The following is a 288,358-nucleotide window of genomic DNA, read 5'->3' on the forward strand; positions in this document are numbered from 1 at the left end:
TAGGTCATGTGGAATGTCACTTCTTTCCATTGAGAGATAGTGCTAATCTTGATGCAAGATAGGTGGACGGTTTGCGTCGAGCGTAACATAGGCTCAGAAATCACTTGGCATGCACCCGATGGAGCTCCTTGGTGACGTGGGTCATGTGGAATCTCTCTTCTTTTCGTTTGGAGGTAGTGTTAGCGTCGGTGCAAGATAGGTGCATGGTTTGCACTAGACGTACCATAGGCTCAAAAATCATTTTGGTCGCACCCGATGGTACCACAAGGTGATGAGCTCAAGTGGAAGCTCATTTCGGTACGTTTGGACATAGTGCTAATCTTGACGCAAGATAGGTGCACGGTTTGCGTTGAACATAACATAGGCTAGGAAATCATTTTTGATGGACCCAATGGACCTCCTTGGTGATGTGGGTCATGTGGAATCTTTCTTCTTTCCATTTGGCGGTAGTGTTAGCGTCGGTGCAAGATAGGTGCATGGTTTGCACTAGACGTACCATAGGCTCAAAAATCATTTTGGTCACACCCGATGGTACCACTAGGTGATGAGGCTCAAGTGGAAGCTCATTTCGGTACGTTTGGACATAGTGCTAATCTTGATGCAAGATAGGTGCACGGTTTGCGTCGAACATACCATAGGATAGGAAATCATTTTGGATGCACCCAATGGAACTCCTAGGTGACGTGGGTTATTTGGAATCTCACTTCTTTCCATTTGGAGACAGTGTTAGTGTCAGAGCAAGCTAGGTGCATGGTTTGCGCTAGACGTACCATAGGCTCTGAGATCGTTTTGGACGCAACCGATGGTACCATTAGGTGACGAGGCTCAAGTGGAAGCTTGTTTTGGTCCATTGAGAGATAGTGCTAATCTTCACGCAAGATAAGTGCACGGGTTGGGTCGAACGTACGATAGGCTAGGAAATCATTTTTGATGCACCCAATGGACCTCCTTGGTGATGTGGGTCATGTGGAATCTCTCCTCTTTCTGTTTAGAGGTAGTGTAAGCGTCGGTGCAAGATAGGTACATGGTTTGCACTAGACGTACCATAGGCTCAAAAATCATTTTGGTCGCACCCGATGGTACCACTAGGTGACGAGGCTCAAGTGGAAGCTCATCTTGGTACGTTTGGACATAGTGCTAATCTTGACGCAAGATAGGTGCACGGTTTGTGTTGAACGTATCATAGGATAGGAAATCATTTTGGATGCACCCAATGGAACTCCTAGGTGACATGGGTTATGTGGAATCTCACTTCTTTCCATTTGGAGACAGTGTTAGTGTCGGAGCAAGCTAGGTGCATGGTTTGCGCTAGACGTACCATAGGCTCTGAGATCGTTTTGGACGCAACCGATGGTACCATTAGGTGACGAGGCTCAAGTGGAAGCTTGTTTTGGTCCATTGAGAGATAGTGCTAATCTTCACGCAAGATAAGTGCACGGTTTGCGTCGAACGTACGATAGGCTAGGAAATCATTTTTGATGCACCCAATGGACCTCCTTGGTGATGTGGGTCATGTGGAATCTCTCCTCTTTCTGTTTAGAGGTAGTGTAAGCGTCGGTGCAAGATAGGTACATGGTTTGCACTAGACGTACCATTGGCTCAGAAATCATTTTGGTCGCACCCGATGGGACCACTAGGTGATGAGGCTCAAGTGGTAGCTCATTTTGGTACGTTTGGACATTGTGCTAATCTTGATGCAAGATAGTTGCACGGTTTGCGTCGAACGCACCATAGGATAGGAAATCATTTTGGATGCACCCAATGGAACTCCTAGGTGACGTAGGTCATGTGGAATGTCACTTCTTTCCATTGAGAGATAGGGCTAATCTTGATGCAAGATAGGTGGATGGTTTGCGTCGAGTGTAACATAGGCTCGGAAATCATTTTGCATGCACCCGATGGAGCTCCTTGGTGACGTGGGTCATGTGGAATCTCTCTTCTTTCTATTTGGATGTGGTGTTAGCGTCGGTGCAAGATAGGTGCATGGTTTGCACTAGACATACCATAGGCTCAAAAATCGTTTTGGTTGCACTCGATGGTACCACTAGGTGACGGGGCTCAAGTGGAAGCTCATTTTGGTACGTTTGGACATTGTGCTAATCTTGATGCAAGATAGTTGCACGGTTTGCGTCGAATGCACCATAGGATAGGAAATCATTTTGGATGCACCCAATGGAACTCCTAGGTGACGTAGGTCATGTGGAATGTCACTTCTTTCCAATGAGAGATAGGGCTAATCTTGATGCAAGATAGGTGGACGGTTTGCGTCGAGTGTCACATAGGCTCGTAAATCATTTTGCATGCACCCGATGGAGCTCCTTGGTGATGTGGGTCATGTGGAATCTTTCTTCTTTCCGTTTGGCGGTAGTGTTAGCGTCGGTGCAAGATAGGTGCATGGTTTGCACTAGACGTACCATAGGCTCAAAAATCATTTTGGTCACACCCGATGGTACCACTAGGTGATGAGGCTCAAGTGGAAGCTCATTTCGGTACGTTTGGACATAGTGCTAATCTTGATGCAAGATAGGTGCACGGTTTGCGTCGAACGTACCATAGGATAGGAAATCATTTTGGATGCACCCAATGGAACTCCTAGGTGACATGGGTTATGTGGAATCTCACTTCTTTCTGTTTGGAGACAGTGTTAGTGTCGGAGCAAGCTAGGTGCATGGTTTGCGCTAGACGTACCATAGGCTCTGAGATTGTTTTGGACGCAACCGATGGTACCACTAGGTGACGAGGTTCAAGTGGAAGCTCGTTTCGGTCTGTTGAGAGATAGTGCTAATCTTGACGCAAGATAAGTGCACGGTTTGCGTCGAACGTACGATTGGCTAGGAAATCATTTTTGATGCACCCAATGGACCTCCTTGAATGATGTGGGTCATGTGAAATCTCTCCTCTTTCTGTTTAGAGGTAGTGTTAGCGTTGGTGCAAGATAGGTGCATGGTTTGCACTAGACGTACCATAGGCTTAGAAATTGTTTTGGTCGCACCCGATGGGACCACTAGGTGACGAGGCTCAAGTGGTAGCTCATTTTGGTACGTTTGGACATTGTGCTAATCTTGATGCAAGATAGTTGCAAGGTTTGCGTCGAACGCACCATAGGATAGGAAATCATTTTGGATGCACCCAATGGAACTCCTAGGTGACGTAGGTCATGTGGAATGTCACTTCTTTCCATTGAGAGATAGTGCTAATCTTGATGCAAGATAGGTGGACGGTTTGCGTCGAGCGTAACATAGGCTCAGAAATCATTTGGCATGCACCCGATGGAGCTCCTTGGTGACGTGGGTCATGTGGAATCTCTCTTCTTTTCGTTTGGAGGTAGTGTTAGCGTCGGTGCAAGATAGGTGCATGGTTTGCACTAGACGTACCATAGGCTCAAAAATCATTTTGGTCGCACCCGATGGTACCACAAGGTGATGAGGCTCAAGTGGAAGCTCATTTCGGTACGTTTGGACATAGTGCTAATCTTGACGCAAGATAGGTGCACGGTTTGCGTTGAACATAACATAGGCTAGGAAATCATTTTTGATGGACCCAATGGACCTCCTTGGTGATGTGGGTCATGTGGAATCTTTCTTCTTTCCATTTGGCGGTAGTGTTAGCGTCGGTGCAAGATAGGTGCATGGTTTGCACTAGACGTAGCATAGGCTCAAAAATCATTTTGGTCACACCCGATGGTACCACTAGGTGATGAGGCTCAAGTGGAAGCTCATTTCGGTACGTTTGGACATAGTGCTAATCTTGATGCAAGATAGGTGCACGGTTTGCGTCGAACATACCATAGGATAGGAAATCATTTTGGATGCACCCAATGGAACTCCTAGGTGACGTGGGTTATTTGGAATCTCACTTCTTTCCATTTGGAGACAGTGTTAGTGTCAGAGCAAGCTAGGTGCATGGTTTGCGCTAGACGTACCATAGGCTCTGAGATCGTTTTGGACGCAACCGATGGTACCATTAGGTGACGAGGCTCAAGTGGAAGCTTGTTTTGGTCCATTGAGAGATAGTGCTAATCTTCACGCAAGATAAGTGCACGGGTTGGGTCGAACGTACGATAGGCTAGGAAATCATTTTTGATGCACCCAATGGACCTCCTTGGTGATGTGGGTCATGTGGAATCTCTCCTCTTTCTGTTTAGAGGTAGTGTAAGCGTCGGTGCAAGATAGGTACATGGTTTGCACTAGACGTACCATAGGCTCAAAAATCATTTTGGTCGCACCCGATGGTACCACTAGGTGACGAGGCTCAAGTGGAAGCTCATCTTGGTACGTTTGGACATAGTGCTAATCTTGACGCAAGATAGGTGCACGGTTTGTGTTGAACGTATCATAGGATAGGAAATCATTTTGGATGCACCCAATGGAACTCCTAGGTGACATGGGTTATGTGGAATCTCACTTCTTTCCATTTGGAGACAGTGTTAGTGTCGGAGCAAGCTAGGTGCATGGTTTGCGCTAGACGTACCATAGGCTCTGAGATCGTTTTGGACGCAACCGATGGTACCATTAGGTGACGAGGCTCAAGTGGAAGCTTGTTTTGGTCCATTGAGAGATAGTGCTAATCTTCACGCAAGATAAGTGCACGGTTTGCGTCGAACGTACGATAGGCTAGGAAATCATTTTTGATGCACCCAATGGACCTCCTTGGTGATGTGGGTCATGTGGAATCTCTCCTCTTTCTGTTTAGAGGTAGTGTAAGCGTCGGTGCAAGATAGGTACATGGTTTGCACTAGACGTACCATTGGCTCAGAAATCATTTTGGTCGCACCCGATGGGACCACTAGGTGATGAGGCTCAAGTGGTAGCTCATTTTGGTACGTTTGGACATTGTGCTAATCTTGATGCAAGATAGTTGCACGGTTTGCGTCGAACGCACCATAGGATAGGAAATCATTTTGGATGCACCCAATGGAACTCCTAGGTGACGTAGGTCATGTGGAATGTCACTTCTTTCCATTGAGAGATAGGGCTAATCTTGATGCAAGATAGGTGGATGGTTTGCGTCGAGTGTAACATAGGCTCGGAAATCATTTTGCATGCACCCGATGGAGCTCCTTGGTGACGTGGGTCATGTGGAATCTCTCTTCTTTCTGTTTGGATGTGGTGTTAGCGTCGGTGCAAGATAGGTGCATGGTTTGCACTAGACATACCATAGGCTCAAAAATCGTTTTGGTTGCACTCGATGGTACCACTAGGTGACGGGGCTCAAGTGGAAGCTCATTTTGGTACGTTTGGACATTGTGCTAATCTTGATGCAAGATAGTTGCACGGTTTGCGTCGAATGCACCATAGGATAGGAAATCATTTTGGATGCACCCAATGGAACTCCTAGGTGACGTAGGTCATGTGGAATGTCACTTCTTTCCAATGAGAGATAGGGCTAATCTTGATGCAAGATAGGTGGACGGTTTGCGTCGAGTGTCACATAGGCTCGTAAATCATTTTGCATGCACCCGATGGAGCTCCTTGGTGATGTGGGTCATGTGGAATCTTTCTTCTTTCCGTTTGGCGGTAGTGTTAGCGTCGGTGCAAGATAGGTGCATGGTTTGCACTAGACGTACCATAGGCTCAAAAATCATTTTGGTCACACCCGATGGTACCACTAGGTGATGAGGCTCAAGTGGAAGCTCATTTCGGTACGTTTGGACATAGTGCTAATCTTGATGCAAGATAGGTGCACGGTTTGCGTCGAACGTACCATAGGATAGGAAATCATTTTGGATGCACCCAATGGAACTCCTAGGTGACATGGGTTATGTGGAATCTCACTTCTTTCTGTTTGGAGACAGTGTTAGTGTCGGAGCAAGCTAGGTGCATGGTTTGCGCTAGACGTACCATAGGCTCTGAGATTGTTTTGGACGCAACCGATGGTACCACTAGGTGACGAGGTTCAAGTGGAAGCTCGTTTCGGTCTGTTGAGAGATAGTGCTAATCTTGACGCAAGATAAGTGCACGGTTTGCGTCGAACGTACGATTGGCTAGGAAATCATTTTTGATGCACCCAATGGACCTCCTTGAATGATGTGGGTCATGTGAAATCTCTCCTCTTTCTGTTTAGAGGTAGTGTTAGCGTTGGTGCAAGATAGGTGCATGGTTTGCACTAGACGTACCATAGGCTTAGAAATTGTTTTGGTCGCACCCGATGGGACCACTAGGTGACGAGGCTCAAGTGGTAGCTCATTTTGGTACGTTTGGACATTGTGCTAATCTTGATGCAAGATAGTTGCAAGGTTTGCGTCGAACGCACCATAGGATAGGAAATCATTTTGGATGCACCCAATGGAACTCCTAGGTGACGTAGGTCATGTGGAATGTCACTTCTTTCCATTGAGAGATAGTGCTAATCTTGATGCAAGATAGGTGGACGGTTTGCGTCGAGCGTAACATAGGCTCAGAAATCATTTGGCATGCACCCGATGGAGCTCCTTGGTGACGTGGGTCATGTGGAATCTCTCTTCTTTTCGTTTGGAGGTAGTGTTAGCGTCGGTGCAAGATAGGTGCATGGTTTGCACTAGACGTACCATAGGCTCAAAAATCATTTTGGTCGCACCCGATGGTACCACAAGGTGATGAGGCTCAAGTGGAAGCTCATTTCGGTACGTTTGGACATAGTGCTAATCTTGACGCAAGATAGGTGCACGGTTTGCGTTGAACATAACATAGGCTAGGAAATCATTTTTGATGGACCCAATGGACCTCCTTGGTGATGTGGGTCATGTGGAATCTTTCTTCTTTCCATTTGGCGGTAGTGTTAGCGTCGGTGCAAGATAGGTGCATGGTTTGCACTAGACGTAGCATAGGCTCAAAAATCATTTTGGTCACACCCGATGGTACCACTAGGTGATGAGGCTCAAGTGGAAGCTCATTTCGGTACGTTTGGACATAGTGCTAATCTTGATGCAAGATAGGTGCACGGTTTGCGTCGAACATACCATAGGATAGGAAATCATTTTGGATGCACCCAATGGAACTCCTAGGTGACGTGGGTTATTTGGAATCTCACTTCTTTCCATTTGGAGACAGTGTTAGTGTCAGAGCAAGCTAGGTGCATGGTTTGCGCTAGACGTACCATAGGCTCTGAGATCGTTTTGGACGCAACCGATGGTACCATTAGGTGACGAGGCTCAAGTGGAAGCTTGTTTTGGTCCATTGAGAGATAGTGCTAATCTTCACGCAAGATAAGTGCACGGGTTGGGTCGAACGTACGATAGGCTAGGAAATCATTTTTGATGCACCCAATGGACCTCCTTGGTGATGTGGGTCATGTGGAATCTCTCCTCTTTCTGTTTAGAGGTAGTGTAAGCGTCGGTGCAAGATAGGTACATGGTTTGCACTAGACGTACCATAGGCTCAAAAATCATTTTGGTCGCACCCGATGGTACCACTAGGTGACGAGGCTCAAGTGGAAGCTCATCTTGGTACGTTTGGACATAGTGCTAATCTTGACGCAAGATAGGTGCACGGTTTGTGTTGAACGTATCATAGGATAGGAAATCATTTTGGATGCACCCAATGGAACTCCTAGGTGACATGGGTTATGTGGAATCTCACTTCTTTCCATTTGGAGACAGTGTTAGTGTCGGAGCAAGCTAGGTGCATGGTTTGCGCTAGACGTACCATAGGCTCTGAGATCGTTTTGGACGCAACCGATGGTACCATTAGGTGACGAGGCTCAAAGTGGAAGCTTGTTTTGGTCCATTGAGAGATAGTGCTAATCTTCACGCAAGATAAGTGCACGGTTTGCGTCGAACGTACGATAGGCTAGGAAATCATTTTTGATGCACCCAATGGACCTCCTTGGTGATGTGGGTCATGTGGAATCTCTCCTCTTTCTGTTTAGAGGTAGTGTAAGCGTCGGTGCAAGATAGGTACATGGTTTGCACTAGACGTACCATTGGCTCAGAAATCATTTTGGTCGCACCCGATGGGACCACTAGGTGATGAGGCTCAAGTGGTAGCTCATTTTGGTACGTTTGGACATTGTGCTAATCTTGATGCAAGATAGTTGCACGGTTTGCGTCGAACGCACCATAGGATAGGAAATCATTTTGGATGCACCCAATGGAACTCCTAGGTGACGTAGGTCATGTGGAATGTCACTTCTTTCCATTGAGAGATAGGGCTAATCTTGATGCAAGATAGGTGGACGGTTTGCGTCGAGTGTAACATAGGCTCGGAAATCATTTTGCATGCACCCGATGGAGCTCCTTGGTGACGTGGGTCATGTGGAATCTCTCTTCTTTCTGTTTGGATGTGGTGTTAGCGTTGGTGCAAGATAGGTGCATGGTTTGCACTAGACATACCATAGGCTCAAAAATCGTTTTGGTTGCACTCGATGGTACCACTAGGTGACGGGGCTCAAGTGGAAGCTCATTTTGGTACGTTTGGACATTGTGCTAATCTTGATGCAAGATAGTTGCACGGTTTGCGTCGAATGCACCATAGGATAGGAAATCATTTTGGATGCACCCAATGGAACTCCTAGGTGACGTAGGTCATGTGGAATGTCACTTCTTTCCAATGAGAGATAGGGCTAATCTTGATGCAAGATAGGTGGACGGTTTGCGTCGAGGGTAACATAGGCTCGGAGATCATTTTGCATGCACCCGATGGAGCTCCTTGGTGATGTGGGTCATGTGGAATCTTTCTTCTTTCCGTTTGGCGGTAGTGTTAGCGTCGGTGCAAGATAGGTGCATGGTTTGCACTAGATGTACCATAGGCTCAAAAATCATTTTGGTCACACCCGATGGTACCACTAGGTGATGAGGCTCAAGTGGAAGCTCATTTCGGTACGTTTGGACATAGTGCTAATCTTGATGCAAGATAGGTGCATGGTTTGCGTCGAACGTACCATAGGATAGGAAATTATTTTGGATGCACCCAATGGAACTCCTAGGTGATGTGGGTTATGTGGAATCTCACTTCTTTCCGTTTGGAGACAGTGTTAGCGTCGGAGCAAGCTAGGTGCATGGTTTGCGCTAGACGTACCATAGCACTGAGATCATTTTGGATGCAACCGATGGTACCACTAGGTGACGAGGCTCAAGTGGAAGCACGTTTTGGTCCGTTGAGAGATAGTGCTAATCTTGACACAAGATAAGTGCATGGTTTGCGTCGAACGTACCATAGGCTAGGAAATCATTTTTGATGCTCCCAATGGGTCATGTGGAATCTCTCCTCTTTATGTTTGGAGGTAGTGTTAGCGTCGGTGCAAGATAGGTGCATGGTTTGCACTAGACGTACCATCGGCTTAGAAATCATTTTGGTCGCACCCGATGGTACAACTAGGTGACGAGGCTCAAGTGGTAGCTCATTTTGGTATGTTTGGACATTGTGCTAATCTTGATGCAAGATAGTTGCACGGTTTGCGTCGAACGCACCATAGGATAGTAAATCATTTTGGATGCACCCAATGGAACTCCTAGGTGACATAGGTCATGTGGAATGTCACTTCTTTCCATTGAGAGATAGTGCTAATCTTGATGCAAGATAGGTGGACGGTTTGCGTCGAGCGTAACATAGGCTCAGAAATCATTTTGCATGCACCTGATGGAGCTCCTTGGTGACGTGGGTCATGTGGAATCTCTCTTCTTTTCATTTGGAGGTAGTGTTAGCGTCGGTGCAAGATAGGTGCATGGTTTGCACTAGACGTACCATAGGCTCAAAAATCATTTTGGTCGCACCTGATGGTACCACTAGATGACGAGGCTCAAGTGGAAGCTCATTTTGGTACGTTTGGACATAGTGCTAATCTTGACGCAAGATAGGTGCATGGTTTGTGTTGAACGTATCATAGGATAGGAAATCATTTTGGATGCACCCAATGGAACTCCTAGGTGACGTGGGTTATGTGGAATCTCACTTCTTTCCATTTGGAGACAGTGTTAGTGTCGGAGCAAGCTAGGTGCATGGTTTGCGCTAGACGTACCATAGGCTCTGAGATCGTTTTGGACGCAACCAATGGTACCATTAGGTGACGAGGCTCAAGTGGAAGCTTGTTTTGGTCCATTGAGAGATAGTGCTAATCTTCACGCAAGATAAGTGCACGGTTTGCGTCGAACGTACGATAGGCTAGGAAATCATTTTTGATGCACCCAATGGACCTCCTTGGTGATGTGGGTCATGTGGAATCTCTCCTCTTTCTGTTTATAGGTAGTGTAAGCGTCGGTGCAAGATAGGTACATGGTTTGCACTAGACGTACCATTGGCTCAGAAATCATTTTGGTCGCACCCGATGGGACCACTAGGTGACGAGGCTCAAGTGGAAGCTCATCTTGGTACGTTTGGACATAGTGCTAATCTTGACGCAAGATAGGTGCACGGTTTGTGTTGAACGTATCATAGGATAGGAAATCATTTTGGATGCACCCAATGGAACTCCTAGGTGACGTGGGTTATGTGGAATCTCACTTCTTTCCATTTGGAGACAGTGTTAGTGTCGGAGCAAGCTAGGTGCATGGTTTGCGCTAGACGTACCATAGGCTCTGAGATCGTTTTGGACGCAACCGATGGTACCATTAGGTGACGAGGCTCAAGTGAAAGCTTGTTTTGGTCCATTGAGAGATAGTGCTAATCTTCACGCAAGATAAGTGCACGGGTTGCGTCGAACATACGATAGGCTAGGAAATCATTTTTGATGGACCCAATGGACCTCCTTGGTGATGTGGGTCATGTGGAATCTCTCCTCTTTCTGTTTAGAGGTAGTGTAAGCGTCGGTGCAAGATAGGTGCATGGTTTGCACTAGACGTACCATAGGCTCAAAAATCATTTTGGTCACACCCGATGGTACCACTAGGTGATGAGGCTCAAGTGGAAGCTCATTTCGGTACGTTTGGACATAGTGCTAATCTTGACGCAAGATAGGTGCACGGTTTGCGTCGAACGTACCATAGGATAGGAAATCATTTTGGATGCACCCAATGGAACTCCTAGGTGACGTGGGTTATGTGGAATCTCACTTCTTTCCGTTTGGAGACAGTGTTAGTGTCGGAGCAAGCTAGGTGCATGGTTTGCGCTAGACGTACCATAGCACTGAGATCATTTTGGATGCAACCGATGGTACCACTAGGTGATGAGGCTCAAGTGGAAGCTTGTTTTGGTCCGTTGAGAGATAGTGCTAATCTTGTCGCAAGATAAGTGCATGGTTTGCGTCGAACGTACCATAGGCTAGGAAATCATTTTTGATGCTCCCAATGGGTCATGTGGAATCTCTCCTCTTTATGTTTGTAGGTAGTGTTAGCATCGGTGCAAGATAGGTGCATGGTTTGCACTAGATGTTCCATCAGCTTAGAAATCATTTTGGTCGCACCCGATGGTACAACTAGGTGACGAGGCTCAAGTGGTAGCTCATTTTGGTATGTTTGGACATTGTGCTAATCTTGATGCAAGATAGTTGCACGGTTAGCGTTGAATGTACCATAGGATAGTAAATCATTTTGGATGCACCCAATGGAACTCCTAGGTGACGTAGGTCATGTGGAATGTCACTTCTTTCCATTGAGAGATAGTGCTAATCTTGATGCAAGATAGGTGGATGGTTTGCGTCGAGCATAACATAGGCTCAGAAATCATTTTGCATGCACCTGATGGAGCTCCTTGGTGACGTGGGTCATGTGGAATCTCTCTTCTTTTCATTTGGAGGTAGTGTTAGCGTCGGTGCAAGATAGGTGCATGGTTTGCACTAGACGTACCATAGGCTCAAAAATCATTTTGGTCGCACCCGATGGTACCACTAGGTGACGAGGCTCAAGTGGAAGCTCATTTTGGTACGTTTGGACATAGTGCTAATCTTGACGCAAGATAGGTGCACGGTTTGTGTTGAACGTATCATAGGATAGGAAATCATTTTGGATGCACCCAATGGAACTCCTAGGTGACGTGGGTTATGTGGAATCTCACTTCTTTCCATTTGGAGACAGTGTTAGTGTTGGAGCAAGCTAGGTGCATGGTTTGCGGTAGACGTACAATAGGCTCTGAGATCGTTTTGGACGCAACCGATGGTACCACTAGGTGACGAGGCTCAAGTGGAAGCTTGTTTTGGTCCATTGAGAGATAGTGCTAATCTTCATGCAAGATAAGTGCACGGTTTGCGTCGAACGTACGATAGGCTTGGAAATCATTTTTGATGCACCCAATGGACCTCCTTGGTGATGTGGGTCATGTGGAATCTCTCCTCTTTCTGTTTAGAGGTAGTGTTAGCGTCGGTGCAAGATAGGTACATGGTTTGCACTAGACATACCATTGGCTCAGAAATCATTTTGGTCGCACCCGATGGGACCACTAGGTGACGAGGCTCAAGTGGTAGCTCATTTTGGTATGTTTGGACATTGTGCTAATCTTGATGCAAGATAGTTGCAAGGTTTGCGTCGAACGCACCATAGGATAGGAAATCATTTTGGATGCACCCAATGGAACTCCTAGGTGACGTAGGTCATGTGGAATGTCACTTCTTTCCATTGAGAGATAGGGCTAATCTTGATGCAAGATAGGTGGACGGTTTGCGTCGAGCGTAACATAGGCTCGGAAATCATTTTGCATGCACCCGATGGAGCTCCTTGGTGACGTGGGTCATGTGGAATCTCTCTTCTTTCTGTTTGGAGGTGGTGTTAGCGTCGGTGCAAGATAGGTGCATGGTTTGCACTAGACGTACCATAGGCTCAAAAATCGTTTTGGTCGCACTCGATGGTACCACTAGGTGACGGGGCTCAAGTGGAAGCTCATTTCGGTATGTTTGGACATAGTGCTAATCTAGACACAAGATAGGTGCATGGTTTGTGTCGAACATACCATAGGCTAGGAAATCATTTTGGATGCACCCAATGGAACTCCTAGGTGACGTGGGTTATGTGGAATCTCACTTCTTTCTGTTTGGATATAGTGTTATTGTCGGAGCAAGCTAGGTGCATGGTTTGCGCTAGACGTACCATAGGCTCTGAGATCGTTTTGGACGCACCCGATGGTACCACTAGGTGACGAGGCTCAAGTGAAAGCTCATTTCGGTACATTTGGAGATAGTGCTAATCTTGATGCAAGGTAGGTGCACGGTTTGTGTTGAACATAACATAGGCTCGGAAATCATTTTGCATGCACCCGATGGAGCTCCTTGGTGACGTGGTTCATTTGGAATCTCAATTCTTTCCGTTTGGAGACAGTGTTAGTGTCGGTGCAAGCTAGGTGCATGGTTTGCGCTAGACGTACCATAGACTCTGAGATCGTTTTGTACGCAACCGATGGTACCACTAGGTGACGAGGCTCAAGTGGAAGCTCGTTTCGGTCTGTTTAGAGATAGTGCTAATCTTGACGCAAGATAAGTGCACGGTTTGCGTCAAACGTACGATAGGCTAGGAAATCATTTTTGATGCACCTAATGGACCTCCTTGGTGATGTGGGTCATGTGGAATCTCTCCTCTTTCTTTTTGGAGGTAGTGTTAGCGTCGGTGCAAGATAGGTGCATGGTTTGCACTAGATGTACCATATGCTCAGAAATCGTTTTGGTCGCACCCGATGGTACCACTAGGTGATGAGGCTCAAGTGGTAGCTCATTTTGGTACATTTGGACATAGTGCTAATCTTAATGCAAGATAGGTGCACGGTTTGCGTCGAACGTACCATAGGATAGGAAATCATTTTGGATGCACCCAATGGAACTCCTAGGTGACGTGGGTCATGTGGAATGTTACTTCTTTCTGTTTAGAGATAGTGCTAATCTTGATGCAAGATAGGTGCATGGTTTGCATCGAGCATAACATAGGCTTGGAAATCATTTTGCATGCACCCGATGAAGCTCCTTGGTGAAGTGGATCATGTGGAATCTCTCTTCTTTTTGTTTGGAGGTAGTGTTAGCATCGGTGCAAGATAGGTGCATGGTTTGCACTAGACGTACCATAGGCTCAAAAATCATTTTGCTCACACCCGATGGTACCACTAGGTGACGAGGCTCAAGTGGAAGCTCATTTCGGTACGTTTGGACATAGTGCTAATCTTGACGCAAGATAGGTGCACGGTTTGCGTCGAACGTACCATAGGATAGGAAATCATTTTGGATGCACCCAATGGAACTCAAAGTGACGTGGTTTATGTGGAATCTTACTTCTTTCCGTTTGGAGACAGTGTTAGTGTCAGAGCAAGCTAGGTGCAGGGTTTGTGCTAGACGTACCATAGGCTCTGAGATCGTTTTGGACGCAACCGATGGTACCACTAGGTGACGAGGCTCAAGTGGAAGCTCGTTTCGGTCCATTTAGAGATAGTGCTAATCTTGACGCAAGATAAGTGCACGGATTGCATCGAACATACCATAGGCTAGGAAATCATTTTGGATGCACCCAATGGAACTCCTAGGTGATGTGGGTTATGTGGAATCTCACTTCTTTCCGTTTCGAGACAGTGTTAGTGTCGGTGCAAGCTAGCTGCATGGTTTGCACTAGATGTACCATAGGCTCAAAAATCATTTTGGTCGCACCTGATGGTACCACTAGGTGACGAGGCTCAAGTGGAAGCTCATTTCGGTCCGTTGAGAGATAGTGCTAATCTTGACGCAAGATAAGTGCACGGTTTGCATCGAACGTACGATAGGCTAGGAAATCATTTTTGATGCACCCAATGGACCTCCTTGGTGATGTGGGTCATGTGGAATCTCTCCTCTTTCTATTTGGAGGTAGTGTTAGTGTCGGTGCGAGATAGGTGCATGGTTTGCACTAGACGTACCATAGACTCAGAAATCATTTTGGTCGCACCCAATGGTACCACTAGGTGATGAGGCTCAAGTGGTAGCTCATTTTGGTACATTTGGACGTTGTGGTAATCTTGATGCAAGATAGTTGCACGGTTTGCGTCGAACGTACCATTGGATAGGAAATCATTTTGGATGCACCCAATGGAACTCCTAGGTGACGAGGGTCATGTGGAATGTCACTTCTTTCCTTTTAGAGATAGTGCTAATCTTGATGCAAGATAGGTGCATCGTTTGCGTCGAGCATAACATAGGCTCAGAAATCATTTTGCATGCACCCGATGGAGCTCCTTGGTGACGTGGGTCATGTAGAATCTCTCTTCTTTCTGTTTGGAGGTAGTGTTAGCGTCGGTGCAAGATAGGTGCATGGTTTGCACTAGACGTACCATAGGCTCAAAAATCGTTTTGGTCGCACCCGATGGCACCACTAGGTGACAGGGCTCAAGTGGAAGCTCATTTTGGTATGTTTGGACATAGTGCTAATCTAGACGCAAGATAGGTGCACGGTTTGCGTCGAACGTACGATAGGCAAGGAAATCATTTTTGATGCACCCAATGGACCTCCTTGGTGATGTGGGTCATGTGGAATCTTTCTTCTTTCTGTTTGGAGGTAGTGTTAGCGTCGGTGCAGGATAGGTGCATGGTTTGCACTAGATGTACCATAGGCTCAAAAATCATTTGGGTCGCACCCGATGGTACCACTAGGTGACGAGGTTCAAGTGGAAGCTCATTTCAGTACGTTTGGACATAGTGCTAATCTTGACGAAAGATAGGTGCACGGTTTGCGTCGAACGTACCATAGGATAGGAAATCATTTTGGATGCACCCAATGGAACTCCTAGGTGACGTGGGTTATGTGGAATTTCACTTCTTTCCGTTTGGAGACAGTGTTAGTGTCGGAGCAAGCTAGGTGCATGGTTTGCGCTAGACGTACCATAGGCTCTGAGATCATTTTAGACGCAACCGATGGTACCACTAGGTGACGAGGTTCAAGTGGAAGCTCGTTTCGGTCCGTTGAGAGATAGTGCTAATCTTGACGCAAGATAAGTGCACAGTTTGCGTCGAATGTACGATTGGCTAGGAAATCATTTTTGATGCACCCAATGGACCTCCTTGGTGATGTGGGTCCTGTGGAATCTCTCCTCTTTCTATTTAGAGGTAGTGTTAGCGTCGGTGCAAGATAGGTGCATGGTTTGCACTAGATGTACCATAGGCTCAGAAATCGTTTTGGTCGCACCCGATGGGACCACTAGGTGACGAGGCTCAAGTGGTAGCTCATTTTGGTATGTTTGGACATTGTGCTAATCTTGATGCAAGATAGTTGCAAGGTTTGCGTCGAACGCACCGTAGGATAGGAAATCATTTTGGATGCACCCAATGGAACTCCTAGGTGATGTAGGTCATGTGGAATGTCACTTCTTTCCATTGAGAGATAGTGCTAATCTTGATGCAAGATAGGTGGACGGTTTGCGTCGAGCGTAACATAGGCTCAAAAATCATTTTGCATGCACCCGATGGAGCTCCTTGGTGACGTGGGTCATGTGGAATCTCTCTTCTTTTCATTTGGAGGTAGTGTTAGCGTCGGTGCAAGATAGGTGCATGGTTTGCACTAGACATACCATAGGCTCAAAAATCATTTTGGTCGCACCCGATGGTACCACTAGGTGACGAGGCTCAAGTGGAAGCTCATTTCGGTACGTTTGGACATAGTGATAATCTTGACGCAAGATAGGTGCACGGTTTGCGTTGGATGAACCATAGGCTAGGAAATCATTTTTGATGGACCCAATGGACCTCCTTGGTGATGTGGGTCATGTGGAATCTTTCTTGTTTCCGTTTGGAGGTAGTGTTAGCGTTGGTGCAAGATAGGTGCATGGTTTGCACTAGACGTACTATAGGCTCAGAAATCGTTTTGGTCACACTCGACGGTACCACTAGGTGACTAGGCTCAAGTGGAAGCTCATTTCGGTACATTTGGAGATAGTGCTAATCTTGACGCATGATAGGTGCACGGTTTGCGTCGAACATACCATAGGCTAGGAAATAATTTTGGATGCACCCAATGGAACTCCTAGGTGACGTGGGTTATGTGGAATCTCACTTCTTTCTGTTTGGAGACAGTGTTAGTGTTGGAGCAAGCTAGGTGCATGGTTTGCGCTAGATGTACCATAGCACTGAGATCATTTTGGATGCAACCGATGGTACCACTAGGTGACGAGGCTCGAGTGGAAGCTCGTTTCGGTCTGTTGAGAGATAGTGCTAATCTTGACGCAAGATAAGTGCATGGTTTGCGTCGAACGTACCATAGGCTAGGAAATCATTTTTGATGCTCCCAATGGGTCATGTGGAATCTCTCCTCTTTCTATTTGGAGGTAGTGATGGGACAAGGGGTTGTTCCTGATCTTTTGGTGAGTGTGGATAAACTCGATTTGGGGTGGATTCGACGTTGGCTGTCCGACTACAATGACCACAAGGTTGCTGCGCCTTTGCAACAGGTACACCGGCTCCGATTGTGATGTTCTTGCCGTGCCAAGAACACCAAGAACCTGCAAGCAACCGAGAACAAGCAAGAACAAGATGAATAAGTAAATAACTCATGGATTTAAGCCAAAGGCTGAATCTGAATCACAAGTTGGGGTCTTGAAACAAGCAAATCGGGTGGTCTAGCCGACACACGCGTTTACAAGGAAGAAGCAGCAGCTATCTTGCATCTAAACAAAACCCACCCTCATTCTGATGGCTGCTAGCTCTATTTATAAGGAGGAGAGCACAAGGGGGAGTGGGAAACCCTAATCTGGGCGTCCCTCAAAGGGCTATAGTCAGTACAAGGCCCAAGCCCAAGCTGTAGGTCTCTGCGTCCTTTGGCTTGCTACGCACAGCTTCGGTAGATTCTGATAGTGGGGTTGGACCCATGTGAAAGAGGACGACGCGCTCTTTCCAACAAGTCAAAAACCAGCTTCATTGGATCTCGTATCAAGGAGTTATGGTACTTTTGATGGAGTGTCCCCTGCTATCTTGAGATGAGCTGCGCGCCCCATTAATGATGATTCCCACTTGTTCGGCTGCTCCATCCTCATCATGGGGTCTAAACATAAGGCAATGGAGTCTTGACCAACATTCCTAAGAATAAGACAATCATCACCATGATTTAGTAGCATCCAATTCTGAGACGAGTTTGTATGAACAGCGAGGAACGACTTTACCTGATAATTAAGTTGTCGTGCTCGAGCTCTTGTCATCGGACCTTGTTGTGCAGCAGGTGTGGTTGTATCCATGGAAGGGATGTCCTCATCATCCTCCCCTTCTTGCATTTGAGTCGTCCTCGACTCTAGTTCATCCTCTTCTCCCAAATATGGCTTCAAATCTGTAATGTTAAATGTGGGGCTAACCCCAAAAGCTGCAGGTAGCTCAAGTTTGTACGCATTATCATTAATCCTTTCTAACACTTTAAAAGGACCATCGGCTCTAGGCAGCAACTTAGACTTTCGCAAATCAGGGAACCTATCTTTTCTCAAATGGAGCCAAACTAGATCACCAGGTTCAAAAATGACATGTTTCTTCCCTTTGCTACCAGCTAGTTTATACTTTGCATTCATGCACTCTATTTTCTCTTTAGTGGTTTCATACAATTTTAAGATCAGTTCAGCACGTTGTTTAGCATCAAAGTTCACTCGCTCCGAGGTCGGAAGAGGTAACAAATCAATAGGAGCACGTGGCACAAACCCATAAACTATCTCAAAAGGGCTTTTCTTAGTGGTAGAATGCTGTGAACGATTATAAGCAAACTCAACATGAGGCAAGCACTCTTCCCACATTTTTATGTTCTTTTTCAAAACAACCCTAAGCAAAGTAGATAATGTTTTATTGACAACCTCAGTTTGTCCATCAGTTTGGGGATGATAAGTAGTGGAAAATAAAAGCTTAGTCCCTAGCTTAGCCCACAAAGTTCTCCAAAAATGACTAAGAAATTTTGCATCCCGATTAGAAACAATGGTGTTAGGCACACCGTGCAATCGAACAATCTCATGAAAGAACAAATTAGCAACATGTGTAGCATCATCGCTCTTATGACATGGTATGAAATGTGCCATTTTAGAAAATCTGTCCACAACAACAAACACACTATCCCTCCCCTTCTTTGTTCTAGGCAGTCCTAAAACAAAGTCCATTGAAATATCTTCCCATGGTGCACTTGGAATAGGAAGAGGCATGTATAAACCATGAGGATTAAGCTGTGACTTAGCTTTCTGGCATGTTGTGCAGCGAGCAACGAACCTCTCCACATCTCTCCTCATCTTGGGCCAAAAGAAATGACCAGCAAGGATGTCCACTGTCTTTTTCACACCAAAATGTCCCATGAGTCCTCCTCCATGCGCTTCCTGCAACAATAACAAACGCACGGAGCTAGCTGGAATGCATAGCTTGTTAGCTCTAAAGACAAACCTGTCGGTGAGGACGAATCTGTTCCATGTTTTCCCCTCTTGGCAATTCAGCAATACATCTTTGAAATCATTGTCATGTGCATATTGTTCCTTAATAGTTTCCAAACCAAAGATTTTAAAGTCAAGTTGTGAAAGCATGTTGTAACGTCTAGACAAAGCATCAGCAATTATATTTTCCTTCCCCTTTTTGTGTTTAATGACATAAGGAAAGGACTCGATGAATTCAACCCACTTGGCATGTCTACGGTTCAGTTTTGCTTGACTACGGATGTGTTTCAATGATTCATGATCAGAATGTATGACAAACTCTTTGGGCCACAAATAATGCTGCCATGTTTCCAAAGTCCGAACTAGAGCAAGCAATTCCTTATCATAAGTAGAATAGTTCAAACTAGGGCCACTCAACTTTTCACTGAAATACGCCACAGGTTTTCCCTCTTGTAACAGCACACCACCCAACCCAATTCCACTAGCATCACATTCAAGCTCAAAGGTTTTGTTGAAATCAGGAAGTTGGAGTAACGGTGCATGAGTTAACTTATCTTTGAGCGTGTTGAAAGCATCCTGTTGGGCTGCAGCCCAAGTGAAGGTTGCACCCTTCTTGGTGAGTTCATGTAGCGGGGCTGCAATGGTGCTGAAGTCCTTCACAAATCGACGGTAGAAACCAGCAAGTCCTAGAAAACTCCGCACTTGTGTGACCGTGCAGGGAACAGGCCAGCTGTGTATGGCCTCAACCTTGGCTTGATCAACTTTGATTCCCTACGGTGTCACAACATATCCAAGAAAAGAGACTCGATCTGTGCAAAAGGTGCACTTCTCAAGATTGCCAAACAAGTGTGCATCCCGTAGAGCATTGAAAACGGCACGCAAATGATCAAGATGTTCCTCTAATGATCTACTATATATCAAGATGTCATCAAAGTATACCACTACAAATCTGCCAATAAAAGAGCGTAAAACCTCGTTCATTAATCTCATGAAAGTGCTGGGTGCATTAGTCAATCCAAAGGGCATGACAAGCCATTCATATAAACCAAACTTAGTTTTAAACGCTGTTTTCCATTCATCTCCTAGCTTCATATGAATCTGGTGGTAACCACTACGCAAATCAATTTTAGAGAACACAATTGAGCCACTCAATTCATCAAGCATATCATCTAACCTTGGAATAGGATGACGATATCTGATTGTGATGTTGTTTATCGCTCTACAATCAACACACATGCGCCATAATCCATCCTTCTTAGGAACTAAAAGCACTGGAACGGCACAAGGGCTAAGAGACTCACGCACATAACCTTTGTTGAGCAATTCTTGTACTTGTCTCTGAATCTCTTTTGTCTCGTCTGGGTTGGTCCTATACGGCGCACGATTAGGCAAGGAAGCCCCAGGGATGAGGTCAATCTGGTGTTCAATCCCTCGAATTGGTGGCAGCCCCGGTGGTACCTCCTTTGGAAAAACATCGGCATACTCCTGCAAAAGATTAGTGACAGCAGGAGGCAAAGAAATAGATGTATCTTCGAGTGAAAATAAAGTTTCTTTGCAAACCAAAGCATAGCAAATAGTAGTACTAGCATCAATCTCATCCAAATCAGATTTGGTGGCAAAGTAACAAGAGCCTTTCAGCTTGATCTCATTTTTATTATGATGAACAGATTTGCTAGACTTCTTCTTATGTTTCTCAAGTTCATTAGCGACAATCTGATTTTCACTAGCAACAGCCTGATTCTTAAGTTTGCTAGATCTAGCAAGTTCATCTCTTAGAATAGACTCAGGGGACATGGGGTGCAACACAATCTTCTTGTCATTATGCACAAAAGAGTATTGATTTGTTTTACCAGAGTGCAAGGAATCTTTATCAAACTGCCATGGTCTACCTAACAACATAGAGCATGCTTGCATAGGCACAACATCGCAGTCAATGGAATCATGATAAGAACCAATGGCAAACTCTACCCTTACCAATCGGGTTACCTTCACCTTGCCGCTGCTGTTAAGCCACTGAATGTAGTAAGGCTGCGGGTGTGGTTTTGTGCTCAATGAAAGCTTCTCCACCATTTCAGCACTTGCCAAGTTGTTGCAGCTTCCTCCATCTATGATCACACGGCAAGAGCGTTCCTTGATCACACACTTGGTTTGAAACAAAGTGTGGCGCTGATTTTGTTCAGCCCTCTCCATTTGGGCACTTAGCACCCGCTGCACCACGAGGCTCTCATAGTGCTCAGCAGCTTCAGCCCCAATGTGCTCTTCGTCTTGTTGGAAATCATCTCCTTCCGCTACATTGTTAGCAGCAAGCAAAGCATATGTTTCTTCATCAAAATCACTAGCAGAGGAATACCCACCATCAGCTCGCACAACCATCACACGTGTGCTTGGGCAATCCTTGCGTACGTGGCCATATCCTTTGCAGCGTAAGCACTGAATATCCCTTGTTCTCCCTGTGGATACCACCGAGGATGAACTCTTGGCAGATGTAGCCATTGCTCCTCTAGTTGGTTCACTTGGGCATGGTACAGAATTTGTTGTAGAGGAGCGTGGCTTGATGGTCGAGGAAGATTGTGGGGGTGCACGCGTTGACGGTGCAGTAGCATTGGAGAGTGTCCATGGGCTAGCACGACCTGTAGGAATGTTAGCCCTCATGCTAGCTCGTCGTCCCTGCACTTCTCGTTCAGCTTTACAAGCAAGGTGAAATAAACGATTAATAGAATTATATTCCTTATAAGCTAGAATGTCCTAAATCTCTCGGTTCAGCCCACCCATAAATCTAGCTATGGCACCATCCTCATTTTCCTCTAGCCCGCAACGAAGCATACCCATTTGTAGCTCTTGATAGTACTCTTCTACAGATTTGGATCCTTGCCTCAATTGTTGCAACTTATGTAAAAGATCACGGGCATAATAAGAAGGAACAAATCTGGCCCGCATGACCCGTTTCAAAGCATCCCAAGTTGGTGTGTTATTTGGGTTCTTACGATGGTATTCAGACCACCAAACAGAGGCAAAGTTAGTAAACTCACTAGTTGCAGCCCTAACACGTTTGTCCTTAGGGAAATCATGGCAAGTAAATTTTTGATCAACAGCTAATTCCCAACTAAGGTACATATCAGGATTATACCTCCCATCAAAAGCAAGTATGGTGAATTTAATCTTGCCAAATGAGTCATCGGCACGTACCTCTTGCCGTGGTCGGCGAGGACCTGTCTCATGGCAGCGGCGATGTTGTTCGATGCGTCGATGACCATTCAGCTCCTCATCAAGCTCAGTGTCCGCTGTATATTCTTCTTCATCATGACCAGTAGCACTGCCCATGGTGTTGTTGTTGTTGTGATTGCGTCGTTTGAAACCATCACAGCAATTCTGTTCCATCCTCTCCAATCGCTCCAAGACACCTACAAGAGATGTATTAACAGAACCAAGAGTGCCTTCCAAGGAAGCCAACTTGGTGTTGGTCTCAATCTGAGCCGTCTCCAATTGACCAAGGCGCTCATTGGTGACACGAACATCCTCATCAAGGTGTTCAGCATGGAGCCTCACTTTGCGTTCAAAGTGTTGCAGCAAGGCTTTTGATCGAGGTGATTGTGGAGGGGTCCTTTCACCTTCTCCTGCCATGGTTAGTATGTAGCAAGGGAATCACAAGAAAATATGTCCTACCAACTAACTGAATTAGGTGGCAACAATTTTCATTCTCTCAGCATGTGCAACCGAGTTCTTACATGTCCTTACCTTGCTATGCAGATGGTGTTGGCGACGATAAGAACAACACAAGTAGTAGCAAGTAGAACCCTGTGATGTTGTAGATAATTTGTGGAGCTATAGGTGGCTTAAAAAAATCAAGGTACAGCTGGAACCACGTTAGTCAATGCAAGTTAAATGAGTGTTCAAAGATAGTATCGTGCTGGTCCTAGGCTAACCCATGCTAGAGACACGAGCCTAGACACAAATGTTGTCACCGGACAGTAGCAAACAATGGAAATGATGAGAGTAAATAGCATCAACTTAACCCTTCTTTTTTTCTTTCTTTCTTTCTTTCTTTCCTCCTTTTCCTTTCTTTTTCTTTTCTATTTTCTTTTCTTTTCTTTTCTTTTCGACAAGTAGCACAAACTGAACTTTTGCAATATGATTATAACAAGAATGCAGCAAGTAGCATAGACTTTCTTTTACTAGGGATAAGGATTGCAACAAGTAGTACAAATATGCAATTTGAACTCTCTTATTTTTAGAACTGAGTGTACTCAGATTTGCACCAAAAGGATAGGTGCATAAGGTAGTGTTTGTGTAGGCGCGGCTGAAGGTGATGGTGGTGAGGGTTTCAGCGAAAAGGTGGAGAGAGCAGCGGTGCTTTTGGTGGTGGTGGTGGTGGTATTGGTGGAGATTGCAGCGGCTGAAGTGGGGGGAAAGGCAACAGCGGATTGTGTGGTGACTAAAACGTGACAAGAACTCGAAACTCTAAAGGATTAGAACCTAAGAACCAGCACTTGACACCACGATGTAAAGCACAAACTCAACAAGCAAAGAACTAAGCAGATTAGCAAGGCTCAAACTTGTGTTTGGAATTTTAGTTCTATCCTATTTTTATATTTCTGGACTATAGGTAAAGTAATGAACGGTAAATCACTCACCAAAGAACCTTGCTCTGATTACCACATGATGGGACAAGGGGTTGTTCCTGATCTTTTGGTGAGTGTGGATAAACTCGATTTGGGGAGGATTCGACGTTGGCTGTCCGACTACAACGACCACAAGGTTGCTGCGCCTTAGCAATAGGTACACCGGCTCCGATTGTGATGTTCTTGCCGTGCCAAGAACACCAAGAACCTGCAAGCAACCGAGAACAAGCAAGAACAAGATGAACAAGCAAATAACTCACGGATTTAAGCCAAAGGCTGAATCTAAATCACAAGTTGGGGTCTTGAAACAAGCAAATCGGGTGGTCTAGCCGACACACGCGTTTACAAGGAAGAAGCAGCAGCTATCTTGCATCTAAACAAAACCCACCCTCATTCTGATGGCTGCTGGCTCTATTTATAAGGAGGAGAGCACAAGGGGGAGTGGGAAACCCTAATCTGGGCGTCCCTCAAAGGGCTGTAGTCAGTACAAGGCCCAAGCCCAAGCTGTAGGTCTCTACATCCTTTGGCTTGCTGCGCACAGCTTCGGTAGATTTTGATAGTGGGGTTGGACCCATGTGAAAGAGGACGACGCGCTCTTTCCAACAAGTCAAAAACCAGCTTCATTGGATCTCGTATCAAGGAGTTATGGTACTTTTGATGGAGTGTCCCCTGCTGTCTTGAGATGAGCTACGCGCCCCATTAATGATGATTCCCACTTGTTCGGCTGCTCCATCCTCATCGTGGGGTCTAAACATGAGGCAATGGAGTATTGACCAACATTCCTAAGAATAAGACAATCATCACCATGATTTAGTAGCATCCAATTCTGAGACGAGTTTGTATGAACAGCGAGGAACGACTTTACCTGATAATTAAGTTGTCGTGCTCGAGCTCTTGTCATCGGACCTTGTTGTGCAGCAGGTGTGGTTGTATCCATGGAAGGGATGACCATAGGCTCTGAGATCGTTTTGGACGCAACCAATTGTACCACTAGGTGACGAGGCTCAAGTGGAAGCTCGTTTCGGTCCGTTGAGAGATAGTGCTAATCTTGACGCAAGGTAAGTGCATGGTTTGCGTCAAACATACGATAGGCAAGGAAATCATTTTTGATGCACCCAATGGACCTCCTTGGTGATGTGGGTCATGTGGAATCTCTCCTCTTTCTGTTTGGAGGTAGTGTTAGCGTCGGTGCAAGATTGGTGCATGATTTGCACTAGACGTACCATAGGCTTAGAAATCGTTTTGGTCGCACCTGATGGTACCACTAGGTGATGAGGCTCAAGTGGTAGCTTGTTTTGGTACGTTTGGACATTGTGCTAATCTTGATGCAAGATAGTTGCACGGTTTGCGTCGAACGTACCATAGGATAGGAAATCATTTTGGATGCACCCAATGGAACTCCTAGGTGATGTGGGTCATGTGGAATGTCACTTCTTTCCATTTAGAGATAGTGCTAATCTTGACGCAAGATAGGTGCACGGTTTGCGTCGAGCATAACAAAGGCTCGGAAATCATTTTGCATGCACCCGATGGAGCTCCTTGGTGACGTGGGTCATGTGGAATCTCTCTTCTTTTCTGTTTGGAGGTAGTGTTAGCGTCGGTGCAAGATAGGTGCATGGTTTGCACTAGATGTACCGTAGGCTCAAAAATCATTTTGGTCGCACCCGATGGTACCACTAGGTGACGAAGCTCAAGTGGAAGCTCATTTCGGTACATTTGGAGATAGTGCTAATCTTGATGCAAGATAGGTGCACGGTTTGCGTCGAACATAACATAGGCTCGGAAATCATTTTGCATGCACCTGATGGAGCTCCTTGGTGATGTGGGTCATGTGGAATCTCTCTTCTTTTCGTTTGGAGTTAGTGTTAGCGTCGGTGCAAGATAGGTGCATGGTTTGCACTAGACGTACCATAGGCTCAAAAATCGTTTTGGTCACACTCGATGGTACCACTAGGTGACGAGGCTCAAGTGGAAGCTCATTTCGGTATGTTTGGACATAGTGCTAATCTTGACGCAAGATAGGTGCACAGTTTGCGTCGAACATACCATAGGCTAGGAAATCATTTTTGATGCACCCAATGAACCTCCTTGGTGATGTGGGTCATGTGAAATCTTTCTTCTTTTCGTTTGGAGGTAGTGTTAGCGTCGGTGCAAGATAGGTGCATGGTTTACACTAGACGTACCATAGGCTCAGAAATTGTTTTGGTCGCACCCGATGGTACCACTAGGTGACGAGGCTCAAGTGGAAGCTCATTTTGGTACATTTGGAGATAGTGCTAATCTTGACGCAAGATAGGTGCACGGTTTGTGTCAAACATACCATAGGCTAGGAAATCATTTTGGATGCACCCAATGGAACTCCTAGGTGACGTGGGTTATGTGGAATCTCACATCTTTCCGTTTGGAGACAGTGTTAGTGTCGGAGCAAGCTAGGTGCATGGTTTGCGCTAGATGTACTATAGCTCTAAGATCGTTTTGGACACAACCGATGGTACCACTAGGTGACGAGGCTCAAGTGGAGCTCGTTTTGGTCCGTTGAGAGATAGTGCTAATCTTGACGCTAAGATAAGTGCACGGTTTGCGTCGAACGTACCATAGGCTAGGAAATCATTTTTGATGCTCCCAATGGACCTCCTTGGTGATGTGGGTCATGTGGAATCTCTCCTCTTTCTGTTTGGAGGTAGTGTTAGCGTCGGTGCAAGATAGGTGCATGGTTTGCACTAGACGTACCATAGGCTCAGAAATCGTTTTGGTCGCACCTGATGGTACCACCAGGTGACGAGGCTCAAGTGGTAGCTGATTTTGGTACGTTTGGACATTGTGCTAATCTTGATGCAAGATAGGGGCATGGTTTGCGTCGAACGTACCATAGGATAGGAAATCATTTTGGATGCACCCAATGGAACTCCTAGGTGATGTGGGTCATGTGGAATGTTGCATCTTTTCGTTTAGAGATAGTGCTAATCTTAACGCAAGATAGGTGCACGGTTTGCGTCGAGTGTAACATAGGCTCAGAAATCATTTTGCATGCACCCGATGGAGCTCCTTGGTGACGTGGGTCATGTGGAATCTCTCTTCTTTCTGTTTGGAGGTAGTGTTAGCGTCGGTGCAAGATAGGTGCATGGTTTGCACTAGACGCACCATAGGCACAAAAATCGTTATGGTCGTACCCGATGGTAGCACTAGGTGACGAGACTCAAGTGGAAGCTCATTTTGGTACGTTTGGACATAGTGCTAATCTTGACGCAAGATAGGTGCATGGTTTGCGTCGAACGTACCATAGGTTAGGAAATCATTTTTGATGCACCCAATGGACCTCCTTGGTGATGTGGGTCATGTGGAATCTATCTTCTTTCCATTTGGAGGTAGTGTTAGCATCGGTGCAAGATAGGTGCATGGTTTGCACTAGACGTACCATAGGCTCAGAAATCATTTTGGTCACACCCAATGGTACCACTAGGTGACGAGCCTCAAGTGGTAGCTCATTTCGGTACATTTGGACATAGTGCTAATATTGATGCAAGATAGGTGCACGGTTTGCGTCGAACGTACCATAGGATAGGAAATCATTTTGGATGCATCCAATGGAACTCCTAGGTGACGTGGGTCATGTGGAATGTCACTTCTTTCTGTTTAGAGATAGTGCTAATCTTGATGCAAGATAGGTGCACGGTTTGCGTCGAGCGTAACATAGGCTTGGAAATCATTTTGCATGCACCCGATGGAGCTCCTTGGTGACGTGGATCATGTGGAATCTCTCTTCTTTTAGTTTGGAGGTAGTGTTAGCGTCGGTGCAAGAGAGGTGCATGGTTTGCACTAGACGTACCATAAGCTCAAAAATCATTTTGGTCGCACCCGATGGTACCACTAGGTGACGAGGCTCAAGTGGAAGCTCGTTTCGGTTCGTTGAGAGATAGTGCTAATCTTGACGCAAGATAAGTGCACGGTTTGCGTCAAACGTACCAAAGGCTTGGAAATCATTTTTGAAGCTCCCAATGGACCTCCTTGGTGATGTGGGTCATGTGGTATCTCTCCTCTTTCTATTTGGAAGTAGTGTTAGCGTCGGTGCAAGATAGGTGCATGGTTTGCACTAGACGTACCATAGGCTCCGAAATCGTTTTGGTCGCACCCAATGGTACCACTAGGTGACGAGGCTCAAGTGGTAGCTCATTTTGGTACGTTTGGACATTGTGCTAATCTTGATGCAAGATAGGTGCACGGTTTGCATCGAACGTACCATAGGATAGGAAATAATTTTGGAAGCACCCAATGGAACTCCTAGGTGACGTGGGTCATATGGAATGTCACTTCTTTCTGTTTAGAGATAGTGCTAATATTGATGCAAGATAGGTGCACGGTTTGCGTCGAACGTACCATAGGATAGGAAATCATTTTGGATGCACCCAATGGAACTCCTAGGTGACGTGGGTCATGTGGAATGTCACTTCTTTCTGTTTAGAGATAGTGCTAATCTTGACGCAAGATAGGTGCACGGTTTGCGTCGAGCGTAACATAGGCTTGGAAATCATTTTGCATGCACCCGATGGAGCTCCTTGGTGACGTGGATCATGTGGAATCTCTCTTCTTTTAGTTTGGAGGTAGTGTTAGCGTCGGTGCAAGAGAGGTGCGTGGTTTGCACTAGACGTACCATAAGCTCAAAAATCATTTTGGTCGCACCCGATGGTACCACTAGGTGACGAGGCTCAAGTGGAAGCTCGTTTCGGTTCGTTGAGAGATAGTGCTAATCTTGACGCAAGATAAGTGCACGGTTTGCGTCAAACGTACCAAAGGCTTGGAAATCATTTTTGAAGCTCCCAATGGACCTCCTTGGTGATGTGGGTCATGTGGTATCTCTCCTCTTTCTATTTGGAAGTAGTGTTAGCGTCGGTGCAAGATAGGTGCATGGTTTGCACTAGACGTACCATAGGCTCCGAAATCATTTTGGTCGCACCCAATGGTACCACTAGGTGACGAGGCTCAAGTGGTAGCTCATTTTGGTACGTTTGGACATTGTGCTAATCTTGATGCAAGATAGGTGCACGGTTTGCATCGAACGTACCATAGGATAGGAAATAATTTTGGAAGCACCCAATGGAACTCCTAGGTGACGTGGGTCATATGGAATGTCACTTCTTTCTGTTTAGAGATAGTGCTAATCTTGATGCAAGATAGGTGCACGGTTTGCGTCGAACATACCAAGGCTAGGAAATCATTTTGGATGCACCCAATGGAACTCCTAGGTGACGTGGGTTATGTGGAATCTCACTTCTTTTCGTTGGAGACAGTGTTAGTGTCAGAGCAAGCTAGGGGCATGGTTTGCGCTAGACGTACCATAGCTCTAAGATCGTTTTGGACGCAACCGATGGTACCACTAGGTGACGAGGCTCAAGTGGAAGCTCGTTTTGGTCTGTTTAGAGATAGTGCTAATCTTGACGCAAGATAAGTGCACGGTTTGTGTCGAACATACCATAGGCTAGGAAATCATTTTTGATGCACCCAATGGACCTCCTTGGTGATGTGGGTCATGTGGAATCTCTCCTCTTTCTGTTTGGAGGTAGTGTTAGCGTCAGTGCAAGATAGGTGCATAGTTTGCACTAGACGTACCATAGGCTCAGAAATCGTTTTGGTCGCACCCGGTGGTACCACTAGGTGATGAGGCTCGAGTGAAAGCTCATTTCGGTACATTTGGGGATAGTGCTAATCTTGAAGCAAGATAGGTGCACAGTTTGCGTCGAAAGTAACATAGGCTCGGAAATCATTTTGCATGCACCCGATGGAGCTCCTTGGTGACGTGGGTCATGTGGAATCTCTCTTCTTTTCTGTTTGGAGGTAGTGTTAGCGTCGGTGCAAGATAGGTGCATGGTTTGCACTAGACGTACCATAGGCTCAAAAATCATTTTGGTCGCACCCGATGGTACCACTAGGTGATGAGGCTCAAGTGGAAGCTCATTTCGGTACGTTTGGACATAGTGCTAATCTTGACGCAAGATAGATGCACGGTTTGCATTGAACGTACCATAGGCTAGGAAATCATTTTTGATGCACCCAATGGACCTCCTTGGTGACGTGGGTCATATGGAATCTTTCTTCTTTCCATTTGGAGGTAGTGTTAGCGTCAGTGCAAGATTGGTGCAGGGTTTGCACTAGACATACCATAGGCTCAGAAATCATTTTGGTCGCACCCGATGGTACCACTGGGTGATGAGGCTCAAATGGAAGCTCGTTTCGGTCTGTTTAGAGATATTGCTAATCTTGATGCAAGATACGTGCAAGGTTTGCGTCGAACATACCATAGGCTAGAAATCATTTTTGATGCACCCAATGGACCTCCTTGGTGATGTGGGTCATGTGGAATCTCTCCTCTTTCTGTTTGGAGGTAGTGTTAGCGTCGGTGCAAGATAGGTGCCTGGTTTGCACTAGAGGTACCATAGGCTCAGAAATCATTTTGGTCGCACCTGATGGTGCCACTAGGTGATAGGGCTCAAGTGGCAGCTCATTTTGGTACATTTGGACATAGTGCTAATCTTGAAGCAAGATAGGTGCACGGTTTGCGTCGAACGTACCATAGGATAGGAAATCATTTTGGATGCAACAATGGAACTCCTAGGTGATGTGGGTCATGTGGAATGTCACTTCTTTCTGTTTAGAGATAGTGCTAATCTTGACGCAAGATAGGTGCGCGGTTTGCGTCGAGCATAACATCGGCTCGGAAATCATTTTGCATGCACCCGATGGAGCTCCTTGGTGACGTGGATAAAGTGGAATCTCTCTTCGTTTTGTTTGGAGGTAGTGTTAGCGTCGGTGTAAGATAGGTGCATGGTTTGCACTAGACGTACCATAGGCACAAAAATCATTTTGGTCGCACCCGATGGTACCACTAGGTGACGAGGCTCAAGTGGAAGCTCATTTCGGTACGTTTGGACATAGTGCTAATCTTGAAGCAAGATAGGTGCACGGTTTGCGTCGAACGTACCATAGGATAGGAAATCATTTTGGATGCACCCAATGGAACTCCTAGGTGACGTGGGTTATGTGGAATCTCACTTGTTTCCGTTTGGAGACAGTGTTAGTGTCGGAGCAAGCTAGGTGCATGGTTTGCGCTAGACGTACCATAGGCTCTGAGATTGATTTGGACGCAACCGATGGTACCACTAGGTGACGAGGCTCAAGTGGAAGCTCGTTTTGGTCCGTTGAGAGATAGTGCTAACCTTGACACAAGATAAGTGCACGGTTTGCGTCGAACGTACCATAGGCTAGGAAATCATTTTTGATGCACCTAATGGACCTCCTTGGTGATGTGGGTCATGTGGAATCTCTCACCTTTCTGTTTGGAGGTAGTGTTAGCGTCGGTGCAAGAGAGGTGCATGGTTTGCACTAGACGTACCATAGGCTCAGAAATTGTTTTGGTCGCACCTGATGGTACCACTAGGTGACGAGGCTCAAGTGGTAGCTCATTTTGGTACGTTTGAACATTGTGCTAATCTTGATGCAAGATAGGTGCATGGTTTACGTCGAACGTACCATAGGATAGGAAATCATTTTGGATGCACCCAATGGAACTCCTAGGTGACGTGGGTCATGTGGAATGTCACTTCTTTCCATTTAGAGATAGTGCTAATCTTGACACAAGATAGGTGCACGGTTTGCGTCGAAAGTAACATTGGCTCGGAAATCATTTTGCATGCACCCGATGGAGCTCCTTGGTGACGTGGGTCATGTGGAATCTCTCTTCTTTCTGTTTGGAGATAGTGTTAGCGTCGGTGCAAGATAGGTGCATAGTTTGCACTAGATGTACCATAGGCTCAAAAATTGTTTTGGTCGCACCCGATGGTACCACTAGGTGACGAGGCTCAAGTGGAAGCTCGTTTTGGTATGTTTGGACATAGTGCTCATCTTGACACAAGATAGGTGCACGGTTTGCGTCGAACGTACCATAGGCTAGGAAATCATTTTTGATGCACCCAATGGACCTCCTTGTGATGTGGGTCATGTGGAATCTTTCTTCTTTCCGTTTGGAGGTAGTGTTAGCGTCGGTGCAAGATAGGTGCATGGTTTGCACTAGATGTACCATAGGCTCAGAAATTGTTTTGGTCGCACCTGATGGTACCACTAGGTGATGAGGCTCAAGTGAAAGCTCATTTCGGTACATTTGGAGATAGTGCTAATCTTCATGCAAGATAGGTGCACGGTTAGCGTCGAACGTAACATAGGCTCAGAAAATCATTTTGCATGCACCCGATAGAGCTCCTTGGTGACGTGGGTCATGTGGAATCTCTCTTCTTTTCGTTTGGAGGTAGTGTTAGCGTCGGTGCAAGATAGGTGCATGGTTTGCACTAGACGTACCATAGGCTCAAAAATTGTTTTGGTCGCACCCAATGGTACCACTAGGTGACGAGGCTCAAGTGGAAGCTCATTTCGGTACGTTTGGACATAGTGCTAATGTTGACGAAAGATAGGTGCATGGTTTGCGTCGAACGTACCATAGGCAAGGAAATCATTTTTATGCACCCAATGGACCTCCTTGGTGATGTGGGTCATGTGGAATCTTTCTTCTTTCCATTTGGAGGTAGTGTTAGTGTCGGTGTAAGATAGGTGCATGGTTTGCACTAGACGTACCATAGGCTCAAAAATCGTTTTGGTCGCACCCGATGGTACCACTAGGTGACGAGGCTCAAGTGGAAGCTCATTTCGGTACGTTTGGACATAGTGCTAATCTTGACGCAAGATAGGTGCATGGTTTGCGCCGAACGTACCATAGGATAGGAAATCATTTTGGATGCACCTAATGGAACTCCTAGGTGACGTGGGTTATGTGGAATCTCACTTCTTTCCATTTGGAGATAGTGTTAGTGTCAGAGCAAGCTAGGTGCATGGTTTGCGCTAGATGTACCATAGTCTCTGAGATCGTTTTGGACGCAACCGATGGTACCACTAGGTGACGAGGCTCAAGTGGAAGCTCATTTCGGTCCGTTGAGAGATAGTGCTAATCTTGACGCAAGATAAGTGCACGGTTTGTGTCGAACGTACCATAGCCTAGGAAATCATTTTTGATGTAGCCAATGGACCTCCTTGGTGATGTGGGTCATGTGGAATCTCTCCTCTTTCTGTTTGGAGGTAGTGTTAGCGTCGGTGCAAGATAGGTGCATTGTTTGCACTAGACGTACCATAGGCTCAGAAATCATTTTGGTCGCACCCGATGGTACCATTAGGTGACGAGGCTCAAGTGGTAGCTCATTTTGGTACGTTTGGACATTGTGCTAATCTTGATGCAAGATGGGTGCACGGTTTGCGTCGAGCGTACCATAGGATAGGAAATCATTTTGGATGCACCCAATGGAACTCCTAGGTGACGTTGGTCATGTGGAATGTCACTTCTTTCCATTGAGAGATAGTGCTAATCTTGACGCAAGATAGGTGCACGGTTTGGGTCGAGCGTAACATAGGCTCAAAAATCATTTTGCACGCACCCGATGGAACTCCTTGGTGACGTGGGTCATGTGTTATCTCTCTTCTTTCTATTTGGAGGTAGTGTTAGCGTCGGTGCAAGATAGGTGCATAGTTTGCACTAGACGTACCATAGGCTCAGAAATCATTTTGGTCGGACCCGATGGTACCACTAGGTGACGAGGCTCAAGTGGAAGCTCATTTCGGTACGTTTGGACATAGTGCTAATCTTGATGCAAGATAGGTGCATGGTTTGTGTCGAATGTACCATAGGCTAGGAAATCATTTTTGATGCACCCAATGGACCTCCTTGGTGATGTGGGTCATGTGGAATCTTTCTTCTTTCCGTTTGGAGGTAGTGTTAGCGTCGGTGCAAGATAGGTGCATGGTTTGCACTAGACGTACCATAGGCTCAGAAATCGTTTTGGTCACACCTGATTGTACCACTAGGTGATGAGGCTCAAGTGAAAGCTCATTTTGGTACATTTGGAGATAGTGCTAATCTTGATGTAAGATAGGTGCACAGTTTGCGTCGAACGTAACATAGGCTCAGAAAATCATTTTGCATCCACCCGATGGAGCTCCATGGTGACGTGGGTCATGTGGAATGTCTCTTCTTTTCGTTTGGAGGTAGTGTTAGCATCGGTGCAAGATAGGTGCATGGTTTGTACTAGACGTAGCATAGGCTCAAAAATCATTTTGGTCGCACCCGATGGTACGACTAGGTGACGAGGCTCAAGTGGAAGCTCATTTCGGTATGTTTGGACATAGTGGTAATCTTGACGCAAGATAGGTGCACGGCTTGCGTTGAACGTACCATAGGCTAGGAAATCATTTTTTATGCACCCAATGGACCTCCTTGGTGATGTGGGTCATGTGGAATCTTTCTTCTTTCCGTTTGGAGGTAGTGTTAGCGTCGGTGCAAGATAGGTGCATGGTTTGCACTAGACGTACCATAGGCTCAAAAATCATTTTGGTCACACCCGATGGTACCACTAGGTGACGAGGCTCAAGTGGAAGCTCATTTCGGTACATTTGGACATAGTGCTAATCTTGATGCAAGATAGGTGCACGGTTTGCGCCGAACGTACCATTGGATAGGAAATCATTTTGGATGCACCCAATGGAACTCCTAGGTGACGTGGGTTATGTGGAATCTCACTTCTTTCCGTTTGGAGACAGTGTTAGTGCCGGAGCAAGCTAGGTGCATGGTTTGCGCTAGACGTACCATAGGCTCTGAGATCGTTTTGGACGCAACCGATGGTACCACTCAGTGATGAGGCTCAAGTGGAAGCTCGTTTCGGTCCATTGAGAGATAGTGCTAATCTTGACGCAAGATAAGTGCACGGTTTGCGTCGAACATACCATAGCCTAGGAAATCATTTTTGATGCAGCCAATGGACCTCCTTGGTGATGTGGGTCATGTGGAATCTCTCCTCTTTCTGTTTGGAGGTAGTGTTAGCTTCGGTGCAAGATAGGTGCCTGGTTTGCACTAGACGTACCATAGGCTCAGAAATCATTTTGGTCGCACCCGATGGTACCACTAGGTGATGAGGCTCAAGTGGTAGCTCATTTTGGTATGTTTGGACATTGTGCTAATCTTGATGCAAGATGGGTGCATGGTTTGCATCGAACATACCATAGGATAGGAAATCATTTTGGATGCACCGAATGGAACTCCTAGGTGACGTGGGTCATGTGGAATGTCACTTCTTTCCGTTTAGAGATAGTGCTAATCTTGATGCAAGATAGGTGCACGGTTTGCGTCGAACATAATATAGGCTCGAAAAATCATTTTGCATGCGCCCGATGGAGCTCCTTGGTGATGTGGGTCATGTGGAATCTCTCTTCTTTTCGTTTGGAGGTAGTGTTAGCGTCGGTGCAAGATAGGTGCATGGTTTGCACTAGACGTACCATAGGCTCAAAAATCATTTTGGTCACACCCGATGGTACCATTAGGTGACGAGGCTCAAGTGGAAGCTCATTTCGGTACGTTTGGACATAGTGCTAATCTTGATGCAAGATAGGTGCACGGTTTGCGTCGAACATACCATAGGATAGGAAATCATTTTGGATGCACCCAATGGAACTCCTAGGTGACGTGGGTTATGTGGAATCTCACTTCTTTCTGCTTGGAGAAAGTGTTAGTGTCGGAGCAAGCTAGGTGCATGGTTGTGCTAGACGTACCATAGGCTCTGAGATCATTTTGGACACAATCGATGGTACCACTAGGTGATGAGGCTCAAGTGGAAGCTCGTTTTGGTCTATTGAGAGATAGTGCTAATCTTAACGCAGGATAAGTGCACGGTTTGCGTCGAACATACCATAGGCTAGGAAATCATTTTTGATGCACCCAATGGACCTCCTTGGTGATGTGGGTCATGTGGAATCTCTCCTCTTTCTATTTGGAGGTAGTGTTAGTGTCGGTGCAAGATAGGTGCATGGTTTGTACTAGATGTACCATAGGCTTAGAAATCATTTTGGTCGCACTCAATGGTACCACTAGGTGACGAGGCTCAAGTGGTAGCTCATTTTGGTATGTTTGGTCATTGTGCTAATCTTGATGCAAGATAGGTGCATGGTTTGCGTCGAACGTACCATAGGATAGGAAATCATTTTGGATGCACCCAATGGAACTCCTAGGTAGCGTGGGTCATGTGGAATCTCACTTCTTTCCGTTTAGAGATAGTGCTAATCTTGACGCAAGATAGGTGCACTGTTTGCGTCGAGCATAACATAGGCTCAGAAATCATTTTGCATGCACTCGATGGAGCTCCTTGGTGACGTGGGTCATGTGAAATCTCTCTTCTTTCTGTTTGGAGGTAGTGTTAGCGTCGGTGCAAGATAGGTGCATAGTTTGCACTAGATGTACCATAGGCTCAAAAATCGTTTTGGTTGCACCCGATGGTACCACTAGGTGACGAGGCTCAAGTGGAAGCTCATTTTGGTACGTTTGGACATAGTGCTAATCTTGACGCAAGATAGGTGCATGGTTTGCGTCGAATGTACCATAGGCTAGGAAATCATTTTTGATGCACCCAATGGACCTCCTTGGTGATGTGGGTCATGTGGAATCTTTCTTCTTTCTATTTGGAGGTAGTGTTAGCGTCGGTGCAAGATAGGTGCATGGTTTGCACTAGATGTATCATAGGCTCAGAAATCATTTTGGTCGCACCTATTGGTACCACTAGGTGATGAGGCTAAAGTGAAAGGTCATTTCGGTACATTTGGAGATAGTGCTAATCTTGATGCAAGATAGGTGGACGGTTTGCGTCGAACGTAACATAGGCTCAGAAAATCATTTTGCATGCACCCGATGGAGCTCCTTGGTGACGTGGGTCATGTGGAATCTCTCTTCTTTCTATTTGGAGGTAGTGTTAGCGTCGGTGCAAGATAGGTGCATAGTTTGCACTAGATGTACCATAGGCTCAAAAATCGTTTTGGTCGCACCCGATGGTACCACTAGGTGATGAGGCTCAAGTGGAAGCTCATTTCGGTATGTTTGGAAATAGTGCTAATCTTGACGCAAGATAGGTGCACGGTTTGCGTCGAACGTACCATAGGCTAGGAAATCATTTTTGATGCACCCAATGGACCTCCTTGGTGATGTGGGTCATGTGGAATCTTTCTTCTTTCCATTTGGAGGTAGTGTTAGCATCGGTGCAAGATAGGTGCATGGTTTACACTAGACATACCATCGGCTCAAAAATTGTTTTGGTCGCACCCGATGGTACCACTAGGTGACGAGGCTCAAGTGGAAGCTCATTTCGGTACGCAATGTTAGTGTCGAAGCAAGCTAGGTGCATGGTTTGCGCTAGACGTACCATAGGCTCTGAGATCGTTTTGGACGCAACCGATGGTACCACTAGGTGACGAGTCTCAAGTGGAAGCTTTTTTCGGTCCGTTGAGAGAGAGTGCTAATCTTGACGTAAGATAAGTGCACGGCTTATGTCGAACGTACCATAGGCTAGGAAATCATTTTTGATGCAACCAATGGACCTCCTTGGTGATGTGGGTCATGTGGAATCTCTCCTCTTTCTGTTTGGAGGTAGTGTTAGCGTCGGTGCAAGATAGGTGCATGGTTTGCACTAGACGTACCATAGGCTCAGAAATCGTTTTGGTCGCACCCGATGGTACCATTTGGTGATGAGGCTCAAGTGGTAGCTCATTTTGGTACGTTTGGACATTGTGCTAATCTTGATGCAAGATGGGTGCACGGTTTGCGTCGAACGTACCATAGGATAGGAAATCATTTTGGATGCACCCAATGGAACTCCTAGGTGACGTGGGTCATGTGGAATGTCACTTCTTTCCATTTAGAGATAGTGCTAATCTTGACGCAAGATAGGTGCACGGTTTGGGTCGAGCATAACATAGGCTTGGAAATCATTTTGCACGCACCCGATGGAGCTCCTTGGTGACGTGGGTCATGTGGAATCTCTCTTCTTTCTGTTTGGAGGTAGTGTTAGCGTCGGTGCAAGATAGGTGCATAGTTTGCACTAGACGTACCATAGGCTCAAAAATCATTTTGGTCGCACCCGATGGTACCACTAGGTGACGAGGCTCAAGTGGAAGCTCATTTCGGTACGTTTGGACATTGTGCTAATCATGATGCAAGATAGGTGCACGGTTTGCGTCGAACGTACCATAGGCTAGGAAATAATTTTTGATGCACCCAATGGACCAACTTGGTGATGTGGGTCATGTGGAATCTTTCTTCTTTCTATTTGGAGGTAGTGTTAGCGTCGGTGCAAGATAGGTGCATGGTTTGCACTAGACGTACCATAGGCTCAAAAATCGTTTTGGTCGCACCCGATGGTACCACTAGGTGACAAGGCTCAAGTGAAAGCTTATTTCGGAACATTTGGAGATAGTGCTAATCTTGATGCAAGATAGGTGCACGGTTTGCGTCGAGCGTAACATAGGCTTGGAAAATCATTTTGCATGCACCCAATGGAGCTCCTTGGTGACATGGGTCATGTGGAATCTCTCTTCTTTTCATTTGGAGGTTGTGTTAGCGTCGGTGCAAGATAGGTGCATGGTTTGCACTAGACGTATCATAGGCTCAAAAATCGTTTTGGTTGCACCCGATGGTACCACTAGGTGACGAGGCTCAACTGGAAGCTCATTTCGGTACGTTTGGACATAGTGCTAATCTTGACGCAAGATAGGTGCACGGTTTGCGTCGAACGTACCATAGGCTAGGAAATCATTTTTTATGCACCCAATGGACCTCCTTGGTGATGTGGGTCATGTGGAATCTTTCTTCTTTCTGTTTGGAGGTAGTGTTAGCGTCGGTGCAAGATAGGTGCATGGTTTGCACTAGACGTACCATAGGCTCAAAAATCATTTTGGTCACACCCGATGGTACCACTAGGTGACGTGGCTCAAGTGGAAGCTCATTTCGGTACATTTGGACATAGTGCTAATCTTGACGCAAGATAGGTGCACGATTTGCGTCGAACATACCATAGGATAGGAAATCATTTTGGATGCACCCAATGGAACTCCTAGGTGACGTGGGTTATGTGGAATCTCACTTCTTTCCGTTTGGAGATAGTGTTCGGAGCAAGCTAGGTGCACGGTATGCGCTAGATGTACCATAGGCTCTAAGATCATTTTGGATGCAACCGATGATAGCACTTGGTGACGAGGCTCAAGTGGAAGCTTGTTTCGGTCCGTTGAGAGATAGTGCTAATCTTGACGCAAGATAAGTGCACGGTTTGCGTCGAATGGACCATAGGCTAGGAAATCATTTTTGATGCACCCAATGAACCTCCTTCGTGATGTGGGTCTTGTGGAATCTCTCCTCTTTCTGTATGGAGGTAGTGTTAGCGTCGGTGCAAGATAGGTGCATGGTTTGCACTAGATGTACCATAGGCTCAAAAATCGTTTTGGTCGCACCCGATGGTACCACTAGGTGACGAGGCTCAAGTGGAAGCTCATTTCGGTACATTTGGACATAGTGCTAATCTTGACGCAAGATTGGTGCATGGTTTGCGTCGAACGTACCATAGGCTAGGAAATCATTTTTGAAGCACCCAATGGACCTCCTTGGTGATGTGGGTCATGTGGAATCTTTCTTCTTTCTGTTTGGAGGTAGTGTTAGCGTCGGTGCAAGATAGGTGCATGGTTTGCACTAGACGTACCATAGGCTCAAAAATCATTTTGGTCACACCCGATGGTACCACTAGGTGACGTGGCTCAAGTGGAAGCTCATTTCGGTACATTTGGACATAGTGCTAATCTTGACGCAAGATAGGTGCACGATTTGCGTCGAACATACCATAGGATAGGAAATCATTTTGGATGCACCCAATGGAACTCCTAGGTGACGTGGGTTATGTGGAATCTCACTTCTTTCCGTTTGGAGATAGTGTTCGGAGCAAGCTAGGTGCACGGTATGCGCTAGATGTACCATAGGCTCTGAGATCATTTTGGATGCAACCGATGATAGCACTTGGTGACGAGGCTCAAGTGGAAGCTTGTTTCGGTCCGTTGAGAGATAGTGCTAATCTTGACGCAAGATAAGTGCACGGTTTGCGTCGAATGGACCATAGGCTAGGAAATCATTTTTGATGCACCCAATGAACCTCCTTCGTGATGTGGGTCTTGTGGAATCTCTCCTCTTTCTGTATGGAGGTAGTGTTAGCGTCGGTGCAAGATAGGTGCATGGTTTGCACTAGATGTACCATAGGCTCAAAAATCGTTTTGGTCGCACCCGATGGTACCACTAGGTGACGAGGCTCAAGTGGAAGCTCATTTCGGTACATTTGGACATAGTGCTAATCTTGACGCAAGATTGGTGCATGGTTTGCGTCGAACGTACCATAGGCTAGGAAATCATTTTTGAAGCACCCAATGGACCTCCTTGGTGATGTGGGTCATGTGGAATCTTTCTTCTTTCCATTTGGAGGTAGTGTTAGCATCGGTGCAAGATAGGTGCATGGTTTACACTAGACATACCATCGGCTCAAAAATTGTTTTGGTCGCACCCGATGGTACCACTAGGTGACGAGGCTCAAGTGGAAGCTCATTTTGGCATGCAATGTTAGTGTCGAGGCAAGCTAGGTGCATGGTTTGCGCTAGACGTACCATAGGCTCTAAGATCGTTTTGGACGCAACCGATGGTACCACTAGGTGACGAGTCTCAAGTGGAAGCTTTTTTCGGTCCGTTGAGAGAGTGCTAATCTTGATGTAAGATAAGTGCACGGCTTATGTCGAACGTACAATAGGCTAGGAAATCATTTTTGATGCAACCAATGGACCTCCTTGGTGATGTGGGTCATGTGGAATCTCTCCTCTTTCTGTTTGGAGGTAGTGTTAGCGTCGGTGCAAGATAGGTGCATGGTTTGCACTAGACATACCATAGGCTCAGAAATCGTTTTGGTCGCACCCGATGGTACCATTTGGTGATGAGGCTCAAGTGGTAGCTCATTTTGGTACGTTTGGACATTGTGCTAATCTTGATGCAAGATGGGTGCACGGTTTGCGTCGAACGTACCATAGGATAGGAAATCATTTTGGATGCACCCAATAGAACTCCTAGGTGACGTGGGTCATGTGGAATGTCACTTCTTTCCATTTAGAGATAGTGCTAATCTTGACGCAAGATAGGTGCACGGTTTGGGTCGAGCATAACATAGGCTCGGAAATCATTTTGCACGCACCCGATGGAGCTCCTTGGTGATGTGGGTCATGTGGAATCTCTCTTCTTTCTGTTTGGAGGTAGTGTTAGCGTCGGTGCAAGATACGTGCATAGTTTGCACTAGACGTACCATAGGCTCAAAAATCATTTTGGTCGCACCCGATGGTACCACTAGGTGACGAGGCTCAAGTGGAAGCTCATTTCGGTACGTTTGAACATTGTGCTAATCATGACGCAAGATAGGTGCACGGTTTGCGTCGAACGTACCATAGGCTAGGAAATCATTTTTGATGCACCCAATGGACCAACTTGGTGATGTGGGTCATGTGGAATCTTTCTTCTTTCTATTTGGAGGTAGTGTTAGCGTCGGTGCAAGATAGGTGCATGGTTTGCACTAGACGTACCATAGGCTCAGAAATCGTTTTGGCCGCACCCGATGGTACCACTAGGTGACAAGGCTCAAGTGAAAGCTCATTTCGGTACATTTGGAGATAGTGCTAATCTTGATGCAAGATAGGTGCACGGTTTGCGTCGAGCGTAACATAGGCTTGGAAAATCATTTTGCATGCACCCAATGGAGCTCCTTGGTGACATGGGTCATGTGGAATCTCTCTTCTTTTCATTTGGAGGTTGTGTTAGCGTCGGTGCAAGATAGGTGCATGGTTTGCACTAGACGTATCATAGGCTCAAAAATCATTTTGGTTGCACCCGATGGTACCACTAGGTGACGAGGCTCAACTGGAAGCTCATTTCGGTACGTTTGGACATAGTGCTAATCTTGACGCAAGATAGGTGCACGGTTTGCGTTGAACATACCATAGGCAAGGAAATCATTTTTTATGCACCCAATGGACCTCCTTGGTGATGTGGGTCATGTGGAATCTTTCTTCTTTCTGTTTGGAGGTAGTGTTAGCGTCGGTGCAAGATAGGTGCATGGTTTGCACTAGACGTACCATAGGCTCAAAAATCATTTTGGTCACACCCGATGGTACCACTAGGTGACGTGGCTCAAGTGGAAGCTCATTTTGGTACATTTGGACATAGTGCTAATCTTGACGCAAGATAGGTGCACAATTTGCGTCGAACGTACCATAGGATAGGAAATCATTTTGGATGCACCCAATGGAACTCCTAGGTGACGTGGGTTATGTGGAATCTCACTTCTTTCCGTTTGGAGATAGTGTTCGGAGCAAGCTAGGTGCACGGTATGCGCTAGATGTACCATAGGCTCTGAGATCGTATTGGACACAACCGATGGTACCACTAGGTGATGAGGCTCAAGTGGAAGCTCGTTTCGGTCCGTTGAGAGATAGTCTAATCTTGATGCAAGATAAGTGCACAGTTTGCGTCAAACGTACCATAGCGTAGGAAATCATTTTTGATGCAGCCAATGGACCTCCTTGGTGATGTGGGTCATGTGGAATCTCTCCTCTTTCTGTTTGGAGGTAGTGTTAGCGTCGGTGCAAGATAGGTGCATGGTTTGCACTAGACGTACCATAGGCTCAGAAATTGTTTTGGTCGGTACCACTAGGTGACGAGGCTCAAGTGGTAGCTCATTTTGGTACGTTTGGACATTGTGCTAATCTTGATGCAAGATGGGTGCACGGTTTGCGTCGAACATACCATAGGATAGGTAATCATTTTGGATGCACCCAATGGAACTCCTAGGTGACGTGGGTCATGTGGAATGTCACTTCTTTCCATTTAGAGATAGTGCTAATCTTGACGCAAGATAGGTGGACGGTTTGGGCCGAGCGTAACATTGGCTCGGAAATCATTTTGCACGCACCCGATGGAGCTCCTTGGTGACGTGGGTCATGTGGAATCCCTCTAATTTCTGTTTGGAGGTAGTGTTAGCATCGGTGCAAGATAGGTGCAAAGTTTGCACTAGACGTACCATAGGCTCAAAAATCATTTTGGTCGCACCCGACGGTACTACTAGGTGACGAGGCTCTAGTGGAAGCTCATTTCGGTACGTTTGGACATAGTGCTAGTCTCGACGCAAGATAGGTGCACGGTTTGTGTCAAACGTACCATAGGCTAGGAAATCATTTTTGATGCACCCAATGGACCTCCTTGGTGATGTGGGTCATGTGGAATCTTTCTTCTTTCCGTTTGGAGGTAGTGTTAGCGTCGGTGCAAGATAGGTGCATGGTTTGCACTAGACGTACCATAGGCTCAGAAATCATTTTGGTCACACCCGATGGTACCACTAGGTGACGAGGCTCAAGTGGTAGCTCATTTTGGTACGTTTCGACATTGTGCTAATCTTGATGCAAGATAGGTGCACGGTTTGTGTCGAACGTACCATAGGATAGGAAATCATTTTGGATGCACCCAATGGAACTCCTAGGTGATGTGGGTCATGTGGAATGTCACTTCTTTCCGTTTAGAGATAGTGCTAATCTTGACGCAAGATAGGTGCACGGTTTGCGTTGAGCATAGCATAGGCTCGGAAATCATTTTGCATGCACCCGATGGAGCTCCTTGGTGACGTGGGTCGTGTGGAATCTCCCTTCTTTCTATTAGGAGGTAGTGTTAACATCAGTGCAAGATAGGTGCATAGTTTGCACTAGACGTACCATAGACTCAAAAATTGTTTTGATCGCACCCGATGGTACCACTAGGTGACGAGGCTCAAGTGGAAGCTCATTTCGGTACGTTTGGACATAGTGCTAATCTTGACACAAGATAGGTGCACGGTTTGCGTCGAACATACCATAGGCTAGGAAATCATTTTTGAAGCACCTAATGGACCTCCTTGGTGACGTGGGTCATGTGGAATCTTTCTTCTTTCCGTTTGGTGGTAGTGTTAGCGTCGGTGCAAGATAGGTGCATGGTTTGCACTAGACGTACCATAGGCTCAGAAATCGTTTTGGTCGCATCCGATGGTACCACTAGGTGACGAGGCTCAAGTGAAAGCTCATTTCGGTACATTGGGAGAAAAAGCTAATCTTGATGCAAGATAGGTGCATGGTTTGCGTCGAACGTTACATAGGCTAGGAAAATCATTTTGCATACACCCGATGGAGCTCCTTGGTGACGTGGGTCATGTGGAATCTCTCTTCTTTTTGTTTGGAGGTAGTGTTAGCGTTGGTGCAAGAGAGGTGCATGGTTTGCACTAGACGTTCCATAGGCTCAAAAATCATTTTGGTCGCACCCGATGGTACCACTAGGTGATGAGGCTCAAGTGGAAGCTCATTTCGGTACGTTTGGACATAGTGCTAATCTTGACACAAGATAGGTGCACGGTTTGCGTCGAACGTACCATAGGCTAGGAATTCATTTTTTATGCACCCAATGGACCTCCTTGGTGATGTGGGTCATGTGGAATCTTTCTTCTTTCCGTTTGGAGGTAGTGTTAGCGTCGGTGCAAGATAGGTGCATGGTTTGCACTAGACGTACCATAGGCTCAAAAATCATTTTGGTCGCTTCCGATGGTACCACTAGGTGACGAGGCTCAAGTGGAAGCTCATTTCGGTACATTTGGACATAGTGCTAATCTTGACGTAAGATAGGTGCACGGTTTGCGTCAAACATACCATAGGATAGGAAATCATTTTGGATGCACCCAATGGAACTCCTAGGTGATGTGGGTTATGTGGAATCTCACTTCTTTCTATTTGGAGATAGTGTTAGTGTCGGAGCAAGCTAGGTGCACGGTTTGCGCTAGACCTACCATAGGCTCTGAGATCATTTTGGACGCAACCGATGGTACCACTAGGTGACGAGGCTCAAGTGGAAGCTCGTTTCGGTCTATTGAGAGATAGTGCTAATCTTGACGCAAGATAAGTGTACGGTTTGCATCGAACGTACCATAGCCTAGGAAATCATTTTTGATGCAGCCAATGGACCTCCTTGGTGATGTGGGTCATGTGGAATCTCTCCTCTTTCTGTTTGGAGGTAGTGTTAGCGTCGGTGCAAGATAGGTGCATGGTTTGCACTAGACGTACCATAGGCTCAGAAATTGTTTTGGTCGGTACCACTAGGTGACGAGGCTCAAGTGGTAGCTCATTTTGGTACATTTGGACATTGTGCTAATCTTGATGCAAGATGGGTGCACGGTTTGCGTCGAACATACCATAGGATAGGTAATCATTTTGGATGCACCCAATGGAACTCCTAGGTGACGTGGGTCATGTGGAATGTCACTTCTTTCCATTTAGAGATAGTGCTAATCTTGACGCAAGATAGGTGGACGGTTTGGGCCGAGCGTAACATTGGCTCGGAAATCATTTTGCACGCACCCGATGGAGCTCCTTGGTGACGTGGGTCATGTGGAATCCCTCTAATTTCTGTTTGGAGGTAGTGTTAGCGTCGGTGCAAGATAGGTGCAAAGTTTGCACTAGACGTACCATAGGCTCAAAAATCATTTTGGTCGCACCCGACGGTACTACTAGGTGACGAGGCTCTAGTGGAAGCTCATTTCGGTACGTTTGGACATAGTGCTAGTCTCGACGCAAGATAGGTGCACGGTTTGTGTCAAACGTACCATAGGCTAGGAAATCATTTTTGATGCACCCAATGGACCTCCTTGGTGATGTGGGTCATGTGGAATCTTTCTTCTTTCCGTTTGGAGGTAGTGTTAGCGTCGGTGCAAGATAGGTGCATGGTTTGCACTAGACGTACCATAGGCTCAGAAATCATTTTGGTCACACCCGATGGTACCACTAGGTGACGAGGCTCAAGTGGTAGCTCATTTTGGTACGTTTCGACATTGTGCTAATCTTGATGCAAGATAGGTGCACGGTTTGCGTCGAACGTACCATAGGATAGGAAATCATTTTGGATGCACCCAATGGAACTCCTAGGTGATGTGGGTCATGTGGAATGTCACTTCTTTCCGTTTAGAGATAGTGCTAATCTTGACGCAAGATAGGTGCACGGTTTGCGTTGAGCATAGCATAGGCTCGGAAATCATTTTGCATGCACCCGATGGAGCTCCTTGGTGACGTGGGTCGTGTGGAATCTCCCTTCTTTCTATTAGGAGGTAGTGTTAACATCAGTGCAAGATAGGTGCATAGTTTGCACTAGACGTACCATAGACTCAAAAATTGTTTTGATCGCACCCGATGGTACCACTAGGTGACGAGGCTCAAGTGGAAGCTCATTTCGGTACGTTTGGACATAGTGCTAATCTTGACACAAGATAGGTGCACGGTTTGCGTCGAACATACCATAGGCTAGGAAATCATTTTTGAAGCACCTAATGGACCTCCTTGGTGACGTGGGTCATGTGGAATCTTTCTTCTTTCCGTTTGGTGGTAGTGTTAGCGTCGGTGCAAGATAGGTGCATGGTTTGCACTAGACGTACCATAGGCTCAGAAATCGTTTTGGTCGCATCCGATGGTACCACTAGGTGACGAGGCTCAAGTGAAAGCTCATTTCGGTACATTGGGAGAAAAAGCTAATCTTGATGCAAGATAGGTGCATGGTTTGCGTCGAACGTTACATAGGCTAGGAAAATCATTTTGCATACACCCGATGGAGCTCCTTGGTGACGTGGGTCATGTGGAATCTCTCTTCTTTTTGTTTGGAGGTAGTGTTAGCGTTGGTGCAAGAGAGGTGCATGGTTTGCACTAGACGTTCCATAGGCTCAAAAATCATTTTGGTCGCACCCGATGGTACCACTAGGTGATGAGGCTCAAGTGGAAGCTCATTTCGGTACGTTTGGACATAGTGCTAATCTTGACACAAGATAGGTGCACGGTTTGCGTCGAACGTACCATAGGCTAGGAATTCATTTTTTATGCACCCAATGGACCTCCTTGGTGATGTGGGTCATGTGGAATCTTTCTTCTTTCCGTTTGGAGGTAGTGTTAGCGTCGGTGCAAGATAGGTGCATGGTTTGCACTAGACGTACCATAGGCTCAAAAATCATTTTGGTCGCTTCCGATGGTACCACTAGGTGACGAGGCTCAAGTGGAAGCTCATTTCGGTACATTTGGACATAGTGCTAATCTTGACGTAAGATAGGTGCACGGTTTGCGTCAAACATACCATAGGATAGGAAATCATTTTGGATGCACCCAATGGAACTCCTAGGTGATGTGGGTTATGTGGAATCTCACTTCTTTCTATTTGGAGATAGTGTTAGTGTCGGAGCAAGCTAGGTGCACGGTTTGCGCTAGACCTACCATAGGCTCTGAGATCATTTTGGACGCAACCGATGGTACCACTAGGTGACGAGGCTCAAGTGGAAGCTCGTTTCGGTCTATTGAGAGATAGTGCTAATCTTGACGCAAGATAAGTGTACGGTTTGCATCGAACGTACCATAGCCTAGGAAATCATTTTTGATGCAGCCAATGGACCTCCTTGGTGATGTGGGTCATGTGGAATCTCTCCTCTTTCTGTTTGGAGGTAGTGTTAGCGTCGGTGCAAGATAGGTGCATGGTTTGCACTAGACGTACCATAGGCTCAGAAATCGTTTTGGTCGCACCCGATGGTACCACTAGGTGACGAGGCTCAAGTGGTAGCTCATTTTGGTACGTTTGGACATTGTGCTAATCTTGATGCAAGATAGGTGCATGGTTTGCGTCGAACGTACCATAGGATAGGAAATCATTTTGGATGCACCCAATGGAACTCCTAGGTGACGTGGGTAATGTGGAATGTCACTTCTTTCCGTTTAGAGATAGTGCTAATCTTGACGCAAGATAGGTGCACGGTTTGCGTCGAGCATAGCATAGGCTTAGAAATCATTTTGCATGCAGCCGATGGAGCTCCTTGGTGACGTGGGTCATGTGGAATCTCTCTTCTTTCTATTTGGAGATAGTGTTAGCATCGGTGCAAGATAGGTGCATAGTTTGCACTAGACGTACCATGGGCTCAAAAATTGTTTTGGTCGTACCCGATGGTACCACTAGGTGACGAGGCTCAAGTGGAAGCTCATTTTGGTATGTTTGGACATTGTGCTAATCTTGACGCAAGATAGGTGCACGGTTTGCGTCGAACGTACCATAGGCTAGGAAATCTTTTTTGATGCACCCAATGGACCTCCTTGGTGATGTGGGTCATGTGGAGTCTTTCTTCTTTCCATTTGGAGGTAGTGTTAGCGTCGGTGCAAGATAGGTGCATGGTTTGCACTAGACGTACCATAGGCTCAGAAATCGTTTTGGTCGCACCTGATGGTACCACTAGGTGACGAGGCTCAAGTGAAAGCTCATTTCGGTACATTTGGAGATAGTGCTAATCTTGATGCAAGATAGGTGCACGGTTTGCGTCGAACGTAAAATAGGCTCGGAAAATCATTTTGCATGCACCCGATGGAGCTCCTTGGTGACGTGGGTCATGTGGAATCTCTCTTCTTTTCGTTTGGAGGTAGTGTTAGCGTCGGTGCAAGATAGGTGCATGGTTTGCACTAGACGTACCATAGCCTCAAAAATTGTTTTGGTCGCACCCGATGGTACCACTAGGTGACGAGGCTCAAGTGGAAGCTCATTTCGGTACGTTTGGACATAGTGCTAATCTTGACGCAAGATAGGTGCACGGTTTGCGTCGAACGTACCATAGGCTAGGAAATCATTTTTGATGCACCCAATGGACCTCCTTGGTGATGTGGGTCATGTGGAATCTTTCTTCTTTCCATTTGGAGGTAGTGTTAGCGTCGGTGCAAGATAGGTGCATGGTTTGCACTTGACGTTCCATAGGCTCAGAAATCGTTTTGGTCACAACCGATGGTACCACTTGGTGACGAGGCTCAAGTGGAAGCTCATTTTGGTACATTTGGAGATAGTGCTAATCTTGATGCAAGATAGGTGCACGGTTTGCGTCAAACATACCATAGGCTAGGAAATCATTTTGGATGCACCCAATGGAACTCCTAGGTGACGTGGGTTATGTGGAATCTTACTTCTTTCTGTTTGGAGACAGTGTTAGTGTCGGAGCAAGCTAGGTGCATGGTTTGCGCTAGACGTACCATAGGCTCTGATATCATTTTGGACGCAACCGATGGTACCACTAGGTGACGAGGTTCAAGTGGAAGCTCGTTTCGGTCTGTTGAGAGATAGTGCTAATCTTGACGCAAGATAAGTGCACGGTTTGCGTCGAACGTACGATTGGCTAGGAACTCATTTTTGATGCACCCAATGGACCTCCTTGGTGATGTGGGTCATGTGGAATCTCTCCTCTTTCTGTTTAGAGGTAGTGTTAGCGTTGGTGCAAGATAGGTGCATGGTTTGCACTAGACGTACCATAGGCTCAGAAATCGTTTTGGTCGCACCCGATGGTACCACTAGGTGACGAGGCTCAAGTGAAAGCTCATTTCGGTACATTGGGAGAAAAAGCTAATCTTGATGCAAGATAGGTGCATGGTTTGCGTCGAACATTACATAGGCTGGGAAAATCATTTTGCATACACCCGATGGAGCTCCTTGGTGACGTGGGTCATGTGGAATCTCTCTTCTTTTTGTTTGGAGGTAGTGTTAGCGTTGGTGCAAGAGAGGTGCATGGTTTGCACTAGACATTCCATAGGCTCAAAAATCATTTTGGTCGCACCCGATGGTACCACTAGGTGATGAGGCTCAAGTGGAAGCTCATTTCGGTACGTTTGGACATAGTGCTAATCTTGACACAAGATAGGTGCACGGTTTGCGTCGAACGTACCATAGGCTAGGAAATCATTTTTTATGCACCCAATGGACCTCCTTGGTGATGTGGGTCATGTGGAATCTTTCTTCTTTCCGTTTGGAGGTAGTGTTAGCGTCGGTGCAAGATAGGTGCATGGTTTGCACTAGACGTACCATAGGCTCAAAAATCATTTTGGTCGCTTCCGATGGTACCACTAGGTGACGAGGCTCAAGTGGAAGCTCATTTCGGTACATTTGGACATAGTGCTAATCTTGACGTAAGATAGGTGCACGGTTTGCGTCAAACATACCATAGGATAGGAAATCATTTTGGATGCACCCAATGGAACTCCTAGGTGATGTGGGTTATGTGGAATCTCACTTCTTTCTATTTGGAGATAGTGTTAGTGTCGGAGCAAGCTAGGTGCACGGTTTGCGCTAGACCTACCATAGGCTCTGAGATCATTTTGGACGCAACCGATGGTACCACTAGGTGACGAGGCTCAAGTGGAAGCTCGTTTCGGTCTATTGAGAGATAGTGCTAATCTTGACGCAAGATAAGTGTACGGTTTGCATCGAACGTACCATAGCCTAGGAAATCATTTTTGATGCAGCCAATGGACCTCCTTGGTGATGTGGGTCATGTGGAATCTCTCCTCTTTCTGTTTGGAGGTAGTGTTAGCGTCGGTGCAAGATAGGTGCATGGTTTGCACTAGACGTACCATAGGCTCAGAAATCATTTTGGTCGCACCCGATGGTACCACTAGGTGACGAGGCTCAAGTGGTAGCTCATTTTGGTACGTTTGGACATTGTGCTAATCTTGATGAAAGATAGGTGCATGGTTTGCGTCGAACGTACCATAGGATAGGAAATCATTTTGGATGCGCCCAATGGAACTCCTAGGTGACGTGGGTAATGTGGAATGTCACTTCTTTCCGTTTAGAGATAGTGCTAATCTTGACGCAAGATAGGTGCACGGTTTGCGTCGAGCATAGCATAGGCTTAGAAATCATTTTGCATGCACCCGATGGAGCTCCTTGGTGACGTGGGTCATGTGGAATCTCTCTTCTTTCTATTTGGAGATAGTGTTAGCATCGGTGCAAGATAGGTGCATAGTTTGCACTAGACGTACCATGGGCTCAAAAATTGTTTTGGTCGTACCCGATGGTACCACTAGGTGACGAGGCTCAAGTGGAAGCTCATTTTGGTATGTTTGGACATAGTGCTAATCTTGACGCAAGATAGGTGCACGGTTTGCGTCGAACGTACCATAGGCTAGGAAATCTTTTTTGATGCACCCAATGGACCTCCTTGGTGATGTGGGTCATGTGGAGTCTTTCTTCTTTCCATTTGGAGGTAGTGTTAGCGTCGGTGCAAGATAGGTGCATGGTTTGCACTAGACGTACCATAGGCTCAGAAATCGTTTTGGTCGCACCCGATGGTACCACTAGGTGACGAGGCTCAAGTGAAAGCTCATTTCGGTACATTTGGAGATAGTGCTAATCTTGATGCAAGATAGGTGCACGGTTTGCGTCAAACGTAAAATAGGCTCAGAAAATCATTTTGCATGCACCCGATGGAGCTCCTTGGTGACGTGGGTCATGTGGAATCTCTCTTCTTTTCGTTTGGAGGTAGTGTTAGCGTCGGTGCAAGATAGGTGCATGGTTTGCACTAGACGTACCATAGCCTCAAAAATTGTTTTGGTCGCACCCGATGGTACCACTAGGTGACGAGGCTCAAGTGGAAGCTCATTTCGGTACGTTTGGACATAGTGCTAATCTTGACGCAAGATAGGTGCACGGTTTGCGTCGAACGTACCATAGGCTAGGAAATCATTTTTGATGCACCCAATGGACCTCCTTGGTGATGTGGGTCATGTGGAATCTTTCTTCTTTCCATTTGGAGGTAGTGTTAGCGTCGGTGCAAGATAGGTGCATGGTTTGCACTTGACGTTCCATAGGCTCAGAAATCGTTTTGGTCACAACCGATGGTACCACTTGGTGACGAGGCTCAAGTGGAAGCTCATTTTGGTACATTTGGAGATAGTGCTAATCTTGATGCAAGATAGGTGCACGGTTTGCGTCAAACATACCATAGGCTAGGAAATCATTTTGGATGCACCCAATGGAACTCCTAGGTGACGTGGGTTATGTGGAATCTCACTTCTTTCTGTTTGGAGACAGTGTTAGTGTTGGTGCAAGCTAGGTGCATGGTTTGCGCTAGACGTACCATAGGCTCTGAGATTGTTTTGGACGCAACCGATGGTACCACTAGGTGACGAGGCTCAAGTGGAAGCTCGTTTTGGTCCATTTAGAGATAGTGCTAATCTTGACGCAAGATAAGTGCATGGTTTGCGTTGAATGTACCATAGGCTAGGAAATCATTTTTTATGCACCCAATGGACCTCCTTGGTGATGTGGGTCATGTGGAATCTCTCCTCTTTCTGTTTGGAGGTAGTGTTAGCGTCGGTGCAAGATAGGTGCATGGTTTGCACTAGACGTACCATAGGCTCAGAAATCATTTTGGTCGCACCCGATGGTACCACTAGGTGACAAGGCTCAAGTGGTAGCTCATTTTGGTACGTTTGGACATTGTGCTAATCTTGATGCAAGATAGGTGCACGATTTGCGTCGAACGTACCATAGGATAGGAAATCATTTTGGATGCACCCAATGGAACTCCTAGGTGACGTGGGTTAGGTGGAATGTCACTTCTTTCTGTTTAGAGATAGTGCTAACCTTGACACAAGATAGGTGCACGGTTTGCGTCGAGCGTAGCATAGGCTCGGAAATCATTTTGCATGCACCCGATGGAGCTCCTTGGTGACGTGGGTCATGTGGAATCTCTCTTCTTTCTATTAGGAGGTAGTGTTAGCATCGGTGCAAGATAGGTGCATAGTTTGCACTAGACGTACCATAGACTCAAAAATTGTTTTGGTCGCACCCGATGGTACCACTAGGTGACGAGGCTCAAGTGGAAGCTCATTTCGGTACGTTTGGACATAGTGCTAATCTTGACGCAAGATAGGAGCACGGTTTGCGTCGAACGTACCATAGGCTAGGAAATCATTTTTGATGCACCCAATGGACCTCCTTGGTGATGTGGGTCATGTGGAATCTTTCTTCTTTCCGTTTGGTGGTAGTGTTAGCGTCGGTGCAAGATAGGTGCATGGTTTGCACTAGACGTACCATAGGCTCAGAAATTGTTTTGGTCGCACCCGATGGTACCACAAGGTGACGAGGCTCAAGTGAAAGCTCATTTCGGTACATTTGGAGATAATGCTAATCTTGATGCAAGATAGGTGCACGGTTTGCGTCGAACATAACATAGGCTGGGAAAATCATTTTGCATGCACCCGATGGAGCTCCTTGGTGACGTGGGTCATGTGGAATCTCTCTTCTTTTCGTTTGGAGGTAGTGTTAGCGTCGGTGCAAGATAGGTGCATGGTTTGCACTAGACGTACCATAGGCTCAAAAATCATTTTGGTCGCACCCGATGGTACCACTAGGTGATGAGGCTCTAGTGGAAGCTCATTTCGGTACGTTTGGACATAGTGCTAATCTTGACCCAAGATAGGTGCACGGTTTGCGTCGAACGTACCATAGGCTAGGAAATCATTTTTTATCCACCCAATGGACCTCCTTGGTGATGTGGGTCATGTGGAATCTTTCTTCTTTCTGTTTGGAGGTAGTGTTAGCGTCGGTGCAAGATAGGTGCATGGTTTGCACTAGACGTACCATAGGCTCAAAAATCGTTTTGGTCGCACCCGATGGTACCACTAGGTGACGAGGCTCAAGTGGAAGCTCATTTCGGTACATTTGGACATAGTGCTAATCTTGACATAAGATAGGTGCACGGTTTGCGTCGAACGTACCATAGGATAGGAAATCATTTTGGATGCACCCAATGGAACTCCTAGGTGATGTGGGTTATGTGGAATCTCACTTCTTTCTGTTCGGAGACAGTGTTAGTGTCGGAGCAAGCTAGGTGCATGGTTTGCGCTAGACCTACCATAGGCTCTGAGATCATTTTGGACGCAACCAATGGTACCACTAGGTGACAAGGCTCAAGTGGAAGCTCGTTTCGGTCTGTTGAGAGATAGTGCTAATCTTGACGCAAGATAAGTGCACGGTTTGCATCGATCGTACCATAGCCTAGGAAATCATTTTTTATGCACCCAATGGACCTCCTTGGTGATGTGGGTCATGTGGAATCTCTCCTCTTTCTGTTTGGAGGTAGTGTTAGCGTCGGTGCAAGATAGGTGCATGGTTTGCACTAGACGTACCATAGGCTCAGAAATCATTTTGGTCGCACCCAATGGTACCACTAGGTGACGAGGCTCAAGTGGTAGCTCATTTTGGTACGTTTGGACATTGTGCTAATCTTGATGCAAGATAGGTGCACGGTTTTTGTCGAACGTACCATAGGATAGGAAATCATTTTGGATGCACCCAATGGAACTCCTAGGTGACGTGGGTCATGTGGAATGTCACTTCTTTCCGTTTAGAGATGGTGCTAATCTTGACGCAAGATAGGTGCACGGTTTGCGTCGAGCATAGCATAGGCTCAAAAATCATTTTGCATGCACCCGATGGAGCTCCTTGGTGACGTGGGTCATGTGGAATCTCTCTTCTTTCAATTTGGAGGTAGTGTTAGCGTCGGTGCAAGACAGGTGCATAGTTTGCACTAGACGTACCATGGGCTCAAAAATCATTTTGGTCGCACCCGATGGTACCACTAGGTGACAAGGCTCAAGTGGAAGCTCATTTCGGTACGTTTGGACATAGTGCTAATCTTGACGCAAGATAGGTGCACGGTTTGCGTCGAACGTACCATAGGCTAGGAAATCATTTTTGATGCACCCAATGGACCTCCTTGGTGATGTGGGTCATGTGGTGTCTTTCTTCTTTCCATTTGGAGGTAGTGTTAGCGTCGGTGCAAGATAGGTGCATGGTTTGCACTAGACGTACCATAGGCTCAGAAATCGTTTTGGTCGCACCCGATGGTACCACTATGTGACGAGGCTCAATTGAAAGCTCATTTCGGTACATTTGGAGATAGTGCTAATCTTGATGCAAGATAGGTGCACGGTTTGCGTCAAACGTAAAATAGGCTCGGAAAATCATTTTGCATGCACCCGATGGAGCTCCTTGGTGACGTGGGTCATGTGGAATCTCTCTTCTTTTCATTTGGAGGTAGTGTTAGCGTCGGTGCAAGATAGGTGCATGGTTTGCACTAGACGTACCATAGCCTCAAAAATTGTTTTGGTCGCACCCGATGGTACCACTAGGTGACGAGGCTCAAGTGGAAGCTCATTTCGGTACGTTTGGACATAGTGCTAATCTTGACGCAAGATAGGTGCACGGTTTGCGTCGAACGTACCATAGGCTAGGAAATCATTTTTGATGCACCCAATGGACCTCCTTGGTGATGTGGGTCATGTGGAATCTTTCTTCTTTCCATTTGGAGGTAGTGTTAGCGTCGGTGCAAGATAGGTGCATGGTTTGCACTTGACGTTCCATAGGCTCAGAAATCGTTTTGGTCACAACCGATGGTACCACTTGGTGACGAGGCTCAAGTGGAAGCTCATTTTGGTACATTTGGAGATAGTGCTAATCTTGATGCAAGATAGGTGCACGGTTTGCGTCAAACATACCATAGGCTAGGAAATCATTTTGGATGCACCCAATGGAACTCCTAGGTGACGTGGGTTATGTGGAATCTCACTTCTTTCTGTTTGGAGACAGTGTTAGTGTTGGTGCAAGCTAGGTGCATGGTTTGCGCTAGACGTACCATAGGCTCTGAGATTGTTTTGGACGCAACCGATGGTACCACTAGGTGACGAGGCTCAAGTGGAAGCTCGTTTTGGTCCATTTAGAGATAGTGCTAATCTTGACGCAAGATAAGTGCATGGTTTGCGTTGAATGTACCATAGGCTAGGAAATCATTTTTTATGCACCCAATGGACCTCCTTGGTGATGTGGGTCATGTGGAATCTCTCCTCTTTCTGTTTGGAGGTAGTGTTAGCGTCGGTGCAAGATAGGTGCATGGTTTGCACTAGACGTACCATAGGCTCAGAAATCATTTTGGTCGCACCCGATGGTACCACTAGGTGACAAGGCTCAAGTGGTAGCTCATTTTGGTACGTTTGGACATTGTGCTAATCTTGATGCAAGATAGGTGCACGATTTGCGTCGAACGTACCATAGGATAGGAAATCATTTTGGATGCACCCAATGGAACTCCTAGGTGACGTGGGTTAGGTGGAATGTCACTTCTTTCTGTTTAGAGATAGTGCTAACCTTGACACAAGATAGGTGCACGGTTTGCGTCGAGCGTAGCATAGGCTCGGAAATCATTTTGCATGCACCCGATGGAGCTCCTTGGTGACTGTGGGTCATGTGGAATCTCTCTTCTTTCTATTAGGAGGTAGTGTTAGCATCGGTGCAAGATAGGTGCATAGTTTGCACTAGACGTACCATAGACTCAAAAATTGTTTTGGTCGCACCCGATGGTACCACTAGGTGACGAGGCTCAAGTGGAAGCTCATTTCAGTACGTTTGGACATAGTGCTAATCTTGACGCAAGATAGGAGCACGGTTTGCGTCGAACGTACCATAGGCTAGGAAATCATTTTTGATGCACCCAATGGACCTCCTTGGTGATGTGGGTCATGTGGAATCTTTCTTCTTTCCGTTTGGTGGTAGTGTTAGCGTCGGTGCAAGATAGGTGCATGGTTTGCACTAGACGTACCATAGGCTCAGAAATTGTTTTGGTCGCACCCGATGGTACCACAAGGTGACGAGGCTCAAGTGAAAGCTCATTTCGGTACATTTGGAGATAATGCTAATCTTGATGCAAGATAGGTGCACGGTTTGCGTCGAACATAACATAGGCTGGGAAAATCATTTTGCATGCACCCGATGGAGGTCCTTGGTGACGTGGGTCATGTGGAATCTCTCTTCTTTTCATTTGGAGGTAGTGTTAGCGTCGGTGCAAGATAGGTGCATGGTTTGCACTAGACGTACCATAGGCTCAAAAATCATTTTGGTCGCACCCGATGGTACCACTAGGTGATGAGGCTCTAGTGGAAGCTCATTTCGGTACGTTTGGACATAGTGCTAATCTTGACCCAAGATAGGTGCACGGTTTGCGTCGAACGTACCATAGGCTAGGAAATCATTTTTTATCCACCCAATGGACCTCCTTGGTGATGTGGGTCATGTGGAATCTTTCTTCTTTCTGTTTGGAGGTAGTGTTAGCGTCGGTGCAAGATAGGTGCATGGTTTGCACTAGACGTACCATAGGCTCAAAAATCGTTTTGGTCGCACCCGATGGTACCACTAGGTGACGAGGCTCAAGTGGAAGCTCATTTCGGTACATTTGGACATAGTGCTAATCTTGACATAAGATAGGTGCACGGTTTGCGTCGAACGTACCATAGGATAGGAAATCATTTTGGATGCACCCAATGGAACTCCTAGGTGATGTGGGTTATGTGGAATCTCACTTCTTTCTGTTCGGAGACAGTGTTAGTGTCGGAGCAAGCTAGGTGCATGGTTTGCGCTAGACCTACCATAGGCTCTGAGATCATTTTGGACGCAACCAATGGTACCACTAGGTGACAAGGCTCAAGTGGAAGCTCGTTTCGGTCTGTTGAGAGATAGTGCTAATCTTGACGCAAGATAAGTGCACGGTTTGCATCGATCGTACCATAGCCTAGGAAATCATTTTTTATGCACCCAATGGACCTCCTTGGTGATGTGGGTCATGTGGAATCTCTCCTCTTTCTGTTTGGAGGTAGTGTTAGCGTCGGTGCAAGATAGGTGCATGGTTTGCACTAGACGTACCATAGGCTCAGAAATCATTTTGGTCGCACCCAATGGTACCACTAGGTGACGAGGCTCAAGTGGTAGCTCATTTTGGTACGTTTGGACATTGTGCTAATCTTGATGCAAGATAGGTGCACGGTTTTTGTCGAACGTACCATAGGATAGGAAATCATTTTGGATGCACCCAATGGAACTCCTAGGTGACGTGGGTCATGTGGAATGTCACTTCTTTCCGTTTAGAGATGGTGCTAATCTTGACGCAAGATAGGTGCACGGTTTGCGTCGAGCATAGCATAGGCTCAAAAATCATTTTGCATGCACCCGATGGAGCTCCTTGGTGACGTGGGTCATGTGGAATCTCTCTTCTTTCAATTTGGAGGTAGTGTTAGCGTCGGTGCAAGACAGGTGCATAGTTTGCACTAGACGTACCATGGGCTCAAAAATCATTTTGGTCGCACCCGATGGTACCACTAGGTGACAAGGCTCAAGTGGAAGCTCATTTCGGTACGTTTGGACATAGTGCTAATCTTGACGCAAGATAGGTGCACGGTTTGCGTCGAACATACCATAGGCTAGGAAATCATTTTTGATGCACCCAATGGACCTCCTTGGTGATGTGGGTCATGTGGTGTCTTTCTTCTTTCCATTTGGAGGTAGTGTTAGCGTCGGTGCAAGATAGGTGCATGGTTTGCACTAGACGTACCATAGGCTCAGAAATCGTTTTGGTCGCACCCGATGGTACCACTATGTGACGAGGCTCAATTGAAAGCTCATTTCGGTACATTTGGAGATAGTGCTAATCTTGATGCAAGAGAGGTGAATGGTTTGTGTTGAACATAAAATAGGCTCGGAAAATCATTTTGCATGCACCCGATGGAGCTCCTTGGTGACATGGGTCATGTGGAATCTCTCTTCTTTTCGTTTGGAGGTAGTGTTAGCGTCGGTGCAAGATAGGTGCATGGTTTGCACTAGACGTACCATAGCCTCAAAATTTGTTTTGGTCGCACCCGATGGTACCACTAGGTGACGAGGCTCAAGTGGAAGCTCATTTCGGTACGTTTGGACATAGTGCTAATCTTGACGCAAGATAGGTGCACGGTTTGCGTCGAACGTACCATAGGCTAGGAAATCATTTTTGATGCACCCAATGGACCTCCTTGGTGATGTGGGTCATGTGGAATCTTTCTTCTTTCCATTTGGAGGTAGTGTTAGCGTCGGTGCAAGATAGGTGCATGGTTTGCACTTGACGTTCCATAGGCTCAGAAATCGTTTTGGTCACAACCGATGGTACCACTTGGTGACGAGGCTCAAGTGGAAGCTCATTTTGGTACATTTGGAGATAGTGCTAATCTTGATGCAAGATAGGTGCACGGTTTGCGTCAAACATACCATAGGCTAGGAAATCATTTTGGATGCACCCAATGGAACTCCTAGGTGACGTGGGTTATGTGGAATCTCACTTCTTTCTGTTTGGAGACAGTGTTAGTGTTGGTGCAAGCTAGGTGCATGGTTTGCGCTAGACGTACCATAGGCTCTGAGATTGTTTTGGACGCAACCGATGGTACCACTAGGTGACGAGGCTCAAGTGGAAGCTCGTTTTGGTCCATTTAGAGATAGTGCTAATCTTGACGCAAGATAAGTGCATGGTTTGCGTTGAATGTACCATAGGCTAGGAAATCATTTTTTATGCACCCAATGGACCTCCTTGGTGATGTGGGTCATGTGGAATCTCTCCTCTTTCTGTTTGGAGGTAGTGTTAGCGTCGGTGCAAGATAGGTGCATGGTTTGCACTAGACGTACCATAGGCTCAGAAATCATTTTGGTCGCACCCGATGGTACCACTAGGTGACAAGGCTCAAGTGGTAGCTCATTTTGGTACGTTTGGACATTGTGCTAATCTTGATGCAAGATAGGTGCACGATTTGCGTCGAACGTACCATAGGATAGGAAATCATTTTGGATGCACCCAATGGAACTCCTAGGTGACGTGGGTTAGGTGGAATGTCACTTCTTTCTGTTTAGAGATAGTGCTAACCTTGACACAAGATAGGTGCACGGTTTGCGTCGAGCGTAGCATAGGCTCGGAAATCATTTTGCATGCACCCGATGGAGCTCCTTGGTGACGTGGGTCATGTGGAATCTCTCTTCTTTCTATTAGGAGGTAGTGTTAGCATCGGTGCAAGATAGGTGCATAGTTTGCACTAGACGTACCATAGACTCAAAAATTGTTTTGGTCGCACCCGATGGTACCACTAGGTGACGAGGCTCAAGTGGAAGCTCATTTCGGTACGTTTGGACATAGTGCTAATCTTGACGCAAGATAGGAGCACGGTTTGCGTCGAACGTACCATAGGCTAGGAAATCATTTTTGATGCACCCAATGGACCTCCTTGGTGATGTGGGTCATGTGGAATCTTTCTTCTTTCCGTTTGGTGGTAGTGTTAGCGTCGGTGCAAGATAGGTGCATGGTTTGCACTAGACGTACCATAGGCTCAGAAATTGTTTTGGTCGCACCCGATGGTACCACAAGGTGACGAGGCTCAAGTGAAAGCTCATTTCGGTACATTTGGAGATAATGCTAATCTTGATGCAAGATAGGTGCACGGTTTGCGTCGAACATAACATAGGCTGGGAAAATCATTTTGCATGCACCCGATGGAGCTCCTTGGTGACGTGGGTCATGTGGAATCTCTCTTCTTTTCGTTTGGAGGTAGTGTTAGCGTCGGTGCAAGATAGGTGCATGGTTTGCACTAGACGTACCATAGGCTCAAAAATCATTTTGGTCGCACCCGATGGTACCACTAGGTGATGAGGCTCTAGTGGAAGCTCATTTCGGTACGTTTGGACATAGTGCTAATCTTGACCCAAGATAGGTGCACGGTTTGCGTCGAACGTACCATAGGCTAGGAAATCATTTTTTATCCACCCAATGGACCTCCTTGGTGATGTGGGTCATGTGGAATCTTTCTTCTTTCTGTTTGGAGGTAGTGTTAGCGTCGGTGCAAGATAGGTGCATGGTTTGCACTAGACGTACCATAGGCTCAAAAATCGTTTTGGTCGCACCCGATGGTACCACTAGGTGACGAGGCTCAAGTGGAAGCTCATTTCGGTACATTTGGACATAGTGCTAATCTTGACATAAGATAGGTGCACGGTTTGCGTCGAACGTACCATAGGATAGGAAATCATTTTGGATGCACCCAATGGAACTCCTAGGTGATGTGGGTTATGTGGAATCTCACTTCTTTCTGTTCGGAGACAGTGTTAGTGTCGGAGCAAGCTAGGTGCATGGTTTGCGCTAGACCTACCATAGGCTCTGAGATCATTTTGGACGCAACCAATGGTACCACTAGGTGACAAGGCTCAAGTGGAAGCTCGTTTCGGTCTGTTGAGAGATAGTGCTAATCTTGACGCAAGATAAGTGCACGGTTTGCATCGATCGTACCATAGCCTAGGAAATCATTTTTTATGCACCCAATGGACCTCCTTGGTGATGTGGGTCATGTGGAATCTCTCCTCTTTCTGTTTGGAGGTAGTGTTAGCGTCGGTGCAAGATAGGTGCATGGTTTGCACTAGACGTACCATAGGCTCAGAAATCATTTTGGTCGCACCCAATGGTACCACTAGGTGACGAGGCTCAAGTGGTAGCTCATTTTGGTACGTTTGGACATTGTGCTAATCTTGATGCAAGATAGGTGCACGGTTTTTGTCGAACGTACCAAAGGATAGGAAATCATTTTGGATGCACCCAATGGAACTCCTAGGTGACGTGGGTCATGTGGAATGTCACTTCTTTCCGTTTAGAGATGGTGCTAATCTTGACGCAAGATAGGTGCACGGTTTGCGTCGAGCATAGCATAGGCTCAAAAATCATTTTGCATGCACCCGATGGAGCTCCTTGGTGACGTGGGTCATGTGGAATCTCTCTTCTTTCAATTTGGAGGTAGTGTTAGCGTCGGTGCAAGACAGGTGCATAGTTTGCACTAGACGTACCATGGGCTCAAAAATCATTTTGGTCGCACCCGATGGTACCACTAGGTGACAAGGCTCAAGTGGAAGCTCATTTCGGTACGTTTGGACATAGTGCTAATCTTGACGCAAGATAGGTGCACGGTTTGCGTCGAACGTACCATAGGCTAGGAAATCATTTTTGATGCACCCAATGGACCTCCTTGGTGATGTGGGTCATGTGGTGTCTTTCTTCTTTCCATTTGGAGGTAGTGTTAGCGTCGGTGCAAGATAGGTGCATGGTTTGCACTAGACGTACCATAGGCTCAGAAATCGTTTTGGTCGCACCCGATGGTACCACTATGTGACGAGGCTCAATTGAAAGCTCATTTTGGTACATTTGGAGATAGTGCTAATCTTGATGCAAGAGAGGTGAACGGTTTGTGTCGAACATAAAATAGGCTCGGAAAATCATTTTGCATGCACCCGATGGAGCTCCTTGGTGACGTGGGTCATGTGGAATCTCTCTTCTTTTCGTTTGGAGGTAGTGTTAGCGTCGGTGCAAGATAGGTGCATGGTTTGCACTAGACGTACCATAGCCACAAAAATCATTTTGGTCGCACCCGATGGTACCACTAGGTGACGAGGCCCAAGTGGAAGCTCATTTCAGTACGTTGGACATAGTGCTAATCTTGACCCAAGATAGGTGCACGGTTTGCGTCGAATGTACCATAGGCTCGGAAATCATTTTTGATGCACCCAATGGACCTCCTTGGTGATGTGGGTCATGTGGAATCTTTCTTCTTTCCATTTGGAGGTAGTGTTAGCGTCGGTGCAAGATAGGTGCATGGTTTGCACTTGACGTTCCATAGGCTCAGAAATTGTTTTGGTCACAACCGATGGTACCACTAGGTGACGAGGCTCAATTGGAAGCTCATTTCGGTACATTTGGAGATAGTGCTAATCTTGATGCAAGATAGGTGCACGGTTTGCGTCAAACATACCATAGGCTAGGAAATCATTTTGGATGCACCCAATGGAACTCCTAGGTGACGTGGGTTATGTGGAATCTCACTTCTTTCCGTTTGGAGACAGTGTTAGTGTTGGTGCAAGCTAGGTGCAAGGTTTGCGCTAGATGTACCATAGGCTCTGAGATTGTTTTGGACGCAACCGATGGTACCACTAGGTGACGAGGCTCAAGTGGAAGCTCGTTTTGGTCCGTTTAGAGATAGTGCTAATCTTGATGCAAGATAAATGCACGGTTTGCGTCGAACGTACCATAGGCTAGGAAATCATTTTTGATGCACCCAATGGACCTCCTTGGTGATGTGGGTCATGTGGAATCTTTCTTCTTTCCGTTTGGCGGTAGAGTTAGCGTCGGTGCAAGATAGGTGCATGGTTTGCACTAGATGTACCATAGGCTCAGAAATCATTTTGGTCGCACCCGATGGTACCACTAGGTGATGAGGCTCAATTGGTAGCTCATTTTGGTACGTTTGGACATTGTGCTAATCTTGATGCAAGATAGGTGCACGGTTTGCATCGAACGTACCATAGGATAGGAAATCATTTTGGATGCACCCAATGGACCTCCTTGGTGATGTGGGTCATGTGGAATCTTTCTTCTTTCCGTTTGGTGGTAGTGTTAGCGTCGGTGCAAGATAGGTGCATGGTTTGCACTAGACGTACCATAGGCTCAGAAATTGTTTTGGTCACACCCGATGGTACCACTAGGTGACGAGGCTCAAGTGAAAGCTCATTTCGGTACATTTGGAGATAATGCTAATCTTGATGCAAGATAGGTGCACGGTTTGCGTCGAACATAACATAGGCTGGGAAAATCATTTTGCATGCACCCGATGGAGCTCCTTGGTGACGTGGGTCATGTGGAATCTCTCTTCTTTTCGTTTGGAGGTAGTGTTAGCGTCGGTGCAAGATAGGTGCATGGTTTGCACTAGACGTACCATAGGCTCAAAAATCATTTTGGTCGCACCCGATGGTACCACTAGGTGATGAGGCTCTAGTGGAAGCTCATTTCGGTACGTTTGGACATAGTGCTAATCTTGACCCAAGATAGGTGCACGGTTTGCGTCGAACGTACCATAGGCTAGGAAATCATTTTTTATCCACCCAATGGACCTCCTTGGTGATGTGGGTCATGTGGAATCTTTCTTCTTTCCGTTTGGAGGTAGTGTTAGCGTCGGTGCAAGATAGGTGCATGGTTTGCACTAGACGTACCATAGGCTCAAAAATTGTTTTGGTCGCACCCGATGGTACCACTAGGTGACGAGGCTCAAGTGGAAGCTCATTTCGGTACATTTGGACATAGTGCTAATCTTGACATAAGATAGGTGCACGGTTTGCGTCGAACGTACCATAGGATAGGAAATCATTTTGGATGCACCCAATGGAACTCCTAGGTGATGTGGGTTATGTGGAATCTCACTTCTTTCTGTTCGGAGACAGTGTTAGTGTCGGAGCAAGCTAGGTGCATGGTTTGCGCTAGACCTACCATAGGCTCTGAGATCATTTTGGACGCAACCAATGGTACCACTAGGTGACAAGGCTCAAGTGGAAGCTCGTTTCGGTCTGTTGAGAGATAGTGCTAATCTTGACGCAAGATAAGTGCACGATTTGCATCGATCGTACCATAGCCTAGGAAATCATTTTTTATGCACCCAATGGACCTCCTTGGTGATGTGGGTCATGTGGAATCTCTCCTCTTTCTGTTTGGAGGTAGTGTTAGCGTCGATGCAAGATAGGTGCATGGTTTGCACTAGACGTACCATAGGCTCAGAAATCATTTTGGTCGCACCCAATGGTACCACTAGGTGACGAGGCTCAAGTGGTAGCTCATTTTGGTACGTTTGGACATTGTGCTAATCTTGATGCAAGATAGGTGCACGGTTTTTGTCGAACGTACCATAGGATAGGAAATCATTTTGGATGCACCCAACGGAACTCCTAGGTGACGTGGGTCATGTGGAATGTCACTTCTTTCCGTTTAGAGATGGTGCTAATCTTGACGCAAGATAGGTGCACGGTTTGCGTCGAGCATAGCATAGGCTCAAAAATCATTTTGCATGCACCCGATGGAGCTCCTTGGTGACGTGGGTCATGTGGAATCTCTCTTCTTTCAATTTGGAGGTAGTGTTAGCGTCGGTGCAAGACAGGTGCATAGTTTGCACTAGACGTACCATGGGCTCAAAAATCATTTTGGTCGCACCCGATGGTACCACTAGGTGACAAGGCTCAAGTGGAAGCTCATTTCGGTACGTTTGGACATAGTGCTAATCTTGACGCAAGATAGGTGCACGGTTTGCGTCGAACGTACCATAGGCTAGGAAATCATTTTTGATGCACCCAATGGACCTCCTTGGTGATGTGGGTCATGTGGTGTCTTTCTTCTTTCCATTTGGAGGTAGTGTTAGCGTCGGTGTAAGATAGGTGCATGGTTTGCACTAGACGTACCATAGGCTCAGAAATCGTTTTGGTCGCACCCGATGGTACCACTATGTGACGAGGCTCAATTGAAAGCTCATTTCGGTACATTTGGAGATAGTGCTAATCTTGATGCAAGAGAGGTGAACGGTTTGTGTCGAACATAAAATAGGCTCGGAAAATCATTTTGCATGCACCCGATGGAGCTCCTTGGTGACGTGGGTCATGTGGAATCTCTCTTCTTTTCGTTTGGAGGTAGTGTTAGCGTCGGTGCAAGATAGGTGCATGGTTTGCACTAGACGTACCATAGCCACAAAAATCATTTTGGTCGCACCCGATGGTACCACTAGGTGACGAGGCTCAAGTGGAAGCTCATTTCAGTACGTTTGGACATAGTGCTAATCTTGACCCAAGATAGGTGCACGGTTTGCGTCGAATGTACCATAGGCTCGGAAATCATTTTTGATGCACCCAATGGACCTCCTTGGTGATGTGGGTCATGTGGAATCTTTCTTCTTTCCATTTGGAGGTAGTGTTAGCGTCGGTGCAAGATAGGTGCATGGTTTGCACTTGACGTTCCATAGGCTCAGAAATTGTTTTGGTCACAACCGATGGTACCACTAGGTGACGAGGCTCAATTGGAAGCTCATTTCGGTACATTTGGAGATAGTGCTAATCTTGATGCAAGATAGGTGCACGGTTTGCGTCAAACATACCATAGGCTAGGAAATCATTTTGGATGCACCCAATGGAACTCCTAGGTGACGTGGGTTATGTGGAATCTCACTTCTTTCCATTTGGAGACAGTGTTAGTGTTGGTGCAAGCTAGGTGCAAGGTTTGCGCTAGATGTACCATAGGCTCTGAGATTGTTTTGGACGCAACCGATGGTACCACTAGGTGACGAGGCTCAAGTGGAAGCTCGTTTTGGTCCGTTTAGAGATAGTGCTAATCTTGACGCAAGATAAATGCATGGTTTGCGTCGAACGTACCATAGGCTAGGAAATCATTTTTGATGCACCCAATGGACCTCCTTGGTGATGTGGGTCATGTGGAATCTTTCTTCTTTCCGTTTGGCGGTAGTGTTAGCGTCGGTGCAAGATAGGTGCATGGTTTGCACTAGATGTACCATAGGCTCAGAAATCATTTTGGTCGCACCCGATGGTACCACTAGGTGATGAGGCTCAATTGGTAGCTCATTTTGGTACGTTTGGACATTGTGCTAATCTTGATGCAAGATAGGTGCACGGTTTGCATCGAACGTACCATAGGATAGGAAATCATTTTGGATGCACCCAATGGAACTCCTAGGTGACGCGGGTCATGTGGAATGTCACTTATTTCCGTTTAGAGATAGTGCTAATCTTGATGCAAGATAGGTGCACGGTTTGCGTCGAGCGTAGCATAGGCTCGGAAGTCATTTTGCATGCACCCGATGGAGCTCCTTGGTGACGTGGGTCATGTGGAATCTCTCTTCTTTCTATTTGGAGGTAGTGTTAGCGTCGGTGCAAGATAGGTGCATAGTTTGCACTAGACGTACCATAGACTCAAAAATTGTTTTGGTCGCACCCGATGGTACCACTAGGTGACGAGGCTCAAGTGGAAGCTCATTTCGGTACGTTTGGACATAGTGCTAATCTTGACGCAAGATAGGTGCACGGTTTGCGTCGAACGTACCATAGGCTAGGAAATCATTTTTGATGCACCCAATGGACCTCCTTGGTGATGTGAGTCATGTGGAGTCTTTCTTCTTTCCATTTGGAGGTAGTGTTAGCGTCGGTGCAAGATAGGTGCATGGTTTGCACTAGACGTACCATAGGCTCAGAAATCATTTTGGTCGCCCCCGATGGTACCACTAGGTGACGAGGCTCAAGTGAAAGCTCATTTCGGTACATTTGGAGATAGTGCTAATCTTGATGCAAGATAGGTGCACGGTTTGCGTCGAACGCAAAATAGGCTCGAAAAATCATTTTGCATGCACCCGATGGAGCTCCTTGGTGACATGGGTCATGTGGAATCTCTCTTGTTTTCGTTTGGAGGTAGTGTTAGCGTCGGTGCAAGATAGGTGCTTGGTTTGCACTAGACGTACCATAGCCTCAAAAATCATTTTGGTCGCACCCGATGGTACCACTAGGTGACGAGGCTCAAGTGGAAGCTCATTTCGGTACGTTTGGACATAGTGCTAATCTTGATGCAAGATAGGTGCACGGTTTGTGTCGAACGTACCATAGGCTAGGAAATCATTTTTGATGCACCCAATGGACCTCCTTGGTGATGTGGGTCATGTGGAATCTTTCTTCTTTCCGTTTGGAGGTAGTGTTAGCGTCGGTGCAAGATAGGTGCATGGTTTGCACTTGACATTCCATAGGCTTAGAAATCGTTTTGGTCGCAACCGATGGTACCACTAGGTGACGAGGCTCAAGTGGAAGCTCATTTCGGTACATTTGGAGATAGTGCTAATCTTGATGCAAGATAGGTGCACGGTTTGCATCAAACATACCATAGGCTAGGAAATCATTTTGGATGCACCCAATGGAACTCCTAGGTGACGTGGGTTATGTGGAATCTCACTTCTTTCTGTTTGGAGACAGTGTTAGTGTTGGTGCAAGCTAGGTGCATGGTTTCCGCTAGACGTACCATAGGCTCTGAGATTGTTTTGGACGCAACCGATGGTACCACTAGGTGACGAGGCTCAAGTGGAAGCTCGTTTTGGTCCGTTTAGAGATAGTGCTAATCTTGACGCAAGATAGGTGCACGGTTTGCGTCGAGCGTAGCATAGGCTCGGAAATCATTTTGCATGCACCTGATGGAGCTCCTTGGTGACGTGGGTCATGTGGAATCTATCTCTTTCTATTAGGAGGTAGTGTTAGCATCGGTGCAAGATATGTGCATAGTTTGCACTAGACGTACCATAGACTCAAAAATTGTTTTGGTCGCACCCGATGGTACCACTAGGTGATGAGGCTCAAGTGGAAGCTCATTTCGATACGTTTGGACATAGTGCTAATCTTGACGCAAGATAGGTGCACGGTTTGCGTCGAACGTACCATAGGCTAGGAAATCATTTTTGATGCACCCAATGGACCTCCTTGGTGATGTGGGTCATGTGGAATCTTTCTTCTTTCCGTTTGGCGGTAGTGTTAGCGTCGGTGCAAGATAGGTGCATGGTTTGCACTAGATGTACCATAGGCTCAGAAATCATTTTGGTCGCACCCGATGGTACCACTAGGTGATGAGGCTCAATTGGTAGCTCATTTTGGTACGTTTGGACATTGTGCTAATCTTGATGCAAGATAGGTGCATGGTTTGCATCGAACGTACCATAGGATAGGAAATCATTTTGGATGCACCCAATGGAACTCCTAGGTGACGTGGGTCATGTGGAATGTCACTTATTTCCGTTTAGAGATAGTGCTAATCTTGATGCAAGATAGGTGCACGGTTTGCGTCGAGCGTAGCATAGGCTCGGAAGTCATTTTGCATGCACCCGATGGAGCTCCTTGGTGACGTGGGTCATGTGGAATCTCTCTTCTTTCTATTTGGAGGTAGTGTTAGCGTCGGTGCAAGATAGGTGCATAGTTTGCACTAGACGTACCATAGACTCAAAAATTGTTTTGGTCGCACCCGATGGTACCACTAGGTGACGAGGCTCAAGTGGAAGCTCATTTCGGTACGTTTGGACATAGTGCTAATCTTGACGCAAGATAGGTGCACGGTTTGCGTCGAACGTACCATAGGCTAGGAAATCATTTTTGATGCACCCAATGGACCTCCTTGGTGATGTGAGTCATGTGGAGTCTTTCTTCTTTCCATTTGGAGGTAGTGTTAGCGTCGGTGCAAGATAGGTGCATGGTTTGCACTAGACGTACCATAGGCTCAGAAATCATTTTGGTCGCCCCCGATGGTACCACTAGGTGACGAGGCTCAAGTGAAAGCTCATTTCGGTACATTTGGAGATAGTGCTAATCTTGATGCAAGATAGGTGCATGGTTTGCGTCGAACGCAAAATAGGCTCGAAAAATCATTTTGCATGCACCCGATGGAGCTCCTTGGTGACATGGGTCATGTGCAATCTCTCTTGTTTTCGTTTGGAGGTAGTGTTAGCGTCGGTGCAAGATAGGTGCTTGGTTTGCACTAGACGTACCATAGCCTCAAAAATCATTTTGGTCGCACCCGATGGTACCACTAGGTGACGAGGCTCAAGTGGAAGCTCATTTCGGTACGTTTGGACATAGTGCTAATCTTGATGCAAGATAGGTGCACGGTTTGTGTCGAACGTACCATAGGCTAGGAAATCATTTTTGATGCACCCAATGGACCTCCTTGGTGATGTGGGTCATGTGGAATCTTTCTTCTTTCCGTTTGGAGGTAGTGTTAGCGTCGGTGCAAGATAGGTGCATGGTTTGCACTTGACATTCCATAGGCTTAGAAATCGTTTTGGTCGCAACCGATGGTACCACTAGGTGACGAGGCTCAAGTGGAAGCTCATTTCGGTACATTTGGAGATAGTGCTAATCTTGATGCAAGATAGGTGCACGGTTTGCGTCAAACATACCATAGGCTAGGAAATCATTTTGGATGCACCCAATGGAACTCCTAGGTGACGTGGGTTATGTGGAATCTCACTTCTTTCTGTTTGGAGACAGTGTTAGTGTTGGTGCAAGCTAGGTGCATGGTTTCCGCTAGACGTACCATAGGCTCTGAGATTGTTTTGGACGCAACCGATGGTACCACTAGGTGACGAGGCTCAAGTGGAAGCTCGTTTTGGTCCGTTTAGAGATAGTGCTAATCTTGACGCAAGATAGGTGCACGGTTTGCGTCGAGCGTAGCATAGGCTCGGAAATCATTTTGCATGCACCTGATGGAGCTCCTTGGTGACGTGGGTCATGTGGAATCTATCTCTTTCTATTAGGAGGTAGTGTTAGCATCGGTGCAAGATATGTGCATAGTTTGCACTAGACGTACCATAGACTGAAAAATTGTTTTGGTCGCACCCGATGGTACCACTAGGTGACGAGGCTCAAGTGGAAGCTCATTTCGATACGTTTGGACATAGTGCTAATCTTGACGCAAGATAGGTGCACGGTTTGCGTCGAACGTACCATAGGCTAGGAAATCATTTTTGATGCACCCAATGGACCTCCTTGGTGATGTGGGTCATGTGGAATCTTTCTTCTTTTCATTTGGTGGTTGTGTTAGCGTCGGTGCAAGATAGGTGCATGGTTTGCACTAGATGTACCATAGGCTCAGAAATCGTTTTGGTCACACCCGATGGTACCACTAGGTGACGAGGCTGAAGTGAAAGCTCATTTCGGTACATTTGGAGATAATGCTAATCTTGATGCAAGATAAGTGCACGGTTTGTGTCGAACGTAACATAGGCTGGGAAAATCATTTTGCATGCACCCGATGGAGCTCCTTGGTGACGTGGGTCATGTATAATCCCTCTTCTTTTCGTTTGGAGGTAGTGTTAGCGTCGGTGCAAGATAGGTGCATGGTTTGCACTAGACGTACCATAGGCTCAAAATTCATTTTGGTCACACCCGATGGTACCACTAGGTGATGAGGCTCAAGTGGAAGCTCATTTCGGTACATTTGGACATAGTGCTAATCTTGACACAAGATAGGTGCACGGTTTGCGTTGAACGTATCATAGGCTAGGAAATCATTTTTTATGCACCCAATGGACCTCCTTGGTGATGTGGGTCATGTGGAATCTTTCTTCTTTCCGTTTGGAGGTAGTGTTAGCGTCGGTGCAAGATAGGTGCATGGTTTCACTAGACGTACCATAGGCTCAGAAATCATTTTGGTCACACCTGATGGTACCACTAGGTGACGAAGCTCAAGTGGTAGCTCATTTTGGTATGTTTGGACATTGTGCTAATCTTGATGCAAGATAGGTGCACGGTTTGCGTCGAACGTACCATAGGCTAGGAAATCATTTTTTATGCACCCAATGGACCTCCTTGGTGATGTGGGTCATGTGGAATCTTTCTTCTTTCCGCTTGGAGGTAGTGTTAGCGTTGGTGCAAGATAGGTGCATGGTTTGCACTAGACGTACCGTAGGCTCAGAAATCGTTTTGGTCGCACCCGATGGTACCACTAGGTGACGAGGATCAGGTGGAAGCTCATTTCGGTATGTTTGGACATAGTGCTAATCTTGATGCAAGATAGGTGCACGGTTTGCGTCGAACATACCATAGGCTAGGAAATCTTTTTTGATGCACCCAATGGACCTCCTTGGTGATGTGGGTCATGTGGAATCTTTCTTCTTTTCGTTTGGTGGTAGTGTTAGCGTCGGTGCAAAATAGGTGCATGGTTTGCACTAGATGTACCATAGGCTCAGAAATCGTTTTGGTCACACCCGATGGTACCACTAGGTGACGAGGCTCAAGTGAAAGCTCATTTCGGTACATTTGGAGATAATGCTAATCTTGATGCAAGATAGGTGCACGGTTTGCGTCGAACGCAGAATAGGCTCGGAAAATCATTTTGCATGCACCCGATGGAGCTCCTTGGTGACGTGGGTCATGTGGAATCTCTCTTGTTTTCGTTTGGAGGTAGTGTTAGCGTCGGTGCAAGATAGGTGCTTGGTTTGCACTAGGCGTACCATAGCCTCAAAAATCATTTTGGTCGCACCCGATGGTACCACTAGGTGACGAGGCTCAAGTGGAAGCTCATTTCGGTACGTTTGGACATAGTGCTAATCTTGACGCAAGATAGGTGCACGGTTTGTGTCGAACGTACCATAGGCTAGGAAATCATTTTTGATGCACCCAATGGACCTCCTTGGTGATGTGGGTCATGTGGAATCTTTCTTCTTTCCGTTTGGAGGTAGTGTTAGCGTCGGTGCAAGATAGGTGCATGGTTTGCACTTGACATTCCATAGGCTCAGAAATCATTTTGGTCGCAACCGATGGTACCACTAGGTGATGAGGCTCAAGTGGAAGCTCATTTCGGTACATTTGGAGATAGTGCTAATCTTGATGCAAGATAGGTGCACGGTTTGCGTCAAACATACCATAGGCTAGGAAATCATTTTGGATGCACCCAATGGAACTCCTAGGTGACGTGGGTTATGTGGAATCTCACTTCTTTCTGTTTGGAGACAGTGTTAGTGTTGGTGCAAGCTAGGTGCATGGTTTCCGCTAGACGTACCATAGGCTCTGAGATTGTTTTGGACGCAACCGATGGTACCACTAGGTGACGAGGCTCAAGTGGAAGCTCGTTTTGGTCCATTTAGAGATAGTGCTAATCTTGACGCAAGATAGGTGCACGGTTTGCGTCGAGCGTAGCATAGGCTCGGAAATCATTTTGCATGCACCCGATGGAGCTCCTTGGTGACGTGGGTCATGTGGAATCTATCTCTTTCTATTAGGAGGTAGTGTTAGCATCGGTGCAAGATATGTGCATAGTTTGCACTAGACGTACCATAGACCCAAAAATTGTTTTGGTCGCACCCGATGGTACCACTAGGTGACGAGGCTCAAGTGGAAGCTCATTTCGATACGTTTGGACATAGTGCTAATCTTGACGCAAGATAGGTGCACGGTTTGCGTCGAACGTACCATAGGCTAGGAAATCATTTTTGATGCACCCAATGGACCTCCTTGGTGATGTGGGTCATGTGGAATCTTTCTTCTTTTCGTTTGGTGGTAGTGTTAGCGTCAGTGCAAGATAGGTGCATGGTTTGCACTAGATGTACCATAGGCTTAGATATCGTTTTGGTCACACCCGATGGTACCACTAGGTGACGAGGCTCAAGTGAAAGCTCATTTCGGTACATTTGGAGATAATGCTAATCTTGATGCAAGATAAGTGCACGGTTTGCGTCGAACGTAACATAGGCTGGGAAAATCATTTTGCATGCACCCGATGGAGCTCCTTGGTGACGTGGGTCATGTATAATCCCTCTTCTTTTCGTTTGGAGGTAGTGTTAGCGTCGGTGCAAGATAGGTGCATGGTTTGCACTAGACGTACCATAGGCTCAAAATTCATTTTGGTCACACCCGATGGTACCACTAGGTGATGAGGCTCAAGTGGAAGCTCATTTCGGTATGTTTGGACATAGTGCTAATCTTGACACAAGATAGGTGCACGGTTTGCGTTGAACGTATCATAGGCTAGGAAATCATTTTTTATGCACCCAATGGACCTCCTTGGTGATGTGGGTCATGTGGAATCTTTCTTCTTTCCGTTTGGAGGTAGTGTTAGCGTCGGTGCAAGATAGGTGCATGGTTTGCACTAGACGTACCATAGGCTCAGAAATCGTTTTGGTCACACCTGATGGTACCACTAGGTGACGAGGCTCAAGTGGTAGCTCATTTTGGTATGTTTGGACATTGTGCTAATCTTGATGCAAGATAGGTGCACGGTTTGCGTCGAACGTACCATAGGCTAGGAAATCATTTTTTATGCACCCAATGGACCTCCTTGGTGATGTGGGTCATGTGGAATCTTTCTTCTTTCCGCTTGGAGGTAGTGTTAGCGTTGGTGCAAGATAGGTGCATGGTTTGCACTAGACGTACCGTAGGCTCAGAAATCGTTTTGGTCGCACCCGATGGTACCACTAGGTGACAAGGATCAGGTGGAAGCTCATTTCGGTATGTTTGGACATAGTGCTAATCTTGACGCAAGATAGGTGCACGGTTTGCGTCAAACATACCATAGGCTAGGAAATCATTTTTGATGCACCCAATGGACCTCCTTGGTGATGTGGGTCATGTGGAATCTTTCTTCTTTTCGTTTGGTGGTAGTGTTAGCGTCGGTGCAAGATAGGTGCATGGTTTGCACTAGATGTACCATAGGCTCAGAAATCGTTTTGGTCACACCCGATGGTACCACTAGGTGACGAGGCTCAAGTGAAAGCTCATTTCGGTACATTTGGAGATAATGCTAATCTTGATGCAAGATAGGTGCACGGTTTGCGTCGAACGCAAAATAGGCTCGGAAAATCATTTTGCATGCACCCGATGGAGCTCCTTGGTGACGTGGGTCATGTGGAATCTCTCTTGTTTTCGTTTGGAGGTAGTGTTAGCGTCGGTGCAAGATAGGTGCTTGGTTTGCACTAGACGTACCATAGCCTCAAAAATCATTTTGGTCGCACCCGATGGTACCACTAGGTGACGAGGCTCAAGTGGAAGCTCATTTCGGTACGTTTGGACATAGTGCTAATCTTGATGCAAGATAGGTGCATGGTTTGTGTCGAACGTACCATAGGCTAGGAAATCATTTTTGATGCACCCAATGGACCTCCTTGGTGATGTGGGTCATGTGGAATCTTTCTTCTTTCCGTTTGGAGGTAGTGTTAGCGTCGGTGCAAGATAGGTGCATGGTTTGCACTTGACATTCCATAGGCTCAGAAATCGTTTTGGTCGCAACCGATGGTACCACTAGGTGACGAGGCTCAAGTGGAAGCTCATTTTGGTACATTTGGAGATAGTGCTAATCTTAATGCAAGATAGGTGCACGGTTTGCGTCAAACATACCATAGGCTAGGAAATCATTTTGGATGCACCCAATGGAACTCCTAGGTGACGTGGGTTATGTGGAATCTCACTTCTTTCTGTTTGGAGACAATGTTAGTGTTGGTGCAAGCTAGGTGCATGGTTTCCGCTAGACGTACCATAGGCTCTAAGATTGTTTTGGACGCAACCGATGGTACCACTAGGTGACGAGGCTCAAGTGGAAGCTCGTTTTGGTCCGTTTAGAGATAGTGCTAATCTTGACGCAAGATAGGTGCACGGTTTGCGTCGAGCGTAGCATAGGCTCGGAAATCATTTTGCATGCACCCGATGGAGCTCCTTGGTGACGTGGGTCATGTGGAATCTATCTCTTTCTATTAGGAGGTAGTGTTAGCATCGGTGCAAGATATGTGCATAGTTTGCACTAGACGTACCATAGACTCAAAAATTGTTTTGGTCGCACCCGATGGTACCACTAGGTGACGAGGCTCAAGTGGAAGCTCATTTCGATACGTTTGGACATAGTGCTAATCTTGACGCAAGATAGGTGCACGGTTTGCGTCGAACGTACCATAGGCTAGGAAATCATTTTTGATGCACCCAATGGACCTCCTTGGTGATGTGGGTCATGTGGAATCTTTCTTCTTTTCGTTTGGTGGTAGTGTTAGCGTCGGTGCAAGATAGGTGCATGGTTTGCACTAGATGTACCATAGGCTCAGAAATCGTTTTGGTCACACCCGATGGTACCACTAGGTGACGAGGCTCAAGTGAAAGCTCATTTTGGTACATTTGGAGATAATGCTAATCTTGATGCAAGATAAGTGCACGGTTTGCGTCGAACGTAACATAGGCTGGGAAAATCATTTTGCATGCACCCGATGGAGCTCCTTGGTGACGTGGGTCATGTATAATCCCTCTTCTTTTCGTTTGGAGGTAGTGTTAGCGTCGGTGCAAGATAGGTGCATGGTTTGCACTAGACGTACCATAGGCTCAAAATTCATTTTGGTCACACCCGATGGTACCACTGGGTGATGAGGCTCAAGTGGAAGCTCATTTCGGTATGTTTGGACATAGTGCTAATCTTGACACAAGATAGGTGCACGGTTTGCGTTGAACGTATCATAGGCTAGGAAATCATTTTTTATGCACCCAATGGACCTCCTTGGTGATGTGGGTCATGTGGAATCTTTCTTCTTTCCGTTTGGAGGTAGTGTTAGCGTCGGTGCAAGATAGGTGCATGGTTTGCACTAGACATACCATAGGCTCAGAAATCGTTTTGGTCACACCTGATGGTACCACTAGGTGACGAGGCTCAAGTGGTAGCTCATTTTGGTATGTTTGGACATTGTGCTAATCTTGATGCAAGATAGGTGCACGGTTTGCGTCGAACGTACCATAGGCTAGGAAATCATTTTTTATGCACCCAATGGACCTCCTTGGTGATGTGGGTCATGTGGAATCTTTCTTCTTTCCGCTTGGAGGTAGTGTTAGCGTTGGTGCAAGATAGGTGCATGGTTTGCACTAGACGTACCGTAGGCTCAGAAATCATTTTGGTCGCACCCGATGGTACCACTAGGTGACGAGGATCAGGTGGAAGCTCATTTCGGTATGTTTGGACATAGTGCTAATCTTGACGCAAGATAGGTGCACGGTTTGCGTCGAACATACCATAGGCTAGGAAATCATTTTTGATGCACCCAATGGACCTCCTTGGTGATGTGGGTCATGTGGAATCTTTCTTCTTTTCGTTTGGTGGTAGTGTTAGCGTCGGTGCAAGATAGGTGCATGGTTTGCACTAGATGTACCATAGGCTCAGAAATCGTTTTGGTCACACCTGATGGTACCACTAGGTGACGAGGCTCAAGTGAAAGCTCATTTCGGTACATTTGGAGATAATGCTAATCTTGATGCAAGATAGGTGCACGGTTTGCGTCGAACGCAAAATAGGCTCGGAAAATCATTTTGCATGCACCCGATGGAGCTCCTTGGTGACGTGGGTCATGTGGAATCTCTCTTGTTTTCGTTTGGAGGTAGTGTTAGCGTCGGTGCAAGATAGGTGCTTGGTTTGCACTAGACGTACCATAGCCTCAAAAATCATTTTGGTCGCACCCGATGGTACCACTAGGTGACGAGGCTCAAGTGGAAGCTCATTTCGGTACGTTTGGACATAGTGCTAATCTTGACGCAAGATAGGTGCACGGTTTGTGTCGAACGTACCATAGGCTAGGAAATCATTTTTGATGCACCCAATGGACCTCCTTGGTGATGTGGGTCATGTGGAATCTTTCTTCTTTCTGTTTGGAGGTAGTGTTAGCGTCGGTGCAAGATAGGTGCATGGTTTGCACTTGACATTCCATAGGCTCAGAAATCATTTTGGTCGCAACCGATGGTACCACTAGGTGACGAGGCTCAAGTGGAAGCTCATTTTGGTACATTTGGAGATAGTGCTAATCTTGATGCAAGATAGGTGCACGGTTTGCGTCAAACATACCATAGGCTAGGAAATCATTTTGGATGCACCCAATGGAACTCCTAGGTGATGTGGGTTATGTGGAATCTCATTTCTTTCTGTTTGGAGACAGTGTTAGTGTTGGTGCAAGCTAGGTGCATGGTTTCCGCTAGACGTACCATAGGCTCTGAGATTGTTTTGGACGCAACCGATGGTACCACTAGGTGACGAGGCTCAAGTGGAAGCTCGTTTTGGTCCGTTTAGAGATAGTGCTAATCTTGACGCAAGATAGGTGCACGGTTTGCGTCGAGCGTAGCATAGGCTCGGAAATCATTTTGCATGCACCCGATGGAGCTCCTTGGTGACGTGGGTCATGTGGAATCTATCTCTTTCTATTAGGAGGTAGTGTTAGCATCGGTGCAAGATATGTGCATAGTTTGCACTAGACATACCATAGACTCAAAAATTGTTTTGGTCGCACCCGATGGTACCACTAGGTGACGAGGCTCAAGTGGAAGCTCATTTCGATACGTTTGGACATAGTGCTAATCTTGACGCAAGATAGGTGCACAGTTTGCGTCGAACGTACCATAGGCTAGGAAATCATTTTTGATGCACCCAATGGACCTCCTTGGTGATGTGGGTCATGTGGAATCTTTCTTCTTTTCGTTTGGTGGTAGTGTTAGCGTCGGTGCAAGATAGGTGCATGGTTTGCACTAGATGTACCATAGGCTCAGAAATCGTTTTGGTCACACCCGATGGTACCACTAGGTGACGAGGCTCAAGTGAAAGCTCATTTCGGTACATTTGGAGATAATGCTAATCTTGATGCAAGATAAGTGCACGGTTTGCGTCGAACGTAACATAGGCTAGGAAAATCATTTTGCATGCACCCGATGGAGCTCCTTGGTGACGTGGGTCATGTATAATCCCTCTTCTTTTCGTTTGGAGGTAGTGTTAGCGTCGGTGCAAGATAGGTGCATGGTTTGCACTAGACGTACCATAGGCTCAAAATTCATTTTGGTCACACCTGATGGTACCACTAGGTGATGAGGCTCAAGTGGAAGCTCATTTCGGTATGTTTGGACATAGTGCTAATCTTGACACAAGATAGGTGCACGGTTTGCGTTGAACGTATCATAGGCTAGGAAATCATTTTTTATGCACCCAATGGACCTCCTTGGTGATGTGGGTCATGTGGAATCTTTCTTCTTTCCGTTTGGAGGTAGTGTTAGCGTCGGTGCAAGATAGGTGCATGGTTTGCACTAGACGTACCATAGGCTCAGAAATCGTTTTGGTCACACCTGATGGTACCACTAGCTGACGAGGCTCAAGTGGTAGCTCATTTTGGTATGTTTGGACATTGTGCTAATCTTGATGCAAGATAGGTGCACGGTTTGCGTCGAACGTATCATAGGCTAGGAAATCAATTTTTATGCACCCAATGGACCTCCTTGGTGATGTGGGTCATGTGGAATCTCTCCTCTTTCTGTTTGGAGGTAGTGTTAGCTTCGGTGCAATATAGGTGCAAGGTTTGCACTAGACGTACCATAGGCTCAGAAATCATTTTGGTCGCACCCGATGGTACCACTAGGTGACGAGGCTCAAGTGGTAGCTCATTTTGGTACGTTTGGACATTGTGCTAATCTTGATGCAAGATAGGTGCACGGTTTGCGTCGAATGTACCATAGGATAGGAAATCATTTTGGATGCACCCAATGGAACTCCTAGGTGACGTGGGTCATGGGAATGTCACTTCTTTCTGTTTAGAGATGGTGCTAATCTTGACGCAAGATAGGTGCACGGTTTGCGTCGAGCATAGCATAGGCTCGGAAATCATTTTGCATGCACCCGATGGAGCTCCTTGGTGACGTGGGTCATGTGGAATCTATCTCTTTCTATTAGGAGGTAGTGTTAGCATCGGTGCAAGATAGGTGCATAGTTTGCACTAGACGTACCATAGACTCAAAAATTGTTTTGGTCGCACCCGATAGTACCACTAGGTGACGAGGCTCAAGTGGAAGCTCATTTCGATACGTTTGGACATAGTGGTAATCTTGACGCAAGATAGGTGCACGGTTTGCGTCGAACGTACCATAGGCTAGGAAATCATTTTTGATGCACCCAATGGACCTCCTTGGTGATGTGGGTCATGTGGAATCTTTCTTCTTTTCATTTGGTGGTAGTGTTAGCATCGGTGCAAGATAGGTGCATGGTTTGCACTAGACGTACCATAGGCTCAGAAATCGTTTTGGTCGCACCCGATGGTACCACTAGGTGACAAGGCTCAAGTGAAAGCTCATTTCGGTACATTTGGAGATAATGCTAATCTTGATGCAAGATAAGTGCACGGTTTGCGTCGAACGTAACATAGGCTGGGAAAATCATTTTGCATGCACCCGAAGGAGCTCCTTGGTGACGTGGGTCATGTGGAATCCCTCTTCTTTTCTTTTGGAGGTAGTGTTAGCGTCGGTGCAAGATAGGTGCATGGTTTGCACTAGACGTACCATAGGCTCAAAATTCATTTTGGTCACACCCGATGGTACCACTAGGTGATGACGCTCAAGTGGAAGCTCATTTCGGTACGTTTGGACATAGTGCTAATCTTGACACAAGATAGGTGCACGGTTTGCGTTGAACGTATCATAGGCTAGGAAATCATTTTTTATGCACCCAATGGACCTCCTTGGTGATGTGGGTCATGTGGAATCTTTCTTCTTTCTGTTTGGAGGTAGTGTTAGCGTCGGTGCAAGATAGGTGCATGGTTTGCACTAGACGTACCATAGGCTCAAAAATCGTTTTGGTCGCACCCGATGGTACCACTAGGTGACGAGGCTCAAGTGGAAGCTCATTTCGGTACATTTGGACATAGTGCTAATCTTGACATAAGATAGGTGCACGGTTTGCGTCGAACGTACCATAGGATAGGAAATCATTTTGGATGCACCCAATGGAACTCCTAGGTGATGTGGGTTATGTGGAATCTCACTTCTTTCTGTTTGGAGACAGTGTTATTGTTGGAGCAAGCTAGGTGCATGGTTTGTGCTAGACCTACCATAGGCTCTGAGATCGTTATGGACGCAACCGATGGTACCACTAGGTGACGACGCTCAAGTGGAAGCTCGTTTCGGTCTGTTGGGAGATAGTGCTAATCTTGACGCAAGATAAGTGCACGGTTTGCATCGAACGTACCATAGCCTAGGAAATCATTTTTGATGCACCTAATGGACCTCCTTGGTGATGTGGGTCATGTGGAATCTCTCCTCTTTCTGTTTGGAGGTAGTGTTAGCGTCGGTGCAAGATAGGTGCATGGTTTGCACTAGACGTACCATAGGCTCAGAAATCGTTTTGGTCACACCCGATGGTACCACTAGGTGACGAGGCTCAAGTGGTAGCTCATTTTGGTATGTTTGGATATTGTGCTAATCTTGATGCAAGATAGGTGCACGGTTTGCATCGAACATACCATAGGATAGGAAATCATTTTGGATGCACCCAATGGAACTCCTAGGTGACGTGGGTCATGTGGAATGTCACTTCTTTCCGTTTAGAGATAGTGCTAATCTTGACGTAAGATAGGTGCATGGTTTGCGTCGAGCATAGCATAGGCTCAGAAATCATTTTGCATGCACCCGATGGAGCTCCTTGGTGACGTGGGTCATGTGGAATCTCTCTTCTTTCTATTTGGAGGTAGTGTTAGCGTCAGTGCAAGATAGGTGCATAGTTTGCACTAGACGTACCATGGGCTCAAAAATTGTTTTGGTCGCACCCGATGGTACCACTAGGTCACGAGGCTCAAGTGGAAGCTCATTTCGGTACGTTTGCATATAGTGCTAATCTTGACGCAAGATAGGTGCACGGTTTGCGTCGAACGTACCATAGGCTAGGAAATCATTTTTTATGCACCCAATGGACCTCCTTGGTGATGTGGGTCATGTGGAGTCTTTCTTCTTTCCATTTGGAGGTAGTGTTAGCGTCAGTGCAAGATAGGTGCATGGTTTGCACTAGACGTACCATAGGCTCAGAAATCATTTTGGTCGCACCCGATGGTACCACTAGGTGACAAGGCTCAAGTGAAAGCTCATTTCGGTACATTTGGAGATAGTGCTAATCTTGATGCAAGATAGGTGCACGGTTTGCGTCGAACATAACATAGGCTGGGAAAATCATTTTGCATGCACCCGATGGAGCTCCTTGGTGACGTGGGTCATGTGGAATCTGTCTTCTTTTCGTTTGGAGGTAGTGTTAGCGTCGATGCAAGATAGGTGCATGGTTTGCACTAGACGTACCATAGGCTCAAAAATCATTTTGGTCGCACCCGATGGTACCACTAGGTGATGAGGCTCAAGTGGAAGCTCATTTCGGTATGTTTGGACATAGTGCTAATCTTGACGCAAGATAGGTGCACGGTTTGCGTCAAACGTACCATAGGCTAGGAAATCATGTTTTATGCACCCAATGGACCTCCTTGGTGATGTGGGTCATGTGGAATCCTTCTTCTTTATGTTTGGAGGTAGTGTTAGCGTTGGTGCAAGATAGGTGCATGGTTTGCACTAGACGTACCGTAGGCTCAAAAATTGTTTTGGTCGCACTCGATGGTACCACTAGGTGACGAGGCTCAAGTGGAAGCTCATTTCGGTACATTTGGACATAGTGCTAATCTTGACGTAAGATAGGTGCATGGTTTGCGTCGAACGTACCATAGGATAGGAAATCATTTTGGATGCACCCAATGGAACTCCTAGGTGACGTGGGTTATGTGGAATCTCACTTCTTTCCGTTTGGAGACAGTGTTAGTGTCGGAGCAAGCTATGTGCACGGTTTGCGCTAGACCTACCATAGGCTCTGAGATCATTTTGGACGCAACCGATGGTACCACTAGGTGACGAGGCTCAAGTGGAAGCTCGTTTCAGTCTGTTGAGAGATAGTGCTAATCTTGATGCAAGATAAGTGCACGGTTTGCATCGAACGTACCATAGCCTAGGAAATCATTTTTGATGCACCTAATGGACCTCCTTGGTGATGTGGGTCATCTGGAATCTCTCCTCTTTCTGTTTGGAGGTAGTGTTAGCGTCGGTGCAAGATAGGTGCATGGTTTGCACTAGACGTACCATAGGCTCAAAATTCATTTTGGTCACACCCGATGGTACCACTAGGTGATGGGGCTCAAGTGGAAGCTCATTTCGGTACATTTGGACATAGTGCTAATCTTGACACAAGATAGGTGCACGGTTTGCGTTGAACATATCATAGGCTAGGAAATCATTTTTTATGCACCCAATGGACCTCCTTGGTGTTGTGGGTCATGTGGAATCTTTCTTCTTTCCATTTGGAGGTAGTGTTAGCGTCGGTGCAAGATAGGTGCATGGTTTGCACTAGATGTACCATAGGCTCAAAAATCGTTTTGGTCGCACCCGATGGTACCACTAGGTGATGAGGCTCAAGTGGAAGCTCATTTCGGTACATTTGGACATAGTGCTAATCTTGACATAAGATAGGTGCACAGTTTGCGTCGAACGTACCATAGGATAGGAAATCATTTTGGATGCACCCAATGGAACTCCTAGGTGATGTGGGTTATGTGGAATCTCACTTCTTTCTGTTTGGAGATAGTGTTAGTGTCGGAGCAAGCTATGTGCACGGTTTGCGCTAGACCTACCATAGGCTCTGAGATCGTTTTGGACACAATCGATGGTACCACTAGGTGACGAGGCTCAAGTGGAAGCTCGTTTCGGTCTGTTGAGAGATATTGCTAATCTTGATGCAAGATAAGTGCACGGTTTGCATCAAACGTACCATAGCCTAGGAAATCATTTTTGATGCACCTAATGGACCTCCTTGGTGATGTGGGTCATGTGGAATCTCTCCTCTTTCTGTTTGGAGGTAGTGTTAGCGTCGGTGCAAGATAGGTGCATGGTTTGCACTAGACGTACCATAGGCTCAGAAATCGTTTTGGTCGCACCCGATGGTACCACTAGGTGACGAGGCTCAAGTGGTAGCTCATTTTGGTATGTTTGGACACTGTGCTAATCTTGATGCAAGATAGGTGCACGATTTGCGTCGAACGTACCATAGGATAGGAAATCATTTTGGATGCACCCAATGGAACTCCTAGGTGACGTGGGTCATGTGGAATGTCACTTCTTTTCGTTTAGAGATAGTGCTAATCTTGACGCAAGATAGGTGCATGGTTTGCGTCGAGCATAGCATAGGCTTAGAAATCATTTTGCATGCACCCGATGGAGCTCCTTGGTGACGTGGGTCATGTGGAATCTCTCTTCTTTCTATTTGGAGGTAGTGTTAGCGTCAGTGCAAGATAGGTGCATAGTTTGCACTAGACGTACCATGGGCTCAAAAATCATTTTGGTCGCACCCGATGGTACCACTAGGTCACGAGGCTCAAGTGGAAGCTCATTTCGGTACGTTTGGATATAGTGCTAATCTTGACGCAAGATAGGTGCACGGTTTGCGTCGAACATACCATAGGCTAGGAAATCATTTTTGATGCACCCAATGGACCTCCTTGGTGATGTGGGTCATGTGGAGTCTTTCTACTTTCCATTTGGAGGTAGTGTTAGCGTCGGTGAAAGATAGGTGTATGGTTTGCACTAGACGTACCATAGGCTCAGAAATCGTTTTGGTCGCACCCGATGGTATCACTAGGTGACGAGGCTCAAGTGAAAGCTCATTTCGGTACATTTGGAGATAGTGCTAATCTTGATGCAAGATAGGTGCACGGTTTATGTCGAACGTAACATAGGCTGGGAAAATCATTTTGCATGCACCCGATGGAGCTCCTTGGTGACATGGGTCATGTGGAATCTCTCTTCTTTTCATTTGGAGGTAGTGTTAGCGTCGATGCAAGATAGGTGCATGGTTTGCACTAGACGTACCATAGGCTCAAAAATCATTTTGGTCGCACCCGATGGTACCACTAGGTGATGAGGCTCAAGTGGAAGCTCATTTCGGTACGTTTGGACATAGTGCTAATCTTGACGCAAGATAGGTGCACGGTTTACGTCGAACGTACCATAGGCTAGGAAATCATTTTTTATGCACCCAATGGACCTCCTTGGTGATGTGGGTCATGTGGAATCTTTCTTCTTTCCGTTTGGAGGTAGTGTTAGCGTCGGTGCAAGCTAGGTGCATGGTTTGCACTAGACGTACCATAGGCTCAAAAATTGTTTTGGTCGCACTCGATGGTACCACTGGGTGACGAGGCTCAAGTGGAAGCTCATTTCGGTATATTTGGACATAGTGCTAATCTTGACGTAAGATAGGTGCATGGTTTGCGTCGAACATACCATAGGATAGGAAATCATTTTGGATGCACCCAATGGAACTCCTAGGTGACGTGGGTTATGTGGAATCTCACTTCTTTCCGTTTGGAGACAGTGTTAGTGTTGGAGCAAGCTAGGTGCACGGTTTGCGCTAGACCTACCATAGGCTCTGAGATTGTTTTGGACGCAACCGATGGTACCACTAGGTGACGTGGCTCAAGTGGAAGCTCGTTTCGGTCCGTTGAGAGATAGTGCTAATCTTAACGCAAGATAAGTGCATGGTTTGCATCAAATGTACCATAGCCTAGGAAATCATTTTTGATGCAGCCAATGGACCTCCTTGGTGATGTGGGTCATGTGGAGTCTTTCTTCTTTCCATTTGGAGGTAGTGTTAGCATCGGTGCAAGATAGGTGCATGGTTTGCACTAGACGTACCATAGGCTCAGAAATCGTTTTGGTTGCACCCGATGGTACCACTAGGTGACGAGGCTCAAGTGAAAGCTCATTTCGGTACATTTGGAGATAGTGCTAATCTTGATGCAAGATAGGTGCACGGTTTATGTCGAACGTAACATAGGCTGGGAAAATCATTTTGCATGCACCCGATGGAGCTCCTTGGTGACGTGGGTCATGTGGAATCTCTCTTCTTTTCATTTGGAGGTAGTGTTAGCGTCGATGCAAGATAGGTGCATGGTTTGCACTAGACGTACCATAGGCTCAAAAATCATTTTGGTCACACCCGATGGTACCACTAGGTGATGAGGCTCAAGTGGAAGCTCATTTCGGTACATTTGGACATAGTGCTAATCTTGACGCAAGATAGGTGCACGGTTTACGTCGAACGTACCATAGGCTAGGAAATCATTTTTTATGCACCCAATGGACCTCCTTGGTGATGTGGGTCATGTGGAATCTTTCTTCTTTCCGTTTGGAGGTAGTGTTAGCGTCGGTGCAAGCTAGGTGCATGGTTTGCACTAGACGTACCATAGGCTCAAAAATTGTTTTGGTCGCACTCGATGGTACCACTAGGTGACGAGGCTCAAGTGGAAGCTCATTTCGGTATATTTGGACATAGTGCTAATCTTGACGTAAGATAGGTGCATGGTTTGCGTCGAACGTACCATAGGATAGGAAATCATTTTGGATGCACCCAATGGAACTCCTAGGTGACATGGGTTATGTGGAATCTCACTTCTTTCCGTTTGGAGACAGTGTTAGTGTTGGAGCAAGCTAGGTGCACGGTTTGCGCTAGACCTACCATAGGCTCTGAGATTGTTTTGGATGCAACCGATGGTACCACTAGGTGACGAGGCTCAAGTGGAAGCTCGTTTCGGTCCGTTGAGAGATAGTGCTAATCTTGACGCAAGATAAGTGCATGGTTTGCATCAAATGTACCATAGCCTAGGAAATCATTTTTGATGCAGCCAATGGACCTCCTTGGTGATGTGGGTCATGTGGAGTCTTTCTTCTTTCCATTTGGAGGTAGTGTTAGCATCGGTGCAAGATAGGTGCATGGTTTGCACTAGACGTACCATAGGCTCAGAAATCATTTTGGTCGCACCCGATGGTACCACTAGGTGACGAGGCTCAAGTGAAAGCTTATTTCGGTACATTTGGAGATAGTGCTAATCTTGATGCAAGATAGGTGCACGGTTTACGTCGAACGTAACATAGGCTGGGAAAATCATTTTGCATGCACCCGATGGAGCTCCTTGGTGACGTGGGTCATGTGAAATCTCTCTTCTTTTCATTTGGAGGTAGTGTTAGCGTCGATGCAAGATAGGTGCATGGTTTGCACTAGACGTACCATAGGCTCAAAAATCATTTTGGTCGCACCCAATGGTACCACTAGGTGATGAGGCTCAAGTGGAAGCTCATTTCGGTACGTTTGGACATAGTGCTAATCTTGACGCAAGATAGGTGCACGGTTTGCGTCGAACGTACCATAGGCTAGGAAATCATTTTTTATGCACCCAATGGACCTCCTTGGTGATGTGGGTCATGTGGAATCTTTCTTCTTTCCGTTTGGAGGTAGTGTTAGCGTCGGTGCAAGATAGGTGCATGGTTTGCACTAGACGTACCATAGGCTCAAAAATTGTTTTGGTCGCACTCGATGGTACCACTGGGTGACGAGGCTCAAGTGGAAGCTCATTTCGGTACATTTGGACATACTGCTAATCTTGACGTAAGATAGGTGCATGGTTTGCGTCGAACGTACCAAAGGATAGGAAATCATTTTGCATGCACCCAATGGAACTCCTAGGTGACGTGGGTTATGTGGAATCTCACTTCTTTCCGTTTGGAGATAGTGTTAGTGTTGGAGCAAGCTAGGTGCATGGTTTGCGCTAGACCTACCATAGGCTCTGAGATTGTTTTGGACACAACCGATGGTACCACTAGGTGATGAGGCTCAAGTGGAAGCTCGTTTCGGTCCGTTGAGAGATAGTGCTAATCTTGACGCAAGATAAGTGCATGGTTTGCATCGAACGTACCATAGCCTAGGAAATCATTTTTGATGCAGCCAATGGACCTCCTTGGTGATGTGGGTCATGTGGAATCTCTCCTCTTTCTATTTGGAGGTAGTGTTAGCGTTGGTGCAAGATAGGTGCATGGTTTGCACTAGACGTACCATAGGCTCAGAAATCATTTTGGTCACACCCGATGGTACCACTAGGTGACGAGGCTCAAGTGGTAGCTCATTTTGGTACGTTTGGACATTGTGCTAATCTTGTTGCAAGATAGGTGCATGGTTTGCGTCGAACGTACCATAGGATAGGAAATCATTTTGGATGCACCCAATGGAACTCATAGGTGATGTGGGTCATGTGGAATGTCACTTCTTTCTATTTAGAGATAGTGCTAATCTTGACGCAAGATAGGTGCACGGTTTGCGTGGAGAGTAGCATAGGCTCAGAAATCATTTTGCATGCACCCGATGGAGCTCCTTGGTGACGTGGGTCATGTGGAATCTCTCTTCTTTCTATTTGGAGGTAGTGTTAGCGTCGGTGCAAGATAGGTGCATAGTTTGCACTAGATGTACCATAGGCTCAAAAATCGTTTTGGTCGCACCCGACGGTACCACTAGGTGACGAGGCTCAAGTGGAAGCTCATTTCGGTACGTTTGGACATAGTGCTAATCTTGATGCAAGATAGGTGCACGGTTTGCGTTGAATGTACCATAGGCTAGGAAATCATTTTTGATGCACCCAATGGACCTCCTTGGTGATGTGGGTCATGTGGAATCTTTCTTCTTTCCATTTGGAGGTAGTGTTAGCGTCGGTGCAAGATAGGTGCATGGTTTGCACAAGACGTACCATAGGCTCAGAAATCATTTTGGTCGCACCCGATGGTACCACTAGGTGACGAGGCTCAAGTGAAAGCTCATTTCGGTACATTTGGAGATAGTGCTAATCTTGATGCAAGATAGGTGCACGGTTTGCGTCGAACGTAACATATGCTTGGAAAATCATTTTGCATGCACCTGATGGAGCTCCTTGGTGATGTGGGTCATGTGGAATCTCTCTTCTTTTCGTTTGGAGGTAGTGTTAGCGTCGGTGCAAGATAGGGGCATGGTTTGCACTAGACGTACCATAGCCTCAAAAATTGTTTTGGTCACACTCGATGGTACCACTAGGTGACGAGGCTCAAGTGGAAACTCATTTTAGTATGTTTGGACATAGTGCTAATCTTGACGCAAGATAGGTGCATGGCTTGCGTCGAACGTACCATAGGCTAGGAAATCATTTTTTATGCACCCAATGGACCTCCTTGGTGATGTGGGTCATGTGGAATCCTTCTTCTTTCTGTTTGGAGGTAGTGTTAGCGTTGGTGCAAGATAGGTGCATGGTTTGCACTAGACGTACCATAGGCTCAGAAATCATTTTGGTCGCACCTGTTGGTACCACTAGGTGACGAGGCTCAAGTGAAAGCTCATTTCGGTACATTTGGAGATAGTGCTAATCTTGATGCAAGATAGGTGCACGGTTTGCGTCGAACGTAACATAGGCTCAGAAAATCATTTTGCATGCACCCGATGGAGCTCCTTGGTGTTGTGGGTCATGTGGAATCTCTCTTCTTTTCGTTTGGAGGTAGTGTTAGCGTCGGTGCAAGATAGGTGCATGGTTTGCACTAGACATACCATAGGATCAAAAATTGTTTTGGTCGCACCCGATGGTACCACTAGGTGACGAGGCTCAAGTGGAAGCTCATTTCGGTATGTTTGGACATAGTGCTAATCTTGACGCAAGATAGGTGCACGGTTTGCGTCGAACGTACCATAGGCTAGGAAATCATTTTTTATGCACCCAATGCACCTCCTTGGTGATGTGGGTCAAGTGGAATCTTTCTTCTTTCCATTTGGAGGTAGTGTTAGCGTCGGTGCAAGATAGGTGCATGGTTTGCACTAGACGTACCATAGGCTCAGAAATCGTTTTGGTCGCACCCGATGGTACCACTAGGTGACGAGGCTCAAGTGAAAGCTCATTTCGGTACGTTTGGACATAGTGCTAATCTTGATGCAAGATAGGTGCATGGTTTGCGTCGAATGTACCATAGGATAGGAAATCATTTTGGATGCACCCAATGGAACTCGTAGGTGACGTGGGTCATGTGGAATGTCACTTCTTTCTGTTTAGAGATAGTGCTAATCTTGACGCAAGATAGGTGCACGGTTTGCATGGAGCGTAGCATAGCCTCAGAAATCATTTTGCATGCACCCGATGGAGCTCCTTGGTGACGTGGGTCATGTGGAATCTCTCTTCTTTCTATTTGGAGGTAGTGTTAGCGTCGGTGCAAGATAGGTGCATAGTTTGCACTAGATGTACCATAGGCTCAAAAATCGTTTTGGTCGCACCCGATGGTACCACTAGGTGATGAGGCTCAAGTGGAAGCTCATTTTGGTACGTTTGGACATAGTGCTAATCTTGATGCAAGATAGGTGCACGGTTTGCGTTGAATGTACCATAGGCTAGGAAATCATTTTTGATGCACCCAATGGACCTCCTTGGTGATGTGGGTCATGTGGAATCTTTCTTCTTTCCATTTGGAGGTAGTGTTAGCGACGGTGCAAGATAGGTGCATGGTTTGCACTAGACGTACCATAGGCTCAGAAATCATTTTGGTCGCACCCGATGGTACCACTAGGTGACGAGGCTCAAGTGAAAGCTCATTTCGGTACATTTGGAGATAGTGCTAATCTTGATGTAAGATAGGTGCACGGTTTGCGTCGAACGTAACATATGCTTGGAAAATCATTTTGCATGCACCTGATGGAGCTCCTTGGTGATGTGGGTCATGTGGAATCTCTCTTCTTTTCGTTTGGAGGTAGTGTTAGCGTCGGTGCAAGATAGGTGCATGGTTTGCAGTAGACGTACCATAGGCTCAAAAATTGTTTTGGTCACACTCGATGGTACCACTAGGTGACGAGGCTCAAGTGGACACTCATTTTAGTATGTTTGGACATAGTGCTAATCTTGACGCAAGATAGGTGCACGGTTTGCGTTGAATGTACCATGGGCTAGGAAATCATTTTTGATGCACCCAATGGACCTCCTTGGTGATGTGGGTCATGTGGAATCCTTCTTCTTTCCATTTGGAGGTAGTGTTAGCGTCGGTGCAAGATAGGTGCATGGTTTGCACTAGACGTACCATAGGCTCAGAAATCATTTTGGTCGCACCCGATGGTACCACTAGGTGACGAGGCTCAAGTGAAAGCTCATTTCGGTACATTTGGAGATAGTGCTAATCTTGATGCAAGATAGGTGCACGGTTTGCGTCGAACGTAACATATGCTTGGAAAATCATTTTGCATGCACCTGATGGAGCTCCTTGGTGATGTGGGTCATGTGGAATCTCTCTTCTTTTCGTTTGGAGGTAGTGTTAGCGTCGGTGCAAGATAGGTGCATGGTTTGCACTAGACGTACCATAGGCTCAAAAATTGTTTTGGTCACACTCGATGGTACCACTAGGTGACGAGGCTCAAGTGGACACTCATTTTAGTATGTTTGGACATAGTGCTAATCTTGACGCAAGATAGGTGCACGGTTTGCGTTGAATGTACCATGGGCTAGGAAATCATTTTTGATGCACCCAATGGACCTCCTTGGTGATGTGGGTCATGTGGAATCCTTCTTCTTTCCATTTGGAGGTAGTGTTAGCGTCGGTGCAAGATAGGTGCATGGTTTGCACTAGACGTACCATAGGCTCAGAAATCATTTTGGTCGCACCCGATGGTACCACTAGGTGACGAGGCTCAAGTGAAAGCTCATTTCGGTACATTTGGAGATAGTGCTAATCTTGATGCAAGATAGGTGCACGGTTTGCGTCGAACGTAACATATGCTTGGAAAATCATTTTGCATGCACCTGATGGAGCTCCTTGGTGATGTGGGTCATGTGGAATCTCTCTTCTTTTCGTTTGGAGGTAGTGTTAGCGTCGGTGCAAGATAGGTGCATGGTTTGCACTAGACGTACCATAGCCTCAAAAATTGTTTTGGTCACACTCGATGGTACCACTAGGTGACGAGGCTCAAGTGGAAACTCATTTTAGTATGTTTGGACATAGTGCTAATCTTGACGCAAGATAGGTGCATGGCTTGCGTTGAACGTACCATAGGCTAGGAAATCATTTTTTATGCACCCAATGGACCTCCTTGGTGATGTGGGTCATGTGGAATCCTTCTTCTTTCTGTTTGGAGGTAGTGTTAGCGTTGGTGCAAGATAGGTGCATGGTTTGCACTAGACGTACCATAGGCTCAGAAATCGTTTTGGTCGCACCTGTTGGTACCACTAGGTGACGAGGCTCAAGTGAAAGCTCATTTCGGTACATTTGGAGATAGTGCTAATCTTGATGCAAGATAGGTGCACGGTTTGCGTCGAACGTAACATAGGCTCAGAAAATCATTTTGCATGCACCCGATGGAGCTCCTTGGTGATGTGGGTCATGTGGAATCTCTCTTCTTTTCGTTTGGTGGTAGTGTTAGCGTCGGTGCAAGATAGGTGCATGGTTTGCACTAGACATACCATAGGATCAAAAATTGTTTTGGTCGCACCCGATGGTACCACTAGGTGACGAGGCTCAAGTGGAAGCTCATTTCGGTATGTTTGGACATAGTGCTAATCTTGACGCAAGATAGGTGCACGGTTTACGTCGAACGTACCATAGGCTAGGAAATCATTTTTTATGCACCCAATGGACCTCCTTGGTGATGTGGGTCATGTGGAATCTTTCTTCTTTCCATTTGGAGGTAGTGTTAGCGTCGGTGCAAGATAGGTGCATGGTTTGCACTAGACATACCATAGGCTCAGAAATCGTTTTGGTCGCACCCGATGGTACCACTAGGTGACGAGGCTCAAGTGAAAGCTCATTTCGGTACGTTTGGACATAGTGCTAATCTTGATGCAAGATAGGTGCATGGTTTGCGTCGAATGTACCATAGGATAGGAAATCATTTTGGATGCACCCAATGGAACTCGTAGGTGACGTGGGTCATGTGGAATGTCACTTCTTCTGTTTAGAGATAGTGCTAATCTTGACGCAAGATAGGTGCACGGTTTGCGTGGAGCGTAGCATAGCCTCAGAAATCATTTTGCATGCACCCGATGGAGCTCCTTGGTGACGTGGGTCATGTGGAATCTCTCTTCTTTCTATTTGGAGGTAGTGTTAGCGTCGGTGCAAGATAGGTGCATAGTTTGCACTAGATGTACCATAGGCTCAAAAATCGTTTTGGTCGCACCCGATGGTACCACTAGGTGACGAGGCTCAAGTGGAAGCTCATTTCGGTACGTTTGGACATAGTGCTAATCTTGATGCAAGATAGGTGCACGGTTTGCGTTGAATGTACCATAGGCTAGGAAATCATTTTTGATGCACCCAATGGACCTCCTTGGTGATGTGGGTCATGTGGAATCTTTCTTCTTTCCATTTGGAGGTAGTGTTAGCGACGGTGCAAGATAGGTGCATGGTTTGCACTAGACGTACCATAGGCTCAGAAATCATTTTGGTCGCACCCGATGGTACCACTAGGTGACGAGGCTCAAGTGAAAGCTCATTTCGGTACATTTGGAGATAGTGCTAATCTTGATGTAAGATAGGTGCACGGTTTGCGTCGAACGTAACATATGCTCGGAAAATCATTTTGCATGCACCTGATGGAGCTCCTTGGTGATGTGGGTCATGTGGAATCTCTCTTCTTTTCGTTTGGAGGCAGTGTTAGCGTCGGTGCAAGATAGGTGCATGGTTTGCACTAAACGTACCATAGGCTCAAAAATTGTTTTGGTCACACTCGATGGTACCACTAGGTGACGAGGCTCAAGTGGAAACTCATTTTAGTATGTTTGGACATAGTGCTAATCTTGACGCAAGATAGGTGCATGGTTTGCGTCGAACGTACCATAGGCTAGGAAATCATTTTTTATGCACCCAATGGACCTCCTTGGTGATGTGGGTCATGTGGAATCCTTCTTCTTTCTGTTTGGAGGTAGTGTTAGCGTTGGTGCAAGATAGGTGCATGGTTTGCACTAGATGTACCATAGGCTCAGAAATCATTTTGGTCGCACCTGTTGGTACCACTAGGTGACGAGGCTCAAGTGAAAGCTCATTTCGGTACATTTGGAGATAGTGCTAATCTTGATGCAAGATAGGTGCACGGTTTGCATCGAACGTAACATAGGCTTGGAAAATCATTTTGCATGCACCCGATGGAGCTCCTTGGTGATGTGGGTCATGTGGAATCTCTCTTCTTTTCGTTTGGAGGTAGTGTTAGCGTCGGTGCAAGATAGGTGCATGGTTTGCACTAGACATACCATAGGATCAAAAATCATTTTGGTCGCACCCGATGGTACCACTAGGTGACGAGGCTCAAGTGGAAGCTCATTTCGGTATGTTTGGACATAGTGCTAATCTTGACGCAAGATAGGTGCACGGTTTGCATCGAACGTACCATAGGCTAGGAAATCATTTTTCATGCACCCAATGGACCTCCTTGGAGATGTGGGTCATGTGTAATCTTTCTTCTTTCCGTTTGGAGGTAGTGTTAGCGTCGGTGCAATATAGGTGCATGGTTTGCACTAGACGTATCATAGGCCCAAAAATCATTTTGGTCGCACCCAATGGTACCACTAGGTGACGAGGCTCAAGTGGAAGCTCATTTCGGTACATTTGGACATAGTGCTAATCTTGACGTAAGATAGGTGCACGGTTTGTGTCAAACGTACTATAGGATAGGAAATCATTTTGGATGCACCCAATGGAACTCCTAGGTGATGTGGGTTATGTGGAATCTCACTTCTTTCCATTTGGAGACAGTGTTAGTGTTGGAGCAAGCTAGGTGCACGGTTTGCACTAGACGTACCATAGGCTCTGAGATCGTTTTGGACGCAACCAATGGTACCACTAGGTGATGTGGCTCAAGTGGAAGCTCGTTTCGGTCCGTTGAGAGATAGTGCTAATCTTGACGCAAGATAAGTGCACGGTTTGCGTCGAACGTACCATAGCCTAGGACATCATTTTTTATGCAGCCAATGGACCTCCTTGGTGATGTGGGTCATGTGGAATCTCTCCTCTTTCTGTTTGGAGGTAGTGTTAGCGTCGGTGCAAGATAGGTGCATGGTTTGCACTAGACGTACCATAGGCTCAGAAATCATTTTGGTCGCACCCGATGGTACCACTAGGTGACAAGGCTCAAGTGGTAGCTCATTTTGGTACGTTTGGACATTGTGCTAATCTTGATGCAAGATGGGTGCACGGTTTGTGTCGAACGTACCATAGGATAGGAAATCATTTTGGATGCACCCAATGGAACTCCTAGGTGATGTGGGTCATGTGGAATATCACTTCTTTCCATTTAGAGATAGTGCTAATCTTGACGCAAGATAGGTGCATGGTTTGGGTCGAGCATAACATGGGCTCGGAAATCATTTTGCACGCACCTGATGGAGCTCCTTGGTGACGTGGGTCATGTGGAATCCCTCTTCTTTCTATTTGGAGGTAGTGTTAGCGTCGGTGCAAGATAGGTGCATAGTTTGCACTAGACGTACCATAGGCTCAAAAATCATTTTGGTCACACCCGATGGTACCACTAGATGACGAGGCTCAAGTGGAAGCTCATTTCGGTATGTTTGGACATAGTGCTAATCTTGACGCAAGATAGGTGCACGGTTTACGTTGAACGTACCATAGGCTAGGAAATCATTTTTTATGCACATAATGGACCTCCTTGGTGATGTTGGTTATGTGGAATCTTTCTTCTTTCCGTTTGGAGGTAGTGTTAGCGTCGGTGCAAGATAGGTGCATGGTTTGCACTAGACGTACCATAGGCTCAAAAATTGTTTTGGTCGCACCCGATGGTACCACTGGGTGATGAGGCTCAAGTGGAAGCTCATTTCGGTACATTTGGACATAGTGCTAATCTTGACGTAAGATAGGTGCACGGTTTGCGTCGAACGTACCATAGGATAGGAAATCATTTTGGATGCACCCAATGGAACTCCTAGGTGACGTGGGTTATGTGGAATCTCACTTCTTTCCGTTTGGAGACAGTGTTAGTGTCGGAGCAAGCTAGGTGCACGGTTTGCGCTAGACCTACCATGGGATCTGAGATCATTTTGGACGCAACCGATGGTACCACTAGGTGACGAGGCTCAAGTGGAAGCTCGTTTCGGTCCGTTGAGAGATAGTGCTAATCTTGACGCAAGATAAGTGCATGGTTTGCATCAAACGTACCATAGCCTAGGAAATCATTTTTGATGCAGTCAATGGACCTCCTTGGTGATGTGGGTCATGTGGAATCTCTCCTCTTTCTGTTTGGAGGTAGTGTTAGCGTCAGTGCAAGATAGGTGCATGGTTTGCACTAGACGTACCATAGGTTCAGAAATCGTTTTGGTCGCACCCGATAGTACCACTAGGTGACGAGGCTCAAGTGGTAGCTCATTTTGGTACGTTTGGACATTGTGCTAATCTTGATGCAAGATAGGTGCACGGTTTGCTTCGAACGTACCATAATATAGGAAATCATTTTGGATGCACCCAATGGAACTCTTAGGTGATGTGGGTCATGTGGAATGTCACTTTTTTCTGTTTAGAGATAGTGCTAATCTTGACGCAAGATAGGTGCATGATTTGCGTCGAGCGTAGCATAGGCTCAGAAATCATTTTGCATGCACCCGATGGAGCTCCTTGGTGATGTGGGTCATGTGGAATCTCTCTTCTTTCTATTTGAAGGTAGTGTTAGCGTCGGTGCAAGATAGGTGCATAGTTTGCACTAGACGTACCATAGGCTCAAAAATCATTTTGGTCGCACCCGATGATACCACTAGGTGACGAGGCTCAAGTGGAAGCTCATTTCGGTACGTTTGGACATAGTGCTAATCTTGATGCAAGATAGGTGCACGGTTTGCGTCAAACGTACCATAGGCTAGGAAATCATTTTTTATGCACCTAATGGACCTCCTTGGTGATGTGGGTTATGTGGAATATTTCTTCTTTCCGTTTGGAGGTAGTGTTAGCGTCGGTGCAAGATAGGTGCATGGTTTGCACTAGACGTACCATAGGCTCAAAAATTGTTTTGGTCGCACCCGATGGTACCACTGGGTGATGAGGCTCAAGTGGAAGCTCATTTTGGTACATTTGGACATAGTGCTAATCTTGACGTAAGATAGGTGCACGGTTTGCGTCGAACGTACCATAGGATAGGAAACATTTTGGATGCACCCAATGGAACTCCTAGGTGACGTGGGTTATGTGGAATCTCACTTCTTTCCGTTTGGAGATAGTGTTAGTGTCGGAGCAAGCTAGGTGCACGGTTTGCGCTAGACCTACCATGGGCTCTGAGATCGTTTTGGATGCAACTGATGGTACCACTAGGTGACGAGGCTCAAGTGGAAGCTCGTTTCGGTCCATTGAGAGATAGTGCTAATCTTGACGCAAGATAAGTGCATGGTTTGCATCGAACGTACCATAGCCTAGGAAATCATTTTTGATGCAGTCAATGGACCTCCTTGGTGATGTGGGTCATGTGGAATCTCTCCTCTTTTTGTTTGGAGGTAGTGTTAGCGTCGGTGCAAGATAGGTGCATGGTTTGCACTAGACGTACCATAGGTTCAGAAATCGTTTTGGTCGCACCCGATAGTACCACTAGGTGACGAGGCTCAAGTGGTAACTCATTTTGGTACGTTTAGACATTGTGCTAATCTTGATGCAAGATAGGTGCACGGTTTGCATCGAACGTACCATAAGATAGGAAATCATTTTGGATGCACCCAATGGAACTCCTAGGTGACATGGGTCATGTGGAATGTCACTTTTTTCTGTTTAGAGATAGTGCTAATCTTGACGCAAGATAGGTGCATGATTTGCGTCGAGCGTAGCATAGGCTCAGAAATCATTTTGCATGCACCCGATGGAGCTCCTTGGTGACGTGGGTCATGTGGAATCTCTCTTCTTTCTATTTGAAGGTAGTGTTAGCGTCGGTGCAAGATAGGTGCATAGTTTGCACTAGACGTACCATAGGCTCAAAAATTGTTTTGGTCGCACCCGATGGTACCACTAGGAGACGAGGCTCAAGTGGAAGCTCATTTCGGTACGTTTGGACATAGTGCTAATCTTGATGCAAGATAGGTGCACGGTTTGCGTCAAACGTACCATAGGCTAGGAAATCATTTTTGATAGACCCAATGGACCTCCTTGGTGATGTGGGTCATGTGGAATCTTTCTTCTTTCCGTTTGGAGGTAGTGTTAGCGTCGGTGCAAGATAGGTGCATGGTTTGCACTAGACGTACCATAGGCTCAGAAATCGTTTTGGTCGCACCCGATGGTACCACTAGGTGACGAGGCTCAAGTGAAAGCTCATTTTGGTACATTTAGAGATAGTGCTAATCTTGATGCAAGATAGTTGCACGGTTTACGTCGAACATAACATACTGTAACACCCTAGGTGTTTAGGCTTCCACTAAATTGCATGTCATTTCATAAACATGTGCATTATCCATGTCATCATGCCATTATCATTGAAACATACATATGCAACATTTTAAATTGTATGTGTTTCATGCTTGATTGCTTAGAGTGGTAGTGGTGCAACATATGAATGCAACATGAATTTCTCATATCTTGAAGCATGGCAACATGGTAGTAATGTGACAAGTATAGGATAACAACAAGGTCATGCAACATGTGAAAACGTTGTACTGAAACATATGAATGAATTGCTTGTTTTAATTTTTGTATCACATGTGATCATTAGAAGTGGTATAACAATTTTTGTAAAATGGTTGATCATGGTCTATTACACCTTAACTACACTTAGGTTACTTGTTGGGACATTGTTCATGTAGATCAAAATGACCAAAATGCCCTCAAGTGAAGGTTTGACTAGAATTGACCCTAGGAGTCTCACTATTTGACTGATTCAAAAGTCCAACTTAGAAACTTTGCATGGCTATGCACTCTTTACAAAAGTTGTAGCTAATTTATCATGGAACAAAAGTTGTTTTATGACCAACCCATGAAAATGTGTGGAACATGGTCAAACATGGCCCACAAGTTAGAATTTCAGGCTGATTTCATACTTAGAAATTTTCCTAAGTCTTTATGTGTTGTGCAGTTTCATGTACCCAACCATTTCACCTTGTATCTCCCTAATAGAGCCAAACCAGCTCGAGCTCCAATAACAAGAGTTGTAGTTCACATATAGATGATCAACTTTATTAACTATGGCATAGTCTAGAACATCACGGTTTAGGAGCAATTAGCCGTCCAACTCGCTCTGTCAGTCACCTTCGATGATCACTGAATCGTTGTTTTTAGAAATCGGTCAGTGACCGTCATGGCCGACCGGCTCAGGCGACGTTCACCATGTGGCATTCATGCACTGCCAAGGTCACCACATCGCGCGTCTGCGCTCCAAAAGAGGGCCAGCGCCTGCTGAACGCGCTCGCCGCTCCATTTCTCCTTCTCGCCTTCCCCACGCGCAGCGCCGTGTTCACAGCAGCCATCTACCATTGCCAGCCGCACCTTCGCCTTCGCCTAGCTTCCACGCCGTTGCAAAAACGCGTTGCTCCATTCACCTAGAGCTTCACCGTGATCCCCTTTACCATCTCCACCTCACCATCGAGTCGATCGTGCCTCGGTAAGGGCGTATTCGCCGTTTTTCCCCCACCGCAGCCATGGCGGGACCTCGCTGGAGATTGGCGCTCCATGCGGCCAGCTGTCCTCGCACCATTGCCACCCCTTCTCTCCTTTGCGCTAGCTTCTGCATGTGTTCCTGATGCTCGGAGAGCCGGCCATTAGGGTCGAGACGCCGTCGCTTCACCGGAGCCGACCAAGCCACGGCCGTGCACCGCCGTGTCCGTCACTACCCCCTCTAGCTGCTATAATCCCTGCAATAGATGGTACCGTTAGATGCGCACTGTTGTGGTGAATGCCGTAGCACCGTCGGGTTCACCGGAGAAGCCACCGGCGTTGAGCTTCGCCGTCGCCCTGTTCTTCTCCCCTGTTTCCCTCGCTGACGCGCGGGCCCCTCTTGTCAGCCGTCATGGCTGAGGCGGGAGCCCAGCGTGGGCCGCGTCGTGTTGGGCCGCGCCAGCGCGTGAGTCGCGGGCCGCCGTGATTCTTTGGGCTGGCCTAGTAGCTGTGTAGGATTTTCCTATTTTGTTTTGTTTTATTATTTCACAAATTAATGTACATATTCAAAAATATGTAGCTCTTAGATGGTAGATCCAAATGATGTGGTTCTAATTTTGTTGAGTTCCTAGTAATGTATAGTATTTAATAAAAATATTATATGAGCATATGTTTTAGAAAATTTGGATGAATTAAATATGACTTTGAAATGTGTTTTTAGATGCATGCAAACTTGTTTGAATTTTATCTTGAGTTTATTTGGTCCAAAAATTATGAAATTTTTTGGGTAGTCTATTATTTCTTATTAGAAGCTCTAGTTAAAATTTCAGAGCTAGTGCATGTGTAGTTTTTAAGTTATAGAAATTCCTTTTATTAAAGGATGGATCTTGTGTGAATTTTCATAATTTTTCTATAGATCCAGTATAGGTAAAATTTGGTGAGTAAGGTTCTTATGCTAGAATGATGCTAGAAGAAATGTGAAATCTATTGCTTGACACTTTTCATTAGGGTTTCCTAATTATGCTCAAATTAGACATGTCATCTGTTATTTTGGATATAGCAAGTTATGTTTGCCCAATGGCTTTGAATTTTTTATGGTAGTCTATGTGCAGCATGAGATAGCTACTGTAAATTTTGTAGATTTTTATGAATAGTTTTACTATATATTGCTTAAATCACCTAATTAATTAAATAAATTGGAAAAGAATATTAAATAATTTATTTAGAAGTTGGCACTATACTTTCTGATGTTTCTTAGGTATGAAAAACAAGTTGGTAAACTTGGTTTGATCAAAGTATGCTTTTGCACAATCTTTAAATAATTAAGTTAGTAACCCTGTCATTCTGGACAGATTCTAGGTTTGCTGGAAATTGATTTGGTTAACATTAGAATCATGCTTTGCTGTTTACCATTGATTTGTAGAACATTTCATAAGCTTTCCAGAATGTCCTCATACAAGTCATTTGGATTTGTATAACTCTTGTTGTGATTTAATTACGGGAATTCTTGTATACATATGAAACTTTAAATGTTAAATTATGTATACCATTACTATTTCTAAGTTGTGGTAATGTTCCTAGGTGTTAGGCCTTTAACCGAAGATGAGCATCTTTATCTTAGGTTATGCAAGTTAGGTAAGTTGATCTTGTTCTTTAAGTTAAGTTAGATACATGTTTAAAGTGATCTGAATAGGGCTAGTCTTACTCGGTAAATGAGTGTCCAGTGATATTTTCGGTAAACACTTACTGTGATTCATTCATCATGAGCATCATGTCATTCCTTATGCATCCATGGTATTTATCTTTTGCATCAGCATGCAATAGGTGTATCGGAAGGAGTGACCCTGCTGGAATTTGAGGAACCGAGCGAGCAGCAGCAGTCGACACCGGAGATTCAGGAGGAGCAGCCTTCAGGAGAAGTGCCAGACGAGGTCGCCGTTGAGTGCCCGGATCACCGTCCTTGCAACTTTGTGAAAGGCAAGCCCCAGAGCATATTAAGCCTCCTAATTTCCGAAATGCAGTTACATTATTATTATTATATATCTATATCTATATTGTTGCATTAAGTTTAGGTGTTGGATGCAAACAATTGCTGCATTGGTTACCCAATCCTTGTCCAGATATTGTTACCCTGACTCCTATGTAGCTTAGGCTCGTATAGTGCTTAGCCCTGCTTAAACGCGGTAGAAGTCGGGTGATTTCCTGTCACCTGCGATATATAGGAAGATGCATGTGGCATGGTTGGCTATATTTGCTATCGTGAAAAAGAACCAGTCTTAATTTGAAATGAAGACCGGACGGAGGCTTGCCGGTTTGCAGTGACTCCGTCTGTGTCGCCTAAGGACTGATTCTTGGAGCCTTTCCTGTTCATGTTGAATGCATGCCTCTCTCTTAGTTGGCCGTGTTCGATGACCGACCGCGAAGCCGAGTAGCTCAACTCGGGCCGGGAGTCGATAAGTATAAAGTACGCCTCGGAAGGGAGCCGTAGGCATGAGTCCAAGGGCAGGTGATTTAAAAGTCCTGATCATCCTAGCATAAGTGTAATCCCTGAGAGCGCTGGCGCTGATCGAACCCATGAATTTGGTTCCTGAGTTGTCCCAAAGGTAACCCACAGCTACCCTTGCTAAGTATGCTAGGGTGAGAGTTAGGAATACCCCCTCAGCTGAGTTGTAATTCGATTTGAGTCGCCGTCTCTCCCGGTTAGTGAGAACTTGACGGGCTTATCTCCAATGTAGATACACTTAATAACATAATGGTTTGGAAATGATGATATGATGATGACAGCCTTATTATACCTGCTATGGTTAATATTGTTTGCTCCTAATAAGTGAGTGCTCTAGTACAGGTGCTAATCTAGTGGACAGGTAAATAATGATAAGCTTGATGCTAAGTTAAATTGGTTACTATAATCATAAGCTCTTTTATGCAACTGTGTCGAGCTAGCCCACCTGAAAAGCCTTGCATGATCCTTGGTGTCTTTTATATCTGGTTTTGACGGGTAAGTCTAGCTGAGTACCTTCTCGTACTCAGGGTTTATCTCCCACCTGTTGCAGATGACCAGTTCTACTTTGGTTGCTGCAAGTACTGCCTTCTCCCAGCTAGGGATGAAGACTAGACCATTGGGCACGGTCTCTACTAGTTCTCGTACCTGATAATGCTTTTGTGGGACATGACTCAGACTTGGCAATGCAATTGAAAACTATGATGTTTGTACCAAACTATGTTGCTTCCGCACACTCAAACTTGGTTTGTAATATTCTATTTCAACTCTGATGGATGTAATCCGAATGCTACTTGTGAAATGTTGTAACAGATGATGTGTTGTGTTGAATCACTATGATCTTGGTTTGTATGTCGAAAGTTGGTTGAAATCCTTCGTGATTTCCGGACTACCGAGATTATGGGAGCTTAAGTACAGGAATTTGATCGCTTCGGTGATTGTTTTTGTACTTACGTTCTTATGATTTGGTCGGTTCTGTTACAGCTAGCATCAGAGCAAGATTTGACACTAAACATGTCATTTGTGTATTTAAAACAAAAATATTTGTGAAAATCCTAAATTAAACATGAAGTATTACCAGTGGTCATATCCCTTATGCCCAAATAAGGACTCTTAGGTGGCTTATTAAAGTACTAACTTGGGGGTTCCTGCTTGTTTCTGTTTCATCGTCCATACGGCGTGCTATTGTATGGATGCCATCTGCTTGGGTGGTAATGTATGGATCAAAATACCTCTACACTCTGGTAAGTGGGAGTTGTGAGAGCATGACCGTCCAACCGTCGGTCTAGGGGAGAGTAGTTGTGGTTGCTCGCATACTTACATGTTCGATCATGTATCTATGAGAGTACTTAATTGTGGGTATCTCTGACAGGTAGCTGTGATACTAGAATATATGCATCAGGGGATGTATGTATGAAAGTATTTAGTTTACTGCTTGTTTTCTATGCTTTTTGGGAAATTATTGGGCTGAAATGAATTTTTCTGCAGGTACACTAACAACGTATCGTTGTAGATCGACTAGCTACCGTGTATGAGAGAACATATGTATGCCACCGTATATTTCGCTAGCCTTTAAAATTTTCTAGGTTTGTGAGGACGTATGGATCGTGCATGCATCATGTTCAAGCATACATGACATTTCTTGCATTATTCCCTCCCTTAAAATTTGATTGTCCCGACTAATTAAATTTCATATCCCTTAAATGATTCTCCCCTTACGTTGCAACGTTTTGCTACAGATGGCATGCACGAAACTCACTGCTCGCAAGTCCGCTAGAGGCAGGGCGCCTCGTCACCATTTAGCTCCTCGTGAGCCCCGTCCTGAGCCTACTGAGGCGGAAAGGCTGAGGACAGAGCTGGCTCGGGTGACCGCTGAGAGGAATGCGGCTCAGCACCGTTTGGAGCAGGTAACACAGGAAAGGGACCAAGAGACCCTTGAGGTTTAGAGGTTGACAGATGCTCACCGCAACTGTGAACGTATGTTGATTCACATGATGAACCAACAGAATGAAGCCTGGCACAAAGAGAATGTGTTGAGAGCGCGACAGGTGGAGTTAGAGCAGCAGGTGGCAGTTGCTGAGGAGTACAATGACAATCTCCATGAGGAGGTTCACCTATTACACAATCAACTTCACCCTCTCCTGCCACCTGATGATGAGGATGAGATGGGTTCTGGTGTCATCATGGCTGAAGGTGATGATGACATGGAGGTCAATGGACCTGAGGACGTTCCACCTAATGAGGAGGAAGATGAGGAGTTAGAGCCTGCTAGTGATGAAGATGGAGGAGAGATCTTCGACACTGACTCCGAGGACGATGCGTAGTTTAGCTTACTACTTAGCTAATGTGCTAGATCTAGTCTTTTGTTGATCCTCATGCATGAATGAGCAGCTTTGTAGCAAGTTAATCATTGGGATGTAATATCGAACCCTATGTTACCCTTGATGTAAGTTGGAACCACTATGGCTTGGATGTAACCTATCGAACGTATTATGCTCCACGTATGTGAGCTTTTGATGAATTTCGCCTTGCGGTCTATGGATCTCGTTGTTGGTTAAGTTCATCGCATTTATGTGTCAATTGATGCGCTTGATGAGTTGTGTGATTGTGATGAATGATTGTGCCTCTGTTGATTTTTTTTAAATGCATTCTCTCCAATGGAATCAGTTTGGCATAATTATACAATTCATCTACAAAAGTTTCCACATCGTCAGTGCTCATTGGCTATACCTTTTGTAGATGGCTTATAACCTTCATCGTGGTTGTAGCATGGGAGATGAGGAACAACCACCTCCTCCACCACCTACACCAGCTGAGCTAATGCAGACGGTCATGGAAAGTCAGCGCATGCTAGCTGAGGCTATGCGCCAGATGGCTAACCGTGAGGATCAGCATGTCCACCAGGGACCCGAGCCAAACCAGTACAGTAGCTTTAAGGACTTCATGGACACAAAGCCTCCTATCTTTCATGAGGCAGAAGAACCCTTACAAGCGGATGAATGGTTGAGCACGATAGAGCAAAGGTTTGGATTGCTCCGTTTGACTGAAGGCATGAAGGCGTCGTATGCAGGACACTAGCTCCAAGGCCCTGTAGGCATCTGGTGGACCCATCATAGGACCACCTTCCCTGCTAACGTTGAGATCATTTGGAACTAGTTCCAGGAAGCCTTCAGGGGACACTTTATCCCTCCTGGTCTCATGGCCATTAAGCATACTGAGTTTATGAAGCTCACCCAAGGCAACAAGAGTCTCAATGAGTACCTCCAGGCATTCAACAACCTGGCAAGGTATGCTCCCGAGTTCATCGATACTGACACCAAGAGAATAGCTAGCTTCAAGAGGGGACTTTCCCCAAAACTGATGAAGTCAATGGGCAACTGCAAGTGTGTCACCTTCAATGAGTTTATTAGTGACACTCGGACTCAGGAGAACAATGACAAGATATATGCTGCTTCCAAGAACTATAAAAGGAACTTTGAGGCTGGTGCTTCCCAGTCCAAGGCTCCAATGGTATCTAAGGCCCCGTACCATCCACCCAATGCTAATGTCTGGTACCGCCCACCTCTGAAGAAGAACCAAGCTAAAACCGGTTTCCGCAAGGGGTATACAATTTCCTTGCCGAAGAATACCTCTAGGCAGGGTAGCTCCAATGTTCCACCAGCAAACAGGCCATGCTGGAACTATAACCAGCCTGGTCATTGGACAAATAGATGTCCCCATCCTCCCAAGAATGCTCAAGGCAACATCCGTCAAGGGCATGTTCACTATACTACAGTGGAGGAAATTCCTGCTAGTGAAGCGGTCACCGCTGGTAAGTTCCTTGTTAATGATCACCCTACAGTTGTGCTCTTTGATTCGGGTGCTTCACACTCCTTTATGAGTTCTACTTTTGCATATGAGCATAATATGAATGTGATTACAATTGTCAAGGGTGGTTATTGTATTAGTGCTGCTGGAAATAATATCCTGACTAACCAAGTAGTTAAAGATGTAAAGATTGAGATTGGGGATCGAGAGTTCCGTATGGATCTTGTGGTTCTACCGGGGGTAGGAATTGATATAATCCTAGGAATGAAGTGGATGAGCGGGAATGGAGTGTTGATCGATACCTCAACCCGTGTGGTAATGTTGAAGGATCCTATGGATAAGAAGGGTTTTCTAGTGCAGTTACCTCGTGATATCTCTATCCACAATATAGCCAATGCTACCCTAGCCAAAGCCATTAAGGATCTACCGGTTGTCTATGAGTTCCCAGATGTCTTCCCTGATGACTTGCCTGGATTACCTTCGGACCGTGATATAGAATTCAAGATAGAACTCATTCCAGGTACGGCTCCTATTTCTTGAAGGCCCTATAGAATGCCGCCCAATGAGTTGGCTGAGCTGAAGAGTCAGTTGAATGAGCTATTGAAGAAAGGGTTGATTCGGCCTAGTTCTTCTCCTTGGGGTTGTCCAGCTATATTTGTGAAGAAGAAGGATGAGTCTCTATGCATGTGCGTGGATTATCGCCCCCTAAACGCTGTTACTATCAAGAACAAATACCCTCTTCCTCGCATCGATATTCTGTTTGATCAGCTCTCCAAGGCTAAGGTATTCTCCAAGATCGATTTGAGGTCTGGCTACCATCAGATCAAAATTTGTCCTAAAGATATACCAAAGACAGCTTTCTCTACTCGTTATGGCTTGTTCGAATACCTTGTCATGTCATTTGGGTTGACAAATGCCCCGACACACTTTATGTACCTGATGAATTCTATATTCATGCCAGAATTGGACAAATTTGTCGTCGTGTTCATTGATGACATCCTGGTATATTCTCATAATGAAGAAGAGCATGCTAAATATCTGAGAATTGTTTTAACTCGGTTATGTGACAACCAGCTTTATGCTAAGTTCAGCAAGTGCGAGTTCTGGTTGAACAAGATACCTTTTCTAGGTCATGTATTATCTGGTGATGGAATTTTGGTTGACCCTACTAAGGTGCAAGAAGTCCTTGAGTGGAAGGCACCTACTACGGTCATAGAAGTTCGAAGTTTCCTGGGATTGGCTGGCTATTATCGTCGCTTTATCCTAGATTTCTCAAAAATCGCCAAGCCCATGACTCGACTACTGCAAAAGGATGAGAAGTTTGTGTGGACTCCGAAGTGTGAAGAGGCTTTCCAGACTTTGTGGACCTTACTAACCTCTGCTCCTGTATTGGCACAACCTGACATCGAGAAGCCTTTTGATGTCTATTGTGACGCATGTGGCATCGGTTTGGGGTGTGTTCTTATGCAGGAGGGCCGAGTAATTGCTTATGCTTCACGCCAGCTTTGAAAGCATGAAGTCAACTATCCTACCCATGACTTAGAGCTAGCTACAGTTGTTCATGCCCTGAAGATTTGGAGACATTACTTGCTGGGTAATGTGTGCAACATCTATACTGACCATAAAAGCATCAAGTACATCTTTACTCAACCCGAGTTGAACATGCGTCAACGACGATGGTTAGAATTAATCAAAGATTACAACCTTCAAGTGGACTACCATCCTGGTAAGGCAAATGTGGTTGCTGATGCCTTAAGCAGAAAGGCCCATTGCAATTCCTTGGTTAGTGAAGACTTTCATCTGGCACACCTCCTTCATCCTGTAGTACTCCACAATATCACTGTGGATTGCTCTCTTAGAAGTCGAATTATCGAACTCCAGAAGACTGATGTGGGTGCGTTTCACATCAAGCAGAAAATGAAAGAGAAAGAGACCAAGCACTTTAGGGTCGATGATAAGGGGATTCTCTGGTTTAATGATAGGCTTATGGTACCCAAAGACAAAGAACTTAGAAATCAAATTATAGCAAAAGCCCATTCTTCTAAATTGTCCATTCATCCTGGTAGCAGTAAAATGTATCAAGATCTCAAGCTGTATTATTGGTGGACCAAGATGAAGAAAGAAATCGCAGCTTACGTGGCAAGGTGTGATAACTGTTGTAGAGTCAAGGCTATTCACATAAGGCCTGGACTATTGCAGCCACTCTCTATTCCTAGCTGGAAGTGGGAAGAAATAGTATGGATTTTATTGTTGGACTACCCACTACCAAAAAGGGTTGTGATTCCATCTGGGTTATCGTAGACCGTCTAACTAAATCCTCTCACTTTATTCCGGTCAAGTCTACCTATCACCCGCATAATTATGCGGAGATTTATTTTCAACAAGTGGTACGTCTCCATGGTGTACCCAAATCCATTGTTTCTGATAGAGGACCTCAGTTCACGGCTCGCTTTTGGGAGTGCTTACATTAGAATCTTGGCACTCATCTAATCCGTAGTTCCGCCTATCATCCGCAAACATCAGGACAGACTAAGCGTGTTAATCAAATTCTTGAAGACATGCTTAGAGCTTGTCTTATCTCTTGCAAAGGCTCTTGGGAAGACTGGTTACCTCTCGCTGAATTCTCTTATAACAACAGTTATCAAGAAAGTATCAAAATGGCGCCTTTTGAAGCTCTTTATGGCCGCAAGTGTAGAACTCCTTTGAACTGGGTGGAACCCGGAGAAAGAAGATTCTATGGTATTGATTTTGTAAAAGAAGCCAAAGAGCAAGTCCGAACTATACAGAAGAATATGACTGCCGCACAGGCTAGACAAAAGAGCTATGCTGACAAGAGAAGAAAACCTATTGAGTTTGAAGTAGGTGATCGTGTTTATTTGAAGGTATCCCCTATGAAAGGAGTCAAGTGTTTTGGAATTAAAAGGAAGCTTGAGCCTCGATATGTTGGACCCTACCGCATTATCGAGAAAAGTGGAAGAGTAGCATATAAGCTCAATCTACCACATGAGATGGGAGCTATATTTCTAGTATTCCATGTGTCCCAGCTGAAGAAGTGTCTTTGTATTCCTGAGGAAAGAATAGCAACAAGGAAAGTCAACTTGAAATCTGATCTTTCTTATGAAGAGAAACCCATGCAAGTCCTAGATACACAAGAAAGAGTGACTCATACATGAGTGGTTAAGTTATACAAGGTAGTTTGGAGTAATCATAGTGAACGGGATGCAACTTGGGAGCGGGAAGATTATTTAAAGGAAAACTATCTGGCTTTCTATACTGATTGGTACGCTTTCCAAATCTCAGGACGAGATTTTTCTAAGGGGGGAGGGCTGTAACACCCTAGGTGTTTAGGCTTCCACTAAATTGCATGTCACTTCATAAACATGTGCATTATCCATGTCATCATGCCATTATCATTGAAACATACATATGCAACATTTTAAATTGTATGTGTTTCATGCTTGATTGCTTAGAGTGGTAGTGGTGCAACATATGAATGCAACATGAATTTCTCATATCTTGAAGCATGGCAACATGGTAGTAATGTGACAAGTATAGGATAACAACAAGGTCATGCAACATGTGAAACGTTGTACTGAAACATATGAATGAATTGCTTGTTTTAATTTCTGTATCACATGTGATCATTAGAAGTGGTATAACAATTTTTGTAAAATGGTTGATCACGGTCTATTACACCTTAACTACACTTAGGTTACTTGTTGGGACATTGTTCATGTAGATCAAAATGACCAAAATGCCCTCAAGTGAAGGTTTGACTAGAATTGACCCTAGGAGTCTCACTATTTGATTGATTCAAAAGTCCAACTTAGAGACTTTGCATGGCTGTGCACTCTTTACAAAAGTTGTAGCTAATTTATCATGGAACAAAAGTTGTTTTATGACCAACCCATGAAAATGTGTGGAACATGGTCAAACATGGCCCACAAGTCAGAATTTCAAGCTGATTTCATACTGAAATTTTCCTAAGTCTTTATGTGTTGTGCAGTTTCGTGTACCCAACTGTTTCACCTTGTATCTCCCTAACAGAGCCAAACCAGCTCGAGCTCCAATAACAAGAGTTGTAGTTCACATATAGATGATCAACTTTGTTAACAATGGCATAGTCTAGAACGTCACGGTTTAGGAGCAATTAGCCGTCCAACTCGCTCTGTCAGTCACCTTCGATGATCACTGAATCATTGTTTTCAGAAATCGGTCAGTGACCGTCATGGCCGACCGGCTCAGGCGACGTTCGCTGCGTGGCATTCATGCGCTGCCAAGGTCACCATGTCATGCGTCCGCACTCCAGAAGAGGGCCAGCGCCTGCTGAACGCGCTCGCCGCTCCATTTCTCCTCGCCTTCCCCGCGCGCAGCGCCATGTTCACAGCATCCATCCGCCATTGCCAGCCGCACCTTCACCTTCGCCTAGCTTCCACGCCGTTGCACAAACGCATTGCTCCGTTCACCTAGAGGTTCGCCGTGATCCCCTTTACCATCTCCACCTCACCGTCGAGTCGATCGTGCCTCGGTAAGGGCGTATTCGCCGTTTTTCCCCCACCGCAGCCATGGCGGGACCTCGCTGGAGATTGGCGCTCCATGCGGCCAGCTGTCCTCGCACCATTGTCGCCCCTTCTCTCCTTTGCGCTAGCTTCTGCATGTGTTCCTGATGCTCGGAGAGCCGGCCATTAGGGTCGAGACGCCGTCGCTTCACTGAAGCCGGCCAAGCCACGGGCATGCGCTGCCGTGTCCGTCGCTACCCCCTCTAGCTGCTGTAATCCCTGCAATAGATGGTACCGTTAGATGCGCACTATTGTGGTGAACGCTGTAGCATCGTCGGGTTCACCGGAGAAGCCACCGGCGTTGAGCTTCGCCGTCGCCCTGTTCTTCTCCCCTGTTTCCCTCGCTAACGCGCGGGCCCCTCTTGTCAGCCGTCATGGCTGAGGCGGGAGCCCAGCGTGGGCCACATCGCGTTGGGCCACACCAGCGCGTGAGTCGTGGGCCGCCGTGATTCTTTGGGCTGGCCCAGTAGCTGTGTAGGATTTTCCTATTTTGTTTTGTTTTATTATTTCACAGATTTATGTACATATTCAAAAATATGTAGCTCTTAGATGGTAGATCCAAATGATGTGGTTCTAATTTTGTTGAGTTCCTAGTAATGTATAGTATTTAATAAAAATATTATATGAGCATATGTTTTAGAAAATTTGGATGAATTAAATATGACTTTGAAATGTGTTTTTAGATGCATGCAAACTTGTTTGAATTTTATCTTGAGTTTCTTTGGTCCAAAAATTATGAAATTTTTTGGGTAGGCTATTATTTCTTATTAGAAGCTCTAGTTAAAATGTCAGAGCTAGTGCATGTGTAGTTTTTAAGCTATAGAAATTCCTTTTATTAATGGATGGATCTTGTGTGAATTTTCATAATTTTTCTATAGATCCAGTATAGGTAAAATTTGGTGAGTAAGGTTCTTATTCTAGAATGATGCTAGGAAAAATGTGAAATCTATTGCTTGACACTTTTCATTAGGGTTTCCTAATTATGCTCAAATTAGACATGTCATCTGTTATTTTGGATACAGCAAGTTATGTTTGCCCAATGGCTTTGAAATTTTTATGGTAGTCTATGTGCAGCATGAGATAGCTACTGTAAATTTTGTAGATTTTTATGAATAGTTTTACTATATATTGCTTAAATCACCTAATTAATTAAATAAATTGGAAAAGAATACTAAATAATTTATTTAGAAGTTGGCCCTATACTTTCTGATGTTTCTTATGTATGAAAAACAAGTTGGTAAATTTGGTTTGATCAAAGTATGCTTTTGCACAATCTTTAAATAATTAAGTTAGTAACCCTGTCATTCTGGATAGATTCTAGGTTTGCTGGAAATTGATTTGGTTAACATCAGAATCATGCTTTGCTGTTTACCATTGATTTGTAGAACATTTCATAAGCTTTCCAGAATGTCCTCATACAAGTCATTTGGATTTGTATAACTCTTGTTGTGATTTAATTACGGGAATACTTGTATACATATGAAACTTTAAATGTTAAATTATGTATACCGTTACTATTTCTAAGTTGTGGTAATGTTCCTAGGTATTAGGCCTTTAACCGAAGATGAGCATCTTTATCTTAGGTTATGCAAGTTAGGTAAGTTGATCTTGTTCTTTAAGTTAAGTTAGATACATGCTTAAAGTGATCTGAATAGGGCTAGTCTTACTCGGTAAACGAGTGTCCTGTGATATTTTTGGTAAACACTTACTGTGATTCATTCATCATGAGCATCATGTCATTCCTTATGCATCCATGGTATTTATCTTTTGCATCGGCATGCAATAGGTGTACTGGAAGGAGTGACCCTACTAGAATTCGAGGAACCAAGCGAGCAGCAGCAGCCGACACCGGAGATTCAGGAGGAGCAGCCTTCAGGAGAAGTGCCAGACGAGGTCGCCGTTGAGTGCCCAGATCACTGTCCTTGCAACTTTGTGAAAGGCAAGCCCCGGAGCATATTAAGCCTCCTAATTTCCGAAATGCAGTTACATTATTATTATTATATATCTATATCTATATTGTTGCATTAAGTTTAGGTGTTGGATGCAAACAATTGCTGCATTGGTTACCCAATCCTTGTCCAGATATTGTTACCTTGACTCCTATGTAGCTCAGGCTCGTATAGTGCTTAGCCCTGCTTAAACGCGGTAGAAGTCGGGTGATTTCCTATCACCTGCGATATATAGGAAGATGCGTGTGGCACGGTTGGCTATATTTGCTATCGTGGAAAAGAACCAGTCTTAATTTGAAATGAAGACCGGACGGAGGCTTGCCAGTTTGCAGTGACTCCGTCTGTGTTGCCTAAGGACTGATTCTTGGAGCCTTTCCTATTCATGTTGAACGCATGCCTCTCTCTTAGTTGGCCGTGTCCGATGACCGACCGCGAAGCCGAGTAGCTCAACTCAGGCCGGGAGTCGATAAGTATAAAGTACGCCTCGGAAGGGAGCCATAGGCGTGAGTCCAAGGGCAGGTGATTTAAAAGTCCTGATCATCCTGGCAGAAGGGTAATCCCTGAGAGCGCTGGCGCTGATCGAACCCATGAATTTGGTTCCTGAGTTGTCCCAAAGGTAACCCACGGCTACCCTTGCTAAGTATGCCAGGGTGAGAGTTAGGAATACCCCCTCAGCTGAGTTGTAATTCGATTCGAGTCGCTGTCTCTCCCGGTTAGTGAGAACTTGACGGGCTTATCTCCAATGTAGATACACTTAATAACATAATGGTTCGGAAATGATGATGACAACCTTATTATACCTGCTATGGTTAATATTGTTTGCTCCTAATAAGTGAGTGCTCTAGTACAGGTGCTAATCTAGTGGACAAGTAAATAATGATAAGCTTGATGCTAAGTTAAATTGGTTACTATAATCATAAGCTCTTTTATGCAACTGTGTCGAGCTAGCCCACCTGAAAAGCCTTGCATGATCCTTGGTGTCTTTTATTTCTAGTTTTGACGGGTAAGTCTAGCTGAGTACCTTCTCGTACTCAGGGTTTATCTCCCACCTGTTGCAGATGACCAGTTCTACTTTGGTTGCTGCAAGTACTACCTTCTCCCAGCTGGGGATGAAGACTAGACCATTGAGCATGGTCTCTACTAGTTCTCATACCTGATAATGCTTTTGTGGGACATGACTCAGACTTGGCAATGTAATTGAAAACTATGATGTTTGTACCAAACTATGTTGCTTCCGCACACTCAAACTTGGTTTGTAATATTCTATTTCAACTCTGATGGATGTAATCCGAATGCTACTTGCGAAATGTTGTAACGGATGATGTGTTGTGTTGAATCACTATGATCTTGGTTTGTATGTCGAAAGTTGGTTGAAATCCTTCGTGATTTCTAAACTACCAGGATTATGGGAGCTTAAGTACAGGAATTCGATCGCTTCGGTGATTGTTTTTGTACTTACGTTCTTATGATTTGGTCGGTTTTGTTACACATACACTCAAAAAATCATTTTGCATACACCTGATGGAGCTCCTTGGTGACATCGGTCATGTGGAATCTCTCTTCTTTTCGTTTGGAGGTAGTGTTAGCGTCGGTGCAAGATAGGTGCATGATTTGCACTAGACGTACCATAGGCTCAAAAATCATTTTGGTCACACTTGACGGTACCACTAGGTGATGAGGCTCAAGTGGAAACTCATTTCGGTACGTTTGGACATAGTGCTAATCTTGACGCAAGATAGGTGCACGGTTTGTGTCGAACCTACCATAGGCTAGGAAATCATTTTTTATGCACCCAATGGACCTCCTTGGTGATGTGGGTCATGTGGAATCTTTCTTCTTTCTGTTTGGAGGTAGTGTTAGCGTCGGTACAAGATAGGTGCATGGTTTGCACTAGACGTACCATAGGCTCAAAAATCATTTTGGTCACACCCGATGGTACCACTAGGAGACGAGGCTTAGGTGGAAGCTCATTTCGGTACGTTTGGACATAGTGCTAATATTGACGCAAGATAGGTGCACGGTTTGCGTCAAACATACCATAGGATAGGAAATCATTTTGGATGCACCCAATGGAACTCCTAGGTGACGTGGGTTATGTGGAATCTCACTTCTTTCCATTTGGAAATAGTGTTAGTGTCGGAGCAAGCTAGGTGCACGGTTTGCGCTAGACGTACCATAGGCTCTGAGATCATTTTGGACGCAACCGATGGTACCACAAGGTGACGAGGCTCAAGTGGAAGCTCGTTTCGGTCCATTGAGAGATAGTGCTAATCTTGACGCAAGATAAGTGCATGGTTTGCGTTGAACGTACCATAGCCTAGAAATCATTTTTGATGCAGCCAATGGACCTCCTTGGTGATGTGGGTCATGTGGAATCTCTCCTCTTTCTGTTTGGAGGTAGTGTTAGCGTCGGTGCAAGATAGGTGCATGGATTGCACTAGACGTACCATAGGCTCAGAAATTGTTTTGGTCGCACCTGATGGTACCACTAGGTGACGAGGCTCAAGTGGTAGCTCATTTTGGTACATTTGGACATTGTGCTAATCTTGATGCAAGATGGGTGCACGGTTTGCGTCGAACGTACCATAGGATAGGAAATCATTTTGGATGCACCCAATGGAACTCCTAGGTGATGTGGGTCATGTGGAATGTCACTTCTTTCCGTTTAGAGATAGTGCTAATCTTGACGCAAGATAGGTGCACGGTTTGGGTCGAGTGTAACATGGGCTCGGAAATCATTTTGCACGCACCCGATGGAGCTCCTTGGTGACGTGGGTCATGTGGAATCCCTCTTCTTTCTATTTGGAGGTAGTATTAGCGTCGGTGCAAGATAGGTGCATAGTTTGCACTAGATGTACCATAGGCTCAAAAATTATTTTGGTCACACCCGGTGGTACCACTAGGTGACGAGGCTCAAGTGGAAGCTCATTTTGGTATGTTTGGACATAGTGCTAATCTTGACGCAAGATAGATGCACGGTTTGCGTCGAATGTACCATAGGCTAGGAAATCATTTTTGATGCACCCAATGGACCTCCTTGGTGATGTGGGTCCTGTGGAATCTTATTTCTTTCCATTTGGAGGTAGTGTTAGCATCGGTGCAAGATAGGTGCATGGTTTGCACTAGACGTACCATAGGCTCAAAAATCGTTTTGGTCGCAATCGATGGTACCACTAGGTGACAAGGCTCAAGTGAAAGCTCATTTCGGTACATTTGGAGATGGTGCTAATCTTGATGCAAGATAGGTGCTAGGTTTGCGTCGAACATAACATAGGCTCAGAAAATCATTTTGGATGCACCCAATGGAACTCCTAGGTGACGTGGGTTATGTGGAATCTCACTTCTTTCTATTTGGAGACTGTGTTAGTGTCGGTGCAAGCTAGGTGCATGGTTTGTGCTAGACATACCATAGGCTCTGAGATCATTTTGGACGCAACCGATGGTACCACTAGGTGATGAGGCCCAAGTGGAAGCTCGTTTTAGTCCGTTTAGAGATAGTGCTAATCTTGACGCAAGATAAGTGCATGGTTTGCGTCGAACGTACCATAGGCTAGGAAATCATTTTTGATGCACCCAATGGACCTCCTTGGTGATGTGGGTCATGTGGAATCTTTCTTCTTTCCGTTTGGAGGTAGTGTTAGCATCGGTGCAAGATAGGTGCATGGTTTGCACTAGACGTACCATAGGCTCAGAAATCGTTTTGGTCGCACCCGATGGTACCACTAGGTGACGAGGCTCAAGTGAAAGCTCATTTCGATACATTTGGAGATAGTGCTAATCTTGATGCAAGATAGGTGCACAGTTTGTTGAACATAACATAGGCGTGGAAAATCATTTTGCATGCACCCGATGGAGCTCCTTGGTGATGTGGGTCATGTGGAATCTCTCTTCTTTCTATTTAGAGATAGTGCTAATCTTGACGCAAGATAGGTGCACGGTTTGCGTTGAGCATAACATAGGCTCAGAAATCATTTTTCATGCACCCGATGGAGCTCCTTGGTCACGTGGGTCATGTGGAATCTCCCTTCTTTCTATTTGGAGGTAGTGTCAGCATCGGTGCAAGATAGGTGCATAGTTTGCACTAGACGTACCATAGGCTCAAAAATCATTTTGGTCGCACCCGATGGTACCACTAGGTGATGAGGCTCAAGTGGAAGCTCATTTCGGTATGTTTGGACATAGTGCTAATCTTGACGCAAGATAGGTGCACGGTAGGCTAGGAAATCATTTTTTATGCACCCAATGGACCTCCTCGGTGATGTGGGTCATGTGGAATCTTTCTTCTTTCCGTTTGGAGGTAGTGTTAGCGTCGGTGCAAGATAGGTGCATAGTTTGCACTAGATGTACCATAGGCTCAGAAATCGTTTTGGTCGCACCCGATGGTACCACTAGGTGACAAGGCTCAAGTGAAAGCTCATTTTGGTACATTTGGAGATAGTGCCAATCTTGATGCAAGATAGGTGCACGGTTTGCATCGAACATAACATAGGCTCGGAAAATCATTTTGCATCCACCCGATGGAGCTCCTTGGTGATGTGGGTCATGTGGAATCTCTCTTCTTTTCATTTGGAGGTAGTGTTAGCGTCAGTGCAAGATAGGTGAATGGTTTGCACTAGACGTACCATAGGCTCAAAAATCGTTTTGGTCACACCCGATGGTACCACTAGGTGACGAGGCTCAAGTGGAAACTTATTTCGGTACGTTTGGACATAGTGCTAATCTTGACGCAAGATAGGTGCACGGTTTACGTCGAACGTACCATAGGCTAGGAAATCATTTTTTATGCACCCAATGGACCTCCTTGGTGATGCAGGTCATGTGGAATCTTTCTTCTTTCTGTTTGGAGGTAGTGTTAGCGTCGGTGCAAGATAGGTGCATGGTTTGCACTAGACGTACCATAGGCTCAAAAATCATTTTGGTTGCACCCGATGGTACCACTAGGTGACGAGGCTCAAGTGGAAGCTCATTTTGGTACATTTGGACATAGTGCTAATCTTGATGTAAGATTGGTGCACAGTTTGTGTCAAACGTACCATAGGATAGGAAATCATTTTGGATGCACCCAATGGAACTCCTAGGTGACGTGGGTCATGTGGAATCTCACTTCTTTCCATTTGGAGACAGTGTTAGTGTCGGAGCAAGCTAGGTGCACAGTTTGCGCTAGACGTACCATAGGCTCTGAGATCGTTTTGGACGCAACCGATGGTACCACTAGGTGACAAGGCTCAAGTGAAAGCTCGTATCGGTCCGTTGAGAGATAGTGCTAATCTTGACGCAAGATAAGTGCACGGTTTGCGTCGAACGTACCATAGCCTAGGAAATCATTTTTGATGCAGCCAATGGACCTCCTTGGTGATGTGGGTCATGTGGAATCTCTCCTCTTTCTATTTGGAGGTAGTGTTAGCGTCGGTGCAAGATAGGTGCATGGTTTGCACTAAACGTACCATAGGCTCAGAAATCATTTTGGTCGCACCCGATGGTACCACTAGGTGACGAGGCTCAAGTGGTAGCTCATTTTGGTACGTTTGGACATTGTGCTAATCTTAATGCAAGATGGGTGCATGGTTTGCGTCGAACGTACCATAGGATAGGAAATCATTTTGGATGCACCCAAGGGAACTCCTAGGTGATGTGGGTCATGTGGAATGTCACTTCTTTCTATTTAGAGATAGTGCTAATCTTGATGCAAGATAGGTGCACGGTTTGGGTCGAGGGTAACATAGGCTCGGAAATCATTTTGCACGCACCCGATGGAGCTCCTTGGTGACATGGGTCATGTGGAATCCCTCTTCTTTCTGTTTGGAGGTAGTGTTAGCGTCGGTGCAAGATAGGTGCATAGTTTGCACTAGACGTACCATAGGCTCAAAAATCATTTTGGTCACACCCGATGGTACCACTAGGTGATGAGGCTCAAGTGGAAGCTCATTTCAGTATGTTTGGACATAGTGCTAATCTTGACGCAAGATAGGTGCACGGTTTGCGTCGAACGTACCATAGGCTAGGAAATCATTTTTGATGCACCCAATGGACCTCCTTTGTGATGTGGGTCATGTGGAATCTCTCCTCTTTCTGTTTGGAGGTAGTGTTAGCATCGGTGCAAGATAGGTGCATGGTTTGCACTAGATGTACCATAGGCTCAGAAATCGTTTTGGTCGCACCTGATGGTACCACTAGGTGATGAGGCTCAAGTGGAAGCTCATTTCGGTACGTTTGGACATAGTGCTAATCTTAATGCAAGATAGGTGCACAGTTTGCGTCGAATGTACCATAGGCTAGGAAATCATTTTTGATGCACCCAATGGACCTCCTTGGTGATGTGGGTCATGTGGAATCTTATTTCTTTCCGTTTGGAGGTAGTGTTAGCATCGGTGCAAGATAGGTGCATGGTTTGCACTAGATGTACCATAGGCTCAGAAATCGTTTTGGTCACACCCGATGGTACCACTAGGTGATGAGGCTCAAGTGAAAGCTCATTTCGGTACATTTGGAGATAGTGCTAATCTTGATGCAAGATAGGTGCACGGTTTGCGTCGAACATAACATAGGCTCAGAAAATCGTTTTGGATGCACCCAATGGAACTCCTAGGTGACGTGGGTTATGTGGAATCTCACTTCTTTCTGTTTGGAGACTGTGTTAGTGTCGGTGCAAGCTAGGTGCATGGTTTGCGCTAGACGTACCATAGGCTCTAAGATCGTTTTGGACGCAACCGATGGTACCACTAGGTGACGAGGCTCAAGTGGAAGCTCGTTTCAGTCCATTTAGAGATAGTGCTAATCTTGACGCAAGATAAGTGCACGGTTTTCAACGAACGTACCATAGGATAGGAAATCATTTTTGATGCACCCAATGGACCTCCTTGGTGATGTGGGTCATGTGGAATCTCTCCTCTTTCTGTTTGGAGGTAGTGTTAGCATCGGTGCAAGATAGGTGCATGGTTTGCACTAGACGTACCATAGGCTCAGAAATCGTTTTGGTCGCACCCGATGGTACCACTAGGTGACGAGGCTCAAGTGGAAGCTCATTTCAGTACATTTGGACATAGTGCTAATCTTAACGCAAGATAGGTGCACGGTTTGCGTCGAACGTACCATAGGCTAGGAAATCATTTTTGATGCACCAAATCGACCACCTTGGTGATGTGGGTCTTGTGGAATCTTTCTTCTTTCTGTTTGGAGGTAGTGTTAGCGTCGGTGCAAGATAGGTGCATGGTTTGCACTAGATGTACCATAGGCTCAGAAATCGTTTTGGTCGCACCCGATGGTACCACTAGGTGACAAGGCTCAAGTGAAAGCTCATTTTGGTACATTTGGAGATAGTGCCAATCTTGATGCAAGATAGGTGCACGGTTTGCATCGAACATAACATAGGCTCGGAAAATCATTTTGCATCCACCCGATGGAGCTCCTTGGTGATGTGGGTCATGTGGAATCTCTCTTCTTTTCATTTGGAGGTAGTGTTAGCGTCAGTGCAAGATAGGTGAATGGTTTGCACTAGACGTACCATAGGCTCAAAAATCGTTTTGGTCACACCCGATGGTACCACTAGGTGACGAGGCTCAAGTGGAAACTTATTTCGGTACGTTTGGACATAGTGCTAATCTTGACGCAAGATAGGTGCACGGTTTACGTCGAACGTACCATAGGCTAGGAAATCATTTTTTATGCACCCAATGGACCTCCTTGGTGATGCAGGTCATGTGGAATCTTTCTTCTTTCTGTTTGGAGGTAGTGTTAGCGTCGGTGCAAGATAGGTGCATGGTTTGCACTAGATGTACCATAGGCTCAAAAATCATTTTGGTTGCACCCGATGGTACCACTAGGTGACGAGGCTCAAGTGGAAGCTCATTTTGGTACATTTGGACATAGTGCTAATCTTGATGTAAGATTGGTGCACAGTTTGTGTCAAACGTACCATAGGATAGGAAATCATTTTGGATGCACCCAATGGAACTCCTAGGTGACGTGGGTCATGTGGAATCTCACTTCTTTCCATTTGGAGACAGTGTTAGTGTCGGAGCAAGCTAGGTGCACAGTTTGCGCTAGACGTACCATAGGCTCTGAGATCATTTTGGACGCAACCGATGGTACCACTAGGTGACAAGGCTCAAGTGAAAGCTCGTATCGGTCCGTTGAGAGATAGTGCTAATCTTGACGCAAGATAAGTGCACGGTTTGCGTCGAACGTACCATAGCCTAGGAAATCATTTTTGATGCAGCCAATGGACCTCCTTGGTGATGTGGGTCATGTGGAATCTCTCCTCTTTCTATTTGGAGGTAGTGTTAGCGTCGGTGCAAGATAGGTGCATGGTTTGCACTAAACGTACCATAGGCTCAGAAATCATTTTGGTCGCACCCGATGGTACCACTAGGTGACGAGGCTCAAGTGGTAGCTCATTTTGGTACGTTTGGACATTGTGCTAATCTTAATGCAAGATGGGTGCACGGTTTGCGTCGAACGTACCATAGGATAGGAAATCATTTTGGATGCACCCAAGGGAACTCCTAGGTGATGTGGGTCATGTGGAATGTCACTTCTTTCTATTTAGAGATAGTGCTAATCTTGATGCAAGATAGGTGCACGGTTTGGGTCGAGGGTAACATAGGCTCGGAAATCATTTTGCACGCACCCGATGGAGCTCCTTGGTGACATGGGTCATGTGGAATCCCTCTTCTTTCTGTTTGGAGGTAGTGTTAGCGTCGGTGCAAGATAGGTGCATAGTTTGCACTAGACGTACCATAGGCTCAAAAATCATTTTGGTCACACCCGATGGTACCACTAGGTGATGAGGCTCAAGTGGAAGCTCATTTCAGTATGTTTGGACATAGTGCTAATCTTGACGCAAGATAGGTGCACGGTTTGCGTCGAACGTACCATAGGCTAGGAAATCATTTTTGATGCACCCAATGGACCTCCTTTGTGATGTGGGTCATGTGGAATCTCTCCTCTTTCTGTTTGGAGGTAGTGTTAGCATCGGTGCAAGATAGGTGCATGGTTTGCACTAGATGTACCATAGGCTCAGAAATCGTTTTGGTCGCACCCGATGGTACCACTAGGTGATGAGGCTCAAGTGGAAGCTCATTTCGGTACGTTTGGACATAGTGCTAATCTTAATGCAAGATAGGTGCACAGTTTGCGTCGAATGTACCATAGGCTAGGAAATCATTTTTGATGCACCCAATGGACCTCCTTGGTGATGTGGGTCTTGTGGAATCTTATTTCTTTCCGTTTGGAGGTAGTGTTAGCATCGGTGCAAGATAGGTGCATGGTTTGCACTAGACGTACCATAGGCTCAGAAATTGTTTTGGTCACACCTGATGGTACCACTAGGTGACGAGGCTCAAGTGAAAGCTTATTTCGGTACATTTGGAGATAGTGCTAATCTTGATGCAAGATAGGTGCACGGTTTGCGTCGAACATAACATAGGCTCGAAAAATCATTTTGGATGCACCCAATGGAACTCCTAGGTGACGTGGGTTATGTAGAATCTCACTTCTTTCTGTTTGGAGACTTTGTTTGTGTTGGTGCAAGCTAAGTGCATGGTTTGCGCTAGACGTACCATAGGCTCTGAGATCGTTTTGGACGCAACCGATGGTACCACTAGGTGACGAGGCTCAAGTGGAAGCTCGTTTCAGTCCGTTTAGAGATAGTGCTAATCTTGACGCAAGATAAGTGCATGGTTTGCATCAAACGTACCATAGGCTAGGAAATCATTTTTGATGCACCCAATGGACCTCCTTGGTGATGTGGGTCATGTGGAATCTTTCTTCTTTCCGTTTGGAGGCAGTGTTAGCATCGGTGCAAGATAGGTGCTTGGTTTCACTAGACGTACCATAGGCTCAAAAATCGTTTTGGTCGCACCTGATGGTAACACTAGGTGACGAGGCTCAAGTGAAAGCTCATTTTGGTACATTTGGAGATAGTGCTAATCTTGATGCAAGATAGGTGCACGGTTTGTTGAACATAACGTAGGCTCGGAAAATCATTTTGGATGCACCCGATGGAGCTCCTTGGTGACATGGGTCATGTGGAATCTCTCTTCTTTTCGTTTGAAGGTAGTGTTAGCATCGGTGCAAGATAGTTGCATGGTTTGCACTAGTCGTACCATTGGCTCAAAAATCATTTTGGTCGCACCCGATGGTACCACTAGGTGACAAGGCTCAAGTGGAAGCTCATTTCGGTACGTTTGGACATAGTGCTAATCTTGACGCAAGATAGGTGCACGGTTTGCGTCGAACGTCCCATAGGCTAGGAAATCATTTTTGATGCACCCAATGGACCTCCTTGGTGATGTGGGTCATGTGGAATCTTTCTTCTTTCTGTTTGGAGGTAGTGTTAGCGTCGGTGCAAGATAGGTGCTTGGTTTGCACTTGACGTTCCATAGGCTAATAAATCATTTTGGTCGCAACCGGTAGTACCACTGGGTGACGAGGCTCAAGTGGAAGCTCATTTCGGTACATTTGGAGATAGTGCTAATCTTGACGCAAGATAGGTGCACGGTTTGCGTCAAACATACCATAGGCTAGGAAATCATTTTGGATGCACCCAATTGAACTCCTAGGTGACGTGGGTTATGTGGAATCTCACTTCTTTCCATTTGGAGACAGTGTTTGTGTCGGTGCAAGAGAGGTGCATAGTTTGCGCTAGACGTACCATAGGCTCTAAGATCGTTTTGGACGCAACCGATGGTACCACTAGGTGACGAGGCTCAAGTGGAAGCTCGTTTCGGTCCATTTAGAGATAGTGCTAATCTTGACGCAAGATAAGTGCATGGTTTGCATCGAACGTACCATAGGCTTGGAAATCATTTTTGATGCACCCAATGGACCTCCTTGGTGATGTGGGTCATGTGGAATCTCTCCTCTTTCTGTTTGGAGGTAGTGTTAGCGTTGGTGCAAGATAGGTGCATGGTTTGCACTAGACGTACCATAGGCTTAGAAATCGTTTTGGTCGCACCCGATGGTACCACTAGGTGACGAGGCTCAAGTGGAAGCTCATTTCGGTACGTTTGGACATAGTGCTAATCTTGATGCAAGAAAGGTGCACGGTTTGCGTCGAACGTACCATAGGCTAGGAAATCATTTTTGATGCACCCAATGGACCTCCTTGGTGATGTGGGTCATGTGGAATCTTATTTCTTTCTGTTTGGAGGTAGTGTTAGCATCGGTGCAAGATAGGTGCATGGTTTGCACTAGACGTACCATAGGCTCAGAAATCGTTTTGGTCACACCCGATGGTACCACTAGGTGATGAGGCTCAAGTGAAAGCTCATTTCGGTACATTTGGAGATAGTGCTAATCTTGATGCAAGATAGGTGCACGGTTTGCGTCGAACATAACATAGGCTCAGAAAATCGTTTTGGATGCACCCAATGGAACTCCTAGGTGACGTGGGTTATGTGGAATCTCACTTCTTTCTGTTTGGAGACTGTGTTAGTGTCGGTGCAAGCTAGGTGCATGGTTTGCGCTAGACGTACCATAGGCTCTAAGATCGTTTTGGACGCAACCGATGGTACCACTAGGTGACGAGGCTCAAGTGGAAGCTCGTTTCAGTCCATTTAGAGATAGTGCTAATCTTGACGCAAGATAAGTGCACGGTTTTCAACGAACGTACCATAGGATAGGAAATCATTTTTGATGCACCCAATGGACCTCCTTGGTGATGTGGGTCATGTGGAATCTCTCCTCTTTCTGTTTGGAGGTAGTGTTAGCATCGGTGCAAGATAGGTGCATGGTTTGCACTAGACGTACCATAGGCTCAGAAATCGTTTTGGTCGCACCCGATGGTACCACTAGGTGACGAGGCTCAAGTGGAAGCTCATTTCAGTACATTTGGACATAGTGCTAATCTTAACGCAAGATTGGTGCACGGTTTGCGTCGAATGTACCATAGGCTAGGAAATCATTTTTGATGCACCAAATCGACCACCTTGGTGATGTGGGTCTTGTGGAATCTTTCTTCTTTCTGTTTGGAGGTAGTGTTAGCGTCGGTGCAAGATAGGTGCATGGTTTGCACTAGACGTACCATAGGCTTAGAAATCATTTTGGTCGCACCCGATGGTACCACTAGGTGACGTGGCTCAAGTGGTAGCTCATTTTGGTACGTTTGGACATTGTGCTAATCTTAATGCAAGATAGGTGCATGGTTTGCGTCGAACGTACCATTGGATAGGAAATCATTTTGGATGCACCCAATGGAACTCCTAGGTGACGTGGGTCATGTGGAATGTCACTTCTTTCCATTTAGAGATAGTGCTAATCTTGACGCAAGATAGGTGCACGGTTTGCGTCGAGCGTAGCATAGGCTCAGAAATCATTTTGCATGCACCCGATGGAGCTCCTTGGTGACGTGGGTCATGTGGAATGTCTCTTCTTTCTATTTGGAGGTAGTGTTAGCGTCGGTGCAAGATAGGTGCATAGTTTGCACTAGACGTACCATAGGCTCAAAAATCATTTTGGTCACACCCGATGGTACCACTAGGTGATGAGGCTCAAGTGGAAGCTCATTTCGGTACGTTTGGACATAGTGCTAATCTTGACGCAAGATAGGTGCACGGGTTGCATCGAACATACCATAGGCTAGGAAACCATTTTTGATGCACCCAATGGACCTCCTTGGTGATGTGGGTCATGTGGAATCTTTCTTCTTTCCGTTTGGAGGTAGTGTTAGCGTCGGTGCAAGATAGGTGCATGGTTTGCACTAGATGTACCATAGGCTCAGAAATCATTTTGGTCGCACCTGATGGTACCACTAGGTGACGAGGCTCAAGTGGAAGCTCATTTCGGTACGTTTGGACATAGTGCTAATCTTGAGGCAAGATAGGTGCATGGTTTGCGTCAAACATACCATAGGATAGAAAATCATTTTGGATGCACCCAATGGAACTCCTAGGTGACATGGGTTATGTGGAATCTCACTTCTTTCTGGTTGGAGAAAGTGTTAGTGTTGGAGCAAGCTAGGTGCATGGTTTGTGCTAGATGTACCATAGGCTCTGAGATCGTTTTGGATGCAACCGATGGTACCACTAGGTGACGAGGCTCAAGTGGAAGCTCGTTTTGGTCCATTGATAGATAGTGCTAATCTTGACGCAAGATAAGTGCACGGTTTGCATCGAACGTACCATAGGCTAGGAAATCATTTTTGATGCACCCAATGGACCTCCTTGGTGATGTGGGTCATGTGGAATCTCTCCTCTTTCTATTTGGAGGTAGTGTTAGCGTCGGTGCAAGATAGGTGCATGGACAGCACTAGACGTACCATAGGCTCAGAAATCGTTTTGGTCACACCCGATGGTACCACTAGGTGATGAGGCTCAAGTGAAAGCTCATTTCGGTACATTTGGAGATAGTGCTAATCTTGATTCAAGATAGGTGCACGGTTTGCATCGAACGTAACATAGGCTCGGAAATCATTTTGCATGCACCCGATGGAGCTCCTTGGTGACATGGGTCATGTGGAATCTCTCTTCTTTTCTTTTGGAGGTAGTGTTAGCGTCGGTGCAAGATAGGTGATGGTTTGCACTAGACGTACCATAGGCTCAAAAATCGTTTTGGTCGCACCCGATGGTACCACAAGGTGACGAGGCTCAAGTGGAAGCTCATTTCGGTACATTTGGACATAGTGCTAATCTTGATGCAAGATTGGTGCACGGTTTGTGTTGAACATACCATAGGCTAGGAAATCATTTTTGATGCACCCAATGGACCTCCTTGGTGATGTGGGTCATGTGGAATCTTTCTTCTTTCCGCTTGGAGATAGTGTTAGCGTCGGTGCAAGATAGGTGCATGGTTTGCACTAGACGTACCATAGGCTCAGAAATCATTTTGGTCACACCTGATGGTACCACTAGGTGACGAGGCTCAAGTGGAAGCTCATTTTAGTACATTTGGAGATAGTGCTAATCTTGACGCAAGATAGGTGCACGGTTTGCGTCGAACATACCATAGGCTAGGAAATCATTTTGGATGCACCCAATGGAACTCCTAGGTGACGTGGGTTATGTGGAATCTCACTTCTTTCTGTTTGGAGACAGTGTTAGTGTCGGTGCAAGCTAGGTGCATGGTTTGCGTTAGACATACCATAGGCTCTGAGATTGTTTTGGACGCAACCGATGGTACCACTAGGTGACGAGGCTCAAGTGGAAGCTCGTATCGGTCCGTTTAGAGATAGTGCTAATCTTGACGCAAGATATGTGCATGGTTTGCGTCGAACGTACCACAGGCTAGGAAATCATTTTTGATGCACCCAATGGACCTCCTTGGTGATGTGGGTCATGTGGAATCTTTCTTCTTTCCGTTTGGAGGTAGTGTTAGCGTCGGTGCAAGATAGGTGCATGGTTTGCACTAGACATACCATAGGCTCAGAAATCGTTTTGGTCGCACCCGATGGTACCACTAGGTGACAAGGCTCAAGTGAAAGCTCATTTCGGTATATTTGGAGATAGTGCTAATCTTGATGCAAGATAGGCGCACGGTTTGCGTCGAACGGAACATAGGCTCGGAAAATCATTTTGCATGCACCCGATGGAGCTCCTTGGTGAGGTGGGTCATGTGGAATCTCTTTTCTTTTCATTTGGAGGTAGTGTTAGCGTCGGTGCAAGATAGGTGCATGGTTTGCACTAGATGTACCATAGGCTCAAAAATCATTTTGGTCGCACCCGATGGTACCACTAGGTGATGAGGCTCAACTGGATACTCATTTCGGTACGTTTGGACATAGTGCTAATCTTTACGCAAGATAGGTGCACGGTTTGCGTCGAACGTACCACAGGCTAGGAAATCATTTTTATGCACCCAATGGACCTCCTTGGTGATGTGGGTCATGTGAAATCTTTCTTCTTTCCGTTTGGAGGTAGTGTTAGCGTTGGTTCAAGATAGGTGCATGGTTTGCACTAGACGTACCATAGGCTCCAAAATCATTTTGGTCACACCCGATGGTACCACTAGGTGATGAGGCTTAAGTGGAAGCTCATTTCGGTACATTTGGACATAGTGCTAATCTTGACGTAAGATAGGTGCACGGTTTGCGTTGAACATACCATTGGATAGGAAATCATTTTGGATGCACCCAATGGAACTCCTAGGTGACGTGGGTTATGTGGAATCTCACTTCTTTCTGTTTGGAGACAGTGTTAGTGTCGGAGCAAGCTAGGTGCACAGTTTGCGCTAGACATACCATAGGCCCTGAGATCGTTTTGGACGCAACCGATGGTACCACTAGGTGACGAGGCTCAAGTGGAAGCTCGTTTCGGTCCATTGAGAGATAGTGCTAATCTTGACGCAAGATAAGTGCATGGTTTGCGTCGAACGTACCATAGCCTAGGAAATCATTTTTGATGCACCCAATGGACCTCCTTGTTGATGTGGGTCATGTGGAATCTCACCTCTTTCTGTTTGGAGGTAGTGTTAGCGTCGGTGCAAGATAGGTGCATGGTTTGCACTAGACGTACCATAGGCTTAGAAATCATTTTGGTCACACCCGATGGTACCACTAGGTGACGAGGCTCAAGTGGTAGCTCATTTTGGTACATTTGGTCATTGTGCTAATCTTGATGCAAAATAGGTGCACGGTTTGCATCGAACGTACCATAGGATAGGAAATCATTTTGGATGCACCCAATGGAACTCCTAGGTGACGTGGGTCATGTGGAATGTCACTTCTTTCCGTTTAGAGATAGTGCTAATCTTGACGCAAGATAGGTGCACGGTTTGCGTCGAGCATAACATAGGCTCGAAAATCATTTTGCATGCACCCGATGGAGCTCCTTGGTGACGTGGGTCATGTGGAATCTCTCTTCTTTCTGTTTGGAGGTAGTGTTGGCGTCGGTGCAAGATAGGTGCATAGTTTGCACTAGACGTACCATAGGCTCAAAAATCGTTTTGGTCGCACCCGATGGTACCACTAGGTGACGAGGCTCAAGTGGAAGCTCATTTCGGTACGTTTGGACATAGTGCTAATCTTGACACAAGATAGGTGCACGGTTTGCGTCGAATGTACCATAGGCTAGGAAATCATTTTTGATGCACCCAATGGACCTCCTTGGTGATGTGGGTCATGTGGAATCTTTCTTCTTTCTGTTTGGAGGTAGTGTTTGCGTCGGTGCAAGATATGTGCATGGTTTGCACTAGACGTACCATAGGCTCAGAAATCATTTTGGTCGCACCTGTTGGTACCACTAGGTGACGAGGCTCAAGTGAAAGCTCATTTCGGTACATTTGGAGATAGTGCTAATCTTGATGCAAGATAGGTGCACGGTTTGCATCGAACATAACATAGGCTCGGAAAATCATTTTGCATGCACCCAATGGGGCTCCTTGGTGACGTGGGTCATGTGAAATCTCTCTTCTTTTTCGTTTGGACATAGTGTTAGCGTCGGTGCAAGATAGGTGCATGGTTTGCACTAGATTTACCATAGGCTCAAAAATCGTTTTGGTCGCACCCAATGGTACCACTAGGTGACGAGGCTCAAGTGGAAGCTCATTTCGGTACGTTTGGATATAGTGCTAATCTTGACGCAAGATAGGTGCACGTTTTGCGTCGAACATACCATAGGCTAGGAAATCATTTTTGAAGCACCCAATGGACCACCTTGGTGATGTGGGTCATGTGGAATCTTTCTTCTTTCCATTTGGAGGTAGTGTTAGCGTCAGTGCAAGATAGGTGCATAGTTTACACTAGACGTACCATAGGCTCAAAAATCGTTTTGGTCGCACCCAATGGTACCACTAGGTGACGAGGCTTAAGTGGAAGCTCATTTCGGTACGCAGTGTTAGTGTCGGAGCAAGCTAGGTGCATGGTTTGCGCTAGACGTACCATAGGCTCTGAGATCATTTTGGACGCAACCGATGGTACCACTAGGTGACGAGCCTCAAGTGGAAGCTTGTTTCGGTCCATTGAGAGAGAGTGCTAATCTTGACGTAAGATAAGTACACGGTTTTCGTTGAACATACCATAGGCTAGGAAATCATTTTTGATGCAACCAATGGACCTCCTTGGTGATGTGGGTCATGTGGAATCTCTCCTCTTTCTGTTTGGAGGTAGTGTTAGCGTCGGTGCAAGATAGGTGCATGGTTTGCACTACATGTACCATAGGCTCAGAAATCATTTTGGTCGCACTCGATGGTACCACTAGTTGATGAGGCTCAAGTGGTAGCTCATTTTGGTATGTTTGGACATTGTGCTAATCTTGATGCAAGATAGGTGCACGGTTTGCGTCGAACGTACCATAGAATAGGAAATCATTTTGGATGCACCCAATGGAACTCCTAGGTGATGTGGGTCATGTGGAATGTCACTTCTTTTTGTTTAGAGATAGTGCTAATCTTGATGCAAGATAGGTGCACGGTTTGCGTCGAGCGTAACATAGGCTCGGAAATCATTTTGCATGCACCCGATGGAGCTCCTTAGTGACGTGGGTCATGTGGAATCTCTCTTCTTTCTATTTGGAGGTAGTGTTAGCGTTGGTGCAAGATAGGTGCATAGTTTGCACTAGACGTACCATAGGCTCAAAAATCGTTTTGGTCGCACCCGATGGTACCACTAGGTGACGAGGCTCAAGTGGAAGCTCATTTCGGTACGTTTGGACATAGTGCTAATCTTGATGCAAGATAGGTGCACGGTTTGCGTCGAACGTACCATAGGCTAGGAAATCATTTTTGATGCACCCAATGGACCTCCTTGGTGATGTGGGTCATGTGGAATCTTTCTTCTTTCTATTTGGAGGTTGTGTTAGTGTCGGTGCAAGATAGGTGCATGGTTTGCACTAGACGTACCGTAGGCTCAGAAATCGTTTTGGTCGCACCTGATGGTACCACTAGGTGACGAGGCTCAAGTGAAAGCTCATTTTGGTACATTTAGAGGTAGTGCTAATATGGATGCAAGATAGGTGCACGGTTTACGTCGAACGTAATATAGGCTCGGAAAATCATTTTGCATGCACCCGATGGAGCTCCTTGGTGACGTGGGTCATGTGGAATCTCTCTTCTTTTTGTTTGGAGGTAGTGTTAGTGTCGGTGCAAGATAGGTGCATGGTTTGCACTAGACGTACCATAGGCTCAAAAATCATTTTGGTCGCACTCGATGGTACCACTAGGTGACGAAGCTCAAGTGGAAGCTCATTTCGGTACGTTTGGACATAGTGCTAATCTTGCCGCAAGATAGGTGCACGGTTTGCATCGAACGTACCATAGGCTAGGAAATCATTTTTGATGCATCCCAATGGACCTCCTTGGTGATGTGGGTCATGTGGAATCTTTCTTCTTTCTATTTGGAGGTAGTGTTAGCGTCGGTGCAAGATAGGTGCATGGTTTGCACTAGACGTACCATAGGCTCAAAAATCGTTTTGGTCGCACCCGATGGTACCACTAGGTGACGAGGCTCAAGTGGAAGCTCATTTCGGTACGTTTGGACATAGTGCTAATCTCGACACAAGATAGGTGCACGGTTTGCATTGAACGTACCATAGGATAGGAAATCATTTTGGATGCACCCAATGGAACTCCTAGGTGACGTGGGTTATATGGAATCTCACTTCTTTCTATTTGGAGACAGTGTTAGTGTCGGAGCAAGCTAGGTGCATGGTTTGCGCTAGACGTACCATAGGCTCTGAGATCATTTTGGACGCAACCGATGGTACCACTAGGTGATGAGCCTCAAGTGGAACCTTGTTTTGGTCCGTTGAGAGACAGTGCTAATCTTGACTCAAGATAAGTGCATGTTTTGCGTTGAACGTACCATAGGCTAGGAAATCATTTTTGATGCAACCAATGGACCTCCTTGGTGATGTGGGTCATGTGGAATCTCTCCTCTTTCTGTTTGGAGGTAGTGTTACCATCGATGCAAGATAGATGCATGGTTTGCACTAGACGTACCATCGGCTCAGAAATCATTTTGGTCACACCCGATAGTACCACTAGTTGGCGAGGCTCAAGTGGTAGCTCATTTTGGTACGTTTGGACATTGTGCTAATCTTGATGCAAGATAGGTGCACGGTTTGCGTCGAACGTACCATAGGATAGGAAATCATTTTGGATGCACCCAATGGAACTCCTAGGTGATGTGGGTCATGTGGAATGTCACTTCTTTCTATTTAGAGATAGTGCTAATCTTGATGCAAGATAGGTGCACGGTTTGCGTCGAGCGTAACATAGGCTCGAAAATCATTTTGCATGCACCCGATGGAGCTCCTTGGTGATGTGGGTCATGTGGAATCTCTCTTCTTTCTGTTTGGAGGTAGTGTTAGCGTCGGTGCAAGATAGGTGCATAGTTTGCACTAGACATACCGTAGGCTCAAAAATCGTTTTGGTCGCACCTGATGGTACCACTAGATGACAAGGCTCAAGTGGAAGCTCATTTCGGTACGTTTGGACATAGTGCTAATCTTGATGCAAGATAGGTGCACGGTTTGCGTCGAATGTACCATAGGCTAGGAAATCATTTTTGATGCACCCAATGGACCTCCTTGGTGATGTGGGTCATGTGGAATCTTTCTTCTTTCCGTTTGGAGGTAGTGTTAGCGTCGGTGCAAGATAGGTGCATGGTTTGCACTAGACGTACCGTAGGCTCAGAAATCGTTTTGGTCGCACCCGATGGTACCACTAGGTGACGAGGCTCAAGTGAAAGCTCATTTCGGTACATTTAGAGATAGCGCTAATCTTGATGCAAGATAGGTGCACGGTTTGCGTCGAACGTAATATAGGCTCAGAAAATCATTTTGCATGCACCCGATGGAGCTCCATGGTGACGTGGGTCATGTGGAATCTCTCTTCTTTTTGTTTGGAGGTAGTGTTAGCGTTGGTGCAAGATAGGTGCATGGTTTGCACTAGACGTACCATAGGCTGAAAAATCATTTTGGTCGCACTCGATGGTACCAGTAGGTGACGAGGCTCAAGTGGAAGTTCATTTCGGTACGTTTGGACATAGTGCTAATCTTGACGCAAGATAGGTGCACGGTTTGCGTCGAACATACCATAGGCTAGGAAATCATTTTTGATGCACCCAATGGACCTCCTTGGTGATGTGGGTCATGTGGAATCTTTCTTCTTTCTATTTGGAGGTAGTGTTAGCGTCGGTGCAAGATAGGTGCATGGTTTGCACTAGACGTACCATAGGCTCAAAAATCGTTTTGGTCGCACCCGATGGTACCACTAGGTGACGAGGCTCAAGTGGAAGCTCATTTCGGTACGTTTGGACATAGTGCTAATCTCGACACAAGATAGGTGCACGGTTTGCGTTGAACGTACCATAGGATAGGAAATCATTTTGGATGCACCCAATGGAACTCCTAGGTGACGTGGGTTATATGGAATCTCACTTCTTTCTATTTGGAGACAGTGTTAGTGTCGGAGCAAGCTAGGTGCATGGTTTGCGCTAGACGTACCATAGGCTCTGAGATCATTTTGGACGCAATCGATGGTACCACTAGGTGATGAGCCTCAAGTGGAAGCTTGTTTTGGTCCGTTGAGAGAGAGTGCTAATCTTGACGCAAGATAAGTGCACGGTTTGCGTCGAACATACCATAGGCTAGGAAATCATTTTTGATGCAACCAATGGACCTCCTTGGTGATGTGAGTCATGTGGAATCTCTCCTCTTTCTGTTTGGTGTTAGTGTTAGCGTCGGTGCAAGATAGGTGCATGGTTTGCACTAGACGTACCATAGGCTCAGAAATCGTTTTGGTCGCACCTGATGGTACCACTAGTTGACGAGGCTCAAGTGGTAGCTCATTTTGGTACATTTGGACATTGTGCTAATCTTGATGCAAGATAGGTGCATGGTTTGCGTCGAACGTACCATAGGATAGGAAATCATTTTGGATGCACCCAATGGAACTCCTAGGTGATGTGGGTCTTGTGGAATGTCACTTCTTTCTGTTTAGAGATAGTGCCAATCTTTATGCAAGATAGGTGCACGGTTTGCGTCGAGCGTAACATAGGCTAGGAAATCATTTTGCATGCACCCGATGGAGCTCCTTGGTGATGTGGGTCATGTGCAATCTCTCTTCTTTCTGTTTGGAGGTAGTGTTAGCGTCGGTGCAAGATAGATGCATGGTTTGCACTAGACGTACCGTAGGCTCAGAAATCGTTTTGGTTGCACCCGATGGTACCACTAGGTGACGAGGCTCAAGTGGAAGCTCATTTCGGTACGTTTGGACATAGTGCTAATCTTGAGGCAAGATAGGTGCATGGTTTGCGTCAAACATACCATAGGATAGAAAATCATTTTGGATGCACCCAATGGAACTCCTAGGTGACATGGGTTATGTGGAATCTCACTTCTTTCTGGTTGGAGATAGTGTTAGTGTTGGAGCAAGCTAGGTGCATGGTTTGTGCTAGATGTACCATAGGCTCTGAGATCATTTTGGATGCAACCGATGGTACCACTAGGTGACGAGGCTCAAGTGGAAGCTCGTTTTGGTCCATTGATAGATAGTGCTAATCTTGACGCAAGATAAGTGCACGGTTTGCATCGAACGTACCATAGGCTAGGAAATCATTTTTGATGCACCCAATGGACCTCCTTGGTGATGTGGGTCATGTGGAATCTCTCCTCTTTCTATTTGGAGGTAGTGTTAGCATCGGTGCAAGATAGGTGCATGGACAGCACTAGACGTACCATAGGCTCAGAAATCGTTTTGGTCACACCCGATGGTACCACTAGGTGATGAGGCTCAAGTGAAAGCTCATTTCGGTATATTTGGAGATAGTGCTAATCTTGATTCAAGATAGGTGCATGGTTTGCATCGAACGTAACATAGGCTCGGAAATCATTTTGCATGCACCCGATGGAGCTCCTTGGTGACATGGGTCATGTGGAATCTCTCTTCTTTTCTTTTGGAGGTAGTGTTAGCATCGGTGCAAGATAGGTGCATGGTTTGCACTAGACGTACCATAGGCTCAAAAATCGTTTTGGTCACACCCGATGGTACCACAAGGTGACGAGGCTCAAGTGGAAGCTCATTTCGGTACATTTGGACATAGTGCTAATCTTGATGCAAGATAGGTGCACGGTTTGCGTTGAACATACCATAGGCTAGGAAATCATTTTTGATGCACCCAATGGACCTCCTTGGTGATGTGGGTCATGTGGAATCTTTCTTCTTTCCGCTTGGAGATAGTGTTAGCGTCGGTGCAAGATAGGTGCATGGTTTGCACTAGACGTACCATAGGCTCAGAAATCATTTTGGTCGCACCTGATGGTACCACTAGGTGACGAGGCTCAACTGGAAGCTCATTTTAGTACATTTGGAGATAGTGCTAATCTTGACGCAAGATAGGTGCACGGTTTGCGTCGAACATACCATAGGCTAGGAAATCATTTTGGATGCACCCAATGGAACTCCTAGGTGACGTGGGTTATGTGGAATCTCACTTCTTTCTGTTTGGAGACAGTGTTAGTGTCAGTGCAAGCTAGGTGCATGGTTTGCGTTAGACATACCATAGGCTCTGAGATTGTTTTGGACGCAACCGATGGTACCACTAGGTGACGAGGCTCAAGTGGAAGCTCGTATCGGTCCGTTTAGAGATAGTGCTAATCTTGACGCAAGATATGTGCATGGTTTGCGTCGAACGTACCACAGGCTAAGAAATCATTTTTGATGCACCCAATGGACCTCCTTGGTGATGTGGGTCATGTGGAATCTTTCTTCTTTCCGTTTGGAGGTAGTGTTAGCGTCGGTGCAAGATAGGTGCATGGTTTGCACTAGACATACCATAGGCTCAGAAATCGTTTTGGTCGCACCCGATGGTACCACTAGGTGACAAGGCTCAAGTGAAAGCTCATTTCGGTATATTTGGAGATAGTGCTAATCTTGATGCAAGATAGGTGCACGGTTTGCGTCGAACGTAACATAGGCTCGGAAAATCATTTTGCAAGCACCCGATGGAGCTCCTTGGTGAGGTGGGTCATGTGGAATCTCTCTTCTTTTCATTTGGAGGTAGTGTTAGCGTCGGTGCAAGATAGGTGCATGGTTTGCACTAGATGTACCATAGGCTCAAAAATCATTTTGGTCGCACCCGATGGTACCACTAGGTGATGAGGCTCAACTGGATACTCATTTCGGTACGTTTGGACATAGTGCTAATCTTTACGCAAGATAGGTGCACGGTTTGCGTCGAACATACCATATGCTAGGAAATCATTTTTATGCACCCAATGGACCTCCTTGGTGATGTGGGTCATGTGAAATCTTTCTTCTTTCCGTTTGGAGGTAGTGTTAGCGTTGGTTCAAGATAGGTGCATGGTTTGCACTAGACGTACCATAGGCTCCAAAATCATTTTGGTCACACCCGATGGTACCACTAGGTGATGAGGCTTAAGTGGAAGCTCATTTCGGTACATTTGGACATAGTGCTAATCTTGACGTAAGATAGGTGCATGGTTTGCGTCGAACATACCATTGGATAGGAAATCATTTTGGATGCACCCAATGGAACTCCTAGGTGACGTGGGTTATGTGGAATCTCACTTCTTTCTGTTTGGAGACAGTGTTAGTGTCGGAGCAAGCTAGGTGCACAGTTTGCGCTAGACATACCATAGGCCCTGAGATCGTTTTGGACGCAACCAATGGTACCACTAGGTGACGAGGCTCAAGTGGAAGCTCGTTTCGGTCCATTGAGAGATAGTGCTAATCTTGACGCAAGATAAGTGCATGGTTTGCGTCGAACGTACCATAGCCTAGGAAATCATTTTTGATGCAGCCAATGGACCTCCTTGTTGATGTGGGTCATGTGGAATCTCACCTCTTTCTGTTTGGATGTAGTGTTAGCGTCGGTGCAAGATAGGTGCATGGTTTGCACTAGACGTACCATAGGCTTAGAAATCATTTTGGTCACACCCGATGGTACCACTAGGTGACGAGGCTCAAGTGGTAGCTCATTTTGGTACGTTTGGTCATTGTGCTAATCTTGATGCAAAATAGGTGCACGGTTTGCATCGAACGTACCATAGGATAGGAAATCATTTGGGATGCACCCAATGGAACTCCTAGGTGACGTGGGTCATGTGGAATGTCACTTCTTTCCGTTTAGAGATAGTGCTAATCTTGACGCAAGATAGGTGCACGGTTTGCGTCGAGCATAACATAGGCTCGAAAATCATTTTGCATGCACCCGATGGAGCTCCTTGGTGACGTGGGTCATGTGGAATCTCTCTTCTTTCTGTTTGGAGGTAGTGTTAGCGTCGGTGCAAGATAGGTGCATAGTTTGCACTAGACGTACCATAGGCTCAAAAATCATTTTGGTCGCACCCGATGGTACCACTAGGTGACGAGGCTCAAGTGGAAGCTCATTTCGGTACGTTTGGACATAGTGCTAATCTTGACGCAAGATAGGTGCACGGTTTGCGTCGAATGTACCATAGGCTAGGAAATCATTTTTGATGCACCCAATGGACCTCCTTGGTGATGTGGGTCATGTGGAATCTTTCTTCTTTCTGTTTGGAGGTAGTGTTTGCGTCGGTGCAAGATATGTGCATGGTTTGCACTAGACGTACCATAGGCTCAGAAATCATTTTGGTCGCACCTGTTGGTACCACTAGGTGACGAGGCTCAAGTGAAAGCTCATTTCGGTACATTTGGAGATAGTGCTAATCTTGATGCAAGATAGGTGCACGGTTTGCATCGAACGTAACATAGGCTCAGAAAATCATTTTGCATGCACCCGATGGGGCTCCTTGGTGACGTGGGTCATGTGAAATCTCTCTTCTTTTTAGTTTGGACATAGTGTTAGCGTCGGTGCAAGATAGGTGCATGGTTTGCACTAGACTTACCATAGGCTCAAAAATCGTTTTGGTCGCACCCAATGGTACCACTAGGTGACGAGGCTCAAGTGGAAGCTCATTTCGGTACGTTTGGATATAGTGCTAATCTTGACGCAAGATAGGTGCACGTTTTGCGTCGAACATACCATAGGCTAGGAAATCATTTTTGAAGCACCCAATGGACCTCCTTGGTGATGTGGGTCATGTGGAATCTTTCTTCTTTCCATTTGGAGGTAGTGTTAGCGTCAGTGCAAGATAGGTGCATAGTTTACACTAGACGTACCATAGGCTCAAAAATCATTTTGGTCGCACCCAATGGTACCACTAGGTGACGAGGCTTAAGTGGAAGCTCATTTCGGTACGCAGTGTTAGTGTCGGAGCAAGCTAGGTGCATGGTTTGCGCTAGACGTACCATAGGCTCTGAGATCGTTTTGGACACAACCGATGGTACCACTAGGTGACGAGCCTCAAGTAAAAGCTTGTTTCGGTCCATTGAGAGAGAGTGCTAATCTTGACGTAAGATAAGTACATGGTTTTCGTCGAACATACCATAGGCTAGGAAATCATTTTTGATGCAACCAATGGACCTCCTTGGTGATGTGGGTCATGTGGAATCTCTCCTCTTTCTGTTTGGAGGTAGTGTTAGCGTCGGTGCAAGATAGGTGCATGGTTTGCACTAGACGTACCATAGGCTCAGAAATCATTTTGGTCGGACTCGATGGTACCACTAGTTGATGAGGCTCAAGTGGTAGCTCATTTTGGTATGTTTGGACATTGTGCTAATCTTGATGCAAGATAGGTGCACGGTTTGCGTCGAACGTACCATAGAATAGGAAATCATTTTGGATGCACCCAATGGAACTCCTAGGTGATGTGGGTCATGTGGAATGTCACTTCTTTCTGTTTAGAGATAGTGCTAATCTTGATGCAAGATAGGTGCACGGTTTGCGTCGAGCGTAACATAGGCTCGGAAATCATTTTGCATGCACCCGATGGAGCTCCTTGGTGACGTGGGTCATGTGGAATCTCTCTTCTTTCTATTTGGAGGTAGTGTTAGCGTTGGTGCAAGATAGGTGCATAGTTTGCACTAGACGTACCATAGGCTCAAAAATCGTTTTGGTCGCACCCGATGGTACCACTAGGTGATGAGGCTCAAGTGGAAGCTCATTTCGGTACGTTTGGACATAGTGCTAATCTTGATGCAAGATAGGTGCACGGTTTGCGTCGAACGTACCATAGGCTAGGAAATCATTTTTGATGCACCCAATGGACCTCCTTGGTGATGTGGGTCATGTGGAATCTTTCTTCTTTCTGTTTGGAGGTTGTGTTAGCGTCGGTGCAAGATAGGTGCATGGTTTGCACTAGACGTACCGTAGGCTCAGAAATCGTTTTGGTCGCACCCGATGGTACCACTAGGTGACGAGGCTCAAGTGAAAGCTCAGTTTGGTACATTTAGAGGTAGTGCTAATCTGGATGCAAGATAGGTGCACGGTTTATGTCGAACGTAATATAGGCTCGGAAAATCATTTTGCATGCACCCGATGGAGCTCCTTGGTGACGTGGGTCATGTGGAATCTCTCTTCTTTTTGTTTGGAGGTAGTGTTAGTGTCGGTGCAAGATAGGTGCATGGTTTGCACTAGACGTACCATAGGCTCAAAAATCATTTTGGTCGCACTCGATGGTACCACTAGGTGACGAAGCTCAAGTGGAAGCTCATTTCGGTACGTTTGGACATAGTGCTAATCTTGACGCAAGATAGGTGCACGGTTTGCATCGAACGTACCATAGGCTAGGAAATCATTTTTGATGCATCCCAATGGACCTCCTTGGTGATGTGGGTCATGTGGAATCTTTCTTCTTTCTATTTGGAGGTAGTGTTAGCGTCGGTGCAAGATAGGTGCATGGTTTGCACTAGACGTACCATAGGCTCAAAAATCATTTTGGTCGCACCCGATGGTACCACTAGGTGACGAGGCTCAAGTGGAAGCTCATTTTGGTACGTTTGGACATAGTGCTAATCTTGACGCAAGATAGGTGCACGGTTTGCGTCGAACGTACCATAGGATAGGAAATCATTTTGGATGCACCCAATGGAACTCCTAGGTGACGTGGGTTATATGGAATCTCACTTCTTTCTATTTGGAGACAGTGTTAGTGTCGGAGCAAGCTAGGTGCATGGTTTGCGCTAGACGTACCATAGGCTCTGAGATCATTTTGGACGCAACCGATGGTACCACTAGGTGACGAGCCTCAAGTGGAACCTTGTTTTGGTCCGTTGAGAGAGAGTGCTAATCTTGACTCAAGATAAGTGCATGTTTTGCGTTGAACGTACCATAGGCTAGGAAATCATTTTTGATGCAACCAATGGACCTCCTTGGTGATGTGGGTCATGTGGAATCTCTCCTCTTTCTGTTTGGAGGTAGTGTTACCATCGATGCAAGATAGATGCATGGTTTGCACTAGACGTACCATCGGCTCAGAAATCATTTTGGTCACACCCGATAGTACCACTAGTTGGTGAGGCTCAAGTGGTAGCTCATTTTGGTACGTTTGGACATTGTGCTAATCTTGACACAAGATAGGTGCACGGTTTGCGTCGAACGTACCATAGGATAGGAAATCATTTTGGATGCACCCAATGGAACTCCTAGGTGATGTGGGTCATGTGGAATGTCACTTCTTTCTGTTTAGAGATAGTGCTAATCTTGATGCAAGATAGGTGCACGGTTTGCGTCAAGCGTAACATAGGCTCGGAAATCATTTTGCATGCACCCGATGGAGCTCCTTGGTGATGTGGGTCATGTGGAATCTCTCTTCTTTCTGTTTGGAGGTAGTGTTAGCGTCGATGCAAGATAGGTGCATAGTTTGCACTAGACGTACCGTAGGCTCAAAAATCGTTTTGGTCGCACCCGATGGTACCACTAGATGACAAGGCTCAAGTGGAAGCTCATTTCGGTACGTTTGGACATAGTGCTAATCTTGATGCAAGATAGGTGCACGGTTTGCGTCGAATGTACCATAGGCTAGGAAATCATTTTTGATGCACCCAATGGACCTCCTTGGTGATGTGGGTCATGTGGAATCTTTCTTCTTTCCGTTTGGAGGTAGTGTTAGCGTCGGTGCAAGATAGGTGCATGGTTTGCACTAGACGTACCGTAGGCTCAGAAATCGTTTTGGTCGCACCCGATGATACCACTAGGTGACGAGGCTCAAGTGAAAGCTCATTTCGGTACATTTAGAGATAGCGCTAATCTTGATGCAAGATAGGTGCACGGTTTGCGTCGAACGTAATATAGGCTCAGAAAATCATTTTGCATGCACCCGATGGAGCTCCATGGTGACGTGGGTCATGTGGAATCTCTCTTCTTTTTGTTTGGAGGTAGTGTTAGCGTTGGTGCAAGATAGGTGCATGGTTTGCACTAGACGTACCATAGGCTCAAAAATCATTTTGGTCGCACTCGATGGTACCAGTAGGTGACGAGGCTCAAGTGGAAGTTCATTTCGGTACGTTTGGACATAGTGCTAATCTTGACGCAAGATAGGTGCACGGTTTGCGTCGAACATACCATAGGCTAGGAAATCATTTTTGATGCACCCAATGGACCTCCTTGGTGATGTGGGTCATGTGGAATCTTTCTTCTTTCCATTTGGAGGTAGTGTTAGCATCGGTGTAAGATAGGTGCATGGTTTGCACTAGACGCACCATAGGCTCAAAAATTGTTTTGGTCGTACCCGATGGTACCACTGGGTGACGAGGCTCAAGTGGAAGCTCATTTTGGTACGTTTGGATATAGTGCTAATCTTGAGACAAGATAGGTGCACGGTTTGTGTCGAACGTACCATAGGATAGGAAATCATTTTGTATGCACCCAATGGAACTCCTAGGTGACGTGGGTTATGTGGAATCTCACTTCTTTCTATTTGGAGATAGTGTTAGTGTTGGAGCAAGCTAGGTGCATGGTTTCTGCTAGACGTACCATAGGCTCTGAGATCGTTTGGACGCAACCGATGGTACCACTAGGTGATGAGCCTCAAGTGGAAGCTTGTTTTGGTCCATTGAGAGAGAGTGCTAATCTTGACGCAAGATAAGTGCATGGTTTGCGTCGAACATACCATAGGCTAGGAAATCATTTTTGATGCAACCAATGGACCTCCTTGGTGATGTGAGTCATGTGGAATCTCTCCTCTTTCTGTTTGGTGTTAGTGTTAGCGTCGGTGCAAGATAGGTGCATGGTTTGCACTAGACGTACCATAGGCTCAGAAATCGTTTTGGTCGCACCCGATGGTACCACTAGTTGACGAGGCTCAAGTGGTAGCTCATTTTGGTACATTTGGACATTGTGCTAATCTTGATGCAAGATAGGTGCATGGTTTGCGTCGAACGTACCATAGGATAGGAAATCATTTTGGATGCACCCAATGGAACTCCTAGGTGATGTGGGTCATGTGGAATGTCACTTCTTTCTGTTTAGAGATAGTGCCAATCTTTATGCAAGATAGGTGCACGGTTTGCGTCGAGCGTAACATAGGCTAGGAAATCATTTTGCATGCACCCAATGGAGCTCCTTGGTGATGTGGGTCATGTGGAATCTCTCTTCTTTCTGTTTGGAGGTAGTGTTAGCGTCGGTGCAAGATAGATGCATGGTTTGCACTAGACGTACCGTAGGCTCAAAAATCATTTTGGTCGCACCCGATGGTACCACTTGGTGACGAGGCTCAAGTGAAAGCTCATTTCGGTACATTTAGGGATAGTGCTAATCTTGATGCAAGATAGGTGCACGGTTTGCGTTGAACGTAATATAGGCTCGGAAAATCATTTTGCATGCACCTGATGGAGCTCCTTGCTGACGTGGGTCATGTGGAATCTCTCTTCTTTTTGTTTGGAGGTAGTGTTAGCGTCGGTGCAAGATAGGTGCATGGTTTGCACTAGACGTACCATGGGCTCAAAAATTATTTTGGTCGCACCCGATGGTACCACTAGGTGACAAGGCTCAAGTGGAAGCTCATTTCGGTACATTTGGACATAGTGCTAATCTTGACGCAAGGTAGGTGCACGGTTTGTGTCGAACGTACCATAGGATAGGAAATCATTTTGGATGCACCCAATGGAACTCCTAGGTGACGTGGGTTATGTGGAATCTCACTTCTTTCCATTTGGAGACAGTGTTAGTGTCGGAGCAAGCTAGGTGCATGGTTTGTGCTAGACGTACCATAGGCTCTGAGATCATTTTGGACACAACTGATGGTACCACTAGGTGACGAGGCGCAAGTGGAAGCTCATTTTGGTCCATTGAGAGATAGTGCTAACCTTGATGCAAGATAAGTGCACGATTTGCATTGAACTTACCATAGGCTAGGAAATCATTTTTGATGCACCCAATGGACCACCTTGGTGATGTGGGTCATGTGGAATCTCTCCTCTTTCTGTTTGGATGTAGTGTTAGCGTCGGTGCAAGATAGGTGCATGGTTTGCACTAGACGTACCATAGGCTCAGAAATCATTTTGGTCACACCCGATGGTACCACTAGGTGACGAGGCTCCAGTGGAGGCTCATTTTGGTACGTTTGGACATAGTGCTAATCTTGATGCAAGATAGGTGCACGGTTTGCGTCGAACGTACCATAGGATAGGAAATCATTTTGGATGCACCCAATGGAACTCCTAGGTGATGTGGGTCATGTGGAATGTCACTTCTTTCTATTTAGAGATAGTGCTAATCTTGATGCAAGATAGGTGCACGGTTTGTGTCGAGCGTAACATAGGCTCAGAAATCATTTTGCATGCACGCGATGGATCTTCTTGGTGACGTGGATCATGTGGAATCTCTCTTCTTTTCGTTTGGAGTAGTGTTAGCGTCGGTGCAAGATAGGTGCATGGTTTGCACTAGACGTACCATAGGCTCAGAAATCATTTTGGTCGCACCTGATGGTACCACTAGGTGACGAGGCTCAAGTGGAAGCTCATTTCAGTACGTTTGGACATAGTGCTAATCTTGATGCAAGATCGGTGCACGGTTTGCGTCGAACGTACCATAGGATAGAAAATCATTTTGGATGCACCCAATGGAACTCCTAGGTGACGTGGGTTATGTGGAATCTCACTTCTTTCTATTTGGAGACAGTGTTAGTGTCAGAGCAAGCTAGGTGCATGGTTTGCGCTTGATGTACCATAGGCTCTGAGATCATTTTGGACACAACTGATGGTACCACTAGGTGACGAGGCTCAAGTGGAAGCTCGTTTCGGTCCACTGAGAGATAGAGCTAACCTTGACACAGGATAAGTGCACGGTTTGCGTCGAACGTACCATAGGCTAGGAAATCACTTTTTGATGCACCCAATGGACCTCCTTGGTGATGTGGGTCATGTGGAATCTCTCCTCTTTCTGTATGGAGGTAGTGTTAGCATCGGTGCAAGATAGGTGCATGGTTTGCACTAGACATACCATAGGCTCAGAAATTGTTTTGATCGCACCCGATGGTACCACTTGGTGACGAGGCTCAAGTGGTAGCTCATTTTGGTATGTTTGGACATTGCACTAATCTTGATGCAAGATAGGTGCACGGTTTGCGTCGAACGTACCATAGGATAGAAAAATCATTTTGGATGCACCCAATGGAACTCCTAGGTGACATGGGTCATGTGGAATGTCACTTCTTTCCGTTTAGAGATAGTGCTAATCTTGATGCAAGATAGGTGCACGGTTTGCGTCGAGCGTAAAATAGGCTCGGAAATCATTTTGCATGCACCCGATGGAGCTCCTTGGTGACGTGGGTCATGTGGAATCTCTCTTCTTTCTGTTTGGAGGTAGTGTTAGCATCGGTGCAAGATAGGTGCATAGTTTGCACTAGACGTACCATAGGCTAAAAAATCATTTTGGTCGCACCCGATGGTACCACTAGGTGACGAGGCTCATGTGGAAGCTCATTTCGGTATGTTTGGACATAGTGCTAATCTTGATGCGAGATAGGTGCACGGTTTGCATCGAACATACCATAGGCTAGGAAATCATTTTTGATGCACCCAATGGACCTCCTTGGTGATGTGGGTCATGTGGAATCTTTCTTCTTTCCGTTTGGAGGTAGTGTTAGCGTCGGTGCAAGATAGATGCATGGTTTGCACTAGACGTACCATTGGCTCAGAAATCGTTTTGGTCGCACCCGATGGCACCACTAGGTGACGAGGCTCAAGTGAAAGCTCATTTCGGTACATTTGGAGATAGTGCTAATCTTGATGCAAGATAGGTGCACGGTTTGCGTCGAACATAACATAGGCTCAGAAAATCATTTTGCATGCACCCGATGGAGCTCCTTGGTGATGTGGGTCATGTGGAATCTCTCTTCTTTTCATTTGGAGGTAGTGTTAGCGTCGGTGCAAGATAGGTGCATGGTTTGCACTAGACGTACCATAGGCTCAAACATCATTTTGGTCACACCCGATGGTACCACTAGGTGATGAGGCTCAAGTGGAAGCTCATTTCGGTACGTTTGGACATAGTGCTAATCTTGACGCAAGATAGGTGCACGGTTTGCGTCGAACGTACCATAGGCTAGGAAATCATTTTTGATGCACCCAATGGACCTCCTTGGTGATGTGGGTGATGTGGAATCTTTCTTCTTTCTGTTTGGAGGTAGTGTTAGCGTCGGTGCAAGATAGGTGCATGGTTTGCACTAGACGTAACATAAGCTCAAAAAACATTTTGGTCGCACCCGATGGTACCACTAGGTGACGAGGCTCAAGTGGAAGCTCATTTTGGTACGTTTGGACATAGTGCTAATCTTGACGCAAGATAGGTGCACGGATTGCGTCGAACGTACCATAGGCTAGGAAATCATTTTTTATGCACCCAATGGACCTCCTTGGTGATGTGGGTCATGTGGAATCTTTCTTCTTTCCATTTGGAGGTAGTGTTAGAGTCGGTGCAAGATAGGTGCATGGTTTGCACTAGACATACCATAGGCTCAGAAATCGTTTTGGTCGCACCCGATGGTACCACTAGGTGATGAGGCTCAAGTGGAAGCTCATTTCGGTACGTTTGGACATAGTGCTAATATTGACGCAAGATAGGTGCACGGTTTGCATCGAACATACCATAGGATAGGAAGTCATTTTGGATGCACCCAATGGAACTCCTAGGTGACGTGGGTTATGTGGAATCTCACTTCTTTCCGTTTGGAGATAGTGTTAGTGTCAGAGCAAGCTAGGTGCACGGTTTGCACTAGACGAACCATAGGCTCTGAGATCATTTTGGACGCAACCGATGGTACCACTAGGTGACGAGGCTCAAGCGGAAGCTCGTTTCGGTCCGTTGAGAGATAGTGCTAACCTTGACGCAAGATAAGTGCACGATTTGCGTTGAACATACCATAGGCTAGGAAATCATTTTTGATGCACCCAATGGACCTCCTTGGTGATGTGGGTCATGTGGAATCTCTCCTCTTTCTGTTTGGAGGTAGTGTTAGCGTCGGTGCAAGATAGGTGCATGGTTTGCACTAGACGTACCATAGGCTTAGAAATCGTTTTGGTCGCACCCGATGGTGCCACTAGGTGACGGGGCTCAAGTGGTAGCTCATTTTGGTACATTTGGACATAGTGCTAATCTTGATGCAAGTAGGTGCATGGTTTGTGTCGAACGTACCATAGGATAGGAAATCATTTTTGATGCACCCAATGGACCTCCTTGGTGATGTGGGTCATGTGGAATCTTTCTTCTTTCCATTTGGAGGTAGTGTTAGCGTCGGTGCAAGATAGGTGCATGGTTTGCAGTAGACATACCATAGGCTCAGAAATTGTTTTGGTCGCACCCGATGGTACCACTAGGTGACGAGGCTCAAGTGGTAGCTCATTTTGGTACGTTTGGACATTGTGCTAATCTTGATGCAAGATGGGTGCACGGTTTGCGTCGAACGTACCATAGGATAGGAAATCATTTTGGATGCACCCAATGGAATTCCTAGGTGACGTGGGTCATGTGGAATGTCACTTCTTTCCATTTAGAGATAGTGCTAATCTTGATGCAAGATAGGTGCACGCTTTGGGTCAAGCGTAACATAGGCTCAAAAATCATTTTGCATGCACCCGATGGAGCTCCTTGGTGACGTGGGTCATGTGGAATCTCTCTTGTTTCTGTTTGGAGGTAGTGTTAGCGTCGGTGCAAGATAAGTGCATAGTTTGCACTAGACGTACCATAGGCTCAAAAATTGTTTTGGTCGTACCCGATGGTACCACTAGGTGACGAGGCTCAAGTGGAAGCTCATTTCGGTACGTTTGGACATAGTGCTAATCTTGACGCAAGAAAGGTGCATGGTTTGCGTCGAACGTACCATAGGCTAGGAAATCATTTTTGATGCACCCAATGGACCTCCTTGGTGATGTGGGTCATGTGGAATCTTTCTTCTTTCCGTTTGGAGGTAGTGTTAGCATCAGTGCCAGATAGGTGCATGGTTTGCACTAGATGTACCATAGGCTCAAAAATCATTTTGGTCGCACCCGATGGTACCACTAGGTGACGAGGCTCAAGTGGAAGCTCATTTCGGTACATTTGGACATAGTGCTAATCTTGATGCAAGATAGGTGCACAGTTTGCGTCGAATGTACCATAGGATAGGAAATCATTTTGGTTGCACCCAATGGAACTCCTGGGTGACATGGGTTATGTGGAATCTCACTTCTTTCTGTTTGGAGACAGGGTTAGTGTCAGAGCAAGCAAGGTGCATGGTTTGCGCTAGACGTACCATAGGCTCTGAGATCGTTTTGGACCCAACCGATGGTACCACTAGGTGATGAGGCTCAAGTGGAAGCTCGTTTCGGTCCACTGAGAGATAGAGCTAACCTTGACACAGGATAAGTGCACGGTTTGCGTCGAACGTACCATAGGCTAGGAAATCACTTTTTGATGCACCCAATGGACCTCCTTGGTGATGTGGGTCATGTGGAATCTCTCCTCTTTCTGTATGGAAGTAGTGTTAGCATCGGTGCAAGATAGGTGCATGGTTTGCACTAGACGTACCATAGGCTCAGAAATTGTTTTGATCGCACCCGATGGTACCACTAGGTGACGAGGCTCAAGTGGTAGCTCATTTTGGTATGTTTGGACATTGCACTAATCTTGATGCAAGATAGGTGCACGGTTTGCGTCGAACGTACCATAGGATAGAAAAATCATTTTGGATGCACCCAATGGAACTCCTAGGTGACATGGGTCATGTGGAATGTCACTTCTTTCCGTTTAGAGATAGTGCTAATCTTGATGCAAGATAGGTGCATGGTTTGCGTCGAGCGTAAAATAGGCTCGGAAATCATTTTGCATGCACCCGATGGAGCTCCTTGGTGACGTGGGTCATGTGGAATCTCTCTTCTTTCTGTTTGGAGGTAGTGTTAGCATCGGTGCAAGATAGGTGCATAGTTTGCACTAGACGTACCATAGGCTAAAAAATCATTTTGTTCGCACCCGATGGTACCACTAGGTGACGAGGCTCATGTGGAAGCTCATTTCGGTATGTTTGGATATAGTGCTAATCTTGATGCGAGATAGGTGCACGGTTTGCATCGAACATACCATAGGCTAGGAAATCATTTTTGATGCACCCAATGGACCTCCTTGGTGATGTGGGTCATGTGGAATCTTTCTTCTTTCCGTTTGGAGGTAGTGTTAGCGTCGGTGCAAGATAGATGCATGGTTTGCACTAGACGTACCATTGGCTCAGAAATCGTTTTGGTCGCACCCGATGGCACCACTAGGTGACGAGGCTCAAGTGAAAGCTCATTTTGGTACATTTGGAGATAGTGCTAATCTTGATGCAAGATAGGTGCACGGTTTGCGTCGAACATAACATAGGCTCAGAAAATCATTTTGCATGCACCCGATGGAGCTCCTTGGTGATGTGGGTCATGTGGAATCTCTCTTCTTTTCATTTGGAGGTAGTGTTAGCGTCGGTGCAAGATAGGTGCATGGTTTGCACTAGACGTACCATAGGCTCAAACATCATTTTGGTCACACCCGATGGTACCACTAGGTGATGAGGCTCAAGTGGAAGCTCATTTCGGTACGTTTGGACATAGTGCTAATCTTGACGCAAGATAGGTGCACGGTTTGCGTCGAACGTACCATAGGCTAGGAAATCATTTTTGATGCACCCAATGGACCTCCTTGGTGATGTGGGTGATGTGGAATCTTTCTTCTTTCCGTTTGGAGGTAGTGTTAGCGTCGGTGCAAGATAGGTGCATGGTTTGCACTAGACGTAACATAAGCTCAAAAAACATTTTGGTCGCACTCGATGGTACCACTAGGTGACGAGGCTCAAGTGGAAGCTCATTTTGGTACGTTTGGACATAGTGCTAATCTTGACGCAAGATAGGTGCACGGATTGCGTCGAACGTACCATAGGCTAGGAAATCATTTTTTATGCACCCAATGGACCTCCTTGGTGATGTGGGTCATGTGGAATCTTTCTTCTTTCCATTTGGAGGTAGTGTTAGAGTCGGTGCAAGATAGGTGCATGGTTTGCACTAGACATACCATAGGCTCAGAAATTGTTTTGGTCGCACCCGATGGTACCACTAGGTGATGAGGCTCAAGTGGAAGCTCATTTCGGTACGTTTGGACATAGTGCTAATATTGACGCAAGATAGGTGCACGGTTTGCATCGAACATACCATAGGATAGGAAGTCATTTTGGATGCACCCAATGGAACTCCTAGGTGACGTGGGTTATGTGGAATCTCACTTCTTTCCGTTTGGAGATAGTGTTAGTGTCAGAGCAAGCTAGGTGCACGGTTTGCACTAGACGAACCATAGGCTCTGAGATCATTTTGGACGCAACCGATGGTACCACTAGGTGACGAGGCTCAAGCGGAAGCTCGTTTCGGTCCGTTGAGAGATAGTGCTAACCTTGACGCAAGATAAGTGCACGATTTGCGTTGAACATACCATAGGCTAGGAAATCATTTTTGATGCACCCAATGGACCTCCTTGGTGATGTGGGTCATGTGGAATCTCTCCTCTTTCTGTTTGGAGGTAGTGTTAGCGTCGGTGCAAGATAGGTGCATGGTTTGCACTAGACGTACCATAGGCTTAGAAATCGTTTTGGTCGCACCCGATGGTGCCACTAGGTGACGGGGCTCAAGTGGTAGCTCATTTTGGTACATTTGGACATAGTGCTAATCTTGATGCAAGTAGGTGCATGGTTTGTGTCGAACGTACCATAGGATAGGAAATCATTTTTGATGCACCCAATGGACCTCCTTGGTGATGTGGGTCATGTGGAATCTTTCTTCTTTCCATTTGGAGGTAGTGTTAGCGTCGGTGCAAGATAGGTGCATGGTTTGCAGTAGACATACCATAGGCTCAGAAATTGTTTTGGTCGCACCCGATGGTACCACTAGGTGACGAGGCTCAAGTGGTAGCTCATTTTGGTACGTTTGGACATTGTGCTAATCTTGATGCAAGATGGGTGCACGGTTTGCGTCGAACGTACCATAGGATAGGAAATCATTTTGGATGCACCCAATGGAATTCCTAGGTGACGTGGGTCATGTGGAATGTCACTTCTTTCCATTTAGAGATAGTGCTAATCTTGATGCAAGATAGGTGCACGCTTTGGGTCAAGCGTAACATAGGCTCAAAAATCATTTTGCATGCACCCGATGGAGCTCCTTGGTGACGTGGGTCATGTGGAATCTCTCTTGTTTCTGTTTGGAGGTAGTGTTAGCGTCGGTGCAAGATAAGTGCATAGTTTGCACTAGACGTACCATAGGCTCAAAAATTGTTTTGGTCGTACCCGACGGTACCACTAGGTGACGAGGCTCAAGTGGAAGCTCATTTCGGTACGTTTGGACATAGTGCTAATCTTGACGCAAGAAAGGTGCATGGTTTGCGTCGAACGTACCATAGGCTAGGAAATCATTTTTGATGCACCCAATGGACCTCCTTGGTGATGTGGGTCATGTGGAATCTTTCTTCTTTCCGTTTGGAGGTAGTGTTAGCATCAGTGCCAGATAGGTGCATGGTTTGCACTAGATGTACCATAGGCTCAAAAATCATTTTGGTCGCACCCGATGGTACCACTAGGTGACGAGGCTCAAGTGGAAGCTCATTTCGGTACATTTGGACATAGTGCTAATCTTGATGCAAGATAGGTGCACAGTTTGCGTCGAATGTACCATAGGATAGGAAATCATTTTGGTTGCACCCAATGGAACTCCTGGGTGACATGGGTTATGTGGAATCTCACTTCTTTCTGTTTGGAGACAGGGTTAGTGTCAGAGCAAGCAAGGTGCATGGTTTGCGCTAGACGTACCATAGGCTCTGAGATCATTTTGGACCCAACCGATGGTACCACTAGGTGATGAGGCTCAAGTGGAAGCTCGTTTCAGTCCATTGAGAGATAGTGCTAATCTTGATGCAAGATAAGTGTATGGTTTGCGTCGAACGTACCATAGGCTAGGAAATCATTTTTGATGCACCCAATGGACCTCCTTGGTGATTTGGGTCATGTGGAATCTCTCCTCTTTCTATTTGGAGGTAGTGTTAACGTCGGTGCAAGATAGGTGCATGGTTTGCACTAGACGTACCATAGGCTTAGAAATCGTTTCGGTCACACCGATGGTACCACTAGGTGATGAGGCTCAAGTGGTAGCTCATTTTGGTACGTTTGGACATTGTGCTAATCTTGATGCAAGATAGGTGCACGGTTTGCGTCGAACGTACCATAGGATAGGAAATCATTTTGGATGCACCTAATGGAACTCCTAGGTGACGTGGGTCATGTGGAATGTCACTTCAATCTGTTTAGAGATAGTGCTAATCTTGACGCAAGATAGGTGCATGGTTTGCGTCGAGCGTAACATAGGCCCAGAAATCATTTTGCATGCACCCGATGGAGCTCCTTGGTGACATGGGTCATGTGGAATCTCTCTTCTTTCTGTTTGGAGGTAGTGTTAGCGTCGGTGCAAGATAGGTGCATAGTTTGCACTAGACGTACCATAGGCTCAAAAATCGTTTTGGTCACACCCGATGGTACCACTAGGTGACGAGGCTCAAGTGGAAGCTCATTTCGGTACGTTTGGACATAGTGCTAATCTTGACGCAAGATAGGTGCATGGTTTGCGTCGAACGTACCATAGGATAGAAAATCATTTTGGATGCACCCAATGGAACTCCTAGGTGACGTGGGTTATGTGGAATCTCACTTCTTTCCGTTTGGAGACAGTGTTAGTGTCGGAGCAAACTAGGTGCATGGTTTGCGCTAGACGTACCATAGGCTCTGAGATCGTTTTGGACGCAACCGATGGTACCACTAGGTGATGAGGCTCAAGTGGAAGCTCGTTTCGGTCCACTGAGAGATAGAGCTAACCTTGACACAAGATAAGTGCACGGTTTGCGTCGAACATACCATAGGCTAGGAAATCACTTTTTGATGCACCCAATGGACCTCCTTGGTGATGTGGGTCATGTGGAGTCTCTCCTCTTTCTGTTTGGAGGTAGTGTTAGCGTCGGTGCAAGATAGGTGCATGCTTTGCACTAGACGTACCATAGGCTCAGAAATTGTTTTGATCGCACCCGATGGTACCACTAGGTGACGAGGCTCAAGTGGTAGCTCATTTTGGTATGTTTGGACATTGCGCTAATCTTGATGCAAGATAGGTGCACGGTTTGCGTCGAACGTACCATAGGATAGAAAAATCATTTTGGATGCACCCAATGGAACTCCTAGGTGACATGGGTCATGTGGAATGTCACTTCTTTCCATTTAGAGATAGTGCTAATCTTGATGCAAGATAGGTGCACGGTTTGCATCGAGCGTAAAATAGGCTCGGAAATCATTTTGCATGCACCCGATGGAGCTCCTTGGTGACGTGGGTCATGTGGAATCTCTCTTCTTTCTGTTTGGAGGTAGTGTTAGCGTCGGTGCAAGATAGGTGCATAGTTTGCACTAGACGTACCATAGGATAAAAAATTGTTTTGGTCGCACCCGATGGTACCACTAGGTGACGAGGCTCAAGTGGAAGCTCATTTCGGTACGTTTGGACATAGTGCTAATCTTGACGCAAGATAGGTGCACGGTTTGCATCGAACATACCATAGGCTAGGAAATCATTTTTGATGCACCCAATGGACCTCCTTGGTGATGTGGGTCATGTGGAATCTTTCTTCTTTCCGTTTGGAGGTAGTGTTAGCGTCGGTGCAAGATAGATGCATGGTTTACACTAGACGTACCCTTGGCTCAGAAATCATTTTGGTCGCACCCGATGGCACCACTAGGTGACGAGGCTCAAGTGAAATCTCATTTCGGTACATTTGGAGATAGTGCTAATCTTGATGCAAGATAGGTGCACGGTTTGCGTCGAACATATCATAGGCTTAGAAAATCATTTTGCATGCACCCGATGGAGCTCCTTGGTGACGTGGGTCATGTGGAATCTCTCTTCTATTCATTTGGAAGTAGTGTTAGCATCGGTGCAAGATAGGTGCATGGTTTGCACTAGACGTACCATAGGCTCAAAAATCATTTTGGTCACACCCGATGGTACCACTAGGTGATGAGGCTCAAGTGGAAGCTCATTTCGGTACGTTTGGACATAGTGCTAATCTTGACGCAAGATAGGTGCACGGTTTGCGTCGAACGTACCATAGGCAAGGAAATCATTTTTGATGCACCCAATGGACCTCCTTGGTGATGTGGGTCATGTGGAATCTTTCTTCTTTCCGTTTGGAGGTAGTGTTAGCGTCGGTGCAAGATAGGTGCATGGTTTGCACTAGACGTACCATAAGCTGAAAAAACGTTTTGGTCGCACCCGATGGTACCACTAGGTGACGAGGCTCAAGTGGAAGCTCATTTTGGTACGTTTGGACATAGTGCTAATCTTGACGCAAGATAGGTGCACGGTTTGCGTCGAACGTACCATAGACTAGGAAATCATTTTTTATGCACCCAATGGACCTCCTTGGTGATGTGGGTCATGTGGAATCTTTCTTCTTTCCATTTGAAGGTAGTGTTAGCGTCGGTGCAAGATAGGTGCATGGTTTGCACTAGACATTCCATAGACTCAGAAATCGTTTTGGTCGCACCCGATGGTTCCACTAGGTGACGAGGCTCAAGTGGAAGCTCATTTCGGTATGTTTGGACATAGTGCTAATATTGACGCAAGATAGGTGCACGGTTTGCGTCGAACATACCATAGGATAGGAAATCATTTTGGATGCACCCAATGGAACTCCTAGGCGACGTGGGTTATGTGGAATCTCACTTCTTTCTGTTTGGAGATAGTGTTAGTGTCAGAGCAAGCTAGGTGCACGGTTTGCGCTAGACGTACCATAGGCTCTGAGATCATTTTGGATGCAACCGATGGTACCACTAGGTGACGAGGCTCAAGCGGAAGCTCGTTTCGGTCCGTTGAGAGATAGTGCTAATCTTAACGCAAGATAAGTGCACGGTTTGCATCGAACGTACCATAGCCTAGGAAATCATTTTTGATGCACCCAATGGACCTCCTTGGTGATGTGGGTCATGTGGAATCTCTCATCTTTCTGTTTGGAGGTAGTGTTAGCGTCGGTGCAAGATAGGTGCATGGTTTGCACTACACGTACCATAGGCTCAGAAATCATTTTGGTCGCACCCGATGGTACCACTAGGTGACGAGGCTCAAGTGGTAGCTCATTTTGGTACGTTTGGACATTGTGCTAATCTTGATGCAAGATGGGTGCACGGTTTGCGTTGAACGTACCATAGGATAGGAAATCATTTTTGATGCACCCAATGGAACTCCTAGGTGACGTGGGTCATGTGGAATGTCACTTCTTTCCATTTAGAGATAGTGCTAATCTTGATGCAAGATAGGTGCACGGTTTGGGTCGAGCGTAACATAGGCTCAGAAATCATTTTGCATGCACCCGATGGAGCTCCTTTGTGACGTGGGTCATGTGGAATCTCTCTTCTTTCTGTTTGGAGGTAGTGTTAGCGTCGGTGCAAGATAAGTGCATAGTTTGCACTAGACGGACCATAGGCTCAAAAATTGTTTTGGTCATACCCGATGGTACCACTAGGTGACGAGGCTCAAGTGGAAGCTCATTTCGGTACGTTTGGACATAGTGCTAATCTTGACGCAAGATAGGTGCACAGTTTGCTGTCGAACGTACCATAGGCTAGGAAATCATTTTTGATGCACCCAATGGACCTCCTTGGTGATGTGGGTCATGTGGAATCTTTCTTCTTTCCGTTTGGAGGTAGTGTTAGCGTCGGTGCAAGATAGGTGCATGGTTTGCACTAGACGTACCATAAGCTCAAAAAACGTTTTGGTCGCACCCGATGGTACCACTAGGTGACGAGGCTCAAGTGGAAGCTCATTTTGGTACGTTTGGACATAGTGCTAATCTTGACGCAAGATAGGTGCACGGTTTGCGTCGAACGTACCATAGGCTAGGAAATCATTTTTTATGCACCCAATGGACCTCCTTGGTGATGTGGGTCATGTGGAATCTTTCTTCTTTCCATTTGGAGGTAGTGTTAGCGTCGGTGCAAGATAGGTGCATGGTTTGCACTAGACATACCATAGACTCAGAAATCGTTTTGGTCGCACCCGATGGTTCCACTAGGTGACGAGGCTCAAGTGGAAGCTCATTTCGGTATGTTTGGACATAGTGCTAATATTGACGCAAGATAGGTGCACGGTTTGCGTCGAACATACCATAGGATAGGAAATCGTTTTGGATGCACCCAATGGAACTCCTAGGTGACGTGGGTTATGTGGAATCTCACTTCTTTCCGTTTGGAGATAGTGTTAGTGTCAGAGCAAGCTAGGTGCACGGTTTGCGCTAGACGTACCATAGGCTCTGAGATCATTTTGGACGCAACCGATGGTACCACTAGGTGACGAGGCTCAAGTGGAAGCTTGTTTCGGTCCGTTGAGAGATAGTGCTAATCTTGACGCAAGATAAGTGCACGGTTTGCATCGAACGTACCATAGCCTAGGAAATCATTTTTGATGCACCCAATGGACCTCCTTGGTGATGTGGGTCATGTGGAATCTCTCATCTTTCTATTTGGAGGTAGTATTAGCGTCGGTGCAAGATAGGTGCATGGTTTGCACTACACGTACCATAGGCTCAGAAATGATTTTGGTCGCACCCGATGGTACCACTAGGTGACGAGGCTCAAGTGGTAGCTCATTTTGGTACGTTTGGACATTGTGCTAATCTTGATGCAAGATGGGTGCACGGTTTGCGTCGAATGTACCATAGGATAGGAAATCATTTTGGATGCACCCAATGGAACTCCTAGGTGATGTGGGTCATGTGGAATGTCACTTCTTTCCATTTAGAGATAGTGCTAATCTTGATGTAAGATAGGTGCACGGTTTGGGTCGAGCGTAACATAGGCTCAGAAATCATTTTGCATGCACCCGATGGAGCTCCTTGGTGACGTGGGTCATGTGGAATCTCTCTTCTTTCTGTTTGGAGGTAGTGTTAGCGTCGGAGCAAGATAAGTGCATAGTTTGCACTAGACGTACCATAGGCTCAAAAATTGTTTTAGTCGTACCCGATGGTACCACTAGGTGACGAGGCTCAAGTGGAAGCTCATTTCGGTACATTTGGACATAGTGCTAATCTTGACGCAAGAAAGGTGCATGGTTTGCGTCGAACGTACCATAGGCTAGGAAATCATTTTTGATGCACCCAATGGACCTCCTTGGTGATGTGGGTCATGTGGAATCTTTCTTCTTTCCATTTGGAGGTAGTGTTAGCATCAGTGCAAGATAGGTGCATGGTTTGCACTAGATGTACCATAGGCTCAAAAATCATTTTGGTCGCACCTAATGGTACCACTAGGTGACGAGGCTCAAGTGGAAGCTCATTTTGGTACATTTGGACATAGTGCTAATCTTGATGCAAGATAGGTGCACAGTTTGCGTCGAATGTACCATAGGATAGGAAATCATTTTGGTTGCACCCAATGGAACTCCTGGGTGACATGGGTTATGTGGAATCTCACTTCTTTCTATTTGGAGATAGGGTTTGTGTTGGAGCAAGCAAGGTGCATGGTTTGCGCTAGACGTACCATTGGCTCTGAGATCGTTTTGGACCCAACCGATGGTACCACTAGGTGATGAGGCTCAAGTGGAAGCTCGTTTCGGTCCATTGAGAGATAGTGCTAATCTTGACGCAAGATGAGTGTATGGTTTGCGTCGAACGTACCATAGGCTAGGAAATCATTTTTGATGCACCCAATGGACCTCCTTGGTGATTTGGGTCATGTAGAATCTCTCCTCTTTCTGTTTGGAGGTAGTGTTAACGTCGGTGCAAGATAGGTGCATGGTTTGCACTAGACGTACCATAGGCTTAGAAATCATTTTGGTCACACCCGATGGTACCACTAGGTGATGAGGCTCAAGTGGTAGCTCATTTTGGTACGTTTGGACATTGTGCTAATCTTGATGCAAGATAGGTGCACGGTTTGCATCGAACGTACCATAGGATAGGAAATCATTTTGGATGCACCTAATGGAACTCCTAGGTGACATGGGTCATGTGGAATGTCACATCTTTCTGTTTAGAGATAGTGCTAATCTTGACACAAGATAGGTGCATGGTTTGCACTACACGTACCATAGGCTCAGAAATCATTTTGGTCGCACCCGATGGTACCACTAGGTGACGAGGCTCAAGTGGTAGCTCATTTTGGTACGTTTGGACATTGTGCTAATCTTGATGCAAGATGGGTGCACGGTTTGCGTCGAACGTACCATAGGATAGGAAATCATTTTGGATGCACCCAATGGAACTCCTAGGTGACGTGGGTCATGTGGAATGTCACTTCTTTCCATTTAGAGATAGTGCTAATCTTGATGCAAGATAGGTGCACGGTTTGGGTCGAGCGTAACATAGGCTCAAAAATCATTTTGCATGCACCCGATGGAGCTCCTTTGTGACGTGGGTCATGTGGAATCTCTCTTCTTTCTGTTTGGAGGTAGTGTTAGCGTCGGTGCAAGATAAGTGCATAGTTTGCACTAGACGGACCATAGGCTCAAAAATTGTTTTGGTCATACCCGATGGTACCACTAGGTGACGAGGCTCAAGTGGAAGCTCATTTCGGTACGTTTGGACATAGTGCTAATCTTGACGCAAGATAGGTGCACGGTTTGTGTCGAACGTACCATAGGCTAGGAAATCATTTTTGATGCACCCAATGGACCTCCTTGTTGATGTGGGTCATGTGGAATCTTTCTTCTTTCCGTTTGGAGGTAGTGTTAGCGTCGGTGCAAGATAGGTGCATGGTTTGCACTAGACGTACCATAAGCTCAAAAAATGTTTTGGTCGCACCCGATGGTACCACTAGGTGACGAGGCTCAAGTGGAAGCTCATTTTGGTACGTTTGGACATAGTGCTAATCTTGACGCAAGATAGGTGCACGGTTTGCGTCGAACGTACCATAGGCTAGGAAATCATTTTTTATGCACCCAATGGACCTCCTTGGTGATGTGGGTCATGTGGAATCTTTCTTCTTTCCATTTGGAGGTAGTGTTAGCGTCGGTGCAAGATAGGTGCATGGTTTGCACTAGACATACCATAGACTCAGAAATCGTTTTGGTCACACCCGATGGTTCCACTAGGTGACGAGGCTCAAGTGGAAGCTCATTTCGGTATGTTTGGACATAGTGCTAATATTGACGCAAGATAGGTGCACGGTTTGCGTCGAACATACCATAGGATAGGAAATCATTTTGGATGCACCCAATGGAACTCCTAGGCGACGTGGGTTATGTGGAATCTCACTTCTTTCTGTTTGGAGATAGTGTTAGTGTCAGAGCAAGCTAGGTGCACGGTTTGCGCTAGACGTACCATAGGCTCTGAGATCATTTTGGACGCAATCGATGGTACCACTAGGTGACGAGGCTCAAGCGGAAGCTCGTTTCGGTCCGTTGAGAGATAGTGCTAATCTTAACGCAAGATAAGTGCACGGTTTGCATCGAACGTACCATAGCCTAGGAAATCATTTTTGATGCACCCAATGGACCTCCTTGGTGATGTGGGTCATGTGGAATCTCTCATCTTTCTGTTTGGAGGTAGTGTTAGCATCGGTGCAAGATAGGTGCATGGTTTGCACTACACGTACCATAGGCTCAGAAATCATTTTGGTCGCACCCGATGGTACCACTAGGTGACGAGGCTCAAGTGGTAGCTCATTTTGGTACGTTTGGACATTGTGCTAATCTTGATGCAAGATGGGTGCACGGTTTGCGTCGAACGTACCATAGGATAGGAAATCATTTTGGATGCACCCAATGGAACTCCTAGGTGACGTGGGTCATGTGGAATGTCACTTCTTTCCATTTAGAGATAGTGCTAATCTTGATGCAAGATAGGTGCACGGTTTGGGTCGAGCGTAACATAGGCTCAGAAATCATTTTGCATGCACCCGATGGAGCTCCTTTGTGACGTGGGTCATGTGGAATCTCTCTTCTTTCTGTTTGGAGGTAGTGTTAGCGTCGGTGCAAGATAAGTGCATAGTTTGCACTAGACGGACCATAGGCTCAAAAATTGTTTTGGTCATACCCGATGGTACCACTAGGTGACGAGGCTCAAGTGGAAGCTCATTTCGGTATGTTTGGACATAGTGCTAATCTTGACGCAAGATAGGTGCACGGTTTGCGTCGAACGTACCATAGGCTAGGAAATCATTTTTGATGCACCCAATGGACCTCCTTGGTGATGTGGGTCATGTGGAATCTTTCTTCTTTCCGTTTGGAGGTAGTGTTAGCGTCGGTGCAAGATAGGTGCATGGTTTGCACTAGACGTACCATAAGCTCAAAAAACGTTTTGGTCGCACCCGATGGTACCACTAGGTGACGAGGCTCAAGTGGAAGCTCATTTTGGTACGTTTGGACATAGTGCTAATCTTGACGCAAGATAGGTGCACGGTTTGCGTCGAACGTACCATAGGCTAGGAAATCATTTTTTATGCACCCAATGGACCTCCTTGGTGATGTGGGTCATGTGGAATCTTTCTTCTTTCCATTTGGAGGTAGTGTTAGCGTCGGTGCAAGATAGGTGCATGGTTTGCACTAGACATACCATAGACTCAGAAATCGTTTTGGTCGCACCCGATGGTTCCACTAGGTGACGAGGCTCAAGTGGAAGCTCATTTCGGTATGTTTGGACATAGTGCTAATATTGACGCAAGATAGGTGCACGGTTTGCGTCGAACATACCATAGGATAGGAAATCGTTTTGGATGCACCCAATGGAACTCCTAGGTGACGTGGGTTATGTGGAATCTCACTTCTTTCCGTTTGGAGATAGTGTTAGTGTCAGAGCAAGCTAGGTGCACGGTTTGCGCTAGACGTACCATAGGCTCTGAGATCATTTTGGACGCAACCGATGGTACCACTAGGTGACGAGGCTCAAGCGAAAGCTTGTTTCGGTCCGTTGAGAGATAGTGCTAATCTTGACGCAAGATAAGTGCACGGTTTGCATCGAACGTACCATAGCCTAGGAAATCATTTTTGATGCACCCAATGGACCTCCTTGGTGATGTGGGTCATGTGGAATCTCTCATCTTTCTATTTGGAGGTAGTATTAGCGTCGGTGCAAGATAGGTGCATGGTTTGCACTACACGTACCATAGGCTCAGAAATGATTTTGGTCGCACCCGATGGTACCACTAGGTGACGAGGCTCAAGTGGTAGCTCATTTTGGTACATTTGGACATTGTGCTAATCTTGATGCAAGATGGGTGCACGGTTTGCGTCGAATGTACCATAGGATAGGAAATCATTTTGGATGCACCCAGTAGAACTCCTAGGTGATGTGGGTCATGTGGAATGTCACTTCTTTCCATTTAGAGATAGTGCTAATCTTGATGTAAGATAGGTGCACGGTTTGGGTCGAGCGTAACATAGGCTCAGAAATCATTTTGCATGCACCCGATGGAGCTCCTTGGTGACGTGGGTCATGTGGAATCTCTCTTCTTTCTGTTTGGAGGTAGTGTTAGCGTCAGAGCAAGATAAGTGCATAGTTTGCACTAGACGTACCATAGGCTCAAAAATTGTTTTAGTCGTACCCGATGGTACCACTAGGTGACGAGGCTCAAGTGGAAGCTCATTTCGGTACATTTGGACATAGTGCTAATCTTGACGCAAGAAAGGTGCATGGTTTGCGTCGAACGTACCATAGGCTAGGAAATCATTTTTGATGCACCCAATGGACCTCCTTGGTGATGTGGGTCATGTGGAATCTTTCTTCTTTCCATTTGGAGGTAGTGTTAGCATTAGTGCAAGATAGGTGCATGGTTTGCACTAGATGTACCATAGGCTCAAAAATCATTTTGGTCGCACCTGATGGTACCACTAGGTGACGAGGCTCAAGTGGAAGCTCATTTTGGTACGTTTGGACATAGTGCTAATCTTGATGCAAGATAGGTGCACAGTTTGCGTCGAATGTACCATAGGATAGGAAATCATTTTGGTTGCACCCAATGGAACTCCTGGGTGACATGGGTTATGTGGAATCTCACTTCTTTCTATTTGGAGATAGGGTTAGTGTTGGAGCAAGCAAGGTGCATGGTTTGCGCTAGACGTACCATTGGCTCTGAGATCGTTTTGGACCCAACCGATGGTACCACTAGGTGATGAGGCTCAAGTGGAAGCTCGTTTCGGTCCATTGAGAGATAGTGCTAATCTTGACGCAAGATGAGTGTATGGTTTGTGTCGAACGTACCATAGGCTAGGAAATCATTTTTGATGCACCCAATGGACCTCCTTGGTGATTTGGGTCATGTAGAATCTCTCCTCTTTCTGTTTGGAGGTAGTGTTAACGTCGGTGCAAGATAGGTGCATGGTTTGCACTAGACGTACCATAGGCTTAGAAATCATTTTGGTCACACCCGATGGTACCACTAGGTGATGAGGCTCAAGTGGTAGCTCATTTTGGTACGTTTGGACATTGTGCTAATCTTGATGCAAGATAGGTGCACGGTTTGCGTCGAACGTACCATAGGATAGGAAATCATTTTGGATGCACCTAATGGAACTCCTAGGTGACATGGGTCATGTGGAATGTCACATCTTTCTGTTTAGAGATAGTGCTAATCTTGACACAAGATAGGTGCATGGTTTGCGTCGAGCGTAACATAGGCTCAGAAATCATTTTGCATGCACCCGATGGAGCTACTTGGTGACGTGGGTCATGTGGAATCTCTCTTCTTTCTGTTTGGAGGTAGTGTTAGCGTCGGTGCAAGATAGGTGCATAGTTTGCACTAGACGTACCATAGGCTCAAAAATCGTTTTGGTCGCACCCGATGGTACCACTAGGTGACGAGGCTCAAGTGGAAGCTCATTTCGGTACGTTTGGACATAGTGCTAATCTTGACGCAAGATAGGTGCACGGTTTGCGTCGAATGTACCATAGGATAGGAAATCATTTTTGATGCACCGAATGGACCTCCTTGGTGATGTGGGTCATGTGGAATCTTTCTTCTTTCCATTTGGAGGTAGTGTTAGCGTCGGTGCAAGATAGGTGCATGGTTTGCACTAGACGTACCATAAGCTCAAAAAATGTTTTGGTCGCACCCGATGGTACCACTGGGTGACGAGGCTCAAGTGGAAGCTCATTTTGGTACATTTGGACATAGTGCTAATCTTGACGCAAGATAGGTGCACGGTTTGTGTCGAATGTACCATAGGCTATTAAATCATTTTTTATGCACCCAATGGACCTCCTTGGTGATGTGGGTCATGTGGAATCTTTCTTCTTTCCATTTGGAGGTAGTGTTAGCGTCGGTGCAAGATAGGTGCATGGTTTGCACTAGACATACCATAGGCTCAGAAATCGTTTTGGTCGCACCCGATGGTACCACTAGGTGACGAGGCTCAAGTGGAAGCTCATTTCGGTACGTTTGGACATAGTGCTAATATTGACACAAGATAGGTGCACGGTTTGCATCGAACATACCATAGGATAGGAAATCGTTTTGGATGCACCCAATGGAACTCCTAGGTGACGTGGGTTATGTGGAATCTCACTTCTTTCCGTTTGGAGATAGTGTTAGTGTCAGAGCAAGCTAGGTGCACGGTTTGCGCTAGACGTACCATAGGCTCTGAGATCATTTTGGACGCAACCGATGGTACCACTAGGTGACGAGGCTCAAGCGGAAGCTCGTTTTGGTCCGTTGAGAGATAGTGCTAATCTTGACGCAAGATAAGTGCACGGTTTGCGTCGAACGTACCATAGCCTAGGAAATCATTTTTGATGCACCCAATGGACCTCCTTGGTGATGTGGGTCATGTGGAATCTCTCATCTTTCTGTTTGGAGGTAGTGTTAGCGTCGGTGCAAGATAGGTGCATGGTTTGCACTACACGTACCATAGGCTCAGAAATCATTTTGGTCGCACCTGATGGTACCACTAGGTGACGAGGCTCAAGTGGTAGCTCATTTTGGTACGTTTGGACATTGTGCTAATCTTGATGCAAGATGGGTGCACGGTTTGCGTCGAACGTACCATAGGATAGGAAATCATTTTGGATGCACCTAATGGAACTCCTAGGTGACATGGGTCATGTGGAATGTCACTTCTTTCTATTTAGAGATAGTGCTAATCTTGACGCAAGATAGGTGCATGGTTTGCGTCGAGCGTAACATAGGATCAGAAATCATTTTGCATGCACCCGATGGAGCTCCTTGGTGACGTGGGTCATGTGGAATCTCTCTTCTTTCTGTTTGGAGGTAGTGTTAGCGTCGGTGCAAGATAGTTGCATAGTTTGCACTAGACGTACCATAGGCTCAAAAATCATTTTGGTCACACCCGTTGGTACCAGTAGGTGACGAGGCTCAAGTGGAAGCTCATTTCGGTACGTTTGGACATAGTGCTAATCTTGACGCAAGATAGGTGCATGGTTTGCATCGAACATACCATAGGCTAGGAAATCATTTTTGATGCACCCAATGGACCTCCTTGGTGATGTGGGTCATGTGGAATCTTTCTTCTTTCCGTTTGGAGGTAGTGTTAGCGTCGGTGCAAGATAGATGCATGGTTTGCACTAGACATACCATTGGCTCAGAAATCATTTTGGTCGCACCCGATGGCACCACTAGGTGACGAGGCTCAAGTGAAAGCTCATTTCGGTACATTTGGAGATAGTGCTAATCTTGATGCAAGATAGGTGCACGGTTTGCGTCGAACATAACATAGGCTCAGAAAATCATTTTGCGTGCACCCGATGGAGCTCCTTGGTGACGTGGGTCATGTGGAATCTCTCTTCTTTTCATTTGGAGGTAGTGTTAGCGTCGGTGCAAGATAGGTGCATGGTTTGCACTAGACGTACCATAGGCTCAAAAATCATTTTGGTCACACCCGATGGTACGACTAGGTGACGAGGCTCAAGTGGAAGCTCATTTCGGTATGTTTGGACATAGTGCTAATCTTGACGCAAGATAGGTGCACGGTTTGCGTCGAACGTACCATGGGCTAGGAAATCATTTTTGAAGCACCCAATGGACCTCCTTGGTGATGTGGGTCATGTGGAATCTTTCTTCTTTCCGTTTGGAGGTAGTGTTAGCGTCGGTGCAAGATAGGTGCATGGTTTGCACTAGACGTACCATAAGCTCAAAAAACATTTTGGTCGCACCCGATGGTACCACTAGGTGACGAGGCTCAAGTGGAAGCTCATTTTGGTACGTTTGGACATAGTGCTAATCTTGACGCAAGATAGGTGCACGGTTTGTGTCGAACGTACCATAGGCTATTAAATCATTTTTTATGCACCCAATGGACCTCCTTTGTGATGTGGGTCATGTGGAATCTTTCTTCCTTCCATTTGGAGGTAGTGTTAGCGTCGGTGCAAGATAGGTGCGTGGTTTGCACTAGACATACCATAGGCTCAGAAATCGTTTTGGTCGCACCCGATGGTACCACTAGGTGACGAGGCTCAAGTGGAAGCTCATTTCGGTACGTTTGGACATAGTGCTAATATTGACGCAAGATAGGTGCACGGTTTGCGTCGAACATACCATAGGATAGGAAATCGTTTTAGATGCACCCAATGGAACTCCTAGGTGACGTGGGTTATGTGGAATCTCACTTCTTTCCGTTTGGAGATAGTGTTAGTGTCAGAGCAAGCTAGGTGCACGGTTTGCGCTAGACGTACCATAGGCTCTGAGATCATTTTGGACGCAACCGATGGTACCACTAGGTGACGTGGCTCAAGCGGAAGCTCGTTTCGGTCCGTTGAGAGATAGTGCTAATCTTGATGCAAGATAAGTGCACGGTTTGCATCGAACGTACCATAGCCTAGGAAATCATTTTTGATGCACCCAATGGACCTCCTTGGTGATGTGGGTCATGTGGAATGTCTCATCTTTCTGTTTGGAGGTAGTGTTAGCGTCGGTGCAAGATAGGTGCATGGTTTGCACTACACGTACCATAGGCTCAGAAATCATTTTGGTCGCACCCGACGGTACCACTAGGTGACGAGGCTCAAGTGGTAGCTCATTTTGGTACGTTTGGACATTGTGCTAATCTTGATGCAAGATGGGTGCACGGTTTGCGTCCAACGTACCATAGGATAGGAAATCATTTTGGATGCACCCAATGGAACTCCTAGGTGACGTGGGTCATGTGGAATGTCACTCCTTTCCATTTAGAGATAGTGCTAATCTTGATGCAAGATAGGTGCACGGTTTGGGTCGAGCGTAACATAGGCTCAGAAATCATTTTGCATGCACCCGATGGAGCTCCTTGGTGACGTGGGTCATGTGGAATCTCTCTTCTTTCTGTTTGGAGGTAGTGTTAGCGTCGGTGCAAGATAAGTGCATAGTTTGCACTAGACATACCATAGGCTCAAAAATTGTTTTGGTCGTACCCGATGGTACCACTAGGTGACGAGGCTCAAGTGGAAGCTCATTTCGGTACGTTTGGACATAGTGCTAATCTTGACGCAAGAAAGGTGCACGGTTTGCGTCGAACGTACCATAGGCTAGGAAATCATTTTTGATGCACCCAATGGACCTCCTTGGTGATGTGGGTCATGTGGAATCTTTCTTCTTTCCGTTTGGAGGTAGTGTTAGCATCAGTGCAAGATAGGTGCATGGATTGCACTAGATGTACCATAGGCTCAAAAATCGTTTTGGTCGCACCCGATGGTACCACTAGGTGACAAGGCTCAAGTGGAAGCTCATTTCGGTACGTTTGGACATAGTGCTAATCTTGATGCAAGATAGGTGCACAGTTTGAGTCGAACGTACCATAGGATAGGAAATCATTTTGGTTGCACCCAATGGAACTCCTGGGTGACATGGGTTATGTGGAATCTCACTTCTTTTTGTTTGGAGATAGGGTTAGTGTCGGAGCAAGCAAGGTGCATGGTTTGCGCTAGACGTACCATAGGCTCTGAGATTGTTTTGGACCCAACCGATGGTACCACTAGGCGATGAGGCTCAAGTGGAAGCTCGTTTCAGTCCATTGAGAGATAGTGCTAATCTTGATGCAAGATGAGTGTATGGTTTGCGTCGAACGTACCATAGGCTAGGAAATCATTTTTGATGCACCCAATGGACCTCCTTGGTGATTTGGGTCATGTGGAATCTCTCCTCTTTCTGTTTGGAGGTAGTGTTAACATCGGTGCAAGATAGGTGCATGGTTTGCACTAGATGTACCATAGGCTTAGAAATCGTTTTGGTCACACCCGATGGTACCACTAGGTGATGAGGCTCAAGTGGAAGCTCATTTTGGTACGTTTGGACATTGTGCTAATCTTGATAATAGGTGCACGGTTTGCGTCGAACGTACCATTGGATAGGAAATCATTTGGATGCACCTAATGGAACTCCTAGGTGACATGGGTCATGTGGAATGTCACTTCTTTCTGTTTAGAGGTAGTGCTAATCTTGACGCAAGATAGGTGCATGGTTTGCGTCGAGCGTAACATAGGCTCAGAAATCATTTTGCATGCACCCGATGGAGCTCCTTGGTGACGTGGGTCATGTGGAATCTCTCTTCTTTCTGTTTGGAGGTAGTGTTAGCATCGGTGCAAGATAAGTGCATAGTTTGCACTAGACATACCATAGGCTCAAAAATTGTTTTGGTCGTACCCGATGGTACCACTAGGTGACGAGGCTCAAGTGGAAGCTCATTTCGGTACGTTTGGACATAGTGCTAATCTTGACGCAAGAAAGGTGCACGGTTTGCGTCGAACGTACCATAGGCTAGGAAATCATTTTTGATGCACCCAATGGACCTCCTTGGTGATGTGGGTCATGTGGAATCTTTCTTCTTTCCGTTTGGAGGTAGTGTTAGCATCAGTGCAAGATAGGTGCATGGTTTGCACTAGACATACCATAGGCTCAGAAATCGTTTTGGTCGCACCCGATGGTACCACTAGGTGACGAGGCTCAAGTGGAAGCTCATTTCGGTACGTTTGGACATAGTGCTAATATTGACGCAAGATAGGTGCACGGTTTGCGTCGAACATACCATAGGATAGGAAATCGTTTTAGATGCACCCAATGGAACTCCTAGGTGACGTGGGTTATGTGGAATCTCACTTCTTTCCGTTTGGAGATAGTGTTAGTGTCAGAGCAAGCTAGGTGCACGGTTTGCGCTAGACGTACCATAGGCTCTGAGATCATTTTGGACGCAACCGATGGTACCACTAGGTGACGTGGCTCAAGCGGAAGCTCGTTTCGGTCCGTTGAGAGATAGTGCTAATCTTGATGCAAGATAAGTGCACGGTTTGCGTCGAACGTACCATAGCCTAGGAAATCATTTTTGATGCACCCAATGGACCTCCTTGGTGATGTGGGTCATGTGGAATCTCTCATCTTTCTGTTTGGAGGTAGTGTTAGCGTCGGTGCAAGATAGGTGCATGGTTTGCACTACACGTACCATAGGCTCAGAAATCATTTTGGTCACACCCGATGGTACCACTAGGTGACGAGGCTCAAGTGGTAGCTCATTTTGGTACGTTTGGACATTGTGCTAATCTTGATGCAAGATGGGTGCACGGTTTGCGTCGAACGTACCATAGGATAGGAAATCATTTTGGATGCACCCAATGGAACTCCTAGGTGACGTGGGTCATGTGGAATGTCACTCCTTTCCATTTAGAGATAGTGCTAATCTTGATGCAAGATAGGTGCACGGTTTGGGTCGAGCGTAACATAGGCTCAGAAATCATTTTGCATGCACCCGATGGAGCTCCTTGGTGACGTGGGTCATGTGGAATCTCTCTTCTTTCTGTTTGGAGGTAGTGTTAGCGTCGGTGCAAGATAAGTGCATAGTTTGCACTAGACATACCATAGGCTCAAAAATTGTTTTGGTCATACCCGATGGTACCACTAGGTGACGAGGCTCAAGTGGAAGCTCATTTCGGTACGTTTGGACATAGTGCTAATCTTGACGCAAGAAAGGTGCACGGTTTGCGTCGAACGTACCATAGGCTAGGAAATCATTTTTGATGCACCCAATGGACCTCCTTGGTGATGTGGGTCATGTGGAATCTTTCTTCTTTCCGTTTGGAGGTAGTGTTAGCATCAGTGCAAGATAGGTGCATGGATTGCACTAGATGTACCATAGGCTCAAAAATCGTTTTGGTCGCACCCGATGGTACCACTAGGTGACAAGGCTCAAGTGGAAGCTCATTTCGGTACGTTTGGACATAGTGCTAATCTTGATGCAAGATAGGTGCACAGTTTGAGTCGAACGTACCATAGGATAGGAAATCATTTTGGTTGCACCCAATGGAACTCCTGGGTGACATGGGTTATGTGGAATCTCACTTCTTTTTGTTTGGAGATAGGGTTAGTGTCGGAGCAAGCAAGGTGCATGGTTTGCGCTAGACGTACCATAGGCTCTGAGATTGTTTTGGACCCAACCGATGGTACCACTAGGCGATGAGGCTCAAGTGGAAGCTCGTTTCAGTCCATTGAGAGATAGTGCTAATCTTGATGCAAGATGAGTGTATGGTTTGCGTCGAACGTACCATAGGCTAGGAAATCATTTTTGATGCACCCAATGGACCTCCTTGGTGATTTGGGTCATGTGGAATCTCTCCTCTTTCTGTTTGGAGGTAGTGTTAACGTCGGTGCAAGATAGGTGCATGGTTTGCACTAGATGTACCATAGGCTTAGAAATCGTTTTGGTCACACCCGATGGTACCACTAGGTGATGAGGCTCAAGTGGAAGCTCATTTTGGTACGTTTGGACATTGTGCTAATCTTGATGCAAGATAGGTGCACGGTTTGCGTCGAACGTACCATTGGATAGGAAATCATTTTGGATGCACCTAATGGAACTCCTAGGTGACATGGGTCATGTGGAATGTCACTTCTTTCTGTTTAGAGGTAGTGCTAATCTTGATGCAAGATAGGTGCATGGTTTGCGTCGAGCGTAACATAGGCTCATAAATCATTTTGCATGCACCCGATGGAGCTCCTTGGTGACGTGGGTCATGTGGAATCTCTCTTCTTTCTGTTTGGAGGTAGTGTTAGCATCGGTGCAAGATAAGTGCATAGTTTGCACTAGACATACCATAGGCTCAAAAATTGTTTTGGACGCAACCGATGGTACCACTAGGTGACGTGGCTCAAGCGGAAGCTCGTTTCGGTCCGTTGAGAGATAGTGCTAATCTTGATGCAAGATAAGTGCACGGTTTGCGTCGAACGTACCATAGCCTAGGAAATCATTTTTGATGCACCCAATGGACCTCCTTGGTGATGTGGGTCATGTGGAATGTCTCATCTTTCTGTTTGGAGGTAGTGTTAGCGTCGGTGCAAGATAGGTGCATGGTTTGCACTACACGTACCATAGGCTCAGAAATCATTTTGGTCGCACCCGATGGTACCACTAGGTGACGAGGCTCAAGTGGTAGCTCATTTTGGTACGTTTGGACATTGTGCTAATCTTGATGCAAGATGGGTGCACGGTTTGCGTCCAACGTACCATAGGATAGGAAATCATTTTGGATGCACCCAATGGAACTCCTAGGTGACGTGGGTCATGTGGAATGTCACTCCTTTCCATTTAGAGATAGTGCTAATCTTGATGCAAGATAGGTGCACGGTTTGGGTCGAGCGTAACATAGGCTCAGAAATCATTTTGCATGCACCCGATGGAGCTCCTTGGTGACGTGGGTCATGTGGAATCTCTCTTCTTTCTGTTTGGAGGTAGTGTTAGCGTCGGTGCAAGATAAGTGCATAGTTTGCACTAGACATACCATAGGCTCAAAAATTGTTTTGGTCGTACCCGATGGTACCACTAGGTGACGAGGCTCAAGTGGAAGCTCATTTCGGTACGTTTGGACATAGTGCTAATCTTGACGCAAGAAAGGTGCACGGTTTGCGTCGAACGTACCATAGGCTAGGAAATCATTTTTGATGCACCCAATGGACCTCCTTGGTGATGTGGGTCATGTGGAATCTTTCTTCTTTCCGTTTGGAGGTAGTGTTAGCATCAGTGCAAGATAGGTGCATGGATTGCACTAGATGTACCATAGGCTCAAAAATCATTTTGGTCGCACCCGATGGTACCACTAGGTGACAAGGCTCAAGTGGAAGCTCATTTCGGTACGTTTGGACATAGTGCTAATCTTGATGCAAGATAGGTGCACAGTTTGAGTCGAACGTACCATAGGATAGGAAATCATTTTGGTTGCACCCAATGGAACTCCTGGGTGACATGGGTTATGTGGAATCTCACTTCTTTTTGTTTGGAGATAGGGTTAGTGTCGGAGCAAGCAAGGTGCATGGTTTGCGCTAGACGTACCATAGGCTCTGAGATTGTTTTGGACCCAACCGATGGTACCACTAGGCGATGAGGCTCAAGTGGAAGCTCGTTTCAGTCCATTGAGAGATAGTGCTAATCTTGATGCAAGATGAGTGTATGGTTTGCGTCGAACGTACCATAGGCTAGGAAATCATTTTTGATGCACCCAATGGACCTCCTTGGTGATTTGGGTCATGTGGAATCTCTCCTCTTTCTGTTTGGAGGTAGTGTTAACGTCGGTGCAAGATAGGTGCATGGTTTGCACTAGATGTACCATAGGCTTAGAAATCGTTTTGGTCACACCCGATGGTACCACTAGGTGATGAGGCTCAAGTGGAAGCTCATTTTGGTACGTTTGGACATTGTGCTAATCTTGATGCAAGATAGGTGCACGGTTTGCGTCGAACATACCATTGGATAGGAAATCATTTTGGATGCACCTAATGGAACTCCTAGGTGACATGGGTCATGTGGAATGTCACTTCTTTCTGTTTAGAGGTAGTGCTAATCTTGACGCAAGATAGGTGCATGGTTTGCGTCGAGCGTAACATAGGCTCAGAAATCATTTTGCATGCACCCGATGGAGCTCCTTGGTGACGTGGGTCATGTGGAATCTCTCTTCTTTCTGTTTGGAGGTAGTGTTAGCATCGGTGCAAGATAAGTGCATAGTTTGCACTAGACATACCATAGGCTCAAAAATTGTTTTGGTCGCACCCGATGGTACCACTAGGTGACGAGGCTCAAGTGGAAGCTCATTTCGGTACGTTTGGACATAGTGCTAATCTTGATGCAAGATAGGTGCACAGTTTGAGTCGAACGTACCGTAGGATAGGAAATCATTTTGGTTGCACCCAATGGAACTCCTGGGTGACATGGGTTATGTGGAATCTCACTTCTTTCTGTTTGGAGATAGGGGTAGTGTCGGAGCAAGCAAGGTGCATGGTTTGCGCTAGGCGTACCATAGGCTCTGAGATTGTTTTGGACCCAACCGATGGTACCACTAGGCGATGAGGCTCAAGTGGAAGCTCGTTTCGGTCCATTGAGAGATAGTGCTAATCTTGACGCAAGATGAGTGTATGGTTTGCGTCGAACGTACCATAGGCTAGGAAATCATTTTTGATGCACCCAATGGACCTCCTTGGTGATTTGGGTCATGTGGAATCTCTCCTCTTTCTATTTGGAGGTAGTGTTAACGTCGGTGCAAGATAGGTGCATGGTTTGCACTAGATGTACCATAGGCTTAGAAATCATTTTGGTCACACCTGATGGTACCACTAGGTGATGAGGCTCAAGTGGAAGCTCATTTTGGTACGTTTGGACATTGTGCTAATCTTGATGCAAGATAGGTGCACGGTTTGCGTCGAACGTACCATTGGATAGGAAATCATTTTGGATGCACCCAATGGAACTCCTAGGGGATGTGGGTCATGCGGAATGTCACTTCTTTCCGTTTAGAGATACTGCTAATCTTGACGCAATATAGGTGCACGGTTTGCGTCGCGCGTAACATAGGCTCAGAAATCATTTTTGCATGCACCTGACGGAGCTCCTTGGTGACGTGGGTCATGTGGAATCTCTCTTCTTTCTGTTTGGAGGTAGTGTTAGCGTCGGTGCAAGATAGGTGCATGGTTTGCGCTAGATGTACCATAGGCTCAAAAATCATTTTGGTCGCACCCGATGGTACCACTAGGTGACAAGGCTCAAGTGGAAGCTCATTTCGGTACGTTTGGACATAGTGCTAATCTTGACGTAAGATGGGTGCACGGTTTGCGTCGAACGTACCATAGGCTTGGAAGTCATTTTTGATGCACCCAATGGACCTCCTTGGTGATGTGGGTCATGTGGAATCTTTCTTCTTTCCGTTTGGAGGTAGTGTTAGCGTCGGTGCAATATAGGTGCACGGTTTCCACTAGACGTACCATAGGCTCAGAAATCATTTTGGTCACACCCGATGGTACCACTAGGTGACGAGGCTCAAGTGGAAGCTCATTTTGGTACGTTTGGAGATAATGCTAATCTTGACGCAAGATAGGTGCACGGTTTGCGTCGAACGTACCATAGGCTAGGAAATCATTTTTGATGCACCCAATGGACCACCTTGGTGATGTGGGTCATGTGGAATCTTTTCGCTTTCCGTTTGGCGGTAGTGTTAGCGTCGGTGCAAGATAGATGCATGGTTTGCACTAGACATACCACAGGCTCAGAAATCATTTTGGTCACACCCGATGGTACCACTAGGTGACGAGGCTCAAGTGGAAGCTCATTTCGGTATGTTTGGACATAGTGCTAATCTTGACGCAAGATAGGTGCATGGTTTGCGTCGAACGTACCATAGGCTAGGAAATCATTTTTTATGCACCCAATGGACCTCCTTGGTGATGTGTGTCATGTGGAATCTTCTTTCCGTTTGGAGGTAGTGTTAGCGTCGGTGCAAGATAGGTGCATGGTTTGCACTAGATGTACCATAGGCTTAGAAATTGTTTTGGTCGCACCCGATGGTACCACTAGGTGATGAGGCTCAAGTGAAAGCTCATTTCGGTACATTTGGAGATAGTGCTAATCTTCATGCAAGATAGGTGCACGGTTAGCGTCGAACGTAACATAGGCTCAGAAAATCATTTTGCATGCACCCGATGGAGCTCCTTGGTGACGTGGGTCATGTGGAATCTCTCTTCTTTTCGTTTGGAGGTAGTGTTAGCGTCGGTGCAAGATAGGTGCATGGTTTGCACTAGACGTACCATAGGCTCTGAGATTGTTTTGGACCCAACCGATGGTACCACTAGGCGATGAGGCTCAAGTGGAAGCTCGTTTCGGTCCATTGAGAGATAGTGCTAATCTTGACGCAAGATGAGTGTATGGTTTGCGTCGAACGTACCATAGGCTAGGAAATCATTTTTATGCACCCAATGGACCTCCTTGGTGATGTGAGTCATGTGGAATCTTTCTTCTTTCCGTTTGGAGGTAGTGTTAGTGTCGGTGTAAGATAGGTGCATGGTTTGCACTAGACGTACCATAGGCTCAAAAATCATTTTGGTCGCACCCGATGGTACCACTAGGTGACGAGGCTCAAGTGGAAGCTCATTTCGGTACGTTTGGACATAGTGCTAATCTTGACGCAAGATAGGTGCATGGTTTGTGCCGAACATACCATAGGATAGGAAATCATTTTGGATGCACCCAATGGATCTCCTAGGTGACGTGGGTTATGTGGAATCTCACTTCTTTCCATTTGGAGATAGTGTTAGTGTCAGAGCAAGCTAGGTGCATGGTTTGCGCTAGATGTACCATAGGCTCTGAGATCATTTTGGACGCAACCGATGGTACCACTAGGTGACGAGGCTCAAGTGGAAGCTCGTTTCGGTCCGTTGAGAGATAGTGCTAATCTTGACGCAAGATAAGTGCACGGTTTGCGTCGAACGTACCATAGCCTAGGAAATCATTTTTGATGCAGCCAATGGACCTCCTTGGTGATGTGGGTCATGTGGAATCTCTCCTCTTTCTGTTTGGAGGTAGTGTTAGTGTCGGTGCAAGATAGGTGCATTGTTTGCACTAGACGTACCATAGGCTCAGAAATTGTTTTGGTCGCACCCGATGGTACCATTAGGTGACGAGGCTCAAGTGGTAGCTCATTTTGGTACGTTTGGACATTGTGCTAATCTTGATGCAAGATGGGTGCACGGTTTGCGTCGAACGTACCATAGGATAGGAAATCATTTTGGATGCACCCAATGGAACTCCTAGGTGATGTGGGTCATGTGGAATGTCACTTCTTTCTATTTAGAGATAGTGCTAATCTTGACGCAAGATAGGTGCACAGTTTGCGTCGAGTGTAACATAGGCTCGGAAATCATTTTGCATGCACCCAATGGAGCTCCTTGGTGATGTGGGTCATGTGGAATCTCTCTTCTTTCTATTTGGAGATAGTGTTAGCGTCGGTGCAAGATAGGTGCATAGTTTGCACTAGATGTACCATAGGCTCAAAAATCGTTTTGGTCGCACCCGATGGTACCACTAGGTGATGAGGCTCAAGTGGAAGCTCATTTCGGTATGTTTGGAAATAGTGCTAATCTTGACGCAAGATAGGTGCACGGTTTGCGTCGAACGTACCATAGGATAGGAAATCATTTTGGTTGCACCCAATGGAACTCCTAGGTGACGTGGGTTATGTGGAATCTCACTTCTTTCTGTTTGGAGACAGGGTTAGTGTCGGAGCAAGCTAGGTGCATGGTTTGCGCTAGACGTACCATAGGCTCTGAGATCGTTTTGGACCCAACCGATGGTACCACTAGGTGACGAGGCTCAAGTGGAAGCTCGTTTCGGTCCGTTGAGAGATAGTGCTAATCTTGACACAAGATAAGTGTACGGTTTGCGTCGAACGTACCATAGGCTAGGAAATCATTTTTGATGCACCCAATGGACCTCCTTGGTGATTTGGGTCATGTGGAATGTCTCCTCTTTCTGTTTGGAGGTAGTGTTAACATCGGTGCAAGATAGGTGCATGGTTTGTACCATAGGCTCAGAAATGATTTTGGTCGCACTCGATGGTACCACTAGGTGATGAGGCTCAAGTGGTAGCTTATTTTGGTACGTTTGGACATTGTGCTAATCTTGATGCAAGATAGGTGCATGGTTTGCGTCGAACATACCATAGGATAGGAAATCATTTTGGATGCACCCAATGGAACTCCTAGGTGACGTGGGTCATGTGGAATGTCACTTCTTTCTGTTTAGAGATAGTGCTAATCTTGACGCAAGATAGGTGCACGGTTTGCGTCGAGCGTTACATGGGCTCAGAAATCATTTTGCATGCACCCGATGGAGCTCCTTGGTGACGTGGGTCATGTGGAATCTCTGTTTGGAGGAAGTGTTAGCGTCGGTGCAAGATAGGTGCATAGTTTGCACTAGACGTACCATAGGCTCAAAAATCATTTTGGTCGCACCCGATGGTACCACTAGGTGACGAGGCTCAAGTGGAAGCCCATTTCGGTACGTTTGGACATAGTGCTAATCTTGATGCAAGATAGGTGCATGGTTTGCGTCGAACGTACCATAGGCTAGGAAATCATTTTTGATGCACCCAATGGACCTCCTTGGTGATGTGGGTCATGTGGAATCTTTCTTCTTTCCGTTTGGAGGTAGTGTTAGCGTCTGTGCAAGATAGATGCATGGTTTGCACTAGATGTACCACAGGCTCAGAAATCATTTTGGTCGCACCCGATGGTACCACTAGGTGATGAGGCTCAAGTGCAAGCTCATTTCGGTACGTTTGGACATAGTGCTAATCTTGACACAAGATAGGTGCACAGTTTGCGTCAAACGTACCATAGGCTAGGAAATCATTTTTATGCACCCAATGGACCTCCTAGGTGATGTGGGTCATGTGGAATCTTTCTTCCTTCCGTTTGGAGGTAGTGTTAGCGTCGGTGCAAGATAGGTGCATGGTTTGCACTAGACGTACCATAAGCTCAAAAATCATTTTGGTCGCACCCGATGGTACCACTAGGTGACGAAGCTCAAGTGAAAGCTCATTTCGGTACATTTGGACATAGTGCTAATCTTGACGCAAGATAGGTGCACGGTTTGTGTCAAATGTACCATAGGCTAGGAAATCATTTTTTATGCACCCAATGGACCTCCTTGGTGATGTGGGTCATGTGGAATCTTTCTTCTTTCCATTTGGACGTAGTGTTAGCGTCGATGCAAGATAGGTGCATGGTTTGCACTAGACGTACCATAAGCTCAAAAATCGTTTTGGTCGCACCCGATGGTACCACTAGATGACGAGGCTCAAGTGGAAGCTCATTTCGGTACGTTTGGACATAGTGCTAATCTTGACACAAGATAGGTGCACGGTTTGTGTCGAACGTACCATAAGCTAGGAAATCATTTTTTATGCACCCAATGGACCTCCTTGGTGATGTGGGTCATGTGGAATCTTTCTTCTTTCCATTTGGAGGTAGTGTTAGCGTCGGTGCAAGATAGGTGCATGGTTTGCACTAGACGTACCATAGGCTCAAAAATCGTTTTGGTCGCACCCGATGGTACCACTAGGTGACGAGGCTCAGGTGGAAGCTCATTTTGGTACGTTTGGACATAGTGCTAATATTGACGCAAGATAGGTGCACGGTTTGCGTCGAACGTACCATAGGATAGGAAATCATTTTGGATGCACCCAATGGAACTCCTAGGTGATGTGGGTCATGTGGAATGTCACTTCTTTCCATTTAGAGATAGTGCAAATCTTGATGCAAGATAGGTGCACGGTTTGGGTCGAGCGTAACATAGGCTCGGAAAACATTTTGCATGCACCCGATGGAGCTCCTTGGTGACGTGGGTCATGTGGAATCTCTCTTCTTTCTGGTTGGAGATAGTGTTAGCGTCGGTGCAAGATAAGTGCATAGTTTGCACTAGACGTACCATAGGCTCAAAAATTGTTTTGGTCGCACCTGATGATACCACTAGGTGACGAGGCTCAAGTGGAATCTCATTTTGGTACGTTTGGAAATAGTGCTAATCTTGACGCAAGATAGGTGCACGGTTTGCGTCGAACGTACCATAGGCTAGGAAATCATTTTTGATGCACCCAATGGACCTCCTTGGTGATGTGGGTCATGTGGAATCTTTCTTCTTTCCATTTGGAGGTAGTGTTAGCATCAGTGCAAGATAGGTGCATGGTTTGCACTAGATGTACCATAGGCTCAAAAATCATTTTGGTCGCACCCGATGGTACCACTAGTTGACGAGGCTCAAGTGGAAGCTCATTTCGGTATGTTTGGACATAGTGCTAATCTTGACGCAAGATAGGTGCACAGTTTGTGTCGAACGTACCATAGGATAGGAAATCATTTTGGTTGCACCCAATGGAACTCCTGGGTGATGTGGGTTATGTGGAATCTCACTTCTTTCTGTTTGGAGACAGGGTTAGTGTCGGAGCAAGGTAGGTGCATGGTTTGCGCTAGACGTACCATAGGCTCTGAGATCATTTTGGACCCAACCGATGGTACCACTAGGTGACGAGGCTCAAGTGGAAGCTCATTTCGGTCCGTTGAGAGGTAGTTCTAATCTTGACGCAAGATAAGTGTACGGTTTGCGTCGAACGTACCATAGGCTAGGAAATCATTTTTGATGCACCCAATGGACCTCCTTGGTGATTTGGGTCATGTGGAAGCTCTCCTCTTTCTGTTTGGAGGTAGTGTTAACGTTGGTGCAAGATAGGTGCATGGTTTGCACTAGACGTACCATAGGCTCAGAAATCGTTTTGGTCGCACCCGATGGTACCACTAGGTGATGAGGCTCAAGTGGTAGCTCATTTTAGTATGTTTGGACATTGTGCTAATCTTGATACAAGATAGGTGCACAGTTTGCGTCGAACGTACCATAGGATAGGAAATCATTTTGGATGCACCCAATGGAACTCCTAGGTGACGTGGGTCATGTGGAATGTCACTTCTTTCTGTTTAGAGATATTGCTAATCTTGACGCAAGATAGGTGCACGGTTTGCGTCGAGCGTAACATAGGCTCAGAAATCATTTTGCATGCACCCGATGGAGCTCCTTGGTGACGCGGGTCATGTGGAATCTCTCTTCTTTCTGTTTGGCAGTAGTGTTAGTGTCGGTGCAAGATAGGTGCATAGTTTGCACTAGACGTACCATAGGCTCAAAAATCATTTTCGTCGCACCCGATTGTACCACTAGGTGACGAGGCTCAAGTGGAAGCTCATTTCGGTATGATTGGACATAGTGCTAATCTTGACGCAAGATAGGTGCATGGTTTGCATCGAACATACCATAGGCTAGGAAATCATTTTTGATGCACCCAATTGACCTCCTTGGTGATGTGGGTCATGTGGAATCTTTGTTCTTTCTGTTTGGAGGTAGTGTTAGCATCGGTGCAAGATAGGTGCATGGTTTGCACTAGACGTACCATAGCCTCAGAAATCGTTTTGGTCGCACCCATTGGTACCACTAGGTGACGAGGCTCAAGTGAAAGCTCATTTCAGTACATTTGGAGATAGTGCTAATCTTGAAGCAAGATAGGTGCACGGTTTGCGTCGAACATAACATAGGCTCGGAAAATCATTTTGCATGCACTCGATGGAGCTCCTTGGTGACGCGGGTCATGTGAAATCTCTCTTCTTTTTGTTTGGAAGTAGTGTTAGCGTCGGTGCATGATAGGTGCATGGTTTGCACTAGACGTACCATAGGCTCAAAAATCGTTTTGGTCGCACCCGATGGTACCACTAGGTGACGAGGCTCAAGTGGAAGCTCATTTCGGTACATTTGGACATAGTGCTAATCTTGACGCAAGATAGGTGCATGGTTTGCGTCGAACGTACCATAGGCTAGGAAATCATTTTTAATGCACCCAATGGACCTCCTTGGTGATGTGGGTCATGTGGAATCTTTCTTCTTTTCGTTTGGAGGCAGTGTTAGCGTCGGTGCAAGATAGGTGCATGGTTTGCACCAGACGTACCATAAGCTCAAAAATCATTTTGGTCGCACCTGGTGGTACCACTAGGTGACGAGGCTCAAGTGGAAGCTCATTTCGATACGTTTGGTTATAGTGCTAATCTTGACGCAAGATAGGTGCACGGTTTGCATCGAACATACCATAGGATAGGAAATCTTTTTGGATGCACCCAATGGAACTCCTAGGTGACATGGGTTATGTGGAATCTCACTTCTTTCTATTTGGAGACAGGGTTAGTGTTGGAGCAAGCTAGGTGCATGGTTTGCGCTAGACGTACCATAGGCTCTGAGATCGTTTTGGACCCAACCGTTGGTACCACTAGGTGATGAGGCTCAAGTGGAAGCTTGTTTTGGTCCGTTGAGAGATAGTGCTAATCTTGATGCAAGATAAGCGCACAGTTTGCGTCGAACGTACCATGGCCTAGGAAATTTTTTTTGATGCACCCAATGGACCTCCTTGGTGATGTGGGTCATGTGGAATCTCTCCTCTTTCTGTTTGGAGGTAGTGTTAACGTCGGTGCAAGATAGGTGCATGGTTTGCACTAGACGTACCATAGGCTCAGAAATCATTTCGGTCGCACCCGATGGTACCTCTAGGTGATGAGGCTCAAGTGGTAGCTCATTTTGGTACGTTTGGACATTGTGCTAATCTTGATGCAAGATAGGTGCACGGTTTGCGTCGAACGTACCATAGGATAGGAAATTATTTTGGATGCACCCAATGGAACTCCTAGGTGACGTGGGTCATGTGGAATGTCACTTCTTTCTGTTTAGAGATAGTGCTAATCTGGACGCAAGATAGGTGCACGGTTTGCGTCGAGCGTAACATAGGCCCAGAAATCATTTTGCATGCACCCGATGGAGCTCCTGGGTGACGTGGGTCATGTGGAATCTCTCTTCTTTCTGTTTGGAGGTAGTGTTAGCGTCGATGCAAGATAGGTGCATAGTTTGCACTAGACGTACCATAGGCTCAAAAATCATTTTGGTCGCACCCGATGGTACCACTAGGTGACGAGGCTCAAGTGGAAGCTCATTTCGGTATGTTTGGACATAGTGCTAACCTTGACACAAGATAGGTGCATGGTTTGCGTCGAACGTACCATAGGCTAGGAAATCATTTTTGATGCACCCAATGGAACTCCTAGGTGACATGGGTCATATGGAATGTCAATTCTTTCCGTTTAGAGATAGTGCTAATCTTGACGCAAGATAGGTGCACGGTTTGCATTGAGCGTAACATAGGCTCGGAAATCATTTTGCATGCACCCGATGGAGCTCCTTAGTGACGTGGGTCATGTGGAATCTCTCTTCTTTCTATTTGGAGGTAGTGTTAGCGTCGGTGCAAGATAGGTGCATAGTTTGCACTAGACGTACCATAGGCTCAAAAATTGTTTTGGTCGTACCCGATGGTACCACTAGGTGACGAGGCTCAAGTGGAAGCTCATTTCGGTACGTTTGGACATAGTGCTAATCTTGACGCAAGATAAGTGCACGGTTTGCGTCAAACGTACCATAGGCTAGGAAATCAATTTTGATGCACCCAATGGACCTCCTTGGTGATGTGGGTCATCTGGAATCTTTCTTCTTTCTGTTTGGAGGTAGTGTTAGCGTCGATGCAAGATAGGTGCATGGTTTGCACTAGACGTACCATTGACTAAAAAATCGATTTGGTCGCACCCGATGGTACCACAAGGTGACGAGGCTCAAGTGAAAGCTCATTTCGGTACATTTGGAGATAGTGCTATTCTTGATGCAAGATAGGTGCATGGTTTGCTTGGGACGTAATATAGGCTCAGAAAATCATTTTGCATGCACCTGATGGAGCTCTTTGGTGACGTGGGTCGTGTGGAATCTCTCTTCTTTTCGTTTGGAGGTAGTGTTAGCGTCGGTGCAAGATAGGTGCATGGTTTGCACTAGACGTACCATAGGCTCAAAAATCGTTTTAGTCGCACCCGATGGTACCACTAGGTGACGAGGCTCAAGTGGAAGCTCATTTTGGTACATTTGGACATAGTGCTAATCTTGACGCAAGATAGGTGCACGGTTTGCGTCGAACGTACCATAGGCTAGGAAATCATTTTTGATGCACCCAATGGACCTCCTTGGTGACGTGGGTTATGTGGAATCTCACTTCTTTCCGTTTGGAGACAATGCTAGTGTCAGTGCAAGCTAGGTGCATGGTTTGCGCTAGACGTACCATAGGCTCTGAGATCGTTTTGGACGCAACCGATGGTACCACTAGGTGACGAGGCTCAAGTGGAAGCTCGTTTCAGTCCGTTGAGAGATAGTGCTAATCTTGACGCAAGATAAGTGCACGGTTTGCGTCGAACGTACCATAGGCTAGGAAGTCATTTTTGATGCACCAATGGACCTCCTTGGTGATGTGGGTCATGTGGAATCTCTCCTCTTTCTATTTTGAGGTAGTGTCAGCGTCGGTGCAAGATAGGTGCATGGTTTGCACTAGACGTACCATAGGCTCAGAAATCGTTTTGCTCGCACCCGATGGTACCACTAGGTGATGAGGCTCAAGTGGTAGCTCATTTTGGTACGATTGGACATTGTGCTAATCTTGATGCAAGATAGGTGCATGGTTTGCGTCGAACGTACCATAGGATAGGAAATCATTTTGGATGCACCCAATGGAACTCCTAGGTGACGTGGGTCATGTGGAATGTCACTTCTTTCCGTTTAGAGATAGTGCTAATCTTGTCGCAGGATAGGTGCACGGTTTGCGTCGAGCATAACATAGGCTCGGAAATCATTTTGCATGCACCCGATGGAGCTCCTTGGTGACGTGGGTCATGTGGAATCTCTCTTCTTTCTGTTTGGAGGTAGTGTTAGCGTCGGTGCAAGATAGGTGCATAGTTTGCACTAGACGTACCATAGGCTCAGAAATCATTTTGGTCACACCCGATGGTACCACTAGGCGATGAGGCTCAAGTGGAAGCTCATTTCTATACGTTTGGATATAGTGCTAATCTTGAGGCAAGATAGGTGCATGGTTTGCGTTGAACGTACCATAGGATAGGAAATCATTTTGGATGCACCCAATGGAACTCCTAGGTGATGTGGGTTATGTGGAATCTCACTTCTTTCTGTTTGGAGATAGTGTTAGTGTTGGAGCAAGCTAGGTGCATGGTTTGCGCTAGATGTACCATATGCTCTGAGACCATTTTGAATGCAACCGATGGTACCACTAGGTGACGAGGGTCAAGTGGAAGCTCGTTTTGGTCCGTTGAGAGATAGTGCTAATCTTGACGCAAGATAAGTGCACGATTTGCGTCGAACGTACCATTGGCTAGGAAATCATTTTTGATGCACCCAATGGACCTCCTTGGTGATGTGGGTCATGCGGAATCTCTCCTCTTTCTGTTTGGAGGTAGTGTTAGTGTCGGTGCAAGATAGGTGCATTGTTTGCACTAGATGTACCATAGGCTCAGAAATCGTTTTGCTCGCACCCGTTGGTACCACTAGGTGACGAGGCTCAACTGAAAGCTCATTTCAGTACATTTGGAGATAGTGCTAATCTTGATGCAAGATAGGTGCACGGTTTGCGTCGAACGTAACATAGGCTCGGAAAATCATTTTGCATGCACCCGATGGAGCTCCTTGGTGACGTGGGTCATGTGGAATCTCTCTTCTTTTCGTTTGGAGGTAGTGTTAGCGTCGGTGCAAGATAGGTGCTTGGTCGGCACTAGACGTACCATAGGCTCAAAAATCGTTTTGGTCACACCCGATGGTACCACTAGGCGACGAGGCTCAAGTGGAAGCTCATTTCGGTACGTTTGGACATAGTGCCAATCTTGACGCAAGATAGGTGTACGGTTTGCGTCAAACGTACCATAGGCTAGGAAATCATTTTTGATGCACCCAATGGACCTCCTTGGTGATGTGGGTCATGTGGAGTCTTTCTTCTTTCCGTTTGGAGGTAGTGTTAGCGTCGGTGCAAGATAGGTGCATGGTTTGCACTAGACGTACCATAGGCTCAAAAATCATTTTGGTCGCACCCGATTGTACCACTAGGTGACGAGGCTCAAGTGGAAGCTCATTTCGGTACGCAGTGTTAGTGTTGGAGCAAGGTAGGTGCATGGTTTGCGCTAGACGTACCATAGGCTCTGAGATCGTTTTGGACACAACCGATGGTACCACTAGGTGACGAGCCTCAAGTGGAAGCTTGTTTTAGTCCATTGAGAGAGAGTGCTAATCTTGATGTAAGATAAGTGCATGGTTTGTGTCGAATGTACCATAGGCTAGGAAATCATTTTTGATGCAACCAATGGACCTCCTTGGTGATGTGGGTCATGTGGAATCTCTCCTCTTTCTGTTTGGAGGTAATGTTAGCGTCGGTGCAAGATAGGTGCATGGTTTGCACTAGACGTACCATAGGTTCAGAAATCATTTTGGTCGCACCCGATGGAACCACTAGTTGACGAGGCTCAAGCGGTAGCTCATTTTGGTACGTTTGGACATTGTGTTAATCTTGGTGCAAGACAGGTGCACGGTTTGCGTTGAACGTACCATAGGATAGGAAATCATTTTGGATGCACCCAATGGAACTCCTAGGTGATGTGGGTCATGCGGAATGTCACTTCTTTTTGTTTAGAGATAGTGCTAATCTTGATGCAAGATAGGTGCATGGTTTGCGTCGAGCGTAACATAGGCTCAGAAATAATTTTGCATGCACCCGATGGAGCACCTTGGTGACGTGGGTCATGTGGAATCTCTCTTCTTTCTGTTTGGAGGTAGTGTTAGCATCGGTGCAAGATACGTGCATAGTTTGCACTAGACGTACCATAGGCTCAAAAATCATTTTGGTCGCACCCGATGGTACCACTTGGTGACGAGGCTCAAGTGGAAGCTCATTTCGGTACGTTTGGACATAGTGCTAATCTTGATGCAAGATAGGTGCACGGTTTGCGTCGAACATACCATAGGCTAGGAAATCATTTTTGATGCACCCAATGGACCTCCTTGGTGATGTGGGTCATGTGGAATCTTTCTTCTTTCCGTTTGGAGGTAGTGTTAGCGTCGGTGCAAGATAGGTGCATGGTTTGCACTAGACGTATCGTAGGCTCAGAAATCGTTTTGGTTGCACCCGATGGTACCACTAGGTGATGAGGCTCAAGTGAAAGCTCATTTCGGTACATTTAGAGACAGTGCTAATCTTGATGCAAGATAGGTGCATGGTTTGCATCGAACGTAATATAGGCTCGAAAAATCATTTTGCATGCACCTGATGGAGCTCCTTGGTGACGTGGGTCGTGTGGAATCTCTCTTCTTTTTGTTTGGAGGTAGTGTTAGCGTCAGTGCAAGATAGGTGCATGGTTTGCACAAGACGTACCATAGGCTCAAAAATCATTTTGGTCGCACTCGATGGTACCACTAGGTGACGAGGCTCAAGTGGAAGGTCATTTCGGTACGTTTGGACATAGTGCTAATCTTGACGCAAGATAGGTGCACGGTTTGCGTTGAACGTACCATAGGCTAGGAAATCATTTTTGATGCACCCAATGGATCTCCTTGGTGATGTTGGTCATGTGGAATCTTTCTTCTTTCTGTTTTGAGGTAGTGTTAGCGTCGGTGCAAGATAGGTGCATGGTTTGCACTAGACGTACCATAGGCTCAAAAATCGTTTTGGTTGCACCCGATGGTACCACTAGGTGACGAGGCTCAACTGGAAGCTCATTTCGGTACGTTTGGACTTAGTGCTAATCTTGACACAAGATAGGTGCATGGTATGCGTCGAACATACCATAGGATAGGAAATCATTTTGGATGCACCCAATGGAACTCCTAGGTGACGTGGGTTATGTGGAATCTCACTTCTTTCTATTTGGAGATAGTGTTAGTGTCAGAGCAAGCTAGGTGCATGGTTTGCGCTAGACGTACCATAGGCTCTGAGATCATTTTGGATGCAACCGATGGTACCACTAGGTGACGAGGCTCAAGTGGAAGCTTGTTTCGGTCCATTGAGAGATAGTGCTAATCTTGACGCAAGATAAGTGCACGATTTGCGTCGAACGTACCATAGGGTAGGAAATCATTTTTGATGCACCCAATGAACCTCCTTGGGATGTTGGTCATGTGGAATCTCTCCTCTTTCTGTTTGGAGGTAATGTTAGCGTCGGTGCAAGATAGGTGCATGGTTTGCACTAGACGTACCATAGGTTCAGAAATCATTTTGGTCGCACCCGATGGAACCACTAGTTGACGAGGCTCAAGCGGTAGCTCATTTTGGTACGTTTGGACATTGTGTTAATCTTGGTGCAAGACAGGTGCACGGTTTGCGTTGAACGTACCATAGGATAGGAAATCATTTTGGATGCACCCAATGGAACTCCTAGGTGATGTGGGTCATGTGGAATGTCACTTCTTTCTGTTTAGAGATAGTGCTAATCTTGATGCAAGATAGGTGCACGGTTTGCGTCGAGCATAACATAGGCTCGGAAATCATTTTGCATGCACCCGATGGAGCTCCTTGGTGACGTGGGTCATGTGGAATCTCTCTTCTTTCTGTTTGGAGGTAGTGTTAGCGTTAGTGCAAGATACATGCATAGTTTGCTCTAGACGTACCATAGGCTCAAAAATCGTTTTGGTCGCACCCGATGGTACCACTAGGTGACGAGGCTCAAGTGGAAGCTCATTTCGGTATGTTTGGACATAGTGCTAATCTTGATGCAAGATAGGTGCATGGTTTGCGTCGAACGTACCATAGGCTAGGAAATCATTTTTGATGCACCCAATGGACCTCCTTGGTGATGTGGGTCATGTGGAATCTTTCTTCTTTCCGTTTGGAGGTAGTGTTAGCGTTGGTGCAAGATAGGTGCATGGTTTGCACTAGACGTACCGTAGGCCTAGAAATCATTTTGGTCGCACCCGATGGTACCACTAGGTGACGAGGCTCAAGTGAAAGCTCATTTCGGTACATTTAGAGATAGTGCTAATCTTGATGCAAGATAGGTGCATGGTTTGCGTCGAACGTAATATAGGCTCGAAAAATCATTTTGCATGCACCTGATGGAGCTCCTTGGTGACGTGGGTCATGTGGAATCTCTCTTCTTTTTGTTTGGAGGTAGTGTTAGCGTCGGTGCAAGATAGGTGCATGGTTTGAACTAGACGTACCATAGGCTCAAAAATCATTTTGGTCGCACTCGTTGGTACCACTAGGTGACGAGGCTCAAGTGGAAGGTCATTTCGGTACGTTTGGACATAGTGCTCATCTTGACGCAAGATAGGTGCACGGTTTGCGTCGAACATACCATAGGCTAGGAAATCATTTTTGATGCACCCAATGGACATCCTTGGTGATGTGGGTCATGTGGAATCTTTCTTCTTTCCGTTTGGAGGTAGTGTTAGCGTCGGTGCAAGATAGGTGCATGGTTTGCACTAGACGTATCGTAGGCTCAGAAATCGTTTTGGTTGCACCCGATGGTACCACTAGGTGACGAGGCTCAAGTGAAAGCTCATTTTGGTACATTTAGAGACAGTGCTAATCTTGATGCAAGATAGGTGCATGGTTTGCGTCGAACGTAATATAGGCTCGAAAAATCATTTTGCATGCACCTGATGGAGCTCCTTGGTGACGTGGGTCGTGTGGAATCTCTCTTCTTTTTGTTTGGAGGTAGTGTTAGCGTCAGTGCAAGATAGGTGCATGGTTTGCACTAGACGTACCATAGGCTCAAAAATCATTTTGGTCGCACTCGATGGTACCACTAGGTGACGAGGCTCAAGTGGAAGGTCATTTCGGTACGTTTGGACATAGTGCTAATCTTGACGCAAGATAGGTGCACGGTTTGCGTTGAACGTACCATAGGCTAGGAAATCATTTTTGATGCACCCAATGGATCTCCTTGGTGATGTTGGTCATGTGGAATCTTTCTTCTTTCTGTTTTGAGGTAGTGTTAGCGTCGGTGCAAGATAGGTGCATGGTTTGCACTAGATGTACCATAGGCTCAAAAATCGTTTTGGTCGCACCCGATGGTACCACTAGGTGACGAGGCTCAACTAGAAGCTCATTTCGGTACGTTTGGACTTAGTGCTAATCTTGACACAAGATAGGTGCATGGTATGCGTCGAACATACCATAGGATAGGAAATCATTTTGGATGCACCCAATGGAACTCCTAGGTGACGTGGGTTATGTGGAATCTCACTTCTTTCTATTTGGAGATAGTGTTAGTGTCAGAGCAAGCTAGGTGCATGGTTTGCGCTAGACGTACCATAGGCTCTGAGATCATTTTGGATGCAACCGATGGTACCACTAGGTGACGAGGCTCAAGTGGAAGCTTGTTTCGGTCCATTGAGAGATAGTGCTAATCTTGACGCAAGATAAGTGCACGATTTGCGTCGAACGTACCATAGGGTAGGAAATCATTTTTGATGCACCCAATGAACCTCCTTGGGATGTGGGTCATGTGGAATCTCTCCTCTTTCTGTTTGGAGGTAATGTTAGCGTCGGTGCAAGATAGGTGCATGGTTTGCACTAGACGTACCATAGGTTCAGAAATCATTTTGGTCGCACCCGATGGAACCACTAGTTGACGAGGCTCAAGCGGTAGCTCATTTTGGTACGTTTGGACATTGTGTTAATCTTGGTGCAAGACAGGTGCACGGTTTGCGTTGAACGTACCATAGGATAGGAAATCATTTTGGATGCACCCAATGGAACTCCTAGGTGATGTGGGTCATGTGGAATGTCACTTCTTTCTGTTTAGAGATAGTGCTAATCTTGATGCAAGATAGGTGCACGGTTTGCGTCGAGCATAACATAGGCTCGGAAATCATTTTGCATGCACCCGATGGAGCTCCTTGGTGACGTGGGTCATGTGGAATCTCTCTTCTTTCTGTTTGGAGGTAGTGTTAGCGTTAGTGCAAGATACATGCATAGTTTGCTCTAGACGTACCATAGGCTCAAAAATCGTTTTGGTCGCACCCGATGGTACCACTAGGTGACGAGGCTCAAGTGGAAGCTCATTTCGGTATGTTTGGACATAGTGCTAATCTTGATGCAAGATAGGTGCACGGTTTGCGTCGAACGTACCATAGGCTAGGAAATCATTTTTGATGCACCTAATGGACCTCCTTGGTGATGTGGGTCATGTGGAATCTTTCTTCTTTCCGTTTGGAGGTAGTGTTAGCGTTGGTGCAAGATAGGTGCATGGTTTGCACTAGACGTACCGTAGGCCTAGAAATCATTTTGGTCGCACTCGATGGTACCACTAGGTGACGAGGCTCAAGTGAAAGCTCATTTCGGTACATTTAGAGATAGTGCTAATCTTGATGCAAGATAGGTGCATGGTTTGCGTCGAACGTAATATAGGCTCGAAAAATCATTTTGCATGCACCTGATGGAGCTCCTTGGTGACGTGGGTCATGTGGAATCTCTCTTCTTTTTGTTTGGAGGTAGTGTTAGCGTCGGTGCAAGATAGGTGCATGGTTTGAACTAGACGTACCATAGGCTCAAAAATCATTTTGGTCGCACTCGTTGGTACCACTAGGTGACGAGGCTCAAGTGGAAGCTCATTTCGGTACGTTTGGACATAGTGCTAATCTTGACGCAAGATAGGTGCACGGTTTGCGTCGAACGTACCAGAGGCTAGGAAATCATTTTTGATGCACCCAATGGATCTCCTTGGTGATGTTGGTCATGTGGAATCTTTCTTCTTTCCGTTTCAAGGTAGTGTTAGCGTCGGTGCAAGATAGGTGCATGGTTTGCACTAGACGTACCATAAGCTCAAAAATCATTTTGGTCGCACCCGATGGTACCACTAGGTGACGAGGCTCAACTGGAAGCTCATTTCGGTACGTTTGGATATAGTGCTAATCTTGACACAAGATAGGTGCACGGTTTGCGTCGAACGTACCATAGGATAGGAAATCATTTTGGATGCACCCAATGGAACTCCTAGGTGACGTGGGTTATGTGGAATCTCACTTCTTTCTATTTGGAGACGGTGTTAGTGTCAGAGCAAGCTAGGTGCATGGTTTGCGCTAGACGTACCATAGGCTCTGAGATCATTTTGGACGCAACCGATGGTACCACTAGGTGACGAGGCTCAAGTGGAAGCTTGTTTCGGTCCGTTGAGAGATAGTGCTAATCTTGACGCAAGATAAGTGCATGGTTTGCGTCGAACGTACCACAGGGTAGGAAATCATTTTTGATGCACCCAATGAACCTCCTTGGGATGTGGGTCATGTGGAATCTCTCCTCTTTCTGTTTGGAGGTAATGTTAGTGTCGGTGCAAGATAGGTGCATGGTTTGCACTAGACGTACCATAGGCTCCGAAATCATTTTGGTCGCACCCGATGGAACCACTAGTTGACGAGGCTCAAGCGGTAGCTCATTTTGGTACGTTTGGACATTGTGTTAATCTTGGTGCAAGATAGGTGCACGGTTTGCGTCGAACGTACCATAGGATAGGAAATCATTTTGGATGCACCCAATGGAACTCCTAGGTGATGTGGATCATGTGGAATGTCACTTCTTTCTGTTTAGAGATAGTGCTAATCTTGATGCAAGATAGGTGCATGGTTTGCGTCGAGCATAACATAGGCTCGGAAATCATTTTGCATGCACCCGATGGAGCTCCTTGGTGACGTGGGTCATGTGGAATCTCTCTTGTTTCTGTTTGGAGGTAGTGTTAGCGTCAGTGCAAGATACGTGCATAATTTGCTCTAGACGTACCATAGGCTCAAAAATTGTTTTGGTCGCACCCGATGGTACCACTAGGTGACGAGGCTCAAGTGGAAGCTCATTTCGGTATGTTTGGACATAGTGCTAATCTTGATGCAAGATAGGTGCACGGTTTGCGTCGAACGTACCCTAGGCTAGGAAATCATTTTTGATGCACCCAATGGACCTCCTTGGTGATGTGGGTCATGTGGAATCTTTCTTCTTTCCGTTTGGAGGTAGTGTTAGTGTCGGTGCAAGATAGGTGCATGGTTTGCACTAGACGTACCGTAGGCTCAGAAATCATTTTGGTCGCACCCAATGGTACCACTAGGTGACGAGGCTCAAGTGAAAGCTCATTTCGGTACATTTAGAGATAGTGCTAATCTTGATGCAAGATAGGTGCATGGTTTGCGTCGAACGTAATATAGGCTCGAAAAATCATTTTGCATGCACCTGATGGAGCTCCTTGGTGACGTAGGTCATGTGGAATCTCTCTTCTTTTTGTTTGGAGGTAGTGTTAGCGTCGGTGCAAGATAGGTGCATGGTTTGCACTAGACGTACCATAGGCTCAAAATCATTTTGGTCGCACTCGATGATACCACTAGGTGACGAGGCTCAAGTGGAAGCTCATTTCGGTACGTTTAGACATAGTGCTAATCTTGACGCAAGATAGGTGCACGGTTTGCGTCGAACATACCATAGGCTAGGAAATCATTTTTGATGCACCCAATGGATCTCCTTGGTGATGTTGGTCATGTGGAATCTTTCTTCTTTCCATTTCAAGGTAGTGTTAGCGTCGGTGCAAGATAGGTGCATGGTTTGCACTAGACGTACCATAGGCTCAAAAATCGTTTTGGTCGCACCCGATGGTACCACTAGGTGACGAGGCTCAACTGGAAGCTCATTTCGGTACGTTTGGACTTAGTGCTAATCTTGACACAAGATAGGTGCATGGTATGCGTCGAACATACCATAGGATAGGAAATCATTTTGGATGCACCCAATGGAACTCCTAGGTGACGTGGGTTATGTGGAATCTCACTTCTTTCTATTTGGAGATAGTGTTAGTGTCAGAGCAAGCTAGGTTCATGGTTTGCGCTAGACGTACCATAGGCTCTGAGATCATTTTGGATGCAACCGATGGTACCACTAGGTGACGAGGCTCAAGTGGAAGCTTGTTTCGGTCCATTGAGAGATAGTGCTAATCTTGACGCAAGATAAGTGCACGATTTGCGTCGAACGTACCATAGGGTAGGAAATCATTTTTGATGCACCCAATGAACCTCCTTGGGATGTGGGTCATGTGGAATCTCTCCTCTTTCTATTTGGAGGTAATGTTAGCGTCGGTGCAAGATAGGTGCATGGTTTGCACTAGACGTACCATAGGTTCAGAAATCATTTTGGTCGCACCCGATGGAACCACTAGTTGACGAGGCTCAAGCGGTAGCTCATTTTGGTACGTTTGGACATTGTGTTAATCTTGGTGCAAGACAGGTGCACGGTTTGCGTTGAACGTACCATAGGATAGGAAATCATTTTGGATGCACCCAATGGAACTCCTAGGTGATGTGGGTCATGTGGAATGTCACTTCTTTCTGTTTAGAGATAGTGCTAATCTTGATGCAAGATAGGTGCACGGTTTGCGTCGAGCATAACATAGGCTCGGAAATCATTTTGCATGCACCCGATGGAGCTCCTTGGTGACGTGGGTCATGTGGAATCTCTCTTCTTTCTGTTTGGAGGTAGTGTTAGCGTTAGTGCAAGATACATGCATAGTTTGCTCTAGACGTACCATAGGCTCAAAAATCGTTTTGGTCGCACCCGATGGTACCACTAGGTGACGAGGCTCAAGTGGAAGCTCATTTCGGTATGTTTGGACATAGTGCTAATCTTGATGCAAGATAGGTGCACGGTTTGCGTCGAACGTACCATAGGCTAGGAAATCATTTTTGATGCACCCAATGGACCTCCTTGGTGATGTGGGTCATGTGGAATCTTTCTTCTTTCCGTTTGGAGGTAGTGTTAGCGTTGGTGCAAGATAGGTGCATGGTTTGCACTAGACGTACCGTAGGCCTAGAAATCATTTTGGTCGCACCCGATGGTACCACTAGGTGACGAGGCTCAAGTGAAAGCTCATTTCGGTACATTTAGAGATAGTGCTAATCTTGATGCAAGATAGGTGCATGGTTTGCGTCGAACGTAATATAGGCTCGAAAAATCATTTTGCATGCACCTGATGGAGCTCCTTGGTGACGTGGGTCATGTGGAATCTCTCTTCTTTTTGTTTGGAGGTAGTGTTAGCATCGGTGCAAGATAGGTGCATGGTTTGAACTAGACGTACCATAGGCTCAAAAATCATTTTGGTCGCACTCGTTGGTACCACTAGGTGGCGAGGCTCAAGTGGAAGGTCATTTCGGTACGTTTGGACATAGTGCTAATCTTGACACAAGATAGGTGCACGGTTTGCGTCGAACATACCATAGGCTAGGAAATCATTTTTGATGCACCCAATGGACATCCTTGGTGATGTGGGTCATGTGGAATCTTTCTTCTTTCCGTTTGGAGGTAGTGTTAGCGTCGGTGCAAGATAGGTGCATGGTTTGCACTAGACGTATCGTAGGCTCAGAAATTGTTTTGGTTGCACCCGATGGTACCACTAGGTGACGAGGCTCAAGTGAAAGCTCATTTTGGTACATTTAGAGACAGTGCTAATCTTGATGCAAGATAGGTGCATGGTTTGCGTCGAACGTAATATAGGCTCGAAAAATCATTTTGCATGCACCTGATGGAGCTCCTTGGTGACGTGGGTCGTGTGGAATCTCTCTTCTTTTTGTTTGGAGGTAGTGTTAGCGTCAGTGCAAGATAGGTGCATGGTTTGCACTAGACGTACCATAGGCTCAAAAATCATTTTGGTCGCACTCGATGGTACCACTAGGTGACGAGGCTCAAGTGGAAGGTCATTTCGGTACGTTTGGACATAGTGCTAATCTTGACGCAAGATAGGTGCACGGTTTGCGTTGAACGTACCATAGGCTAGGAAATCATTTTTGATGCACCCAATGGATCTCCTTGGTGATGTTGGTCATGTGGAATCTTTCTTCTTTCTGTTTTGAGGTAGTGTTAGCGTCGGTGCAAGATAGGTGCATGGTTTGCACTAGACGTACCATAGGCTCAAAAATCGTTTTGGTCGCACCCGATGGTACCACTAGGTGACGAGGCTCAACTGGAAGCTCATTTCGGTACGTTTGGACTTAGTGCTAATCTTGACACAAGATAGGTGCATGGTATGCGTCGAACATACCATAGGATAGGAAATCATTTTGGATGCACCCAATGGAACTCCTAGGTGACGTGGGTTATGTGGAATCTCACTTCTTTCTATTTGGAGATAGTGTTAGTGTCAGAGCAAGCTAGGTGCATGGTTTGCGCTAGACGTACCATAGGCTCTGAGATCATTTTGGATGCAACCGATGGTACCACTAGGTGACGAGGCTCAAGTGGAAGCTTGTTTCGGTCCATTGAGAGATAGTGCTAATCTTGACGCAAGATAAGTGCACGATTTGCGTCGAACGTACCATAGGGTAAGAAATCATTTTTGATGCACCCAATGAACCTCCTTGGGATGTGGGTCATGTGGAATCTCTCCTCTTTCTGTTTGGAGGTAATGTTAGCGTCGGTGCAAGATAGGTGCATGGTTTGCACTAGACGTACCATAGGTTCAGAAATCATTTTGGTCGCACCCGATGGAACCACTAGTTGACGAGGCTCAAGCGGTAGCTCATTTTGGTAGGTTTGGACATTGTGTTAATCTTGGTGCAAGACAGGTGCACGGTTTGCGTTGAACGTACCATAGGATAGGAAATCATTTTGGATGCACCCAATGGAACTCCTAGGTGATGTGGGTCATGTGAATGTCACTTCTTTCTGTTTAGAGATAGTGCTAATCTTGATGCAAGATAGGTGCACGGTTTGCGTCGAGCATAACATAGGCTCGGAAATCATTTTGCATGCACCCGATGGAGCTCCTTGGTGACGTGGGTCATGTGGAATCTCTCTTCTTTCTGTTTGGAGGTAGTGTTAGCGTTAGTGCAAGATACATGCATAGTTTGCTCTAGACGTACCATAGGCTCAAAAATCGTTTTGGTCGCACCCGATGGTACCACTAGGTGACGAGGCTCAAGTGGAAGCTCATTTCGGTATGTTTGGACATAGTGCTAATCTTGATGCAAGATAGGTGCACGGTTTGCGTCGAACGTACCATAGGCTAGGAAATCATTTTTGATGCACCTAATGGACCTCCTTGGTGATGTGGGTCATGTGGAATCTTTCTTCTTTCCGTTTGGAGGTAGTGTTAGCGTTGGTGCAAGATAGGTGCATGGTTTGCACTAGACGTACCGTAGGCCTAGAAATCATTTTGGTCGCACTCGATGGTACCACTAGGTGACGAGGCTCAAGTGAAAGCTCATTTCGGTACATTTAGAGATAGTGCTAATCTTGATGCAAGATAGGTGCATGGTTTGCGTCGAACGTAATATAGGCTCGAAAAATCATTTTGCATGCACCTGATGGAGCTCCTTGGTGACGTGGGTCATGTGGAATCTCTCTTCTTTTTGTTTGGAGGTAGTGTTAGCATCGGTGCAAGATAGGTGCATGGTTTGAACTAGACGTACCATAGGCTCAAAAATCATTTTGGTCGCACTCGTTGGTACCACTAGGTGACGAGGCTCAAGTGGAAGCTCATTTCGGTACGTTTGGACATAGTGCTAATCTTGACGCAAGATAGGTGCACGGTTTGCGTCGAACGTACCAGAGGCTAGGAAATCATTTTTGATGCACCCAATGGATCTCCTTGGTGATGTTGGTCATGTGGAATCTTTCTTCTTTCTGTTTCAAGGTAGTGTTAGCGTCGGTGCAAGATAGGTGCATGGTTTGCACTAGACGTACCATAGGCTCAAAAATCATTTTGGTCGCACCCGATGGTACCACTAGGTGACGAGGCTCAACTGGAAGCTCATTTCGGTACGTTTGGATATAGTGCTAATCTTGACACAAGATAGGTGCACGGTTTGCGTCGAACGTACCATAGGATAGGAAATCATTTTGGATGCACCCAATGGAACTCCTAGGTGACGTGGGTTATGTGGAATCTCACTTCTTTCTATTTGGAGACGGTGTTAGTGTCAGAGCAAGCTAGGTGCATGGTTTGCGCTAGACGTACCATAGGCTCTGAGATCATTTTGGACGCAACCGATGGTACCACTAGGTGACGAGGCTCAAGTGGAAGCTTGTTTCGGTCCGTTGAGAGATAGTGCTAATCTTGACGCAAGATAAGTGCATGGTTTGCGTCGAACGTACCACAGGGTAGGAAATCATTTTTGATGCACCCAATGAACCTCCTTGGGATGTGGGTCATGTGGAATCTCTCCTCTTTCTGTTTGGAGGTAATGTTAGTGTCAGTGCAAGATAGGTGCATGGTTTGCACTAGACGTACCATAGGCTCCGAAATCATTTTGGTCGCACCCGATGGAACCACTAGTTGACGAGGCTCAAGCGGTAGCTCATTTTGGTACGTTTGGACATTGTGTTAATCTTGGTGCAAGATAGGTGCACGGTTTGCGTCGAACGTACCATAGGATAGGAAATCATTTTGGATGCACCCAATGGAACTCCTAGGTGATGTGGATCATGTGGAATGTCACTTCTTTCTGTTTAGAGATAGTGCTAATCTTGATGCAAGATAGGTGCATGGTTTGCGTCGAGCATAACATAGGCTCGGAAATCATTTTGCATGCACCCGATGGAGCTCCTTGGTGACGTGGGTCATGTGGAATCTCTCTTGTTTCTGTTTGGAGGTAGTGTTAGCGTCAGTGCAAGATACGTGCATAATTTGCTCTAGACGTACCATAGGCTCAAAAATTGTTTTGGTCGCACCCGATGGTACCACTAGGTGACGAGGCTCAAGTGGAAGCTCATTTCGGTACGTTTGGACATAGTGCTAATCTTGATGCAAGATAGGTGCACGGTTTGCGTCGAACGTACCATAGGCTAGGAAATCATTTTTGATGCACCCAATGGACCTCCTTGGTGATGTGGGTCATGTGGAATCTTTCTTCTTTCCGTTTGGAGGTAGTGTTAGCGTCGGTGCAAGATAGGTGCATGGTTTGCACTAGACGTACCGTAGGCTCAGAAATCATTTTGGTCGCACCCAATGGTACCACTAGGTGACGAGGCTCAAGTGAAAGCTCATTTCGGTACATTTAGAGATAGTGCTAATCTTGATGCAAGATAGGTGCATGGTTTGCGTCGAACGTAATATAGGCTCGAAAAATCATTTTGCATGCACCTGATGGAGCTCCTTGGTGACGTAGGTCATGTGGAATCTCTCTTCTTTTTGTTTGGAGGTAGTGTTAGCGTCGGTGCAAGATAGGTGCATGGTTTGCACTAGACGTACCATAGGCTCAAAATCATTTTGGTCGCACTCGATGATACCACTAGGTGACGAGGCTCAAGTGGAAGCTCATTTCGGTACGTTTAGACATAGTGCTAATCTTGACGCAAGATAGGTGCACGGTTTGCGTCGAACATACCATAGGCTAGGAAATCATTTTTGATGCACCCAATGGATCTCCTTGGTGATGTTGGTCATGTGGAATCTTTCTTCTTTCCATTTCAAGGTAGTGTTAGTGTCGGTGCAAGATAGGTGCATGGTTTGCACTAGACGTACCATAGGCTCAAAAATCGTTTTGGTCGCACCCGATGGTACCACTAGGTGACGAGGCTCAACTGGAAGCTCATTTCGGTACGTTTGGACATAGTGCTAATCTTGACACAAGATAGGTGCACGGTTTGCGTTCGAACGTACCATAGGATAGGAAATCATTTTGGATCCACCCAATGGAACTCCTAGGTGACGTGGGTTATGTGGAATCTCACTTCTTTCTATTTGGAGACAGTGTTAGTGTCAGAGCAAGCTAGGTGCATGGTTTGCGCTAGACGTACCATAGGCTCTGAGATCGTTTTGGACGCAACTGATGGTACCACTTGGTGACGAGCCTCAAGTGGAAGCTTGTTTCGGTCCATTGAGAGAGAGTGCTAATCTTGACGCAAGATAAGTGCACGATTTGCGTCGAATGTACCCTAGGCTAGGAAATCATTTTTGATGCAACCAATGGACCTCCTTGGTGATGTGGGTCATGTGGAATCTCTCCTCTTTCTGTTTGGAGGTAGTGTTAGCATCGGTGCAAGATAGGTGCATGGTTTGCACTAGACGTACCATGGGCTCAGAAATCATTTTGGTCGCACCCGATGGTACCACTAGTTGACGAGGCTCAAGTGGTAGCTCATTTTGGTACATTTGGACATTGTGCTAATGTTGATACAAGATAGGTGCATGGTTTGTGTTGAACGTACCATAGGATAGGAAATCATTTTGGATGCACCCAATGGAACTCCTAGGTGATGTGGGTCATGTGGAATGTCACTTCTTTCTGTTTAGAGATAGTGCTAATCTTGATGCAAGATAGGTGCACGGTTTGCGTTGAGCATAACATAGGCTCGGAAATCATTTTGCATGCACCCGATGGAGCTCCTTGGTGACGTGGGTCATGTGGAATCTCTCTTCTTTCTGTTTGGCAGTAGTGTTAGCGTCGGTGCAAGATACGTGCATAGTTTGCACTAGACGTACCATAGGCTCAAAAATCATTTTGGTCGCACCCAATGGTACCACTAGGTGACGAGGCTCAAGTCGAAGCTTATTTCGGTACGTTTGGACATAGTGCTAATCTTGATGCAAGATTGGTGCACGGTTTGTGTCGAACGTACCATAGGCTAGGAAATCATTTTTGATGCACCCAATGGACCTCCTTGGTGATGTGGGTCATGTGGAATCTTTCTTCTTTCCGTTTGGAGGTAGTGTTAGCGTCGGTGCAAGATAGGTGCATGGTTTGCACTAGACGTACCGTAGGCTCAGAAATCATTTTGGTCGCACCCGATGGTACCACTAGGTGATGAGGCTCAAGTGAAAGCTCATTTTGGCACATTTAGAGATAGTGCTAATCTTGATGCAAGATAGGTGCATGGTTTGCGTCGAACGTAATATAGGCTCGAAAAATCATTTTGCATGCACCTGATGGAGCTCCTTGGTGACGTGGGTCGTGTGGAATCTCTCTTTTTTTTGTATGGAGGTAGTGTTAGCGTCGGTGCAAGATAGGTGCATGGTTTGCACTAGACGTACCATAGGCTCAAAAATCATTTTGGTCGCACTCGATGGTACCACTAGGTGATGAGGCTCAAGTGGAAGCTCATTTCGGTATGTTTGGACATAGTGCTAATCTTGACGCAAGATAGGTGTACGGTTTGCATCGAACGTACCATAGGCTAGGAAATCATTTTTGATGCACCCAATGGATCTCCTTGGTGATGTTGGTCATGTGGAATCTTTCTTCTTTCCGTTTTGAGGTAGTGTTAGCGTCGGTGCAAGATAGGTGCGTGGTTTGCACTAGACGTACCATAGGCTCAAAAATCATTTTGGTCGCACCCGATGGTACCACTAGGTGACGAGGCTCAACTGGAAGCTCATTTCGGTACGTTTGGACATAGTGCTAATCTTGACACAAGATAGGTGCACGGTTTGCATCGAATGTACCATAGGATAGGAAATCATTTTGAATGCACCCAATGGAACTCCTAGGTGACGTGGGTTATGTGGAATCTCACTTCTTTCTATTTGGAGACAGTGTTAGTGTCAGAGCAAGCTAGGTGCATGGTTTGCGCTAGACGTACCATAGGATCTGAGATCGTTTTGGACGCAACTGATGGTACCACTTGGTGACGAGGCTCAAGTGGAAGCTTGTTTCGGTCCGTTGAGAGAGAGTGCTAATCTTGATGCAAGATAAGTGCACGATTTGCGTCGAACGTACCCTAGGCTCGGAAATCATTTTTGATGCAACCAATGGACCTCCTTGGTGATGTGGGTCATGTGGAATCTCTCCTCTTTCTGTTTGGAGGTAGTGTTAGCATCGGTGCATGGTTTGCACTAGACGTACCATGGGCTCAGAAATCGTTTTGGTCGCACCTGATGGTACCACTAGTTGACGAGGCTCAAGTGGTAGCTCATTTTGGTACGTTTGGACATTGTGCTAATGTTGATACAAGATAGGTGCATGGTTTGCGTTGAACGTACCATAGGATAGGAAATCATTTTGGATGCACCCAATGGAACTCCTTGGTGATGTGGGTCATGTGGAATGTCACTTCTTTCTGTTTAGAGATAGTGCTAATCTTGATGCAAGATAGGTGCACAGTTTGCGTCGAGCGTAACATAGGCTTGGAAATCATTTTGCATGCACCCGATGGAGCTCCTTGGTGACGTGGGTCATGTGGAATCTCTCTTCTTTCTGTTTGGAGGTAGTGTTAGCGTCGGTGCAAGATACGTGCATAGTTTGCACTAGACGTACCATAGGCTCAAAAATCGTTTTGGTCGCACCCGATGGTACCACTAGGTGACGAGGCTCAAGTGGAAGCTCATTTCGGTACGTTTGGACATAGTGCTAATCTTGATGTAGGATAGGTGCACGGTTTGCGTCGAACGTACCATAGGCTAGGAAATCATTTTTGATGCACCCAATGGACCTCCTTGGTGATGTGGGTCATGTGGAATCTTTCTTCTTTCCATTTTGAGGTAGTGTTAGCGTCGGTGCAAGATAGGTGCATGGTTTGCACTAGACGTACCATAGGCTCAAAAATCATTTTGGTCGCACCCGATGGTACCACTAGGTGACGAGGCTCAACTAGAAGCTCATTTTGGTACGTTTGGACATAGTGCTAATCTTGATGCAAGATAGGTGCATGGTTTGCATCGAACGTAATATAGGCTCAAAAAATCATTTTGCATGCACCTGATGGAGCTCCTTGGTGACGTGGGTCGTGTGGAATCTCTCTTCTTTTTGTTTGGAGGTAGTGTTAGCATCGGTGGAGGATAGGTGCATGGTTTGCACTAGACGTACCATAGGCTCAAAAATCATTTTGGTCGCACTCGATGGTACCACTAGGTGACGAGGCTCAAGTGGAAGGTCATTTCGGTACGTTTGGACATAGTGCTAATCTTGACGCAAGATAGGTGCACGGTTTGCGTCGAACGTACCATAGGCTAGGAAATCATTTTTGATGCACCCAATGGATCTCCTTGGTGATGTTGGTCATGTGGAATCTTTCTTCTTTCCATTTCGACATAGTGTTAGCGTCGGTGCAAGATAGGTGCATGGTTTGCACTAGACGTACCATAGGCTCAAAAATCATTTTGGTCGCACCCGATGGTACCACTAGGTGACGAGGCTCAACTGGAAGCTCATTTTGGTACGTTTGGACATAGTGCTAATCTTGACACAAGATAGCTGCACGGTTTGCATCGAACGTACCATAGGATAGGAAATCATTTTGGATGCACCCAATGGAACTCCTAGGTGACGTGGGTTATGTGGAAACTCACTTCTTTCTATTTGGAGACAGTGTTAGTGTGTCAGAGCAAGCTAGGTGCATGGTTTGCGCTAGACGTACCATAGGCTCTGAGATCATTTTGGACGCAACCGATGGTACCACTAGGTGACGAGGCTCAAGTGGAAGCTTGTTTCGGTCCGTTGAGAGATAGTGCTAATCTTGACGCAAGATAAGTGCACGGTTTGCGTCAAACGTACCACAGGGTAGGAAATCATTTTTGATGCACCCAATGAACCTCCTTGGGATGTGGGTCATGTGGAATCTCTCCTCTTTCTATTTGGAGGTAATGTTAGCGTTGGTGCAAGATAGGTGCATGGTTTGCACTAGACATACCATAGGCTCAGAAATCATTTTGGTCGCACCCGATGGAACCACTAGTTGACGAGGCTCAAGCGGTAGCTCATTTTGGTACGTTTGGACGTTGTGTTAATCTTGGTGCAAGATAGGTGCACGGTTTCCATCGAACATACCATAGGATAGGAAATCATTTTGGATGCACCCAATGGAACTCCTAGGTGATGTGGGTCATGTGGAATGTCACTTCTTTCTGTTTAGAGATAGTGCTAATCTTGGTGCAAGATAGGTGCACGGTTTGCGTCGAGCATAACATAGGCTCGGAAATCATTTTGCATGCACCCGATGGAGCTCCTTGGTGACGTGGGTCATGTGGAATCTCTCTTCTTTCTGTTTGGAGGTAGTGTTAGCGTCAATGCAAGATACGTGCATAGTTTGCTCTAGACATACCATAGGCTCAAAAATCATTTTGGTCGCACCCGATGGTACCACTAGGTGACGAGGCTCAAGTGGAAGCTCATTTCAGTACGTTTGGACATAGTGCTAATCTTGATGCAAGATAGGTGCACGGTTTGTGTCGAACGTACCATAGGCTAGGAAATCATTTTTTGATGCGCCCAATGGACCTCCTTGGTGATGTGGGTCATGTGCAATCTTTCTTCTTTCGGTTTTGGAGGTAGTGTTAGCGTCGGTGCAAGATAGGTACATGGTTTGCACTAGACGTACCGTAGGCTCAGAAATCATTTTGGTCGCACCCGATGGTACCACTAGGTGATGAGGCTCAAGTGAAAGCTCATTTCGGTACATTTAGAGATAGTGCTAATCTTGATGCAAGATAGGTGCATGGTTTGCGTCGAACATAATATAGGCTCGAAAAGTCATTTTGCACGCACCTGATGGAGCTCCTTGGTGACGTGGGTCATGTGGAATCTCTCTTCTTTTTGTTTGGAGATAGTGTTAGCGTCGGTGCAAGATAGGTGCATGGTTTGCACTAGATGTACCATAGGCTCAAAAATCATTTTGGTCGCACTCGATGGTACCACTAGGTGACGAGGCTCAAGTGGAAGCTCGTTTCGGTACGTTTGGACATAGTGCTAATCTTGACACAAGATAGGTGCATGGTTTGCGTCGAACGTACCATAGGCTAGGAAATCATTTTTGATGCACCCAATGGATCTCCTTGGTGATGTTGGTCATGTGGAATCTTTCTTCTTTCCATTTCAAGGTAGTGTTAGCGTCGGTGCAAGATAGGTGCATCTTTTGCACTAGACGTACCATAGGCTCAAAAATCGTTTTGGTCGCACCCGATGGTTCCACTAGGTGACGAGGCTCAATTGGAAGCTCATTTCGGTACATTTGGACATAGTGCTAATCTTAACACAAGATAGGTGCATGGTTTGCGTCAAATGTACCATAGGATAGCAAATCATTTTGGATGCACCCAATGGAACTCCTAGGTGACGTGGGTTATGTGGAATCTCACTTCTTTCTATTTGGAGACAGTGTTAGTGTCAGAGCAAGCTAGGTGCATGGTTTGCGCTAGACGTACCCTAGGCTCTAAGATCGTTTTGGACGCAACTGATGGTACCACTAGGTGACGAGCCTCAAGTGGAAGCTTGTTTTGGTCCATTGAGAGAGAGTGCTAATCTTGACGCAAGATAAGTGCACGATTTGCGTCGAACGTACCCTAGGCTAGGAAATCATTTTTGATGCAACCAATGGACCTCCTTGGTGATGTGGGTCATGTGGAATCTCTCCTCTTTCTGTTTGGAGGTAGTGTTAGCATCGGTGCAAGATAGGTGCATGGTTAGCACTAGACGTACCATGGGCATAGAAATCATTTTGGTCACACCCGATGGTACCACTAGGTGACGAGGATCAAGTGGAAGCTCATTTCGGTACGTTTGGACATAGTGCTAATCTTGATGCAAGATAGGTGCACGGTTTGCGTCGAATGTACCATAGGCTAGGAAATCATTTTTGATGCACCCAATGGACCTCCTTGGTGATGTGGGTCATGTGGAATCTTTCTTCTTTCCGTTTGGAGGTAGTGTTAGCGTCGATGCAAGATAGGTGCATGGTTTGCACTAGACGTACCGTAGGCTCAGAAATCATTTTGGTCACACCCGATGGTACCACTAGGTGATGAGGCTCAAGTGAAAGCTCATTTCGGTACATTTAGAGATAGTGCTAATCTTGATGCAAGATAGGTGCATGGTTTGCATCGAACGTAATATAGGCTCGAAAAATCATTTTGCATGCACCTGATGGAGCTCCTTGGTGACGTGGGTCATGTGGAATCTCTCTTCTTTTTGTTTGGAGGCAGTGTTAGCGTCGGTGCAAGATAGGTGCATGGTTTGCACTAGACGTACCATAGGCTCAAAAATCATTTTGGTCACACTCGATGGTACCACTAGGTGACAAGGCTCAAGTGGAAGCTCGTTTCGGTACGTTTGGACATAGTCCTAATCTTGATGCAAGATAGGTGCACGGTTTGCGTCGAACGTACCATAGGCTAGGAAATCATTTTTGATGCACCCAATGGATCTCCTTGGTGATGTTGGTCATGTGGAATCTTACTTCTTTCCGTTTCAAGGTACTGTTAGCGTCGGTGCAAGATAGGTGCATGGTTTGCACTAGACATACCATAGGCTCAAAAATCGTTTTGGTCGCACCCGATGGTACCACTAGGTGACGAGGCTCAACTGGAAGCTTATTTCGGTACGTTTGGACATAGTGCTAATCTTGACACAAGATAGGTGCACGGTTTGCGTCGAACGTACCATAGGATAGGAAATCAATTTGGATGCACCCAATGGAACTCCTAGGTGACGTGGGTTATGTGGAATCTCACTTCTTTCTATTTGGAGACAGTGTTAGTGTCAGAGCAAGCTAGGTGCATGGTTTGTGCTAGACGTACCATAGGCTCTGAGATCATTTTGGACGCAACTGATGGTACCACTAGGTGACGAGCCTCAAGTGGAAGCTTGTTTCGGTCCGTTGAGAGAGAGTGCTAATCTTGACGCAAGATAAGTGCACAATTTGCGTCGAACGTACCCTAGGCTAGGAAATCATTTTTGATGCAACCAATGGACCTCCTTGGTGATGTGGGTCATGTGGAATCTCTCCTCTTTCTGTTTGGAGGTAGTGTTAGCGTCGGTGCAAGATAGGTGCATGGTTTGCACTAGACGTACCATGGGCTTAGAAATCGTTTTGGTCGCACCCGATGGTACCACTAGTTGACGAGGCTCAAGTGGTAGCTCATTTTGTTACGTTTGGACATTGTGCTAATCTTGATACAAGATAGGTGCATGGTTTGCGTCGAACGTACCATAGGATAGGAAATCATTTTGGATCCACCCAATGGAACTCCTAGGTGATGTGGGTCATGTGGAATGTCACTTCTTTCTGTTTAGAGATAGTGCTAATCTTTATGCAAGATGGGTGCACGGTTTGCGTCGAGCGTAACATAGGCTCAGAAATCATTTTACATGCACCCGATAGAGCTCCTTGGTGACGTGGGTCATGTGGAATCTCTCTTCTTTCTATTTGGAGGTAGTGTTAGCGTCGGTGCAAGATACGTGCATAGTTTGCACTAGACGTACCATAGGCTCAAAAATTGTTTTGGTCGCACCCAATGGTACCACTAGGTGACGAGGCTCAAGTGGAAGCTCATTTCGGTACGTTTGGACATAGTGCTAATCTTGATGCAAGATAGGTGCACGGTTTGTGTCGAACATACCATAGGCTAGGAAATCATTTTTGATGCACCCAATGGACCTCCTTGGTGATGTGGGTCATGTGGAATCTTTCTTCTTTCCGTTTGGAGGTAGTGTTAGCGTCGGTGCAAGATAGGTGCATGGTTTGCACTAGACGTACCGTAGGCTCAGAAATCATTTTGGTCACACCCAATGGTACCACTAGGTGACGAGGCTCAAGTGAAAGCTCATTTTGGTACATTTAGAGATAGTGCGAATCTTGATGCAAGATAGGTGCATGGTTTGCGTCGAACGTAATATAGGCTCGAAAAATCATTTTGCATGCACCTGATGGAGCTCCTTGGTGACGTGGGTCGTGTGGAATCTCTCTTCTTTTTGTTTGGAGGTAGTGTTAGCGTCGGTGCAAGATAGGTGCATGGTTTGCACTAGACGTACCATAGGCTCAAAAATCATTTTGGTCACACTCGATGGTACCACTAGGTGACGAGGCTCAAGTGGAAGCTCATTTCGGTATGTTTGGACATAGTGCTAATCTTGATGCAAGATAGGTGCACGGTTTGCGTCGAATGTACCATAGGCTAGGAAATCATTTTTGATGCACCCAATGGACCTCCTTGGTGATGTGGGTCATGTGGAATCTTTCTTCTTTCCGTTTGGAGGTAGTGTTAGCATCGATGCAAGATAGGTGCATGGTTTGCACTAGACGTACCGTAGGCTCAGAAATCATTTTGGTCACACCCGATGGTACCACTAGGTGATGAGGCTCAAGTGAAAGCTCATTTCGGTACATTTAGAGATAGTGCTAATCTTGATGCAAGATAGGTGCATGGTTTGCATCGAACGTAATATAGGCTCGAAAAATCATTTTGCATGCACCTGATGGAGCTCCTTGGTGACGTGGGTCATGTGGAATCTCTCTTCTTTTTGTTTGGAGGTAGTGTTAGCGTCGGTGCAAGATAGGTGCATGGTTTGCACTAGACGTACCATAGGCTCAAAAATCATTTTGGTCACACTCGATGGTACCACTAGGTGACAAGGCTCAAGTGGAAGCTCGTTTTGGTACGTTTGGACATAGTCCTAATCTTGATGCAAGATAGGTGCACGGTTTGCGTCGAACGTACCATAGGCTAGGAAATCATTTTTGATGCACCCAATGGATCTCCTTGGTGATGTTGGTCATGTGGAATCTTACTTCTTTCCGTTTCAAGGTACTGTTAGCGTCGGTGCAAGATAGGTGCATGGTTTGCACTAGACGTACCATAGGCTCAAAAATCGTTTTGGTCGCACCCGATGGTACCACTAGGTGACGAGGCTCAACTGGAAGCTTATTTCGGTACGTTTGGACATAGTGCTAATCTTGACACAAGATAGGTGCATGGTTTGCGTCGAACGTACCATAGGATAGGAAATCAATTTGGATGCACCCAATGGAACTCCTAGGTGACGTGGGTTATGTGGAATCTCACTTCTTTCTATTTGGAGACAGTGTTAGTGTCAGAGCAAGCTAGGTGCATGGTTTGTGCTAGACGTACCATAGGCTCTGAGATCATTTTGGACGCAACTGATGGTACCACTAGGTGACGAGCCTCAAGTGGAAGCTTGTTTCGGTCCGTTGAGAGAGAGTGCTAATCTTGACGCAAGATAAGTGCACAATTTGCGTCGAACGTACCCTAGGCTAGGAAATCATTTTTGATGCAACCAATGGACCTCCTTGGTGATGTGGGTCATGTGGAATCTCTCCTCTTTCTGTTTGGAGGTAGTGTTAGCGTCGGTGTAAGATAGGTGCATGGTTTGCACTAGACGTACCATGGGCTTAGAAATCGTTTTGGTCGCACCCGATGGTACCACTAGTTGACGAGGCTCAAGTGGTAGCTCATTTTGTTACGTTTGGACATTGTGCTAATCTTGATACAAGATAGGTGCATGGTTTGCGTCGAACGTACCATAGGATAGGAAATCATTTTGGATCCACCCAATGGAACTCCTAGGTGATGTGGGTCATGTGGAATGTCACTTCTTTCTGTTTAGAGATAGTGCTAATCTTTATGCAAGATAGGTGCACGGTTTGCGTCGAGCGTAACATAGGCTCAGAAATCATTTTGCATGCACCCGATAGAGCTCCTTGGTGACGTGGGTCATGTGGAATCTCTCTTCTTTCTGTTTGGAGGTAGTGTTAGCGTCGGTGCAAGATACGTGCATAGTTTGCACTAGACGTACCATAGGCTCAAAAATTGTTTTGGTCGCACCCAATGGTACCACTAGGTGACGAGGCTCAAGTGGAAGCTCATTTCGGTACGTTTGGACATAGTGCTAATCTTGATGCAAGATAGGTGCACGGTTTGTGTCGAACATACCATAGGCTAGGAAATCATTTTTGATGCACCCAATGGACCTCCTTGGTGATGTGGGTCATGTGGAATCTTTCTTCTTTCCGTTTGGAGGTAGTGTTAGCGTCGGTGCAAGATAGGTGCATGGTTTGCACTAGACGTACCATAGGCTCAGAAATCATTTTGGTCACACCCGATGGTACGACTAGGTGACGAGGCTCAAGTGAAAGCTCATTTTGGTACATTTAGAGATAGTGCGAATCTTGATGCAAGATAGGTGCATGGTTTGCGTCGAACGTAATATAGGCTCGAAAAATCATTTTGCATGCACCTGATGGAGCTCCTTGGTGACGTGGGTCGTGTGGAATCTCTCTTCTTTTTGTTTGGAGGTAGTGTTAGCGTCGGTGCAAGATAGGTGCATGGTTTGCACTAGACGTACCATAGGCTCAAAAATCATTTTGGTCACACTCGATGGTACCACTAGGTGACGAGGCTCAAGTGGAAGCTCATTTCGGTATGTTTGGACATAGTGCTAATCTTGACGCAAGATAGGTGCACGGTTTGCGTCGAACGTACCATAGGCTAGGAAATCATTTTTGATGCACCCAATGGAACTCCTAGGTGACGTGGGTTATGTGGAATCTCACTTCTTTCTATTTGGAGATAGTGTTAGTGTCAGAGCAAGCTAGGTGCATGGTTTGCGCTAGACGTATCATAGGCTCTGAGATCATTTTGGATGCAACTGATGGTACCACTAGGTGACGAGCCTCAAGTGGAAGCTTGTTTCGGTCCGTTGAGAGAGAGTGCTAATCTTGACGCAAGATAAGTGCACGGTTTGCGTCGAACGTACCCTAGGCTAGGAAATCATTTTTGATGCTACCAATGGACCTCCTTGGTGATGTGGGTCATGTGGAATCTCTCCTCTTTCTGTTTGGAGGTAGTGTTAGCATCGGTGCAAGATAGGTGCATGGTTTGCACTAGACGTACCATGGGCTCAGAAATTGTTTTGGTCGCACCCGATGGTACCACTAGTTGACGAGGCTCAAGTGGTAGATCATTTTGGTACGTTTGGACATTGTGCTAATCTTGATACAAGATAGGTGCATGGTTTGCATCGAACGTACCATAGGATAGGAAATCATTTTGGATGCACCCAATGGAACTCCTAGGTGATGTGGGTCATGTGGAATGTCACTTCTTTCTATTTAGAGATAGTGCTAATCTTTATGCAAGATAGGTGCATGGTTTGCGTCGAGCGTAACATAGGCTCGGAAATCATTTTGCATGCACGTGATGGAGCTCCTAGCTGACATGGTTTATGTGGAATCTCACTTCTTTCTGTTTGGAGACAGTGTTAGTGCCAGAGCAAGCTAGGGGCATGGATTACGCTAGACGTACCATAGGCTCTGAGATTGTTTTGGACGCAACCGATGGTACCACTAGGTGACGAGGCTCAAGTGGAAGCTCATTTCGATACATTTGGAGATAGTGTTAATCTTGACGCAAGATAGGTGCACAGTTTGCATCGAACGTACAATAGGCTAGGAAATCATTTTTGATGCACCCAATGGACCTCCTTGGTGATGTGGGTCAAGTGGAATCTCTCCTCTTTCTGTTTAGAGGTAGTGTTAGCGTCGGTGCAAGATAGGTGCATGGTTTGCACTAGACGTACCATAGGCTCAGAAATCATTTTGGTCGCACCCGATGGTACCACTAGGTGACGAGGCTCAAGTGGTAGCTCATTTTGGTATGTTTAGAGATAGTGCTAATCATGATGCAAGATAGGTGCACGGTTTGCGTCGAACATAACATAGGCTCAGAAAATGATTTTGCATGCACCCGATGGAGCTCCTTGGTGACGTGGGTCATGTGAAATCTCTCTTCTTTTCGTTTGGAGGTAGTGTTAGCGTCGGTGCAAGATAGGTGCATGGTTTGCACTAGACGTACCATAGGCTCAGAAATCGTTTTGGTCGCACCCGATGGTACCACTAGGTGACGAGGCTCAAGTGGTAGCTCATTTTGGTACGTTTAGAGATAGTGCTGATCATGATACAAGATAGGTGCACGGTTTGCGTTGAACATAACATAGGCTCAGAAAATCATTTTGTATGCACCCGATGGAGCTCCTTGGTGACGTGGGTCATGTGAAATCTCTCTTCTTTTTGTTTGGAGGTAGTGTTAGCGTCGGTGCAAGATAGGTGCATGGTTTGCACTAGACGTACCATAGGCTCAAAAATCATTTTGGTCACACCCGATGGTACCACTAGGTGATGAGGCTCAAGTGGATGCTCATTTTGGTACGTTTGGACATAGTGCTAATCTTGACGCAAGATAGGTGCACGGTTTGCGTCGAACGTACCATAGGCTAGGAAATCATTTTTGATGCACCCAATGGACCTCCTTGGTGATGTAGGTCATGTGGAATCTTTCTTCTTTCCGTTTGGAGGTAGTGTTAGCGTCGGTGCAAGATAGGTGCATGGTTTGCACTAGACGTACCATAGGCTCAAAAATCATTTTGGTCACACCCGATGGTACCACTAGGTGACGAGGCTCAAGTGGAAGCTCGTTTCGGTATGTTTGGACATAGTGCTAATATTGATGCAAGATTGGTGCACGGTTTGCGTCGAACGTACCATAGGATAGGAAATCATTTTGGATGCACCCAATGGAACTCCTAGGTGACGTGGGTTATGTGGAATCTCACTTCTTTCTGTTTGGAGACAGTGTTAGTGTCAGAGCAAGCTAGGGGCATGGTTTACGCTAGACGTACCATAGGCTCTGAGATTGTTTTGGACGAAACCGATGGTACCACTAGGTGACGAGGCACAAGTGGAAGCTTGTTTCGGTCCGTTGAGAGATAGTGCTAATCTTGACGCAAGATAAGTGCACAGTTTGTGTCGAACGTACCATAGGCTAGGAAATCATTTTTGATGCACCCAATGGACCTCCTTGGTGATGTGGGTCATGTGGAATCTCTCCTCTTTCTATTTGGAGGTAGTGTTAGCGTCGGTGCAAGATAGGTGCATGGTTTGCACTAGACGTACCATAGGCTCAGAAATCATTTTGGTCGCACCCGATGGTACCACTAGTTGACGAGGCTCAAGTGGTAGCTCATTTTGGTACGTTTGGACATTGTGCTAATCTTGATGCAAGATAGGTGCACGGTTTGCGTCGAACGTACCATAGGATAGGAAATCATTTTGGATGCACCCAATGGAACTCCTAGGTGATGTGGGTCATGTGGAATGTCACTTCTTTCCGTTTAGAGATAGTGCTAATCTTGACGCAAGATAGGTGCACGGTTTGCGTCGAGCGTAACATAGGCTCGGAAATCATTTTGCATGCACCCGTGGAGCTCCTTGGTGACGTGGGTCATGTGGAATCTCTCTTCGTTCTATTTGGAGGTAGTGTTAGCGTCGGTGCAAGATAGGTGCGTGGTTTGCACAAGACATACCATAGGCTCAAAAATCATTTTGGTCACACCCGATGGTACCACTAGGTGACAAGGCTCAAGTGGATGCTCATTTTGGTACGTTTGGACATAGTGCTAATCTTGACGCAAGATAGGTGCACGGTTTGCGTTGAACGTACCATAGGCTAGGAAATCATTTTTGATGCACCCAATGGACCTCCTTGGTGATGTAGGTCATGTGGAATCTTTCTTCTTTCTGTTTGGAGGTAGTGTTAGCATCGGTGCAAGATAGGTGCATGGTTTGCACTAGACGTACCATAGGCTCAAAAATCATTTTGGTCACACCCGATGGTACCACTAGGTCATGAGGCTCAAGTGGAAGCTCGTTTCGGTATGTTTGGACATAGTGCTAATATTGACGCAAGATTGGTGCACAGTTTGCGTCGAACGTACCATAGGATAGGAAATCATTTTGGATGCACCCAATGGAACTCCTAGGTGACGTGGGTTATGTGGAATCTCACTTCTTTCTGTTTGGAGACAGTGTTAGTGTCGAAGCAAGCTAGGGGCATGGTTTACGCTAGACGTACCATAGGCTCTGAGATTGTTTTGGACGAAACCGATGGTACCACTAGGTGACGAGGCACAAGTGGAAGCTTGTTTCGGTCCGTTGAGAGATAGTGCTAATCTTGACGCAAGATAAGTGCACGGTTTGCGTCGAACGTACCATAGGCTAGGAAATCATTTTTGATGCACCCAATGGACCTCCTTGGTGATGTGGGTCATGTGGAATCTCTCCTCTTTCTATTTGGAGGTAGTGTTAGCGTCGGTGCAAGATAGGTGCATGGTTTGCACTAGACGTACCATAGGCTCAGAAATCATTTTGGTCGCACCCGATGGTACCACTAGTTGACGAAGCTCAAGTGGTAGCTCATTTTAGTACGTTTGGACATTGTGCTAACCATGATGCAAGATAGGTGCACGGTTTGCGTCGAACGTACCATAGGATAGGAAATCATTTTGGATGCACCCAATGGAACTCCTAGGTGATGTGGGTCATGTGGAATGTCACTTCTTTCCGTTTAGAGATAGTGCTAATCTTGACGCAAGATAGGTGCACGGTTTGCGTCGAGCGTAACATAGGCTCGGAAATCATTTTGCATGCACCCGTGGAGCTCCTTGGTGACGTGGGTCATGTGGAATCTCTCTTCGTTCTATTTGGAGGTAGTGTTAGCGTCGGTGCAAGATAGGTGCATAGTTTGCACTATACGTACCATAGGCTCAAAAATTATTTTGGTCGCACCCGATGGTACCACTAGGTGATGAGGCTCAAGTGGAAGCTCCTTTTGGTACGTTTGGACATAGTTTTATCTTGACGCAATATAGGTGTACGGTTTGCATCGAACATACCATAGGCTAGGAAATCATTTTTGATGCACCCAATGGACCTCCTTGGTGATGTGGGTCATGTGGAATCTTTCTTCTTTCCATTTGGAGGTAGTGTTAGCGTCAGTGCAAGATAGGTGCATGGCTTGCACTAGACATACCATAGGCTCAGAAATCATTTTGGTCGCACTCAATGGTACCACTAGGTGACGTGGCTCAAGTGAAAGCTCATTTCGGTACATTTAGAGATAGTGCTAATCTTCATGCAAGATAGGTGCACGGTTTGCGTCGAACGTAATATAGGCTCGGAAAATCATTTTGCATGCACCCAATGGAGCTCCTTGGTGATGTGGGTCATGTGGAATCTCTCTTCTTTTTGTTTGGAGGTAGTGTTAGCGTCAGTGCAAGATAGGTGCATGGTTTACACTAGACGTACCATAGGCTCAAAAATCGTTTTGGTCGCACCCGATGGTACCACTAGGTGATGAGGCTCAGGTGGAAGCTCATTTCGGTACGTTTGGACATAGTGCTAATCTTGATGCAAGATAGGTGCACGGTTTGCGTCGAACGTACCATAGGCCAGGAAATCATTTTTGATGCACCCAATGGACCTCCTTGGTGATGTGGGTCTTGTGGAATCTTTCTTCTTTGCGTTTGGAGGTAGTGTTAGCGTCGGTGCAAGATAGGTGCATGGTTTGCACTTGACGTACCATAGGCTCAAAAATCATTTTGGTCGCACCCGATGGTACCACTAGGTGACGAGGCTCAAGTGGAAGCTCATTTCGATACGTTTGGACATAGTCCTAATCTTGACGCAAGATAGGTGCACGGTTTGCGTCGAACGTACCATAGGATAGGAAATCATTTTGGATGCACCCAATGGAACTCCTCGGTGACATGGGTTATGTGGAATCTCACTTCTTTCTGTTTGGAGACAGTGTTATTGTAGGAGCAAGCTAGGTGCATGGTTTGCACTAGACATACCATAGGCTCTGAGATCATTTTGGACGCAACCGATGGAACCACTAGGTGACGAGGCTCAAGTGGAAGCTTGTTTTGGTCCGTTGAGAGATAGTGTTAATCTTGACGCAAGATAAGTGCACGGTTTGCGTTGAACGTACCATATGGTAGGAAATCATTTTTGATGCACCCAATGAACCTCCTTGGGATGTGGGTCATGTGGAATCTCTCCTCTTTCTATTTGGAGGTAATGTTAGCGTCGGTGCAAGATAGGTGCATGGTTTGCACTAGACGTACCATAGGCTCAGAAATCATTTTGGTCGCACCCGATGGAACCACTAGTTGACGAGGCTCAAGCGGTAGCTCATTTTTGTATGTTTGGACATTGTGTTAATCTTGGTGCAAGATAGGTGCACGGTTTGCGTCGAACATACCATAGGATAGGAAATCATTTTGGATGCACCCAATGGAACTCCTAGGTGATGTGGGTCATGTGGAATGTCACTTCTTTCCATTTAGAGATAGTGCTAATCTTGACACAAGATAGGTGCACGGTTTGCGTCGAGCATAACATAGGCTCAGAAATCATTTTGCATGCACCCGATGGAGCTCCTTGGTGACGTGGGTCACGTGGAATCTCTCTTCTTTCTATTTGGAGGTAGTGTTAGCGTCGGTGCAAGATAGGTGCATAGTTTGCACTACACGTGCCATAGGCTCAAAATCGTTTTGGTCGCACCCGATTGTACCACTAGGTGACGAGGCTCAAGTGGAAGCTCATTTCGGTACGTTTGGACATAGTGCTAAACTTGACGCAAGATAGGTGCACGGTTTGCGTCGAACGTACCATAGACTAGGAAATAATTTTTGTTGCACCCAATGGACCTCCTTGGTGATGTGGGTCATGTGGAATCTTTCTTCTTTCCGTTTGGAGGTAGTGTTAGCGTCGGTGCAAGATAGGTGCATGGTTTGCACTAGACGTACCATAGGCTCAAAAATTGTTTTGGTCGCACCCGATGGTAGCACTAGGTGACGAGGCTCAAGTGGAAGCTCATTTCGGTACATTTGGACATAGTGCTAATCTTGACGCAAGATAAGTGCATGGTTTGCGTCGAATGTACCATAGGCCAGGAAATCATTTTTGATGCACCCAATGGACCTCCTTGGTGATATGGGTCATGTGGAATCTCTCTTTCTGTTTGGAGGTAGTTTTAGCGTCGGTGCAAGGTAGGTGCATTGTTCGCACTAGACGTACCATAGGCTCAGAAATCATTTTGGTCACACCCGATGGTACCACTAGGTGACGAGGCTCAAGTGGTAGCTCATTTTGGTACGTTTGGACATTGTGCTAATCTTGATGCAAGATAGGTGCACGGTTTGCGTCGAACGTACCATAGGATAGGAAATCATTTTGGATGCACCCAATGGAACTCCAAGGTGATGTGGGTCAGGTGGAATGTCACTTCTTTCCGTTTAGAGATAGTGCTAATCTTGACGCAAGATAGGTGCACGGTTTGCGTCGAGCGTAACATAGGCTCGGAAATCATTTTGCATGCACCCGACGGAGCTCCTTGGTGAAGTGGGTCATGTGGAATCTCTCTTCTTTCTGTTTGGAGGTAGTGTTAGCGTCGGTGCAAGATAGGTGCATAGTTTGCACTAGACGTACCATAGGCTCAAAAATCATTTTGGTCGCACCCGATGGTACCACTAGGTGACGAGGCTCAAGTGGAAGCTCATTTCGATACATTTGGACATAGTGCTAATCTTGACGCAAGATAGGTGCATGGTTTGCGTCGAACGTACCATAGGCTACGAAATCATTTTTGATGCACCCAATGGACCTCCTTGGTGATGTGGGTCTTGTGGTATCTTTCTTCTTTGCGTTTGGAGGTAGTGTTAGCGTCGGTGCAAGATAGGTGCATGGTTTGCACTTGACGTACCATAGGCTCAAAAATCGTTTTGGTCACACCCGATGGTACCACTAGGTGACGAGGCTCAAGTGGAAGCTCATTTCGATACGTTTGGACATAGTCCTAATCTTGACGCAAGATAGGTGCACGGTTTGCGTCAAACGTACCATAGGATAGGAAATCATTTTGGATGCACCCAATGGAACTCCTAGGTGACATGGGTTATGTGGAATCTCACTTCTTTCTATTTGGAGATAGTGTTATTGTCGGTGCAAGCTAGGTGCATGGTTTGCACTAGACGTACCATAGGCTCTGAGATTGTTTTGGACGCAACCGATGGTACCACTAGGTGACGAGGCTCAAGTGGAAGCTCATTTCGATACATTTGGACATAGTGCTAATCTTGACGCAAGATAGGTGCACGGTTTGTGTCGAACGTACCATAGGCTAGGAAATCATTTTTGATGCACCCAATGGACCTCATTGCTGATGTGGGTCTTGTGGAATCTCTCTTCTTTTCATTTGGAGGTAGTGTTAGCGTCGGTGCAAGATAGGTGCATGGTTTGCACTAGACAAACCATAGGCTCCAAAATCATTTTGGTTGCACCCGATGGTACCACTAGGTGATGAGGCTCAAGTCGAAGCTCATTTCGGTACATTTGGAGATAGTGCTAATCTTAACGCAAGATAGGTGCACGGTTTGCGTCGAGCGTAACATAGGCTTGGAAATCATTTTGCATGCACCCGATGGAGCTCCTTGGTGACGTGGGTCACGTGGAATCTCTCTTCTTTCTATTTGGAGGTAGTGTTAGCGTCGGTGCAAGATAGGTGCATAGTTTGCACTACACGTACCATAGGCTCAAAAATCATTTTGGTCGCACCCGATGGTACCACTAGGTGACGAGGCTCAAGTGGAAGCTCATTTCGGTACGTTTGGACATAGTGCTAAACTTGATGCAAGATAGGTGCACGGTTTGTGCCGAACGTACCATAGACTAGGAAATAATTTTTGATGCGCCCAATGGACCTCCTTGGTGATGTGGGTCATGTGGAATCTGTCTTCTTTCCATTTGAGGTAGTGTTAGCGTCGGTGCAAGATAGGTGCATGGTTTGCACTAGACGTACCATAGGCTCAAAAATCGTTTTGGTCGCACCCGATGGTACCACTAGGTGACGAGGCTCAAGTGGAAGCTCATTTCGATACATTTGGACATAGTGCTAATCTTGATGCAAGATAGGTGCATGGTTTGCGTCGAACGTACCATAGGATAGGAAATCATTTTGGATGCACCCAATGGAACTCCTAGGTGACGTGGGTTATGAGGAATCTCACTTCTTTCCTTTTGGAGATAGTGTTAGTGTCGGAGCAAGCTAGGTGCATGGTTTGCACTAGACATACCATAGGCTCTGAGATCGTTTTGGACGCAACCAATGGTACCACTAGGTGACGAGGCTCAAGTGGAAGCTCGTTTCGGTCCATTGAGAGATAGTGCTAATCTTGACGCAAGATAAGTGCACGGTTTGCATCGAACGTACCATAGGCTAGGAAATCATTTTTGATGCACCCAATGGACCTCCTTGGTGATGTGGGTCATGTGGAATCTCTCCTCTTTCTGTTTGGAGGTAGTGTTAGCGTCGGTGCAAGGTAGGTGCATTGTTCGCACTAGACATAACATAGGCTCAGAAATCATTTTGGTCACACCCGATGGTACCACAAGGTGACGAGGCTCAAGTGGTAGCTCATTTTGGTACGTTTGGACATTGTGCTAATCTTGATGCAAGATAGGTGCACGCTTTGCGTCAAACGTACCATAGGATAGGAAATCATTTTGGATGCACCCAATGGAACTCCTAGGTGATGTGGGTCATGTGGAATGTCACTTCTTTCCATTTAGAGATAGTGCTAATCTTGACGCAAGATAGGTGCACGGTTTGAGTCGAGCGTAACATAGGCTCAGAAATCATTTTGCATGCACCCGACGGAGCTCCTTGGTGAAGTGGGTCATGTGGAATCTCTCTTCTTTTTGTTTGGAGGTAGTGTTAGCGTCGGTGCAAGATAGGTGCATAGTTTGCACTAGACGTACCATAGGCTCAAAAAACATTTTGGTCGCACCCGATGGTACCACTAGGTGACGAGGCTCAAGTGGAAGCTCATTTCGATACGTTTGGACATAGTGCTAATCTTGACGCAAGATAGGTGCACGGTTTGCGTTGAACGTACCATAGGCCAGGAAATCATTTTTGATGCACCCAATGGACCTCCTTGGTGATGTGGGTCTTGTGGAATCTTTCTTCTTTGTGTTTGGAGGTAGTGTTAGCGTTGGTGCAAGATAGGTGCATGGTTTGCACTTGACGTACCATAGGCTCAAAAATCGTTTTGGTCGCACCCGATGGTACCACTAGGTGACGAGGCTCAAGTGGAAGCTCATTTCGATACATTTGGTCATAGTCCTAATCTTGACGCAAGATAGGTGCACAGTTTGCGTCGAACGTACCATAGGACAGGAAATCATTTTGGATGCACCCAATGGAACTCCTAGGTGACATGGGTTATGTGGAATCTCACTTCTTTCTATTTGGAGACAGTGTTATTGTCAGTGCAAGCTAGGTGCATGGTTTGCACTAGACGTACCATAGGCTCTGAAATTGTTTTGGATGCAACCGATGGTACCACTAGGTGACGAGGCTCAAGTGGAAGCTCATTTTGATACATTTGGACATAGTGCTAATCTTGACGCAAGATAGGTGCACGGTTTGCGTCGAACGTACCATAGGCTAGGAAATCATTTTTGATGCACCCAATGGACCTCATTGGTGATGTGGGTCTTGTGGAATCTCTCTTCTTTTCATTTGGAGGTAGTGTTAGCGTCGGTGCAAGATAGGTGCATGGTTTGCACTACACAAACCATAGGCTCCAAAATCATTTTGGTTGCATCCGATGGTACCACTAGGTGATGAGGCTCAAGTCAAAGCTTATTTCGGTACATTTGGAGATAGTGCTAATCTTGACGCAAGATAGGTGCACGGTTTGCGTCGAGCGTAACATAGGCTCGGAAATCATTTTGGATGCACCCAGTGGAACTCCTAGGTGACGTGGGTTATGTCGAATCTCACTTCTTTCCATTTGGAGACAGTGTTAGTGTCGGTGCAAGATAGGTGTATGGTTTGCACTAGGCATACCATAGGCTCAAAAATCGTTTTGGTCGCACCCGATCGTACCACTAGGTGACGAGGCTCAAGTGAAAGCTCATTTCGATACATTTGGAGATAGTGCTAATCTTGGTGCACGGTTTGCGTCGAACGTAACATAGGCTCGGAAATCATTTTGCATGCACCCGATGGAGCTCCTTGGTGACGTGGGTCATGTGGAATCTCTCTTCTTTTCGTTTGGAGGTAGTGTTAGCGTCGGTGCAAGATAGGTGCATGGTTTGCACTAGACGTACCATAGGCTCAAAAATCGTTTTGGTCGCACTCGATGGTACCACTAGGTGACGAGGCTCAAGTGGAAGCTCATTTCGGTACGTTTGGACATAGTGCTAATCTTGACGTAAGATGGGTGCACGGTTTGCGTCGAAAGTACCATAGGCTAGGAAGTCATTTTTTATGCACCTAGTGGACCTCCTTGGTGATGTGGGTCATGTGGAATCTTTCTTCTTTCTGTTTGGAGGTAGTGTTAGCGTCGGTGCAAGATAGATGCACGGTTTGCACTAGACGTACCATAGGCTCAGAAATCATTTTGGTTGCACCCGATGGTACCACTAGGTGACGAGGCTCAAGTGGAAGCTCATTTCGGTACGTTTGGAGATAGTCCTAATCTTGATGCAAGATAGGTGCACGGTTTGCGTCGAACGTAACATAGGCTCGGAAAATCATTTTGCATGCACCCGATGGAGCTCCTTGGTGACGTGGATCATGTGGAATCTCTCTTCTTTTCATTTGGAGATAGTGTTAGCGTTGGTGCAAGATAGGTGCATGGTTTGCACTAGACGTACCATAGGCTCAAAAATCATTTCGGTCGCACCCGATGGTACCACTAGGTGACAAGGCTCAAGTGGAAGCTCATTTCGGTACATTTGGACATAGTGCTAATCTTGACGAAAGATAGGTGCATGGTTTGCGTCGAACGTACCATAGGATAGGAAATCATTTTGGATGCACCCAATGGAACTCCTCGGGGACGTGGGTCATGTGGAATGTCACTTCTTTGTGTTTAGGGATAGTGCTAATCTTGACGCAAGATAGGTGCACGGTTTGCGTCGCGCGTAACATAGGCTCAGAAATCATTTTGCATGCACCCGACGGAGCTCCTTGGTGACGTGGGTCATGTGGAATCTCTCTTCTTTCTGTTTGGAGGTAGTGTTAGCATCGGTGCAAGATAGGTGCATAGTTTGCACTAGATGTACCATAGGCTCAAAAATCATTTTGGTCGCACCCGATGGTACCACTAGGTGACGAGGCTCAAGTGGAAGCTCATTTCGGTACGTTTGGACATAGTACTAATCTTGACGCAAGATAGGTGCACGGTTTGCGTCGAACGTACCATAGGATTGGAAATCATTTTGGATGCACCCAATGGAACTCCTAGGGGACGTGGGTCATGTGGAATATCACTTCTTTCTATTTAGAGATAGTGCTAATCTTGACGCAAGATTGGTGCACGGTTTGCGTCGAACGTACCATAGGATAGGAAATCATTTTGGATGCACCCAATGGAACTCCTAGGGGACATGGGTCATGTGGAATGTCACTTCTTTCCATTTAGAGATAGTGCTAATCTCGACGCAAGATAGGTGGACGGTTTGCGTCGAGCATAACATAGGCTCGGAAATCATTTTGCATGCACCCGATGGTACCACTAGGTGACGAGGCTCAAGTGGTAGCTCATTTTGGTATGTTTGGACATTGTGCTAATCTTGATGCAAGATAGGTGCACGGTTTGCGTCGAACGTACCATAGGTTAGGAAATCATTTTGGATGCACCCAATGGAACTCCTAGGTGATGTGGGTCATGTGGAATGTCACTTCTTTCCGTTTAGAGATAGTGCTAATCTTGACGCAAGATAGGTGCACGGTTTGCGTCGAGCGTAACATAGGCTCGGAAATCATTTTGCATGCACCCGACGGAGCTCCTTGCTGACGTGGGTCATGTGGAATCTCTCTTCTTTCTGTTTGGAGGTAGTGTTAGCTTCGGTGCAAGTTAGGTGCATAGTTTGCACTAGACGTACCATAGGCTCAAAAATCGTTTTGGTCGCACCCGATGGTACCACTAGGTGATGAGGCTCAAGTGGAAGCTCATTTTGGTACGTTTGGACATAGTGCTAAACTTGACGCAAGATTGGTGCACGGTTTGCGTCGAACGTACCATAGACTAGGAAATAATTTTTGATGCACCCAATGGACCTCCTTGGTGATGTGGGTCATGCGGAATCTTTCTTCTTTCCGTTTCGAGGTAGTGTTAGCGTCGGTGCAAGATAGGTGCATAGTTTGCACTAGACGTACCATAGGCTCAAAAATCATTTTGGTCGCACCCGATGGTACCACTAGGTGACGAGGCTCAAGTGGAAGCTCATTTCGGTACATTTGGACATAGTGCTAATCTTGACGAAAGATAGGTGCACGGTTTGCGTCGAACGTACCATAGGATAGGAAATCATTTTGGATGCACCCAATGGAACTCCTAGGTGATGTGGGTTATGAGGAATCTCACTTCTTTCCGTTTGGAGACAGTGTTAGTGTCAGAGCAAGCTAGGTGCATGGTTTGCACTAGACGTACCATGGGCTCTGAGATCATTTTGGACGCAACCAATGGTACCACTAGGTGATGAGGCTCAAGTGGAAGCTCATTTCAGTCCATTGAGAGATAGTGCTAATCTTGACGCAAGATAAGTGCACGGTTTGCCTCGAACGTACCATAGGCTAGGAAATCATTTTTGATGCACCCAACGGACCTCCTTGGTGATGTGGGTCATGTGGAATCTCTCCTCTTTCTGTTTGGAGGTATTGTTAGCGTCGGTGCAAGATAGGTGCATTGTTCGCACTAGACGTACCATAGGCTTAGAAATCATTTTGGTCACACCCGATGGTACCTATGACAGAACCGCCCAATTTATACAAGATCAAGTATGGCTGTCCCCGCTTAACACGTAGACACGCGCATACTCTCACTTATATAAACCCGGTAGTCCGCCGAGTGTCACGCAGGACCTTGGTAAATCAACATCACAACCAAGATCGCGTGATTAAGCAAATACACATCACATACGTAGAGTTGCAGTGGAAATAATATTACAAATAGATTCATAAATAATAATACAAGTTTGGATTTCAAAACCGATTAGTGAAAACAACATTGCTTTCAAAGGATTTCATTAAGATGAGTTCCAAATACATTGCTAGCATAAGTGACATCCTCAGACAAAAGCATGTAGATGAGAAGTGAATATAGAGTCACCGAGCCCACCGGTGGTTAGCCACCATCCTCAGCAGGTCGAAACCTTACCTGCAACATGGTGGGATAAACCCTGAGTACTCGAATGTACTCAGCTAGACTTACTCGTCATAAACCAGAAATAAAATTGACTCCAAGGAGTATGCAAGGCTTTATAAGTGGAGGTAGCTTGACAACATTTTGCATAAAAAGCGATTAACTCAATTATACAATTATAATTCTGTCATCAAGTTGATTAGAACTATCCATCTCTAGATTAGCAACTATCCTGTGCCAAACATGTGGTATATCTTTTTAGAGCATACAATAGTAACCATAGCAGGTATAGTAATTCCATGTTTATTCAAACCATCACATTCCATAATCCAATTACTATGATGTTGGGACTAGCCAAGTTTCTCACTATCCGGGAGAGACGGCGATTCGAATCGGTTTCAACCAGCTGGGAATTTATTCCTAACACAAACCCAGGTCTACCAGCCATGATAGCCTTAGGTCACCTTTGGTACAACTCAGGTACACATTTTGTGGGTCCGTACCGCGCCGCACTATTTGGAACACCAGATGTCAGGTTGCTCAGGCCAAGCCTGCCCTTGGGCTCAGTCTGATCGTTCCCCGGAAGGAGCGCACAACAGAACGGTTCCCGGCCTGAGTTGAATTACTCGGCTTCACGGTCGGAATGAGTTATCTGGCCAGCTAAGTGAGAGGCATGCGTTCAATCTTGTCAGAAGCGCCAACAACGGTACGGTCCTTAATCGACACAGACGGGGATAAATCCACACCCAAGACCTCCATGTCTTGTTGCTTCTCTATCTACTTCCCGTCCGGTCTCGATTTACTTTTACCACATGGTTCTGTTCCACGATAGCAGATATAGCCAACCGTGCTCCGGTATCCACCTACATCTCGCAGGTGATAGGACATCACCCGACTTCTACCGGTCTAAGCATGGCTAAGCATATATTCGATCCTGGACCTATACCGATTAAAGGGTTAATATCTGGACAAGGAATTTACATGCATCAAGTGGTTTCATTCAACTCTTATAACCTAATGCATCAATCATAAGTACGTAAGTAAACATTTGTAAATTACTGGGAGACTTATAATGCTCCGAGGCTTACCTGGGATCCGACACAAGTCAGTTCAGTTAGCTTGCACCGACTTGGTGACATCTCCGGTCCTAGCACTTGCTTAGTCCTTCCATCTTCGGGATAGATCCACCAAACACCGTCTTTGGGTTTGACTCCACATCACATCCTTCACGTGGTTCATCTAGCGTACCTAAATGAGATGCAAGATGCATATGTATGAATACATGGAAGTGCAATAGACAATGCAGTGCATGCAGTAAGTAAGACAAGCACAAGGTTACGTTAACATGCACAAGCACTTCGCATTGCTTACTTTAAATATCACACAATTTATCATGCCACGATAGCAAAGAAGATGACAACACCAAGCATGACACAAGTTTCCCAAGATCTCAGGTACTCTAACTCAACCATCATCAAAGGTATGAGCCACACTTAGCAATATACAAGCAAACAACTATAATTGGAATCTGTCAATTTCTGGACATGCAAACAGCAGCTACAAGATTTAGCTATAACTGGAGTTACACAAATCCAAATGACTTGCAAGAAGACATTATGGAAAGCTTATGAAATTATCTACAATTCATATTCAATCATCTTAGCATGATTCTCAAGTTAACTAAGTCAAATATACCCATTTACAGAAACTGGTCTAAACAAGACAGAGAGTAATCAATTCTGTAACCCAACTTTAAACAGGCATAACTCACAAACTGCTTGGCCAAATACCACAAAATTTTAACAAAATCTAGATACATGAATTATGTACAACTTTGTTATTATCACCAAAAACTCATTCAAATCGTAACTAGATCAAACACTAGCATCTTTCAAATCTGCTCAGAATAAAATCAAAACTTGACAGAAGACTTAAAAGTCATGTAACTCCTAAACTATCAGGCCCATGGTCTTACAATTTGAACACAAGAAAGATTATGAAATTTTCTACAACTTTTGTATTCACTACAACCATAGCAAACATCATTTACACCACGAAAATAATTGCACAAGCAAAACTACAAATCCAGCCCAACAGCAGTGGTATAGAAAATTGATAGCATCTTCAGAGAAGCATAACTAGAGTTCTAGACCTCCAACAAACATGAACCATAACTTTTTGAAAAGCTTAGGAAGTTACCTACAACTTTCTTATTCTCATATTAAGATGATTCTACAGTTAGAAGGGTCAACTAATCCCATAATTGCATCTCTGTCCAAAACATAGACAGAAACTGACATGCCACTTTAAACAGCTATAAATGGAGTTATACATGTCCAACAAATGGGGTTCTAGATTCTTTAGAAAGCTTAGCAAATTCTAAACAACTTTGTTGTAAACACCTAAAGCTAATTCTACTAGTAAGAAGGCCCCACACCAAGAACAAGGAAACCCTGTCTGGGTTTGGGCAGAAACAGCCACAGAGATTTAAGCAAGTATAACTCAAGATCTACTTAACCAAAAATCATGATATTTAGCTTTTTGAAAAGCTTAATAAACGTACTACAACTCATGTATTTTCATAAAGTCATGATTCATAACTTAACTAGGCCCATTAATTCAAACATGCAGTCCTATTCAGAATAGGAGCAAATCAAAACAGGGCATTTGCTATTTTTATAACTCTTAAACTATCAAGCCTAAAATATTGAAATTTTTACCAGACATCAAGAATAACCTTAGTAGCACTCCACAAAAATTTCACAATTATTTGAGCAAAACAACTGCAGTTATAAAAAAACAAATAAGACTAGCATTCAAACCCTAACTGCACAAATCCATTTTTACAGCTAAAACTTTAAACTAAAACCTGACATATTATAGATCTAGTGCATATAGAATTTCACAAGGATTCCAAAAAGTCCTCATTTACTATTTTACGAATTTTCTACTATTTACTATGAATTTCCAAAGTTTCACCCGATTTACAACAATTAGATCCCTCGAGGCACTATTCACTTGAGTCAATGACATTGCATTTAGGCCCTTGACCTTCGTCGAATTCTGGCATGACGCCCCTGGTCAGAAACCAGAGCAGAGGATGGCCGGACTCGCAGATTCCGGCGCTCCGGCTGCACGTCGACGGTGGAGAAGATGCGGTGGAGCATCACCACAACCGTGCGCGTACAGGGAACGGCTTGGCTCGGCCAGAGCCTGCCTGCGGCCTCCTAGCCACACGCACAGGCGGCCACGGCAGAGGAGGCTCTAAGGAGGGGTTCCATGGCGGCCGCGAGCTCGGTCCGGACAGCCATGGTGGCGGCGACGGTAGTGTCAGCAGCAGCGCTAGCAGCAACGCCGGCACAGGGAGGAGGAAGGGCGTAGGAGGGAGAAGATGGAGGAGCTGGAGGGGGACGCTACAGAGGAGGAGCAGCGGCCCAGCAGGGAGCTTGGTGGGCAGGCAGCCATGGCGCTCGGCCTTTGTGTGCGCGAGAGCGCGAGCAGAGAGGGGAAACGAGCGAGGAGGAGAGCTCTGGGTGAGGGAGGAGCGGGCGCTCGGCCTTATGCAGCTGGGTGCGGTGGCATGCACGCGAGCGAGCGCGAGGCCACGCGGCGCTTGGCTCCTGCCGGTGGTCGGCCAGTGAGGCTGCTGCTTATCAATTCAAATTTCTGAAAAGCTAATACTACCTTAAATGTACAACTGAACATCGTTTTTCTCCCCTTCATAACTCATAAACGGAGTGACGAAAAACCAAACCAATTGCACGGTGTCGTAGAGCTACATGAGGACGACAACTTTGCTTAAATAAGTTTGGCCAAGTTTGACATGGTTTGCAAACTAAAAATCACCAAAGGCAGGTACATGGAAACGGAATCGAGAATTTTAGTCATTCCAGACTTAGCCGATTTTTGAACCCTGAAAACAGCACTGGATTCGATCTTGCGAGCGACATTTGACTAGGCTAGGCACTAATTTAGCTCTTGATCCTGAAACAAAATTTGTTCTACATAATATGAACTCCAACTTGTATTTAGGTCCCACCACCATGCAAGCACTCCAAACAGTTGGTCAACATAGGTCAAAATCCTATCATGAAAAAGACAATTTTAGCTATTCCCACACTTAGAAACATTTTCTGGACATTCGCTCAACATGAACCTTTCATGACTTTGGTTGTAGAGTTTAATTAGAGTCTTTTGAGCAAGGTTGCAAGGTTTGGCTAATGACTTATATTTCCATTCACTTAATAGTGCAATTCCAACACTTAGTAAAGCCATTCCAACAAGGATATAACTTATCATTTCATGTGACTTTTTGATTCCAAATGTCATGAAACTTTTCCAGTGATCACTATAGATAGAGAGTGATGTGAGACACATGAAACAAGCTTCATTAACATCACTCACACATATATCTTGAAAAGGGTTATCATGTAAACAAGGTGTTTTATCCAAATTCTAGCTGAACTCAATTTCATACATTTGACTTTGACATCTTCCACACCACTTGATCGGTCATGTTTGAGCTTAAACCCACTACTTAACTGGTGACAAACACCTAGGGTGTTACAGCCTTCCCCCCTTAAAGGAATCGTGTCCCGAGATTCGGTGCGAAAGACTTTTAAGGGAAGAGAAACTTGTCATCCAGTTTCCAACATCAGTGATAGCATTAGGCTACTTAAATTAGGAGTATCAGAGAGGCTAATTTGGTCACGACACTTTCTAATACTTACTCTTCGTCGTACGCTGTTGTCCGAAGAATTTTCTTCGTTGGCCTTCATGAAGTATTGTTACTTTGGGAGGAATCCAAGATAGCACTATCCTACGTACTTCGTCCTCGATGTACGAAGAGTGATACAAGCGTAGACTAAATACTTGTAACATCTACTTCCCTAGTGGATATAGCACAGACCATATGGACTTTGCACTAGATCATAATCTCCTGAAGGATACTCGTTGCAATGGTTCCATGTGTGCAGTTCTCTTTCTCTGATAACAATATTGTATGGTCTGAGTCTGCCGAGTGAGTGGTAAATGTAATAGCTGACTTTGTTGGCCCAATGTTCTCGATGATCATTCTTTAGGGAGCCTTTGGATCCAAGTTGCAACAATGATCTGGGTTGAATCTGATGCAACCTCTTGGGTAAAAACACCTAGAAGGTACCAAAGAACAAGTCCGTCTTGTAAATCCTTGCTGAAGAAGGATGACAACGAGGTCTGGAAGGCAACAAAGGTTGTAGTTATTCACCATCCGGAGGAATAGTACACTATTAAGCAGGTTGAGCACAATTTGACTTTATGGTGCAGTGACGTAGTAAGTTGATTTGACTAACATTATAGCAAAACTAGCTTTGTTGAACTACATTGGACATTGAAGCCTCCTTTGTAATCCAACGAGAATGACATAAGTTGCTCAGTAGATGATCGACGTCATTACAGGGACCGTCAAGTAGAGTCACTTGTCTACCATCTCTTACAGTCTGTTATGGTTTATGTCAGTGACCTATTCTTCAAAGGTGATCCTTTGGACGACTCCAGAAGGAAGTCCTATGGTTTCTAGTTCGATGTATAGATCTCTTGACATGATAAGGAGAGATAACTAAGGAAGTGCTCATGTGAAAATAACACATCGGTGCAGTTCTGCAATGGATCATGACTAGAAACTTCGATACCAGCGCGTGCCGAGCAGCACAACCTTGTGGCTATAGTCCACAGGATGCCCTCAGTTTCGTCGTGGCACCGTAGATCGCTAATCGTGGCACCATTACTGAACATACAACCCACAAGCATTCTCACGTAGCACAAATTTGGTTGCATAGGTGCAAGCATTATGTGAAGGAGGGATAGCAAACAAAGGTAGTCACAAGGTTAGAAGTCAACAAGTAGGGAATCCAAAGATCAAAACACAACGCAAGAGAACATAGCTTAATTGCCGATGACAACTGAGCAGGCGACTCTTGCTAATTTCCATATATGTCTTGTGTCCACCCAAGTGATTACTAGATAAAGATTAACATGAGATTTGGTCTTGTTGAGTAGCAACATGAGATCAAGACTGATAACTATTCAGAGACTTGAAAGGGTTGGAGACAAAACAAACAAGATTCAAGGGACAGAGCCAATGCACTAACTAGAGATTCAGTTGATAAAGCAATGACACGATCTATGAGGAAAAGGTTCCAAAGCAAGGTAGATAGCGATTAGCGTTGCACCAGATTATCTATAGGAGAAGAAGCAATGAAGTCCGACAAGGATTTCGGAGCAAGGTCCTTCCACACAAGAGTGGAACAACCACGACACATGCAAGCATTCAAGGGAACTAAACTTGGGCCTAAGGTCAAGCAAAGGCATGGATAAAGGTCTTCATAGCACAACGTTCAATGGCTAGCAACCACATGTACAGGCTCAGGCTGCTAAGAGAGAACTTAATTGAAAACGACAACCATGTGATTACCAAAACTTGGACGTTGTTCCAGGATAGCGCTCTTCAACACTCATATGCGTTCCGAGGACAAAAGGAGTGACAGCTACGGCACTACCTAGATTACGAGCATCCGCACCTACATCCTGGTCTTAAGCAAGCATTTCGAAATACTCAATCTAATTAGCTTAAGCGACTATTACTAAGCATAAAGCTCACACCTAACAAGTAGTCACCTACAACAACACTGCTACACATATCACGCAAAACATGGTGGTAAAGTATTGTTATCTTTTATTTCCTTTTTACTGAGTAGGTGGATATCTCTACAAAACAAGTTTTACTTACATTTAGCAATTTAGTTTTCAAAGGGGTGAACCTTTTGCTAACTATTAACTTTGTCATCTATTTCCTTTGGAAGCAAACATACAAGGCAAAGCTAATCACACACTATCTTCAAGCACAGCTATTCAAGCAGCATGGAACAAGGCACTTTGTCTAGCTTCACACAAGGAAAAAATAGTAGCATCACATTGATCACAAGTTACTTAGTATTAGAACAAGGTGAGGGAAGCATATTTATGCATAAGCACAATCATGATGCATGCTCGTCCTATTCGTCCTCACCAAATTGCCAGCCTAAGGCGGCAATCACATTCTATGTCGGTGGCATAACACGTACTCTCTCGACATATAGCTAGTCATCCGCTACATTCAAGCTACACATTCGTGGTTAGCGTACCTACAGGAAAATTCATTGCAGCCCATCCCCACAAGAGATAATTAAGCACACAATGAAAGTAGTAAACTAAGATACTTCCCATATATACATCCCCAGATATATATACTTCGGTATCCATAGCTACCCGGTAGATATACCCACAATTAAGTACCTTCATATATACATGTGTGTAACATGTAAATATTCTAGTAACCATATCTAACTCTCCCCTAGACCAATAGTTGGACGATCATGCTCTCACAACTCACACTTACCTGGGCGTAGAGGCAATTGATCCATACATTACCATTCAAGTGAATGACATCCATACAATAGCACGCCGTATGGACGACAAAAGTAAAATTTGCTAGAAGTAAACCCCCATAGTTATTACTTAGATAGCCACCTAATAGTCCTTAACTAGGCATAAAGGAGGATGTCGCTAGCATAGTTTTGCAAATAAGTTTTGACAAATTTGCCTGTAGCTAAAGTTTTAGTTAAAATAGGCTTTTTAAAACCAAAACTTGGCTTTTTAAAACTAGGTACATGACAGTATTATGCTCAATCTCGCTCTGATACCAGCTGTGACAGAACCGCCCAATTTATACAAGATCAAGTATGGCTGTCCCCGCTTAACACGTTGACACGCGCATACTCTCACTTATATAAACCCGGTAGTCCGCCGAGTGTCACGCAGGACCTCGGTAAATCAACATCACAACCAAGATCGCGTAATTAAGCAAATACACATCACATACATAGAGTTGCAGTGGAAATAATATTACAAATAGATTCATAAATAATAATACAAGTTTGGATTTCAAAACCGATTAGTGAAAACAACATTGCTTTCGAAGGATTTCATTAAGATGAGTTCCAAATACATTGCTAGCATAAGTGACATCCTCAGACAAAAGCATGTAGATGAGAAGTGAATATAGAGTCACCGAGCCCACCGGTGGTTAGCCACCATCCTTAGCAGGTCGAAACCTTACCTGCAACATGGTGGGATAAACCCTGAGTACTCGAATATACTCAGCTAGACTTACCCGTCATAAACTAGAAATAAAATTGACTCCAAGGAGTATGCAAGGCTTTATAAGTGGAGGTAGCTTGACAACATTTTGCATAAAAAGCGATTAACTCAATTATACAATTATAATTCTGTCATCAAGTTGATTAGAACTATCCATCTCTAGATTAGCAACTATCCTGTGCCAAACATGTGGTATATCTTTTTACAGCATACAATAGTAACCATAGTAGGTATAGTAATTCCATGTTTATTCGAACCATCACATTCCATAATCCAATTACTACGATGTTGGGACTAGCCAAGTTTCTCACTATCCGGGAGAGACGGCGATTCGAATCAATTTCAACCAGCTGGGAATTTATTCCTAACATAAACCTAGGTCTACAAGCCATGATAGCCTTAGGTCACCTTTGGTACAACTCAGGTACACATTTCGCGGGTCCATACCGCGCCACACAATCTAGAACACCAGATGCCAGGATGCTCAGGCCAAGCCTGCCCTTGGGCTCAGTCTGATCGTTCCCCGGAAGGAGCACACAACAGAACGATTCCTGGCCTGAGTTGAATTACTCGGCTTCGCGGTCAAAACGAGTTATCCGGCCAGTTAAGTGAGAGGCATGCGTTCAATCTTGTTAGAAGCGCCAACAACGGTATGGTCCTTAATCGACACAGACGGGGATAAATCCACACCCAAGACCTCCATGTCTTGTTGCTTCTCTATCTACTTCCCGTCCAGTCTCGATTTACTTTTACCACATGGTTCTATTCCATGATAGCAGATATAGCCAACTGTGCTCCGGTATCCACCTACATCTCGCAGGTGATAGGACATCACCCGACTTCTACCGTTCTAAGCATGGCTAAGCATATATTCGATCCTGGACCTATACCGGTTAAAGGGTTAATATCTGGACAAGGAATTTACATGCATCAAGTGGTTTCATTAAACTCTTATAACCTAATGCATCAATCATAAGTACGTAAGTAAACATTTATAAATTACTGGGAGACTTATAATGCTCTGGGGCTTGCCTGAGATCCGACACAAGTCAGTTCAGTTAGCTTGCACCGACTTGGTGACATCTCCGGTCCTAGCACTTGCTTAGTCCTTCCATCTTCGGGATAGATCCACCAAACACCGTCTTTGGGTTTGACTCCACATCACATCCTTCACGTGGTTCATCTAGCGTACCTAAATGAGATGCAAGATGCATGTGTATGAATACATGGAAGTGCAATAGACAATGCAGCGCATGCAGTAAGTAAGACAAGCACAAGGTTACGTTAACATGCACAAGCACTTCGCATTGCTTACTTTAAATATCACACAATTTATCATGCCACGATAGCAAAGGAGATGACAACACCAAGCATGAAACAAGTTTCCCAAGATCTCAGGTACTCTAACTCAACCATCATCAAAGGTATGAGCCACACTTAGCAATATACAAGCAAACAACTATAATTGGAATCTGTCAATTTCTGGACATGCAAACAGCAGCTACAAGATTTAGCTATAACTGGAGTTACGCAAATCCAAATGACTTGCAAGAAGACATTATGGAAATATTATGAAATTATCTACAATTCATATTTAATAATCTTAGCATGATTCTCAAGTTAACTAAGTCAAATATACCCATTTACAGAAACTGGTCTAAACAAGACAGAGAGTAATCAATTCTGTAACCCAACTTTAAACAGGCATAACTCACAAACTACTTGGCCAAATACCACCAAATTTTAACAGAATCTAGATACTTGAATTATGTACAACTTTGTTATTATCACCAAAAACTCATTCAAATCCTAACTAGATCAAACACTAGCATCTTTCAAATCTGCTCAGAATAAAATCAAAACTTGACAGAAGACTTAAAAGTCATGTAACTCCTAAACTATCAGGCCCATGGTCTTATAATTTGAACACAAGCAAGATTATGAAATTTTCTACAACTTTTGTATTCACTACAACCATAGCAAACATCATTTACACCACGAAAATAATTGCACAAGCAAAACTGCAAATCTAGCCCAACAGCAGTGGTATAGAAAACTGATAGCATCTTCAGAGAAGCATAACTGGAGTTCTAGACCTCCAACAAACATAAACCATAACTTTTTGAAAAGCTTAGGAAGTTACATACAACTTTCTTATTCTCATATTAAGATGATTCTACAGTTAGAAGGGTCAACTAATCCCATAATTGCATCTCTGTCCAAAACATAGACAGAAACTAACATGCCACTTTAAACAGCTATAAATGGAGTTATACATGTCCAACAAATGGGGTTCTAGATTCTTTAGAAATCTTAGCAAATTCTAACCAACTTTGTTGTAAACACCTAAAGCTAATTCTACTAGTAAGAAGGCCCCACAGTAAGAACAAGGAAACCCTGTCTGGGTTTGGGCAGAAACAGCCACAGAGATTTAAGCAAGTATAACTCAAGATCTACTTAACCAAAAATCATGATATTTAGCTTTTTGAAAAGCTTAATAAAAGTACTACAACTCATGTATTTTCATAAAGTCATGATTCATAACTTAACTAGGCCCATTAATTCAAACATGCAGTCCTATTCAGAATAGGAGCAAATCAAAACAGGGCATTTGTTATTTTTATAACTCTTAAACTATCAAGCCTAAAATATTGAAATTTTTACCAGACATCAAGAATAACCTTAGTAGCACTCCACAAAAATTTCACAATTATTTGAGCAAAACAACTGCAGTTATAAAAAAACAAATAAGACTAGCATTCAAACCCTAACTGCACAAATCCATTTTTACAGCTAAAACTTTAAACTAAAACCCGACATATTATAGATCTAGTGCATAGAGAATTTCACAAGGATTCCAAAAAGTCCTCATTTACTATGAATTTCCAAAGTTTCACCCGATTTACAACAATTAGATCCCTCGAGGCACTATTCACTTGAGTCAATGACATTGCATTTAGGCCCTTGACCTTCGTCGAATTCTAGCATGACGCCCCTGGTCGGAAACCAGAGCAGAGGATGGCCAGACTCGCGGATTTCGGCGCTCCGGCTGCACGTCGATGGTGGAGAAGATGCGGTGGAGCATCACCACAACCGTGCGCGTACAGGGAACGGCTTGGCTCGGCCAGAGCCTGCCTGCGGCCTCCTGGCCACACGCACAAGCGTCCACGGCGGCCACGGTAGAGGAGGCTCTGAGGATGGGTTCCATGGCGGCCGCGAGCTCGGTCCGGATAGCCATGGTGGCGGCGGCGGTAGTGTCAGCAGCAGCGCTAGCAGTAACGCCGGCACAGGGAGGAGGAAGGGCGTAGGAGGGAAAAGATGGAGGAGCTGGAGGGGGACGCTGCAGAGGAGGAGCAGCGGCCTAGCAGGGAGCTTGGTGGGCAGGCAGCCATGGCGCTCGGCCTCTGTGTGCGCGAGAGCACGAGCAGAGAGGGGAAACGAGCGAGGAGGAGAGCTCTGGGTGAGGGAGGAGCGGGCGCTCGGCCTTATGCAGCTGGGTGCGGTGGCGTGCACGCGAGCAAGCGCGAGGCCACGCGGCGCTTGGCTCCTACCGGTGGTCGGCCAGTGAGGCTGCTACTTATCAATTCAAATTTCTGAAAAGCTAATACTACCTCAAATGTACAACTGAACATCGTTTTCTCCCCTTCATAACTCATAAACGGAGTGATGAAAAACCAAACCAATTGCACGGTGTCGTAGAGCTACATGAGGACGACAACTTTGCTTAAATAAGTTTGGCCAAGTTTGACATGGTTTGCAAACTAAAAATCACCAAAGGCAGGTACATTGAAACGGAATCGAGAATTTCAGTCATTCCAGACTTAGCCGATTTTCGAACCCTAAAAACAGCACTGGATTCGATCTTGCGAGCGACATTTGACTAGGCTAGGCACTAATTTAGCTCTTGATCCTTAAACAAAATTTGTTCTACATAATATGAACTCCAACTTGTATTTAGGGCCCACCACCATGCAAGCACTCCAAACAGTTGGTCAACATAGGTCAAAATCCTATCATGAAAAAGACAATTTTAGCTATTCCCACACTTAGAAACATTTTCTGGACATTCGCTCAACATGAACCTTTCACGACTTTGGTTGTAGAGTTTAATTAGAGTCTTTTGAGCAAGGTTGCAAGGTTTGGCTAATGACTTATATTTCCATTCACTTAATAGTGAAATTCCAACACTTAGTAAAGCCATTCCAACAAGGATATAACTTATCATTTCATGTGACTTTTTGATTCCAAATGTCATGAAACTTTTCCAGTGATCACTATAGATAGAGAGTGATGTGAGACACATGAAACAAGCTTCATTAACATCACTCACACATATATCTTGAAAAGGGTTATCATGTAAACAAGGTGTTTTATCCAAATTCTAGCTGAACTCAATTTCATACATTTGACTTTGACATCTTCCACACCACTTGATCGGTCATGTTTGAGCTTAAACCCACTACTTAACTAGTGACAAACACCTAGGGTGTTACAGTACCACTAGGTGACGAGGCTCAAGTGGTAGCTCATTTTGGTACGTTTGGACATTGTGCTAATCTTGATGCAAGATAGGTGCATGGTTTGCGTCGAACGTACCATAGGATAGGAAATCATTTTGGATGCACCTAATGGAATTCCTAGGTGATGTGGGTCATGTGGAATGTCACTTCTTTCCATTTAGAGATAGTGCTAATCTTGACGCAAGATAGGTGCACGGTTTGCGTCGAGCGTAACATAGGCTCGGAAATCATTTTGCATGCACCCGACGGAGCTCCTTGGTGAAGTGGGTCATGTGGAATCTCTCTTCTTTCTATTTGGAGGTAGTGTTAGCTTCGGTGCAAGATAGGTGCATAGTTTGCACTAGACATACCATAGGCTCAAAAATCGTTTTGGTCGCACCCGATGGTACGACTAGGTGACGAGGCTCAAGTGGAAGCTCATTTCGGTACGTTTGGACATAGTGCTAATCTTGACGCAAGATAGGTGCACGGTTTGCGTCGAACATACCATAGGCTAGGAAATCATTTTTGATGCACCCAATGGACCACCTTGGTGATGTGGGTCATGTGGAATCTTTCTGCTTTCCATTTGGAGGTAGTGTTAGCGTCGGTGCAAGATAGGTGCATGGTTTGCACTAGACGTACCATAGGCTCAAAAATCATTTTGATCGCACCCGATGGTACCACTAGGTGACGAGGCTCAAGTGGAAGCTCATTTCGGTACATTTGGACATAGTGCTAATCTTGATGCAAGATAGGTGCACGGTTTGCGTCGAACGTACCATAGGATAGGAAATCGTTTTGGTCGCACCCGATGGTACCCCTAGGTGACGTGGGTTATGAGGAATCTCACTTCTTTCTGTTTGGAGATAGTGTTAGTGTTGGAGCAAGCTAGGTGCATGGTTTGCACTAGAAGTACCATAGGCTCTGAGATCGTTTTGGACGCAACCTAGGGTACCACTAGGTGACGAGGCTCAAGTGGAAGCTCGTTTCGGTCCATTGAGAGATAGTGCTAATCTTGACGCAAGATAAGTGCACGGTTTGCGTCGAACATACCATAGGCTAGGAAATCATTTTTGATGCACCCAACGGACCTCCTTGGTGATGTGGGTCATGTGGAATCTCTCCTCTTTTTGTTTGGAGGTAATGTTAGCGTCGGTGCAAGATAGGTGCATTGTTCGCACTAGACGTACCATAGGCTCAGAAATCATTTTGGTCACACCCGATGGTACCACTAGGTGACGAGGCTCAAGTGGTAGCTCATTTTGGTACGTTTGGACATTGTGCTAATCTTGATGCAAGATAGGTGCACGGTTTGCGTCGAACGTACCATAGGATAGGAAATCATTTTGGATGCACCCAATGGAACTCCTAGGTGATGTGGGTCATGTGGAAGGTCACTTCTTTCCATTTAGAGATAGTGCTAATCTTGACACAAGATAGGTGCACGGTTTGCGTCGAGCGTAACATAGGCTCAGAAATCATTTTGCATGCACCCGACGGAGCTCCTTGGTGAAGTGGGTCATGTGGAATCTCTCTTCTTTCTGTTTGGAGGTAGTGTTAGCTTCGGTGCAAGATAGGTGCATAGTTTGCACTAGACGTTCCATAGGCTCAAAAATTGTTTTGGTCGCACCCGATGGTACCACTAGGTGACGAGGCTCAAGTGGAAGCTCATTTCGGTACGTTTGGACATAGTGCTAAACTTGACGCAAGATAGGTGCACGGTTTGCGTCGAACGTACCAAAGACTAGGAAATAATTTTTGATGCACCCAATGGACCTCCTTAGTGATGTGGGTCATGTGGAATCTTTCTTCTTTCCGTTTGGAGGTAGTGTTAGCGTCGGTGCAAGATAGGTGCATGGTTTGCACTAGACGTACCATAGGCTCAAAAATCGTTTTGGTCGCACCCGATGGTACCACTTGGTGACGAGGCTCAAGTGGAAGCTCATTTCGGTACATTTGGACATAGTACTAATCTTGACGAAAGATAGGTGCACGGATTGCGTCGAACGTACCATAGGATAGGAAATCATTTTGGATGCACCTAATGGAACTCCTAGGTGAAGTGGGTTATGAGGAATCTCACTTCTTTCTGTTTAGAGACAGTGTTAGTGTCGGAGCAAGCTAGGTCCATGGTTTGCACTAGACGTACCATAGGCTCTGAGAACGTTTTGGACGCAACCAATGATACCACTAGGTGACGAGGCTCAAGTAGAAGCTCGTTTCGGTCCATTGAGAGATAGTGTTAATCTTGACGCAAGATAAGTGCACGGTTTGCGTCGAACGTACCATAGGCTAGGAAATCATTTTTGATGCACCCAATGGACCTCCTTGGTGATGTGGGTCATGTGAAATCTCTCCTCTTTCTGTTTGGAGGTAGTGTTAGCGTCGGTGCAAGATAGGTGCATTGTTCGCACTAGATGTACCATAGGCTCAGAAATCATTTTGGTAACACCCAATGGTACCACTAGGTGACGAGGCACAAGTGGTAGCTCATTTTGGTACGTTTGGACATTGTGCTAATCTTGATGCAAGATAGGTGCACGGTTTGCGTCGAACATACCATAGGATAGGAAATCATTTTGGATGCACCCAATGGAACTCCTAGGTGATGTGGGTCATGTGGAATGTCAGTTCTTTCCGTTTAGAGATAGTGCTAATCTTGACGTAAGATAGGTGCACGGTTTGCGTCGAGCATAACATAGGCTCATAAATCATTTTGCATGCACCCGACGGAGCTCCTTGGTGAAGTGGGTCATGTGGAATCCCTCTTCTTTCTGTTTGGAGGTAGTGTTAGCTTCGGTGCAAGATAGGTGCATAGTTTGCACTAGACGTACCATAGGCTCAAAAATCGTTTTGGTCGCACCCGATGGTACCACTAGGTGACGAGGCTCAAGTGGAAGCTCATTTCGGTACGTTTGGACATAGTGCTAAACTTGACGCAAGATAGGTGCACGGTTTGCGTCGAACGTACCATAGACTAGGAAATAATTTTTGATGCACCCAATGGACCTCCTTGGTGATGTGGGTCATGTGGAATCTTTCTTCTTTCCGTTAGGAGGTAGTGTTAGCGTCGGTGCAAGATAGGTGCATGGTTTGCACTAGATGTACCATAGGCTCAAAAATCGTTTTGGTCACACCCGATGCTACCACTAGGTGACGAGGCTCAAGTGGAAGCTCATTTCGGTACATTTGGACATAGTACTAATCTTGACGCAAGATAGGTGCACGGATTGCGTCGAACATACCATAGGATAGGAAATCATTTTGGATGCACCCAATGAAACTCCTAGGTGAAGTGGGTTATGAGGAATCTCACTTCTTTCTATTTGGAGACAGTGTTAGTGTCGGAGCAAGCTTGGTGCATGGTTTGCACTAGATGTACCAAAGGCTCTAAGATCGTTTTGGACACAACCAATGGTACCACTAGGTGACGAGGCTCAAGTAGAAGCTCGTTTCGGTCCATTAAGAGATAGTGCTAATCTTGACGCAAGATAAGTGCACGGTTTGCGTCGAACGTACCATAGGCTAGGAAATCATTTTGGATGCACCCAATGGACCTCCTTGGTGATGTGGTTCATGTGGAATCTCTCCTCTTTCTGTTTGGAGGTAGTGTTAGCGTCGGTGCAAGATAGGTGCATTGTTCGCACTAGACGTACCATAGGCTCAGAAATCATTTTGGTCACACCCGATGGTACCACTAGGTGACGAGGCTCAAGTGGTAGCTCATTTTAATACGTTTGGAGATAGTGCTAATCTTGATGCAAGATAGGTGCATGGTTTGCGTCGAACATAACATAGGCTCGGAAAATCATTTTGCATGCACCCGATGGAGCTCCTTGGTGACGTGGATCATGTGGAATCTCTCTTCTTTTCATTTGGAGGTAGTGTTAGCGTCGGTGCAAGATAGGTGCATGGTTTGCACTAGACGTACCATAGGCTCAAAAATCATTTCGGTCGCACCCGATGGTACCACTAGGTGACGAGGCTCAAGTGGAAGCTCATTTCGATACGTTAGGACATAGTGCTAATCTTGACGCAAGATAGGTGCACGGTTTGCGTCGAATGTACCATGGGCTAGGAAATCATTTTTTATGCACCCAATGGACCTCATTACTGATGTGGGTCTTGTGGAATCTCTCTTCTTTTCATTTGGAGGTAGTGTTAGCTTCGGTGCAAGCTAGGTGCATGGTTTGTGCTAGACGTACCATAGGCTCTGAGATCATTTTGGATGCAACCGATGGTACCACTAGGTGATGAGGCTCAAGTGGAAGCTCGTTTCGGTCCGTTTAGAGATAGTGCTAATCTTGACACAAGATAAGTGCACGGTTTGCGTCGAACGTACCATAGGCTAGGAAATCATTTTTGATGCACCCAATGGACCTCCTTGGTGATGTGGGTCATGTGGAATCTTTCTTCTTTCCATTTGGAGGTAGTGTTAGCTTTGGTGCAAGATAGGTGCATAGTTTGCACTAGACGTACCATAGGCTCAGAAATCATTTTGGTCACACCCGATGGTACCACTAGGTGACGAGGCTCAAGTGGAAGCTCATTTTGGTATGTTTGGACATAATGCTAATCTTGACGCAAGATAGGTGCACGGTTTGCGTCGAACGTACCATGGGCTAGGAAATCATTTTTGATGCACCCAATGGACCACCTTGGTCATGTGGGTCATGTGGAATCTTTTTGCTTTCCGTTTGGAGGTAGTGTTAGCATCGGTGCAAGATAGGTGCATGGATTGCACTAGATGTACCATAGGCTCAGAAATCATTTTGGTCGCACCCGATGGTACCACTAGGTGACGAGGCTCAAGTGAAAGCTCATTTCGGTACATTTGGAGATAGTGCTAATCTTGATGCAAGACAGGTGCATGGTTTGCGTTGAACGTAACATAGGCTCAGAAAATCATTTTGCATGCACCCGATGGAGCTCCTTGGTGACGTGGATCATGTGGAATCTCTCTTCTTTTCATTTGGAGGTAGTGTTAGTGTCGGTGCAAGATAGGTGCATGGCTTGCCCTAGACGTACCATAGGCTCAAAAATCGTTTCGGTCGCACCCGATGGTACCACTAGGTGACAAGGCTCAAGTGGAAGCTCATTTTGGTACGTTTGGACATAGTGCTAATCTTGACGCAAGATAGGTGCACGGTTTGTGTCGAACGTACCATAGGATAGGAAATCATTTTGGATGCACCCAATGGAACTCCTAGGGGACATGGGTCATGTGGAATGTCACTTCTTTCTGTTTAGAGATAGTGCTAATCTTGACGCAAGATAGGTGCACGGTTTGCATCGCGCGTAACATAGGCTTGGAAATCATTTTACATGCACCCGACGGAGCTCCTTGGTGATGTGGGTCATGTAGAATCTCTCTTCTTTCTATTTGGAGGTAGTGTTGGTATCGGTGCAAGATAGGTGCATAGTTTGCACTAGATGTACCATAGGCTCAAAAATCATTTTGGTCGCACCCGATGGTACCACTAGGTGACGAGGCTCAATTAGAAGCTCATTTCGGTATGTTTGGACATAGTGCTAATCTTGACGCAAGATAGGTGCACGGTTTGCGTCGAACATACCAAAGGCTAGGAAATCATTTTTGATGCACCCAATGGACCACCTTGGTGATGTGGGTCATGTGGAATCTTTCTTCTTTCCGTTTGGAGGTAGTGTTAGCGTCGGTGCAAGATAGGTGCATGGTTTGCACTAGACATACCATAGGCTCAGAAATCATTTTGGTCGCACCCGATGGTACCACTAGGTGACAAGGCTCAAGTGAAAGCTCATTTCAGTACATTTGGAGACAGTGCTAATCTTGATGCAAGATAGGTGCACGGTTTGCATCGAACATAACATAGGCTCAGAAAATCATTTTGCATGCACCAGATGGAGCTCCTTGGTGACGTGGATCATGTGGAATCTCTCTTCTTTTCATTTGGAGGTAGTGTTAGCGTCGGTGCTAGATAGGTGCATGGTTTGCAATAGACGTACCATAGGCCCAAAAATCGTTTCAGTCGCACCTGATGGTACCACTAGGTGACGAGGCTCAAGTGGAAGCTCATTTCGGTATGTTTGGACATAGTGCTAGTGTTGACGCAAGATAGGTGCACGGTTTGCGTTGAATGTACCATAGGATAGGAAATCATTTTGGACGCACCCAATGGAACTCCTAGGTGACGTGGGTCATGTGCAATGTCACTTCTTTCCGTTTGGAGATAGTGTTAGCGTCGTTGCAAGATAGGTACATGATTTGCACTAGACGTACCATAGGCTCAAAAATCGTTTTGGTCACACCCGATGGTACCGCTAGGTGACGAGGCTCAAGTGGAAGCTCATTTCAGTACATTTGGACATAGTGCTTATCTTGACGCAAGATAGGTGCACGGTTTGCGTCGAACGTACCATAGGCTAGGAAATCATTTTTGATGCACCCAATGGAACTCCTAGGTGATGTGGGTTATGTCGAATCTCACTTCTTTCTGTTCGGAGACAGTGTTAGTGTCGGTGCAAGCTAGGTGCATGGTTTGTGCTAGACGTACCATAGGCTCTGAGATCGTTTTGGATGCAACCGATGGTACCACTAGGTGACGAGGCTCAAGTGGAAGCTCGTTTCGGTCCGTTTAGAGATAGTGCTATTCTTGACGCAAGATAAGTGCACGGTTTGCGTCAAACGTACCATAGGCTAGGAAATCATTTTTGATGCACCCAATGGACCTCCTTGGTGATGTGGGTCATGTGAAATCTTTCTTCTTTCCATTTGGAGGTAGTGTTAGCGTCGGTGCAAGATAGGTGCGTGGTTTGCACTAGACATACCATAGGCTCAGAAATCATTTTGGTCAGACCCGATGGTACCACTAGGTGATGAGGCTCAAGTGAAAGCTCATTTCGGTACATTTGGAGATAGTGCTAATCTTGATGCAAGATAGGTGCACGGTTTGTGTCGTAGAACCGACCAATTTATAAGAATACAAGTACAATGGCAATCCGCAAGCGGTCGCACTATTATACTTAAACCCATATAAACCTAGTAGTCCGTCGAGTACCACGATGGGTCTCGATAAACGATTTACAACAACCAAGATCATACAGGATTCAACATACATGCCACATATTACATAACGTTCACAGTTACTTTTCAACATCAGAGTACGAATAAAAGTTATTACAAACCGAGTTTGATAAATAAAGCGGAAGCAATTAAGTTCGAAGATAAAGTTTCCAACATAGTTTGATACAGTGCCAAGCCAGATCACGGTCCACAAAAGCAAAGATAGGAATTACTAAAGAAGCCTGCCTAAGGCTTACTCCTCATCCACGGTGGGATAGAAGCAACTCTTGCAATACCCATGATACACAGTGCCATCTGCAATAATGGGAAAAATAAACCCTGAGTACGAGAAGGTACTCAGCTAGACTTACCCATCATGAACTAGAAATAAAATGACTCCAAGGATTATGCAAGGCTGTATAAGTGGACGTAACTCGACAACATTTTTGCGTAAAAGCAATTGAGTCATGGTACAGTTACAATTTCTTTATCAGGTTAACTATAACTATCCATTTCTAGATTAGCAACTATCCTATGCCGAACATGTGGTATATCATTTAGAAGCATACAATAGTAACCATAGCAGGTGTGGTAATTCCATATTCATCCGAACCATCATGTTTCATAACATAGTTACTATGATGTTGGAGCTAGTCAAGTTTCTCACTATTCGGGAGAGACGGCGATTCGAATCGATTTCAACCAGCTGGAAATTTATTCCTAACACAAACCCAGGTCTACCAGCCACGATAGCCTTAGGTCACCTTTGGTACAACTCTGGTACACATTTCGCGGGTCCATACTGCGCCGCACAATCTAGAACACCAGATGCCAGGATGCTTAGGCCAAGCCTGCCCTTGGGCTCAGTCTGATCGTTCCTTGGAAGGAGCGCACAATAGAACAATTCCCGGCCTGAGTTGAATTACTCGGCTTCGCGGTCGGAATGAGTTATCTGGCTAGCTAAGTGAGAGGCATGCGTTCAATCTTGTCAGAAGTTCCAACAACGGTATGGTCCTTGATTGACACAGATGGGGATAGATCCACACCCAAGACCTCCATGTCTTGTTGCTTCTCTATCGACCTCCCATCTGGTCTTGATTTACTTTTACCTCATGGTTCTATTCCACGATGGCAGATATAGCCAACCGTGCTCCGGTATCCACCTATATCTCGTAGGTGATAGGATATCACCCGACTTCTACCGGTCTAAGCATGGCTAAGCATTTATTCGATCCTGGACCTATACCGGTTAAAGGTGTAATATCTGGACAAGGAATGTACATGCATCAAGTGGTTTCATTCAACTCTTATAACCTAATGCATCAACCATAAATACGTAAGTAAACATTTATAAATTACTAGGAGACTTATAATGCTCCAGGGCTTGCCTCGTAGAAAGGAAGTAGGGCGGTGGTCAGGACACTCTAGAAGCTCTTCAGGGTTCTGCTCCACGCCTTCGGGAGCTGCGGCTTGCGAATCCTCCTGCTGGTTCCCTTCCTCTGCTTCTTCAAATTCCAGCAACGTGATCTCTTCCTCCGATCCTAGATGCATGAGTATGGCATAAGTATTACGAATGCAAATATGTTAACAAGTGCATCATGTTTATTGAGTAGGTGCATATCTCTTCTCGATTACTACTTAACTACTTCTACAATGCATCGACTATGCCACAAACAGTAGCTACTTGTTTCACTCATAACTGGAGTTCTACTAATCCAAAAACAGTGATCCTAGACTTTCTAGAAAGCTTATCAAATTCTCTACAACTTTGTTATTAACCATTTTTTACAGTACACATCAGTTTCAACATGCAACTCATCAAACTCTAGAATCAGTCCGGAAACTATTTAATATGCAATATAAAGTAATAATACTTCTACTTCATGTAATCATTCAAAATTTGACAACATGGAATCTACCAACAGTTTAAGCATACCAAATACATTTAAGATAATATAATGGTGAAGCCCAAACTATTTATTTAATTGCCTTTATTATTTTATTTAGATATCTAGGTTAAATAATAAACATATATCAGATATACTTCATAAATTCTCAAAAATTTACAGTGCCTTACTAATGCTATCAAAGGACTACTATAAAAATTTCATGTCATTTTACCAAGTAGAACATCCTATACAAAAATGATAAGGCAGCAAGGCTTGAAATAGCATAAATGGAAAACCCTATTGAAAAGTGTCAAGCAACAGATTTCCTATTTTTCTTAGCATCCATATGGTACTAGGATTACCTCCAACAAATTTCATGAATTTTGGACTCATAATTAATTTATAAAAATTCAAGCAAGGATTAACTATTCATAAAAGAAAAATCTATAACTATAAATCTACACATGCACTGGTCTTCAAATTTTTACCAGAGCTCATATATGTTAAGACTAGTGTACCACAAACATTTCATAATTTTTGGAGCACAGGAACTCTAGATATAAAATAAACAAATTTGAGTGCATTCAAAAGCACATTTCAAATCCCTATTTAAATCTCCAAAAATTTCTACTGTACAAGTCAAGAACATATTTTTCCTAAATACTACACTTCCTAAGGAACACCCACAAATTTATTTCACAATTTTTGGAGCTAGCAAACTGAAGATACAAAAATAACAAAACACATGAAATTAGGATTTAAATCTAAAAAGAATGAACTAGTTTTCTCTTCATCTGTCGCTGACCGGTGGGACCCGCCTGACAGGGGACCCCACATGCCAGTGAGCCACGAACAGAGCAGCGGCGCTGCTCGGCACTGTGCGGCTATGGCTCGTCGACGACGAGCTTCGCCGGCGATGACATCTTCAAGACATGACCCCCACTACTTCCCGGAGCTAGTGACCTACTTGACCGGGCCTATTGACGGAGCTAAGTATGGTGGCGACTTTCATGGTGGCACGGCAGAGCTGGACAATGGCGGTACGCTGATGAGGGCTACGGTGGCTCGAACGAATGCTACGCCGAGCATCACCGAGCTGCGGCGGAGCTATCTAGCGCCCTAACGCGGCCTGGGGTGGACGGTGGCGACGTGGCCACGGAGACGGGGCTCACGGCGGAACTCCGGTGAGCTCGCATGCGTTGCGGTGGCTTACCAAGCGCTACCAGCGGACACGGGAGGAGGTAGTAGGTTGCTGGGGAGTTAGTGGTGCTGCTGCGGTGAAGAATGGATGGCTCGTCGCGAGCTTGCGCATGGCTATGGCGACGGCGGAGCGAGGAGGCGCTCGGTTGTTGCTGCGGCGAGGAAGAGAGGCCGGAAAAAGCAAAAAGAGGGCGCAGGACGGCTCGGGCAGGCGCTGGCGAGGTTAAGGCCGTGCCCAGGTGCATCGTGGCCTGCGCGATCAGGGCGTTGGCAACGCGCGGCCGTCGCCGCGGACACGCGGCACGCGTGCTCTGCCGGTGGTCAGCCACTGACGATGTCGATCAGTTCATTTCAGTGAACCAACACCGAGCCTGACGATGGGTTTTCACGTCGAACAAACTCTTAATCCGTGGACTTCTAGCCAAAACTTCCTAAACCGAATTTGTAGACCTATGTACCAGCTACAATACTTGTTCAAAGCACTTGTTCTAATTCGCAACAGAAACAGAGAAAAATCATGCTCAAGGTTGGCTTGTCAGGCTGTCAGTGTTCATGACTTAGCAAAATTTGCTAAGTGTTGAAATTATTGATTTCTCTGATTTTTGTGATCTAAATTCACACATGTTAGGAGCTGAATCAGTCAAAGATCCAAAAATAAAAGTTGTTCGTAATGTCAAACACTACAACTTTGCTTTAGTGAACTCCTCCATGCAAGGTCTCTAGCACCTAGTTCAACTTTAGTCAAACATGTCACTTTAAAATTATGATACATACTCAAACCATGACTAAATGACCAAATTAGCCCTAGCCCTAAATACCAAAGTTGTCCATAATGATATCCTAAGCATGTTTAAGCAATTTGCAAGGTCATTCAATCATTTTATGTAGTAGTCACTCATAGAGCTAGTTAGGGCAATCACAGGAAACATGCCTTAAAGGCTTGATTAAGAAAAGTGACTTTCATGGACAATGTTCTAATTGCTAACCCAAGTGTGGTTACATGTTTTCATTCATGATCATTTGCAGATACACATGGAGACATGAAATAACGAGAAATGTTGCATATGATAATGAAACATGCGATAACAAGCAATTGTTGCAGATGTTTCAATCAAATGTTTCAATTGTAAATGCTTGTTTATGAATGCGTGATGATCATGCTCATGTTATGCAAGTCAAGTTATGCAAGGCTAACACCCGAGGTGTTACAGTTTGCGTCGAACGTAACATAGGCTCGGAAAATCATTTTGCATGCACCCGATGGAGCTCCTTGGTGACGTGGATCATGTGGAATCTCTCTTCTTTTCATTTGGAGGTAGTGTTAGCGTCGGTGCAAGATAGGTGCATGGTTTGCACTAGACGTACCATAGGCCCAAAAATCATTTCGGTCACACCCGATGGTACCACTAGGTGACGAGGCTCAAGTGGAAGCTCATTTCGGTACGTTTGGACATAGTGCTAATGTTGACGCAAGATAGGTGCACGGTTTGCGTCGAACGTACCATAGGATAGGAAATCATTTTGGATGCACCCAATGGAACTCCTAGGTGACATGGGTCATGTGCAATGTCACTTCTTTCCATTTGGAGGTAGTGTTAGCGTCGGTGCAAGATAGGTACATGGTTTGCACTAGACGTACCATAGGCTCAGAAATCGTTTTGGTCGCACCCGATGGTACCACTAGGTGACGAGGCTCAAGTGAAAGCTCATTTCGGTACATTTGGAGATAGTGCTAATCTTGATGCAAGATAGGTGCATGGTTTGCGTCAAACATAACATAGGCTCGGAAATTATTTTGCATGCACCCGATGGAGCTCCTTGGTGATGTGGGTCATGTGGAATCTCTCCTCTTTCTGTTTGGAGGTAGTGTTAGCGTCGGTGCAAGATAGGTGCATGGTTTGCACTAGATGTACCATAGGCTTAGAAATCATTTTTGTCGCACCCGATGGTACCACTAGGTGACGAGGCTCAAGTGAAAGCTCATTTTGGTACATTTGGAGATAGTGCTAATCTTGATGCAAGATAGGTGCACGGTTTGCGTTGAACGTATCATAGGCTCGGAAAATCATTTTGCATGCACCCGATGGAGCTCCTTGGTGACGTGGATCATGTGGAATCTCTCTTCTTTTCATTTGGAGGTAGTGTTAGCGTCGGTGCAAGATAGGTGCATGGTTTGCACTAGACATACCATAGGCCCAAAAATCATTTCGGTCACACCCGATGGTACCACTAGGTGACGAGGCTCAAGTGGAAGCTCATTTCGGTACGTTTGGGCATAGTGCTAATCTTGACGCAAGATAGGTGCACAGTTTGCGTCGAACGTACCATAGGATAGGAAATCATTTTGGATGCACCCAATGGAACTCCTAGGGGATGTGGGTCATGTGGAATGTCACTTCTTTCCGTTTAGAGATAGTGCAAATCTTGACGCAATATAGGTGCACGATTTGCGTCGCGCGTAACATAGGCTCAGAAATCATTTTGCATGCACCTGACGGAGCTCCTTGGTTACGTGGGTCATGTGGAATCTCTCTTCTTTCTGTTTGGAGGTAGTGTTAGCATCGGTGCAAGATAGGTGCATAGTTTGCACTAGATGTACCATAGGCTCAAAAATCATTTTGGTCGCACCTGATGGTACCACTAGGTGACAAGGCTCAAGTGGAAGCTCATTTCGGTACGTTTGGACATAGTGCTAATCTTGACGCAAGATAGGTGCATGGTTTGCGTCGAACGTACCAAAGGCTAGGAAATCATTTTTGATGCACCCAATGGACCACCTTGGAGATGTGGGTCATGTGGAATCTTTCTTCTTTCCGTTTGGAGGTAGTGTTAGCGTTGGTGCAAGATAGGTGCATGGTTTGCACTAGACGTACCATATGCTCAGAAATCATTTTGGTCGCACCCGATGGTACCACTAGGTGATGAGGCTCAAGTGAAAGCTCATTTCGGTACATTTGGAGACAGTGCTAATCTTGATGCAAGATAGGTGCATAGTTTGCGTCGAACATAACATAGGCTCGGAAAATCATTTTGCATGCACCCGATGGAGCTCCTTGGTGACGTGGATCATGTGGAATCTCTCTTCTTTTCATTTGGAGGTAGTGTTAGCATCGGTGCAAGATAGGTGCATGGTTTGCAATAGACGTACCATAGGCCCAAAAATCATTTTGGTCGCACCCGATGGTACCACTAGGTGACGAGGCTCAAGTGGAAGCTCATTTCGGTATGTTTGGACATAGTGCTAGTGTTGGCACAAGATAGGTGCACGGTTTGCATTGAACGTACCATAGGATAGGAAATCATTTTGGATGCACCCAATGGAACTCCTAGGTGATGTGGGTTATGTCGAATCTCACTTCTTTCCGTTTGGAGACAATGTTAGTGTCGGTGCAAGCTAGGTGCATGGTTTGTGCTATACGTACCATAGGCTCTGAGATCGTTTTGGACGCAACCAATGGTACCACTTGGTGACGAGGCTCAAGTGGAAGCTCGTTTCGGTCCGTTTAGAGATAGTGCTAATCTTGACGCAAGATAAGTGCACGGTTTGCGTGAAACATACCATAGGCTAGGAAATCATTTTTGATGCACCCAATGGACCTCCTTGGTGATGTGGGTCATGTGGAATCTTTCTTCTTTTCGTTTGGAGGTAGTGTGAGCGTCGGTGCAAGATAGGTGCATGGTTTGCACTGACATACCATAGGCTCAGAAATCATTTTGGTCGCACGCGATGGTACCACTAGGTGATGAGGCTCAAGTGGAAGCTCATTTCGGTACGTTTGAACATAGTGCTAATCTTGACGCAAGATAGGTGCACGGTTTGCGTCGAACATACCATAGGCTAGGAAATCATTTTTGATGCACCCAATGGACCACCTTGGTGATGTGGGTCATGTGGAATCTTTTTGCTTTCCATTTGGAGGTAGTGTTAGCGTCGGTGTAAGATAGGTACATGGTTTGCACTAGACGTACCATAGGCTCAAAAATCATTTTGGTCGCACCCGATGGTACCACTAGGTGACGAGGCTCAAGTGGAAGCTCATTTCGGTATGTTTGGACATAGTGCTTATCTTGACGCATGATAGGTGCACGGTTTGCATTGAACGTACCATAGGATAGGAAATCATTTTGGATGCACCCAATGGAACTCCTAGGTGATGTGGGTTATGTCGAATCTCACTTCTTTCCGTTTGGAGACAATGTTAGTGTCGGTGCAAGCTAGGTGCATGGTTTGTGCTATACGTACCATAGGCTCTGAGATCGTTTTGGACGCAACCAATGGTACCACTTGGTGACGAGGCTCAAGTGGAAGCTCGTTTCGGTCCGTTTAGAGATAGTGCTAATCTTGACGCAAGATAAGTGCACGGTTTGCGTGAAACATACCATAGGCTAGGAAATCATTTTTGATGCACCCAATGGACCTCCTTGGTGATGTGGGTCATGTGGAATCTTTCTTCTTTTCGTTTGGAGGTAGTGTGAGCGTCGGTGCAAGATAGGTGCATGGTTTGCACTGACATACCATAGGCTCAGAAATCATTTTGGTCGCACGCGATGGTACCACTAGGTGATGAGGCTCAAGTGGAAGCTCATTTCGGTACGTTTGAACATAGTGCTAATCTTGACGCAAGATAGGTGCACGGTTTGCGTCGAACATACCATAGGCTAGGAAATCATTTTTGATGCACCCAATGGACCACCTTGGTGATGTGGGTCATGTGGAATCTTTTTGCTTTCCATTTGGAGGTAGTGTTAGCGTCGGTGTAAGATAGGTACATGGTTTGCACTAGACGTACCATAGGCTCAAAAATCATTTTGGTCGCACCCGATGGTACCACTAGGTGACGAGGCTCAAGTGGAAGCTCATTTCGGTATGTTTGGACATAGTGCTTATCTTGACGCATGATAGGTGCACGGTTTGCGTCGAACGTACCATAGGCTAGGAAATCATTTTTGATGCACCCAATGGAACTCCTAGGTGATGTGGGTTATGTCAAATCTCACTTCTTTCCGTTTGGAGACAGTGTTAGTGTCGATGCAAGCTAGGTGCATGGTTTGCGCTAGACGTACCATAGGCTCTGAGATCGTTTTGGACGCAACCGATGGTACCACTTGGTGATGAGGCTCAAGTGGAAGCTTGTTTCGGTCTGTTTAGAGATAGTGCTAATCTTGATGCAAGATAAGTGCACAGTTTGCGTCAAATGTACCATAGGCTAGGAAATCATTTTTGATGCACCCAATGGACCTCCTTGGTGATGTGGGTCATGTGGAATCTTTCTTCTTTCCATTTGGAGGTAGTGTTAGCGTCGGTGCAAGATAGGTGCATGGTTTGCAGTAGACATACCATAGGCTCAGAAATCGTTTTGGTCGCACCCGATGGTACCACTAGGTGACGAGGCTCAAGTAAAAGCTCATTTCGGTACATTTGGAGACATTGCTAATCTTGATCCAAGATAGGTGCACAGTTTGCGTTGAACGTAACATAGGCTCGGAAATCATTTTGCATGCACCTGATGGAGCTCCTTGGTGACATGGGTCATGTGGAATCTCTCATCTTTTCGTTTGGAGGTTGTGTTAGCGTCGGTGCAAGATAGGTGCATGGTTTGCACTAGATGTACCATAGGCTCAAAAATCGTTTTGGTCGCACTCGATGGTACCACTAGGTGACGAGGCTCAAGTGGAAGCTTATTTCGGTACGTTTGGACATAGTGCTAATCTTGACATAAGATGGGTGCACGGTTTGCGTCGAACGTACCATAGGCTAGGAAGTCATTTTTGATGCACACAATGGACCTCCTTGGTGATGTGGGTCATGCGGAATCTTTCTTCTTTCCGTTTGGAGGTAGTGTTAGCGTCGGTGCAAGATAGGTGCGCGGTTTCCACTAGACGTACCATAGGCTCAGAAATCATTTTGGTCGCACCCGATGGTACCACTAGGTGACGAGGCTCAAGTGGAAGCTCATTTCAGTACGTTTGGACATAGTGCTAATCTTGACGCAAGATGGGTGCATGGTTTGCGTCGAACGTACCATAGGATAGGAAATCATTTTGGATGCACCCAATGGAACTCCTAGGTGACGTGGGTCATGTGGAATCTTTCTGCTTTCCGTTTGGAGGTAGTGTTAGCGTCGGCGCAAGATAGGTGCATGGTTTGCACTAGACGTACCATAGGCTCAGAAATCATTTTGGTCGCACCCGATGGTACCACTAGGTGACGATGCCCAAGTGGAAGCTCATTTCGGTACGTTTGGACATAGTGCTAATCTTGACGCAAGATAGGTGCACGGTTTACATCGAACGTACCATAGGATAGGAAACCATTTTGGATGCACCCAATGGAACTCCTAGGGGATGTGGGTCATGTGGAATGTCACTTCTTTCCATTCAGAGATAGTGCTAATCTTGACGCAATATAGGTGCACGGTTTGCGTCGCGCGTAACATAGGCTCGGAAATCATTTTGCATGCACCTGATGGAGCTCCTTGGTGACGTGGGTCATGTGGAATCTCTCTTCTTTCTGTTTGGAGGTAGTGTTAGCGTCGGTGCAAGATAGGTGCATGGTTTGCACTAGACGTACCATAGGCTCAAAAATCGTTTTAGTCGCACCCGATGGTACCACTAGGTGATGAGGCTCAAGTGGAAGCTCATTTCGGTACGTTTGGACATAGTGCTAATATTGACGTAAGATGGGTGCACGGTTTGCGTTGAACGTACCATAGGCTAGGAAGTCATTTTTGATGCACCCAATGGACCTCCTTGGTGATTTGGGTCATGTGGAATCTTTCTTCTTTCCGTTTGGAGGTAGTGTTAGCGTCGGTGCAAGATAGGTGCACGGTTTCCACTAGACGTACCATAGGCTCAGAAATCATTTTGGTCACACCCGATGGTACCACTAGGTGACGAGGCTCAAGTGGAAGCTCATTTTGGTACGTTTGGAGATAGTGCTAATCTTGATGCAAGATAGGTGCACGGTTTGCATCGAACGTACCATAGGCTAGGAAATCATTTTTGATGCACCCAATGGACCACCTTGGTGATGTGGGTCATGTGGAATCTTTCTGCTTTCTGTTTGGAGGTAGTGTTAGCGTCGGTGCAAGATAGGTGCATGGTTTGCACTAGACGTACCATAGGCTCAGAAATCATTTTGGTCGCACCCGATGGTACCACTAGGTGACGAGGCTCAAGTGAAAGCTCATTTTGGTACATTTGGAGATAGTGCTAATCTTGATGCAAGATAGGTGTATGGTTTGCGTTGAACGTAACATAGGCTCGAAAAATCATTTTGCATGCACCCGATGGAGCTCCTTGGTGACATGGATCATGTGGAATCTCTCTTCTTTTCATTTGGAGGTAGTGTTAGCGTCGGTGCAAGATAGGTGCATGGTTTGCACTAGACGTACCATAGGCTCAAAAATCGTTTCAGTCGCACCCGATGGTACCACTAGGTGACGAGGCTCAAGCGGAAGCTCATTTCAGTATGTTTGGACATAGTGCTAGTGTTGACGCAAGATGGGTGCACGGTTTGCGTTGAACGTACCATAGGCTAGGAAGTCAATTTTGCATGCACCTGATGGAGCTCCTTGGTGACGTGGATCATGTGGAATCTCTCTTCTTTTCATTTGGAGGTAGTTTTAGCGTCGGTGCAAGATAGGTGCATGGTTTGCAGTAGACGTACCATAGGCCCAAAAATCATTTCGGTCACACCCGATGGTACCACTAGGTGACGAGGCTCAAGCGGAAGCTCATTTCAGTATGTTTGGACATAGTGCTAGTGTTGATGCAAGATAGGTGCACGGTTTGCGTCAAATGTACCATAGGATAGGAAATCATTTTGGATGCACCCAATGGAACTCCTAGGTGATGTGGGTTATGTCGAATCTCACTTCTTTCCGTTTGGAGAAAATGTTAGTGTCGGTGCAAGCTTGGTGCATGGTTTGTGCTAGACGTACCATAGGCTCTGAGATCGTTTTGGACGCAACCGATGGTACCACTAGGTGACGAGGCTCAAGTGGAAGCTCGTTTCGGTCCGTTTAGAGATAGTGCTAATCTTGATGCAAGATAAGTGCACGGTGTGCGTCAAACGTACCATAGGCTAGGAAATCATTTTTGATGCACCCAATGGACCTCCTTGGTGATGTGGGTCATGTGGAATCTTTCTTCTTTCCATTTGGAGGTAGAGTTAGCGTCGGTGCAAGATAGGTGCATGGTTTGCACTAGACATACCATAGGCTCAGAAATCATTTTGGTCGCACGCGATGGTACCACTAGGTGATGAGGCTCAAGTGGAAGCTCATTTTGGTACGTTTGGACATAGTGCTAATCTTGACGCAAGATAGGTGCACGGTTTGCGTTGAACATACCATAGGCTAGGAAATCATTTTTGATGCACCCAATGGACCACCTTGGTGATGTGGGTCATGTGGAATCTTTCTGCTTTCCATTTGGAGGTAGTGTTAGCGTCGGTGCAAGATAGGTGCATGGTTTGCACTAGACGTACCATAGGCTCAAAAATCGTTTTGGTCGCACCCGATGGTACCACTAGGTGACAAGGCTCAAGTGGAAGCTCATTTTGGTACGTTTGGACATAGTGCTAATCTTGACGCAAGATGGGTGCATGGTTTGCGTCGAACGTACCATAGGATAGGAAATCATTTTGGATGCACCCAGTGGAACTCCTAGGTGACGTGGGTCATGTGCAATGTCACTTCTTTCCATTTGGAGATAGTGTTAGTGTCGGTGCAAGATAGGTACATGGTTTGCACTAGACGTACCATAGGCTCAAAAATCATTTTGGTCGCACCCGATGGTCCACTAGGTGACGAGGCTCAAGTGGAAGCTCATTTCGGTACGTTTGGACATAGTGCTTATCTTGACGCAAGATAGGTGCACGGTTTGCGTCGAACGTACCATAGGCTAGGAAATCATTTTTGATGCACCCAATGGAACTCCTAGGTGATGTGGGTTATGTTGAATCTCACTTCTTTCTGTTTGGAGACAGTGTTAGTGTCGGTGCAAGCTAGGTGCATGGTTTGCGCTAGACGTACCATAGGCTCTGAGATCGTTTTGGACGCAACCGATGGTACCACTTGGTGATGAGGCTCAAGTGGAAGCTCGTTTCGGTCCGTTTAGAGATAGTGCTAATCTTGACGCAAGATAAGTGCATAGTTTGCGTCAAATGTACCATAGGCTAGGAAATCATTTTTGATGCACCCAATGGACCTCCTTGGTGATGTGGGTCATGTGGAATCTTTCTTCTTTCCATTTGGAGGTAGTGTTAGCGTCGGTGCAAGATAGGTGCATGGTTTGCAGTAGACATACCATAGGCTCAGAAATTGTTTTGGTCGCACCCGATGGTACCACTAGGTGACGAGGCTCAAGTAAAAGCTCATTTTGGTACATTTGGAGATAGTGCTAATCTTGATGCAAGATAGGTGGACGGTTTGCGTTGAACGTAACATAGGCTCGAAAATCATTTTGCATGCACCTGATGGAGCTCCTTGGTGACGTGGGTCATGTGGAATCTCTCTTCTTTTGGTTTGGAGGTAGTGTTAGCATCGGTGCAAGATAGGTGCATGGTTTGCACTAGACGTACCATAGGCTCAAAAATCGTTTTGGTCGCACTCGATGGTACCACTAGGTGACGAGGCTCAAGTGGAAGCTCATTTCGGTACGTTTGGACATAGTGCTAATCTTGACGTAAGATGGGTGCACGGTTTGCGTTGAACGTACCATAGGCTAGGTGATGAGTACAGGCCCGATCTTCCGAGAGGTAGCCGGTAAGTTCAATTTGTGGAGATCTCGACGTTGGCGATCCGGCTTCAAATCAGACACGATTCGAACCCTGCAACCGTTACACCACTGCTCCGTTGGTTATCAACCAAGCACAACTTGATTGACCTCGCCAAGAAGGCTTTTCCTGCAAGCGAATCGAAGAGCACAAGCAAGAAGGTAAAACACGCAATCTGAAATTGCAAATATGAATGACGCGAATATGAATAGAGGGTTCAAGAACTCGGTTCCAAAGGACTAATCGACACAGTGGAGGAGATCAAGAACGAGGGCCCTAGATCACTGTAAAAGGATTTGTCACCACAGTTACAATGAACGATTCAGTTTCTCGAGGGAAAACTAAACTCTAAACAAAACCCAATTGTGTAGCAGCGGCGGCAGCTGTGTTTATAGTCTAAGACTCGACCTAGAGTTGGGGACGGCCAGGGGTTGGGCGCCCACAACTTGGACTTAAGGCCCGACACGATACATGGCCAAGTTGGCCCAAATAGGTGACGCAGCACCTTACCGTGGTCACACAGAATGATCCACGGACCTTCTGGAGCTGGGACCAGATCCAAAACGACGGCATCGTCGTCCCCTTTCCAACGCATCCAAGAACGGCCCGTTTCGATGTCGTATGAGGAAGTTATGACCGAAACAGTGACGACGTGTCTGCTGAATCCGAGGACGACGTGGCAGCTGAGTTGGAAACGAATTGCAACTTGGGGAAGACCATGGCGTCGGTGTGTCCAGCGTGGCGATGTCCTCATCATCCTCCCCTTCTCGAATTGGAGTCGTCCTCGACTCCATCTTGGCGATGTCCTCATTATCCCCTCCTTGTAGAATTGGAGTCGTCCTCGACTCCATCCCATCATCAGCGAACTCCTACAAAAGGTTAGTGACAGCAGGCAATGCACCAGACATAAAAGGTTGACAAAACATAGTATAACATGGTGCATCAGGATTATCACATAACTCAGCAGTAGCAGGAGTTGTAGCAAGAAAAGCACCTCCTTTTAACTTAATCCCATTATTTTTAGCAATGTCTGTTGGAGGTTTATTTTTGATCTCATTAGCATGTTTAATAATATCCGTAGGAGACAAAGGCAGCAATGTAATTTTCTTGTCCTTATGTATGATAGTGTATGTATTAGTTCTACCATGGTGTAAGGCATCATTATCAAATTCCCATGGGCGACCTAACAAAATGGAACAAGCTTGCATAGGGACAACATCAAAATCAGCAGTATCATGATAAGAGCCTATGAAAAAGCTAATGCGTGCTGATTTAGTTACCTTAGTCTTACCACTATTATTGAACCATTGAAGTTTATATGGATACGAATGTTGTCGTGTGGTCAAGCCAAGCTTGTCAACCAAACCTGAACTCACCAAGTTGTTGCAACTCCCGCTATCAATGATAGTGAGAACACGACAACCCTGCACAATGAGATACATGTGGAACAAATTGTGGCGTTGGATCTTCATCTCTTCTTCATGACCCACACGTGTACTCAACACACGCTGCACAAGAAGGCTAGGGTAGTCCGCGGCAGCAGCCACAGAGTCAATGGTGATGGCCTCCTTGTCATGATCGCCCTCGATGGGATCTGCATCAATGTTAGCAGGAAGGGCTAAACCATCTTCAACATCACTAGCACTTACATATCCATCCTCGGTAGCAATGAAAGCGCGACAACTGGGGCATTCCTTCATGACATGTCCCATGCCTTTGCATCGGTGGCAAATGATTTTAGAGCTGGACGAGGAGGAGCTAGTAGAAGCACCCAGAGTGCCACCTTTCTTCAGCTGTGGAAACTGCACATTAGACAATTTACTTACCCCGGAAGAAAATGGAGGTGTAGATGGCTGTGGTGCAACAGGAAGCTTGGGCATCTCCGGCTCGGAACGCTGCTGAAAATTCCTCCCATTGTTAGACCTGAGAGGCTGGTGTTGTTTGCGTCCCTGTACTTACCAATTGATGAGTACAGGCCCGATCTTCCGAGAGGTAGCCGGTAAGTTCGATTTGTGGAGATCTCGACGTTGGCGATCCGGCTTCAAATCAGACACGATTCGAACCCTGCAACCGTTACACCACTGCTCCGTTGGTTATCAACCAAGCACAACTTGATTGACCTCGCCAAGAAGGCTTTTCCTGCAAGCGAATCGAAGAGCACAAGCAAGAAGGTAAAACACGCAATCTGAAATTGCAAATATGAATGACGCGAATATGAATAGAGGGTTCAAGAACTCGATTCCAAAGGACTAATCGACACAATGGAGGAGATCAAGAACGGGGGCCCTGGATCACTGTAAAAGGATTTGTCACCACAGTTACAATGAACGATTCAGTTTCTCGAGGGAAAACTAAACTCTAAACAAAACCCAATTGTGTAGCAACGGCGGCAGCTGTGTTTATAGTCTAAGACTCGACCTAGAGTTGGGGACGGCCAGGGGTTGGGCGCCCACAACTTGGACTTAAGGCCCAACACGATACATGGCCAAGTTGGCCCAAATAGGTGACGCAGCACCTTGCCGTGGTTACACAGAATGATCCACGGACCTTCTGGAGCTGGGACCAGATCCAAAACGACGGCATCGTCGTCCCCTTTCCAACGCATCCAAGAACGGCCCGTTTCGATGTCGTATGAGGAAGTTATGACCGAAACAGTGACGACGTGTCTGCTGAATCCGAGGACGACGTGGCAGCTGAGTTGGAAACGAATTGCAACTTGGGGAAGACCATGGCGTCGGTGTGTCCAGCGTGGCGATGTCCTCATCATCCTCCCCTTCTCGAATTGGAGTCGTCCTCGACTCCATCTTGGCGATGTCCTCATTATCCCCTCCTTGTAGAATTGGAGTCGTCCTCGACTCCATCCCATCATCAGCGAACTCCTACAAAAGGTTAGTGACAGCAGGCAATGCACCAGACATAAAAGGTTGACAAAACATAGTATAACATGGTGCATCAGGATTATCACATAACTCAGCAGTAGCAGGAGTTGTAGCAAGAAAAGCACCTCCTTTTAACTTAATCCCATTATTTTTAGCAATGTCTGTTGGAGGTTTATTTTTGATCTCATTAGCATGTTTAATAATATCCGTAGGAGACAAAGGCAGCAATGTAATTTTCTTGTCCTTATGTATGATAGTGTATGTATTAGTTCTACCATGGTGTAAGGCATCATTATCAAATTCCCATGGGCGACCTAACAAAATGGAACAAGCTTGCATAGGGACAACATCAAAATCAGCAGTATCATGATAAGAGCCTGTAAAAAAGCTAATGCGTGCTGATTTAGTTACCTTAGTCTTACCACTATTATTGAACCATTGAAGTTTATATGGATACGAATGTTGTCGTGTGGTCAAGCCAAGCTTGTCAACCAAACCTGAACTCACCAAGTTGTTGCAACTCCCGCTATCAATGATAGTGAGAACACGACAACCCTGCACAATGAGATACATGTGGAACAAATTGTGGCGTTGGATCTTCATCTCTTCTTCATGACCCACACGTGTACTCAACACACGCTGCACAAGAAGGCTAGGGTAGTCCGCGGCAGCAGCCACAGAGTCAATGGTGATGGCCTCCTTGTCATGATCGCCCTCGATGGGATCTGCATCAATGTTAGCAGCAAGGGCTAAATCATCTTCAACATCACTAGCACTTACATATCCATCCTCGGTAGCAATGAAAGCGCGACGACTGGGGCATTCCTTCATGACATGTCCCATGCCTTTGCATCGGTGGCAAATGATTTTAGAGCTGGACGAGGAGGAGCTAGTAGAAGCACCCAGAGTGCCACCTTTCTTCAGCTGTGGAAACTGCACATTAGACAATTTACTTACCCCGGAAGAAAATGGAGGTGTAGATGGCTGTGGTGCAACAGGAAGCTTGGGCATCTCCGGCTCGGAACGCTGCTGAAAATTCCTCCCATTGTTAGACCTGAGAGGCTGGTGTTGTTTGCGTCCCTGTACTTACCAATTGATGAGTACAGGCCCGATCTTCCGAGAGGTAGCCGGTAAGTTTGATTTGTGGAGATCTCGACGTTGGCGATCCGGCTTCAAATCAAACACGATTCGAACCCTGCAACCGTTACACCACTGCTCCGTTGGTTATCAACCAAGCACAACTTGATTGACCTCACCAAGAAGGCTTTTCCTGCAAGTGAATCGAAGAGCACAAGCAAGAAGGTAAAACACGCAATCTGAAATTGCAAATATGAATGACGCGAATATGAATAGAGGGTTCAAGAACTCGGTTCCAAAGGACTAATCGACACAGTGGAGGAGATCAAGAACGGGGGCCCTGGATCACTGTAAAAGGATTTGTCACCACAGTTACAATGAACGATTCAGTTTCTCGAGGGAAAACTAAACTCTAAACAAAACCCAATTGTGTAGCAGCGGCGGCGGCTGTGTTTATAGTCTAAGACTCGACCTAGAGTTGGGGACGGCCAGGGGTTGGGCGCCCACAACTTGGACTTAAGGCCCGACACGATACATGGCCAAGTTGGCCCAAATAGGTGACGCAGCACCTTGCCGTGGTCACACAGAATGATCCACGGACCTTCTGGAGCTGGGACCAGATCCAAAACGACGGCATCGTCGTCCTCTTTCCAACGCATCCAAGAACGGCCCGTTTCGATGTCGTATGAGGAAGTTATGACCGAAACAGTGACGACGTGTCTGCTGAATCCGAGGACGACGTGGCAGCTGAGTTGGAAACGAATTGCAACTTGGGGAAGACCATGGCGTCGGTGTGTCCAGCGTGGCGATGTCCTCATCACTAGGAAGTCATTTTTGATGAACCCAATGGACCTCCTTGGTGATGTGGGTCATGTGGAATCTTTCTTCTTTCCGTTTGGAGGTAGTGTTAGCGTCGTTGCAAGATAGGTGCACGGTTTCCACTAGACATACCATAGGCTCAGAAATCGTTTTGGTCGCACCCGATGGTACCACTAGGTGACGAGGCTCAAGTGGAAGCTCATTTCGGTACGTTTGGAGATAGTGCTAATCTTGACGCAAGATAGGTGCACGGTTTGCGTCGAACGTCCAATAGGCTAGAAAATCATTTTTGATGCACCCAATGGACCACCTTGGTGATGTGGGTCATGTGGAATCTTTTTGCTTTCCGTTTGGAGGTAGTGTTAGCGTCGGTGCAAGATAGGTGCATGGTTTGCACTAGACGTACCATAGGCTCAGAAATCATTTTGGTCGCACCCGATGGTACCACTAGGTGACGATGCCCAAGTGGAAGCTCATTTCGGTACGTTTGGACATAGTGCTAATCTTGACGCAAGATAGGTGCACGGTTTGCATCGAACGTACCATAGGATATGAAATCATTTTGGATGCACCCAATGGAACTCCTAGGGGATGTGGGTCATGCGGAATGTCACTTCTTTCCGTTTAGAGATAGTGCTAATCTTGACGCAATATAGGTGCACGGTTTGCGTCACGCGTAACATAGGCTCGGAAATCATTTTGCATGCACCTGACGGAGCTCCTTGGTGACGTGGGTCATGTGGAATCTCTATTCTTTCTGTTTGGAGGTAGTGTTAGCGTCGGTGCAAGATAGGTGCATGGTTTGCACTAGATGTACCATAGGCTCAAAAATCATTTTGGTCGCACCCGATGGTACCACTAGGTGACGAGGCTCAAGTGGAAGCTCATTTCGGTACGTTTGGACATAGTGCTAATCTTGACGTAAGATGGGTGCACGGTTTGCGTCAAACGTACCATAGGCTAGGAAGTCATTTTTGATGCACCCAATGGACCTCCTTGGTGATGTGGGTCATGTGGAATCTTTCTTCTTTCCGTTTGGAGGTAGTGTTAGCGTCGGTGCAATATAGGTGCACGGTTTCCACTAGACGTACCATAGGCTCAGAAATCATTTTGGTCGCACCCGATGGTACCACTAGGTGACGAGGCTCAAGTGGAAGCTCATTTTGGTACGTTTGGAGATAGTGCTAATCTTGAAGCAAGATAGGTGCACGGTTTGCATCGAACGTACCATAGGCTAGGAAATCATTTTTGATGCACCCAATGGACCACCTTGGTGATGTGGGTCATGTGGAATCTTTCCGCTTTCCGTTTGGAGCTAGTGTTAGCGTCGGTGCAAGATAGGTGCATGGTTTGCACTAGACGTACCATAGGCTAAGAAATCATTTTGGTCGCACCCGATGGTACCACTAGGTGACGAGGCACAAGTGAAAGCTCATTTTGGTACATTTGGAGATAGTGCTAATCTTGATGTAAGATAGGTGTACGGTTTGCGTCGAACGTAACATAGGCTCGGAAAATCATTTTGCATGCACCCGATGGAGCTCCTTGGTGACGTGGATCATGTGGAATCTCTCTTCTTTTCATTTGGCGGTAGTGTTAGCGTCGGTGCAAGATAGGTGCACGGTTTCCACTAGACGTACCATAGGCTCAGAAATCATTTTGGTCGCACCCGATGGTACCACTAGGTGACGAGGCTCAAGTGGAAGCTCATTTTAATACGTTTGGAGATAGTGCTAATCTTGATGCAAGATAGGTGCACGGTTTGCGTCGAACATAACATAGGCTCGGAAAATCATTTTGCATGCACCCGATGGAGCTCCTTGGTGACGTGGATCATGTGGAATCTCTCTTCTTTTCATTTGGAGGTAGTGTTAGCGTCGGTGCAAGATAGGTGCATGGTTTGCAATAGACGTACCATAGGCTCAAAAATCGTTTCGGTCGCACCCGATGGTACCACTAGGTGACGAGGCTCAAGTGGAAGCTCATTTCGGTATGTTTGGAGATAGTGCTATTCTTGATGCAAGATAGGTGCATGGTTTGCGTCGAACATAACATAGGCTCAGAAAATCATTTTGCATGCACCCGATGGAGCTCCTTGGTGACGTGGGTCATGTGGAATCTCTCTTCTTTTCGTTTGGAGGTAGTGTTAGCGTCGGTGCAAGATAGGTGCATGGTTTGCACTAGACGTACCATAGGCTCAAAAATCGTTTTGGTCGCACCCGATGGTACCACTAGGTGACAAGGCTCAAGTGGAAGCTCATTTTGGTACGTTTGGACATAGTGCTAATCTTGACGCAAGATGGGTGCATGGTTTGCGTCGAACGTACCATAGGATAGGAAATCATTTTGGATGCACCCAGTGGAACTCCTAGGTGACGTGGGTCATGTGCAATGTCACTTCTTTCCATTTGGAGATAGTGTTAGTGTCGGTGCAAGATAGGTACATGGTTTGCACTAGACGTACCATAGGCTCAAAAATCATTTTGGTCGCACCCGATGGTCCACTAGGTGACGAGGCTCAAGTGGAAGCTCATTTCGGTACGTTTGGACATAGTGCTTATCTTGACGCAAGATAGGTGCACGGTTTGCGTCGAACGTACCATAGGCTAGGAAATCATTTTTGATGCACCCAATGGAACTCCTAGGTGATGTGGGTTATGTTGAATCTCACTTCTTTCCGTTTGGAGACAGTGTTAGTGTCGGTGCAAGCTAGGTGCATGGTTTGCGCTAGACGTACCATAGGCTCTGAGATCGTTTTGGACGCAACCGATGGTACCACTTGGTGATGAGGCTCAAGTGGAAGCTCGTTTCGGTCCGTTTAGAGATAGTGCTAATCTTGACGCAAGATAAGTGCATAGTTTGCGTCAAATGTACCATAGGCTAGGAAATCATTTTTGATGCACCCAATGGACCTCCTTGGTGATGTGGGTCATGTGGAATCTTTCTTCTTTCCATTTGGAGGTAGTGTTAGCGTCGGTGCAAGATAGGTGCATGGTTTGCAGTAGACATACCATAGGCTCAGAAATTGTTTTGGTCGCACCCGATGGTACCACTAGGTGACGAGGCTCAAGTAAAAGCTCATTTTGGTACATTTGGAGATAGTGCTAATCTTGATGCAAGATAGGTGGACGGTTTGCGTTGAACGTAACATAGGCTCGAAAATCATTTTGCATGCACCTGATGGAGCTCCTTGGTGACGTGGGTCATGTGGAATCTCTCTTCTTTTGGTTTGGAGGTAGTGTTAGCATCGGTGCAAGATAGGTGCATGGTTTGCACTAGACGTACCATAGGCTCAAAAATCGTTTTGGTCGCACTCGATGGTACCACTAGGTGACGAGGCTCAAGTGGAAGCTCATTTCGGTACGTTTGGACATAGTGCTAATCTTGACGTAAGATGGGTGCACGGTTTGCGTTGAACGTACCATAGGCTAGGTGATGAGTACAGGCCCGATCTTCCGAGAGGTAGCCGGTAAGTTCAATTTGTGGAGATCCCGACGTTGGCGATCCGGCTTCAAATCAGACACGATTCGAACCCTGCAACCGTTACACCACTGCTCCATTGGTTATCAACTAAGCACAACTTGATTGACCTCACCAAGAAGGCTTTTCCTGCAAGCGAATCGAAGAGCACAAGCAAGAAGGTAAAACACGCAATCTGAAATTGCAAATATGAATGACGCGAATATGAATAGAGGGTTCAAGAACTCGGTTCCAAAGGACTAATCGACACAGTGGAGGAGATCAAGAACGGGGGCCCTGGATCACTGTAAAAGGATTTGTCACCACAGTTATAATGAACGATTCAGTTTCTCGAGGGAAAACTAAACTCTAAACAAAACCCAATTGTGTAGCAGCGGCGGCAGCTGTGTTTATAGTCTAAGACTCGACCTAGAGTTGGGGACGGCCAGGGGTTGGGCGCCCACAACTTGGACTTAAGGCCCGACATGATACATGGCCAAGTTGGCCCAAATAGGTGACGCAGCACCTTACCGTGGTCACACAGAATGATCCACGGACCTTCTGGAGCTGGGACCAGATCCAAAACGACGGCATCGTCGTCCCCTTTCCAACGCATCCAAGAACGGCCCGTTTTGATGTCGTATGAGGAAGTTATGACCGAAACAGTGACGACGTGTCTGCTGAATCCGAGGACGACGTGGCAGCTGAGTTGGAAACGAATTGCAACTTGGGGAAGACCATGGCGTCGGTGTGTCCAGCGTGGCGATGTCCTCATCACTAGGAAGTCATTTTTGATGAACCCAATGGACCTCCTTGGTGATGTGGGTCATGTGGAATCTTTCTTCTTTCCGTTTGGAGGTAGTGTTAGCGTCGTTGCAAGATAGGTGCACGGTTTCCACTAGACATACCATAGGCTCAGAAATCGTTTTGGTCGCACCCGATGGTACCACTAGGTGACGAGGCTCAAGTGGAAGCTCATTTCGGTACGTTTGGAGATAGTGCTAATCTTGACGCAAGATAGGTGCACGGTTTGCGTCGAACGTCCAATAGGCTAGAAAATCATTTTTGATGCACCCAATGGACCACCTTGGTGATGTGGGTCATGTGGATTCTTTTTGCTTTCCGTTTGGAGGTAGTGTTAGCGTCGGTGCAAGATAGGTGCATGGTTTGCACTAGACGTACCATAGGCTCAGAAATCATTTTGGTCGCACCCGATGGTACCACTAGGTGACGATGCCCAAGTGGAAGCTCATTTCGGTACGTTTGGACATAGTGCTAATCTTGACGCAAGATAGGTGCACGGTTTGCATCGAACGTACCATAGGATATGAAATCATTTTGGATGCACCCAATGGAACTCCTAGGGGATGTGGGTCATGCGGAATGTCACTTCTTTCCGTTTAGAGATAGTGCTAATCTTGACGCAATATAGGTGCACGGTTTGCGTCACGCGTAACATAGGCTCGGAAATCATTTTGCATGCACCTGACGGAGCTCCTTGGTGACGTGGGTCATGTGGAATCTCTATTCTTTCTGTTTGGAGGTAGTGTTAGCGTCGGTGCAAGATAGGTGCATGGTTTGCACTAGATGTACCATAGGCTCAAAAATCATTTTGGTCGCACCCGATGGTACCACTAGGTGACGAGGCTCAAGTGGAAGCTCATTTCGGTACGTTTGGACATAGTGCTAATCTTGACGTAAGATGGGTGCACGGTTTGCGTCAAACGTACCATAGGCTAGGAAGTCATTTTTGATGCACCCAATGGACCTCCTTGGTGATGTGGGTCATGTGGAATCTTTCTTCTTTCCGTTTGGAGGTAGTGTTAGCATCGGTGCAATATAGGTGCACGGTTTCCACTAGACGTTCCATAGGCTCAGAAATCATTTTGGTCGCACCCGATGGTACCACTAGGTGACGAGGCTCAAGTGGAAGCTCATTTTGGTACGTTTGGAGATAGTGCTAATCTTGAAGCAAGATAGGTGCACGGTTTGCGTCGAACGTACCATAGGCTAGGAAATCATTTTTGATGCACCCAATGGACCACCTTGGTGATGTGGGTCATGTGGAATCTTTCTGCTTTCCGTTTGGAGCTAGTGTTAGCGTCGGTGCAAGATAGGTGCATGGTTTGCACTAGACGTACCATAGGCTAAGAAATCATTTTGGTCGCACCCGATGGTACCACTAGGTGACGAGGCACAAGTGAAAGCTCATTTTGGTACATTTGGAGATAGTGCTAATCTTGATGCAAGATAGGTGTACGGTTTGCGTCGAACGTAACATAGGCTCGGAAAATCATTTTGCATGCACCCGATGGAGCTCCTTGGTGACGTGGATCATGTGGAATCTCTCTTCTTTTCATTTGGCGGTAGTGTTAGCGTCGGTGCAAGATAGGTGCACGGTTTCCACTAGACGTACCATAGGCTCAGAAATCATTTTGGTCGCACCCGATGGTACCACTAGGTGACGAGGCTCAAGTGGAAGCTCATTTTAATACGTTTGGAGATAGTGCTAATCTTGATGCAAGATAGGTGCTCGGTTTGCGTCGAACATAACATAGGCTCGGAAAATCATTTTGCATGCACCCGATGGAGCTCCTTGGTGACGTGGATCATGTGGAATCTCTCTTCTTTTCATTTGGAGGTAGTGTTAGCGTCGGTGCAAGATAGGTGCATGGTTTGCAATAGACGTACCATAGGCTCAAAAATCGTTTCGGTCGCACCCGATGGTACCACTAGGTGACGGGGCTCAAGTGGAAGCTCATTTCGGTATGTTTGGAGATAGTGCTAATCTTGATGCAAGATAGGTGCATGGTTTGCGTCGAACATAACATAGGCTCAAAAAATCATTTTGCATGCACCCGATGGAGCTCCTTGGTGACGTGGGTCATGTGGAATCTCTCTTCTTTTCGTTTGGAGGTAGTGTTAGCGTCGGTGCAAGATAGGTGCATGGTTTGCACTAGACGTACCATAGGCTCAAAAATCGTTTTGGTCGCACTCGATGGTACCACTAGGTGACGAGGCTCAAGTGGAAGCTCATTTCGGTATGTTTGGACATAGTGCTAATCTTGACATAAGATGGGTGCACGGTTTGCATTGAACGTACCATAGGCTAGGAAGTCATTTTTGATGCACCCAATGGACCTCCTTGGTGATGTGGGTCATGTGGAATCTTTCTTCTTTCCGTTTGGAGGTAGTGTTAGCGTCGATGCAAGATAGGTGCACGGTTTCCACTAGACGTACCATAGGCTCAGAAATCGTTTTGGTCGCACCCGATGGTACCACTAGGTGACGAGGCTCAAGTGGAAGCTCATTTCGGTACGTTTGGAGATAGTGCTAATCTTGACGCAAGATAGGTGCACGGTTTGCGTCGAACATAACATAGGCTCAGAAAATCATTTTGCATGCACCCAATGGAGCTCCTTGGTGACGTGGATCATGTGGAATCTCTCTTCTTTTCATTTGGAGGTAGTGTTAGCGTCGGCGCAAGATAGGTGCATGGTTTGCACTAGACGTACCATAGGCTCAAAAATCATTTCGGTCGCACCCGATGGTACCACTAGGTGACGAGGCTCAAGTGGAAGCTCATTTCGGTACGTTTGGACATAGTGCTAAACTTGACGCAAGATAGGTGCACGGTTTGTGTCGAACGTACCATAGGATAGGAAATCATTTTGTATGCACCCAATGGAACTCCTAGGGAACGTGGGTCATGTGGAATGTCACTTCTTTCCGTTTAGAGACAGTGCTAATCTTGATGCAAGATAGGTGCACAGTTTGCGTCGAACGTAACATAGGCTCGGAAAATCATTTTGCATGCACCCGATGGAGCTCCTTGGTGACATGGATCTTGTGGAATCTCTCTTCTTTTCATTTGGAGGTAGTGTTAGCGTCGGTGCAAGATAGGTGCATGGTTTGCAGTAGACATACCATAGGCCCAAAAATCATTTTGGTCACACCCGATGGTACCACTAGGTGACAAGGCTCAAGTGGAAGCTCATTTCGGTATGTTTGGACATAGTGCTAGTGTTGACGCAAGATAGGTTTACGGTTTGCATTGAACGTACCATAGGATAGGAAATCATTTTGGATGCACCAAATGGAACTCCTAGGTGATGTGGGTTATGTCGAATCTCACTTCTTTCCGTTTGGAGACAATGTTACTGTCGGTGCAAGCTATGTGCATGGTTTGTGCTAGACGTACCATAGGCTTTGAGATTGTTTTGGACGCAACCGATGGTACCACTAGGTGACGAGGCTCAAGTGGAAGCTCATTTCGGTCCGTTTTGAGATAGTGCTAATCTTGACGCAAGATAAGTGCACGGTTTGCGTCAAACGTACCATAGGCCTGGAAATCATTTTTGATGCACCCAGTGGACCTCCTTGGTGATGTGGGTCATGTGGAATCTTTCTTCTTTCCATTTGGAGGTAGTGTTAGCGTCGGTGCAAGATAGGTGCATGGTTTGCACTAGACATACCATAGGCTCTAAAATCATTTTGGTCGCACATGATGGTACCACTAGGTGATGAGGCTCAAGTGGAAGCTCATTTCGGTACGTTTGGACATAGTGCTAATCTTGACGCAAGATAGGTGCACGGTTTGCGTCGAACATACCATAGGCTAGGAAATCATTTTTGATGCACCCAGTGGACCTCCTTGGTGATGTGGGTCATGTGGAATCTTTCTTCTTTCCGTTTGGAGGTAGTGTTAGCGTCGGTGCAAGATAGGTGCATGGTTTGCACTAGACATATCATAGGCTCTGAAATCGTTTTGGTCGCACATGATGGTACCACTAGGTGACAAGGCTCAAGTGGAAGCTCATTTTGGTACGTTTGGACATAGTGCTAATCTTGACGCAAGATGGGTGCATGGTTTGCGTCGAACGTACCATAGGATAGGAAATCATTTTGGATGCATCCAATGGAACTCCTAGGTGACGTGGGTCATGTGCAATGTCACTTCTTTCCGTTTGGAGATAGTGTTAGTGTCGGTGCAAGATAGGTACATGGTATGCACTAGACGTACCATAGGCTCAAAAATCATTTTGGTCACACCCGATGGTACCACTAGGTGACGAGGCTCAAGTGGAAGCTCATTTCGGTACGTTTGGACGTAGTGCTTATCTTGACGCAAGATAGGTGCACGGTTTGCGTTGAACGTACCATAGGCTAGGAAATCATTTTTGATGCACCTAATGGAACTCCTAGGTGATGTGGGTTATGTCGAATCTCACTTCTTTCCGTTTGGAGACAGTGTTAGTGTCGGTGCAAGCTAGGTGCATGGTTTGCGCTAGACGTACCATAGGCTCTGAGATCATTTTGGACGCAACCGATGGTACCACTTGGTGATGAGGCTCAAGTGGAAGCTCGTTTCTGTCCGTTTAGAGATAGTGCTAATCTTGACGCAAGATAAGTGCACAGTTTGCGTCAAATGTACCATAGGCTAGGAAATCATTTTTGATGCACCCAATGGACCTCCTTGGTGATGTGGGTCATGTGGAATCTTTCTTCTTTCCATTTGGAGGTAGTGTTAGTGTCGGTGCAAGATTGGTGCATGGTTTGCAGTAGACATACCATAGGCTCAGAAATTGTTTTGGTCGCACCCGATGGTACCACTAGGTGACGAGGCTCAAGTAAAAGCTCATTTTGGTACATTTGGAGATAGTGCTAATCTTGACGCAAGATAGGTGCACGGTTTGCGTCGAATGTACCATAGGATAGGAAATCATTTTGGATGCACCCAATGGAACTCCTAGGGGACATGGGTCATGTGGAATGTCACTTCTTTCTGTTTAGAGATAGTGCTAATCTTGACGCAAGATAGGTGCACGGTTTGCGTCGCGCGTAACATAGGCTCGGAAATCAATTTGCATGCACCCAACGGAGCTCCTTGGTGACGTGGGTCATGTGGAATCTCTCTTCTTTTTGTTTGGAGGTAGTGTTAGCATCGGTGCAAGATAGGTGCATAGTTTGCACTAGATGTACCATAGGCTCAAAAATCATTTTGGTCGCACCCGATGGTACCACTAGGTGACGAGGCTCAAGTGGAAGCTCATTTCAGTACGTTTGGACATAGTGCTAATCTTGACGCAAGATAGGTGCAAGGTTTGCATCGAACGTACCAAAGGCTAGGAAATCATTTTTGATGCACCCAATGGACCACCTTGGAGATGTGGGTCATGTGGAATCTTTCTTCTTTCCGTTTGGAGGTAGTGTTAGCGTCGGTGCAAGATAGGTGCATGGTTTGCACTAGACGTACCATAGGCTTAGAAATCATTTTGGTCGCACCCGATGGTACCACTAGGTGATGAGGCTCAAGTGAAAGCTCATTTTGGTACATTTGGAGACAGTGCTAATCTTGATGCAAGATAGGTGCACAGTTTGCGTCGAACGTAACATAGGCTCGGAAAATCATTTTGCATGCACCCGATGGAGCTCCTTGGTGATGTGGATCATGTGGAATCTCTCTTCTTTTCGTTTGGAGGTAGTGTTAGCGTCGGTGCAAGATAGGTGCATGGTTTGCACTAGACGTACCATAGGCTGAAAAATCGTTTTGGTCGCACTCGATGGTACCACTAGGTGACGAGGCTCAAGTGGAAGCTCATTTCGGTATGTTTGGACATAGTGCTAATCTTGACATAAGATGGGTGCACGGTTTGCATTGAACGTACCATAGGCTAGGAAGTCATTTTTGATGCACCCAATGGACCTCCTTGGTGATGTGGGTCATGTGGAATCTTTCTTCTTTCCGTTTGGAGGTAGTGTTAGCGTCGATGCAAGATAGGTGCACGGTTTCCACTAGACGTACCATAGGCTCAGAAATCGTTTTGGTCGCACCCGATGGTACCACTAGGTGACGAGGCTCAAGTGGAAGCTCATTTCGGTACGTTTGGAGATAGTGCTAATCTTGACGCAAGATAGGTGCACGGTTTGCGTCGAACATAACATAGGCTCAGAAAATCATTTTGCATGCACCCAATGGAGCTCCTTGGTGACGTGGATCATGTGGAATCTCTCTTCTTTTCATTTGGAGGTAGTGTTAGCGTCGGCGCAAGATAGGTGCATGGTTTGCACTAGACGTACCATAGGCTCAAAAATCATTTCGGTCGCACCCGATGGTACCACTAGGTGACGAGGCTCAAGTGGAAGCTCATTTCGGTACGTTTGGACATAGTGCTAAACTTGACGCAAGATAGGTGCACGGTTTGTGTCGAACGTACCATAGGATAGGAAATCATTTTGTATGCACCCAATGGAACTCCTAGGGAACGTGGGTCATGTGGAATGTCACTTCTTTCCGTTTAGAGACAGTGCTAATCTTGATGCAAGATAGGTGCACAGTTTGCGTCGAACGTAACATAGGCTCGGAAAATCATTTTGCATGCACCCGATGGAGCTCCTTGGTGACATGGATCTTGTGGAATCTCTCTTCTTTTCATTTGGAGGTAGTGTTAGCGTCGGTGCAAGATAGGTGCATGGTTTGCAGTAGACATACCATAGGCCCAAAAATCATTTTGGTCACACCCGATGGTACCACTAGGTGACAAGGCTCAAGTGGAAGCTCATTTCGGTATGTTTGGACATAGTGCTAGTGTTGACGCAAGATAGGTTTACGGTTTGCATTGAACGTACCATAGGATAGGAAATCATTTTGGATGCACCAAATGGAACTCCTAGGTGATGTGGGTTATGTCGAATCTCACTTCTTTCCGTTTGGAGACAATGTTACTGTCGGTGCAAGCTATGTGCATGGTTTGTGCTAGACGTACCATAGGCTTTGAGATTGTTTTGGACGCAACCGATGGTACCACTAGGTGACGAGGCTCAAGTGGAAGCTCATTTCGGTCCGTTTTGAGATAGTGCTAATCTTGACGCAAGATAAGTGCACGGTTTGCGTCAAACGTACCATAGGCCTGGAAATCATTTTTGATGCACCCAGTGGACCTCCTTGGTGATGTGGGTCATGTGGAATCTTTCTTCTTTCCATTTGGAGGTAGTGTTAGCGTCGGTGCAAGATAGGTGCATGGTTTGCACTAGACATACCATAGGCTCTAAAATCATTTTGGTCGCACATGATGGTACCACTAGGTGATGAGGCTCAAGTGGAAGCTCATTTCGGTATGTTTGGACATAGTGCTAATCTTGACGCAAGATAGGTGCACGGTTTGCGTCGAACATACCATAGGCTAGGAAATCATTTTTGATGCACCCAGTGGACCTCCTTGGTGATGTGGGTCATGTGGAATCTTTCTTCTTTCCGTTTGGAGGTAGTGTTAGCGTCGGTGCAAGATAGGTGCATGGTTTGCACTAGACATATCATAGGCTCTGAAATCGTTTTGGTCGCACAAGATGGTACCACTAGGTGACAAGGCTCAAGTGGAAGCTCATTTTGGTACATTTGGACATAGTGCTAATCTTGACGCAAGATGGGTGCATGGTTTGCGTCGAACGTACCATAGGATAGGAAATCATTTTGGATGCATCCAATGGAACTCCTAGGTGACGTGGGTCATGTGCAATGTCACTTCTTTCCGTTTGGAGATAGTGTTAGTGTCGGTGCAAGATAGGTACATGGTATGCACTAGACGTACCATAGGCTCAAAAATCATTTTGGTCACACCCGATGGTACCACTAGGTGACGAGGCTCAAGTGGAAGCTCATTTCGGTACGTTTGGACGTAGTGCTTATCTTGACGCAAGATAGGTGCACGGTTTGCGTTGAACGTACCATAGGCTAGGAAATCATTTTTGATGCACCTAATGGAACTCCTAGGTGATGTGGGTTATGTCGAATCTCACTTCTTTCCGTTTGGAGACAGTGTTAGTGTCGGTGCAAGCTAGGTGCATGGTTTGCGCTAGACGTACCATAGGCTCTGAGATCATTTTGGACGCAACCGATGGTACCACTTGGTGATGAGGCTCAAGTGGAAGCTCGTTTCGGTCCGTTTAGAGATAGTGCTAATCTTGACGCAAGATAAGTGCACAGTTTGCGTCAAATGTACCATAGGCTAGGAAATCATTTTTGATGCACCCAATGGACCTCCTTGGTGATGTGGGTCATGTGGAATCTTTCTTCTTTCCATTTGGAGGTAGTGTTAGCGTCGGTGCAAGATTGGTGCATGGTTTGCAGTAGACATACCATAGGCTCAGAAATTGTTTTGGTCGCACCCGATGGTACCACTAGGTGACGAGGCTCAAGTAAAAGCTCATTTTGGTACATTTGGAGATAGTGCTAATCTTGACGCAAGATAGGTGCACGGTTTGCGTCGAATGTACCATAGGATAGGAAATCATTTTGGATGCACCCAATGGAACTCCTAGGGGACATGGGTCATGTGGAATGTCACTTCTTTCTGTTTAGAGATAGTGCTAATCTTGACGCAAGATAGGTGCACGGTTTGCGTCGCGCGTAACATAGGCTCGGAAATCAATTTGCATGCACCCAACGGAGCTCCTTGGTGACGTGGGTCATGTGGAATCTCTCTTCTTTTTGTTTGGAGGTAGTGTTAGCATCGGTGCAAGATAGGTGCATAGTTTGCACTAGATGTACCATAGGCTCAAAAATCATTTTGGTCGCACCCGATGGTACCACTAGGTGACGAGGCTCAAGTGGAAGCTCATTTCAGTACGTTTGGACATAGTGCTAATCTTGACGCAAGATAGGTGCAAGGTTTGCATCGAACGTACCAAAGGCTAGGAAATCATTTTTGATGCACCCAATGGACCACCTTGGAGATGTGGGTCATGTGGAATCTTTCTTCTTTCCGTTTGGAGGTAGTGTTAGCGTCGGTGCAAGATAGGTGCATGGTTTGCACTAGACGTACCATAGGCTTAGAAATCATTTTGGTCGCACCCGATGGTACCACTAGGTGATGAGGCTCAAGTGAAAGCTCATTTTGGTACATTTGGAGACAGTGCTAATCTTGATGCAAGATAGGTGCACAGTTTGCGTCGAACGTAACATAGGCTCGGAAAATCATTTTGCATGCACCCGATGGAGCTCCTTGGTGATGTGGATCATGTGGAATCTCTCTTCTTTTCATTTGGAGGTAGTGTTAGCGTCGGTGCAAGATAGGTGCATTGTTTGCAGTAGACGTACCATAGGCCCAAAAATCATTTCGGTCACACCCGATGGTACCACTAGGTGACGAGGCTCAAGTTGAAGCTCATTTCGGTATGTTTAGACATAGTGCTAGTGTTGACGCAAGATAGGTGCACGGTTTGTGTCGAACGTACCATAGGATAGGAAATCATTTTGGATGCACCCAATGGAACTCCTAGGTGATGTGGGTTATGTCGAATCTCACTTCTTTCCGTTTGGAGACAATGTTAGTGTCGGTGCAAGCTAGGTGCATGGTTTGTGCTAGACGTACCATAGGCTCTGAGATCGTTTTGGACGCAACCGATGGTACCACTAGGTGATGAGGCTCAAGTGGAAGCTCGTTTCGGTCTGTTTAGAGATAGTGCTAATCTTGATGCAAGATAAGTGCACGGTTTGTGTCAAACGTACCATAGGCTAGGAAATCATTTTTGATGCACCCAATGGACCTCCTTGGTGACGTGGGTCATGTGGAATCTTTCTTCTTTCCATTTGGAGGTAGTGTTAGCGTCGGTGCAAGATAGGTGCATGGTTTGCACTAGACATACCATAGGCTCAGAAATCATTTTGGTCGCACGCGATGGTACCACTAGGTGATGAGGCTCAAGTGGAAGCTCATTTCGGTACGTTTGGACATAGTGCTAATCTTGACGCAAGATAGGTGCACAGTTTGTGTCGAACATACCATAAGCAAGGAAATCATTTTTGATGTACCCAATGGACCACCTTGGTGATGTGGGTCATGTGGAATCTTTCTGCTTTCCATTTGGAGGTAGTGTTAGCATCGGTGCAAGATAGGTGCATGGTTTGCACTAGACGTACCATAGGCTCAAAAATCATTTTGGTCGCACCCGATGGTACCACTAGGTGACGAGGCTCAAGTGGAAGCTCATTTTGGTATGTTTGGACATAGTGCTAATCTTGACGCAAGATGGGTGCATGGTTTGCGTCGAACGTACCATAGGATAGGAAATCATTTTGGATGCACCCAGTGGAACTCCTAGGTGATGTGGGTCGTGTGCAGTGTCACTTCTTTCCGTTTGGACATAGTGTTAGTGTCGGTGTAAGATAGGTACATGGTTTGCACTAGACGTACCATAGGCTCAAAAATCATTTTGGTCGCACCCGATGGTACCACTAGGTGACGAGGCTCAAGTGGAAGCTCATTTCGGTATGTTTGGACATAGTGCTTATCTTGACGCATGATAGGTGCACGGTTTGCGTCGAACGTACCATAGGCTAGGAAATCATTTTTGATGCACCCAATGGAACTCCTAGGTGATGTGGGTTATGTCGAATCTCACTTCTTTCCGTTTGGAGACAGTGTTAGTGTCGGTGCAAGCTAGGTGCATGGTTTGCGCTAGACGTACCATAGGCTCTGAGATCGTTTTGAACGCAACCGATGGTACCACTTGGTGATGAGGCTCAAGTGGAAGCTCGTTTCGGTCCGTTTAGAGATAGTGCTAATCTTGACGCAAGATAAGTGCACAGTTTGCGTCAAATGTACCATAGGCTAGGAAATCATTTTTGATGCACCCAATGGACCTCCTTGCTGATGTGGGTCATGTGGAATCTTTCTTCTTTTCGTTTGGAGGTAGTGTTAGCGTCGGTGCAAGATAGGTGCATGGTTTGCAATAGACGTACCGTAGGCTCAAAAATCGTTTTGGTCGCACTCGATGGTGCCACTAGGTGACGAGGCTCAAGTGGAAGCTCATTTCGGTACGTTTGGACATAGTGCTAATCTTGACGTAAGATGGGTGCACGGTTTGCGTTGAACGTACCATAGGCTAGGAAGTCATTTTTGATGCACCCAATGGACCTCCTTGGTGATGTGGGTCATGTGGAATCTTTCTTCTTTCCGTTTGGAGGTAGTGTTAGCGTCGGTGCAAGATAGGTGCACGGTTTCCACTAGACGTACCATAGGCTCAGAAATCGTTTTGGTCGCACCCGATGGTACCACTAGGTGACGAGGCTCAAGTGGAAGCTCATTTCGGTACGTTTGGACATTGTGCTAATCTTGACGCAAGATGGGTGCATGGTTTGCGTCGAACGTACCATAGGATAGGAAATCATTTTGGATGCACCCAATGGAACTCCTAGGTGACGTGGGTCATGTGGAATCTTTCTGTTTTCCGTTTGGAGGTAGTGTTAGCGTCGGTGCAAGATAGGTGCATGGTTTGCACTAGACGTACCATCGGCTCAGAAATCATTTTGGCCGCACCTGATGGTACCACTAGGTGACGATGCCCAAGTGGAAGCTCATTTCGGTATGTTTGGACATAGTGCTAATCTTGACGCAAGATAGGTGCACGGTTTGCATCGAACGTACCAGAGGATAGGAAACCATTTTGGATGCACCCAATGGAACTCCTAGGGGATGTGGGTCATGTGGAATGTCACTTCTTTCCGTTTAGAGATAGTGCTAATCTTGACGCAATATAGGTGCACGGTTTGCGTCGCGCGTAACATAGGCTCGGAAATCATTTTGCATGCACCTGACGGAGCTCCTTGGTGACGTGGGTCATGTGGAATCTCTCTTCTTTCTGTTTGGAGGTAGTGTTAGCGTCGGTGCAAGATAGGTGCATGGTTTGCACTAGACGTACCATAGGCTCAAAAATCGTTTTGGTCGCACCCGATGGTACCACTAGGTGACGAGGCTCAAGTGGAAGCTCATTTCGGTACGTTTGGACATAGCGCTAATCTTGACGTAAGATGGGTGCACGGTTTGCGTCGAACGTACCATAGGCTAGGAAGTCATTTTTGATGCACCCAATGGACCTCCTTGGTGAAGTGGGTCATGTGGAATCTTTCTTCTTTCCATTTGGAGGTAGTGATAGCGTCGGTGCAAGATAGGTGCACGGTTTCCACTAGACGTACCATAGGCTCAGAAATCATTTTGGTCGCACCCGATGGTACCACTAGGTGACGAGGCTCAAGTGGAAGCTCATTTTGGTACGTTTGGAGATAGTGCTAATCTTGATGCAAGATAGGTGCACGGTTTGCGTCGAATGTACCATAGGCTAGGAAATCATTTTTGATGCACCCAATGGACCACCTTGGTGATGTGGGTCATGTGGAATCTTTCCGCTTTCCGTTTGGAGGTAGTGTTAGCGTCGGTGCAAGATAGGTGCATGGTTTGCACTAGACGTACCATAGGCTCAGAAATCATTTTGGTCGCACCCGATGGTACCACTAGGTGACGAGGCTCAAGTGAAAGCTCATTTTGGTACATTTGGAGATGGTGCTAATCTTGATGCAAGATAGGTGTATGGTTTGCGTTGAACGTAACATAGGCTTGGAAAATCATTTTGCATGCACCCGATAGAGCTCCTTGGTGACATGGATCATGTGGAATCTCTCTTCTTTTCATTTGGAGGTAGTGTTAGCGTCGGTGCAAGATAGGTGCATGGTTTGCACTAGACGTACCATAGGCTCAAAAATCGTTTCGGTCGCACCCGATGGTACCACTAGGTGATGAGGCTCAAGTGGAAGCTCATTTCGGTACGTTTGGACATAGTGCTAATCTTGACGCAAGATAGGTGCACAGTTTGCGTCGAACGTACCATAGGATAGGAAATCATTTTGGATGCACCCAATGGAACTCCTAGGGGACGTGGGTCATGTGGAATGTCACTTCTTTCCATTTAGAGATAGTGCTAATCTTGACGCAAGATAGGTGCACGGTTTGCGTCACGCGTAACATAGGCTCGGAAATCAATTTGCATGCACCCGACGGAGCTCCTTGGTGACGTGGGTCATGTGGAATCTCTCTTCGTTCTATTTGGAGGTAGTGTTACCATCGGTGCAAGATAGGTGCATAGTTTGCACTAGATGTACCATAGGCTCAAAAATCATTTTGGTCGCACCCGATGGTACCACTAGGTGACGAGGCTCAAGTGGAAGCTCATTTCAGTACGTTTGGACATAGTGCTAATCTTGACGCAAGATAGGTGCAAGGTTTGCATCGAACGTACCAAAGGCTAGGAAATCATTTTTGATGCACCCAATGGACCACCTTGGAGATGTGGGTCATGTGGAATCTTTCTTCTTTCCGTTTGGAGGTAGTGTTAGCGTCGGTGCAAGATAGGTGCATGGTTTGCACTAGACGTACCATAGGCTTAGAAATCATTTTGGTCGCACCCGATGGTACCACTAGGTGATGAGGCTCAAGTGAAAGCTCATTTTGGTACATTTGGAGACAGTGCTAATCTTGATGCAAGATAGGTGCACAGTTTGCGTCGAACGTAACATAGGCTCGGAAAATCATTTTGCATGCACCCGATGGAGCTCCTTGGTGATGTGGATCATGTGGAATCTCTCTTCTTTTCATTTGGAGGTAGTGTTAGCGTCGGTGTAAGATAGGTGCATTGTTTGCAGTAGACGTACCATAGGCCCAAAAATCATTTCGGTCACACCCGATGGTACCACTAGGTGACGAGGCTCAAGTTGAAGCTCATTTCGGTATGTTTAGACATAGTGCTAGTGTTGACGCAAGATAGGTGCACGGTTTGTGTTGAACGTACCATAGGATAGGAAATCATTTTGGATGCACCCAATGGAACTCCTAGGTGATGTGGGTTATGTCGAATCTCACTTCTTTCCGTTTGGAGACAATGTTAGTGTCGGTGCAAGCTAGGTGCATGGTTTGTGCTAGACGTACCATAGGCTCTGAGATCGTTTTGGACGCAACCGATGGTACCACTAGGTGATGAGGCTCAAGTGGAAGCTCGTTTCGGTCTGTTTAGAGATAGTGCTAATCTTGATGCAAGATAAGTGCACGGTTTGTGTCAAACGTACCATAGGCTAGGAAATCATTTTTGATGCACCCAATGGACCTCCTTGGTGACGTGGGTCATGTGGAATCTTTCTTCTTTCCATTTGGAGGTAGTGTTAGCGTCGGTGCAAGATAGGTGCATGGTTTGCACTAGACATACCATAGGCTCAGAAATCATTTTGGTCGCACGCGATGGTACCACTAGGTGATGAGGCTCAAGTGGAAGCTCATTTCGGTACGTTTGGACATAGTGCTAATCTTGACGCAAGATAGGTGCACAGTTTGTGTCGAACATACCATAAGCAAGGAAATCATTTTTGATGCACCCAATGGACCACCTTGGTGATGTGGGTCATGTGGAATCTTTCTGCTTTCCATTTGGAGGTAGTGTTAGCATCGGTGCAAGATAGGTGCATGGTTTGCACTAGACGTACCATAGGCTCAAAAATCATTTTGGTCGCACCCGATGGTACCACTAGGTGACGAGGCTCAAGTGGAAGCTCATTTTGGTATGTTTGGACATAGTGCTAATCTTGACGCAAGATGGGTGCATGGTTTGCGTCGAACGTACCATAGGATAGGAAATCATTTTGGATGCACCCAGTGGAACTCCTAGGTGACGTGGGTCGTGTGCAGTGTCACTTCTTTCCGTTTGGACATAGTGTTAGTGTCGGTGTAAGATAGGTACATGGTTTGCACTAGACGTACCATAGGCTCAAAAATCATTTTGGTCGCACCCGATGGTACCACTAGGTGACGAGGCTCAAGTGGAAGCTCATTTCGGTATGTTTGGACATAGTGCTTATCTTGACGCATGATAGGTGCACGGTTTGCGTCGAACGTACCATAGGCTAGGAAATCATTTTTGATGCACCCAATGGAACTCCTAGGTGATGTGGGTTATGTCGAATCTCACTTCTTTCCATTTGGAGACAGTGTTAGTGTCGGTGCAAGCTAGGTGCATGGTTTGCGCTAGACGTACCATAGGCTCTGAGATCGTTTTGAACGCAACCGATGGTACCACTTGGTGATGAGGCTCAAGTGGAAGCTCGTTTCGGTCCGTTTAGAGATAGTGCTAATCTTGACACAAGATAAGTGCACAGTTTGCGTCAAATGTACCATAGGCTAGGAAATCATTTTTGATGCACCCAATGGACCTCCTTGCTGATGTGGGTCATGTGGAATCTTTCTTCTTTTCGTTTGGAGGTAGTGTTAGCGTCGGTGCAAGATAGGTGCATGGTTTGCAATAGACGTACCGTAGGCTCAAAAATTGTTTTGGTCGCACTCGATGGTGCCACTAGGTGACGAGGCTCAAGTGGAAGCTCATTTCGGTACGTTTGGACATATTGCTAATCTTGACGTAAGATGGGTGCACGGTTTGCGTTGAACGTACCATAGGCTAGGAAGTCATTTTTGATGCACCCAATGGACCTCCTTGGTGATGTGGGTCATGTGGAATCTTTCTTCTTTCCGTTTGGAGGTAGTGTTAGCGTCGGTGCAAGATAGGTGCACGGTTTCCACTAGACGTACCATAGGCTCAGAAATCGTTTTGGTCGCACCCGATGGTACCACTAGGTGACGAGGCTCAAGTGGAAGCTCATTTCGGTACGTTTGGACATTGTGCTAATCTTGACGCAAGATGGGTGCATGGTTTGCGTCGAACGTACCATAGGATAGGAAATCATTTTGGATGCACCCAATGGAACTCCAATGTGACGTGGGTCATGTGGAATCTTTCTGTTTTCCGTTTGGAGGTAGTGTTAGCGTCGGTGCAAGATAGGTGCATGGTTTGCACTAGACGTACCATAGGCTCAGAAATCATTTTGGCCGCACCTGATGGTACCACTAGGTGACGATGCCCAAGTGGAAGCTCATTTCGGTACGTTTGGACATAGTGCTAATCTTGACGCAAGATAGGTGCACGGTTTGCATCGAACGTACCAGAGGATAGGAAACCATTTTGGATGCACCCAATGGAACTCCTAGGGGATGTGGGTCATGTGGAATGTCACTTCTTTCCGTTTAGAGATAGTGCTAATCTTGACGCAATATAGGTGCACGGTTTGCGTCGCGCGTAACATAGGCTCGGAAATCATTTTGCATGCACCTGACGGAGCTCCTTGGTGACGTGGGTCATGTGGAATCTCTCTTCTTTCTGTTTGGAGGTAGTGTTAGCGTCGGTGCAAGATAGGTGCATGGTTTGCACTAGACGTACCATAGGCTCAAAAATCGTTTTGGTCGCACCCGATGGTACCACTAGGTGACGAGGCTCAAGTGGAAGCTCATTTCGGTACGTTTGGACATAGCGCTAATCTTGACGTAAGATGGGTGCACGGTTTGCGTCGAACGTACCATAGGCTAGGAAGTCATTTTTGATGCACCCAATGGACCTCCTTGGTGAAGTGGGTCATGTGGAATCTTTCTTCTTTCCATTTGGAGGTAGTGATAGCGTCGGTGCAAGATAGGTGCACGGTTTCCACTAGACGTACCATAGGCTCAGAAATCATTTTGGTCGCACCCGATGGTACCACTAGGTGACGAGGCTCAAGTGGAAGCTCATTTTGGTACGTTTGGAGATAGTGCTAATCTTGATGCAAGATGGGTGCACGGTTTGCGTCGAATGTACCATAGGCTAGGAAATCATTTTTGATGCACCCAATGGACCACCTTGGTGATGTGGGTCATGTGGAATCTTTCCGCTTTCCGTTTGGAGGTAGTGTTAGCGTCGGTGCAAGATAGGTGCATGGTTTGCACTAGACGTACCATAGGCTCAGAAATCATTTTGGTCGCACCCGATGGTACCACTAGGTGACGAGGCTCAAGTGAAAGCTCATTTTGGTACATTTGGAGATGGTGCTAATCTTGATGCAAGATAGGTGTATGGTTTGCGTTGAACGTAACATAGGCTCGGAAAATCATTTTGCATGCACCCGATAGAGCTCCTTGGTGACATGGATCATGTGGAATCTCTCTTCTTTTCATTTGGAGGTAGTGTTAGCGTCGGTGCAAGATAGGTGCATGGTTTGCACTTGACGTACCATAGGCTCAAAAATCGTTTCGGTCGCACCCGATGGTACCACTAGGTGATGAGGCTCAAGTGGAAGCTCATTTCGGTACGTTTGGACATAGTGCTAATCTTGACGCAAGATAGGTGCACAGTTTGCGTCGAACGTACCATAGGATAGGAAATCATTTTGGATGCACCCAATGGAACTCCTAGGGGACGTGGGTCATGTGGAATGTCACTTCTTTCCATTTAGAGATAGTGCTAATCTTGACGCAAGATAGGTGCACGGTTTGCGTCACGCGTAACATAGGCTCGGAAATCAATTTGCATGCACCCGACGGAGCTCCTTGGTGACGTGGGTCATGTGGAATCTCTCTTCGTTCTGTTTGGAGGTAGTGTTACCATCGGTGCAAGATAGGTGCATAGTTTGCACTAGATGTACCATAGGCTCAAAAATCATTTTGGTCGCACCCGATGGTACCACTAGGTGACGAAGCTCAAGTGGAAGCTCATTTCGGTACGTTTGGACATAGTGCTAATCTTGACGCAAGATAGGTGCACGGTTTGCATCGAACGTACCATAGGATAGGAAACCATTTTGGATGCACCCAATGGAACTCCTAGGGGATGTGGGTCATGTGGAATGTCACTTCTTTCCGTTTAGAGATAGTGCTAATCTTGACGCAATATAGGTGCACGGTTTGCGTCGCGCGTAACATAGGCTCGGAAATCATTTTGCATGCACCTGACAGAGCTCCTTGGTGACGTGGGTCATGTGGAATCTCTCTTCTTTCTGTTTGGAGGTAGTGTTAGCGTCGGTGCAAGATAGGTGCATGGTTTGCACTAGACATACCATAGGCTCAAAAATCGTTTTGGTCGCACCCGATGGTACCACTAGGTGACGAGGCTCAAGTGGAAGCTCATTTCGGTACGTTTGGACATAGCGCTAATCTTGACGTAAGATGGGTGCACGGTTTGCGTCGAACGTACCATAGGCTAGGAAGTCATTTTTGATGCACCCAATGGACCTCCTTGGTGATGTGGGTCATGTGGAATCTTTCTTCTTTCCATTTGGATGTAGTGATAGCGTCGGTGCAAGATAGGTGCACGGTTTCCACTAGACGTACCATAGGCTCAGAAATCATTTTGGTCGCACCCGATGGTACCACTAGGTGACGAGGCTCAAGTGGAAGCTCATTTTGGTACGTTTGGAGATAGTGCTAATCTTGATGCAAGATAGGTGCACGGTTTGCGTCGAATGTACCATAGGCTAGGAAATCATTTTTGATGCACCCAATGGACCACCTTGGTGATGTGGGTCATGTGGAATCTTTCCGCTTTCCGTTTGGAGGTAGTGTTAGCGTCGGTGCAAGATAGGTGCATGGTTTGCACTAGACGTACCATAGGCTCAGAAATCATTTTGGTCGCACCCGATGGTACCACTAGGTGACGAGGCTCAAGTAAAAGCTCATTTCGGTACATTTGGAGATAGTGCTAATCTTGATGCAAGATAGGTGCACGGTTTGCGTTGAACGTAACATAGGCTCGAAAATCATTTTGCATGCACCTGATGGAGCTCCTTGGTGACGTGGGTCATGTGGAATCTCTCTTCTTTTCGTTTGGAGGTAGTGTTAGCGTCGGTGCAAGATAGGTGCATGGTTTGCACTAGACGTACCATAGGCTCAAAATCGTTTCGGTCGCACCCGATGGTACCACTAGGTGACGAGGCTCAAGTGGAAGCTCATTTCGGTACATTTGGACATAGTGCTAATCTTGACGCAACATAGGTGCACGGTTTGCGTCGAACGTACCATAGGATAGGAAATCATTTTGGATGCACCCAATGGAACTCCCAGAGGACGTGGGTCATGTGGAATGTCACTTCTTTCCATTTAGAGATAGTGCTAATCTTGACGCAAGATAGGTGCACGGTTTGCGTCACGCGTAACATAGGCTCGGAAATCAATTTGCATGCACCCGACGGAGCTCCTTGGTGACGTGGGTCATGTGGAATCTCTCTTCTTTCTGTTTGGAGGTAGTGTTAGCATCGGTGCAAGATAGGTGCATAGTTTGCACTAGATGTACCATAGGCTCAAAAATCATTTTGGTCGCACCCAATGGTACCACTAGGTGACGAGGCTCAAGTGGAAGCTCATTTCGGTACATTTGGACATAGTGCTAATCTTGACGCAAGATAGGTGCACGGTTTGCATCGAACATACCAAAGGCTAGGAAATCATTTTTGATGCACCCAATGGACCACCTTGGAGATGTGGGTCATGTGGAATCTTTCTTCTTTCCATTTGGAGGTAGTGTTAGCATCGGTGCAAGATAGGTGCATGGTTTGCACTAGACGTACCATTGGCTCAGAAATCATTTTGGTCGCACCCGATGGTACCACTAGGTGATGAGGCTCAAGTGAAAGCTCATTTCGGTACATTTGGAGACAGTGCTAATCTTGATGCAAGATAGGTGCACAGTTTGCGTCGAACGTAACATAGGCTCGGAAAATCATTTTGCATGCACCCGATGGAGCTCCTTGGTGACGTGGATCATGTGGAATCTCTCTTCTTTTCATTTGGAGGTAGTGTTAGCGTCGGTGCAAGATAGGTGCATGGTTTGCAGTAGACGTACCATAGGCCCAAAAATCATTTCGGTCACACCCGATGGTACCACTAGGTGACGAGGCTCAAGCGGAAGCTCATTTCGGTATGTTTGGACATAGTGCTAGTGTTGACGCAAGATAGGTGCACGGTTTGCGTCGAATGTACCATAGGATAGGAAATCATTTTGGATGCACCCAATGGAACTCCTAGGTGATGTGGGTTATGTCGAATCTCACTTCTTTCCGTTTGGAGACAATGTTAGTGTCGGTGCAAGCTTGGTGCATGGTTTGTGCTAGACGTACCATAGGCTCTGAGATCGTTTTGGACGCAACCGATGGTACCACTAGGTGACGAGGCTCAAGTGGAAGCTCATTTCGGTCCGTTTAGAGATAGTGCTAATCTTGATGCAAGATAAGTGCACGGTTTGCGTCAAACGTACCATAGGCTAGGAAATCATTTTTGATGCACCCAATGGACCTCCTTGGTGATGTGGGTTATGTGGAATCTTTCTTCTTTCCGTTTGGAGGTAGTGTTAGCGTCGGTGCAAGATAGGTGCATGGTTTGCACTAGACATACCATAGGCTCAGAAATCATTTTGGTCGCACGCGATGGTACCACTAGGTGATGAGGCTCAAGTGGAAGCTCATTTCGGTACGTTTGGACATAGTGCTAATCTTGACGCAAGATAGGTGCACGGTTTGCGTCGAACATACCATAGGCTAGGAAATCATTTTTGATGCACCCAATGGACCATCTTGGTGATGTGGGTCATGTGGAATCTTTCTGCTTTCCATTTGGAGGTAGTGTTAGCGTCGGTGCAAGATAGGTGCATGGTTTGCACTAGACGTACCATAGGCTCAAAAATTGTTTTGGTCGCACCCGATGGTACCACTAGGTGACAAGGCTCAAGTGGAAGCTCATTTTGGTGCATTTGGACATAGTGCTAATCTTGACGCAAGATGGGTGCATGGTTTGCGTCGAACGTACCATAGGATAGGAAATCATTTTGGATGCACCCATTGGAACTCCTAGGTGACGTGGGTCATGTGCAATGTCACTTCTTTCCATTTTGGAGATAGTGTTAGTGTCGGTGCAAGATAGGTACATGGTTTGCACTAGACGTACCATAGGCTCAAAAATCATTTTGGTCGCACCCGATGGTCCACTAGGTGACGAGGCTCAAGTGGAAGCTCATTTCGGTACGTTTGGACATAGTGCTTATCTTGACGCAAGATAGGTGCACGGTTTGCGTCGAACGTACCATAGGCTAGGAAATCATTTTTGATGCACCCAATGGAACTCCAAGGTGATGTGGGTTATGTCGAATCTCACTTCTTTCCGTTTGGAGACAGTGTTAGTGTCGGTGCAAGCTAGGTGCATGGTTTGCGCTAGACGTACCATAGGCTCTGAGATCGTTTTGGACGCAACCGATGGTACCAGTTGGTGATGAGGCTTAAGTGGAAGCTCGTTTCGGTCCGTTTAGAGATAGTGCTAATCTTGACGCAAGATAAGTGCACAGTTTGCGTCAAATGTACCATAGGCTAGGAAATCATTTTTGATGCACCCAATGGACCTCCTTGGTGATGTGGGTCATGTGGAATCTTTCTTCTTTCCATTTGGAGGTAGTGTTAGCGTCGGTGCAAGATAGGTGCATGGTTTGCAGTAGACATACCATAGGCTCAGAAATTGTTTTGGTCGCACCCGATGGTACCACTAGGTGACGAGGCTCAAGTAAAAGCTCATTTCGGTACATTTGGAGATAGTGCTAATCTTGATGCAAGATAGGTGCACGGTTTGCGTTGAACGTAACATAGGCTCGAAAATCATTTTGCATGCACCTGATGGAGCTCCTTGGTGACGTGGGACATGTGGAATCTCTCTTCTTTTCGTTTGGAGGTAGTGTTAGCGTCGGTGCAAGATAGGTGCATGGTTTGCACTAGACGTACCATAGGCTCAAAAATCATTTCGGTCGCACCCAATGGTACCACTAGGTGACGAGGCTCAAGTGGAAGCTCATTTTGGTACGTTTGGACATAGTGCTAATCTTGACGCAAGATAGGTGCACGGTTTGCGTCGAACGTACCAAAGGCTAGGAAATCATTTTTGATGCACCCAATGGACCACCTTGGAGATGTGGGTCATGTGGAATCTTTCTTCTTTCCATTTGGAGGTAGTGTTAGCGTCGGTGCCAGATAGGTGCATGGTTTGCACTAGACGTACCATTGGCTCAGAAATCATTTTGGTCGCACCCGATGGTACCACTAGGTGATGAGGCTCAAGTGAAAGCTCATTTCGGTACATTTGGAGACAGTGCTAATCTTGATGCAAGATAGGTGCACAGTTTGCGTCAAACGTAACATAGGCTCGGAAAATCATTTTGCATGCACCCGATGGAGCTCCTTGGTGACGTGGATCATGTGGAATCTCTCTTCTTTTCATTTGGAGGTAGTGTTAGCGTCGGTGCAAGATAGGTGCATGGTTTGCAGTAGACGTACCATAGGCCCAAAAATCATTTCGGTCACACCCGATGGTACCACTAGGTGACGAGGCTCAAGCGGAAGCTCATTTCGGTATGTTTGGACATAGTGCTAGTGTTGACGCAAGATAGGTGCACGGTTTGCGTCGAATGTACCATAGGATAGGAAATCATTTTGGATGCACCCAATGGAACTCCTAGGTGATGTGGGTTATGTCGAATCTCACTTCTTTCCGTTTGGAGACAATGTTAGTTTCGGTGCAAGCTTGGTGCATGGTTTGTGCTAGACGTACCATAGGCTCTGAGATCGTTTTGGACGCAACCGATGGTACCACTAGGTGATGAGGCTCAAGTGGAAGCTCGTTTCGGTCCGTTTAGAGATAGTGCTAATCTTGATGCAAGATAAGTGCACGGTTTGCGTCAAACGTACCATAGGCTAGGAAATCATTTTTGATGCACCCAATGGACCTCCTTGGTGATGTGGGTCATGTGGAATCTTTCTTCTTTCCGTTTGGAGGTAGTGTTAGCGTCGGTGCAAGATAGGTGCATGGTTTGCACTAGACATACCATAGGCTCAGAAATCATTTTGGTCGCACGCGATGGTACCACTAGGTGATGAGGCTCAAGTGGAAGCTCATTTCAGTACGTTTGGACATAGTGCTAATCTTGACGCAAGATAGGTGCACGGTTTGCGTCGAACATACCATAGGCTAGGAAATCATTTTTGATGCACCCAATGGACCACCTTGGTGATGTGGGTCATGTGGAATCTTTCTGCTTTCCATTTGGAGGTAGTGTTAGCGTCGGTGCAAGATAGGTGCATGGTTTGCACTAGACGTACCATAGGCTCAAAAATCGTTTTGGTCGCACCCGATGGTACCACTAGGTGACAAGGCTCAAGTGGAAGCTCATTTTGGTACGTTTGGACATAGTGCTAATCTTGACGCAAGATGGGTGCATGGTTTGCGTCGAACGTACCATAGGATAGGAAATCATTTTGGATGCACCCAATGGAACTCCTAGGTGACGTGGGTCATGTGCAATGTCACTTCTTTCCATTTGGAGATAGTGTTAGTGTCGGTGCAAGATAGATACATGGTTTGCACTAGACGTACCATAGGCTCAAAAATCATTTTGGTCGCACCCGATGGTCCACTAGGTGACGAGGCTCAAGTGGAAGCTCATTTCGGTACGTTTGGACATAGTGCTTATCTTGACGCAAGATAGGTGCACGGTTTGCGTCGAACGTACCATAGGCTAGGAAATCATTTTTGATGCACCCAATGGAACTCCTAGGTGATGTGGGTTATGTCGAATCTCACTTCTTTCCATTTGGAGACAGTGTTAGTGTCGGTGCAAGCTAGGTGCATGGTTTGCGCTAGACGTACCATAGGCTCTGAGATCGTTTTGGACGCAACCGATGGTACCACTTGGTGATGAGGCTCAAGTGGAAGCTCGTTTCGGTCCGTTTAGAGATAGTGCTAATCTTGACGCAAGATAAGTGCACAGTTTGCGTCAAATGTACCATAGGCTAGGAAATCATTTTTGATGCACCCAATGGACCTCCTTGGTGATGTGGGTCATGTGGAATCTTTCTTCTTTCCATTTGGAGGTAGTGTTAGCGTCGGTGCAAGATAGGTGCATGGTTTGCAGTAGACATACCATAGGCTCAGAAATTGTTTTGGTCGCACCCGATGGTACCACTAGGTGATGAGGCTCAAGTAAAAGCTCATTTCGGTACATTTGGAGATAGTGCTAATCTTGATGCAAGATAGGTGCACGGTTTGCGTTGAACGTAACATAGGCTCGAAAATCATTTTGCATGCACCTGATGGAGCTCCTTGGTGACATGGGTCATGTAGAATCTCTCTTCTTTTTGTTTGGAGGTAGTGTTAGCGTTAGTGCAAGATAGGTGCATGGTTTGCACTAGACGTACCATAGGCTCAAAAATCGTTTTGGTCGCACTCGATGGTACCACTAGGTGACGAGGCTCAAGTGGAAGCTCATTTCGATACGTTTGGACATAGTGCTAATCTTGACGTAAGATGGGTGCACGGTTTGCGTTGAACGTACCATAGGCTAGGAAGTCATTTTTGATGCACCCAATGGACCTCCTTGGTGATGTGGGTTATGTGGAATCTTTCTTCTTTCCGTTTGGAGGTAGTGTTAGCGTCGGTGCAAGATAGATGCATGGTTTGCACTAGACGTACCATTGGCTCAGAAATCATTTTGGTCGCACCCGATGGCACCACTAGGTGACGAGGCTCAAGTGAAAGCTCATTTCGGTACATTTGGAGATAGTGCTAATCTTGATGCAAGATAGGTGCACGGTTTGCGTCGAACATAACATAGGCTCAGAAAATCATTTTGCATGCACCTGATGGAGCTCCTTGGTGACGTGGGTCATGTGGAATCTCTCTTCTTTTTGTTTGGAGGTAGTGTTAGCGTCGGTGCAAGATAGGTGCATGGTTTGCACTAGACGTACCATAGGCTCAAAAATCATTTTGGTCGCACTTGATGGTACCACTAGGTGACGAGGCTCAAGTGGAAGCTCATTTCGGTACGTTTGGACATAGTGCTAATCTTGACGTAAGATGGGTGCACGGTTTGCGTTGAACGTACCATAGGCTAGGAAGTCATTTTTGATGCACCCAATGGACCTCCTTGGTGATGTGGGTCATATGGAATCTTTCTTCTTTCCGTTTGGACGTAGTGTTAGCATCGGTGCAAGATAGGTGCACGGTTTCCACTAGACGTACCATAGGCTCAGAAATCGTTTTGGTCGCACCCGATGGTACCACTAGGTGACGAGGCTCAAGTGGAAGCTCATTTCGGTACGTTTGGAGATAGTGCTAATCTTGACGCAAGATAGGTGCACGGTTTGCGTCGAACGTCCAATAGGCTAGAAAATCATTTTTGATGCACCCAATGGACCATCTTGGTGATGTGGGTCATGTGGAATCTTTCTGCTTTCCGTTTGGAGGTAGTGTTAGCGTCGGTGCAAGATAGGTGCATGGTTTGCACTAGACGTACCATAGGCTCAGAAATCATTTTGGTCGCACCTGATGGTACCACTAGGTGACGATGCCCAAGTGGAAGCTCATTTCGGTACGTTTGGACATAGTGCTAATCTTGACGCAAGATAGGTGCACGGTTTGCATCGAACGTACCATAGGATAGGAAATCATTTTGGATGCAGCCAATGGAACTCCTAGGGGATGTGGGTCATGCGGAATGTCACTTCTTTCCGTTTAGAGATAGTGCTAATCTTGACGCAATATAGGTGCACGGTTTGCGTCGCGCGTAACATAGGCTCGGAAATCATTTTTGCATGCACCTGACGGAGCTCCTTGGTGACGTGGGTCATGTGGAATCTCTCTTCTTTCTGTTTGGAGGTAGTGTTAGCGTCGGTGCAAGATAGGTGCATGGTTTGCACTAGATGTACCATAGGCTCAAAAATCATTTTGGTCGCACCCGATGGTACCACTAGGTGACGAGGCTCAAGTGGAAGCTCATTTCGGTACGTTTGGACATAGTGCTAATCTTGACATAAGATGGGTGCACGGTTTGCGTCGAACGTACCATAGGCTAGGAAGTCATTTTTGATGCACCCAATGGACCTCCTTGGTGATGTGGGTCATGTGGAATCTTTCTTCTTTCCGTTTGAAGGTAGTGTTAGCGTCGGTGCAATATAGGTGCACGGTTTCCACTAGACGTACCATAGGCTCAGAAATCATTTTGGTCGCACCCGATGGTACCACTAGGTGACGAGGCTCAAGTGGAAGCTCATTTTGGTACGTTTGGAGATAGTGCTAATCTTGACGCAAGATAGGTGCACGGTTTGCGTCGAACGTACCATAGGCTAGGAAATCATTTTTGATGCACCCAATGGACCACCTTGGTGATGTGGGTCATGTGGAATCTTTCCGCTTTCCGTTTGGAGGTAGTGTTAGCGTCGGTGCAAGATAGGTGCATGGTTTGCACTAGACGTACCATAGGCTCAGAAATCATTTTGGTCGCACCCGATGGTACCACTAGGTGACGAGGCTCAAGTGAAAGCTCATTTTGGTACATTTGGAGATAGTGCTAATCTTGATGCAAGATAGGTGTACGGTTTGCGTCGAACGTAACATAGGCTCGAAAAATCATTTTGCATGCACCCGATGGAGCTCCTTGGTGACGTGGATCATGTGGAATCTCTCTTCTTTTCATTTGGAGGTAGTGTTAGCGTCGGTGCAAGATAGGTGCATGGTTTGCACTAGACGTACCATAGGCTCAAAAATCGTTTCGGTCGTACCCGATGGTACCACTAGGTGACGAGGCTCAAGTGGAAGCTCATTTCGGTACGTTTGGACATAGTGCTAATCTTGACGCAAGATAGGTGCACGGTTTGCGTCGAACATAACATAGGCTAGGAAGTCATTTTTGATGCACCCAATGGACCTCCTTGGTGATGTGGGTCATGTGGAATCTTTCTTCTTTCCGTTTGGAGGTAGTGTTAGCGTCGGTGCAAGATAGATGCATGGTTTGCACTAGACGTACCATTGGCTCAGAAATCATTTTGGTCGCACCCGATGGCACCACTAGGTGACGAGGCTCAAGTGAAAGCTCATTTCGGTACATTTGGAGATAGTGCCAATCTTGATGCAAGATAGGTGCACGGTTTGCGTCGAACATAACATAGTCTCAGAAAATCATTTTGCATGCACCCGATGGAGCTCCTTGGTGACGTGGGTCATGTGGAATCTCACTTCTTTCTGTTTGGAGAAAGTGTTAGTGTCGGAACAAGCTAGGTGCATGGTTTGTGCTAGACATACCATAGGCTCTGAGATCGTTTTGGACGCAACCGATGGTACCACTAGGTGACAAGGCTCAAGTGGAAGCACCTTTCGGTCCGTTTAGAGATAGTGCTAATTTTGACGCAAGATAAGTGCACGGTTTGCGTTGAACGAACAATAGGCTAGGAAATCATTTTTGATGCACCCAATGGACCTCCTTGGTGATGTGGGTCATGTGGAATCTTTCTTCTTTCCGTTTGGAGGTAGTGTTAGCGTCGGTGCAAGATAGGTGCATGGTTTGCACTAGACGTACCATAGGCTTAGAAATCGTTTTGGTCGCACCCGATGGTACCACTAGGTGACGAGGCTCAAGTGGAAGCTCATTTCGGTACATTTAGAGATAGTGCTAATCTTGACGCAAGATAGATGCATGGTTTGCGTCGAACGTACCATAGGCTAGGAAATCATTTTGGATGCACCCAATGGAACTCCTAGGGGACGTGGGTCATGTGGAATGTCACTTCTTTCCGTTTAGAGATAGTGCTAATCTTGACGTAAGATAGGTGCACGGTTTGCGTCGCGCGTAACATAGGCTCGGAAATCAATTTGCATGCACCCGACGGAGCTCCTTGGTGACGTGGGTCATGTGGAATCTCTCTTCTTTCTGTTTGGAGGTAGTGTTAGCATCGGTGCAAGATAGGTGCATAGTTTGCACTAGATGTACCATAGGCTCAAAAATCATTTTGGTCGCACTCGATGGTATCACTAGGTGACGAGGCTCAAGTGGAAGCTCATTTCGGTACGTTTGGACATAGTGCTCATCTTGACGCAAGATAGGTGCACGGTTTGCATCGAACGTACCAAAGGCTAGGAAATCATTTTTGATGCACCCAATGGACCACCTTGGAGATCTGGGTCATGTGGAATCTTTCTTCTTTCCGTTTGGAGGTAGTGTTAGCGTCGGTGCAAGATAGGTGCATGGTTTGCACTAGACGCACCATAGGCTCAGAAATCATTTTGGTCACACCCGATGGTACCACTAGGTGATGAGGCTCAAGCGGAAGCTCATTTTGGTATGTTTGGACATAGTGCTAGTGTTGACGCAAGATAGGTGCACGGTTTGCGTCGCGCGTAACATAGGCTCGGAAATCATTTTTGCATGCACCTGACGGAGCTCCTTGGTGACGTGGGTCATGTGGAATCTCTCTTCTTTCTGTTTGGAGGTAGTGTTAGCGTCGGTGCAAGATAGGTGCATGGTTTGCACTAGATGTACCATAGGCTCAAAATCATTTTGGTCGCACCCGATGGTACCACTAGGTGACAAGGCTCAAGTGGAAGCTCATTTTGGTACGTTTGGACATAGTGCTAATCTTGATGCAAGATGG

General features: G+C 46.0%; 1 pseudogene; it reads right to left on the bottom strand.

The window, feature by feature from the left end:
• Window positions 1–20,933: 20,933 nt before the first annotated feature.
• On the bottom strand, window positions 20,934–22,106 carry LOC136492917 (uncharacterized; annotated as a pseudogene).
• Between the last annotated feature and the right edge of the window lie 266,252 nt (window positions 22,107–288,358).

The sequence above is a fragment of the Miscanthus floridulus genome, chromosome 11, assembly GCF_019320115.1.
Source record: "Miscanthus floridulus cultivar M001 chromosome 11, ASM1932011v1, whole genome shotgun sequence".
Classification (NCBI taxonomy): domain Eukaryota; kingdom Viridiplantae; phylum Streptophyta; class Magnoliopsida; order Poales; family Poaceae; genus Miscanthus; species Miscanthus floridulus.